Source organism: Schistocerca cancellata, chromosome 9 (assembly GCF_023864275.1).
Source record: "Schistocerca cancellata isolate TAMUIC-IGC-003103 chromosome 9, iqSchCanc2.1, whole genome shotgun sequence".
Taxonomy (NCBI): domain Eukaryota; kingdom Metazoa; phylum Arthropoda; class Insecta; order Orthoptera; family Acrididae; genus Schistocerca; species Schistocerca cancellata.
Window position 1 is genome coordinate 5749756 of NC_064634.1, and position 288358 is coordinate 6038113.

Consider the following 288358-nt stretch of genomic DNA (forward strand, 5'->3'; position numbering starts at 1 on the left):
AGTGTAGCACCACGCAGTGTAGGCGCGTTGGACACTGTGTGTCGGTACACCAACAAGTCAGACATCATCATCAATGGGGTGCTTCTGGGCACTTCTGTCATGACAGCTGCTTCCTGCCATTCTGTCATGTCTACATCACTACTCTGCATTTCATATTTAAGAGCTTAGAAGAGGATTCATCGAACCCATCACTCCATCGTGATGACTTGCATCAGTGGCACTACACAAAGGAAGCGGCTACTCGGGTAGCAGAGTACTTGTGGCGTGCACATGGGTTTTTTTTAGGCTAGGCAGTAGTGCGAGGTGTCCTGATGAACACTCACAAGTCGACGTGCAGGCAGGGAAATCAGGACGCGCTCAGTGTAAAGACACTTCAGATGTTAAGATATTAGCGGTAAATTTTCAGAGTGTTCGGAATAAAGTTCCTGAATTTACTGCCCTCCAGAAAGCGTGTGGCGCGCAAATTATTCTCGGGACTGAGACCTGGTTGAACCCTGAGATAGGAAGTTCTGAAATATTTAGTGAGAGTTGGAACGTGTATCGGAAAGACAGATTAGACACCGTAGGAGGTGGTGTCTTCATTGTAGTTCACAAAAATATTGTGTCTACTGAGGTCGAAGTAGAGTGTGATTGTGAAGTTAACTGGACACGTTTAACAGGGCTAAGGGAAATAAAGTTAATTGTGGGGTGTTATTACCGGCCAACAGGTTCCACCGTGGCAGTTCTAGAATCATTCAAAGGAAGTCTACATTCTGTATCGCAGAAGTACCCGGATCTTGCTATATTAGTCGGAGGCGACTTCAACCTACCTAGTCTAGACTGGGATGTCTATGGATTCATTACGGGTGGTGCAGACAAGCCGTCGTGTGAATTACTTTTGAACACAATATCCGAAAAAATTGTGAAGTTATCTGGACACGATTAACAGGGCTAAGGGAAATAAAGTTAATTGTGGGGTGTTATTACCGGCCACCAGGTTCCACCGTGACAGTTCTAGAATCATTCAAAGGAAGTCTACATTCTGTATCGCAGAAGTACCCGTATCATGCTATATTAGTCGGAGGCGACTTCAACCTACCTGGTCTAGACTGGGATGTCTATGGATTCATTACAGGTGGTACAGACAAGCCGTCGTGTGAATTACTTTTGAACACAATATCCGAAAAATGTCTTGAGCAGCTAAATCGACAGCCAACGCGTAATGGAAATATTTTAGATCTGGTAGCCGCGAACAGACCAGACCTCATCGACGGTGTCAGTGTAGAGACAGGGATTGTGATCATGATGTTGTCATTACGACTATGGTCACGAAAGTCAAAAAGTCGGTCAAGAAGGCTAGGAGAGTATTTTTACTAGAAAGAGCAGATAATCAGTTGTTAGCATCCCACTTAGTAAATGAATCGTCTTCATTTACTTCCGGTACGATGGACGTGGAAGCATTATGGGCAAATTTTAAACACATTCTAAATCGCGCATTGGACAAGTATGTGCCGAAAAAGTGGGTTACGCCAACACCGACTCAAAGGAAGGCCTCGGCGCTTGTTCGTGACGTCGGTGTTGGTTACGGACGGAAAAGACCCACCGTGGTTTAACAGCGCAATTCGGAGAATGCTCAGGAAGCAAAGGCAGTTGCACTCGCGGTACAGGAAAGATCGGGAGAATGAGGACAGGCAAAAGTTAGTAGAGATTCGTGCTGCTGTAAAAAGAGCGATGCGCGAAGCATTCAGCCACTACCACCGTCATACCTTAGCAAAAGATCTTGCTGAAAACACAAGGAAATTCTGGTCTTATACGTAAAATCTACATCTACATCTTCATCTACATCCATACTCCGTAAGCCACCCTACGGTGTGTGGCGGAGGGTACCTTGAGTACCTCTATCGGTTCTCCCTTCTATTCCAGTCTCGTATTGTTCGTGGAAAGAAGGATTGTCGGTATGCTTCTGTGTGGGCTCTAATCTCTCTGATTTTATCCTCATGGTCTCTTCGCGAGATATACGTAGGAGGGAGCAATATACTGCTTGACTCTTCGGTGAAGGTATGTTCTCGAAACTTTAACAAAAACCCGTACCGAGCTACTGAGTGTCTCTCCTGCAGAGTCTTCCACTGGAGTTTATCTATCATCTCCGTAACGCTTTCGCGATTACTAAATGATCCTGTAACGAAGCGCGCTGCTCTCCGTTGGATCTTCTCTATCTCTTCTATCAACCCTATCTGGTACAGATCCCACACTGCTGAGCAGTATTCAAGCAGCGGGCGAACAATTCTTCCAATGAATCTCAGTCTGGCATCTGCTTCACCGACGATCAACTTTATATGATCATTCCATTTTAAATCACTCCTAATGCGTACTCCCAGATAATTTATGGAATTAACTGCTTCCAGTTTCCGACCTGCTATTTTGTAGCTAAATGATAAGGGATCTATCTTTCTATGTATTCGCAGCACATTACACTTGTCTACATTGAGATTCAATTGCCATTCCCTGCACCATGCGTCAATTCGCTGCAGATCCTCTTGCATTTCAGTACAATTTTCCAATGTTACAATCTCTCGATACACCACAGCATCATCTGCAAAAAGCCTCAGTGAACTTCCGCTGTCATCCACGAGGTCATTTATGTATATCGTGAATAGCAACGGTCCTACGACACTCCCCTACGGCACACCTGAAATCACTCTTACTTCGGAAGACTTGTAACCTCCCCCTCACTTATCGACCTTAATGACAGTGAAAAATTAAACCGCGTGTACCTAATGGAAATTTGGGAAAAGCAATCGTCACCGAGGTTAATTTGTCGGTAAAGAGGGACGAAAGGGTTACATCTAAATGAAAGGAAAAATGCTAATGAAACTGGTGGAAATTAATTTTGAAATAGGGGTAAAGTTAATAAAGAAAGTAAATGTGCGGCTGTTACGTTAACAATCAACTAGCGGTAATTAGATATTTGAGATTTGGGGGAAATTACGGTCGCCAGTCCTAAGGACAATTACTATAGTAACTGAAAAAGAAGGATTATTACACATATAATTAGCACTAGAAGCGTGGCAACTGAAGGTTGACAAGTGTAGTGTGAAAACTGAAAGTTTGTCAGAAGTAATAAATTTCGCTACACTCTGACTTAATTTAGCAAAAGAATTAATAAAACAGGAAAATCGAAAGTTGATTTAGTGACTGAAATTAATAGTGAGCTTTCTTTCTGAAGCACATCGAAATTCAATAAAATATGGTTAGTCTTGGACTACCTCAACAATCATTTCAAAAGCTACTTGAATCTATGCAATTTAGAAATAAGGGATTTAACTTTGAACTTGAATTAAATGATTCTGAACAATTAACAATAGTAAAATTTAGTACGTACCAAGCTGAGCTGCAGTCACAGGTAAGCTAAAATATGATAACAAAACTCGCACTCTTAATTTGTGCTTGTGTAATCTAAATATTGTAGCCAGCTATGAATACCTTAACTGAACTTTGAAATTAAAGCAGTGACACCGAATTATTGTACTTTAATGCTGGCGTCTGAATTTCAACGACACTCGGGTGCATTTCGCAAAAGGAAGGGACCCTGCTTGGTAATGCAATTAGGGACAATGAGCAACAAAGGTTCATGCTAAGTTGCTGTAATTTTGCGATTTGAACAGTTTTAAAAGCTGAGATCTGCCATACAGTTCTAAAACTTTACGTGCTTCCAGTCTTCCTTGTTGGTTGATTGAAGGTTTGAAGCCGTCGATCGAGGAGGTGGCGACAGTCACTCATTGTCGGCCGTCGCTGTTGCAGAAGCTGGATGTTGGCGCGCCTTCTTCTCGACACGGTCACCAGACGAAACGGGCTCTTGATGTGCGCCAGCTAATGCTTCCCGTCCGCGACACCATGTCAGAAACTATCATCGCAAGTCGAGCGCAGTTACATGCTGCCAAACCCCGAAAGCGCGGCAACTCGCGGGAGCTTCACACAACACACCTGCTCCACTCGCTACTCCAGCCAGACTCTCTCTGCCCGCGCTCCACGCGGCAGAGTTAACACTACCAAAGGTCCTACACACTTTGATTCTTCACACGACCTATCGACGTAATCGTTCGATAGCATAGTTTTCCCTAGGCAAGACCCAGCGTAAAAATACAAATAGTATTTACAAAACAAACCAATTATACATCGACATAAATGCATAAATATATATATACAAATAGTAAAACAATTACAATATATATACACAGAAATGTTATATATTCAGGTAACAAAAATAAGGAAAACAAATTTATAGTACAATAAATGGAAATAGGACGATATGCATTTCCGGCGTTACAGACTTCTCTCCATTGAGAATGACATGCTGCGTTCTGTTATCTAGGAACTCTGCAATCCAATCACACAATTGGTCTGATAGTCCATATGCTCTTACTTTGTTCATTAAACGACTGTGGGGAACTGTATCGAACGCCTTGCGGAAGTCAAGAAACACGGCATCTACCTGTGAACCCGTGTCTATGGCCCTCTGTGTCTCGTGGACGAATAGCGCGAGCTGGGTTTCACACGTCCGTCTTTTTCGAAACCCATGCTGATTCCTACAGAGTAGATTTCTAGTCTCCAGAAAAGTCATTATACTCGAACATAATACGTGTTCCAAAATTCTACAACTGATCGACGTTAGAGATATAGGTCTATAGTTCTGCACATCTGTTCGACGTCCCTTCTTGAAAACGGGGATGACCTGTGCCCTTTTACAATCCTTTGGAACGCTACGCTCTTCTAGAGACTTACGGTACACCGCTGCAAGAAGGGTGGCAAGTTCCTTCGTGTACTCTGTGTAAAATCGAACTGGTATCCCATCAGGTCCAGCGGCCTTTCCTCTTTTGAGCGATTTTAATTGTTTCTCTATCCCTCTGTCGTCTATTTCGATATCTACTATTTTGTCATCTGTGCGACAATCTAGAGAAGGAACTACAGTGCAGTCTTCCTCTGTGAAACAGCTTTGGAAAAAGACATTTAGTATTTCGGTCTTCAGTCTGTCATCTTCTGTTTCAGTACCATTTTGGTCACAGAGTGTCTGGACATTTTGTTTTGATCCACCTACTGTTTTGACATAAGACCAAAATTTCTTAGGATTTTCAGCCAAGTCAGTACATAGAACTTTACTTTCGAATTCATTGAACGCCTCTCGCATAGCCCTCCTCATACTACATTTCGCTTCGCGTAATTTTTGTTTGTCAGCAAGGCTTTGGCTATGTTTATGTTTGCTGTGAAGTTCCCTTTGCTTCCGCAGCAGTTTTCTAACTCGGTTGTTGTACCACGGTGGCTCTTTTCCATCTCTTACGATCTTGCTTGGCACATACTCATCTAACGCATATTGTACGATGGTTTTGAACTTTGTCCACTGATCCTCAACACTATCTGTACTTGAGACAAAACTTTTGTGTTGAGCCGTCAGGTACTCTGTAATCTGCTTTTTGTCACTTTTGCTAAACAGAAAAATCTTCCTACCTTTTTTAATATTTCTATTTACGGCTGAAATCATCGATGCAGTAACCGCTTTATGATCGCTGATTCCCTGTTCTGCGTTAACTGTTTCAAATAGTTCGGGTCTGTTTGTCACCAGAAGGTCTAATATGTTATCGCCACGAGTCGGTTCTCTGTTTAACTGCTCAAGGTAGTTTTCAGATAAAGCACTTAAAAAATTTTCACTGGATTCTTTGTCCCTGCCACCCGTTATGAATATTTGAGTCTCCCAGTCTACATCCGGCAAATTAAAATCTCCACCCAGAACTATAACATGGTGGTGAAATCTCCACCCAGTACTATAACATAGTGGGGAAACCTACTCGAAATATTTTCCAAATTATCCTTCAGGTGCTCAGCCACAACAGCTGCTGAGCCAGGGGGCCTATAGAGACATCCAATTACCATGTCTGAGCCTGCTTTAACCGTGACCTTCACCCAAATCATTTTACATTTCGGATCTCCGTCAATTTCCTTCGATACTATCGCACTTCTTATCGCTATATACACGCTCCCCCCCCCCCCTTTCACTGTCCAGCCTGTCTCTGCGGCATACATTCCAATCGGTAAGCGGATCGAAGGCTTCCATCTAGTCACTCTTTGATCAGTCTGGCCTGGCAACGGAAGACAGCAAAACGAAAGCTGAAATTTTAAATTTAGCATTTGAGAAATCTTTCACGCAGGAGGATAGTACAAACATACCGCCGTTCGAGTCTCGTACAGATTCCCGTATGGAGGACATAGTGATAGACATCCCTGGGGTTGTGAAGCAGCTGAATGGGTTGAAAATAAATAAATCGCCAGGTCCTGATGGGATTCCAATTCGGTTTTACAGAGAGTACTCCACTGCATTGGCTCCTTACTTAGCTTGCATTTATCGCGAATCTCTTGCCCATCGTAAAGTCCCGAGTGACTGGAAAAAAGCGCAGGTGACGGCTGTATATAAGAAAGGTAGAAGGACGGATCCTCAAAATTACAGTCCAATATCCTTAACATCCGTTTGTTGCAGGATTCTCGAACATACTTTCAGTTCGAATATAATGAATTTCCTTGAGACAGAGAAGTTGCTGGTCGTGCGGTAGCGTTCTTGCTTCCCGCGCCCGGGTTCCCGGTTTCGATTCCCGGCGGGGTCAGGGATTTTCTCTGCCTCGTGATGACTGGGTGTTGTGTGATATCCTTAGGTTAGTTAGGTTTAAGTAGTTCTAAGTTCTAGGGGACTGATGACCTCAGATGTTAAGTCCCATACTGCTCAGAGCCAGAGAAGTTGCTGTCCATGCATGAGCACGGCTTTAGAAAGCATCGCTCCTACGAAACGCAACTCGCCCTTTTTTCACATGATATCTTGCGAACCATGGATGAAGGGAATCAGACGGATGCCATATTCCTTGACTTCCGGAAAGCGTTTGACTCGGTGCCTCACTGCAGACTCCTCGCTAAGGTACGAGCATATGGGATGGTTCCCAAGTATGTGAGTGGCTCGGAGACTTCTTTAAGTAATAGAACCCAGTACGTTGTCCTCGATGGTGAGTGTTCATCGGAGGTGAGGGTATCATCTGGAGTGCCCCAGGGAAGAGTGGTAGGTCCGCTGTTGTATTCTATCAACATAAATGATCTTTTGGATAGGGTGGATAGCAATGTGCGGGTGTTTGCTGATGATGCTGTGATGTACGGGAAGGTGTCGTCGTTGAGTGACTGTAGGAGGATACAAGATGACTTGGACAGGATTTGTGATTGGTGTAAAGAATGGCAGCTAACTCTAAATATAGATAAATGTAAATTAATGCAGATGAACAGGAAAAAGAATCCTGTAATGTCTGAATGCCCCATTAATAGTGTAGCGCTTGACACAGTCACGTCGATTAAATATTTGGGCGTAACATTGTAGAGCGATATGAAGTGGGACAAGCATGTAATGGCAGTTGTGGGGAAGGTCGATAGTCGTCTTCGGGTCATTGGTAGAATTTTGGGAAGATATGGTTCATCTGTAAAGGAGACCGCTTATAAAACACTGATACGACCTATTCTTGAGTACTGCTCGAGCGTTTGGAATCCCTATCAGGTCGGATTGAGGGAGGACATAGAAGCAATTCAGAGGCGGGCTGCTAGATTTGTTACTGGTAGGTTTGATCAACACAGGAGTGTTACGGAAATGCTCCAGGAACTCGTGTGGGAGTCTCTAGAGGAAAGGAGGCGTTCTTTTCGTGAATCGCTACAGAGTAAATTTAAAGAACCAGCATTTGAGGCTGACTGCAGTACAATTTTACTGCCGCCAACTTACATTTCGCGGAAAGACACAAGATAAGATAAGAGAGATTAGGGCTCATACAGAGGCATATAGGCAGTCATTTTTCCCTCGTTCTGTTTAGGAGTGGAGCAGGGAGAGAAGATGCTAGTTGTGGTACGAGGTACCCTCCGCCACGCACCGTATGGTGGACTGCGGAGTGTGTATGTAGATGCAGATGTAGATGGGTTCACTGTCTGGCATCAGTCCCACACCTTCTACAGCATTCCAATGTTAATGGTCATCTGGCCACAAGATGTTCATGTTCTGTTCTTGTGATACATTTATACATATTACAATGCCATAACATAGTCCACTGCCAGAAGAAAATAGTACACCATTTTAGAGATTTCCAATTCACTCAAGAGTTATTGCAGTAATTGGAGTACATGAAAAAATGACTACATTTACAGACCAACAGCACATGCAGTACCAGATATTAACAAAATGTTCAAATGTGTGTGAACTCCTAAGGGACCAAACTGATTAGGACATCGGTCCCTAGACTTACACACTACTTAAACTAAGTTATGCTAAGAACAGCACACACACCCATGGCTGAGAGAGGACTCGAACATCCAGTGGGAGGGACCACACGGTCTGTGACAGGATGCCTCAAACCACACGGCCACTCCGCACGGCAGACGTCGACCTGTGCAAAGTCATCTGTACTAGTATGTGGTGTAGCCTCCGGGAGTTGCAGTGGAGACGCTGACTCTGGCAAGCAGTCCATCACACAGATGGTGGATACTGTCCTGGGATATGCGATGCTACGCCTGACTCACCTGTTCGTGTGGTTCTCTAAGAGTTGTTGTGCTTAAGTCACACGAGTCTCTTCACAACCTGTCATATCAAACATGTGCTCAATTGGCGACCAGAGATTGTGCTGGCCAGGGAAGTTGAGGCACATCTTGCAGAGCACACTGAGTTTCAAAGGCTGTGTTTGGGTGAGCGCTATCCTGGTGGAACAACATATCACATTCCTATTGCTATAGTGGCAGAAAAATGAGTCTAACAATATTCTGCACATACCGAGTGCTGATCAACATCCCCCAGTGAGTCTTGGACAAATGTGCTCTACGAGAGAGCGCTCATCACGTCTCCATCATACACGCAGATGACATTCACTAACGTGCAGGCGGAATTTGCTTTCATCACTGAAGACCACAGTGCGTTATTCCATTTTTAGGTCATCTTCTGAAAGCACAAATCAAGCTGTACATGTTGAAGCTGTTGTGTGAGTGCTAGCCGATGTGGCCGAGTGGTTCTAGGCGCTACAGTCTGGAACCGTACGACCGCTACGGTCGCAGGTTCGAATCCTGTCTCAGGCATGGATGTGTGTGATGTCCTTAGGTTAGTTAGGTTTAAGTAGTTCTAAGTTCTAGGGGACTGATGACGTCAGAAGTTAAGTCCCATAGTGCTCAGAGCCATTTGGACCATTTTTGTTGTGTGAATGGAAGTCGGGCTAGAGGTGAGCATGCCTGTAGTCCCACTGCTAATAACTGGTTTGCACCAGTTTGTGTTGACGGTCTTGGTTCACAAGTCCTCTTATCTGTGCAGTGGTAGCTGTACTATCTGCCACTGCTGCCTTTATGATACAACTATCCCAGCAGTGGTCTGTGCTGTATGGACATCCAGAAACTTGTCTGCATGTGTGAGAATGTTCACATGACCCTGATAGCAACATTGTTGCACAACTGATGCAGCACATCCAACACGTGTGGCAGTTCTCTGAAAGGATCATCGCACCAATTGGAAGACTACAGTATGACCCTTTTCAAAGTTGTTCAGTTGGCCGTAGGAAGCACGAGTGCGTCCTGCTTGCTTCACAGCTTTGCATCATACTGAGCCTTCTGGCTGTGAGCATTATTTGTTAAAGGGTGGACACAGATCATACTCTGGTAGTTGTGCCCCTACACTGTCTGTTGGTGGATGACGCTGAAACAGTTATCAATGCATGTACTATCCGCCAGGTGGCATATGCCACCACTGGATCAAAATCGACGTCGCCTCTCCAGGTATACTAATTTTTTTCTGTTAGTTTATTTTACAGTCTGGCGGTCTTTACATGCTCGGTGTGATGGCTTTGCAGCTCCAGTGGGTTCTACATGTGGCTGCCGGAGCTGCTGAACCGAGTGGGCCAGTACAACGAAGCCTACCCAGAGCACCATGCTGCCGCGTGTGACGTCATCGCCATTCTGGCAGGTCAGATGTCGCCACCAGTCGCCGTGGATCGCTTCCGAGCCAACTACTCCAAGTAAGTGCTCCGGGGGAAAGTACGCACAGTGTAGTACAACAACTGGAAGTCGTGATTCCTCTTCCTCTCAGAAGGTAGCAGCTCAGCAGTGATGGAGTCGTCGACCTCCTTAAAACTGTAGGTTCTGTGTTTTTCTCACAACCGCCAACGCAACAGCGAGTGCTGAAATATTCACCACCAAAGAGATACAAACATTTATTTCGAAAATGTTGCCACATTAATAAATAGCGTACAGTCTGATAAGTTGTTTGAGCTGTCCTATTCAAATACGAGAGTTATTGACTGGAATGAGCACACATTACCAACCGAGAGACCTAAGTAGCGAAGAATAGCAGAAATAACTTTATCAATAAAGCGAACATCAAAATAGAGAGCGGCATTTTAGACAATCCAAGTGAACTGTGCTTATTTTGGTAAGGAGAACTTCAGAAGCAGAGTAAGTCAAGCAGAGAGAAATTTCCTCACAACAAGATATCTACCAGTATCAAATGTACTACTTAATTTAAGGTAGAGATTTCTGAGAACGTATGTCTGGAGAACAGCGTTGTATGGAAGTGATTAGGGGACTTTGAGAGAATCAGAAGAAGTCACATTCGAAGCGTTTGAGATGTATTGCTACAGAAGGTTGTTGGAAGTTTGACTGATAAACTAGGAAATGAGGGGGGTTCTGCGGAATCTGCGAGGAGAGGAACTTGTTGAGAAAGCCGACAAGAAGAAGGAACAGAATGTCTTAAGACGTCAGCGAACAACTTCGACGATATTACAGAGAAAGATGTATACCGGGATGTGTACAACTAATTATCGAGTTTGGCGGGTCTAAACGCTACTCTGACACACTGTGGTGGGCCACATCAGGCAAGTCGGAAGAATGACGAAAAAAAGAAAAAAACGAGTCGAACCAAGTTTCCAAAAGATGGAAAGCAATCAGCCATCTAGCTCTTGGCCCTGACGGACCGGTCATCGACTGACAGCTGTCATCCTCCGTCAGTGACGTCAATGGAGGGGTGGGGTGTGGGGCAGCATACAGGTATCCGCTCTCCAGGCCTCAGAGCCGCTACTTCGGCACTGACATGGTACAGGATTTGGGGTGGGCATCATTAAAGCAATGGCGTTTTCCGTTGCAGCGGAATCTCCTCACGAAATTTCAATCACCGTCCTTCTCCTCCGAATGCGAAAATATTTTGTTGACGCCGACATCCGTAGGCAGAAACGATCATCATAATAAAATAATGGAAACCAGAGCATGCACGGAAAGATATAGGCGTTCGCTTTTTCCGTGCAATAATAGAGAATTATAGTGAAGGTGGTTCGATGAACCCTCTTCCAGGCACTTAAGTGTGACTTGCAGAGTAATCATGTAGATGAGAATCATCTCTGTCTCTGTAACCAATAACAAATGGATACACGTTATATGAGACGTTTTACTCGAAATAGTCAAAACTAACATCATCTAAAATATTTGCTATTCGTCCTGAAACATCCCGTACGAGGTGTGATCAAAAAATTAATGGGAATTTTTTTTAATTTCACGGGATTTGTACATCCGATTTTCAAAACTGTTTTTATCTTGTTAGATGGGCAAAACTGTTCTTTTCAGAGATTGGATCAGAACTGTTCACTCCCTGAAATGAATTAGCTCTTTTTCATGACTCACCACTCATTTACAATAGAAAATAAATGGAAGGCACATTGCCCTTTAAACTTGGTTTATTCCAGTACTATACCTGTATTTTGATCTTATTTGATCCTATTTTGAAGTAACACAGATAATGAGTAAGAATTTTGTATTGTTTATTGAAATTTCCACGATATGACAAGGTTTTGGATTATTGATTTATTTTGCACTATCGTGGTTTTTTGGGTGATCGGAAAATGTTGTAACTTGAGATTTACAAGTGAACGTTTCCTTCCGAAGACGCCTAAAATCGCAAAATCCGTACCAGAATAAGAAAAAAAATATAAATTTGACTGTAAAACGAAAGTGCTGCATATAGCCTTACGCAGAATAAAACAAGGAAAATATTGGTGTATCACATTTTGCGATACGTTTATCGGTTCGCTCGTAATTAAAGCGTAAATTCGAGTGTCCATAATAAAAATCTTATAGTAAGAGGAGTCGTCAGGAACCTAATCTAATCAGTTTAAACAAAGAAAAATAAAATAAAAACAATTGATGTATACATAACATAATAATGTAATATACATAGCGGTATTACTACGAAGAACAATATCCAGTAGAGACGAACTCCGATGCAGAGGCGCTGAGTCGAGCAGGTCGAGCCGCAAGCTGTATTACTGCGTGAGCTGAGACCGCAGAGACCAGAGTGACACCTGAGTCGCTTTGCTCAACGCTCTGGCTAGAGTCGAGACGGTGGGGCGAGCGTTGAGCGGGCGAGTTCCGAGGGTGGGGGGGAGCGGTGAACTCACCCGCTCCGAGACAAATCGTCCGTTCCCAGGTTGTTGCAAGTAGTTCCTATGTTATCCGCTAGGTGGCTCTCTGTCCTGTTGCTCGCATCAACTGCCCAGAGGGCAGGACGTGCGACTGAAACGATCGCCGACAGAGTGCGATGCGAAGTTACGCTGCGCCAGACACTGCAGGCGGCAGACGACGCACAGAGACGGCACGGCATATGTGAAACACAAAATCCAATGGGGCACTGCACAATGCAGGCAGCCAAGGTAGAAGCAGGGCAGAGGCCGACGCTGGCTGTGTTGTGTGGCGTGCACTGTGCTCTGACCAGCAGAGGCGCTGCTGATATGCTCCGTCTCTCTCTCTCTCTCTCTCTCTCTCTCTCTCTCTGCCGTGGGAAACGTTTGGAGCTACCGTTCTTTTTTTCTGAATCACTGACTGTTCACTCCTTTGAAAGATGCAACTCTATGCATTAGTTCAAGAGCGGATCCCCCATCTCTACTTGTTAGTACAGATGTCCGTGATGTATGATTGCATACTCAGCTGTTTTGAATATTTATTGTTGAGAGTCGGAAAGGTTATATGCGTATTTGAGTGCACAGCGAACTTTTACTTTCGAAAAGATGGATCAAAGAATTTTCATTAAATTTTACTTGAAAAATGGAATGAAGTGCAGCACCGCAATCGAATTGTTGACAGTGGGTTTTAGTGAATCCGCTGTGAGTAGGACAATAGTTTACGAGTAGCATAAACTTTTCACTGTGGGTCGAGAAGTCGCTGCAGACGACGACAGCGCCGGGTGCCTTAAGACAGGGGTCTCCAAACTACGGCCCGCGGGCCGAAACCGGCCCGCGTTAGCCGGCCGGCCATCCCCGGTATCCGGCCCGCCAAATATTTGAGGTGGTACCTCTACTGCCAACAACTGAGTTTCGAGGCCTATTGTGACCAATGCACCACGACATTGGCTCTGCTACTCGCTACAAGACTACATAACTAAACTTATTGTTGCGCCGCTTGAAATAACAATGCGTTGACATACTCTACCTTTGTTACATCTTGCAGTAATAGTGTTGCTAACAATGAATTTGAGATTTCGTTAACTTTGCAGGACGCTTTCGTGAAGAATGTGCAGTGACATACTTTTTTGTCGGTGAAATTCACCAGAATAAAATAAGCCAGAATTTTGGTCAGGTACGTTCACCAATCAAAATTATGTAATTAAATAAAAATCGTAGTTCGTTTCAGTGCTAGCTATTCCCACAACCTTAGATTTTTGCGATTTCATCTTTCCTTTAGCCTTACATTACAGTGATCAATGAGTGCTGGGGTGCTTTAATCCCACTAGGTAGATCTTGGCCCTTATGACTTCGTGGAGGAGTCAATGTGGCCCGCGGACTAAGAAGTTTGGAGACCCCTGCCTTAAGACATCAATAACTGACGACAGTGTGGAAGAAGTAAAGAAAATTAGTCTGGGAAATCGCCAAATCACCATTCACAGGGCGTCGGCTTATCCTTTGGCTCATGCCCAGCAATTTTTTTTTTTAATGTTTTGAACATGAAACTTGTACCAGCAAAGTTTGTACAGGAATTGTTAAATTTCGACCAAAAATAACTTCGCCTAGACATCGCTCAGATATTTCTGAATGAAGTCGACGATTGGGAACATCTAAAGAAGATTATAACAGGTTGTGAAACAAGGGTATATGTCTTTGTCAAAGATATTTGATGGTGTAATAGGGAACTTTGTTAAATGTCGTCCAATATTTGATCAAATCTAGGGCCTCGCTGTAGATTTGATCAAAGAAGTCGCTTGTCTTCTATTGACTGCAATGTGACATGTTACCACATGGAGCGCTACCATCGCTGCAGCGTTCTGTCGTCTGTAGTGTTTTTATAAACATTGCCAGTAAATACAATTGGTGTGTGCCGACAATTACAAAATTAATAGAGATGTATGAAGCTGATGAGGCGCTTCACAACGTGAGGCACCCTGAATACAGAAATAGATTAAGAAGATTGGAGACCTGACCTGACCTAACCTAACCTAACCCTCTCCTGTAGCAAGGAATCGGAGTGTTACCGTGAGCCTGTCTTCTGCAGATGTAGCAGTTCTTAAGTGAATATTGTGCTTTGTGATATGAGGATACACTTCACTGAGAACATACAGAAATTTATGCTCATCCATTCTTAAGTAATTGCTCACGTAACAAGTTTTGTTGAATGCTATTATCATGTCGTTGTAAAACCGACGGCTTCACCCAGGTATGTTTCCTTTTTTTCCCCCGGCTTCTCTTCCGCATGTGCACACAGTGCAATTGTGGTACGTGCAACTGCTGCAGTTAATAACAAGTTGTTGTTGTCAGCCATCTTGAACTTTGACGAAAACTATGATGACAGTGTAATACCCCTTCTAGCGCTACGTCAAAGATCTTTGTCAAATATATTTGACGGAATATTTGATCACATCTTTGATCAAATCTTTGACAAAGAAATTTGATAGTGTAATACCGGCCTTAGCGAAGTCAGCTTCCAGAACTCGATGTACAACGGCGCAGGCTTCGCCATCGCCTCCGTCGCCATCATCCTCCTCGTCAAGGTCGTCAGCAAGAGGCTCCTGCTGGGTGAACAGCCTGACACCTCACACAAACAAATAAGTGCAGAGTGCAAACGAATAACAGGCTGACACCCAAACCTCCACATGTCAGACACTCAGACCGGTACCGAAAGTTCTATGTCGATAGAGTATCAACCAAAACACCGACTCAGTTCGTGCTGCGTGCTGTTGTCCAGCAGAACATGTCTAAAGTGTAATGAAATGTAACACCAGAGCTACGGAGTGTAGGAAATGCGTATCTGTGAAATGTGAATCTGAAGATCACTGGTAGGTGAGTAGGTAGAGCGTCAGACCATCGTGCGCAAGGTCCCTTTATCGAAACCCACTGATGGCGACTTTTTATCAGTTTGCACGTGAAATTGTCATATGGGAGAACGTTTTCCTGTGACATTAAAGGACCTTTCGGAGTTTGTAGCAATGTATTTTTGGCAGTCTGCTTTCTCTTCGCTAGTCGAAACTAGCAAACCTATAGCGTACATTTGTACAGACAGCACCACACCTGTGTGTACAAATGTACGCTGTAGGTTTGCTAGTTTCGACTAGCGAAGAGAAAGCAGACTGCCAAAAATACATTGCTACAAACTCCGAAACTTGCTTTTACACCTCGCAAAAATGTTCTCCCACATAACAATTTCAAATGTGAACTGTAAAAAAAAAAATCGCCGTCAGTGGGTTTCGAACAGGGGGCCTTTCGCACGATGGCCTGACGCTTTACCTATTCACCTCCCATTGCTTTTCTGATTCAGAGAGCACAGATACGCTTATCCTACACTCCGTAACTCTGGCGTTACACTTCATTACGATTTAGACATGTTCTACTGGACGACAGCACACAGCAGGAACTGAATCGGTGTTTCGGTTGATACTCTCTCGACACACAACGTTTGCTGGCGACCTGAGCGTCTAGCATCTGGTGGTATGGGGTGTAAGTGCCAAAAACCTGGTCCCGAGTTATTCAATTTGTTTTGTTTGTTTTGACAGAAATATTTTAATGAAAAAAACCTGAAAAAGATTTTTTACTTATTGTCTCCAGTAAGTCACACAATTATTGCAAAAAGTTTTTAAACTCGCTTCCTTTTATCAATGAAAATAAATACTTTATTCTGAAAAACGCAGAACCTGCTTAATGGCACGCAGTTATCGGTAAATGCCAATGAAAAAAATCTCAAGTATTTGCCAGTCTTTTTAACAATAACATTTTACAGATACACTATCCTGTGATTGAATTATTTTTAACTCTTCTTTTAATTCAATAGCGCATAAAGCAAACTCAACTGATTAACTGTTCGAAAAATGTTCTATCAGCTGCGTTCAAATACATGACCATGTGTTGAAGATACCTTTTCTTTTCAGCTGCTATGTTGTTTTTACATTCTTGTGAGGGTAAAACAAAGTTCTTTATTATGTCAGTGGTAACTCCTTCCTTCAAAACCTTAAAAGTGTTCCCGTCTTCAAGTTCGTGAAACATCGTTCTCGACTTGATGATACCAGGAGCAGTTTTTAAACTTGGATCTAACTACATATGGAAATATTTACCATCATTGTGTTACTACGTGCATCGGCAGCTTTTTCAAAATCAAAAAACGTCCTCAGGCTGGAGCACAGTAACCGCAAATCGACTGTTAGGTGACGCGTTCTCGAAGCTCCTTAGGTACTTACATTGTTCATGCCTCTTACTTCTTTCAGTCTGGCCAAAACCTCTGTCAAATGACATAAACGAATGGCAAGAGATCAGCACTTTGTGATTTATCTCATCATATCTGTCTCAGACCAGACGGTAAACTTTCGTTTCCTTCAACGCTAAGGTCTGCTGAGTATTTTAAGAAGGCACGAAGCAATTTCACTGCCGCTTGTTCACTTCAGGTTTCTCTTCACTTCTAAGAAACTTCCTTTCATCATGAACCCATTCTCCCTTCTGTCTTTCTCTTCTCGCGTCACTGCGTACAATGTAGTGTGGCTGCACTGTATCGTCGCAGACAAAGGTCGCAAACAGTTATAAAGCTTTGTCGCACTTGTGTCTCTTGAGCTTCACCAGAGGGCGGCACATACCACTCGTGCCATCTTTCGGGTCTTATACAGGGTGTTTCAAAAATGACCGGTATATTTGAAATGGCAATAAAAACTAAACGAGCAGCGATAGAAATACACCGTTTGTTGCAATATGCTTGGGACAACAGTACATTTTCAGGCAGACAAACTCTCGAAATTACAGTAGTTACAATTTTCAACAACAGATGGCGCTGCGGTCTGGGAAACTCTATAGTACGATATTTTCCACATATCCACCATGCGTAGCAATAATATGGCGTAGTCTCTGAATGAATTTACCCGAAACCTTTCACAACATGTCTGGCGGAATGGCTTCACATGCAGATGAGATGTACTGCTTCAGCTGTTCAATTGTTTCTGGATTCTGGCGGTACACCTGGTCTTTCAAGTGTCCCCACAGAAAGAAGTCACAGGGGTTCATGTCTGGCGAATAGGGAGGCCAATCCACGGCGCCTCCTGTATGTTTCGGATAGCCCAAAGCGATCACACGATCATCGAAATATTCATTCAGGAAATTAAAGACGTCGGCCGTGCGATGTGGCCGGGCACCATCTTGCATAAACCACGAGGTGTTCGCAGTGTCGTCTAAGGCAGTTTGTACCGCCACAAATTCACGAAGTATGTCCAGATAGCGTGATGCAGTAATCGTTTCGGATCTGAAAAATGGGCCAATGATTCCTTTGGAAGAAATGGCGGCCCAGACCAGTACTTTTTGAGGATGCAGGGACGATGGGACTGCAACATGGGGCTTTTCGGTTCCCCATATGCGCCAGTTCTGTTTATTGACGAAGCCGTCCAGGTAAAAATAAGCTTCGTCAGTAAACCAAATGCTGCCCACACGCATATCGCCGTCATCAATCCTGTGCACTATATCGTTAGCGAATGTCTCTCGTGCAGCAACGGTAGCGGCGCTGAGGGGTTGCCGCGTTTGAATTTTGTACGGATAGAGGTGTAAACTCTGGCGCACGAGACGATACGTGGACGTCGGCGTCATTTGGACCGCAGCTGCAACACGTCGAACGGAAACCCGAGGCCGCTGTCGGATCACCTGCTGCACTAGCTGCGCGTTGCCCTCTGTGGTTGCCGTACGCGGTCGCCCTACCTTTCCAGCACGTTCATCTGTCACGTTTCCAGTCCGTTGAAATTTTTCAAACAGATCCTTTATTGTATCGCTTTTCGGTCCTTTGGTTACATTAAACCTCCGTTGGAAACTTCGTCTTGTTGCAACAACACTGTGTTCTAGGCGGTGGAATTCCAACACCAGAAAAATCCTCTGTTCTAAGGAATAAACCATGTTGTCTACAGCACACTTGCACGTTGTGAACAGCACACGCCTACAGCAGAAAGACGACGTACAGAATGGCTCACCCACAGACTGCGTTGTCTTCTATATCGTTCACATCACTTGCAGCGCCATCTGTTGTTGAAAATTGTAACTACTGTAATTTCGAAAGTTTGTCCGCCTGAAAATGTACTGTTGTCCCAAGCATATTGCAACAAACGGTGTATTTCTATCGCTGCTCGTTTAGTTTTTATTGCCGTTTCAAATATACCGGTCATTTTTGAAACACCCTGTATGCACTACTGGCGCTCAGCCAGCTTTTCATGTTGGCAACGGCACTTACCTTTGATTTTCGGGTCCAACTAAAATAATTTTTTTTGGCACTTTGCCCATTACTGATTTCCACCCAACAATTATAACGAGGTTGGACTGAAGTCGTAGTCTGTCTGTGCCACGGGAGGACATAGCTCCATCACACCAAATAAACGTAGTTTCTTCCAGAATGTCTTCTTTTTTTTAAATTGTACCTCTTTTTGAAGACTGGTTTCCCTTTATCAACTTTTGTTAAAATAACTACAGGCCATAAAGTGACTGAAAATATGTACCATTTGTAGGATTCAACAAAGTCATTGATCCGAAATTTTTTCTTATTTTATGACCCAGATGAGACTGTCTTCCTAAACTATTAAAGAAAACATAAAAAATCATTTAGCCAGAATACAGACAAACAAAAGACGTAAAAACATAACAAAAATCTGTTGTGCAGGGTCACTGTCAGCATATTGGCTATAGGTTATTTACGGTTTTGTTTACTAGTTTATGTAGACTGACGCAGGCGGCGATGATGCCATAGATCGTACCAGACATAAAATAAAGAAACTATTGTGTGCAAAGACTGTTTTGAATTCTACAAATTTGAAACACTGTGTTGCTGTGTATGTCAATACGATTGTGTCTCAGCTCATCATGAATGAAAATAATGAAGATTAAAATCAATACATTTTTAGTCAAATTATAACTCATTTGACTCTGAACGTTTATATTTTGATATTAAATAAGACTTATTCTGTTTTCATGTTGTAACCTCCCCACAAATAATGAAAATGTGAGCCAAGTGTAACCTCCCCACAAAATATGAATAAAAATGTGAATGTGTGCCAAGAGTAACCTTCCCACAAAATATAATAACTTACAATGAAATGAATTTTTAAATATGATAACCTCTGAACAAAATTGATTTTAATGCAACCTCTGAACAAAATTGGCTCCCATTTATAGTCTCTGTGCAAAGAATGCATTCACACTTAATATTCTCACAAAATTCTTTTCTCAGTTAATGTCAAGTTCGGAATCGAAAAATTCCTAAACACCAAAAATAAAAAAAACGTTTAGTAACCTGATAAATTTTATGAGGACAGCAGCGCTGCCCTTCGGCCCTGTATTCTGAATAAAAAAGCAAAAATTCTTACCTCAATAAAAACCGCAATTATATCTGCTCTTAAGTTGGAATTTTTCGACACAGCTTCATGCAATGCTGGCGTATATTTTTTTTATTATTGGAAGGTATGATCATGCATTTGAAATATTCTTTAAATTGAAATGAATGCTTTTCTTTAAAAGAGTTGCTGTATATTATAAAAATTATTATTGGGGCATTTCTTTGAACAAATTAAATTACAATTAACATACATTACTGAATATGCGCAAGGCTGCTTCTTTATCTTCTACAACAATACTCATCCTCAAGAGTCCTGACCAGAGTCGCGAGCAGAGCACACAGCCGACGCATGCTGACTCCCGCCGACTAGCACGGACTAGCACGGGCTGACGACTATTGTCGACTGCTGTCGACAGACAACTACTATCGACTCGCGCGGTCAAGCGCAGACTAGGAACAGCTAACGATAAACTACTGTCTGGTCAGAGATTCTGTCATGCCTCGCCCATCGCCGGCAATGTATACTTCTTTCAATGCTGAAAATTGCTACGCAACGTTAGCATGGTGGAAACAGAGGAACTAACGCTCTATAATTACAGTAGCTGTTGCTGTGCTGTGTATTTAATTAAAATACTTATGGAGGTCGAAGGCTCCAGTGCCACAAGCAAGATTTGTAATATGTGGCATCCACGAAAAAATTAAATGATCGTGTGGCACTGATGACCGGGAGGCCCCATCTGGGGATGTTGGGCCGCCGGGTTACAAGTCTTGTTTCAGGTGAGTCCAGAGTGGGCGACTTGTGTGTCGGTGATGATGAGGACAACACATCACCCAGTCCACGAGAGGAGAAAATCTCCAACCCGGCCGGGAATCGAACCCGGGCCACTCCACGGTAGGGAAACGCGTTACCACTCAGCTAAGCAGAGGCACATATATGCCATAAATATCCCTAAGAGAGTTACTGTTATCACCACCTACCTTCCTGGTACTGGGCCTCTCGACCTGTTACAGTCTCGTCGAGAAGGTCTCCTGTAATTTTTCCATAGGTCGACCTGGCGATCATACACCATTGGAGCGGCAGTGTAGCACGGATTTGGGGATTCTCTTGGAACTCATTCCTTATGTACACTGAGGTCATGGGACACCACCCAATATCATGTCGGAGCTCCTTTTGCCCGACGTAGTGCAGCTGCTCGATACGGCGTGGACTCAACAAGTCCTCAGTAGACCTGTGGTGCGTTGATCTGCTATTCTGTTATTCTGCACAACGGATTAATCTGAGATGTACCCTTTACCCTGTGGCTCCTGCAAGATGCAATTCACACTACTACAGAAGTCAGACAGACGATCCTAACGTTCTAAAGAGAAATACCTGAAAAACTTTTAGCAATAAATATCTTCTGGAGTCGTCCGCTGTAAGGAAATGACACAAAAATTCACAAAAGTTCTTGCGTAACTAGTGGCATACTTGGGTACTGGAGTAGTGCTAGTTAGTGTAAGAAAAACATGAAACTAACAAAAATTATTATTTATTTTGCATAAATTCTGAGAAATCACAATGGCACTTGAAACGTCCCCTTTGAACAATTTTACATGTGAAACGTCCACTTAGAACAATTATACAAGCCTGTGCTTAACCTGACACACAATATTATTTAGCGCAACGCAATCTGACTTTCAATAACCCCTACAAAACAATGGCCCTGACTAACTTTAACCTATACCTTTTACAAATCACTTACCTCACAAAAATCTTCGCTACTCAAGCTACTGCAAAACAGCGAGCGCCACTACTGCCAGCTAAATAAAAGATTCAAACTACTGAAGGTACTAACTACTGATAGGGATAGTTAGCAAATGAAAGATATTAATAGAGAACAAACAATGTATTTACCTTAATATTCATAATTGACATTCAGTCTTACAGATTATCAAAACTCCGCCATCTCTCTCCACACGTCCACCACTGCTGGCGGCTCACCTCCAACTGCCCAACGCTACGCGCTGTTCACATCCAGCTGTAGCAGTTCATGACAACAATGGCAGACAACAATGCAAACTAGCCACATACTGCACACAGCACAGCCAGTGATTTTCATACAGAGTGCTATGTAACGTTGCCAATAAAAAACATAAACAGCAAACTTACATAAAGAAAACATAAACAGCCTACTTACATAGCCCCCATGCTCCCCACAAAAAATTTTACAAATTGTTTTGGCCAGTGGCCAATAATGATTTGATAAAATTTTTCATAATTACACTAACAAAGATATCCAATGCACACACTTATTGATACAATATTGGTCAAAAGCTAAAATTTTCTCACAGTCCATAAAGACAGTCCTGATCATTCATCACAATAGTAATTACAGTTTTTTTTCAGATTTTCTCATTAGTAAAAAAATTGCACACAGAAGTAGTGGATTTCCATGCAGTCTTGAAGAAGTAGTGTTGTCCTTCCAACGGAAAGACAGTGCTGACTCTTGACATGCTGACAGGTAATGGGCCACAACAGAGCAAACCCACAGCAGAGTCATTCGAAGTTCTGACGAATATTGGTAGGTAGGTCATCACTGAGCAGACCCACTCCAGTCCTGGTAGAGAGTATGGTATTGATGGGCCACCAGAGATGCAGACCCACTGTAGTCCTTGTAGAGATGGCCAGCAGCCATCTGTTGTGACTGTGCAGGTGCACAATCACCATTGAAGAGTCTTGCGGATAATAGAGCAAGTCCATAACCACCACTTGTGCATTCACAAAGTTTTTGGGAATTGTCCTTAGAACCAGCAATGCTGTTATCCAGTCCCTTGCTGAATTATTAACACACGTGCAAACACTAACAGTCCCTACTTCTCACATATTGTCCATATACTATGACCAACAGAAAAGTGTGCAGTGAAATGGAACTTACAAGTTACTTAATTTGATGAACTGCTGTCAATTACAATTTTATAACATAAGAATACAATTACAAAGATACAAAATACATCATTAAAAACATAACAATACAGATAATATTTGTAGTGCAGGCTTTACAAAACAATAGAAATAAACATATACATCAGTGTTACAGGAATGATGACATGAGTACATACATAAAAGATCAGAATCACTTTTAAAAATTCAACTTCACACATGAGCATTAAAACAAAACAGAATAAATAAAGTCTAAGCATCTTTACAAAGAAAATAACAGAGTATTAGAAAAATTCTACAACATAGCTCTCATCAGCTAAACACATAAAGACAGGAAAACACTAATACACAAGGGTACACAAACACATAGTGGGATAACACAAAAGGAAAGGACAGGGTTTGTTTTCAGTGTAACATTTGGTACTGCAGTCCACCCCACAACTTCATTCGATAGATCTTTCGTCTTATTTCAACATTTGTTTCCACCAAAAAAATCCTATCCAAGCATGCTTTCTGTATTTATATGTTCACATATTGCTTACCTCATCATTTATTTCCAAGAAAATCCTACCTATACCTCCTTCCTGTATTCTATTCATATTTCTTTCAAAATGATTATTTCTGATTGTACAACACTCATTTGGGCCCAAATCTTTTTTCATGTAACCTTGCAATGCATACTTTACCTATTCTCCATAGTCAGTTTCTTATATAGTCTACCCCCTCTTAAGCTAACTTAAATCTACTGAGCTCAGATATATATACCAAGGGACGAGGCAATGCAGCATCACAACAAATCAACACAAACAGAAATGACAAAAAATGCAAATTGGCAAAGCTAGCAGCATAAATTAGCAAAAGTCAAATTCAATAACACTATGCCTGGCAAACAGCAGCAACTTATACCTAAACATGACATAGCTCAAGCAGAAAAAATATTACAGTAAAAACAACAATGCAGACAAGGGAAATGCATATTCACATCTTAATGTCTATGTAATTAAAGTGGTCATCTTAATGTCTATGTAATTAAAGTGGTGCACCATAACAACTTATTGTAAAAAAAATATTACCATGTACTTGAAAAGAAAATTTTGTTTTACTGTTGCTAGTTCCTTCTTATTGTTCTTTCCTTTCCAAGTGCTCCTTTTTTAAAGAATGTGGATTATAAAATAATTATTTAATAGATCTGTTGACAGAAAGAGTTCACATTAGCAAATGCATTTCATTTTATAAAAGCAATGCTGCAACACAGCTGGAAACCAGATATCAAATGAAATAAGCAATTACGCAAACCAAAGCATAAAAATATCATTCAATAGTCATGTGGCATTTCGTTTCATAAGTTAATGGCTCTCAACTCTCGTAGAAAGACACTTGTCATAATCAGGTGTGCAGATGTAAAAATATTTCTTGTCATTTTGTTAGGCATTTCAGTAAATATCATACATTTTTAAGTAACGAGGGTGTCGCATTAGCGATGAAAGGCACATCCTAATGGCTTTCTTTTCTACCTGAGCGTCTGAAAAGGCTTGTTCTCCAGGTGTCTGACACACCTGGGTGCCCACGTCACATTATGTGCAGGTGGTCACTTAACTTTCTTACGGAAATATTTACGACAGTAGTTTCCGCTACAGTGACAGTCTCATATAAAAATATTTCACAGGTCAAGAATTTTATTGACATAAACATACCTGAACAGCATAATACACATCGTCGTCGTAAAAATAACATCATAACACCTCAGTCAAATGTCAAAAACGTCGTAGCTTCCTGCAATAATTTCAAAACCTAAAGAAAATTCTCTGCTCATTTCAGTAGTGTCATCTACCTCAAACGTACTTTAAAAATTATGATCTCATACCAAAATACATCATTCAAAGCTCTCATAGTATCACAATGGTACCAAAAAAATATGAACAGTGCAAAAGGTACAGACAAAGTACAATTTCTTAAGTGTGAAGTAATCCAACTCTGTAATTGCGTAAACATGTGTCACTGACGTAGTAAAAGGATGTTTGTTTCTCTGTTAAATGATCAGATAGGTGTGTAATTTATGTGTTAGAGAAATATGGTACCGATGTGTAAAGTTGTATAAGCAAATACCATATTAGCTAGGGCTCCTTGTGCTTGCCAAACACATGGTACACAAAGTAGGCGTGTACCCCCCTGAGGTTTATTGTAATTATACCCTCAGGTGTTACAGATTACAGCAATGGAATGAAATGTATCACGAAAAACTTTCTTTGTAATTCAAAAATCTTTAAAAATAAATGTTTTAAGTACAAAATTAATCACTCAAATACGTGTCCAGTAGCGCTAAATATGCGTCTTGCTGTAAGATAATCTCTGGGAAGTGTCGTAGTTATTGTCCTCCGAAAGCTAAGTTCTGCAGAAGTCAATGTACTTACCTCATGATACACAAAAGTGAAATGCTTTGCGTATAGATAACTTAGTTATTATGCTTATTGTTGCGATGAAGAAATTAGTGTGCTGTAAAGTATTGTTGTGCTACGGAAAAGGCTGTCTCATTGTAGCTATACCACAAAAGTTACTACTAAAACATGTTTTACTTTACAGAAGAATTCAGAAAAACTGTGCAGATATAAAACAGAAACACCGCAAAAGCAACAATGTAAATTGTGTCACACATTAGTAGTGTCGTAATATAACCGTGTAGCTGTCAAAGAAACCAAATACTAAGTCATCTTTAATCTCACAGAAAGTACTTCAAATCCAGAATCCACTCGTAAGCAAACCAAAACGTTGTATGTTAACAGTTTCTCAGTGTGACAAATTGTACAAGTAGCGTGAAGTGAAAATTGCAAAGACTAAGTTAAAAAGCAGATTATCTGTCAATAAATGGTTTTACATGAGAAATGTGGTGTAATCTTTTACCCTTTGCTCTTCTCAGTACGCAGAGTTTCAACTTGAATGCAAGTATCATGCGGTATTCGTCCGTAAAGAATACGGGACTTTTGCTCAAGGTTAGCGTCAATGTTATTTTTCTCGGAGCCAGCCGGCGCACGCGGCAGCCTGCGGTGCGAGTCATTGTCTGTTTCTTTGTTGGCGCGCGCCGTTACTGGGATTAGGAGGCCGAACTTCCACAAATTCGCCTTGCCGAGAGGGCCCAGCTCTGTTAGAAACCCGCCAGTTCTGATGAAATTCACGTCTGTCGTTTTGTCGGTAGTTTACATAGTTTCTTTCTTGTCTGTCACGTGGTGGAGAATTTCTGCCTGAGTCGTGACTACGCGCTGGACCGTTGCGTCTAAAGTTATTCTGTCTCCCTTGATAATAGTTATTTTGGTTCCCATATTGTCTGTTTCTCTGATTGTCTCTGTGATTGTCATTACCGCGGAAAGGTGATCTTTCCCTGTAACTATTACTCTGCCAGTGGTTATCATATGGGTGGTGTCTGTTTTGGTCACGATTTACGTTGTAAGAATAGGTTTGTCGTGGCCATTTATTGTTTCTGTCGTCACGGAATTGAGACGGATGTGACCTGTAGTGATTGTTTTCCTGTTTTCGCATCCCGCGACTGTCTGTGTCAATTTCCAGTTCTTGTTACAATCCCTGAAAAGCTTCAATGTCGTCTTTGCAACGTCCTGCCAAAATAATATGTCGTAAATGTTCAGGCAGTTTGATTAAGCAAATGCGGATGAGTTCTGAGGGGCTGTATGGGTTTGACAGGTATTGATTCTTGTGCAACATGTCTTCAAAATATTTGACAAGACTGGAAAATTCAGATTGTTCAAAGTGTTTCATCATCATGATGCTATGTTTTACGCGATCTTGTGTAGCTTGTGACCAATATGCTGAGAGGAACGCATGGTAAAATACTCCTTCACTGTGACAATCGTGAATGACCGATCGCATTCTTACAGCTGGTTCATTTTCTAAGTAGCCACACATAAATTCTAATCTGTGTTCTAATGACCAGTTGGGAGGAAAACAATGAGAGAATTGATGGAGCCACGCTTGTGGATGAATGTCGTTGGCAGAATTCTTGAATGTTTTGAATTTACGTGTAGTAATGAACAGCTTATAGTCAAAATCATCATGTCGGCGAGTCACATATCGGTCATTGTTACGTCGTTTCGGCGGTTCCATCTCAAAATTCGGCGTACCTTGCCAATTTCTTTCATAATTACCGAAATGCCCTGTGCTATTATTTTGTGGCTTTTCCGTATTTCTAAGTTCCTCTTCCCGTGTTGGAGCGCGAGTATCCTCTGAAATATGTAATTCTTGTATTACCTGTGTCAACTGATCTTGTACTTCCCGGATTTCTCTTTTGTACTGTGTATTGATTTGATTTTGATTTCGTTTGAATTTCCTAATTTGTTCATAGTCTTCTGTGTCAGTGAAGGCTACGGGTCTTGTGTCATTCAGATCATCATCTACCTTTGTAGATAAATTAGTGACCTGATCCGAAAGTTCGGCTACTTTCTCCGATAGTGAACACATTTCCTCAGTGTGTTTTTCTGAACCAAGTTTCAGAGTGTCCATTTGTGTTGAAATCGAATCTACTGTGTTCTTTAAGTTTTCCTGAGTTTTTGCCAGTTGCGTAACCGAATCGGTAGATGCAACTGAGTCAATTTTAGCCCACAAGGTCTCATGATTTTCATGAACAATGGTTTGCAGCTCTTTTATGGCTGCTTCGTGATTCTGTAATACATTCTCATGACGCGAAAAAATAGGTTGGAAATGCTCACAAATTTGTGTTTTTACGTCATTACAGACTTTCTGACATTTCGATTCTATTTTATGTAACTCAGTAGTTAAATCTTCACGTGTTTGTTCAAGCATATGTTCCACTGAGTCTAACTTTTGAAGCTTTTGTTCCATTGTGTCTAACTTTTGAAGCTTTTGTTCCATTGTGTCTAACTTTTGAAGCTTTTGTCCCATCTGTCTCTGATTTTGTTCCATTTGTTGCATTAATTGCAATAATAATGTATTAGTGTCTGGAATCTGTTTCTCTATGCTTTTTGGCAGTGCGTTTTCACCGGCAGCATTCACATTTTGACAAGCAGAAAATGTGTCTTGACTCATTTGAGAAAACGGTGAGGACGCAAAACCTGAATCTACAGTATTTGCAAAATTGTGTCCTGTCATTTCGGATTCCTGAGGCGAGCTGTTGCCGACCGATCGATCGATAATGCTTCCCTGTTCACTACCTGTTTCACTGCCTACGCCATTGTCTGACGCCCGCTCCATTTCCCTATGCACAGTTACCAAATTACTACTTTGAATATTAGTTAATTCACTACCCAGTGGTGCTGATAAGCTACGCTCGTCGTCACTATTATTTCTCAATTTAGTTTGGAGCCTAGTGTTACGTTTTTCACACGCCATTATTGTCACAATATTTCACACGACAACACAGAAAAGCACAACTTGAATAGCAAAAACAAGAGAACACATTAACACAGCACTGAAAATAATATCTAGTTAATTGCAGCTGCGAAATACTTGGTGCAAATCTACATGCATGCCACAACTGTTTTACTGTGCAACAATGAAAGACTGCAACTACCCAGGAGATTCTCTCTACAATTACGCACTAGCAATAAACAAAAGCTACATTAAATACACAAACTACAAGAAAAAATCAGAAGATTCCAGTGAGGTATCCTAGGCTAAGGGTCGACATATGAAACGTCCCCTTTGAACAATTTTACATGTGAAACGTCCACTTAGAACAATTATACAAGCCTGTGCTTAACCTGACACACAATATTATTTAGCGCAACGCAATCTGACTTTCAATAACCCCTACAAAACAATGGCCCTGACTAACTTTAACCTATACCTTTTACAAATCACTTACCTCACAAAAATCTTCGCTACTCAAGCTACTGCAAAACAGCGAGCGCCACTACTGCCAGCTAAATAAAAGATTCAAACTACTGAAGGTACTAACTACTGATAGGGGTAGTTAGCAAATGAAAGATATTAATAGAGAACAAACAATGTATTTACCTTAATATTCATAATTGACATTCAGTCTTACAGATTATCAAAACTCCGCCATCTCTCTCCACACGTCCACCACTGCTGGCGGCTCACCTCCAACTGCCCAACGCTACGCGCTGTTCACATCCAGCTGTAGCAGTTCATGACAACAATGGCAGACAACAATGCAAACTAGCCACATACTGCACATAGCACAGCCAGTGATTTTCGTACAGAGTGCTATGTAACGTTGCCAATAAAAAACATAAACAGCAAACTTACATAAAGAAAACATAAACAGCCTACTTACACACTTTTAGTTATGAATTGAACAAGTTCTTTTTGGAATGTGAAGTTACCTCTCAAGGATAGGATTCGCTAATGAAATTTCTATACAAAGTTTAAGATTGTTATTGACTTGGCAGAATGGCTGAGAGGCGCGCCTACTCAACTCGAATAATTATCCTTTAGAATGTTGCTTGGTACGGTCGAGGCTGTCGTGTATGAAATGAAGTGAAGTGTACTGTTGTGGAGGAAATATGGGGCTCGCAATAGCTGTAGCGCACAATACCGTAAGCTGCGATGACTGTTGTCTGCGCTGCTCGCTGCTGACAAATAAGACAACTCTCGTTCTATCTGGATTGACCTTCGCCAATCAAACTCTCCCTAGGCCTTGATGAAATCAAGGATTCCTATTCGCCCCTAGTCTAACTATTGGCGTGGTACTCCGGTCAGATAACCAGTCCACCGCGATGCCACTCAAAAATTATCTCGGAGGTGTTTAACTGTAACTCTGTCTGTTCACACCGCACAATAATTGTGTTGGCCAACACAGTGAACAACGCTTAATCACAAGAACTCAATATAGAGTCGCACTTCGATTCGCTCTCGATAGAGGTGCTCTCTCAGTGAAGTACTGAGGGGAGACTTGTTCCTTGCTCCAAGAGCGACAACAGAACGGCGCCACGCCAGACGTCAAGGGGTATATCTTTCGGTCTCTTCCATTACTCCTTCAGCTCAAGGCGTCAGAAATATCGTCTGCCAATCAGCATTACTCTTCAAAAACGGGAGAATGACGTTTCGTTTAAGGCGACCAATCCAGAAATCTGTAGTATCGGCGTTTGGCGTTTGCTGTCTCCCTGTGAAAATCTCTGAAACTGCGTGCTATGTGTAAAGAATGCGTAGGTTGGACGCTCCCACACAATGTAGCGGAATTTGCTTTTAAGCCGAACATGGGGGCGTTCCCCCTTTCACTCGGGCACACACTGTCTGCTCCACGGGTGGCCGAGGTTGACTCGTCTTCTGAAGGGACCGGCCTCCCGGTGTGTGGTCTGCCTCTCTCGAACTAAAAGCTCCTGTGACCGTCGTGTCTGGAATGTATGTGTGTACGCCAGCCTTGAGTATTTCAACCCCGATGCGCACTTGTTATCTGCATATCGTTTACATGAATTCGTACAACATTGACTTTATCTTATCGAGTTCGGGTTCGAATGAAGCGTCTTGATGTGCGGAATATGATTGTGAGGGCGGAATATGTAAGCAATGAAGGTCAGGTGACCACAACGTCTTACAGACCCTGCAGAAATACTGAACCATGCTGTCTCCACAGCCGTCGCCCACTGCGAAAGTTTACCGTTGAAAGAGGTTGTGCACAAATGGGACCTCCCCATTATGTCCCATAAATGTTCGAAGGGATTCATGCCGAGCGATCTGGGTGGCCAAAACATTCGCTCGAATTGTCCAGAATTTCTTCAGATCAATTGCGAAAAATTGGTGTCCCATTGACATGACAACGTTGTTGGGGAACATGGGGTCCATGAATGGCTGCAAATCGGTCTCCAAGTAGCCGAACGTAACCGTTTCCAGTCGATGATTGCCTCAGTTGGACCAGAGGGACCACTCCATTCTGTGTAAACACGCCGACATCAGCTTCCACAGTGCTTATCGACAACCTGCGACCACGATTTCGTGAGATTTGCACCACACTCTAACCCTACCATCAGCTCTTACCAACTGAAATTGGGACTCATCTGGGCAGGCCACGTTTTTTCAGTTGTCTGGTGTCCACCCGATATGGTCACGAGCCCAGGAGGGGCGCTGCAGGCCATGTCATGCTGTCAGCAAACTTAGTCGCGTCGGTCGTCTGCTGCCATAGCCCATTAACCCCGTGCAGTGTTGCTTGTCTGTTAGCACTGACAACCCTACGCAAACGCCACTTCTCTCGGTCTTTGAGTGAAGGCCATCGGCCACTGCGTTGTCCGTGGTGAGAGGTGACGCCTGAAATTTGGTATTCGCGGAAGACTCTTGACGCAGCCTATCTCAGAATATTCGATTCACTAATGATTTCCGTAATATAATATCCCGTATGTCTAGCTTGAACTACCATTCCGCGTTCCATGTCTGTTTATTGCCATCGTAAGACCATAATCACTTTGAGCACTTTTTCACGTGAATCACCCGAGTACAAATGATATGTCCGCTCATGCGCTACCCTTTTATAAGCGATACCATCGCCATTTGTATATGTGCATATCACTATTGCGTGACTTTTGTCACCTCAGTTTGTGTTTCCTTCGGTTGTTTCGATAGTTTTGAGTGGTTTTGAATGAGTTCCATTTCGAGTTCCTTCAACACATCTTCGTTTCTTTCGTGATCCCATTTGATAACCAGTTATTCGTCTCAAGAATTTTGCAGAGGACAGTAACCGTATTCTTTGGCAGTTGTCACTGTTTTATTTCCAGCTCTCCTTTTTTTGAAGATAGAAATGACAGTGGATTTAGCCCGGTTCTCAGGTATATCATCTGCTGACCAGGTCATGTTTAAGAAGTTTAGTTATCTATCTACAAATGACTTGCTTGCGTACCAAAACAGCTCTGGATTGATTGAATATTGCCCTGGGGATTTATTATTTTTATATTGTTTAGTACTTAAGTTCACACTTAGAGATAGTTTCTCTTGAACAGTTCCCTGCGAGTTGGACTGTAAGATGGTTTGATGTCTGAGACCACAGATTCTGAAAATACTGCAACCACTTAAGAAGAGGGGTGGGACTGACTTTCACATCCTCTTTCGTCATTTGACGAATAATGTCTCAGTCACCTGTTTCCCCTTTCACTCCAATAACGATTTAGAAATGCTGTTGTTAATATCTACAACTACGCGAACATGAATGATTCCTCAGACCGTAAAGGCACGAGAAAACGATTTTTTTTTTTGAAGATTTACTTGTTTCTAGAAATTCGCAGAGTTCTATCAAAACATATTGAACCCAAGTGTCAATCTAGCTCTAATTAATTAAAGTCAGGTATTACTGAAATGCTTACAGAAAAATGCTGAATATTGTAGGGATGGATGAATAAGTAACGAACAGGTGCTGTGAATTCAGCAGAAAAGAGCTTTGCGGCAAAACCTGACTAAACAAGGAACAGACTGATATGATATGATACATGGAACAGACTGATATGATATGTGATGAGTCATCGAGGAATAGCTAATTTGGTAACGGAGGAGAGTGCAGGCCTAAGAACTTTAGAACGAGACCAAAGCTTGCCTACAGAAAGCAGGTTAAGTGGCTGTGGGTTGCAGTAGGTTTTTGGAGAAAAGACTGGAGTGGGGAGCTGCGTCAAATGAGTGTTGGGAGTGAAGGCTGCGTAAACAACCTCACCGGTCGTTTTAGAATAGCGTCACGTGTCAGAACTTTGTCAATCCGTATCTCAATATGCCTTTACAATTACAGGGTGGCTCACAGAAAGTTTTACTTTTCATTTGGTTATTATGAGGTCGGTCGCATATTTATCCCAACATAAGTTTTAGATAACTGGTCTACACACATTTTCGTTACTAAAAAGCCTACCACAGGATGATTTCTTACAAAGTGCGTCACACAAATGGTTTCCATCATTGGCAAAGCTTTGCTAAACACGTTCACGGAAGCTCTTCATTACGTTCTCAATCATTTGTTGAGGAATGGACTCTGTCTCTTCCTAGACTGTGACTTTCGACTCATCAGTATTGTGGAGTCGCCGTACACACACACAAAAAAAAAAAAACCTCACCCCACAGCGGGAGCTGAAAGTTCAGATGATCTCATTGGCCATGGTGTATCACGTCATCGTGAGAGTAATCTATGTGGGGAGTGGCTTCTCAGCGTAGTCAGTGAATTGCGCGCATGTATGGTTGGCAGCCCCATCTTGCTGAAACCATATTGTGCACATTAGGCAAACTCCACGCAGCTGTGGAATGAAGAATTTCGATATTGCAATGCCTGCGTTGTCAAGTAGAACGGTGCAATGTTCCTTCGGACATGCACTGTGGTGACAACAGTTGTATGAAATACGTGAAATGCGAATACGAACTACCATCAGTTGTAGAACGGAATGGCGACAAAGAAAATGAGTGCCGGACCGGGGTTCGAACAAGGATTTCCCGCTTTGGCTCTCCGTGCACGACTCACGGCCACACCCAAACGTCCATACGTCGTCGGTCCTGCGTCAGAACCCGCATGTCCGAAGGAGAATTGCGTCGTTCTGCTTAAGGGGCTCCGGAAAGGCTCAAAATCATGAAAAGTTCAATTTTTACTTTTTTGCGTTTTCTGAATCTGCAGACTATTACCTTTTAATAGATATATAATTTATTCAATTCCGAAGACTACAACTATTTTTAAATTTTTTTTGAAATGTGTTCTACATGGGCGTGACCCACTGTGGCGCTGTTAAACTGCTGTCAAATGGTGTTATTATTAACGTCCGTGTTCATCAGGTACATTTTAGTGATGTGAGATAAAGTATGTGTTGTGGCTAACCTGTGATGGTTCAATATATATCGCTGGTGTGATTGTCGATTGTTTCATGTTTATTTACTCTGTCGTTATCTCGAAAATATTCGTAATTAATTCTGTTTCTTGAGTCTTTGTATTGCTGAAGTATAATAATGAGTAAAAGTAAAGTTATTAGAAATCCTCTGAAGGCTTTTAAGAAAAGGAGAAATGTTGGAAAGCCAAAGGTATGTGTTATTACTGTAAATAATAACATTCTAACATGGTACGAGCGATGCTTGCTTTAGACAAGAAACGCCTTCGGGCTGCAGACAGGGCTGTAAAGAGTCTAGAAATACAAGCAAGAGTAAACAGGAGGAGGAACAAGAGGAAGCTGGAGGAGGAGTTTGCAGAGGATGAAGATAATCAATCCTATGGATCTGGAATGCACTAAAAAGTTAATCCAATCTTTGTCGCTCGATTCCCAAAATTTTTATTTTCTCATACTAATTACATGTTTTCTAAGGATCTTCCAAACATATTTGTTTCAAACTTTCAGTAAATGTTACACAGTACCTTCTGCATAATTTAACACAGCCTTTTTTCAAAAAACTTTATATTTTTGAATAAATACCTGTACGAGATCTGTTAAAAAAATTCCGGAACATTCGTAATTTCGGGCCAATGGTCTGTTGGAGCTAAATGCAGTTGGCATTCCTGCACACGCGTGCGTCTAATGTGTATCTGCCGCGAGTTTCGCTGTAGTATGGCTGTTAGTTATCGTTAGGTGCCGCATTGAGTAGAACGTTGTGTCACGCAATTTGCGAATTTCTAGATGGCAGAGTTAAGTGGTTCTCATGGCTCTGAGCACTATGGGACTTTAAACATCTGAGGTCATCAATCCCCTAGACTTAGAACTACTGAAACCTACGTATCCTAAGGACATCAGACACATCCATGCCCGAGGCAGGATTCGAACCTGCGACCGTAGCAGCCTCGTGGTTCCGGACTGAAGCGCCTAGAACCGCTCGGCCACCGAGGCCGGCTGGCAGAGCTAGCGGAGCAATGCGTCTGCGTTTAATTTTGAGTGAAATTCGAGGAAACCTTCACAGAGACACATCAAATGATGCAGGAAACCTACGGTGATGAACTCTCAAGCCGTACTCGGTGCTACGAATGGTTCACGCGGTTTACAAATGGCCGGACGGAAGTTAAAGATGACCCCCCCCCCCATCTGCCCATGTCCCCCCCCATCAGCCCTCAGTTATGGTGTGTTATCTTTGTGCCGACATTTTAGTACAGTGTTTACAGTGAGTGTTCAGCGTTGTGTGTCTTCTCCGAAGTGTTGCGAACGGACATCATATTGTCGCTGGGTGAGATTTTTATATTTCTTGCGAACAGAAGGCAGACTGTCGGCATGTTTTTTGATTTTCTGTGTACTGTGCTCCCTGTCTGCTTCCTGTGTATTTTATTAGCTTTCAAAAATGGCTCTGAGCACTATGGGACTTAACTTCCGAGGTCATCAGTCCCCTAGAACTTAGAACTACTTAAACCTAACTAACCTAAGGACATCACACACATCCATGCCCGAAGCAGGATTCGAACCTGCGACCGTAGCGGTCACGCGGTTCCAAACTGAAGCGCTTAGAACCGCACGGCCACACCGGCTGGCTTTTATTAGCTTTGGCACCCCTTTGCTTTATGTTTTAACTTTCCACAATTTTCCGCCGTTTTACAATTTCAGTCACTGTTTTATCGCCTGCTTTTATTGTTTCTTATCTTCTTTGTTACTTTTAAAAAGTCTGTAGGCTGCAGAGCAGCGTAATACGCTGCTGCCAGCCCGCCCCCTTGGGGGGGGGGGGGGAAATCGAAATACAATAAAGGAAAAAAAAATTAAAGATGACCCTCGCTTAGGACGTCCTTCGACGCCTACCGACGCTTGTGTCAGGAACGTCAACGAAATTGCGCATACCAATCGAATGTTGGCTGGGATCGTGTCATGAAATGCGGACACAGCATCTTGGAGTGCACCGTGTTGTCGCCAAGACCAGAAAAACCTTCGCCTCGCAGTCTGTGTGAAGAGCTTTTGCATCGCGCACATGCGAAAGAGCTGTTCCTTAAGAGAATCATAACTGGTGATGAGACGTGGGTCTACGGTTATGATGTTAAGAACGAGGTTCAGTCTTCACAATGGATGGGGGAAGGTACTTCGAGACCGAAAAAGCTATTCAGGTCAGGTCAAATACGAATGCCATGCTGATAGTTTTCTTTGACTTTGAAGGATTAGTTCATCACGAATTGGTGCCACAGGGAAAAACCGTTAATCGATAGTACTATCGGGACGCATTGCGACGCCTACGGGAACGTATGGGCAGGAAACGGCCTGAAATGTGGCGAGGCAAATCATGGCTCTTGCATCACGAAAACGGACCCGCATATTCATCCCTGATGGTGCGTGACAATTGCACAAAAAACGAAATCACCGTGCTGCCTCATCCTCCATATTCTCCAGACCTGGCCCCTATGGACTTTTTTTATTTCCAAAGTTCGTTGAAAGCACGAAGATTTACAACGATAGATGAGATAAAAGGAAATCCGCAGGCCGTTACGCGCGATCCAGCAAGAGGCGTACCGAGACTGCTTCCGAAAGTGGAAACGACCTGGGGAGTGGCGTACCAACTGTGGAGGAGAGTGTTTCGAAGGAGACCACGAACACTAAGTAAAAGGTAAGTGTAGAGAAAAATTGTGGCCAAAGTTACGGAATTCTCTGAACAGACCTCGTATTTTCCTGTCGATACCAGGCAGCGACTTTCAATTAAAATGTCCTGCCCTGTGTGGGAATTACATAATGTACGTACGAGAACAAGCTGGAACGCAGGAATGACGACATATGTAAGTCTGGGTCTGGCCATAGATCGTGCATCGATAGCCAAAGCGGCCCCTAACCCGATAGAACAAAAGTTCCCCCAGGTTGACTGGCGTCATGTATGGCGCACGATGTTCGCCTGTTACCTTGACACGAATGTTCAGTCTGTCTGGTGCCTAACTGCCAATGGTAAGCAGATCAACCAATTTCGCCTTCATCGTATCCACCTCGTCCAATCGCCTCTATGTTCCACGTGTGGAGTGCCAGACAATGACGAACATCGGTTTGTTTGCGGACCGGTGGCGGAGGTTTGGCACTTCATTCGTCGTATTGTGGCTTTTCTAACGCGGGACGTTCCGGATCGGATTACTCCCCTTTCATTATTATTTTCGGAACGTGACTATTTTCCTCGGACAAAGACCAATGCTGTGAATTGGATTCGCGGACATGCCATTCACTACCCATTTGGACAAACTGTAGACTCTGTTCTCGATTTTTGGGCATACCTCAACGACCGTCATTATGTCGTTGTCCGCCACCCAAAATACAGACAATTTTTCTCGAACTTCCTTGGGAGTGCTTTCCACGACCCGCCTCGCAGCTGGAACGTGTTAAGCCAAGAGAGAAGAAGGTTTCCTGTTTGAACCAATGAACATTTCTGAACAATTTAACGGAACACATCAATTTCGAGAAGACGTGACTCAACATATTACCAGCGGGGCGCAGAAGGACTCTGATCAATTACACAACAAAACTAAACAAAAAAAATAAATAAATAAAATAAAAATAATAAAAATAAAAATAAAATTCAGAAAAAGGAAGATTTTGTTCTGTTTGTAAGGATAGCCCTAACCTTGATTTCCCGTATTTCCCCTGGTATATAGGCAGCTCTCTGGGGTAGATTTAGTCAGGAGCCAACGCCTGAAGTGGACCAGATTTTTTGTTATAGGATCAAAAGTGGCGGTGGCATTTAGGTTTTTTTCCTAAGGGCCTTTCTAAAAATAAAAAAATAAAAAAAGAAACAAAAACTGAAAAAATAAAAAAGAATAAAAAAATAAAAATAAACAGAGAAAAATATAAAAAAGATGGAAAGAAATAAAAGATAAAAAAGTAAAAAAGTGGTAATCGTCAAAAAAACAAAAAAGCTTTTAATGTGACCGCTCGCGTAGAGCGGGAAACGCGGGTTCGAGTCCCGGTATGGTACAAATTTTCATTGTCGTCATTCCATTATCCAATTGCTGGTAGTTCGTACAGACAATTGCGAATACATTTTATGTAATGAAGTAATGGTTAATCATGTCCGCATATCGCTCGGAATTGATGCTCACTGGCCGGCCGTTATTGTCCGAAAAACAAATCAAAAATGTGCTACCATGGGCTGTTCATTGGCTCACCAGACAACGGCCTTCGGGCTATCCTCGGGTTTCTCACTAAGCAGCTGCGGGTCTGTGTGGGAGTAACATCGGAAGCTTCGTTTGTTGACAAACCCACTCAGATGAACCCGACCACTCATCACAGGACTCGTCCGTTCTGTCCAGTAACGTTGTGCAGAAATTGCGCCTGCTCCCTTTGTCTCCCAGCCCTAACTGTTGAGCCACTTCCAGCATATAAGGATGACACTTTAAATCCTGTTTCACAAGCCCCTGCAAAGAAGTGGGAGGAATTTCTAATGCAACAGTCTGGAATGGCGGCAGACAGGTCGCTGTGGTCTTCATCGTGCAGGTGGTCGAAATCATTGGGTATTTTCCGGCGTTTGAAGTGTCTTTTCAGATCCCTTACGCTACTTCACAGTGGGTACATAACCCGTCAAATGCGATGTCCTATCCGTCTGGATATGGTCCTTCTGTCTGCAGCACGGAAATGGCGGTCTCTTCCACGGCGTATTGCGCATTGGACAACCACAGTGCTCTGCGCGTGACAGTGAAAGGGTACAGTACCGCCGACATTGAAAATAGGTACAACATACTTCATTATTCTTGTCAGAACAACATATTTTTTGTAAAAATACTCAATTCCAATTAATACAGCGAAGCCGGATACCAGTGTGGGAAAGAATGACAATTTATTTATTTAATTGATCACATGTGCACTCCCACAAAATAAATCCCTACATCCAGTTTGGTGAGATCTGTGAAATGAATGAATGTATGGTCGTCTGCTAACCGCAGATGGTGAATGTGAATATACGATCATCTTTGAGACGATCCTTTGGCCACCTTTGCTGGAACCAAAGAGATGAAATTTACCGGAGCTTTGAGCGCCTGAAATGTGGCTGACCAATACGGTAGCAAGGTGCTCCCCCACTTCGGCAGAGGTGCGAGATGACCTGAAGAACGGCCATGTTTCAGCACTCTGCCGCTGGATCTAGTGTTGGTAAGACCTGTCTTAGGTGTGCTCCGTAAAGACAAAATAGTGGAGACATGGTATGCATGTGAAATACTTAAGAGTAGTTTAAAATAATAATTTCTCTATTTCAGGAACTTTTGTGGGGAGAATTAAATGTCAGGCAGGTAATATTAAGGAGATCGTAGTAATCTTCGGAAGTGACCAATGGTCACAATGAAACCACGTGTAGCTATAAGTTGAAATACTTCTGAGTGCTTAAGTTAAGCTGAATTACTAGCGTGTGTACTATAAATTGGAAATATTTAAGAAATGGCGTGAGCAGGACTTGAAATTAGAGACGAGTACTTCCACATGGTGAGTACTGTGTGAGTCTCAATCTGTGTATGAGACAAAGGATAAAGAGAAGTACTCGTCCATGGTATCAGTTGAGGACTCACGTGTGTGATGAATATGTTCTTAATATTACTTTGCGTGTTATGTTTCCGTGTGACGCTTCATTCAAACTATAATACTCTGAGAGAGAAGCAAGGTGAGTCAGCCGTCTATCCAGCAACGCCACTTGGCTCGCATTGCACAGGAAGATGTGCATATATCCTCCAGAGTTCATAGTAGGAAAGAAAAGTTACGAAGTGGGGCAGTGTCGTGTGAAACTGGGATGAATACTAATTGAAGTGGGGAAGCTGAAAGCGATGTGATTATAATGTTGTGACTATTCCTTGTGTTGTATTCCACGTTGCAGTGTGGTGTATGTCATGTAATTTGAGTATGTGTGGTTTGCATGGGAGAGTAGCAAGGTAGTTTCAGAGGTAGTGGATTATGCGTGTTCCTTTTGTACTGCTCGGTGTGGAGGAAAGTTTCGTGATGATGGTTGTGAGAGTCGAAGTGTGAGATATAGCAAAAGATCCACCATCCTATCCAGAAAGTGAACTGTAGCATTAAATAATTACGAGACCATAAGATAGAGAATCACCAATGTAAAGCCATGCCCACTGGGCGGAATTTCTCATGTGTTATTGTTGTAGGTTATAGATTTTGTGTGTTTAGGTTATAGGATTTATCGGAATAAATAAGATAGTGAAAAGAAAAAGATTGGTGGCCTTTTCCTTCGGATTGTATGTTGTCATGACACTCAGAATTTATCATGTGTGCGCCATTCATATGCAGTGCGATGGCCACGTGTTGATAAAAGCCGTTAAATAAGAAAGAAAATGTGGTATTGCCAGTGTGTAGTGAACAGTCAGTGTTGTGTAAATTGCTAATAGTCAGATGTGCGTTTCCGTTGCGTAATATTCAAACAGAAGAATAACTTGTAACTTTATTGTGAGTACTAGAGTTCATGTTACTCGACAGATAAGAATGAATCCACTCGCTTGGCAGACCACTCATCTTGCAGGCCTGACTGCTTGATGCCACAGTATGAGCAAGGCATGCGGGTGCCTCTCAACAGAACTAGTCCACTGCCTGAGTTCATACCTGCACTGGCCAGCTACGTGGGTCTGATCACCATGCGGTGCAAGCCCAACCACGTACCATCAGATTGGCCGATTGATAACTGTGAGACACCCTGTAGCGAGTCGCGTGTTATGGTAAAGTCGTAGGTGCCCCATTAATAGCTGAGATTGCTCCGCGTGCTTCACAGCAGATACTCTGGAAAATGAACACGCACAAAGCGCACTCCCACACGTACGCGTACGTCCGTGTACACAGACGAACTTTGGTGCTGCAGCCGTCAGCCTGACAGCATCGGGACTGTGCGGTGTTGCCGTGCTTTGGGCCCAGACGGAGCTGCCGATGGCGTGCGTGGTGCTGTCCGGAGCGTGCGTGTCCGTCGTCAATATCGTCGTCGTCGACGCTGTCCCCACGTACCTCAGGCGAGACTCACCACGTGTCCGTGCGCTGTTCACCTTCCTTCCATTCTGACGTAGAAGTAAAGGTGCATATTTATTGAAGGCAACTTTCCATTAACATTTTTTGTTGTGTAATACGTCAGCACAAACAATACGACCTGGAAAAATTAGTGGAATCACGCACAGTTTCATCGAACACACGGATGTGAAGCGGCCTTTTGCATGAACAACAAAACTGCAATGCTAGCCACTTTCTGACAACCTAGCGTGTTGCTGTCGATTCTGATGTGAACTACCCAATCACTGAGCTGCTCACAGTGACTCCCTCTCTGTCCTACCACTCTATTCATAATCAATGCTTCTCCCATTACACCATTTTCTACTGCAGAGATATTACCCTATTCTCGTCTGACCATAAATCCTTGTCTTCTTTCCGTTTCACTTCACTGACCCCTACTATGAGAGTAATCCCAAAAGTAAGAATGAATGGCTCTGAGCACTATGGGACTCAACATCTAAAGTCATCAGTCCCGTAGAGCTTAGAACTACTTAAACCTAACTAACCTAAGGACATCACACACATCCATGCCCGAGGCAGGATTCGAACTTGCGACGGTAGCGGTCGCGCGGTTCCAAACTAAAGCGCCTAGAACCGCTCGGCCACACCGGCCGGCCTAAAAGCAAGTTCTCCTTTTCTTTTTTTAAGTATAGAACTCTGTTTGTGTGGCAGTTGGTCACACTGTTACGAAGAGTGCTTCACGAGCTGTGTGAACGAGGTGCATTTAAGTTCTAAGGCCTCCGATTTTATTTCTAATTAACTACTCACCCGAAATCGATGAAACTGGTATTACTTCTCGACGTAATCGCCCTGCAGACGTACACATTTTTCACAACGCTGACGCCATGATTCCATGGCAGCGGCGAAGGCTTCTTTAGGAGTCTGTTTTGACCACTGGAAAATCGCTGAGGCAATAGCAGCACGGCTGGTGAATGTGCGGCCACGGAGAGTGTCTTTCATTGTTGGAAAAAGCCAAAAGTCACTAGGAGCCAGGTCAGGTGAGTAGGGAGCATGAGGAATCACTTCAGAGTTGTTATCACGAAGAAACTGTTGCGTAACGTTAGCTCGATGTGCGGGTGCGTTGTCTTGGTAAAACAGCACACGCACAGCCCTTCCCGGACGTTTTTGTTACAGTGCAGGAAGGAATTTGTTCTTCAAAACATTTTCGTAGGATGCACCTGTTACCGTAGTGCCCTTTGGAACGCAATGGGTAAGGATTACGCTCTCGCTGTCCCAGAACATGGACACCATCATTTTTTCAGCACTGGCGGTTACCCGAAATTTTTTGGTGGCGGTGAATCTGTGTGCTTCCATTGAGCTGATTGGCGCTTTGTTTCTGGATTGAAAAATGGCACCCACGTCTCATCCATTGTCACAACCGACGAAAAGAAAGTCCCATTCATGCTGTCGTTGCGCGTCAACATTGCTCGGCAACATGCCACACGGGCAGCCGTGTGGTCGTCCGTCAGCATTCGTGGCACCCACCTGGATGACACTTTTCGCATTTCCAGGTCGTCATGCAGGATTGTGTGCACAGAACCGACAGAAATGCCAACTCTGGAGGTGATCTGTTCAACAGTCATTCGGCGATCCCCCAAAACAATTCTCTCCACTTTCTCGATCGTGTCATCAGACCGGCTTGCGCGAGCCCGAGGTTGTTTCGGTTTATTGTCACACGATGTTCTGCCTTCATTAAACTGTCACACCCACGAACGCACTTTCGACACATCCATAACTCCATCACCACAAGTCTCCTTCAACTGTCGATGAATTTCATTTGGTTTCACACCACGCAAATTTAGAAAACGAATGATTGCATGCTGTTCAAGTAAGGAAAACGTCGCCATTTTAAGTATTTAAAACAGTTCTCATTCTCGCCACTGGCGGTAAAATTCCATCTGCTGTACGGTGCTGGCATCTCTGGGACGTATTGACAATGAACGCGGCCTCATTTTAAAACAATGCGCATGTTTCTATCTCTTTCCAGTCCAGAGAAAAAAAATCGGACGCCTTAGAACTTGAATGCACCTTGTAAACATGCGCACGCCGCGCTGAGGTGCTCAGTCTTGGCTTGGAAGCCGTTGAGAATGGAGCTCCCGTTATATGTTACCGCCAAGTGCGAATTGCGCGCAGTTATTCGGTTTTTGAACGCAAAGGGCACTGCGCCAATTGAAATCCATCTCCAATTGACGGAAGTGTATGGTGAGTCATGCATGGATGTCAAAAATACTCGTAAGTGTTGTAGAGAGTTTGCAGCTGGTCGGACCGAAATTCACGACGAACAAAGGAGCGGGAGACCGTCAATTTCTGAGGAGACAGTGTTGAAGGTCGAGCAAAGCATGCTTGAAGATGAGCGGATCACCCTGGATGATCTCTGACAGGTACTGTGAGACTCTGATAAAACTCAAACGGGCAATCCAGAACTGTAGAAGAGGAATGTTGAGCAAGGGCGTACGCATTCTCCATGACAACGCTTTTCTCGGCAAACCGTTGCTCTCCTGCAACAGTTTCAGTGGAACATAATCACCCACCCACCCTATAGTCCTGACTTTGGGCCCAATGACTATCGCCTCTTCCCTAGGTTAAAAGAACATTTGGCCGGAAAGCGATTTCACGACGAAGTGAAAGAAGAGGTTCATAACTTTCTGAACAGCATAGTGGCGAGCTGGTATGACATGGGCATACAAAACCTGCCACAGTGTCTACAAAAATGCATCGACAGAAATGATGATTATATTGAAAAATAGCTAAATGTTCGAGCTGTAAACTGATGTAAACCATTGTAGAAATAAACAGGTCTATCTACAGGAGACCTTACTTTTGGGATTACCCTCGTATATCTAGATCGAGCCTTCGCATTTCCCTTTCCAGATTCTTTAGCTTCCCTACTCCGTTCAAACTTCTGACTCGTAGAACGTTAGCCTTTCGTCGTTTATTCAATGTTTCTTTCATGGTCACCTCCCCTTTGGCAGTTCTCTCCCGGAGATCCAAATGGGGGCTTGCTTGGAATCTTTTGCCAATGAAGAGATCATCATGACATTTTTTTCGATTACAGGCCACATGTCTTGTGGATACACACAATTTGTCTTTAATGCTGTGGTTTCCTCTGCCTTCTGCATCCTCATACCATTGACCACTGCGGATTTTTCCGCCGTTTAGGGGCAGTTTCCAACACCAGCCTCATTACAAGCCCTAATTTCTCTTAACTTATGTTTGTGGTCCTTAAGCGTAATTTACGTTGGCGCTAGTACAATCGTTCTACAGTCAGCTGCAAATGCCGGTAGTCTAAAATTTTCTTTATAGTATTTCGCAGAAAGAAAGTGGACTTCCCGCTTGAGTTCACGGATCGTTTCCAAAACACTAGCATGTTGATCGAACTTACCGCTAACGGATCTAGCAGTGCGCCTCTGAATTGTTTCTATATCTCTCTTTAATCCGATCTGATGGAGATCCCGAACACTCAACAGTACTCAAGAATAGGTCGCTCTGGTTTTCCACGCAGGTGTCCCACAACGAGGATCTACACCTTTCTAGAATTTTTCCAATAAACCGAAGTCCATCAGTCTTCTTCCCTGCTACCGTCCTTGCGTGCTTGTTCCATTTCACATCGCTTTGCAACGTTACGCCTAGTTATTTAATTGACCTGACCTGACTGTGTCCTCTACCCCTGTTGTTGTTGTTGTGGTCTTCAATCCTCAGACTGGTTTGATGCAGCTCTCCATGCTATTCTATCCTGTGCAAGCTTCTTCATCTCCCAGTACCAACTGCAACCTACACCCTTCTGAATCTGCTTAGTGTATTCATCTCTTGGTCTCCCTCTACGATTTTTACCCTCCACGCTACCCTCCAATACTAAATTGGTGATCCCTTGATGCCTCACTCTACCACTATGAATCATTTTATTCTTAAGAACTGCTATAAAAGCAGAAACACATTATTAAGTTAATTACTAACGTTTACAAAATTAGTAAGGATGTTTTGCGTTTCACTGCACTGCATTGCCGTTTATATACGAAAAGAAACTGGAGCACTGCACTGTCATTGATGATCTACACTCCTGGAAATGGAAAAATGAACACATTGACACCGGTGTGTCAGACCCACCATACTTGCTCCGGACACTGCGAGAGGGCTGTACAAGCAATGATCACACGCACGGCACAGCGGACACACCAGGAACCGCGGTGTTGGCCGTCGAATGGCGCTAGCTGCGCAGCATTTGTGCACCGCCGCCGTCAGTGTCAGCCAGTTTGCCGTGACATACGGAGCTCCATCGCAGTCTTTAACACTGGTAGCATGCCGCGACAGCGTGGACGTGAACCGTATGTGCAGTTGACGGACTTTGAGCGAGGGCGTATAGTGGGCATGCGGGAGGCCGGGTGGACGTACCGCCGAATTGCTCAACACGTGGGGCGTGAGGTCTCCACAGTACATCGATGTTGTCGCCAGTGGTCGGCGGAAGGTGCACGTGCCTGTCGACCTGGGACCGGACCGCAGCGACGCACGGATGCACGCCAAGACCGTAGGATCCTACGCAGTGCCGTAGGGGACCGCACCGCCACTTCCCAGCAAATTGGGGCCACTGTTGCTCCTGGGGTATCGGCGAGGACCATTCGCAACCGTCTCCATGAAGCTGGGCTACGGTCCCGCACACCGTTAGGCCGTCTTCTGCTCACGCCCCAACATCGTGCAGCCCGCCTCCAGTGGTGTCGCGACAGGCGTGAATGGAGGGACGAATGGAGACGTGTCGTCTTCAGCGATGAGAGTCGCTTCTGCCTTGGTGCCAATGATGGTCGTATGCGTGTTTGGCGCCGTGCAGGTGAGCGCCACAATCAGGACTGCATACGACCGAGGCACACAGGGCCAACAACCGGAATCATGGTGTGTGGAGCGATCTCCTACACTGGTCGTACACCACTGGTGATCGTCGAGGGGACACTGAATAGTGCACGGTACATCCAAACCGTCATCGAACCCATCGTTCTACCATTCCTAGACCGGCAAGGGAACTTGCTGTTCCAACAGGACAATGCACGTCCGCATGTATCCCGTGCCACCCAACGTGCTCTAGAAGGTGTAAGTCAACTACCCTGGCCAGCAAGATCTCCGGATCTGTCCCCCGTTGAGCATGTTTGGGACTGGATGAAGCGTCGTCTCACGCGGTCTGCACGTCCAGCACGAACGCCGGTCCAACTGAGGCGCCAGGTGCAAATGGCATGGCAAGCCGTTCCACAGGACTACATCCAGCATCTCTACGATCGTCTCCATGGGCGAATAGCAGCCTGCATTGCTGCGAAAGGTGGATATACACTGTACTAGTGCCGACATTGTGCATGCTCTGTTGCCTGTGTCTTGTGCCTGTGGTTCTGTCAGTGTGATCATGTGATGTATCTGACCCCAGGAATGTGTCAATAAAGTTTCCCCTTCCTGGGACAATGAATTCACGGTGTTCTTATTTCAATTTCCAGGAGTGTATATTGTTGAAGTGCACGTACTGACATTATCACGTTTTCTTATTGCTACATATACACTGATATGCCAAAACATTTGACCATTGCCCACCACGAGGTGGGATGTCTTCTGGTGGCGTTACAGGAACGTGACGTGGTAACGAAAATGTATAAGTGGATCAGTGACGAATGGGGAATCATTCTAGTGACAACACGGGCAACACTGTACTGGCATGAGCGACTTTGACAAAAATGATACCATTATTAAACAGAGCCCGTGAACAAGTATCTCGAAAACGCCGTAGTTGATCGTAAGTTGGTCTCGCGGTTCTAGGCGCTCAGTCTGGAACCGCGCGACTGCTACGGTCGCAGGTTCGAATCCTGCCTCGGGCGTGGACGTGTGTGATGTCCTTAGGTTAGTTAGGTTTAAGTAGTTCTAAGTTCTAGGGGACTGATGACCGCAGCTGTTAAGTCCCATAGTGCTCAGAGCCATCTGAACCATTTTGATCGTAAGTAGTTCACGGGCCTATGTGGTCAGCATCTACGGAAACAGGTAGAATGACAGCGAAACTACCTTTAGGCGCAAAATGTTTGGAAGTCCACGACTCTTCAGAGAACGTGGGCTTTGGAGGCTTGTCTGCTCTGTAAAGCAGGAGAGGTGGCAGTTTGTGGCATCTCTTCCGAAAGAGCACAGCACTGGTGCACGCACACGTGTTTCGGAGCAGGCCGTTCATCGTACGTTGTTGAACACGGAGCTCCACAGCAGACCACCCCTACGTCTTCACATGTGGACCCAATGACACCATTAACCACGATTCCAGTGTCCAGTGTCCATGGATCAATAGAAAAGGGGCACCTCGTCAGATGGATCACGTTTTTGCTACACCAGATGGATGGTCGTCATTAGTGGGACTAAGAGAGCGTCACCCCACTCCCCATTGTTGCCAAATTTATTCAAGATGGCGGCGATGACGTCATCCAAGATGGCGGCATGTAGACTTGGCAACAGCGCATGACTTCATCCAAGATGGCGGATTTTGGCGGGAAAATAGGCCAACCGGGCTACATCCACTAACCTAACCCTCGAGAAAAAATGGCGGCAATTTTGAATTTTTGGCGGGAAAATAGACCAATTGGGCTACGTCCACTAACCTAACCTCCAGAGAAAATGGCGGGAACTTTGAATTTTGGCGGGAAAATAGACCAATTGGGCTACGTTCACTAACCTAACCTAACTCCCGCCCCTCCGTAAAATTGGCGCCAAATTCAAATTCCAATAGGATAATGCATGCAAAACCTTACTTTTCTTTATTATTATTCATTATAATTTATTATTATTATTATTCATTATTACTCATTATCATTTATCAACATTCATGATCATTTGTTATTATTATTATCAACCGACTGAGAATGCCGTGCCACACTTTTGGCGCCAAAGTTTGCTCAACAATTAAATCCGCCATCACTGTACAAGAGCACGTTTGCATCACGATACCGCTCGCTAAGTTAGTTGACTCTCTCTCGCACTTGCGTTATAACCAGACACACGCCCCACGGACGTCCAACCGCTTACGTCACACACCCTCCATCGCCCCCTCAATACATACGATGGACATAGTCTTCTGCAAATACGCTAACACCCACATCGCCCATCTAACCTATCAGTTACCTAAGTACTTAATTCCATTTCAATTTTAATCATATTAAATAATTCAATAAACAATTTCATATACGTATGCAAAGGTGCTAAACTACCTACTTTCAACTACTTTTAGAGGACCACCGCCGCTTCCCAGCAACACTCGCCGAGTTTGAATTCTGGCATTAAACACAGGTCGCTTATGCTTTCGGGACCGATCTAAGAAAATTGCGCGTAAAGAAAGGACACTTGTACCAACCTCATCCACCCGATCACCTCTTCCTCCTACGATCAGGCGCCAAGTGTGAAATCTGCCAGTAAACAAAGCTCACTTGCGTCTTCGCTACCAACTTAAGAAAATTACTGAAAACGTTGCATACCACCACCAACACTTCCTAGGGGGCAGTTGGTAAAAGGACTCAGCCCGCACAAGGCTGATGGAAGGAGGAAGGACTTTACTTTATTAATTTGGGAGCAATTTATTTACGGATGGAGTATATGTATCACAGGACACACGCTCTGACGTGCCCCACACCATACAGACCTGCAAACCACTCCCACATAACTCATTTATAATGCTCTACACACACGTTTGCTAATTGTAAACAGTAAAAAATAACTCATATCACAGCCTACAGAAATGCGAACTGCTCGTAAATAATGCAAAACATTTACCTCCAAATACCCAAACAGCTCCTAATTTCCGCAAATAATTTCAGTCCAGATATGCAAACAGCTCCTAAATAATACACCACAGTGATGTGTAGACACGCTAAGTACTCGTAAACTAGTCAAATAGCGCATATGAAGACCGCATATGAAGACCTACCGACCCGATCCCGAAATAATGCAACCAACGCGCGCTAGCACAGTCCATTGAGTACACAGGAGGCAGCGATAACTGACGTATACCTAAGATCTCGAAACGCGCACGGTCCCTGCTCGGCTTCCGCACACATGAAGTGGCGGCAACTCCCTCATACGTAACACCTGTGAAGCTCCTATCCAAATATGTGCTCACCTACGTACACGTGCTGATGTGATCGGGCGGGGGTGCAACCCCAAGCTTCAGCCATACGCAGGCCAAAGCTGTATGTAGGCGCTCTTAATGACCGAGCGTTTATTTACACACACACACACACACACTCACACACACACACACACACACAGACACACACACACACAAAAATGGTTCAAATGGCTCTGAGCACTATGGGACTCAACTGCTGAGGTCATAAGTCCCCTAGAACTTAGAACTACTTAAACCTAACTAACCTAAGGACAACACGCACACCCATGCCCGAGGCAGGATTCGAACCTGCGACCGTAGCGGTCACGCGGTTCCAGACTGTAGCGCCTAGAACCGCACGGCCACTCCGGCCGGCACACACACACACACACACACACACACAATGCGCACTCCAAGCAGAGCCGCACGCGTTCGGCCTTCCTCACTCTAACTGCGGTCCGGCGAAGACGCTTCAGAATTCCGTTCCACAATAGCAGAACCCACTGTCCCCCCTTACCGATTCTAACGGACCATTAAGTGACGATTGACTGACGCTTCACCGCGCGCGCTACAATCCCGCGAAGTGAGGCAGCCACAGTTCGCACCCGCCAGCCACCATCACCAAACAACGGTCAAAGTTGGATTCCAAGCAGTGCGCACAACAGTCTCATATTCGAGGCATCTCCAGGTGCCGATCGCCTCTGCTGCTGAATGCAAGGCGGGTTGACACACACACACACACACACACACACACACACACACACACACACACACACACACACGGTCATCCTCTCTACTCATCCCATAACATTAGCAATAGTAACTTTACAATCCAATATATACAAAGCCTATACAATGTAAGCCCCAGTAACTTTGACAGTACCGACTACATGCCCCAATGCTCTCCACCCCTAAGGAAGCACTGTGAACCTGCTCTTTCTTTCTACACATGCGACACTCGGCGGTAATCAGCCCTTCTACACCAACGGATGGAAGTCCCTCTCAGAACTGTTCCACAAATTCGGTGATCGCTTCCCCTCAACACAAATGTGTTACTGTCTCTTCTTCCTTGACTGCTCGCTTTTCTTTTTCTACAAACATTTCCAGACTCATAAACTACGAGAACACACCAAAATTTTTCCAAGTACAGCATCCTATAAACCACTGAGTAACTAGAAACAGGCAGCCCAAAAAATGATATTGGCACTCTCGAATACCGAAGTTGTTGATGTCATCATACTTACAGTTAAATGTTACGATCGTGGTCTCAATTGATTGGCATTCGACAATTAGGTAAGTATCAGAAATACACTCTCTTGACCCCTGTTACTCTGGAAATATCTTTACTGTCCTTACGACTTCCTCTCTACTCATCACATAACATAAACAATATCAACTTTACAATGAAATATATACAAACGCTACACAAGGTAAACCACAGTAACTTTACAACACAGTACACACACATTTGACACAAAACAGTGCACTTATCCAGTATATCTCTACAGCATGCGAAAAAAATTCCTCTTCCTACAGCGTCTATATACCGCAATGCTCTCCAATCCTAGGAAAGCACCGTCAACCTGCTCTTTCTCTCTACAGACCAGACACTCAGAACTAATCTTCCCTCTTACATCAGCAGACCTAAGTCACCCTCAGAACTCTTTTTACAAATTCGGTATTGTCCCCCTTAGCACAAACGCCTTACTGTCTCTCCTCCCTTGTCTGTTCGCATTTCTATAAACATTCTTAGACTCATATCCTGCAAGAACACATGTACTTTCTCCATAATATTACACCATTTTAGCTGTACTTCTGAATATCATGCACTAGGTTACATCCTACCGATCACTAGTTCGTCATAATTCCCAAGATATAGACTTCAAATTAATTCTCTACAAACGCCGAACTTTATCTATGTGCAGTATGCTGTAAACCACTGACTAACTAGAAACAAACATACACAAAATGATATTTCCACTCTCGAATACTGGTCTCAGTCATGTAACATATTCGAGATCTTGGCTATAATTTACACGCCAACTAAGATCAGTCCCAGGTCTAGTGAACAGACAAGTGTGTATCCAACACACCACAATCGATCTTCACTCAACTAAATAAAGGAAGCAAATGTGCAGAAGTAGTCAACCGAACAATCTACATCCCATCGAATAAGACTCCAACCCAAATCTTCTTAAATTCTGACTTGATCACCAAAGCCGCCCAACACATTCTATTACTTCGCTATTCAGTCGTCTAGAGGACATCAAAGTTAACTCTTATAGATCTATACTCTCCAACAGGTCACTGCATTCGGACAGCTGCTCCAGTTATTTATTATTATTTATTATCATTTATGATCATTTATTACTATTTATTATAATTTATTACTTATTATTACTTATATCATGCGCATGTGTTCGCCACGAGGTCCGGACTCCAACTGGGTTAGTACACATCGCCACCAGCAGAGGGCCTCATTCAAGATGTCCGATTTTGGTAGGGAGTTTGAATTTTGCTGGAAGATCACACAATTCGTCTAACAAAAATGGCCCCAATATCAACTGTGTTTAGCTCCTATCACAATCACCAGAGCGCTCTGTCATCACGTAAGTTGATTACGCAATTACCATTATTCAAGATGGCTGCAACCAGTGTTAAACGTGTCACCTTTCACGAATCTCTATGCTACATTAAAATTCCAACTTGGCTTTAGTCACACCCTACGCATTGTTCAAGTGATCCCATTTCCAGATCTTTGCCCATCTGACATCTGCAGTTTAAGTCCGAGAAAGACATATCCATTACCTTCTGCAGCCTGTATAGAAACAGAACGACCTAAGCTACTGCAACAGGACCTTGTCTTGACCATTCGCCGGAAATGCGAGCGCCGGCGGCGGCATGTCAAAACCACATATCTGTCCATCTAAACAGCCGTCCACTCAGCCCCAGGACCAGCATGGCGAAGTGGGCTCTCTCTATACCAGCTCTCCAGCTATTGTCTAACGACATACACTGCACAAATGGATTCCTTAACAGCACAGATCTCTATCCTCCCCTGCATCTCCAACGCGACGTGTAAACTGTGTCTCTCCCCCAGCCAGCGAACACCACGTCAGTTGCACCTTGTAAATCATACTCTTACAGTCGATAGCATAAAATTGAATGATTTTAAATAAAGGACAGCCGCAACACGAGGAAACTAGAAGAGCCTGGTGGCGTTGTGGCGACTTTCCAAACTACCTTCCCCCAAAAGTGATTGACGGCCTCTACATTTAAACTCATACAGGGTGTTTCAAAAATGACCGGTACATTTGAAACGGCAATAAAAACTAAACGAGCAGCGATAGAAATACACCGTTTGTTGCAATATGCTTGGGACAACAGTACATTTTCAGGCAGACAAACTTTCGAAATTACAGTAGTTACAATTTTCAACAACAGATGGCGCTGCGGTCTGGGAAACTCTATAGTACGATATTTTCCACATATCCACCATGCGTAGCAATAATATGGCGTAGTCTCTGAATGAAATTACCCGAAACCTTTGCCAACGTCTCTGGCGGAATGGCTTCACATGCAGATGAGATGTACTGCTTCAGCTGTTCAATTGTTTCTGGATTCTGGCGGTACACCTGGTCTTTCAAGTGTCCCCACAGAAAGAAGTCACAGGGGTTCATGTCTGGCGAATAGGGAGGCCAATCCACGCCGCCTCCTGTATGTTTCGGATAGCCCAAAGCAATCACACGATCATCGAAATAATCATTCAGGAAATTAAAGACGTCGGCCGTGCGATGTGGCCGGGCACCATCTTGCATAAACCACGAGGTGTTCGCAGTGTCGTCTAAGGCAGTTTGTACCGCCACAAATTCACGAAGAATGTCCAGATAGCGTGATGCAGTAATCGTTTCGGATCTGAAAAATGGGCCAATGATTCCTTTGGAAGAAATGGCGGCCCAGACCAGTACTTTTTGAGGATGCAGTGACGATGGGACTGCAACATGGGGCTTTTCGGTTCCCCATATGCGCCAGTTCTGTTTATTGACGAAGCCGTCCAGGTAAAAATAAGCTTCCTCAGTAAACCAAATGCTGCCCACATGCATATCGCCGTCATCAATCCTGTGCACTATATCGTTAGCGAATGTCTCTCGTGCAGCAATGGTAGCGGCGCTGAGGGGTTGCCGCGTTTGAATTTTGTACGGATAGAGGTGTAAACTCTGGCGCATGAGACGATACGTGGACGTTGGCGTCATTTGGACCGCAGCTGCAACACGGCGAACGGAAACCCGAGGCCGCTGTCGGATCACCTGCTGCACTAGCTGCACGTTGCCCTCTGTGGTTGCCATATGCGGTCGCCCTACCTTTCCAGCACGTTCATCCGTCACGTTCCCAGTCCGTTGAAATTTTTCAAACAGATCCTTTATTGTATAGCTTTTCGGTCCTTTGGTTACATTAAACCTCCGTTGAAAACATCGTCTTGTTGCAACAACACTGTGTTCTAGGCGGTGGAATTACAACACCAGAAAAATCCTCTGTTCTGAGGAATAAACCATGCTGTCTACAGCACACTTGCACGTTGTGAACAGCACACGCTTACAGCAGAAAGACGACGTACAGAATGGCTCACCCACAGACTGCGTTGTCTTCTATATCTTTCACATCACTTGCAGCGCCATCTGTTGTTGAAAATTGTAACTACTGTAATTTCGAAAGTTTGTCCGCCTGAAAATGTACTGTTGTCCCAAGCATATCGCAAAAAACGGTGTATTTCTATCGCTGCTCGTTTAGTTTTTATTGCCGTTTCAAATATACCGGTCATTTTTGAAACACCCTGTATGTCGCAATGACCCAATAGGTGATAACCCTGCATTGCATTTCTAGTGACTGTTTATTTTGCACACAAGTACGGGATGACCGTTTTCGGTGCTAGCAACCCCAGAAGTTGCGGTCCATCAACGAAAATTTGTTCCCCAAGTCAAACAAGCATTGTCACTCAATCATTATGTGGTACCCAATGCACGGATGGTCTGGATAAGACACCACCGATCTACTGTAATATTTATTATTCATCACAGCTGATATCGCTAAAAATTTTACAGTAAGTCCAACACTGGCCAATCATGTGGCAGTATGTTTTCATAATTTCAGTGTCATAGCTAAACCATACCTCCTTTACTTTGCAAGTATCATTGCGAGCATTGATAGATGACTGCTCAGTACGTCCATTCACACATAATTCTCGAACACATAAAAACGATCAAAGTATACCAGACAACAAAACACATATTTCTAAGACCTCGCCCATAGTACTCGATCAATCTCTTTGCGTTTGGCGGTCACAGAGCAATCTCGCCCTCTTACGTTAAAAGACCATCCTCACCTCGGCATTGACCAGCCTACCCCACAACATCGCTACCCAATTAATCTTCAAGCGAGCAGACGGATATAGCTGCACATCACCTCTCTCGACTGAATAGAGCTTTCCTAGTCCTAACCTCTCCAAGTGCACCACATTTCTCGAGATGTAACCAAGTCTTGGAGCTTAGCACACCATATCGATCTATGGTAATAGATCTCAAACTACCTTAATTTAACAGCATGCAGTTAAGAAGAACACGAATGGAGTGATATTTATACGCAACGTAGTTCGACACATTTTTACGTAAATAATTCAATTTATCATGTGTAAAGTATTGTTGCTGCATACGAATAGAACGCAGGCTATATCACGTGACTAAAGCATCCAGATAGAACACTGGGAAAAAATTGACCTTCAGCCACTTGTCCTTCTCTAGAATAAATGAGTCAACGTTTAAATCGTACCTAATTACAGCTCTATCTCAATCGATCATCCCGTATACTCTCTGTTATCCTTTAACACAGATGTGAGTAAGTTTAGACGTGAATGATTCTATGTATTCCTGAAAAGCATCAAATACAGTATTCAACTCGTGTGTATCACTGCTACCTCAGTAGATTTTCACTATAATACGAACTCAAAGAGAAAAAATTGACTATCTTCCTGATTCCGCTCACTTCGATGTCATCGTTTTCCTACATTCATCTTGTTGCCGTATACTTGACTCCACGTACAAATTTCTCCATGCGAACCAGAAGATAAGCAAGTATGTCCTCATTTTCTCCGCATTTTGTCTATATTAGGTTAGTTTATACGTATGCGCTAATCAGTTTTCGCATTTCTTTCTCTTTTTTGTCAGATCGATCCATGCGACCACGACATAGCGTATCGTTCTGTGTTCTAAAATTGCCTCTAAATGTAGCCCAGGCGTATCCAGTCACCTCCACATTCAGAGAGCGCTTGCTCTGTTTTCTGTATGTCTGTGTACATGCACGCCTCGCGGATGGCTCCCAGGACCGGCGGTAGACTTGGGGTAACGTTCGAATGTGGATCCGCCACGAGTTATATATGGAACGGTGTTCAGATGCGGATCCACAATATGCCGTGCACGGGGTAGTCTTTGAAGACGCATGCGCCTCGCGCAAGACAGGAAGATGTATTCGAATGCAGATCCACAGTATACCCCACCCAAGTTAGCGTTCGAGTGTGAATCTGCTGCCTACTATATATCCAGCGCTGTGTCCAGGGGGAGCGGGTGTGATCCACCACAGACAGCATCCGCGATAGGGTTCGCTGGTGGACCAAGCACACGTTACCTCCAGACAAGTATTCTATGCTCGAAGTTTGGTCCACCAGTCGATGGGACTGGGTCCTGGGAGCCATCCGCGAGGCGTGCCATGTACACAGACATACAGAAAACAGAGCAAGCGCTCTCTGAATGTGGAGGTGACTGGATACGCCTGGGCTACATTTAGAGGCAATTTTAGAACACAGAACGATACGTTATGTCGTGGTCGCATGGATCGATCTGACAAAAAAGAGAAAGAAATGCGAAAACTGATTAGCGCATACGTATAAACTAACCTAATATAGACAAAATGCGGAGAAAATGAGGACATACTTGCTTATCTTCTGGTTCGCATGGAGAAATTTGTACATGGAGTCAAGTATACGGCAACAAGATGAATGTAGGAAAACGATGACACCGAAGTGAGCGGAATCAGGAAGATAGTCAATTTTTTCTCTTTGAGTTCGTGTTATAGTGAAAATCTACTGAGGTAGCAGTGATACACACGAGTTGAATACTGTATTTGATGCTTTTCAGGAGTACATAGAATCATTCACGTCTAAACTTACTCACATCTGTGTTAAAGGATAACAGAGAGTGTACGGGATGATCGATTGAGATAGAGCTGTAACTAGGTACGATTTAAACGTTGATTCATTTATTCTAGAGAAGTACAAGTTGCTGAAGGTCAATTTTTTTCCCCAGTGTTCTATCTGGATGCTTTAGTCACGTGGTATAGCCTGCGTTCTATTCGTATGCAGCAACAATACTTTACACATGATATATTGAATTATTTACGTAAAAATGTGTCGAACTACGATGCGTATAAATATCACTCCATTCGTGTTCTTCTTAACTGTATGCTGTTAAATTAAGGTAGTTTGAGATCTATTACTATAGATCGATATGGTGTGCTAAGCTCCAAGACTTGGTTACATCTCGAGAAATGTGGTGCACTTGGAGGGGTTAGGACTAGGAAAGCTCTGTTCAGTCGAGAGAGGTGATGTGCAGCTGTATTTGTCTGCTCGGTTGAGGATTAACTGGGTAGCGATGTTGCGGGGTAGGCTGGTCAATGCCGAGGTGAGGATGGTCTTTTAACGTAAGAGGGCGAGATTGCTCTGTGATCGCCATATGCAGAGAGATTGATCGAGTACTATGCTCGAGGTCATAGAAATATGTATAGCGATGTCTGGTATACTTTGATCGTTTTTATGTGTTCGAGAATTAAGTGTGAATGGACATACTGAGCAGTCATGTATCAATGCTCGCAGTGATACTTGCAAAGTAGAGGAGGTATGGTTTAGCTGTGATACTGAAATTAGGAAAACATGCTGTCACATGATTGGCCAGTGTTGGACTTACTGTAAAATTTTTCGCGATATCAGCTGTGATGAATAATAAATATTACAGTAGATCGGTGGTGTCTTATCCAGCCCATCCGTGCATTGGGTACCACATAATGATTGAGTGATAATGCTTGTTTGACTTGGGGAACAAATTTTCGTTGATGGACCGAAACTTCTGGGGTAGCTAGCACCGAAAACGGTGATCCCGTACTTGTGTGCAAAATGAACAGTCACTAGAAATGGAACACAGAGTTATCAACTATTGGGTCATTGCGACATATCAGTTTAAATGTAGAGACCGTCAATCACTTTCGGGGGAGTGTAGTTTGAAAAGTCGCCACAACGCCACCAGGCTCTTCTAGTTTCCTTGTGTTGCGGCTGTCCTTTATTTAAAATCATTCACTGTTATGCAATCGACTGTAAGAATATGATTTACAAGATGCAACTGACGTGGTGTTCGCTGGCTGGGGGAGAGAGACACAGTTTACATGTCGCGTTAGAGATGCAGGGGAGGATAGAGATCTGCGCTATTCAGGAATCCATTTACAATGACACTTACACACCACAACAATAACATTAAACAAAATTCCAAATTACCCAATAAGTGTAGTTTCTGCTGTTTCTATATAACAGTAATAGCAATTATTGTGAATGTGCTGTGCAAGTTTTTTTTTTTTTTTTTTTAGTAGTCCGGGGTGATATGTTACAATACAGCATCACCGGTCTATTGCGGTCTAACTGTGTTGGTGTGTTACAATACAGCATCACCGGTCTATTGCGGTCTGTGTTGGTGAGGCAGTAAATTTCCACAGGGCAGTGACTGCGTCACTGCAATTTACTTTGGAGGTGTGGCGGTGGGACTTGTAGTCCCGTACCACCCTCTGATGGTGATAGTACTACATGAGTCAGGCACAAGTGTGACGGTAGTCCCGTACCGTAGCGATGTGTGACTGTGCAAGTTGTCTTGCATGGGGCAGTTGTAGGACTTCGCTTCTAAAGTGGCTGCGAGAGAGCAGCTGTTGTCCCCTCTTTGAGAACATGTTGCGTAAATATCGAAAGTAATGGGCTGATTAAGTACAGGGTGAATCACTTAAAACTTGCACCGCAGACATTATGGAAATTGATTGTGCGAATGGTTTACGTGATACCGTATCTTGAAAAGTTTCCACGCTGACACTTGTTTGTGCCATTCAACCTGCGTAGTTGCTAGGTACGATGTTCTTATGTTTTCTTACAGTGTGATTGGGAGTTCCTCAAGTGCATTGCGACTTGGTAGTCAGCTAGTGTGTTGCATTGCAAGCAGTGGGTCGAAAATGGACGATTGGATTTACCAGTGCAGGAAAGCCAACATGTGCACAGTGCATGGAGAGTCTAGGAAGAATGCAGTTCATTCTTGTACGGTGTATGCTGCAAGATACTCCAATAGACGTCAACCATCTTGGGAGGTATTTATCAATCTCTTCAACCAGTTACGTGAAAGTGGTAGCGTAGCCCCTAGGAAACATAACAGAAGGAAAGAAGTGATGACAGACGAGATGGAAATTAATGTTCTTGCTGCTGTTGCACTTGTTTCACATGTTAGCTCCCACGCAATTGCACGAGGAAGTCGCATGAGTCACGCACGTTTCTAATGCATTCTCGATCGACGTGGGTTTCATTCTTATCGCATCTGTGCCCATGAAGAGCTGCGTGGAAACAATTATGGGAAACGTGTTAACTACTGAACATGGGTATTATGACAGGAAGCTCCAGATGTACCATGTATCTTGTTTAGTGATGAAGACACATTTACCAGCCATGCCAGTTAAACCTCCAAAACATTCATTAATGGTCTGTTGACAATCCCCGTTGGTTTTCTTAGGTGGAACATCACCGTCCATGGAGTGTAAATATGTGGAGTGGGGTAGTGAGTCATCAGCTGATAGGCCCATTTTTCATAAACAGAACACTAAACACACACAAGTATCGCAGCCTCCTAAAAGACCAGCTTCCGCGGATGCTAGAAGACGTTTCTCCGCAGACTCGGAGGAACCTTTGGTACTAACATAATGGTTGTCCAGACCACAGTGCACAAAGTGTCACAGCATGTCTTCACGAACTGCTTCCAAATCGTTGGATTGCAGCAGAGGACCTGTGCCTTGGCCGGTCCATTCCACAGATGTAACGCCTGTAGAGGCTTTTCTCGTGGGGAAAGCTGAAAGACACTGTCTGCAACGACATATAAGCTATACCCGATGGTGGGCAAAGACGTATTACAGTAGCCTACTCAGGCATCTGTAAAATTAAATAGTAAGAAGTTGAAAGACGATTACTGTTAATGAAGTAAAAGATCCACGCAGTGGACACCGAATGAAGAAGCCACTGCTTGTGTTTCTGATCTAGAGTGGCATAAAAATGCGACGGAACTATTAATCAGAATTCAGGGAGAAGTTGTAGTCTAATTCACAATCGATTTATTGATGTTAAACAAGACAAGACAACATAATTATTAAAGAAACATCATACAAAAAATATTTATTTAACAAAAGCCTTACTGAAATGGGATCTATGGTGGACAAAGTGATCTGCTGAGGATCGACACACGACACTAACCAGAACACTACTCGCTCTATCTCACTTCATACACGTGAATTCAGGTTATGGCATCAAACTACACCAGCACCAAGCATCTACATTCTACCATATAAAAAAAAGGAAAAATATGGTTCGAAATAACAGGGTGCTGAGAAATAGATATTATAGCGCTATGTTGCAGCAGCGAATACTTTACCGTCCTGCTGGTCAAGGCGGCAGACCACGATGCGTTCGGCGACTGAAGTCATGGACGGCGGCGATCTGTTATTAAATGCGCGTTCCCGAAAAATGCAAGTACGCGGTCTTGCGCTCGGTTAGTTCAGAACGCAGGTCCTTCCCTAAGAGCCTCTGAAACCTCAGTGGATTCCAGTGTGCACGTGGACCCGTTTGCTGGTCTGCCAAACCGATTTGACTCCGTGCCACGACTGTGCGTGTCGGAATATGTCAAATGTTTAGATGGCCGACTCAAGACAAATAAGTACACCCACTCGTCACTCGTTGTGACCGTGATGATATAAGCTGTACCTCTGACGGTTCAGAAGGTGACTGGCACAGGCTCCAAGTCGCACCCTAGCAAAGGACACAAGTCTCACCGTTTAGGTAGAGACCTGCAGTTCTTTACTAGCGAAGCTCCAGTACAAGAGACTTGTACAAGAGTGCCGATCTCCCTTTCTCCCCGTTTCCTCGTCAGCTCGGCTCCAAAAGCACATTTCTCTTTTTTGACTTCCCCCATTTTCACACAAGCCAATCATGAGCTGGAACCCGGCATTCTAAGCTCGGTGAATGGTCTTTGCACTGCAAACCGATTTGACCAATCAGAGGCTTAAAATTAATTGGCAGAAAATAGAAAAAAATTCAGCTTCGCAGCCTCTTTCCCACACGTTTGCCATGCCTTTTGCTAACACAATACAGGGTGGAAGCACAGCCCTCCATAAACAGCTTGTTATCTCCCCTGTTGCGTCCATTTCAAAGTTTGCAAAGAACGGACATAAACTAGCATTGACAAAACATGTTTTCAAACAGAGTCTGGACATGTGGGCCCCAGTTTCCCTGTCCCACGGACACTTGCAGAACATTTACATTTCTTTTGGCGGCTTGCTCGCTAACAAGGCCTTCAATGCGCTGTCGGCTTCTTTTCGGTGCTAGGCCATATATCGGGATGTCTGGCGCCAAAGCTAATGTGTTTTGCACAATGCGACCGCTGCACGCGGCCGTCTGGAAATGTCTCTTCATCGGTCCCCAGAAAAAACGCGCTTTGTCGCCCCACCAATGCTGTCCTTTTACTGCAACCGTTTAAGTCGGCACCCTGTTCCTTTGAACGCAGGTAAAGCTTACCGTATTTCTTTTCCTAGAGCACGCAAACAAGACCATAAACTGCTGCCCACCATTTCATCACAATGTATGAAGTTAAATCCCCGTAGATCGTATTCCCTACACGGAATCAGAAGTGAGAGTGCCCTGCAATCTCTCAAAGTAAATAAATTATTTATTATTTCAAAAGTAATCACCATAACTGTTAATACGTTTATCCCACTACGAAACAAGACAGAGTATGCCGTCATGGAAAAATGTTAGTCATCGCCTATAGAACCATGATTGTACCGAGGCGTGTGCTGCAGTCGTCCCACACCAGACTGGAAGCGTATATTGCCACTGCCGGTGCTCATTTACAACGCAACTTCTGATGGTCAATTGCCTCTTTACTTGTCGGAATCTACATAACTAGTGTATGTACTTCGTTAGTGAGTGTGTGCTACCACAGATATTGTACAGGTATCAGTGCGGGAAGTTTTCAAAAAACAGTATCTCGTAAATAACTCTCCTAGAATCTTGCAACAAAAACCACTTGCATTCAAATTTACCCTACTTTTAGTTTGTTAACGTAAATAGGCATACTACCATTCCATACTGTGAAAACCACACATCAATCGCACATTCCATTTCCGCAATATTTGTGGTGCTCGTTTTAGGTGATTCACCCTGTACATGGGTTGTAAATTGCCATAGCAGCTAGTCGCCCCACTTAACACTGCCCCATTTCTAGTATCGTTGCATATAGTGTGACACTAGTAGAATATTTATTTCAGTAATCTGCAATAAATTAAAGGAAAGCTGCCTCGGAAGCCTATTTCGGCAAAAAGGGTGGCAATTTTTGCCACTGGGTGCAGCGATACAATGCAGTCCTGACACCACCGTGCTGAAAACCTCAAACAAAACACGCCTACAGTGCCTTCGGCCCTGTGTGGCTGTGATTTGTAACTGTACGGGATGCTCACCGCTGGGTAGACTAGGGAGGAGTCCAGGGTGGTCCTTCGAGGTCATCCCTGCTTGAGTTGCCACTGGAGGCAGGTGATGGGGCCTGTGGTTAAGTGAAAACTTCTAACTGCAAGTCCATAAAACCACCAACATACCATTGCTCCCTCTCATTTTGTCTCAGTTTTCCGCAGTACTTATTTGAGTTACATGAATGTACATGGTCCATTTCCACCTCCAGTGTGTGAACATGTGAACAGCTTTCATCAGGGAAGCCACTCAATCATTACTCTTCCTTGCAACATACTATAAGGGGAACTAGAATGAAAGTGGGACGGGGTAGAAAAAAGTAAATAAATTATTTATTATTTCAAAAGTAATCGCCATAACTGTTAATACGTTTATCCCACTAAGAGACAAGACACAGTATGCTGTCATGGAAAAATGTTGGCGAGTGCCTACAGAACCACGATTGTACCGAGGCATGCATCTCTTCATCCAAAGCAAATCGATGGCCATGAAAATCTTTCTTCAGAGTTCCAATGGCGAGAGATCGGGACTGTGTGAAGGATATGTAGGGTCTTCCCAGTGAAACTTCTGCAGTGTACCCAAAACAACTTTGACAACATGGTGGTGGTGGGAAGGGGGGGGGGGCATACATCCTCCATAAAATCCCGACCTCTCCTCTCGCGATTTACATATTTTTGGAGCGCTGTAGAAAGACAATCATGGCAGTAGCTTTGCTTCGAAAGAAGAGATGTATGCCTGGGTACAACCATGGTTCCACAGGCAACTGCAAACATTTTTCCATGAAGGCACTACAATCTTGTCTCACAGTGGGATAAATGTTTTAACAGTAATGGCGATTACTTTTGAAACAATTATCAGTGAACTTTTCATTTCACTGCGCCTTAAACATTATATATACTCGAATTAGGCCTTTCTTAAAGTGATTCTTAATGTGACTAGCTGCAGTAAAGCAATACGCTCTAACTCAGTGTCCTCTATAGTGAATAAATCACACAAATCTAAAGACTGTAAATTCACGTACATACTTAGGGATGAAAGTTTCGAGTGTCTTAAGTTGGAATGATCACATACACTCCTGGAAATTGAAATAAGAACACCGTGAATTCATTGTCCCAGGAAGGGGAAACTTTATTGACACATTCCTGGGGTCAGATACATCACATGATCACACTGACAGAACCACAGGCACATAGACACAGGCAACAGAGCATGCACAATGTCGGCACTAGTACAGTGTATATCCACCTTTTGCAGCAATGCAGGCTGCTATTCTCCCATGGAGACGATCGTAGAGATGCTGGATGTAGTCCTGTGGAACGGCTTGCCATGCCATTTTCACCTGGCGCCTCAGTTGGACCAGCGTTCGTGCTGGACGTGCAGACCGCGTGAGACGACGCTTCATCCAGTCCCAAACATGCTCAATTGGGGACAGATCCGGAGATCTTGCTGGCCAGGGTAGTTGACTTACACCTTCTAGAGCACGCTGGGTGGCACGGGATACATGCGGACGTGCATTGTCCTGTTGGAACAGCAAGTTCCCTTGCCGGTCTAGGAATGGTAGAACGATGGGTTCGATGACGGTTTGGATGTACCGTGCACTATTCAGTGTCCCCTCGACGATCACCAGTGGTGTATGGCCAGTGTAGGAGATCGCTCCCCACACCATGATGCCGGGTGTTGGCCCTGTGTGCCTCGGTCGTATGCAGTCCTGATTGTGGCGCTCACCTGCACGGCGCCAAACACGGATACGACCATCATTGGCACCAAGGCAGAAGCGACTCTCATCGCTGAAGACGACACGTCTCCATTCGTCCCTCCATTCACGCCTGTCGCGACACCACTGGAGGCGGGCTGCACGATGTTGGGGCGTGAGCGGAAGACGGCCTAACGGTGTGCGGGACCGTAGCCCAGCTTCATGGAGACGGTTGCGAATGGTCCTCGCCGATACCCCAGGAGCAACAGTGTCCCTAATTTGCTGGGAAGTGGCGGTGCGGTCCCCTACGGCACTGCGTAGGATCCTACGGTCTTGGCGTGCATCCGTGCGTCGCTGCGGTCCGGTCCCAGGTCGACGGGCACGTGCACCTTCCGCCGACCACTGGCGACAACATCGATGTACTGTGGAGACCTCACGCCCCACGTGTTGAACAATTCGGCGGTACGGTACGTCCACCCGGCCTCCCGCATGCCCACTATACGCCCTCGCTCAAAGTCCGTCAACTGCACATACGGTTCACGTCCACGCTGTCGCGGCATGCTACCAGTGTTAAAGACTGCGATGGAGCTCCGTATGCCACGGCAAACTGGCTGACACTGACGGCGGCGGTGCACAAATGCTGCGCAGCTAGCGCCATTCGACGGCCAACACCGCGGTTCCTGGTGTGTCCGCTGTGCCGTGCGTGTGATCAGTGCTTGTACAGCCCTCTCGCAGTGCCCGGAGCAAGTATGGTGGGTCTGACACACCGGTGTCAATGTGTTCTTTTTTCCATTTCCATGAGTGTAGATAATGTTGTGGGTAAAGCAAACGAAAGACTACGATTTGCCGGCCGGAGTGGCCAAGCGGCTCTAGGCGCTACTGTCTGGAACCGCGCGACCGCTATGGTCGCAGGTTCGAATCCTGCCTCAGGCAAGGGTGTGTGTGATGTCCTTAGGTTAGTTAGGTTTAAGTAGTTCTAAGTTCTAGGGGACTGATGACGTCAGATGTTGAGTCCCATAGTGCTCAGAGGCGTTTGAACCATTTGACTATGATTTAAGTGAGAAAATGTAACAGATCTACTAAAAGGGCTGCCTACACTATGCTTGTACATTCTCTTCTGGAGTACTGCTGTAGGATCCACATCAGACAGGATCGATGGAGAACATTGAAAAAGTCCAAAGAAGGGCAAGTCGGTTTGTACTGTCGCAGATTTGGAGGAGAGAGAGCCACAGATATGACAAATGACTTGCGATGGTAATCATTAAAATAGAGGCGTTTTTCGTTGCGGCAGGATCTTCTCGTGAAATTTCAGTCACAAACGTTCTCCTCAGAGTGTGGAAGTATTCTGTTGGCGCCCACATACATACGGAGGAATGATAATTATAACAAAAGAAGAGAAATCAGAGCTCGCAGAGAAAGATTTAAACGTTCGTTTTTCTCGCACCCCGTTGGGGAGTGGAACAGTAGAGAAATAGCTTGAAGACGGTTCGATGAACCCTGTACTGGGCACTTGATTGAGAACTGAAGGATAATCACGTAGACGTGGATGTAGATGTGCATATGATAAGCTGAAGTCCCACGCTGCGTTTTTCTGTCTGTGCGTGAAGGCTAATCTCAGGAAGTTGTACAAAGATTCTGACACAGTTTACGGTAACAGACAGACTGCTTCACGAGGTGGGTTTGTGCACGTGTGTTATCACCGCTACGCAGACGAGTTGCCCGACCATAGGAACGTAGCGCTAGCCACACTTAGCTGGAGCAGGTTGCCAGTTTACTACTAGAATCGTGTTTTAGTTCTATGAAAGCAGGTTGTGTCCCCCACTCTCTCTGCGACACCTCACTTGGTGGTTACCTGCGTGTGTGCTCGCCCTGTGCCACAGCCAGCTGCCAGCACATGGGGGGGAGGGGGGGGGGCAGGGCAGCTCTCTCTCTCTCCAGCCTGGAGGTAGTGGGCCTGTCTGTCGCTAATCCTACTAAACCGGTTGTTGCTGGGGCCGACAACACTGGCTCAAACAGCGGCGACTATCCACAGTAACAGGTGTTACCCGGCAGTCACTGCGGAGAAACTTCTGAAAGTGCCGGCAGGAAGTGGCACCTAGGCCTGCTAGTGGCAACCGGAAGTAGTTTGTTGAAACAAATCCATCCGGCTTCTGAAGCTGACTGGGAGGAATGCCTGGATGTAAAGTAATCTCGTTAAGCGTTTTTGGAGCTCGGCAACATCAGTGGACTTGGCCAATCCCAGTTGTGGGCTTGGGCAGCAAGTGATGGGCCCCCTAAAGCGGAGTTTGCATTTTAGTCTTGAACCGACTTTTTAACTGGTTGGGAGAGGAAGTGTAGTATTTAGTAACACGTGAGGTTGACCTGAATAGCATTTACTGAAAAATACATTTGAAGCAAGTACAGTAACCTCAGAGGCTAGAGTGGAGATTCGGTCGTCGCTGCTGGTCCACCAGCCCGTGAAACGATGTCACACGCCACTGATCCCGCAGTACTGGCCGCAGACGCCTTGACGTATGCACTGTCTGCCATCGGGTTCCCCTAAATGGCAGGCAGCACTACATAACAGCCATGCTATGAGGGAAACAAACCAACAGCCAAACAGGCGAAGACATCAGGTAAACACGCCGAAGATTCCAGTCGACCTTCCTTGCAGAGGTCGCCGCGACATATCCGGCCACGGATTCCTACGCCGGGTTTCTATTGGCTCCAGCTCACTAAATAGGCCCGGCCGGTCGAAGGCAAACCAGTCTTCGTCCGCTGCTAATGGCAACCGCTATAGTAGAGGCTCCAAGAAGATACCACAGAAGCTGCTCTACTGCACCGCCGATCGAAGTACTAGCCGACCGAGAGGAACCACATCTCCAGCTATATTGACGGACGTCTACATCTATTGTAGAGCCAGCTATTGTATTGTAGAAGAAGTTACGTTCAATAAACTGTTGGAGAATACAACAACGTAACTGAGATCAGTGTAAGATCCATGGCCCACTAACGGTGGTAACCCCCCTTAAATATGACAGACAACACAAGATTAGAGATGAATATCAAAAGATTAAATAACTTTATATCAAAGGTATTCTAAGGGAACTTTCATGTAAAATTTGATAAATGTAATATTAAGAAACTGTATAGCCCTTAAAAAAACTCTTTAAAAACTTCAGGTTTTCATTCAGTACTAAAAATCCTAAAACTGACCGTTACGCGGCCGGCCGAAGTGGCCGAGCGGTTCTAGGGGCTACAGTCTGGAACCGCGTGACCGCTATGGTCGCAGGTACGAATCCTGCCTCGGGCATGGATGTGTCTGATGTCCTTAGGATAGTTAGGTTTAAGTAGTTCTAAGTTCTAGGGGACTGATGACCAAAGAAGTTAAGTCCCAAAGTGCTCAGAGTCATTTGAACCACCGTCACTCGAAAGGTTAAACATTACTCATGTAATAATACACACTCTGATTAAGAGATTAATATCTATCCTTGAGTTTTCCTTTTAACAGACTCCCACATTTAAACAGGGAAATGAATTCATTAGTTTATCTTCGTCAAAGAGAATTACCCCACTACACAATTTACACCACATGTAGCAGTCACTCATCCATCACCACAGGACACAACCAGTGCCCAATGTAAAACTTGGCGGTGTGCCGCTACGCGCAATGCTCTCTACATGCAAAAGTGTCTGCAGCCCAAACTAGCTATTTCACATGGAGCAGAACTTATACAGCTTAGCGCATCTTAAGACAGTTTTACTTTTGGGCCGGCCAGTACACCAGCACTAGATTTCTGTGGATGGCATTGATGATCGATCCGTGTACTGTCCTAGGGGGTCATGGCGCACCACTCGGAAGCAGGGCGCAGGAAACAACTGCGCTTCATCACAGATTTTCAAAATAATCAGTTCCTTGCTCACACTGAGTGTGGAAAACTGCAGATACGTTCCCTGGCATATTGTGCCAGGATACATAAGGCGTGTAACACTTTCACAGGCACTGCCGCTAACAGCACATCCCTCCAGCCTTACCGTGCGCCTAGCGCCGGAGCTACTGGTCTGAACAAGAATCGCAAATACAGTGTCGCGCGGCCACCCCATAAGCGTAAAATCTGTAACCACGACCCGCCACAAGGGTGTAAAACATCACAGCACGATACCTACAGCAGTGAGGGCAGAGAGGGAGAGAATGAACAGCCCACAGATTGCTATAAGCCTCAAGCCAGACAAACAGAGTGACAGCAATAGCGTGCGACAACGCTGGAATAGTTGAAGTGGGCCGCACTCCGTCGCAGCATGTGGTATCAGACTCACGAGGGAATGGTCCAATCCGATGTGGCGAAACTTGCCCCGAAATTTCTCAAGCAGGAAGAGTACACTTAAAGACGTGCACCCTCAAAATTCCAGCCGCTAAGGCGCAATGCAAGTATTTTTAAAGAAATATTAAAGTCCTAGTCTCGAGGGCCAAAGCTGGAATGTGCAGTGTAGCAGAGCAGAAGATTAATGCAGGTCCGCCAGCACACGTTGCCAATTAATTTTGCGGAGTAGCACGTTGCGTAGTTTGGCGCTTGCACCCCGTGTCACTGGAAAGAGTGCCCGGGTTCTGGCTGGAGTCGCGATGGGCCTTGACACGGTGCCACAAGGGCTGCGCGAAAGGACCTTTCCAAATCCCCCGAGAGACAGTCACCACGGAGGGGGACTGCCAACACCTCACCGTCTGTACTACAGAGAAGACATGAAATAAACGTGGCAGCAGGCAAAAGTAACCTATTGCTTGGGAGCAAGGCATAGCTGGACTTTTAACGAATTAAACAATCACCAGAGGCTGGATAACGTATTTTTATTTACAGTAACAATGAACTTGTGTTGTTGCAATACAGAGAATATTTCTTTGCGGACAGCTGTTGCAACTGTAATCATGTCAGTTTACACTTCTTCTGTGGATTCTTCTGGCATAGTTTTCCCCACATGGCACCGTCACCAAGCCGTATGTCTTTTGAAGAAGCATATTGTTTCCAGCACACCATTGATTTGAAATGGTGGTTCATCAATCACTAATATAATAGATGTGGACACATCTTTCTCATAAGTTGTATAAAACAATAGTGGTGTGCTACACACAGTTATGCATAGCATGGCTGTCAATGTACAAGACCTCAGATCAGGAATCCAGAAATTACACATACACAGAGCTGTTTGCAGTTCTGCAACACATTTACACGGAGGGCGTTCAATACGTTATGCAGTACATTTGTTTCCTCCTCCAGTTTCGATTGGAAAAATGTGGAATTTATTGTGGGACATCGTGGAATATTCATGAAGTTCCGATAGGTGGCGGTGCTGTACGTAGCCTTCAAAATGGCGTCTCTAATGGAGGTGCGTTCCAAGCACAGAGCTGTCACCGAGTTCCTTTCGAAGGAAAACAAGGCTATCGGAGATACCCGTAGCGCTCGCAGAATGCCTACGGAGACCTGGCAGTGAACAAAAGCACGGTGAGCTGTTGGACGAGGGGTCCCCCATCATCGTACCAGTGCCATGCAAACGTGTCTGATCTCCCGTATGCTCAGCTCAACACAGGTGTGACTCCTGCAATGATGGAATTTGCAGACACTCTAATTGGAGGTGATGCACAGATCACGATCAAACACCTAAGGCTCAACTGGACGCATTGTCCGTAGTGCTGACACGTTCGTCGACCATTTGGTGTACTTAAAGGTTTGTGCTTCCCCCAGGAAATTGAAGAAACGACTTGAGCACGTTCGTCACCACTAAAATCCAAAAGAACTTCTTCTTCGTGACAATGGAAGGCCTCATACAAGTCTGGCCATTTGATATGAATGCACAGACGTTCAGTGCACTGTTCTTCTTGACCAACATGTAGCCCAGATCTTGTATCTACCAACTTCCATCTGTTTGACCATCCTGAAGGAAGCACTCCTTGGATAATGGGGAACTTATTGATGCAGCAAGACATTGGCTCTGACGTCGACCAGTAGAGTAACATCACATCAGCACACCAGCTCTCCCAGTAAGGTGGAATAAGGCCGTTGCATCGAACGGAGATAACGCTAAAAAAAAAGGGTTCTCGAAGGCAAAAGAGAGGGGAATAATCCTGGATAAAACCAGCCTGCCATCAGAAAAAATTGTGTTCCATTGCTTATTGAATACCCCTCGTAAGTGAGCACGAGGAAATTTGGAGCTTTCTATTTCGAGGTCACGTACGTTGATGTTCGCACTACGAATAACTGTGTACGGCATGTGACTTTTGTCTTTTACAGCTTATGAGGCTGACGTAACCACTTCCACCGCACACTCGAGAATGAGCGAAGCTGGAAACTGTCTGGTGGTGCTTCAATGGCGGCCTGGTGGCAGCGACGTCAGCCACCTGCTGGCTGAGGTCAGGCCCTGGGCAGCAGCCGCAGCTGGAAGCCCCGCCGCGGGGCCAGCACGGCGTGCAGGCACAGGTCCTGCAGGTGGTCGCGGCTGTCGCCCGCAGCGGCGGCGACGCGGAAGGCGGACAGCAGGCGAGACAGCGCGGCGCACAGCAGCTGCAGCGACAGCTCGCTGCCGGGACAGCGCCGCGCGCCGCCGCCGAACGCCAGGAAGGCGAACGGGTGCCTGCGTGCCTCGTGCTCCTCCAGGAACCTGAGGCACACGTCCCACAACTCACGCTGGGGGCCAACAAGTGGCACGAAACGGGACACCAACAACAACGATTTTCGGGAAAGACTTCTCACATTATGTACATTGAAGACGGAGGGGGAGGGGAGCGGTGGTATTAGCTGCATCAGGAGTTTACGCCAATTCAGCAGCGACAAGTGAAAATTTGTGCCGGATAGGGACTCGAACCTGGGAACTGCTGCTTATTAGACTGTTGCATATACCACTACGCCACCGAGACAATGTTTACGGCAAATGCACATACTAGACTACTGGTCATTAAAATTGCTACACCACGAAGATGACGTGCTACAGATGCAAAATTTAACCGACAGGAAGAAGATGCTGTGATATGCAAATAATTAGTTTTTCAGAGCATTCACACAAGGTTGGCGCCGGTGGCGACACCTACAACGTGTTGACGTGAGAAAAGTTTCCAACCGGTTTCTCATACACAAACAGCAGTTGACCAGCGTTGCCTGGTGAAACGTTGTTCGGATGCCTCGTGTAAGGATGACAAATGCGTACCATCACGTTTCCGACTTTGATAAAGGTCGGATTGTAGCCTATCTCGATTGCGGTTTATCGTATCGCGAAATTGCTGCTCGCGCTGGTCGAGTTCCAATGACTGTTAGCAGAATATGGAATCAGTAGGTTCAGGAGGGTAATACGGAACGCCGTGCTGGATCCCAACAGCCTCGTACTACTGGTAGTCGAGATGACAGGCATCTTATCCGCATGGCAGTAACGTATCGTGCAGCCACATCTCGATCCCTGAGTCAACAGATGGGGACGTTTGCTAGACAACAACCATCTGCACGAACAGTTCGACGACGTTTGCAGCAGCATGGACTATCAGCTCGGAGACCGTGGCTGCGGTTACCCTTGACGCTGCATCACACACAGGAGCCCCTGCATTGTGTACTCAACAACGAATCTGGATGCACGAATGGCAAAACGTTTTTTCAGATTAATTCAGGTTCTGTTTACAGCATCATGATGGTCGCATCCGTGTTTGGCGACATCGCGGTGAATGCATATTGGAAGTGTGTATTCGTCATCGCCATACTGGCGTTTCACCCAGCGTGATGGTATGGGGTGCCATTGGTTACACGTCCCTGTCACCTCTTGTTCGCACTGACGGCACTTTGAACAGTGGACGTTACATTTCAGATGTGTAACGACCCGTGGCTCCACCCTTCATTCGACCCCTGCGAAACTGTACATTTCAGCAGGATAATGCACGACCGCATGTTGCAGGTCCTGTACGGGGCTTTCTGGATACCGAAAATGTTCGATTGATGCCCTGGCCAGCACATTCTCCAGATCTCTCACTAATCGAAAACGTCTGGTCAATAGAGGCCCAGCAACTGGCTCGTCGTCACAATACACCAGTCACTACTCTTCTTGTTCTCTTGTATCATGTTGAAGCTCTGTTTGACTCAATGCCCAGGCGTATTGTGGCCTTTATTATAGCCAGAGGTGGTTGTTCTGGGTATTGATTTCTCAGGATCTATGAACCCAAATTGCGTGAAAATGTAATCACATGTCAGTTGTATAATATCTTTGTCCAATGAATACCCGTTTATCATCTGCATTTCTTCTCGGTGTAGCAATTTTAACGGCCAGTAGTGTATTTTGGCATAGTCCTCGCTCCTAGGATTCTGTGTGGTGTCCGTTCTTTTGGACATGTCTGTAATTGACATGCCATGATGGGCTATGAACCCACAACTATCGGTGCAGATGCTCACTTACATTCGACTTCCTGCATAATCTCAATGTGGTCAGCATGGAGAACAAGGACGGGAACTGCAGATAGGCGCTGCTAGCTGGGTATGTGTGTCAGCCGAGGAGCGTGCCGACAGTCTGTGCATTTGCGATTGACACTGTGTCTGGGTGGTTATCCCAGATGCCTAGTAAGCACGAGATCCCACGTTCATGTCTAAGTCTGCGACACGTTTTCACTCATCGCCGCTAATTCTGAATAACGTCCTGATGCAGCTAATATTATCAGTTCCTTCCTTTTCCTTTCCTTGCCCGCTTCCACCATCCACTTTTAATTTACATAATTTGAATCACAGCTGTGGATTTTATGTGTTGTCTGTTCTTTCAGACAAGTCCAAAAGAATGGACGCCATGCATTCCTATAATATTTTTGACAAGAATAATGTGCTGTAGAGCTGAGCTCGAGAAAATGGCGTATGAGGTCCTCTTGCGGATTCAGCACTGATGCATAGATACCAAATTAACTGAGCCCCACAGAGAACCACCCACATATGCCTTAAAGGACAATTTTCATTGGGAAGATATCCTACAGCTAAATTAGAAAACTTCCCTCCCACCAGACAGTCATACTGTAACGTAACAGCTTTATTTTACAAATAAACACCCTAATATTCGTAAGACTTTTCGATAAATACTTTGCTTCAAAATCCAGACACTTAACTACTGCCAATATTGTCACTCTTTGGAATTACCTAATTGAATGTCTATTAATATATATTATACAGTTATTCTAACAGCGTAACAAAGAATGTAAACATTATTGGAAATGACTGAAATATTCCTGGGGAACATATTCATGAAAGTCAGTTTTCAGACAGTTCACTATGTAAGATAGCAGTCCACAATGGATTTTGCTTTTCCGAGTAGTTCAGTAGACCTCATTGTGCCACATGGTGGACATAACGTAGGGAGTTACAGACAGGGTAGTGTTGAGTGCAGATGTGGACGTGATTTCCGTGTCACGAGATGTGAATTTGTTAACTGCTTAAAAGTGTGACGAATCGTAAACAATACGGTGTGCCTAAGGACGATACATAGAGAAGTCGGGTCTGAAATTATGGATCCCAGATTACAAGATTCTCTGGTCATGATATCTGTTGGAGTATTTGAGCCATACCTACAGAATCAACAATAAATTCTACAGGAATCATGGTGAGCCTTTGTTAATCTACATGATCAGAGACGTGAAGATCTGGTGTAAACCTATTTGCCACCACAGTCTTCTGTTATATAATACCTCAGACGAACTTCATATAGCAAATTCAGACAATTCACACACAAAGCAATCAATATCATGGACAAAACTGCATCTCGACAGTGAACTAGAAGTTATTGCTGAATCTATCACAATGCCATTTTCACATCCAACACAGCTTTCGCAGCAAGTGGTTCTGGGCGTACAGACTTCTGTGTGTGCAGAACAGGAAAATGCTGCAAAATGCTCAGAGGGGTGTGCTCCTCAGACTCACTGGGGCTTTCAGCACTACAGCAACCGATACTTCACAAGTGCTCCCAGGAATCTATAGTTTATGCATTACAGTAACATGTCATGCAGCCTCCCACTGGTTACATAAAAGACTTTGACAAAACTCCAGTCTTAGACCAAATGGTAACAACTAAGGCTCAACTCTTGAACTGGAAAGTGAGTATGTTGCAAAAAATATGAGACAACAGTGAAAAAGGCAAAGAGTCCACCAATTCTCCCATGCACTCCAGAATGTCTAGCCCTTGGCCATGTAAACCCCAGTTAGAACATGGTGCATTGCCTAATGGGTATGGCCCATATTCAGTTTATCTGTTCATATTCAACAAGAAAGGCAATGACACCTTTGGTCATGTGGAAACTGCCAATCACTTTACATTTAACTGTGACACTTGTAGGGTAGCAATAGCCCTAACTGATTACTATATGAGCTTTTAAGATAATACGAATGGTGGATAATGATAGACAATGTTGCTAGCACCATTTTGTGGCATAAAGAAGAAAAATAAGTCAGTCTACAACAATCATAAAATCCCTCTCATCCCATACAGTGTCACCATAGAAGTGTAAATGTGAATAACCAAATGACAATGAGAGCAGGTAGTGTTATGGAAGGTGCGCATGAGACTATTGTGTTAAACAACGTGTGTGTGCAATCGAGACCACAGCGACGCACGAGGCAGAGCCCGCTGCGCCACATCAGCTGTCGAGATCCACCTCGGTGACAGCAGTGAGGAGCTCCGTGTCGCAGGGAGGTGTGCAAAACAATTCATCAAGTGTAGTACAGTGCCTTAAGCAGTCCTGATGCTTTTTTCATACTGTTTTCAAACACAGGGATAAAGCAGTAACGCGTTCTGGTGTCATTCCACAGCATACACACATTTATGAATAAACACACTCATATCTTCATACGGTTATTTGTGTAAAAAAAAAAAGGTGGCAACTGTAGGCATGGTCCATGTATAGCTAAAAAGGCTGAAAAAGGGTGTGAATGAAATCACTCAGACCTGTACAGTGACAAAAAAAATTTATACAGCTGGTGTGGCTGAAAAGACATTTCATTTTGCTGCTTCAGTCAACTGAAAAAATCGACTGGATGAAAAAACAATTGACCATCAACCGATTGTAAAAAAAAAACAGTATGTTTTGGTATCGCTGCTTCCCAGGTGGGACGTATCATTCAGAGTTGGTGCACTTGTCACCAGCAGGAGTACCACGTAAGAACATATGCTGTGAAGTAAAGGCGGGCGAGTTTTTGCAAGCTGCAGCATCACTGAAGTGCGGCGACTGCCAGAAACAGGTGGGCTCACTTTAGCACAGGATCCATATGGGCTTAGAGCTCAATTGGCTGCCACAGCTATGAGCTATTGTGGGTAAAGATGTTGAGTGTGCGCGCATGTGTATGTGTTGTACTTTTCACCTACCTCGGAGGAGTCGATACATAAAACTGAGAAGTGAACACGTTAGAAAACTAATAGATGGCAGCAGCGGTTGGGTACCTGTCGGGCTGGAAGGTGTCCGGGTCGGGCCAGTGCTGGGGATCGCGGTGTGTGAGCGGCGAGCAGACGACGGCGGTGCAGCCCTGGGGCAGCAGCAGCTGGCCGCGGCCACCTGCCGGTGGCAGCTTCACGTCCTCGGACAGCTGGCGGGCCAGCAGCGGCTGCACCGGGAACAGCCGCAGCGACTCCAGCACGGCGCGCCGCAGCAGCTCCTCGTCCCGTGCCGCTGCTGTCTGCACCTGCAGGTGTCACACGACAGCTGCCGTCACATGGCGGAAGGGGCTCTGCTACTTAGCTGTGGGATGAGTTAACTTGATTCCATACGTTAAGGAGAAAAAAAAGCACACCTGCGAGATATCAGCCCCAGGAATCGACCCCACGCGAAAATTTGAGCCATAAGTCTAATACTACACAGTTATGACCTGAAATTACAGTTTCTAAACTTGGTGTACACTGGTCATTTGTCGCTCTCTCTGTCCAATGCAGCTCCATAATGCCCTAGTGCGAGGTATTGTCAGTGAGCGACAACCTCAGCCCTCCTACTTGCAGTATATTCACAGTGATAGAAGAGTAGGTTGGAGTAGGTCACATATGCAAAAATGTGTTCTGAAATCATGTTCAAGAACTTTTATTACTTCAGTTACTTATTTTAAAACTCATTTGTGTCAATATTTGTTACAAAAGTTCCTTATTAGTGGATTTTCATTCATCTGAGTCTTTCTTTCTGTGTTACTGATTCAAGTGATTTGTTATTCGTAAGTGTACTTACATCGTTCATCCAAATTCAGCCCTCAGCAGTGTGTCTACATTTCACGGCGTGCGGTTGCTGCTGTAGCGGTCCTAAGGCTAAGTACTCTAAAGGTTATTTGTGCACTGTATTCAGATATTAAATTTAGTACACTCATGCTCATAAATTAAGTATAATGCTGATACATGGTGAAACAACGCTCTGGTGGGCGGTTCGCGGGTTTAAATCACCTCAGGGAATGACCATGTGGCGCATTTGACGTGCGGTCGTCGCACGGTGGTGCTGACGGCAGTCCACATACGCAGAGGTGTGTTGGTGCATGTCGGAGTACGGTGCAGCGAGTATGTGTGCATACGTTTTCAGACGTGCTAATGGTGACTGTGTGTTGAAAGTGCCTCAAAGAACACATATTTATGACGTTATGAGGGGTAGAATACTAGGGCGACTGAAGGCTGGTCAAACACAGCAGGTTGCAGCAATGGCCCTCTGTGTGCCACAAAGTGTGATCTCAAGATTATGGCAACGATTCCAGCAGACAGGAAACGTGTCCAGGCGCTACAGTACAGGACGTCTACAGTGTACAACACCACAAGAAGACCGATATCTCACCATCAGTGCCCGCAGATGGCCACGGAGTACTGCAAGTAGCCTTGCTCGTGACCTTACTGCAGCCACGAGAACAGTTTTCTCCAGACACACAGTCTACAGACGACTGAACAGACATGGTTTATTCGCACAGAGACCTGAAAGGTACATTCCGCTGACCCCTGGTCACAGGAAAGCCCGTAAAGCCTTGTGTCAAGAACACAGTACATGGTCATTGGAATAGTGGTCGCAGATTATGTTCACGAACGAGTCCAGCTATAGTCTAAACAATGATTCTCGCCAGGTTTTCATCTGGCGTGAACCAGAAACCAGATACCAACCCCTTAATGTCCTTGAAAGGGACCTGTATGGAGGTTGTGGTTTGATGGTATGGGATGGGATTATGATTGGTGCACGTACACCCCTGCATGTCTTTGACAGAGGAGCTGTAACAGGTTAGATGTATCGGGATGCCTTTTGCCTTTTCAGGGGTGCAGTGGGTCCCACCTTCCTCCTGATGGATGATGGTGGATCAATAGATTGGATTCACTAGGCATGGTCTGCACTTCAATAGATATGGGAGGGGGAGTCTGGCAAAGCTTATAGGTGATAGCTTAGTAAGAAGTGGTCGGATCACCCATGCACCTTTTTTAGTTTGAAGTCAGGTGATAGGAATATCTGTTTAAAGAAAGTCCCTCTGACACAGGAATCACCTTCAGAGGAGATCAGGTATCCAATTAGTGGAGAAATTAGCAAACATCATCAAAATATTAGAGGTACTCATATTACAGATAAAGTTAGAGGACTGTGTATAGATGTTGACTCTGAATTATTGGCATGTCGGAGCACCACTTAAATAATTTGACAATTCAGAGGCTTCCTTACCAGGATAGACATCAGCTGGCTGTTTTTCAAGGAGTTCCTTGTGGGGTGGGACAGTGGCAATGTACGTAAAAAACTGTATTCCATTTGAGTCCATAGACGTTTCATGGCACTGCCCTTTTATGGCTTGTGTGTGCGATGCTACTGCCATCTGTATATGTACATGTCGCTGTCCCATAACTTTTGTCACAGTGTACACATACCAAAATGAATCAACCTAAGTAACTGAAAAATTATTGTTGAATGAAACGAATGATTTTCGATTTACAATTTTATCATGAGAATTACATTGAAAAATAGTGCAATTCCTACAAATATACTTCACTTCAACAGTGTCAGCTTTACAAGGTAAAGTAAATAACACACAACAGTGTTATTAATAGCGGTATGCTACTCCTTTGATGACACACTGATTATTCATTTCATTAATTAATATTCGCAGGAGAGCTTCTGTAAAGTTTGGAAGGTAGGAGACGATGTACTGGCAGAAGTAAAGCTGTGAGTACCGGGCGTGAGTCGTGCTTCGGTAGCTCAGTTGGTAGAGCACTTGCCCGCAAAAGGCAAAGGTCCCGAGTTCGAGTCTCGGTCGGGCACAGAGTTTTAATCTGCCAGGAAGTTTCATATCAGCGCACACTCCGCTGCAGAGTGAAAATGTCATTCTGGAATTAATATTGCCATTTGTGAATCGCTACACAAAAATGTAATAAAATGGAACATCTACAGGTGTCCTTATGATGTTATTTACTATATGGCTACCAGTTTTGGTGCTTCAGTGCACCATATTCATGCCTTAACTGACGCCGAGCAGGTTAGCTCCAGTCATACACACGATTCATCAGTAGCGAACATCTATGAACTGGTTTTTGCAGACTACCTGTAACAACACTGTTGTGTCTCCAGCTATCAACTCAAAATACTTAGTGACTGCTAAAGTTGCAGTGTTTCTCATGATGGTTGGCAGTGATTGCAGTTTAGCAGAGTCATAGATAGTTTAGTGGATTCACAAATAATGACTGCCAGCAACTCAAGGAAATTCTATAGTATGCAAATCCTAGGAGGGGCTACCTATGCTACAACCTGAAGTTCCACATTGAGTTATATAAATCAGTGTGTGTGTGGGGGGGGGGGAATGTCTGAGATCTCCTCCTGGATCGATTTCAAGCAAATTTGGCACAGAAACAGCAGACCACATGAGTATCAGCACTGTGGGACTTATAACCTCCTAACTCCAACACGATCAGAGACGACAAAAACCACTATTTTTACAGCCCCTCGCGGATGTAGGCTGCCCTGCATGACAGCTGTGTAATCTTGGAATAGCACTGGCCTGTCTTATCGATCTACTTCGCATGGTGGTCTTTACGTCAGGGGAAAGTAATGATTTTCAAGCTCCTGATGTGTATGCTACCCTGCATGACATGTGTGTTGTGGCAGTAGTATCCGCCTGCTTTATTGAACTCTACTGCAGGGGCTACACACACTGACCGTGAGCATGGCTGGGGAAAGGCTGAGATAGTTAGAGGAGGGGATGGACAGAGTGAGGGAGGAGGAGAAGGAAATGGACGGAGAGAGGGGAGGGAGGGGAGACAGGTGCGTGAAGCAGGTGGGTGGTGTGGAGAGGTAGTGGGCTGATGGGAAAGGAAAAGGGGGAGGCGAAGACAGAAAAAGAGACAGGGGGGGGAGGATATGGTCAGATCGAGTGTGAAGGCGCATATACCCATAGAGAAGGGGCAGAGATAATGGACAAAGAGAGAGGGACAAGGAGATAGACGAGGATGAGGTGGACAGGCAGAGGCAGGAAGAAATGGACACAGAGAGAGGGAAGAGGAAATGTGTTCAGTACACGTGCTGAACACATACATGAGGGAATCTGTGAGGAAAAGGCTACAAATGCAATATATCTCAGCACAGTTTCAATTAACTACACCTGATTATCTGAATGAACATCTGCGAATGCTTTATACAATAATAACATTGAGGGAAACTTCATTCATTTTTAACGACTTTAATTCTCACTATTTTATTTACTTAAGATTACAAATATATCATTTATTTAGACAAACAGAACTAAGGACACTGTCATTCCGCCCTCCATCCATATGGGGCACGGGGAGTGGAATGAAATTATTACTAAAGAGAAAAAATATAATATGAAGGTACCGAATAAAATAAGAGAAATCTCAGCTAACACCGAAGGATTTAAGTTTTCGGTAATTTCGTATGGTGTTTCAGTGCGGAACAGTAGAGAAATAGCTTGAAGATGTTTTGATGAAGCCTCTGCTAGGAAATTAACTGTGAATTTACGGAGTAATCACGTAGACGTAGTTGTAGATGCCACGTCATGCGGCCAGCTAAGATCTGCACTGTTTACAACTCCATCCCTACCCCTGCATACTGCTATCCATGGCCGCCATAATCAGGCTGGGACTTGATATTCACTGTACAATTCGTGCCACATGTCTCTTCACTATTACAGTATTGAAGTTTTTGTTTCACGTCTGAGCCTCTTCCTATTTCCATCGCCATTTTTGTATCGTATTTAACAACATCAGAGTTATCTGAGCTCATACATAACGAGGTACACACCTCGAACAGAATGACCGCCTCTGTGCCAGCGACCAGGGATTCCGAAAACAATGGTCTCGCACAACCGATTTTGCGCTTTTCTCACAAAAAATCCACAAAGTCCTAGATTAAGGCAATCAGGTGGATTCAGTATTCCTTAATTTCCGAAAGCGTCAGATTGGATGTCCAACCAATGCCTGTTAATAGAAGTGCGGTTATATGGAGAACGAAGAATATTTGTGACAGGGTTGAGGATTAATTGCTAGGGAGAATGCAGCACGTATACTGTATGGATAGTCACTGACATATGTAGAAGTCTCTTCAGGAGCGAAGTAAATTGGGACCCTTCCTGTTCATGCTGTACATCGTTGATCCAACAGATAATTTAACAGTAACGTCAGAATTTTTTTTTTCCCCAGTCAATTACCTCGGCCACTGCGCTGTCGGTGCTGTCGGCGAAAAAATGGTTCAAATGGCTCTGAGCACAATGGGACTTAACATTTTAGGTCATCAGTCCCCTAGAACTTAGAACTACTTAAACCTAACTAACCTAAGGACATCACACACATCCATGCCCGAGGCAGGATTCGAACCTGCGACCGTAGCGGAAACGCGGTTCCACACTGAAGCGCCTAGAACCGCACGGCCACACAGGCCGGCTCATGGTATAGTACTTCAGTATCAACAAAAGTCATTTCGTTCGTCAGCTCCAAAAATCGCTCAACAATAGCCGTTCCTATCAATCTGGAATGCTGAGAAACAGAACTGTCTGCTTCCGGAAGTGCATTGATAATGCATCTGTCTTGCTGCACTTTTACAAATCAAAAGACAGCGTCGGTAACTTCCCACCTGCCATCGTCTGTGCCAGGCTTCTAACTATGTATTACAGCGCTAGTCGAAGGGTGTACATCCTCCATTATTCAGATTATGCACCTGAAAGATATGACACAACTAACAATAACTAGTTACTACGGCATAAACAGACGAGCTCATTACTACAAACTACATACAGTAGTCGTCTTATGTTACTTACGGAAGAACATTTTATTCATTGACTAAACGTATTTCATTCAGCGCATTAACGATACATGTATCCGCGAGGTTCACAGCAGACTAATGGCGGAAAACAACTCTTTTCAATTGACTTCTATAAGGCTTGTGCTGGACACCTTCACTCTTCCAGGTTCAACCCTATGATATGAGGAAGAGGCAACTGGGACAACATAGCTCTCCTCGCGTGCATTCTGTCCCGTGCCTCGTTGTAAACAAGCGTCGCACGGTTGACTATCTGTGATCCTCCGTGAGGAATTCGCAGTACTCTACTCGGAGTTGTTTTCATGTGATAAGGCTTAAAAGTTTAGTACTTTACTGACTCACGGCGTTTGGGAAATTAGTTTGCCTACCTTATTATTATCATTCCTTATTAATTTACTTACCTTATTAACCCTCCTATCCCTATCAACTGAGATATGGAAAAATGCAAACGAAAAGAATAACATCCACTAGGTTTCTTCGAAATTCGAACCCGGGTTTTCCGATTCCCAGCCAGTTACCTTGGCCGTTGCGCTGTTGGCGAAAAGCGTTTACCATGTGGGTACAGAAGCAGCGGTTGTAAAAGTTTGTCCGCAGTTCATGGTCGTGTGGTAGCATTCTCGCTTCCCGCGCCCGGGTTCCCGGGTTCGATTCCCGGCAGGGTTAGGGATTTTCTCTGCCTCGTGATGACTGGGTGTTGTGTGATGTCCTTAGGTTAGTTAGGTTTAAGTAGTTCTAAGTTCTAGGGGACTGATGACCATAGCTGTTAAGTCCCATAGTGCTCAGAGCCATTTGAACCATTTTTTTGTAAAAGTTTATTACCTCGATTTCTGGAAAAGTAAGCGTTTTCTGACCAAATACCTGATGATGACAAATGCTCTATTTACAATTATCTATCGACCCCTCCAATTTTGAGTCGATTGCTCGTCAAAACCTTTAGGGGTGATTTTCTCAAAAACGCGAGGGTGTTGACCCAAAATATCTTAGATTCCTTCGTTTTAGATTGTACACAAGCGACCTGCCAAATCTGAGCCGATTTGGTTGGCCGTGTCTGAGGCCTTCCCCTTATCAGTCTAACAGTGAAGGTGAACAAGTCAGTGAAATGTTAAAAAGTCACGTGGAGAAACATCATTCCCCACACAAACTGGAGCAATCCTTAAAGATTTTTCTTTCAGCCTACTGCTCCTTGCCACATGACGGAAAGTCGCCAGCAGAATTACTGCAAGATCGTCGTCACTATTCCCCGTCGCGTCTTCCGTGGCCACAGCGGAAGCAATTCGTTCCGCCAGGTTAGACGAAATTTCAGCTGCAGGATGAAGTCTTCTTTAGAGTTTTGGACAAGATACAGCGTTGGTAGCACGGTGCCATCACAGAGGTCTCGAGACGTTCATTTCGCATCGTTCAACGTTCCGTTGGGCTGCATCGCTGTCACTGGGATCAGCTGCAGTGCTCTCGCGTCAGTGAGTCTGGCTCAGTATACCCGGCACGCCGCTGGGATCTGTGACAGCAGCCGACCGCACCTGCCTGCCTCTCGCAGCTGCTGCCGTGCCGAGTGGTGCGAATCGAGATCGACGTCCTGCCACCGCCGCACTCGCTGACGTCCGTGAGGCTGGCGCCCGTCCTCAGGTCTGAGACGGTGTCCACGTAGGCACTGTCCCTGGACCACCCCGTGACTTCCACTTGCTGGCGACCCGACCACAGCATCTGCCTCACTGGACGCAGGCATGCACCCATGTGGCTGGTTTTCCGGCCAGAATTCCTCGGCACTCACAAGGTAGACACCGGTGTGTGGACAAGGAGCTGCCATCAGCTGTTGTTCCACTCCCTATCTCCTCAAGTACACTATGTGATCAAAGGTATCCGGACACCTGGCTGAAAATGACTGACAAGTTCGTGACGCCCTCAATCGATAATACTGGAATTCAATATGGTGTTGGCCCACCCTCAGCCTTAATGTCAGCTTCCACTGTAGCAGGCATTCGTCCAATCCGGTACTGGAAGGTTTCTTGGGGAATGGCAGCCCATTCTTCACGGAGTGTTGCACCGAGGAGAGGTATCGATGTCGGTCGGTGAGGCCTGGCACGAATTCGGCGTTCCAAAACATTCCAGAGGTGTTCTATAGGATGCAGGTCAGGACTCTGTGCAGGCCAGACCATTACAGAGATGTTATTGTCGTGTAACCACTCAGCCACAGGCTGTGCATTAAGAAGAGGTGCTCGATCGTGTTGAAAGATGCAGTCGCCATCCCCGAATTGCTCTTCAACAGTCGGAAGCAAGAAGGTGCTTAAAACATCAATGTAGGCCTGTCCTGTGATAGTGCCACGCAAAACAATGAGGTCTGCAAGCCCTCTCCATGAAAAATATGACCACATCATAACATCAACACCTCCGAATTTTAATGTTAGCACTACACACGCTGGCAGATGACTTTCACCGGGCATACGCCATATGGACACCCTGTCATTGGATCGCCACATTGTGTACCGTGATTCGTCACGCCACACAACGGTTTTCCACTGTTCAATCATCCAATGTTTACGCTCCTTACACCAAGCGAGGCGTCGTGTGGCATTTACCAGCATGATGTGTGGCTTATGAGCAGCCGCTCAACCATGAAATCCAAGTTTTCTTAGCTCCGGCCTAACTGTCATAGTACCTGCAGTGGATCCCGATACAGTTTGGAATTTCTTTGTGATGGTGTAGATAGATGTCTGCCTATTACACATTACGATGCTCTTCAACTGTCGGTGGTCTCTGTCAGTCAACAGACGAGGTCGGCCTGTACTCTTTTGTGCTGTACGTGTCCCTTCACATTTCCACTTCACTATCACATCGGAAGCAGTGGACCTAGGGATGTTTAGGAGTGCGGAAATCTCGCGTACAGTCGTATGACACAAGTGACACCCAATCACCTGACCATGTTCGAAGTCTGTGAGTTCCGCGGAGCGCCCCATTCTGCTCTTTCGCGATGCATAATGACTGCTGAGGTCGCTGATGTGGAGTACGTGGCAGTAGGTGGCAGTACAATGCACCTAATATGAAAAACGTATATTTTTGGGAGTGTCCGGATACTTTTGATCACATAGTGTATGCCTGCATTGAGGCCTTCCCCCTCCACTACACGACGGTGGAGTGGAGATCAGGCGGGGAGGTATGTGGTGTCGTCCGATGGGGTAGATCGTGTGGCAAAGTTGGTTTGTCGCGACGGAATCGCCACAGTCAGTGAAACACGCAGTGACAAGTCAGAGATGATGTCGTAGACACCCCTCTCAGGAGTTCCCCACGCCAATGCTGCAGAGCGACTGCTTACATCAGAGCGAGTGCTGATCAGCCTGCTCTGCAGTCATCGCTGAAGATGTCGGATTCGTCTCACTACACAGCCAGCAGTGCGGAAGTTATGAAGGTGAGTCAAATGAAAACCTTAAATATTTTTTTTAAATATTATTTATTGTGCAGAAGTGGTACAAAGCTGTATCACTTTTCAGCATAATCTCCCCCACATCAATGCAAGTCCTCCAGCGCTTACAAAGTGCATAAATTCCTTTAGAAGAAAATTCTTTTGGTCGTCCGCGCAACCACTCGTGCATCGCGTGGCGTACCTCTTCATCAGAACGGAACTTCTTTCCTCCCATTGCGTCTTTGAGTGGTCCAAACATATGGAAATCACTTGGGACAAGGTCTGGCGAGTATGGTGGCTGCGGAAGACACTCAAAATGCAGGTCTGTGATTGTTGCAACTGTTGTACGGGCAGTGTGGGGCCTTGCATTGTCATGTTGCAAAAGGACTCCTGCTGACAGCAAACCCCGACGCTTCGATTTGATTGCAGGCCGCAGATGATCTTTTAGGAGATCTGTGTATGATGCACTGGTGACAGTGGTCCCTCTAAGCATGTAATGCTCCAAAATGACGACTTTTTCGTCCCAAAAAGAGGGTCAGCATAACTTTCCCTGATGATGGTTCTGTTCGAAACTTCTTTGGTTTTGGTGATGGGGAATGGCGCCATTCCTTGCTCGCTCTCTTCGTTTCCTGTTGGTGGAAGTGAACCCAGGTTTCGTCCCCAGTAACGATTATTGCAAGGAAGCCATCACCTTCTCGTTCACAGCGCCGAAGAAGTTCTTCAGAATCACCAGCACATCGTTCTCTCATTTCAGGAGTCAGCTGCTGTGGCACCCATCCTGCAGATACTTTGTGAAACTGCAGCAAATCATGCACAGTGTGGTGTGCTGACCCATGAGTAAACAAGCTGCAATGTCATTCAGTGTCGCTAGGCGGTTTTCCTTCAGGTTCCATTTTGGGGCCCTTACTTTTTCTTGTGTACATCAATGACCTTTCATCAGTAACATTACCAGATGCCAAGTTTGTTTTGTTTGCCGATGATACAAACATAGCAATACATAGCAAATCAAGTGTAGTCTTAGGAAGATCAGCCAATAAAATATTTGTGGACATTAATGACTGGTTCCTAGCCAATTCTTTGTCACTAAACTTTGAAAAAACACACTACATGCAGTTCAGAACTTGTAAGGGGTGTTCCAAGATTATATGTCTAACATACGATGACAAGAAGATAGAAGAAGTGGACATTGTTAAATTCTTGGGATTACAGCTTGATAATAAATTCAACTGGGAGGAGCACACCACAGAACTGCTGAAGCGTCTTAACAAATCTCTGTTTGCAATGCGAATTCTTTCAGACATAGGGGATATAAAAATGAAAAAGCTGGCATACTATGCTTACTTTCATTCCATAATGTCATATGGGATTATTTTTTGGGGTAATTCATCAAGCCAAGCTAAAGTTTTCCGGGCACAAAAACGTGCAGTGTTATATGCGGTGTGAACTCAAGAACATCCTGCAGAAGCCTGTTTAAGGAACTAGGGATACTAACTACAGCTTCCCAATATATTTATTCCTTAATGAAATTTGTCATTAAAAATATATCACTTTTTCAAACCAACAGCTCAATTCATGGAATCAATACTAGAAATAAGAATAATCTTCACAAGGATTTAAAGTCACTTAGTCTTGTACAAAAAGGTGTGCATTATTCAGGAACACACATTTTCAATAACTTGCCAGCAGCCATAAAAAGCTTAACAACCAATGAAATTGAGTTTAAGATAAGCCTAAAGGATTTATTGGTGGCCAACTCCTTCTACTCCATTGATGAATTTCTTAGTAAAACCAACTGATCTGTATATAAGTACAACATAACTTCTGCACAATTTCAGTGCAGTAATGTGTTCATTGTAAATAAGTATTACAGTAGTTGTATTACATGTTTATTACCTTATAAATAAATAAAAAACTTTTTCATTTTAAATTCAGTGCATTAGTATTTGTTAAATGACTCTTAGTGTTCATTAAAAAATGACGATCATTCCACTTGGGACCTGTGGAACGATACATTAGCTTATTTGTTTTAGTTGTAAATATTTGTCATATATTGTTGTTTTTCTGACATGTTCCACATCCTGGAGGACCTCCTCACTACGGATCAATTGGAATGAAAGTAGATCTAATCTAATCTAATCTATGGCTTCAGCTGCTGCAGTGTTCTGTGGAGTCACAACTCGTTGTGCCCGACCTGGACGAGGTGCATCTTCCACTGATGTCGCACCATCTGCGAACTTCCTACGCCGTTCTTAGACTTACTGCTGTGACAAACATGCATCACCGTACTGAAGCTTCGGTCCTCGATGAATTTCGATAGCTGTCTCATCTTCACTAAGCAAAAACCGAATAACAGAACGCTGTCACAACCTGTGGGGCGGCCATTTTTATACTGATACTGCGAATCTGCAGTACGCTGCCACCTGCACGCCGTTTGTAGCACGCTTACCAGCTCACAGGATAACGGCGCGAAATTTCGATTTGTTATTACAAATTTAAGGTTTTCATTTGATTCACCCTCGATTAGATGGAACTATGTAGCGAAATTTATTCTTGATTGTACTTTGAGAAAAGGCACTGTTGTCTTGTACTGTAACAAGTGATAAGATAGTGTTCAGTGACAGAATCAAATACTGGTACACATGACATTCCTGCGGAGAGAAATTGTTGGAAAGTTAAGTGTTTGGTGTAGTTCAAGTTATAATAAAGTGATTCAGCATTGTGTGTGTTTTGTAGTGTCATTTCGATCTTCTTCAGAAGTAAATCTGAGAACCCACTACAGCGCTAGCAAGCCTTTTTCTTTTGGCACAACAGTGAGGCTGCATTGGAGCCCAGCACCTGTCATGGTAAGGGTTGGCATTGGCTACACAACGCGACCTCCTCCGGTTCACGAGCTGTTAATTTGGACGGCAGCCTCTACAGCGCTCACTGGTTATGGTCAGTGGCTGTGCCCCCTCTTCACGGTCTGTGTGGTGTTCTCTTTCAACAAGATGCAGTGCCGTTCTGACGTGCCCCGATGCAGACAGTGATCGGCTGTTGCCCTGACCACCTGACCACGGTTGGAAAGCATCCAGTCACAGATTGCCGAGCGAATAACATACCACCACTCAGCAGCCACTCTGGCGCAGGGTTGAGGCAGCGTCGAGTGGGTTACCGGTGCCTGTCGTCCGATCTGAGTTCGACTAGACGTCCAGCGACACTATAGTTGAATTCTTTTATCTTGGCGGCTCGCGCATGCCCGCCCAGACGCGGGAGATTGCTGCGTTGCCAGTTGCACACGACGCACGCGCCAAGAGAAGCAGCGCCATAGTATAGTATAGTTCGCAAACATACGTTTAGGGGGGAGCGCGTAGTTTATAAAGTAAAGCCACCAAGGCCGCATTAACCCTTTCGCTGCTACAGAGACGTGCTCCCCGCATTCCGCGCTGTGCGAGATTTTGTCATCTCTACACAGCTCGCCGCCTGTGCAGACACATGGTGTTCCGACTGCTTTGACACACTTATCATACCATCTCACAAAAACTGTTGTTATTGTTGTGGTCTTCAGTCCTGAGACTGGTTTGATGCAGCTCTCCATGCTGCTCTATCCTGTGCAAGCTTCTTCATCTCCCAGTACCTACTGCAACCTACATCCTTCTGAATCTGCTTAGTGTATTCATCTCTCGGTCTCCCTCTACGATTTTTACCCTCCACGCTGCCCTCCAATGCTAAATTGGTGATCCCTTGATGCCTCAGAACATGTCCTACCAACCGATCCCTTCTTCTGGTCAAGTTGTGCCACAAACTTCTCTTCTCCCCAATCCTATTCAATACTTCCTCATTAGTTATGTGATCTACCCATCTAATCTTCAGCATTCTTCTGTAGCACCACATTTCGAAAGCTTCTATTCTCTTCTTGTCCAAACTATTTATCGTCCATGTTTCACTTCCATACATGGCTACACTCCATACAAATACTTTCAGAAATGACTTCCTGACACTTAAATCTATACTCGATGTTAACAAATTTCTCTTCTTCAGAAACGCTTTCTTTGCCATTGCCAGTCGACATTTTATATCCTCTCTACTTCGACCATCATCAGTTATTTTGCTCCCCAAATAGCAACATTCCTTTACTACTTTAAGTGTATCATTTCCTAATCTAATTCCCTCACCATCACCCGACTTAATTCGACTACATTCCATTATCCTCGTTTTGCTTTTGTTGATGTTCATCTTATATCCTCCTTTCAAAACACTGTTCATTCCGTTCAACTGCTCTTCCAAGTCCTTTGCTGTCTCTGACAGAATTACAATGTCATCGGCGAACCTCAACGTTTTTATTTCTTCTCCATGGATTTTAATACCTACTCCGAATTTTTCTTTTGTTTCCTTTACTGCTTGCTCAATATACAGATTGAATAACATTGGGGAGAGGCTACAACCCTGTCTTACTCCCTTCCCAACCACTGCTTCCCTTTCATGCCCCTCGACTCTTATAACTGCCATCTGGTTTCTGTACAAATTGTAAATAGCCTTTCGCTCCCTGTATTTTACCCCTGCCACCTTTAGAATTTGAAAGAGAGTATTCCACTCAACAATGTCAAAAGCTTTCTCTAATTCTACAAATGCTAGAAACGTAGGTTTGCCTTTCCTTAATCTTTCTTCTAAGATAAGTCGTAAGGTCAGTATTGCATCACGTGTTCCAGTGTTTCTACGGAATCCAAACTGATCTTCCCCAACGTGGCCTCTACCAGTTTTTCCACTCATCTATAAAGAATTCGTGTTAGATTTTGCAGCTGTGGCTTATTAAACTGATTGTTCGGTAATTTTCACATCTGTCAACACCTGATTTCTTTGGGATTGGAATTATTATATTCGTCTAGAAGTCCGAAGGTATTTCGCCTGTTTCATACATCTTGCTCACCAGATGGTAGAGTTTTGACAGGACTGGCTCTCCCAAGGCCGTCAGTAGTTCCAATGGAATGTTGTCTACTCCGGGGGCCTTGCTCCGACTCAGGTTTTTAAGTGCTCTGTCAAACTCTTCACGCAGTATCATATTTGGCTGAAAAATTTGATTTTTACACATCTTCTTGACTGATACCTTCTCCCCCATAATAAACTTAATTTTGTTTCGATGTTCAACGCAGTTATTGTGCAGCATTAAATGTAGTAAACCATTGCACGAAATTTTGAAGAGTTTGCAGAGGTAAAAGTCCATAGTGTATACTTTCCGTATGGTCGATTTTAGTTGCCACAATGTTGAGAATGAAATGTGGACAAGATACCTAAGTTTCACATAAAATTTACTGTATAACAATACCTCATTTAATTTAAGTACCAGATAGGTGTCGTATGTAATATTGGGAAATATTCCATCTTCAGCGACTGTAATAAAACTTTTATTTATACCAGAGTTATTTCGCTTTTTTCTAAAACGTTCTGATTAAACCACAGTTGGCAAAGTACACAAAACTGAATTGTGGACGTAATAAAACATAGAAACTAAAATATATTGTCAATGAGGTGCAGTGCGCAAACAATGTGTGTTTGTCACAACGGATAGCAAATACGTGCCAAAACATAGATCAGTCGACGAAAACATTGAATATGATGTTGCCAAAGCAGCGTAGCAAAGAATTGAGTCAGACAATCAAGACGCTCGGCAATGTACGAGCCGAAATTCTGCTCTAAATAATACTTTTAATACTGTCGCAAAAGAATATATCTCAACGTGAATAGTAAAACAGCGACTGTGGAAGAGAAGAAATACAAACAAAACAGATAACATGAATAGTGTATGTGTGCCTTTTCATAGTTTTTAATTGCTGTGAAAGAAATATTGGAGGACAGAATTAGAAAAACCGAAAACTTATTACGATTATAATGAAGAATCAAAGGACTAGAAATTTCAAAAGTTACATTCAAACGAATAAAATTCATGAAGTAAGGTACTTCGATACTGTTTTTAAATAAAGAAAACATTGAGCGCCAATCAAGGTTTGAACTCAGAACCAATCACATAGCAGCCAAACATCTTAACCATTACACTAACACAGCTTGTCGTTCAACAGAACTCCTGGAGGACTCTAAAACATCACACCAAATACCGACAAACACTGTTGGTCTGACTATGAATTATTCACGTTTCGTCGAAGTACAATAGGAAATGAAGAATTACCGCTGTTCTTTATTGCGAAAAAGCGGTTCGTGATAATGATACAAACATCTTTCCTTACTATCGCCTGAATTAGGAGGCTTATTGCTTGTTTGGTTTAATTAAGTAATAGAATATGAAGCAATTGTTATAAAGAAAGCTTTTTCAAAACTTTGTATAAAAGAAAGTCTGCTATCAAGACATTGCTTTTGTTCAGTTACTCTGTTTATGACTGAACATTTCTGAAACTGAAGACACTCGTCCGTGCTCTGCACTGCAGTCGAGCTCTGGCGTCGTCGTTCTCTGTTCATTGGTTGACTGTGTTTTGTGACGTCAGATGCGCAGAACGAACCTAACCTCGGCCGCCGTCGTAAATGACGCGCACTACAGAGCCACTGGCGGCTGTCCCGCGTAGCCCCCAGAGCCGCGCGCCCTCGCCACTCTGCTGGAGCGGGGCGGCCGCCACTCACCTGCGGGTGGAGCGCCAGCAGCTGCAGGGCGAAGCAGAGCGCCGCCTCGGTGGCGGGCTGGCCCACCAGCAGCAGCGAGGCCAGCTCCTCGCTCACCAGCCGGCGGTCGTCGGTCGCGGCCAGCAGCTGCTCCAGCGCCGACCCGGGCAGCCTGCGGGCACAGCGGCGGGTCACCACACTGGTCCAGCCCCAACACTGTCTCCAGAGTCGGCTCTCTGAGAGTTTCGCCATTCACTGGGAGTCAGGCAAGTGGCGGCCTCTTGTGCCTGCTCTTCAGTTGGGTATTGGACAAGATCACACTAGTCAACAGCCGTATTGCATCTGGGGTACGGTACATCAACTACTACTGTAAGGTGGCAACGGCCTTGCACCTTACATGAATCCATTTAACGCGACACTTTAGGTTTTGTTCGAGTAATACTCTAAATTACGGTGTAGGAAATCTGTGTGGAAATGCATCGGCACGCGAGAATTCCACGATTTTGTAATAATAAGATTTTGCCGGAAGTCAGTACGTGAGACAGACCTCGGCTACCTCCCCACCCAACCGCCACAGCCTGACGGTATGAATGGTGAATTGGGGGATTTCTGCAATCCGTTTAGAGAGACCACAGCGGTCGCCAACCTCTGAAGGACGTGCGGCTGCAGGTGTTCAGGTGTTAACGAAAACAGAGCAGTGGACAGCTGGACGGGCTTTCCTGTGCGTGCTCTCGCCTGTGTCCCACTAATTTTACGCCTGCGAGTAACTCAAGTGGGGCGGGCCACGAGTTCCGAATAACAAACTTTCAATGCAAGAATCTGTGTTCGCTACGACGGGGAATCTTGCCGGGGAAATCTCGAGTGGTCTCTTGGGAGAAAACTTCCAGTAAACGTGTTACTGCCCACAGATGTGGTTCTTCCCAGCCAGCGAGGGCGGAGTTTACTTGTGAAATTTTGTAGAAATAAAAGAATGGTGGAAAAGAGTTCTGTTCCCAGGCCGTACATTGGTCGGCACTGGCAAACTGGGTACTTTGAGAGCTTCTAGTGATACGATTCGCTCGGTAAAAGTTGAGGGGAGAAAACAAAGGTGAAGAGCGATCTTGCTGGACTCTCGGTAGAGGTCTTCCATTCTGGGCTCTCGTACTGACAGGACGTTACGCAAGTCGTCTCCCGTCTTGGTTTTTTCGTTCTGAGTGGACGTTAGCCGCGCCAGCTCTTTGCTGCCGGGAAGATCGTTGCAAATAGAGAATTTTATGGACAACGGTCTGTTGTCCGAGTACTGTAGGAGTGTACTTTGCCAGACGCCACACGCCAACCGCACAGCCGCGCCGTCGCCGTCGGAGACCGCCGCTGCAACAGGAACATTACGGTGAGATGGCTCCCGCTGCGGCCTGTGTTAGGAGGAACGTTAAATACACTCCTGGAAATTGAAATAAGAACACCGTGAATTCATTGTCCCAGGAAGGGGAAACTTTATTGACACATTCCTGGGGTCAGATACATCACATGATCACACTGACAGAACCACAGGCACATAGACACAGGCCACAGAGCATGCACAATGTCGCACTAGTACAGTGTATATCCACCTTTCGCAGCAATGCAGGCTGCTATTCTCCCATGGAGACGATCGTAGAGATGCTGGATGTAGTCTTGTGGAACGCCTTGCCATGCCATTCCCACCTGGCGCCTCAGTTGCACCAGCGTTCGTGCTGGACGTGCAGACCGCGTGAGACGACGCTTCATCCAGTCCCAAACATGCTCAATGGGGGACAGATCCGGAGATCTTGCTGGCCAGGGTAGTTGACTTACACCTTCTAGAGCACGTTGGGTGGCACGGGATACATGCGGACGTGCATTGTCCTGTTGGAACAGCAAGTTCCCTTGCCGGTCTAGGAATGGTAGAACGATGGGTTCGATGACGGTTTGGATGTACCGTGCACTATTCAGTGTCCCCTCGACGATCACCAGTGGTGTACGGCCAGTGTAGGAGATCGCTCCCCACACCATGATGCCGGGTGTTGGCCCTGTGTGCCTCGGTCGTATGCAGTCCTGACTGTGGCACTCACCTGCACGGCGCCAAACACGCATACGACCATCATTGGCACCCAGGCAGAAGCGACTCTCATCGCTGAAGACGACACGTCTCCATTCGTCCCTCCATTCACGCCTGTCGCGACACCACTGGAGGCGGGCTGCACGATGTTGGGGCGTGAGCGGAAGACGGCCTAACGGTGTGCGGGACCGTAGCCCAGCTTCATGGAGACGGTTGCGAATGGTCCTCGCCGATACCGCAGGAGCAACAGTGTCCCTAATTTGCTGGGAAGTGGCGGTGCGGTCCCCTACGGCACTGCGTAGGATCCTACGGTCTTGGCGTGCATCCGTGCGTCGCTGCGGTCCGGTCCCAGGTCGACGGGCACGTGCACCTTCCGCCGACCACTGGCGACAACATCGATGTACTGTGGAGAACTCACGCCCCACGTGTTGAGCAATTCGGCGGTACGTCCACCCGGCCTCCCGCATGCCCACTATACGCCCTCGCTCAAAGTCCGTCAACTGCACATACGGTTCACGTCCACGCTGTCGCGGCATGCTACTAGTGTTAAAGACTGCGATGGAGCTCCGTATGCCACGGCAAACTGGTTGACACTGACGGCGGCGGTGCACAAATGCTGCGCAGCTAGCGCCATTCGACGGCCAACACCGCGGTTCCTGGTGTGTCCGCTGTGCCGTGCGTGTGATCATTGCTTGTACAGCCCTCTCGCAGTGTCCGGAGCAAGTATGGTGGGTCTGACACATCGGTGTCAATGTGTTCTTTTTTCCATTTCCAGGAGTGTAGTTGGAACACGTGCAATTGCTGTTTCCACAGAGGTTTCACGGTACTTTGGGGTGTAGTGGTTCTTCGTATTTTACGTTTTGTGTCGATGTCAGTCGGTCAGCCAAGTTATAAGAGATCGCGTTTTGGACCAATTTTAACACAGTTCACTGCCAATGCCAGCCAGGAGGATAATTTGTAAATTGTTCATTGTGTTTTATTCAGCATTGATCTGAAGGTTATAATAAAATTACTGTGATTCAGTAGAGCCTTTACTTTCAGTAGTTGATCCTGAAGTCACCCTTTTGCGTTATTTTATTTTTGTGTATGTGTTTGATGTTATTGAACACTCTAAGTGTTCATGATCATTCATGTTTGGAAGTAAAAACAGGTGTGATTCATCGTCAACGCTACCGCCGCAGATTAATTAGGGGTGACAGGGCCACATTTAAATCTAGCGTTATCCACATTGCGTACAGTTCCACTCCCAGTTTCTCTGTAAGTTGTTTGTCAGGGGCGAACACACGCAAAAATCGGACAAGCAACGTGTGGGGTGTTACACCACGTATTTCGGTGTGCAGAATCTGAATATACCTTTCAAAATGTTCTAGCGCATACCATTTTCGAGTTTTCAAGGTTTTTTATTTTTCATATTGAGTATTTCGCCTTTTGCTGTTCTGTTTCGATGTTTAATTGTTTGTTTTTGATTTGCAGAGGAGAGCTAGAAGATCTACAAACCGTCAGTAAATGGTTGGTGTGGTAACCCAGTAGTGTGAAAAAGATCCTCAGTGATTGTTTCCTGTGAAAGATAATGCAAACTTTTTGTGTTTAAAATTTACACTAAGAAAAATGGAAACTAATAGATCTCGTTGCTGTCCAAATCACCCCGACAACTTTCGTTGTGTGTGTGGGAAATTCACTCCAAAAGCCCAAAGAAAACCAATCACTGATTTCGTTAAGAAGGCATATAAATTGTATTTTGATTGTCCTGGTGGTGATCAAGATAAAAATTTTGCACCTCATATTGCCTGCATAACCTGTACTACAACGTTAACAGGGTGGTTTAAAGGAAAACGTCGAACCATATTTCGGGACATTCGAGCAAAATGGTTCAAATGGCTCTGAGCACTATGGGACTTAACTTCTGAGGTCATCAGTCGCCTAGAACATAGAACTAATTACACCTAACTAACCTAATGACATCACACACATCCATGCCCGAGGCAGGATTCGAAGCTGCGACCGTAGCGGTCGCTCGGCTCCACACTGTAGCGCCTAGAACCGCACAGCCACTCCATCCGGCGACATTCAAGCAAAACTAGACATAAGATAAAGTATCCAAATGTATCTTCAGTGCATTTGCCTGTGCCCCATGATGAGGGGTTGCCTGTTTCTGTCTGTAACTTGAAAGCCACGGAACCGGACACCATGTCAAGTGAATCAGAAAGTATTGAACATATAGAAGAGTACTGCCCTCAGTATCTTGACACTTCCCCTCAGCTCTTTAATCAAAAGGAATTGAACCATTTGGTTCGCGATCTAATACTTTCGAAACAGCAAGCTCAACTCTTGGGATCGAGACTGCAACAACGGAGGCTTCTAGCTCCAGGGACAAAAATTTCCTGTTTCAGATCAAGAGGTCCATTCTTTGCTCAATATTTCGATATGCAGAATTCAGTGTGTGTGTGTAGAGATGACAATGGTCTGATGATGCAGCTAGGTGTACAACATAATCCACAGGAGTAGCGACTATTTACTGACTCCAGTAAAACCAGCTTGAAAGCAGTACTACTGCATAATTGCATGCATTTCCATCGGTAACTTTGGCTTACGCAGTAGACATGAAAGAAACTTATGAAACCATGGCTTTGCTGCTCGAGGCAATCAAATATAAGGAACATGAATGGCAGCTTTGTTGTGATTTAAAAGTTGTTGCACTCCTTACAGGTTTACTGGCTGGAGTCACGAAATACTGCTTTTTGTGCCTTCGGGTCAGCCGTGACACAAAGAACCACTATACAGTCAAGGAATGGCCCATGAGGAAGTCATATGTTCCTGGAAACAAAAATGTGAACAATACCCCATTGTTTGAGCCCAATAAAATCATTTTGCCTCCCCTTCATATCAAGTTTGGCCTCATGAGGAACTTTGTAAAAGCTCTGGATAAGGAAGGTGAGGCCTTAAATTACTTAAAAGAAAAGTTTCCTAAATTAAGTAAGGCAAAGCTGAAAGAGGGTATATATGTTGGACCACTAATAAGAAAATTGCTGAAAGATCCAACCTTTGATATCAAACTCACAGATATCCAATTATCTGCTCGGTCTTCTTTTAAAGCAATTGTGAAGGGCTTCTTGGGTAACAGAAAAGACAAACACTATGTTATCATTGTGAATGATCTGTTGGACAACTATAAGAACATGGGGTGTAAAATGTCGTTTAAAATTCACTTTTTACATTCTCACCTCTATTTCTTCCCAGAAAATTTGGGAGCCGTAAGCGATGAGCATGGTGAACGGTTTCACCAAGACATTCTTACTGTGGAACACCGTTACCAAGGCCATTGCAACCCTTTGATGATGGATGACTACTGCTGGGGCCTTGTTAGGGAGAGTGATGAAACGGCAAACAAAATAAGAGCTCCGTCGTCGCATTTTTCAATAACCAAAGACGATTAAAGATGAAAATATCTTCTGAACTAATTTGGACCTTTTACTGGCATCATGCCCGTATGTCCATGCAAAACAGTATTGATTTCAAACGTTCTGAATGTGTATTTTTGTTTGGCTTAATTGTGTCAATTTTCGCTATTACCATTTTTTATTCTCCCGTGTATCTAGGAAATGTGACGTCATGGAGAAAAACTGATTTTACCAGTGTATTCAGCACCCCAAAATTAGGTAAATCCACCCGTTAACAAACCAGATGCAGAAAAAAAATTTAAATTTGTTAACTAGTGTTATCAGGGAGTGGACTTGCACATAACCATCAGCAACTGGAATGAAGATTGGATACAAGAAAGATAACCACGGTGTACTGCAAGGCACCACCATTCGTAAAGTCCTAACTATATTTGGTCACGCGGCCTTCAGCAAATGAGAGTGACAATTTGGTAATAGATACCAGATGTGTCAGGTAGGATATGGTCAACCACTCACCTTTCCAGGAACCTTAAACACAAACGTTAGACTCATTAGTAAGGTCTTCCAGAATTCCATGCCACTGCATCACACTGAATGAGCAGGAACGGTCCACTCAGGAAACTAGAGCTCAAGGGACTGGAAGTCCTAAGGAGAACACCAGGCCCAACAGGACAACAGGATGGCACCAACGGGATTGGACACAACTCTGAGGAGAACCACCGTCAGGCTGACGTAATCACATCTGTGAGGAAAAGGCGGCTGGCCTTCTATGGCCATTGACCCACACAGAATCGTGAACCCACCAGAATCGATCCCAATTCCGGGAGACCACTGTTCAGGGGTATTACTAGTGCCCTTCGCCAGAAAAAGAAGCACAGCAACCGGCAGACAGAGGAGGGGGAGCTCGCTCACAGCAAAAAAATGAAATCTTTCTGAGCTAAGAAGAAGCAGAAGACCCTTGTAAAGAATCAAAACAATCCCCGTGGTCCTAAGTAGGACGCAACGAAAATAAGAAGAAGCACCTAGTGGCGTTGTTGACGTAGCATATGCCAGTGCTTTAAATGTCGTTACCACCAAAAAAAATAATAGTTTTTTTTATCAAACAACGGTTCAAACGACGACCAGATCCTCAACCACCATCTATCTGAGAATGAGAGAGGACAAGCTGAGACAGCAGAGGCAGCTGGGAAGAGGCGAGGGAGAGGAGGTTACGAAATTCAGTGAAATTAAGTGATTCATTTGTTTATGAATGTGTAACATCAACTGTATGAACAGCAAGAGCTCAGATGGAAACCCAGTTCTAAGCAAAGAAGGGAAAGCAGAAAGGTGGAAGGAGTATATAGAGGGTCTATACAAGGGCGATGCACTTGAGGAAAATGTTATGGAAATGGAAGAGGATGTAGATGAAGATGAAATGGGAGATATGATACTGCGTGAAGAGTTTGACAGAGCACTGAAAGACCTGAGTCGAAACAAGCCCCCGGGAGTAGACAACATTCCATTAGAACTACTGACGGCCTTGGGAGAGCCAGTCCTGACAAAACCCTACCATCTGGTGAGCAAGATGTATGAGACAGGCGAAATACCCTCAGACATCAAGAAGAATATAATAATTCCAATCCCAAAGAAAGCAGGTGTTGACAAATGTGAAAATTACTGAACTATCAGTTTAATAAGTCACAGCTGCAAAATACTAACGCGAATTCTTTACAGACGAATGGAAAAATTGTTAGAAGCCGACCTCGGGGAAGATCAGTTTGGATTCCGTAGAAATATTGGAACACGTGAGGCATTACTGACCCTATGACTTATCTTAGAAAATAGATTAAGGAAAGGCAAACCTACGTTTCTAGCATTTGTAGACTTAGAGAAAGCGTTTGACAATGTTGACTGGAATACTCTCTTTCAAATTCTGAAGGTGGCAGGGGTAAAATACAGGGAGCGAAAAGCTATTTACAATTTGTACAGAAACCAGATGGCAGTTATAAGAGTCGAGGGACATGAAAGGGAAGTAGGGGTTGGGAAGGGAGTGAGACGGGGTTGTAGCCTATCCCCGATGTTATTCAATCTGTATATTGAGCAAGCAGTGAAGGAAACAAAAGAAAAATTCGGAGTAGGTATTGAAATCCATGGAGAAGAAATAAAAACTTTGAGGTTCGCCGTGTGACATTGTAATTCTGTCAGAGACAGCAAAGGACTTAGAAGAGCAGTTGAACGGAATGGACAGTGTCATGAAAGGAGGGTATAAGATGAACATCAACAAAAGCAAAACGAGGATAATGGAATGTAGTCGAATTAAGTCGGGTGATGCTGAGGGAATTAGATTAGGAAATGAGAAACTTAAAGTAGTAAAGGAATTTTGCTATTTGGGGAGCAAAATAACTGATGATTGTCGAAGTAGAGAGGATATAAAATGTAGACTGGCAATGGCAAGGAAAGTGTTTCTGAAGAAGGGAAATTTGTTAACATCGAGTATAGATTTAAGTGTCAGGAAGTCGTTTCTGAAAGGTATGGAGCGTAGCCATGTATGGAAGTGGAACATGGACGATAACTAGTTTGGACAAGAAGAGAATAGAAGCTTTCGAAATGTGGTGCTACAGAAGAATGCTGAAGATTAGGTGGGTAGATCACATAACTATTGAATAGGATTGGGGAGGAGAGAAGTTTGTGGTACAACTTGACTAGAAGAAGGGATCGGTTGGTAGGACATGTTCTGAGGCGTCAAGGGATCACCAATTTAGAATTGGAGGGCAGCGTGGAGGGTAAAAATCGTAGAGGGAGACCAAGAGATGAATACACTAAACAGATTCAGAAGGATGTAGGTTGCAATAGGTAGTGGGAGATGAAGAAGCTTGCACAGGATAGAGTAGCATGGAGAGCTGCATCAAACCAGTCTCAGGTCTGAAGACCACAACAACAACAACAATTTTACTTGCATTTTATTGTTTTGATTACAACCTTTCATGTCTTTCGTGTCATTTTCTTCTCAGGGTAGCCTACTGAACTGACTACGTCGTGTTCAAGTACAGGGTTATTACAAATGATTGAAGCGATTTCACAGCTCTACAATAACTTTATTATTTGAGATATTTTCAAAATGCTTTGCGCACACATACAAAAACTCAAAAAGTTTTTTTAGTCATTCACAAATGTTCGATATGTGCCCCTTTAGTGATTCGGCAGACATCAAGCCTATAATCAAGTTCCTCCCACACTCGGCGCAGCTTGTCCCCATCGTTGATGCGAGCTCGCAGTTCTGGTACGTTTCTTGGTAGAGGAGGTTTAAACACTGAATCTTTCACATAACCCCACAGAAAGAAATCGCATGGGGTTAAGTCGGGAGAGCGTGGAGGCCATGGCATGAATTTCTGATCATGATCTCCACCACGACCGATCCATCGGTTTTCCAATCTCCTGTTTAAGAAATGCCGAACATCATGATGGAAGTGCGGTGGAGCACCATCCTGTTGAAAGATGAAGTCGGCGCTGTCGGTCTCCAGTTGTGCCATGAGCCAATTTTCCGCGGACTACGCGTGAAACTTGCCCGCACGCGTTCAACCGTTTCTTTGCTCACTGCAGGCCGACCCGTTGATTTCCCCTTACAGAGGCATCCAGCAGCTTTAAACTGCGCATACCATCGCCGAATGGAGTTAGCAGTTGGTGGATCTTTGTTGAACTTCGTCTTGAAATGTTGTTGCACTGTTATGACTGACTGATGTGAGTGCATTTCAAGCACGACATACGCCTTCTCGGCTCCTGTCGCCATTTTGTCTCACTGCGCTCTCGAGCGCTCTGACGGCAGAAACCTGAAGTGCGGCTTCAGCCGAACAAAACTTTATGAGTTTTTCTACGTATCTGTAGTGTGTCGTGACAATATGTGAATGAATGGAGCTACAGTGAATTTATGAAATCGCTTCAATCATTTGTAATAGCCCTGTACTGCTGACTCACAGTTATTTGAGTTCGAGAAGTCTCCAGGAACGTCAGTTGATAATAATATCTCATAAATTTAATTGTTGCAAGTAAAAGAGAGAAGTGGACATCAAGTAGTAGTAGTAGTTGCTTCCCAACCCTGCAGCTGCCTTTGATAGTTAGTTATTATCATGGTCCATGGATCATTTTGCACAATAAATCGTAAGGAAGTGTAGCGGCTCATTTTACACTCGCATCGCAAATTAATTTGAAAAAATGGCTAACGGTGAACATTTATAGGTATTTTTACACACAGGTGAGAGTAATTCCTACCCATTATGATAGTAGAAATTCTTCTAGGTAATAGGAATTGTCAAAGAGAAACTTTTTCGGATTGTATTCAGATTTTACTTTTCTGTCAGACATTTTATATCACTGGGTAAATGATAAAAAATTATAGCTGCACCATTGTGTATCCCCTTTTGTGCTAAAAACAACCTTAGCGTGGAGTAATGAACGTCATTTTTCTCTCTGGTATTTTAATTACATACATAACTGTTTCTTTTGAACTTTAGTGGTTTATTTGGAGCAAACATCATCAGGGAATAAATACACCATGAAGCAGTAGTCAGCACGCCCATCTCATTAAACTGATGTCTATAAGATTATCGTGGGTGATCACTACATATTATTCTTACAGCACCTTTTTGAGGAATGAGTACCCCAAACATTATTCCATATGACATTACTGGATGAAAATATGCAGAATATGTCAGCTTACTGATTTGTCGTCCCCCAAGATCTGCAATGATTATAAGTGAAAAGGTGGCTGGAATATGTTGTTTTAGGAGTTCCAAGATGTGCTTTTTCTGATTTAAATTATCATCAAAACGAACACCAAACAATTTTGAAGTTACCATCCCATTTATTTTTTCTTCGGCATATGGTACACTTATCACTGGTGTAGTACCCTTCATGTGCAAAAGTGAATATAGTGCGTTTTTTAAAATTGAGGGTGAGACAATTCGGAAAAAGCCAATCAATGATACTTTTAAGAACTTTGTTTACCATTTCTTCTGTTTCTGTGTGGATGCTTAGTTTGATTGCAAGAGTCATCTGAAACAAGAACTAACTCTGCTTGTTGCATGTCAGAGGGAAGATCGTTTACACATATGAGGAACAATAGTGGGCCGGTCGCTGTGGCCGAGCGGTTCTAGGCCCTACAGTCCGGAACCGAGCGACTGCTACGGTGGCAGGTTCGAATCCTCCCTCGGGCATGGATGTGTGTGATGTCCTTAGGTTAGTTAGGTTTAAGTAGTTCTAAGTTCTAGGGGACTGATGACATCAGATGTTGAGTTCCATAGTTCTCGGAGCCATTTGAACCATTTGAACAATAGTGTACATAATATTGAGCCCTGGGTAACCCCATAAGTGATTTCTCGCCAGTCAGAATTACGTCCCTGGACTATATTAGTTGTATTACCAAATACAACTTTCTGTATTCTTTTGGTTATATATGACCTTATCTACTGTTTGGCTACATCACGAATCCCATAAAACTTAAATTTATCTAGGAGATAAATGTAGGACAGGGAAGCTGCTCACATCCTCGCTGCTACAAGCCTACAGCTACCTCAAAACATTCTATTCGCAATTCCCGAGACACACTCTGTAATAAACAGCCTACTGAAATAAAGAGCCAATTTAACGATGAGGAATTACAAGCCGCTACCGTGCACTGGGATGATGAACGGCTACTGACATTAACGAGCGACGGCTCCGTAGAGAGACTTCTCGTGATTCTTCCAGACTGCGCTGCTGAGCAACTTCTTCAGGTGCCTCCATCGCGATCTGCGACTGGGAAAGGACATCATCAAATTCACGAAGTTTCAAAGGTGCGCCTGCTTTGATTGGAAACTTCTGAGAAAATGCCTCTTATATTTACTTTACAGGCATCAGGTATATATGAAATCATTCTCAAATGTGTTTCTGTGGGAAATATCTGTCGTAGAAGCTCAGGTCCTACTAGAACAATGTACAAAAAAAAAAAAAAAATACAATCCAAAATACTCGCTCTGTAACAGATGTTAATAAATACTAAACTGGAATTCAGTACGGAGAAGTCAATGATCACTTCGATGTGTCTCGAAAACCCGAATTCAATCGACATACATTGACAGAAGAGCAACCTAGAGACGACTGTAAAGAATTCTTAGAGTTAACAGTATTTTTTCTTGGCGACATGTCATGTAGTGCAGTACCTTTCCATGTTTCAGGGGCTGTTCCCCATGCAAGGTGGATCACAACCGTTTATTGCTTGGAAATGTTTACACCCCGTGATGATTTTAAGTTATCACCACAATAAAAGAATTCAGTTTCCAATATTTGTATTTTTCTTGTCAGTTTGTATTTCAAAGCGTGGCTCTCTACCTCTTCTGCAAACAAAGCACCGTACATCGATTTATGCACTGAATCATGGAACGAAAATGTAAAAAAGGTTCATGTAGGAGTCGATCAAACCCAAGATATCACCAAATATGGCATCGGACATTTTGTTTTTACTAAAAAGAGTCTATTCCTTGCCAGATTTTAGTCAAGTGACAAGTTCCTCAAGACTCCTTCAGAGTCGCATGGAAATGAAAACTAAAAAACCTGTACACTTACTCAGTAAACTGAAAGCTGTAATTAATCCGGCAGGAAGGGCAGCGAAGATATTGGAAATCTCTAACAAATTATTTAGAAAAACGAGAAAGAGAAGCAGTATGTGGTTCAGCTTGTATCCGTGTCACGTCTTAAGTTTCCAGGACATAAAAAAAAGGCTTTAGCAAAGTATAAAGATTTGTGAAAGAGAATTTGATTTTCTCATCATATTTGTCTGACAAACATTGCACGTAGAGGTATGTTACATTAAATTATTAAAGTTAATAGAATAAATATAGTAATTAAGCTGAAAGTAATTAGTTAATCAGTTAGTTCAGTTAAATATATTTTTATACAAAGGTAGATTTTTGTGATTTTTCGTTTTTTTAATATAGATGCCTAAGAGCTCTGCTTCCTGTTTCCCCATAAAACCCAAATTAGACACAACTCACTTTTTCGTGAAAAGGAACCAAACTAAGAGGTACGACAAATAAAAAATCAAACCTGAAAAGTAAGAGCCTCACTACTCCCCATAAATGTCCTCAAAATCACAGGTGTAATTTAAACATTCCAGTACTAATCCTTCTCTTCGAGATACTTTATAATGTTGCAACACGAAAGAAACCTAATTTTCGTACAGTGTGGACCGGAATACCTGGCTTTAGTAAGTGACTTCAGTTGCTTTACCACAGCGAGGGTATCAACTTCTACATTGACATTAAACTCTGGGAACCACCTTGAGGTGCATAGCAGAGGATGTGTCACACTGTACCAGTTATTAGGGTTTCTCCCCGTTCCATTCGCGTATTGAGTCCCAAAAGAGCGATTGCTTGAACTCCTCTGCCGGTGCAGTAATTATTCTAATCTTATCTTCACGATCCCTATGTCAGCGATATGTAGGGGATAGTAGTACGAGTATATTCTTAGAATCATCTTTTAAAACCGGTTCTTGAAATTTTGTTAACAGACTTTCTCAAAATAGCTTACGTCTATCCTCAAGTGTCTTCCAGTTCAGTTCCTTCAGTGTTTCTGTGACACCCTCCATCAGATCAAACAAACCTGTGACCATTCGTGCTGCCCTTCTGTATGTAGGTTCAATATCCCCTGTTAGTCCTGTCTGGTACAGGTCCCATACACTTGAACAATATCCTAGAACTGGTCGCGCAAGTGATTTGTAAGCAATCTCCTTTGTAGACTGACTGCACTTCCCCAGAATTCTACCAGCAAACCCAAGTACACCATCAGCTTTTCCCACGGCTGAACCTATGTGACTATTTCATTTTATATCCCTGCAAAGTGTTGTACCCAGGTATTTGTATGAGCTGGCTGAATCCAGCAGTGACTCACTGATATTGTAGTTACAGCACACTAAGATTTCTCGTTTTGATTTTACATTTGTGAACATTTAAAGCAAGTGACCAATCTCTGCACCACTTTGAAATGTTATCGAAATCTGACTGAATATTTATGCAGCTTTCTTCAGATAGTACTTCATTGTAGATAACTGCATCATCTGCAAAAACCCTGATGTTACTATTATGTTGTCTGTAAGGACATTAACAAACAACATGAGCAGCAAGAGTCGCAGCACACTTCCCTGGAGCACACCCGAAGTTACTTCTACATCTGACGATGACTCTCCCACCAAGGTAACATGCTGCGTCCACCCAACCAAAATCTCAATCCATTCACAAATTTCACTTGATATCCAGTATGATCGTACATTTGACAGTAAGCTGAGGTGTGGTACTGAAGTGAAATCCTTTTCGTAAATCAGGAAATACTGCATCTACCTGACTGCCTTAATACAAAGCTTTCAGTATGTAGTGTGAGAGAAGTGCGTGTTGGGTCTACATTATCGATTTTTTCGCAATCCATGGAGGCTGACTTTGAGGAGATCGTTCTGTTCAAGATGCTCCATTATGTTTGAGCTTAGAATATGTTCTAAGATACTACAACAAATCGATGTCAAGGATTTTGGACTGTAGTTTTGTGGATCACTTCTCTTACCCTTCTTGTAAACGGGCAAGGTTTTCTGCTCGAGGGATCTAAGATATATTATAGGCAGAAGAGGGGCTGACTCAGCTGCAGATTCAGTACAGATTCTTACAATGATTCCATCGGACCCTGGAGCTCTGTTCAGTTTTAACGATCTCAGTTGTTTCTGAACGCCACTGACACTAATATTTATTTCATTCATCTTTTCAGTGATACGAGGATTAAATCGGGACAATTCTTCTGGGTTTCCTTTGTAAACGGACATTTGAAAACGGAGTTAAGCATTTCAGCTTTTGCTTTCCTACTCTCAGCTCCAGTTCCTGCCTTATTTGACAATATTCTGCTACGGCAGTCACTGAAGGTATCACGCATTGCTGTCTTGACAGCCAAACGCATTTCGTTCAGCATCTCTCTATCTACAGGGTGTTACAAAAAGGTACGGCCAAACTTTCAGGAAACATTCCTCACACACAAATAAAGAAAAGATGTTACGTGGACATGGGTCCGGAAACGCTTAATTTCCATGTTAGGGCTCATTTTAGTTTCGTCAGTATGTACTCCAACGTGATCAAATTGTAAATTTTCACAATCAACATGTGTGGGCTGACGAGAATCCACACGCAGTTGCGCAATCACGTCATCAACACAGATTATCTGTGAACGTTTGGGCAGGCATTGTTGGTGATGTCTTGATTGGGCCCCATGTTCTTCCAACTACGCTCAATGGAGCACGTTATCATGATTTCATGCGGGATACTCTACCTGTGCTGCTAGAACATGTGCCTTTACAAGTACGACACAACATGTGGTTCATGCACGATGGAGCTCCTGCACATTTCAGTCGAAGTGTTCGTACGCTTCTCAACAACAGATTCGGTGACCGATGGATTGGTAGAGGCGGACCAATTCCGTGGCCTCCACGCTCTCCTGACCTCAACCCTCTTGACTTTCATTAATGGGGGCATTTGAAAGCTCTTGTGCACGCAACCCCGGTACCAAATGTAGAGACTCTTCGTGCTCGTATTGTGGACGGCTGTGATACAATACGCCATTCTCCAGGGCTGCATCAGCGCATCAGGGATTCCGCGCGACAGAGGGTGCATGCGTGTATCCTCGCTAACGGAGGACATTTTGAACATTTCCTGTAACAAAGTGTTTGAATTCACGCTGGTACGTTCTGTTGCTGTGTGTTTCCATTCCATGATTAATGTGATATGTAGAGAAGTAATAAAATGAGCTCTAACATGGAAAGTAAGCGTTTCCGGACACATGTCCACATAACATATTTTCTTTCTTTGTGTGTGAGGAATGTTTCCTGAAAGTTTGGCCGTACCTTTTTGTAACACCCTGTATATCCCTACACTTTCTTTTACGCCTATTACACATTAATTTCTGTTTCTTTAGAATTTTCTTTACACTGACTTTATACGATGGAGGTTCGCTCTCATTATGAACGGTTGTACAGGGTACGTATAAATCCAGTGCATGGTCAAGTATTCTTTTAAACATGAGCCACAGTTCCTGTACGTGCTCCTGCCGTGTGCTCCTTCCAGATTACTCATGTTTGCAGCTGTTCCAGATACGAAGAACAGAACATTCGTTGCGTCTTGTTTGGTGAAGGAATTTGGGAAAACCGTGTTTAGTAACACCGTTTCAGTGGCGTTGTCGTCAGCAACATTGGCACTGCTTTTATACATGAAGACGGTATCTGTTCTTTCGGGCAGGTCCGCAAGAACAGATACCATCGGTGACCATGTAGCTCGTTAGAATGAAATTACAATGAAATGAATACCCCTAGCTGCATACAGGCGTTGATATACGTCAACGGGGACAGTTGAAAATGTGTGCCCCGATCGGTACTCGAACCCGGGAACTCCTGCTTACATGGCAGACGCTCTATCCATCTGAGCCACCGATGACACAGAGGATAGCGCGACTGCAGAGACTTATTTCTGGCACGCCTCCCACGAGACCCACATTCCCAACTTAATGTCCCGCTCTATACTATCCTCTATGTGTCCTCAGAAGGATAGAGCGTCTGCCACGTAAGCAGGAGATCCCGGGTTCGAGTCCCGGTCGGGGCACACATTTTCAAATGTCCCCGTTGACGTATATCAATGCCTGTATGCAGCTAGGGGTATTCATTTCACTGTAATTACCACTACTGTTGTGCAGTGAAGGTATTGATTGTAGTTTGCCGCTGGGACATTTTACGTACGAGCAGAATCTCTTCGGAATAGATTTTCTGCCACATTTAGAGACAAGGCTTCGTTGTGGTCAGCATTAAAAGCGTCTCGCATTGAAGACCACACTAAGTATCTATCGTCTGTAAACTGTCGGCAATCACACGAATTTTGCGTTCTTTTCGATCTGCCATGCTTGTTTCGTTGCTTCTGAAATGCTTTCGCCGGCCGGGGTGGCCAAGCGGTTCTAGGCGCTACAGTCTGGAGCCGCGCGACCACTACGGTCGCAGGTTCGAATCCTGCCTCGGGCATCGATGTGTGTGATGTCCTTAGGTTAGTTACGTTTAAGCAGTTCTAAGTTCTAGGAGACTGATGAGCATAGAAGTTAAGTCCCATACTGCTCACAGCCATTTGAACCATTTTTTTGAAATACTTTCCTGATCTGATTTGTGCTCTACGGGAGACCTGTTCTGTCTTTCATTAATTTATTCGGGATAAGAGCCTCAATTGCCGTCGACACTATTTCTTTCAATTTCAGTCCGATTTGGTCAACACTTACGTAGTTAGTCTTGAAGAAATAAAGACTAACTCTTAATCGTCTGTCGTTTTGTATTATCACGTAATAGGGGAGAGAGTGTGGCAGATATGATACGCGAGTTGGGATGGAAGTCCGAAATTCCTTCACCAGGGAAGACGAATGGAACATTCCAGAATTTGAAACACGAACAGCTGCTAGCATGAGTTTCTTAGAAGTAGATACCTTAGGGGTTGCGAAGCAACTCAAATCGCTTGATACGGGCAAGTCTTCAGGTCCAGATTGTATACCGATTAGGTTCCTTTCAGATTACGCTGACACAATAACTCCCTACTTTGCAATCATATACAACCGCTCGCTCACCGATAGATCTGTACCTGCAGATTGGAAAATTGCGCAGGTCGCACCAGTGTTTAAGAAGGGTAGTAGGAGCAATCCATCGAACCACAGACCTATATCATTGACGTCGGTTTGCAGTAGGATTTTGGAGCATATACTGTATTCAAACATTATGAATCACCTCGAAGGGAACGATCTATTGACACGTAATCAGCATGGTTTCAGAAACAATCGTTCTTGTGCAACGCAGCTAGCTCTTTATTCGCACGAAGTAATGGCCGCTATCGACAGGGGATCTCAAGTTGATTCCATATTGCTACATTTCCGGAAAGCTTTTGACACCGTTCCTCACAAGCGACTTCTAATCAAGCTGCGGGCCTATGGGGTATCGTCTCAGTTGTGAGACTGGATTCGTGATTTCCTGTCAGGAAGGACGCAGTTCGTTGTAACAGACGGCAAATCATCGAGTAAAACTGAAGTGATATCAGGTGTTCCCCAGGGAAGCGTCCTGGGGCCTCTGCTGTTCCTGATCTATATAAATGACCTGGGTGACAATCTGAGCAGTTCTCTTAGGTTGTTCGCAGATGATGCTGTAATTTACCGTCTAGTAAGGTCATCCGAAGACCAGTATCAGTTGCAAAGCGATTTGGAAAAGATTGCTGTATGGTGTGACAGGTGGCAGTTGACGCTAAATAACGAAAATTGTGAGGTGATCCACATGAGTTCCAAATGAAATCCGTTGGAATTCGATTACTCGATAAATAGTACAATTCTGAAGGCTGTCAATTCAACTAAGTACCTGGGTGTAAAAATTACGAACAACAAAGACCACATAGATAATATTCTGGGGAATGCGAGCCAAAGGTTGCGTTTCATTGGCAGGACACTTAGAAGATGCAACAAGTCCACTAAAGAGACAGCTTACACTACACTCGTTCGTCCTCTCTTAGAATATTGCTGCGCGGTGTGGGATCCTTACCAGGAGGGATTGACGGAGGACATCGAAAGGGTGCAAAAAAAGGGCAGCTCGTTTTGTATTATCACGTAATAGGGGAGAGAGTGTGGCAGATATGATACGCGAGTTGGGATGGAAGTCATTAAAGCAAAGACGTTTTTCGTCGCGGCGAGATCTATTTGCGAAATTTCAGTCACCAACTTTCTCTTCCGAATGCGAAAATATTTTGTTGAGCCTAACCTACATAGGTAGGAATGATCATCAAAATAAAATAAGAGAAATCAGAGGTCGAACAGAAAGGTTTAGGTGTTCGTTTCTCCCGCGCGTTGTTCGGGAGTGGAATGGCAGGGAGATAGTATGATTGTGGTTCGATGAACCCTCTGCCAAGCACTTAAATGTAAATTGCAGAGTAACCATGTAGATGTAGATGTAGAAAAAGGGATCAATCGAATTTTTATCTGATTTTTTGTAATAGATTTGTTTTGCGTTTATTTTTGGCGGATTTGGATGTTACGGTACTCAGTCTCGCTGTAACGACCCTGCGTTCACCAATCCCTGTATCTGTCGTGGCTCTCCCCATTTACTGAGGACTGTTTGTCACTGAGAGGTCCAGTACGTTATTGCAACAATTTACCCTTCGTGTGAGCTCCTCAACTAAATACTCAAAGTAATTCTCGTAGAAAGCATGTAGTACAATGTTGGTCGAAGTTCCATGAGTCCCACTGACTTTAAATACGTATTTTTGGAATGTGCTTCTGTGAAGGGGACATTGAAATAGGCGGGAATAGTCCAAATCTATGTTTTACAGCTTTAGAAAACAGAAGAGGGGTGCAGTCCCCAAATAGAATTTATCTTAAGTCATCGGCATCTTGAAGACCATTAACTTCTTATTCCCGATTTCGTTCGCACCATATGTCTCCTTCCAGCAGTACCTCGTCACTTTGGCGACATCTCACCAAGGCACAGGAAGAGAGCTCAAGTGACGAGTCAGCTTCCTGCCGGCTTCCTGTTCCCGTTAGAAGTGTGCACAGGTTTGGCCACTTTGTATTTGTTCCTCGCTTGACAGTACCAGTTTCGAAAGGCGCCAAGGGGCAAAGTGGACGGTACCGGGTGTTAAGACGCGCCACTGCTGCCCCGTTCGTTCTGACGGAGGCTGTGTGACCGCCGCCTGCCGCCTGGACTCCAGTGGGACCTCGCGGCTGGAGGCAGTCCGGCCTCTCCCTCTGGCTTACGACAGGCGCACGACTTCGGGGCAGCCTCCATGTCTCTCTCTCTCTACTGTGCGTTGCAGCAATCTGCTCCCAGCCAAGGACGCCGCGTTACGGCGCAACCTGTTTGTGCAGCCAGATCTGGGAAAATTTCAGCCCGTGCGAGGGAGAGCTTTCATAGCATCCTACGCATTTTCGAACCTCACACCAAAGCTGACGGAGGGCGTGTCGAAAACTCCTCTTACAGAGCACACGGTCCTAAAGTTTTGTATGGAATCCGTGTTTCGCTGGAAACAAAGTTGCGGACTTTTGATGAATACGAGCCTACTTTAGCGTGTCTGCCTCATTTGCAATTACAAAGTAGCCTACCACTCCCATTACTTCTTACAAATGATTTAGACCCCATTCTTCACCTAAGGTTGCTAAGACACGATAGTGTGGTGAAGTTTGAAAAAGAGTGAGCCGAATGGCATCTCACAAGGAAACATTACTCCGTCAAACCAAAAAGTTTCAGCATTGGATTAGTAAAAAAATAGAGAATAGTCAAGATGGTGGCTTCAGCGCTTCGTGTGTCCTACAGAGTCTTCCTCCACTTGCGTTCAATGCACAGGACGTTCATACTACCTTTTGTGTTGGCAGAAGAGCCAACACCGTGTTACGAGTGGAGGCCGAAATGCACGCGTTTTAGCTCACGCAGGCTGGCGTGGGGAGGGAAGAACTATACTGACGTGAGGTCTGTTTCATGACAAGGAATGAGAATTCAGAAAGCGCACGTAATTAGTTTCATAACTTTAATTCATTAATGATGAACGTCGCTCTTGACGGTACATGATTCACAATATTATCTGTTCAGAATACTTTCTTGAAGTAATTATAGTAACTGAATATGGCGCCTTGCTTGGTCGTAGCAAATGACGTAGCTGAAGGCCATGCCAAACTGTCGTCTCTGCAAATGAGAGCGTATGTATACAGTGAACCATCGCTAGCAAATTCGTCTGTACAATTGGGACGAGTGCTAGGGAGTCCCTCTAGACTAGACCTGCCGTGTGGCGGCGCTCGGTCTGCAATCACTGATAGTGGCGACACGCGGGTCCGACGTATACTAAGGGACCGCGGCCGATTTAAAGGCTACCACCTAGCAAGTGTGGTGTCTGGCGGTGACACCACACTACCACGTAAAGCTGTCAGGAAATTCCTTATCTGAGGCGCTGTTCACCTGCCCCATCGCATTGGCCTACCACCCTACCAATCCAACCATCGAGAGACCCATTCTGCACTTTGTCGTAGGTTGACATTATTGACATTATTAGCATCAAGCCCCGTCAGCCGTGATGATTTTTCCCAAAAAAGAATTACTCCGTGTTTTTCATTTCAATAAAGTCACGGTAGGCGTCCACGCGTTCTAGTTTTATTTTATTTTATTTTTTTCTTTTTTTTTTTCGGGGTTCAAGTTGTTGGGGACGAACTTTGCACACACGTTTCTTTTATTCACACATCGCGGAGAGTGTAACATTTTCTCCACAGCGATTTGGGACGCTAACACGTCGACACAAAGCGGCAGGTCGCCAACCACCTAAAACACTGCCGACCGCTCACAGCCGGCTGTTGGACCGGTCTGCACAGCTGTTGTTTGAGAGCTGTTAGCCGAAGCTTACACCTCAGCTACTGCGCCGACGCCGCTTACACGCCAGGAATAAAATCAGTCTCGGCACTTTTTGGACGGACATTGCACATCCAGTAGCTCATCGATCTTGCTCATCTTCGCTCGACTGTGCGACATAGTTACAAACAGCAAATGTTGGTCCAGTGTGGTACGCCGCTGAAGTGTTTTCGAGAAATCAAAGTCCAGAATCTTCGGGGCGCCTCCGACGCCACACGTGTAGGGCTACAACCCTCTCACACGGCACTGCCTTCCGATCTCGTCACTCTTTTTACCTCATCTTTCAACCTAGCACTTGTATCAGTATGGTGAACCATGTTTCTTCGGAGAGGAACAATAATAATAATGTTGCTAAGCACAGTAATACCTTCGTGGGGAGCCGGCCAGTGTGGCCGTGCGGTTCTAGGCGCTTCAGTCTGGAACCACGTGACCGCTACGGTCGCAGGTTCGAATCCTGCCTCGGGCATGGATGTGTGTGATGTCCTTAGGTTAGTTAGGTTTAAGTAGTTCTAAGTTCTAGGGGATTGATGACCATAGATGTTTAAAGTCCCATAGTGCTCAGAGCCATTTGAACCAATTTGAACCTTCGTGGGGAGGTTTAACGAGGTATAGTAATGAATCACCATGAAACTGAAAAAGATTTATTTACCGATACATTCTAGCACCTATTAAAAACGTTATCGTAGTTAAGTCATTACCTTTGTAATTCTTCGTCGTCGGTCACTAGACGACAGCATTTGCGGTGGTACGTACGGCAAAAGCAAGAAAACATTTTCGTAAAAAGTGTTTGTTGCATGCAGGTTTGTTATGTTTTCCACGCTATTACGTAACATACGGCCCCACATGCTCTCGGTCTACCAACGACAACGCACAAGTACGAATTTAGTGATTTCACTGCGATAATTCTTTAATACACATATGAATATATCGACAAATAAATGTTCGTTTTATCGATACTCTCGTTATACATCGATTACATTTCACTACAAATATACCACTGTGCTTATCATTACTATTACTACTACTACTACTACTACTACTGACATTTTGCGAACAAATATGATTCAATCAAGTGAAACAAGGGTTTGTTGTAATATTAGGAAAAAAGTAAATAGGCGTGACGCAGCAGCAGCAGTCTCCTTAAGGACGATTCACAGCTGACGGAAAGAACAGAATGTCGATAGAGTCCACATCATAGCTAAAATGGCGGCATTCGCACAGGCTGTCAACGTAAGGGCACTTGTCGTGACGTGAACATCAAGGTCGCTCGAGAGGAAAGTTTTGCCGTTGACATCGTGATGCCCTGAGGTGTGGGTGGGGATGGGGAGGGGTGGGGGATACGGTGCTGTCGCCGCGTGCCGACGTCAGTCCTCACTCGTGTCGTGGTAGACCGTCGCGTCCTTTCTCGTCTTCTTATTAATTATTTCATTACTGCGTTTGTTCAGTGGCACACTGCAAGTATTCCATGACTACCTGCATACTTCTTCCAGGTGTATTCTTGCACAGAAGAAAACAGATAGCTGAAAGCGAAAAACTGATTTATGTTTAACAATACCTGGACAGGAAAAGAGCTTACACTGCACATAAATAAGGACATAAATTGTTGAAAAAAATGTCATTCAGTAAAGTTTCTTTAACAATGAACAACTCAGCTCTGCTGCAGGAGAGAATTAAAACTGTTTTTCACGTTGTTCAGAAAATGGTTCAGGTGGCTCTGAGCACTATGGGACTTAAACTTCTGAGGTCATCAGTCCCCTGGAACTTAGAACTACTCAAACCTAACTAACCTAAGGACACCACGCACATCCATGCCCGAGGCAGGATTCGAACCTGCGACCGTAGCGATCGCGCGGTTCCAGACTGTAGCGCCTAGAACCGCTCGGCCACAGCGGCCGGCTGCACGTTGTTACTCGAGAAGAATTAAAAATACAATTTGTGAGGCAGAAAGGTTCCGAATGTTGTTTGATTTGTTTGTATGTATATATTTACTCTAGTAACTAAAAGATACATGTTTTGAAATACACTGCCCGAGACAAAAGGGAAGCACCGAGAGGAGACGGCTAGACGTCCCTGTAGCTTTGTACACGTGCTCACAATCGGTGATTATATATGTAGGCTATGAGGGTTGCAGTTGTCTCTGGCAGTTGGAGTGGAGACCAGAGTGAACAGCGTCAGGTGCTCAGCGATCGCTCTGAAGGAGATGGAGACACGTCGCGTACCTCTGTGAGGCAGCGTGACCGGCATCTGAGGTAGTCTGAAGGGGGCTTCGTCGCGCTTCTCCATTTGGCCAGCTGGCCGCATGGCGTACTTTGCAGATTTTTGGGAAACCGGTGTGTGAGTATGGACTACGTGAGAACGCGAAGGAAGGCTCACTCGACATCGAGGTTCAGGTCGAGCATGTCTGATCACGAAAATCGACGTGATGTGCACCGAGCAGGTCGCAGCCCCTTCACGTCTGCATCTGCCGAGCGCTCCCTGCAACGCTGAGTGCCATCCCACACCGTTCGTCACAGACCAGCAGCAGCGGCTGGAACACAGAGTGACGGTCACACGCGATACCGTGACACATGTGGACTGGGGCCGAGACCGGGATTGGTGGACTGCTGATGAATGCCGCCACACTGCCCTTATCAATGTGTGGCGGTTCTGCACCACACTGGATGACCGTCGCTGGCCACACTGCGAGAGACCCATCCCTCCAGTGACAGGCAGAGGCACAGCTGTGTCACTCCTGACTTCGCGGTGTAGGGAGCCGTCGTCTGTGACTTCAGGTTACGGCTGACGGTGACTGAGAGAAGTCTGAGGGCACGGAGGTACTCTGCAGACATCCTTTCAGATGGACAGTGCTCGGCCGCACTTGCCAAGTGTCGATATCAAAAGCCTGTGTGACGTTGAGGGACTCCCGTGGTTCGCAGGATCCCCAGACGTGTCCCCGGTACACGTGGACCAGCTTGGCTCGGGAGAGGCTACAATGGCTTTGTGACATACTTCCCAACCGAATCAGTGCATCCATGCCGCCAGACCGACTGCGACGTCATACTGATAAGTGGGCGCATTCTCCCAGCCTCGCGGCTGCTGTAGCGCCTTATGGTTAGGCAACCACATCGACATCCCCTCACGTGGTTTTTGCCTGCTTTCACGCGCTACCGCTGCCGCAGTGTAGAATGTTTGTTGAAGCTTTTGACAGGTATGTACAAGGCTATTACTAATGATTGAAGCGATTTCTTAAATTCACTGTAGCTCCATTCATTGACATATGGTCACGACACACTACAGATACGTAGAAAAACTCATGAAGTTTTGTTCGGCTGAAGACGCACTTCAGGTTTCTGCCGTCAGAGCGCTCGAGAGCGCAGTGAGATAAAATGGCGACAGGAGCCGAGAAAGCGTATGTCGTGCTTGAAATGCACTCACATCAGTCAGTCATAACAGTGCAACAACATTTCAAGACGAAGTTCAACAAAGATCCACCAACTGCTAACTCCATTCGGCGATGGTATGCGCAGTTTAAAGCTTCTGGATGCCTCTGTAAGGGGAAATCAACGGGTCGGCCTGCAGTGAGCAAAGAAACGGTTGAATGCGTGCGGGCAAGTTTCACGCGTAGCCCGTGGAAAATTGGCTAATGGCACAACTGGAGACCGACAGCGCCGACTTCATTTTTTAACAGGATGGTGCTCCACCGCACTTCCATCATGATGTTCGGCATTTCTTAAACAGGAGATTGGAAAACCGATGGAACGGTCGTGGTGGAGATCATGATCAGCAATTCATGTCATGGCCTCCACGCTCTCCCGACTTAACCCCATGCGATTTCTTTCTGTGGGGTTATGTGAAAGATTCAGTGTTTAAACCTCCTCTACCAAGAAACGTGCCACAACTGCGAGCTCGCATCAACGATGCTTTCGAACTCATTGATGGGGACATGCTGCGCCGAGTGTGGGAGGAACTTGATTATCGGCTTGATGTCTGCCGAATCACTAAAGGGGCACATATCGAACATTTGTGAATGCCTAAAAAAACTTTTTGAGTTTTTGTATGTGTGTGCAAAGCATTGTGAAAATATCTGAAATAATAAAGTTATTGTAGAGCTGTGAAATCGCTTCAATCATTTGTAATAACCCTGTATGTAACGTGCTCAACTAAAGTGCGTGGGTAGCACCGAGGGTGATGCCAAACTGGACGGGGGGGGGGGGGGGAAGTTGGAGGGAGCCTCCACAGTTTTATTCACGTGCATCTTAATATGCTTTCCCTACCCTCCTCCCCCCGCCATCCGCCCCTACTACCCGTGATCACCTCATAGCAAGGCGCGAAAGAAGAGGGATGAAAAAGCGTATGAATCTTTTGCTGATTCAGATCATGCTCAAATTTCTTCGAATGGTTTCCAACGGTCTCTAGTGGTTCCACCCTGTACACCAGACCACCAATTGCAGTCGCACTACGCTCGAAAGGAGTCAGATCGAGTGCAGTGGAGTTGCAGACCCGCGATGTCCTCATAATTATGGAGTGTCAGCATCGTTGAAGGTTGTGAAGTATGTCGCCCTGTTGCTCATCGCACTGCGAACTGTCGTTTTCGACGGCGAAATGCGTTGGGATCTGTAGTGGACTGACCCGACAGCCAATCCACTATGACTTGTAGCCGAATAGCACGCGTTTAAGCTCACGCAGACTGGCGTGAGGTCTGCAACAATTAAAGGAGTTGAGTCTAATAAATAAAGTACGAAGTTGATGTAATACTTAACTTTAATCCATAATTGGAGAACATCGCTCTTGTTGATACATTATATAATCTCAATATAAACTGGTAATGGCGCCTTGCTAGGTCGTAGCAAATGACGTAGCTGAATGCTATGCTAACTATCGTCTCGGCAAATGAGAGCGTATTTGTCAGTGTAGCTTCGCTAGCAAAGTGGGCTGTACACCTGGGGCGAGTGCTAGGACGTCTCTCTAGACCTGCCGTGTGGCGGCGCTCGGTCTGCAGTCACTGACAGTGGCGACACGCCGGTCCGACGTATACTAGCGGACCGCGGCCGATTTAAAGGCTACCACCTAGCAAGTGTGGTGTCTGGCGGTGACACCACAGGATCAATGCCGCAGGCGATGCAGTGTTCTCGTTGAGACCCTTTACGCCACCGTCGGAGACCAGTTCGTGTCAATTATGAGCGACGCTGTGTCTGAAATGTTTTCGGGGCCCACTCGTAAGAAATCCGCGCCATTTCCACGCTGGGTGTCGCGGTTCTGACCTCTATCGAGAGGCATCGAAATAAGGGGTGAAATGTGACTAAGGGGGGGGGGGGGAGTGTGACGGCCTTCACATCGTGTGACATGTACGATGTGACGTCGGTCAGAATTGTGGAGAAATGTAATGCCACTGTGACGTCATTAGCGCACCGTACAGCTGAATGAACTTCTGAGCTGTGGCCTTCTTTTCCGTATGTGTCGACACACGGCCGTTTGAAGTGTCGCCGATCCCGAGGGTGAAGTCGCAGGGCGCCACGCTTTTGCACCACTGCAGAGTAAGATTGAAGGCACCTTTGAGCCGAATTTGAAACTTGTGCGTTGAAATGGGGCAGAATTACGGGGTTCTTGAGAAATCGATCCTTTGATTTTGCTGCACAGCGTATGTATGTGGTGTTACGTAAGATATTCCATGAGCAAAGCTAGTATGGACGAAAATATGAAGAAACGTCTGGTTGACATGGGGTGTAATATACATACCTTAGGAGCTATGAGCACTTGTTAATGATGTTTTTCTCGCGATCCCTATGCAAGATGTACACGGGTTGGACAAAAACATGGAAGTACCAAACTCACAGCACGTTACCGTGCCTAATACTGTGTAGGAAAACCGTCGCCCTTCGAAGCAGCTCCCAGTTGTCTGGGAATGGATAAATACAGGTCCTGAGTGGTTTTCAAAGGTATCTTTTACCATTCCTCCTGCGAGATGGAGACAAGTTCAAATAATGGCGATCGACGTGGATAGCGACGGCGCCCTCTTTTCTGCAAAGTACAGCAAAAGGGCTCAATGATGCCGAGACCTGGTGACGGTGCTGATCGAGGGAGATGAGACCACCCACCCTCCTCGCCCTCCTCACAAAACCAGTCCTCGACTATGCGAGATGTGTGAACAGCGGCCCTGCCGTCTCGGACCGCAGCGGCTCCGTCGGGGAACAAACACTGTGTTACGAGATAGATCTGACCAAACAAAATAGTCACATAATTGTTGCCAGTAATGCGTCCTTGCAGAGTAACCATGGTGTCCGTGGAATACCACGATATGCCTGCCCGAATCATCACAGAATCCTCGCACTCTTCGGACATAAACTCAGCCAGAAGGTGAAAACAGTGTGAAACATCCTACCAGATGACTTTCTTCCATTGCTCCACAGTCCAGGTTTTATGGCTTCGGCACCACGTCTCCCTCTTACGGGCATCTGCATCACTGATGAGTAGTTTTGGGACTGCAGCTCGTCCTGCAATCATCTGGAGTGCCCCAGGGAAGTGTGGTAGGTCCGCTGCTGTTTTCTGTCTACATAAATGACCTTTTGGATAGGGCGGATAGCAATGTGCGGCTGTTTGCTGATGATGCTGTGGTGTACGGGAAGGTGTCGTCGTTGAGTGACTGTAGGAGGATACAAGACGACTTGGACAGGATTTGTGATTGGTCTAAAGAATGGCAGCTAACTCTAAATATAGATAAATGTAAATTAATGCAGATGAACAGGAAAAAGAATGCTATAATGTTTGAATACTCCATTAGTAGTGTAGCGCTTGACACAGTTACGTCGATTAAATATTTGGGCGTAACATTGCAGAGTGATATGAAGTGCGACAAGCATGTAATGGCAGTTGTGACGAAGGCGGACAATCGTCTTCGGTTCATTGGTAGAATATTGGGAAGATGTGGTTCATCTGTAAAGGAGACCGCTTATAAAATACTGATACGACCTATTCTCGAGTACTGCTCGAGTGTTTCGGATCCCTATCAGGTCGGATTGAGGGAGGACATAGAAGCAATTCAGAGGCGAGCTGCTAGATTTGTTAGTGGTAGGTTTGATCATCACGCGAGTGTTACGGAAATGCTTCAGGAACTCGGTTGGGAGTCTCTAGAGGAAAGGAAGCGTTCTTTTCGTGAATCGCTACTGAGGAAATTTACAGAACCATCATTTGAGGCTGACTGCAGTACAATTTTACTGCCGCCAACTTATATTTCGCGGAAAGACCACGAACATAAGATAAGAGACATTAGGGCTCGTACAGAGACATATAGGCAGTCATTTTTCGCTCGTTCTGTTTGGGAGTGGAACAGGGAGAGAAGATGCTAGTTGTGGTACGAGGTACCCTCCGCCATACACCGTATCGTGGATTGCGGAGTATGTATGTAGATGCTCTCTGGAACAGGGCATTTTCCCTGATAGACTGAAATATGCTATTGTTATACCTTTGCATAAAAAGGGGGATAGATCTGATGTCAACAATTACCGTCCAATCTCCCTTCTAACAGCTTTATCCAAAATTTTTGAGAAAGTAATGTATTCAAGAGTAGCTTCACATATCTGTAACAATGAAGTACTAACAAAATGTCAGTTTGGTTTCCAGGAAGGTTTCTCAACAGAAAATGCCATATATGCTTTCACCAATCAAATTTTGAATGATCTGAATAACCGAACACCACCCATTGGGATTTTTTGTGATCTCTCAAAGGCTTTTGATTGTGTAAATCATGAAATTCTGCTAGACAAGCTCAAGTATTGTGGCATGAGTGGGACAGTGCACAAATGGTTTAATTCGTACCTAACTGGAAGAGTGCAGAAAGTTGAAATAATTAGTTCTCATAATATGCAAAGATCAGCACATTCCTCAAACTGGGGAGCGATCAAGAATGGGGTTCCACAAGGGTCAGTCTTGGGTCCTTTGCTGTTCTTAATATATATTAATGACTTGCCATTCTATATTCATGAAGAGGCAAAGTTAGTTCTCTTTGCTGATGATACAAGTATAGTAATCACACCTGACAAACAAGAATTAACTGATGAAATTGTCAATACAGTCTTTCAGAAAATTACTAAGTGGTTCCTTGTAAACGGACTCTCACTGAATTTTGATAAGACACAGTACATACAGTTCCGTACAGTGAATGGTATGACGCCATTAATAAATATAGACCTTAATCAGAAGCATATAGGTAAGGTAGAATATTCCAAATTTTTAGGTGTGTCCATTGATGAGAGATTAAATTGGAAGAAACACATTGATGATCTGCTGAAACGTTTGAGTTCAGCTACTTACGCAATAAGGGTCATTGCAAATTTTGGTGATAAACATCTTAGTAAATTAGCTTACTACGCCTATTTTCACTCGTTGCTTTCATATGGCATCATATTTTGAGGTAATTCATCACTGAGGAATAAAGTATTTATTGCACAAAAGCGTGTAGTCAGAATAATAGCTGGAGTCCACCCAAGATCATCCTGCAGACATTTATTTAAGGATCTAGGGATATTCACAGTAGCTTCTCAGTATATATACTCTCTTATGAAATTTGTTATTAACAACCAAACCCAATTCAAAAGTAATAGCAGTGTGCACAACTACAATACTAGGAGAAAGGATGATCTTCACTATTCAAGATTAAATCCAACTTTGGCACAGAAAGGGGTGAATTATACTGGCACTAAAGTCTTTGGTCACTTACCAAATAGTATCAAAAGTCTGACAGATAACCAACAAGTATTTAAGAAGAAATTAAAAGAATTTCTGAATGACAACTCCTTCTAGTCCATAGAGGAATTTTTAGATATAAATTTAAAAAAAAATATATTAAAAAATAAAAAATTAAAATTAAAATTAAAAAAACAGAAAAAATGAAAAGTTGTTATATTAACTTAAGTATGTTGTTAAATTAAGTTAATTATGTCATGTATTGGAAAATTTGACTCGTTCCACATCATTACGAAATATCGTATTCATGATCCATGGAAATAGTATTAATCTAATCTAATCTAATCTAATGCAGATGTAGATATCTGCCTACGGAGCTCCATTTGCATTATTTCTGTAGTAACAGGATTCACGAGTGCGACATTTGGTCCTTTAGTGACTCCTGCAGCTGTCCTTTTCGTCACAACTGTCATCAGTGACCACACACCAGAATCACTTATCACGCACTATCGTCCATTTTGTGACTTGGTGTTTTTCGACTCTCCCCTATATGGGAGTAGGGGGACAAGGCGGGAAGGATCCTTTTAACAGAAGAACAGGTTAAGGACCTGTCAATCAAAGGAGAACAATAGGTTTGCTCCTGATGTAGGCAACCCGCACTAACAAAATGGACTGAAGCCCGCCTTGTCCCCCTACTTATGGGGTATAAGTCTTCGACAGGGTACCCCCTGAGACGCCAAAGACTCGGGCTGCCTCGGTTGCTGAGGTACCTGCCGTACGAGCACCGACAGTTGGCCCACGCTCGTGTTGACGTAGCTCCGACCCGGTGCGCCCACAGCTGCACGAGACTCTGTCCTCGGCACGACCGACACCCGCAACGTATCGACGCCGCCGCACAGGTGGCTGGCGTCAGCGGTTAAACACGACGGCGCGACCCGCGGGCTCGGCTGGTGCCCGCATTTATGTTCGAACACGCACCCCCCGCCGTGTCTCCATATTTTTGTCCGACCACTGTACATTTCCGCAAGCCGCTGTGCAGTGCACGGGGGAGTGTGGTTTGCTGATGACCTGTCATGTTCCATCTCACAGTGAGCGAGGGCATTACGTTTTCTTGCACGCCTGTGTGTGTGTGTGTGTGTGTGTGTGTGTGTGTGTGTGTGTGCGTGCGAGCGCGCGCGCGTGCGCGCGTGCGCGCCCCCCTCTCTCTTATTATACTCTCGTGACGCGAGATATGACGTACGATGGTGGTAGCAGACTTCTCCACAGTACAGGTTCTCTAATTGTACGGAACAGGATTTCGCGATAACCACATCGTCCAAGGAGTACCGCTCAATTCTCCCAAGCATTTCTCTTACGCTTTCGTATGGACTGTGCTGTCGTCCAACGAAGCTAGCAGCGCGTGTCAGAATTCGTTCGGTGTGTGCTGACGTGCCTATTTGGTAAGGACAGAAAACACTGGAGCAGTTAAAATGGCTCTGAGCACTATGGGATTTTACATCTATGGTCATCAGGCCCCTAGAACTTAGAACTACTTAAACCTAACTAACCTAAGGACATCACACAACACCCAGTCATCACGAGGCAGAGAAAATCCCTGACCCCGCCGGGAATCGAACCCGAGAACCCGGGCGCGGGAAGCGAGAACGCTACCGCACGACCACGAGCTGCGGACACCGGAACAGTACTCTAGAATTGGTCGCACTAGTGTCTCGTATGAGATTCTGTATAGGTCTCTCAAGTTTCCGACAATCATTGCGGCAAACTCCGGTCTCTCATTCGTCTCTCCTAATACAGGTCATCCCATTTCATATCGCCTCCCAGTAAAATTATCCCTAAATATTTATACGATGCGACGTCTTGAAGACGTCCACCACTTATACTGTAAACAAAAGTGGTTCAAATGGCTCTAAGCACTATGCGACTGAACTTCTGAGGTCATCAGTCCCCTAGAACTTAGAGCTACTCAAATGTAACTAACCTATGGACATCACACACATCCATGTCCGAGACAGGATTCGAACCTGCGACCGTAGCAGCAGCGCTGTTCCGGACTGAAGCGCCTAGAACCGCTCTGCCACAGCGGCCGGCTCCTGTAAACGGATACTGTAAAATCCTTTCCGTTTGATACTTTCATTATCTCGCATTATTTCACATTTAAAGCCAACTGCTATTCACTACACAAAGCGGAAGTTTTATGCAAATCTTTTTGCATTTCGTTACAACCCTCCGGCGACGATTCTTCACTGGAGACGTCATCGTCAGCCAAGAAGCTTGTACTGCTTTGACCCTAACTGACAGATCGTTTTTGTATAATGAGAACACGAGAGTGTTTTTAAACTTTGCTGTGGCTCGCCCGACGTTATTTTCGTTTCTGTAAAATATTCACCGCCCAGTGTAAAGTACTGGGTTTCTGTCAGAGTAATATTGCTCGACCGAATCACGAATTTACGAAGATACTGATAATGATAGTATTTCGGTCACTAGTCGAAGATGTAGTACAGTTTCGAGCGCCATTCACAAATCTAGAAGGATGGGATGTACCCCTTCAACTACATGTAGTGTTCGCAAGAAATCGTGTACGAGTGGGTCAGGCTGTGTTTCACACGAGCGGTCTTCTTCTGAATCTCTGCCTCGTGATGACTGGGTGTTGTGTGCTGTCCTTAGGTTATTTAGGTTTAAGTAGTTCTAAATTCTAGGGGACTGATGGCCATAGATGTTAAGTCCCATAGTGCTCAGAGCCATTTGAACCATTTTTGAACAGTGCTATGGTCTGTATGTAGTTCTGTGCATCCGACACACTTACTACGCTTTTTATGAACTGGAGTGACGTGTGCCCTTTTCCAGTGTCTGCTGCGCGGGCCTGCCTTTGCTACGGTTGCAGTTTTCACAAATGGCGACGCATTCTGCACTCGCAGTAGCAGCACGCCAGCACCTCTACAAGGTCTGCTCGTGAGGAACTGCCCGCAGGCGTGCACTCAAAGGAGGCAGACAGGCGAGCAGCGAAACTCGCGCGCCACAGGCATTGCACGTACCAAGACAGCCCGGCCCGCCTGGTGTAACGAGTTCCGGCTACAGACGGTGTGTCCCATCAGGAAGCCATTAGGCCGCGGTCAGGGCCGCCCTGCCGCCCGCCCCTAAGCTGCCCTGAGACCGGTCTGTACCACAGAAACTTCTCCGTGCTGTGCGCAGCTTCAACGCCTATATCTAATGGCTACGCCAGAAAACAGTGGCGAAATACAGGAAGGCCTCCAAAGGATCGTAGCTTGGTCCAGGTACTGACAATTGAGCCTCAACGTAAACGAGAGTAACGCATTGCAGATAAACAGGCGGAAAGATCCACTACTGTTGGTTTATCTTACTGATGATAAAACACCAGTAACAAAATATCTAGCACAATCGGTCCTGTTCCATAGAAAGTGTAGTGAGTATGATGAGCAGGGGCACTATGAATATAGTGCGGGACAATAAGTTGGGAATTTGGGTCTCACGGGAGGCGTGCCAGAGATAAGTCCCTGCAGTCGCACTATCGTCTGTGTCCTCGGTGGATATAGCGTCTGACATGTAAGCAGGAGATCCCGGGTTCGAGTCCCGGTCGGGACACACATTTTCAACTGTCCATGTTGATTTATGTCACCGCCTGTATACAGCTGGGGGTATTCACTTCATTGTAATAAGCCAATATGCACCAAATTCACTAGTTTTGTGAAAGAAGATTTCGTATAACGAGCTTGAGCTGCCTACCCATATAACGCCCTTCACTAACGAACGAACACTAACGTAGAGTTATTTATTGTTAAAACAGCTCTTGCTAAATAAGATTTATAGACGTTTTACCTGTTTATATCTCTCACTTACATATATTTATTTTGTATGTGACTGAAGTGTGCATGTATCCCGTATTTGCGATCTCAGACGATGTTTCTTAGAGACAGACACTGTCTAACACACAGTATCAGAGATATATTACTTCAGGTTTTTTCCTGAGGTTATTACGAGGGTCATTCAACAATTAAAGAGAAAAATTGGTCTGGAGAAAAAAGCGTTTATTTTTACAAAACAATACTTTTTCTACTTTTCAACATAATACCCTTCAATATTTATGCACTTGTTCCAGCGGGCTACAAGCTTTTTTATTCCGGCTGCAAAGAATTCCTTATGTTGATATTTGAACCAATTCCCCACAAACTTTTTCACGTCCTCGTTGTCCTAGAACCTCATCAAGATTGTAAGGGGGATGAGGCAGTACTTCCCAGCCGATTTTGTTGATGGTTTCACGGGTTAGTTGAGCAATATGAGGACGTGCGTTGCCTTGCTGGAGAACCACACCTATCCCCTGAGATCTAAGGCGTCCCTCTCTCATGCCTGGCTTCACCTCGTCTAAAAGCAAATCCGAGTAGTAATGGCTGTTCATTGTCCGCTGCTCACAAAAAAGTGGACCTTCAGCATCCGAAAACACCGTCAACATGATGTTTCCTGTTGATGCTTGGATTTTGAATTCTGACTTGACACGTGAGTTGGTGTGCTTCCACTGCATGCTTTGTCTTTTTCATTGTGGTTCGTAATACTGAAGCCAAGTTTCATCAAAACTTAAAATTTTGTTGAGGAAGTGCTCACCTTCTCTTTCATTGCGTTGCTTTAGCTCTGTGCACACTGTCAACCTTGTTTCCTTGTGTAGCCGCGTCAGTTCCTTTGGGACCCATCCTGCACATGTTTTGTGTTACTTCAGCTTGTTACAGATAATGTTATCAACTGTACCAGGACTAACTTGAACCTTATCAACTATCATCTCCAGGGTCACACGGCGGTCGGCATGAACAGTGTCATCAATTCGACTTTCAAGTGAGGGAGTTGAAACTGTAACTGATCGGCCAGAACGGTGTTCGTCAGTCACTGAGTTGCGACCCTTTTTGAACTGCTCTACCCACATGTAAAAATTTGCACGATTCATACAACCTTCACCATAAACTTTAAACACTCTACGGTATATATCCACTGGTTTCTCACCTTCAGCAAGTAAAAAACGAATAACAGAACGTTTTTCAACTAATGTGGACGTTTCAAGTGGACTCGCCATCTTGAAATGTAGTTTTGAGGTTATAAACAAAACAATGTTGGTACATCAGCCGATCAGGGCTCATCCCAGTGATGCCAACTTAAGGCCATAAAATTACCAAACTTGCCCTATCAACAGTTACTTCTGTAGACCAATTCGTCTCTTTAATTATTGAATAATCCTCATATTAATATTGTCCGCAAGGCAAGTAATGTATAAGACGAACAGCAAGATTTCGAAAACACTTCTGTGGGACACAGCCGAAGTTATTTGTATATCTGAAGATGGCTCTCCATCCAAGACAACAGGCTGCGTTCTCCCTAACAAAAAGTCCTCAGTCCAGTCACAAATTTCGTTTGGTATCCCATCTGATCGTACTTTAGACAATAAGCGTAGATGTGGTGCTGAGTAAAGTGCTTTTCGGAAATCAAGAGATGCTACGTATACATGACTGCGTCGATCAAAAACTTTCAATATGTCACGCGAGAAAAGTGCGAGTTGGGTTTCGCCTGATCAGTGTTTTCAGAATCAATGCCGGTTGGCACTGAGGGGGTCATTCTGTTCAATATACGTCATTGTGTTTGAGTTCACAATGTACGAGTATGTTCAGATTCTACAACAAATCGATGTCAAGGTAGTTTTGCGGGTGACTTCTACTACCCTTGTTGTAGACCGATGTGACCTGTGCTTTCTTCCAGCTTACTGGGCACGATTTTTTGTTCGAAGTATCTACGATAGATTGTAGTCAGAAGAGGAGCTAACTCAGAATCTGATAGGTATTCGGTCGGTCCCTGGGGCTCTGTCCAGTTTTAAAGATTTCAGCCGTTCCTCGACACGACTCACACCAATACTAATTTTGCTCATTTGTTTGGTGGTACGAGCATTACATTGGGGCAGCTATTCTCGGTTTCCCTCTGTAAAGGAAGACGCTGGACTGAGTGACGATGTGAGGCAGGCTCGATCGCAGTCCCAGATTCTGGCCGACCACGCCTGACCCCCGCGACGGATGATCGCCCCACTACGCACCAGGCCGGCACCCCCTGTAAGTGAAAGCCTGTCCACGTAGTGCGTGACGTCACAAGATGGCTACACATCTAGTCTCTTCTTCAACAGTTTCATGGAACAGTGCTTGTGAACAGTCGTGTGGCGAGTTTCGCGTCAGTTTAATGTTATAGTGAATGGTGTTGGTGTGTTAGTGTACGTGATTTGGTTGTTTAGTTTCTGTGCACTAAACTGGCGACCTGTTTTCCTTGCCTGTGAAAATATCGTTGCCTGCAAAATGCCGTTTCGTTGCTCTGTGCCGAATTGTAGAGGAAATTACGACGGTGGACCGAAAGTAACTGTGTTTAAATTTCCGTAGGATGAAGAAACGAGGAAGAAATGTTTGTCAAGTATTCGCAGAGATAACTTTACTCCTTCTTCAAGTTCAAGAGTGAGTATTTGTTTTGTTTATTTCTTAAAAGAGGCAATAACAGTGAACAACATCCGTAAAATGTTGGCCGCCAGTGTGCTACATTGCAAAATGCCGTCCACACTATTAGACCTGCGTCAAAATTATGCAATATTTAACTAAAAAAAATAAAACTTAATAGAAAGAAAGCGCATACGAGAATCTTTCGCGGGTGGCTTTCAATCAAAATTTTTGTCATTAAAAGTTGTCTTCCACAGCAACTACAAAACGTAACAATGGTGAATGGTGGTCAGCCATAAAAGATAAATATATACTGTTGCAGACGTATAGGTAGGCCTTTTCCAGATTTACAATTTATACTACAGCAAAGAGCGCAGAAAAGAGCACACTGGCGGCAAACACTTTCACTTTGTGTAGCTGACGATCTTTGAACAGCTAACCAGACTGTCATCAAACAAGTCGTAACAATCCTTATTAAAGCAACTTTAAAATAAAACAAACTACAATGAAATGTGTCCATTCATTTTGCAGTTTTGATGCCTCACATAGTGAAAGTTATCACAGCCACTTTTTACGTCGGTGCTAAAAGGTATGCAGAAATAAGTTGCAGACAAAAGAACTGGGTCATTTAAGAAAGGAAATCTTGTAATTCATGAGAAAGGTATATCAAAGTTCCTTACGAATTTTCGTCGTCCGGATCCCTTTGCAGTCTATTGCTGTGGCCAAACGTACTGCGAGCACCAGCACCAGACTCTGTGCGTGACGTCACTGAGCGGGTGCACACGCTTTCCTATATAGGGGGTGCTGACGAGGCACACCGTAAACCACCCCCCCCCTCCCCCCATCGCCACGCCAATGCCCTATGCCACCCGAGAACGAGTATCGGTCACCCTGCAACGTTCTGCGTCACCCCGCACCATTGATGGGAGACCAGCAGCAGTCGGACCGGGGAATTACCGCCTCACACGTCGTTTGCGTTAGCCCCGCAGCGCTAGACGGTTGGGTTTGGAGTGAAGCCGTGACCGGCAAGGTGGTGACGAGTCGCATCGGACTGCCTTCACAGATGAATCGCTGTCCTGCACTGCCCTGGATGGCGGCGACCTGTCCAGGTCCCATCCTGCCAGAGTTTAGGAGACGCACAGCAGCGATCCTCCTTGCGACGTCTACATCTACATCTACACGGATACGAACATTTAAGTGCCTGGCAGAGGGTTCATCGAACCAAGTTCACAGTTCTCTACTATTCCGATCTCGTATACCGCGCGGAAAGAAGAAACACCTATATCTTTCAGTGCGAGCTATGATTTCCCTTATTTTATTGTGGTTATCGTTTCTCCCTATGTAGCTCCAAAAAAATGGTTCAAATGGCTCCCAGCAGTATGGGACTTAATATCTGAGGTCATCAGTACCCTGGACGTAGAACTCCTTAAACCTAACTAACCTAAAGACATGACACACATCCATGCCCGAGGCAGGATTCGTACTGTAGGCAGTTTCCTTAGTAGGTCTGTTACATTTTCTAAGTGCCCTGCCAATAAAACGCAGTCTTTCGTTAGCCTTCATCACAGCATTTTCTAAGTGTTCTTTCCATTTTAAATTGGTCTCCAGTGTAATTCCTAGATAATTGGTTGAATGTCGACCTTTAGATTTGACTGGTTTATCGTGTAACCTAAGTTTAACGGATTCCTTTTAGCACTCATGGGATGACCTCACACTTTTCGTTATTTAGGGTCAATTGCCAATTTTCGCACAATACATTTATCTGTTGTAAACCGTTTTGCAGTTTGTTTTAATCTTCTAATGACCTTACTAGTCGATAAACGACAGCCGGCAAGGTGTGGCCGAGCGGTTCTAGGCGCTTCAGTCTGGAACCGCGCGAACGCTACGGTCGCAGGTTCGAATCCTGCCTCGAGAATGGATGTGTGTGATGTCCTTAGGTTGGTTAGGTTTAAGTAGTTCTACGTTCTAGGGGACTGATGACCTCAGAAGTTAAGTCCCATAGTCCTCAGAACCATTTGAACCATTCTGCAAACAACCTAAGGTGGCTGTTCAGATTCTCTTCCAAATCGTTTATATACACTACTCGTCATTAGAATTGCTACACCAAGAAGAAATGCAGATGACAAACGGGTATTCATACTATAACTGACATGTGATTACATTTTCACGCAATTTGGTTGCATAGATCCTGAGAAATCACTACCCAGAACAACCACCTCTGGCCTTGATACGCCTGGGCATTGAGGCAAACAGAGCTTGGATGGCGTGTACAGGTACAGCTGCCCATGCAGCTTCAACACGATACCACAGTTCATCAAGGGTAGTGACTGGCGTCTTGTGACGAGCCAGTTGCTCGGCCACCATTGACCAGATGTTCTCAATTGGTGAGAGATCTGGAGAATGTGCTGGCCATGGCAGCAGTCGAACATTTTCTCTATCCAGAAAGGCCCGTCCAGGACCTGCAACATGCGGTCGTGCATTCTCCTGCTGAAATGCAGAGTTTCACAGGGATCGAATGAAGGGTAGAGCGACGGGTCATAACACATCTGAACTGTAACGTACACTGTTCAAAGTGCCGTCAATGCGAACAAGAGGTGACCGAGACGTGTAACCAGTGGCACCCCGTACCATCACGCAGGGTGATACGCCAGTATGGCGATGACGGATACACGCTTCCAATGTGCGTTCAGAAACCTTCTAACAGAAACCTTCCTGATGGACAGCTGGCAACATAAAGATTTCTATAATTATCACCTAATGGCAAAGAAGGGAGAAAGAGGACGACAAATGGGAGGAATATCTATCCTACTGAAACCCCGGATGACGCCCAACAAAAAAATCGTAAAACAAGAAAATAGTATGCTAATAGAAGCGGCAAACATAAATATAATTGCAGCCTATTTTAAACCGCACACAAATGCTGTAGAAATAATTGACGAAATAGTCACACTCATCAAACAATGCGACAGCAAACCCACCATTATTGCAGGCGACGTCAATTGCAGAATAGACACAGAAAACTATAAAACAAAACTAGTCGTTGAAACCCTAGAAGAAGATGGTTTCACCCTACTTAACGATAGGCAGATACCTACATACATATGCCACAATGGGAAGAGCACCATTGATATCGCATTAACAAGAGGAGACATAGAAGGAAGTATTCAACCAATATGGCATGACTCCATTACTCCTATACGAAAGCACATTCCAATGAAGATAAAAATAAATATCGTCACGTCACCGCCAGCAAGAAAGACCCACCAAATCACACAAAGAAAAATTGATATAGAAAAATTAACAAACGAGCAAGAACAATTAATAGAAATAGAAACTTTCATAGAGGAAGGACACCTTGAAAAAGCAACAGACCAAATAGAAGACGTCCTAAAAAATTCAGTGATACAAACAATCCCCAAAACAAGGACGGCCAAAAGATGGTTCGATGCTGAATGCTACAGCAAAAGGAACACTGTTCTAAGAATCCTCCACAGACTAAGAAACCAGCATGAAGAGGAAACATACAAACTGTACGCAGAAGAGAGGAGAATCTACAAAAAAACTAATAGAAGAGAAGGAAAAAGAATACATAGAAAGTGAGACAAAAAGAGAAGCGGATGAAGCAGAGAAAGTCCCATACATAGCAGCAATCATCATCATCATCATCATCATTTAAGACTGATTATGCCTTTCAGCGTTCAGTCTGAAGCATAGCCCCCCTTATACAGTTCCTCCATGATCCCCTATTCAGTGCTAACATTGGTGCCTCTTCTGATGTTAAACCTATTACTTCAAAATCTTTCTTAACTGAATCCAGGTACCTTCTCCTCGGTCTGACCCGACTCCTCCTACCCTCTACTGCTGAATCCATGAGTCTCTTCGGTAACCTTGCTTCTCCCATGCGTGTAACATGACCCCACCATCTAAGCCTGTTCGCCCTGACTGCTACATCTATAGAGTTCATTCCCAGTTTTTCTTTGATTTCCTCATTCTGAACACCCTCCTGCCATTGTTCCCATCTACTAGTGCCTGCAATCATCCTAGCTACTTTCATATCCGTAACCACAACCTTGTTGATAAGGTAACTTGAATCCACCCAGCTTTCGCTCCCATACAACAAAGTTGGTCGAAAGATTGAACGGTGCACAGATAACTTAGTCTTGGTACTGACTTCCTTCTTGCAGAAGAGAGTAGATCGTAGCTGAGCGCTCACTGCATTAGCTTTGCTACACCTCGCTTCCAGTTCTTTCACTATGTTGCCATCCTGTGAGAATATGCATCCTAAGTACTTGAAACCGTCCACCTGTTCTAACTTTGTTCCTCCTATTTGGCACTCAATCCGTTTATATTTCTTTCCCACTGACATTACTTTCGTTTTGGCGATGCTGATCTTCATACCATAGACCTTACATTTCTGATCTAGCTCTGAAATATTACTTTGCAAACTTTCAATCGAATCTGCTATCACAACTAAGTCATCCGCATATGCAAGACTGCTTATTTTGTGTTCACATATCTTAATCTCACCCAGCCAGTCTATTGTTTTCAACATATGATCCATAAATAATATGAACAACAGTGGAGACAGGTTGCAGCCTTGTCTTACCCCTGAAACTACTCTGAACCATGAACTCAATTTACCGTCAACTCTAACTGCTGCCTGACTATCCATGTAAAGACCTTTAATTTCTTGCAAAAGTTTGCCTCCTATTCCATAATCTTGTAGAACAGACAATAACTTCCTCCTAGGAACCCGGTCATATGCCTTTTCTAGATCTATAAAGCATAGATACAATTCCCTGTTCCACTCATAACACTTCTCCATTATTTGCCGTAAGCTAAAGATCTGGTCCTGACAACCTCTAAGAGGCCTAAACCCACACTGATTTTCATCCAGTTGGTCCTCAACTAATACTCGCACTTTCCTTTCAACAATACCTGCGAAGATTTTACCCACAACGCTGATTAAAGAGATACCTCTGTAGTTGTTACAATCTTTTCTGTTTCCATGTTTAAAGATTGGTGTGATTACTGCTTTTGTCCAGTCTGATGGAACCTGTCCCAACTCCCAGGCCATTTCAATTATCCTGTGTAGCCATTTAAGACCTGACATTCCACTGTATTTGATGAGTTCCGACTTAATTTCATCCACCCCAGCCGCTTTATTGCACTGCAATCTATTGACCATTTTTACCACTTCCTCAAATGTGATCCTATTTCCATCATCATTCCTATCCCATTCTACCTCGAAATCTGAAACATTACTGACCGCACTTTCACCTACATTGAGCAACTCTTCAAAATATTCCCTCCATCTGCCCAAGGCATCCACAGGATTCACCAGCAGTTTTCCTGACCTGTCCAAAATACTTGTCATTTCCTTCTTACCTCCCTTTCGAAGACTGCTAATTACACTCCAGAATGGTTTTCCAGCAGCTTGACCCAAAGTCTCCAACCTGTTTCCAAAGTCTTCCCACGATTTCTTCTTGGATGCTGCAATTATCTGTTTGGCTTTGTTTCTTTCTTCAACATAACTTTCTCTGTCTACCTGGGTTCTGGTATGTAGCCATTTTTGATACGCCTTCTTTTTCCTTTTACAGGCTGCCTTGACTGTATCATTCCACCAAGCTGTTTGCTTCATCCTACTTTTACACACTACTGTTCCAAGACATTCTTTAGCCACTTCTAGTACTGTGTCCCTGTACCTTGTCCATTCCTTTTCCAATGACTGTAATTGACTACATTCAACTAACTGGTACCTTTCTGAGATCGCTGTTATGTACTTGTGCCTGATTTCCTTATCCTGAAGTTTCTCCACTCTTATCCTCCTACATATGGACCTGACCTCCTGCACTTTCGGCCTCACAATCCCAATTTCACTGCAGATTAAATGATGATCAGTGTCATCAAAGAATCCCCTGAATACACGTGTGTCCCATAGCAGCAAGACCAAGAAAAATGGCTCATACACCAAATATAGACCTGAAGGAATGGGAAGACCACTTCAGTAAGATACTGAACAAACGAGGACTCAAAACACCCCCAAAGAAAGAGAAACAACATCACACTAAGGAAAAAGACAATACACGGGAACCCCTAAATGAAGATGATGTGAAAGAAGTAATAAAAGCACTGAAGAACAAGAAAGCAGCAGGACCTGATAATATATATAATGAACATATAAAAGATGCAAAAGAGGCCTTCCAACACATATGGACCAAACTGTTTAACAAATGCCTGGAACTTGGAAGAATTCCGACACAATGGAGACACTCGACAATAAAAGTTATCTACAAAGGTAGAGGAGACCCAATGGACCCAAACAAGTACAGAGGCATAGCCCTGGAAAATACTCAAATCAAGATGTTTTCAAAGATAATAACTCAAAAAATCCAAGCCTCTGTGGACAGGCATCTACCAGAACGACAAATGGGTTTCAGATCTGGAAGATCAACACTTACGGCAGTCAGGCTTCTTCTAAACAACATCGATGATGCGCTACAAAAGAAACAAATGTTCTACACAGTGTTCATAGACTTTACCAACGCCTTTGACCTATTGGAAAGAGAGCTCATAGTCCGAAAACTGGAAAACACAATGGGAGAAGATAGCGTATGGGCAAGAATAATCAAATCAATCCTCGAATACAACTTAATTACAATATCAGACAACCTCTCTTTTCCGAACCCCGTTCTGCAATCGAATGGAGTCTTACAGGGTGACCCAATGAGCCCTTTGCTGTACATTCTTGCCACTGAAGAAGTACTCCGAATTGGAGAAAATGAAGAAGATGTGTATGTATATGCATACGCTGACGACATAGCCGTAGGTTCAACAGATATACAGAAGCTGCAGATAATCATTGATAAAATAGACAGATGGTGCAGTGAACACAAACTACACATAAACATAACAAAGACAGAAATGGTAATTTTCAGAAAAGGAGGCAAACACCCAAGAATGCGGAAATCAGTATCAGAGGACAAAAAATAAAAATCTCATCAGACTTTAAATGCCTAGGAGTGACATTGCAACCAACAGCCAAATGCTTCACAAAACATACAACAGAACGTGCAGCCCAAGCAATAATAGCAATACAGGACATCAAAAACATCCGCCTACTCAGTCTAGAAATGGCCATGAAATTATTCAACGCAAAAATCTTGCCAATCCTGGCCTATGGGATGGAGGTTATATGGGACCACCTGACAGAAAAAAATCTAGAAACTCTAGAAAAGGTAAAATAGACCTATCTAAAAAGAGCACTAGGTCTCTCAAAGACAACAAGATCTAGACTAGTGTACCTGCTAGCGAGAGAGACATTCCTAATTGAAGACATCAGACTTCGATATATGATGCCACACACCAGGGCTTCCAGAAAGCAACTGAAGATCATGGAGGACAAACGAGAAAAAATATGGCCGGAGTTTTACGGCACCGAAGCAATGACGAACCGCTCATGGACAGCACCAAACTTCGAACAGCGACATGTCGTAACTAGACTTTCTATTCACGGCTTTCATCATCTAATCTGCAAAAACAAAACTTATCACGACCCAACCGCAACATGTGTATGTGAACTGTGTAACGAAGCCTGTGAACGATATCACATAGAACTGTGCAGTAAAAGAGTGAAATCGATAAATGAATATGCAAAAATGTAAAATGTAAATATAAAATGTTAAGCAAAGTAACTGTATATGGCTATTTGGCTGCAATTTTATTAAATAAAATGTGCGTTCACCGCGATGTCGCCAAAGACGGATGTGACCATCATGATGCTGTAAACAGAACCTGGATTCATCCGAAAAAATGATGTTTTGCCATTCGTGCACACAGGTTCGTCGTTGAGTACACCATCGCCGGCGCTCCTGTCTGTGATGCAGCGTCAAGGGTAACCGCAGCCATGGTCTCCGAGCTGATAATCCATGCTGCTGCAAACGCCGTCGAACTGTTCGTGCAGATGGTTGTTGTCTTGCAAACGTCCCCATCTGTTGACTCAGGGATCGAACTGTTACCCCTCTGACAGGAAACCACGAACCCAGTCATAGAGTCACGCAGTTTCATTACAACCCACTTGTGTGGTACAGTGTCAAAAGCCTTCTGGAAACCTAGCAATACGGAATGAATTTGAAATCCCTTGTCAATAGCACTCAACACTTCGTGTGAGTAAAGAGCTAGTTGTGTTTCACAAGAACGATGACCGAGGCGGGTGGCGCAGTCGTTTGGACACTGGAGTCGCATTCGGGAGGAGGACAGTTCAATCCTGCGCCCGGCCATCCTGAATTAGGTTTTCCGTGATTTCCCTAAATCGCTTCAGGCAAATGCCAGGATGGTTCCTTTGGAAGGGCATGGCCGACTTCCTTCCCCATCCTTCCCTAACGCGATGAGACCGATGCCTTGCAGTTTGGTCTCCTCCCCCAAATCAACACAACAACAACAATTTTTTCTAAATCCGTGTTGACTGTGTGTCAATAGACCATTTTCTACGAGGAAATTCATAATGTTTGAACACAATATGTGTTCCAAAATCATGGTATGGCGAACCATCGAGTACGGTATCTGATCACAGTCAATAGTGACTGAGGGGACTCTCAACAGTAGAGCGGTACGTCACGGACTTTATTCCTCCTGGTCCCTTCAGGTGCCATTTTCCAACAGGACACTGCTCGACCACACACGTCGCGTGTCCCTATGACCTGTCTGTGTGATGTTGACTCACTTCCTGGCCAGCAAGGTCCCCAGGATTGTCCCCGACAGAACACGTGTGGGAGGAGCTAGGACGTCACCCCCGTCCTACACCCAACATCCCACTTACAGAAGTGGACTATTTCCCACAGTCCTAGGCCAGCTCATCTTAGGAGAGGCTATGCCAGCTTTACAACATCCTGTCCAACCGAATCAGTAATCAGTGCGTGCATCGAGGCCAGAGTGGGGGCGGGGAGGAGGGGGGGAGGGGTAATGTCACATTGATATATAGTCTCATACTGCCAATTTCTTTGTAAATAAATTTGTCTCGACATTGCAATTATTGATATGACATCACGTGTACTGGCAACCGGTGCAGTTTCGTTTTGTATCGTCCTCCCCTTGTGGCTGCTTCAGTTTTTCCCTTTCTTTTCTTGTCAGGGAAAATACGAGGGTTGACCGGAAAGTAAGTTCCGATCGGTCGCGAAATGGACACCACAGTGAAAACACAATGAAGCTTTGCACAGATGTGTTGGGTAGTCTCTCTAGTATGACCGTCGATCGCATCAAGACGCTCTTTTCAGTTGTGAGCGCACTGCGAGCGAGTAAAGCTGCCTAGACTAACAGCGATGCCTCCCGCCAAGTAGGAGGGCCCACTGAGAGGCTTCGCCTTAATGGATGCAGCCCACCTGACACACCTGCCACGCACTTCCTTCTCCGCGGCAGTTCTCAGCCGCACTCTGCAGGGGCAGTGAAGACGCTCCTGCAGCCTTTTCAATGGGAAGTGTTCGATCACCCACAACACAGCCCTGATTGGCTCGTTCTGGGTATCATCTCTGTTCACATGAAATGCTGGATATGAAGTCAACACTTGGGCGCTGGCTACGCACTACAGACCAGCGTAGAGGATTATGGGAAAGCACAGGCGGCTGCCTTCTATGACGATGATGCTGGAAATTTGGTATAACGCTCCGACAAATGCAAATAAAATGTTTCTGATTTTCACTGTGGTTTCCATTTAGCGACCGATCGGAATTTACTTTCTGGACAACCCTCGTATTAAAGATAGCAAAGAGAAGTGACACAGACAGATTTTAAGTATAGAGAGCTGAGGTTGGTAGTTTATGTCAGGCGTACAGGGTGGCAGCCACTCAAGGAATACTTTAGAGAACTGGTTTAAAAATTTTATTTCAAAGGCCCATTCACATCTTGACAAGTTGTCTCCCAGAGGAACTTAGGCTGTGCCTTCGTGACACAAGTTGCCTGTCTTTCAGAACCGAGGCAGTTCTGTCCAGTTAAAGCTGCTGACAAGAGATGCCTCGTGTCCTCCTCTCAAGCTGCTAGAGAATTCACACTATCGGTTTTAGCCAATAGCGAGCGTGGGATACAGCTCACGTGTGTGGACGCTTGAGCATTCTGCGCTGCAGAACACAGTCGCTTCGTTCTCTTGTGATCCAGACCTCGAGAAGCACAGACGACTTTCTTCGAGCATCTGGTTCTGCGTTCCATAACCCGCCACCAACATGAATTAACATGAGCCGGCTCCCCATCCACTTATTTAGTTGCTCGACTTCCTAGACTGGCCTAAACCTCGTAACTTCCTACCCCAGGCGTTCCCCTTGTATACCGCACACTGAAATACATTTTCTTTATTTTACTTAATTTTCTATTCTGTCACTTAACGGCAGCCCTCGATACCAACCCACGAGTTCAAAATGGTTCAAATGGGTCTGAGCACTATGGGACTTGACATCTGACGTCATCAGTCCCCTAGAACTTAGAACTACTTAAACCGAACTAGCCTAAGGACATCACACGAGGCAGGATTCGAACCTGCGACCGTAGCGGTCGCTCGGTTCCAGACTGTAGCGCCTAGAACCGCTCGGCCACACCGGCCGGCCACTCACGAGTCCTGACCGCTCAACCTCCTCTACATTGTCGCCATAGGCCATATGTAAGAACCTTCTTCCGCCTTCCCTGCCGATGTACACAGGACTGTCGTTGAAACTAGGTTAGAACCCCCTTCTTTCTCCCTCCCACACCCCATGTCTCCCCCCTGAGGCGAAACAAGCGGAAGGAAGTGTCCACTGCCCCCTCCCCATGTTCACCCCGTAAGTCAATTACTGGAAAGAGTGCTTTAAATCAATTAATATCCACTTCCCATAGGAAGGTTAAAATGCGAGCGGCTGCCGCTGTGTCGCCAGCTAAGCTCTGAGGCAGTGATTCGTCAAGACGTAAGTCATGTCGAGACGAAGGTCGAGGGAGTCTGGACAAGCTTCAGGGCTGTGAGGGTTGCTCCCCAGGTGAGGGGGCGGAGGGTTGCCCAGCCGCAGGGTGTAGCTGTGAGCTGTGGGCTAAGAAAGACCAGCAAGGACGCGGCATACGAAGGACCACAGCTTCTATTCCGTCACGTCCTCCACTTCCTGCTCGAGGCTTTTAACCTTCGGAGTTTGTTAGGTCCGACAGTGCTCAACAATTTTTCTCTCAATTTTCCAAGATACTCCTGCAGACGTCACAAGAGAGACGTCGTGATAATGGACAGGTTTACTGCTAACAATTACAAGAGAGATCTTTCCGAGAACAATCAGCAACACGTTGACTCATCTCTCAGACCTCTGACAAAATGAAAGCGTTGGGGAAAAGTCAGAGACCTGCAGTTCTTCCGACGCGCCACTCCTAAACGGAACAGTAGAGGGCGGCTGCTGGCTGTGGCTGTGGAAGTATCCTCCGCCAAACACCGTGCCGTAATGTGGCGTGCATTGCGGAATACAGATGTGGGAGCGCGGACTAACGTCTTATGCAGGCAGTTACAAGGAATGGATTGGTCTCAAGATAACTAGATCTTCAACGTGTAACACAGTTTGTTTTTCGTGCCGTTGTCAACAGACTGGACTCTCAGATGACAACTTGGTCGAGCAGCTGTTGGCGTCCAAGGTGACGGAGGACGCAGAGGTTACGTAAACACGAGGTCGCCAGCTTTCCTTCGTTTCTGATCTGACGGCGCTGACAAAAACAAGCAGTTAGTCTAGCCTTAGGTTGGCCATCTAGGTTTCTCGGCAATCAAACCGGTTAATGAGAAGTGGCACCCGTTGCTGGTGGCGGCAGTGGAAATCCTGTTTCGTGGAAATCGACTGACAGCCTCGAGTACTTTAATCAGCTCTTCCGCTTAAAAGGAAAATGGAAGACGAGTGAGACCACGAAACACCACAGATGTACGACAGCCTGCGGAAGGCGGTCGCGAGCGGACACGTAGTTTCTGTACCCGGAGGTTTCCGGAAAGCGTCCCACGCTGCACCACTGTGTGCCCCCTTAGCGCGGTGTCCTGGACATCCTCCTCTGGCGTTACTTTTCCTCAACAGTAGTTGTCGATACCAGTACTATTTTTCGAACTTTGGACAGATCAGTATCACCTCAGATGCTTTTCTTAAAACTTTCACACAATTTTATACACAGTACGTTATATTTCAAGCTAAAATACATGAAAAGGAATTACTTTATTTTCGATGTCATAATCGATAAGTACTAGTTCTGTACAGTTAAAATTACTTTTCTCTTAGAAACATTTGAATTACGAACTACTGGCACACTTAAAATTTCTGTTATTAATTACGCAATACTGTACTGGTTGCTACGTTTATTTTTGGATTCATTTATGAAAGAACAGTCTAAAGTAATAATGTAACAGAAACTAACAGAAAGTCATTTGTGAAGAAACATTGGCCGGCCGTTACAACCGAGCGGTTCTAGGCGCTTCAGTCTGGAACCGCGACACCACTACGGTCGCAGGTTCGACTCCTGCCTCGGTCATGGATGTGTGTGATGTACTTAGGTTAGTTAGATTTAAGTAGTTCTAAGTTCTAGGGGACTGATGACCTTAGAAGTTAAGTCCCATAGTGCTCAGGGCCATTTGAACCATTTGAACTAGATTTTATGCCCAAGATGCAGTAGACGAATGGGGTACATCGCATATATCTTTGTCCATCTAGAGCAATATGTCGAAACAGCGTGGACATGTTTCATCACACATGAGACGGAAGTCCTCTGCTGACTGAGAGGTTTGCTGTCAACGTTCGCAAGTAGACAGTGCTCTAAGTCACACACAGAACACAGTTATAACTGATGCATCCTGACAGAACAACGGAAAAAATTATCAAATGACCTGCAGCAACATCTCCCTCTCTCTAGAATGTATAATCAGTCTACCATTAAATCCTACCTCACTAAAACTTCATCTCAACCTATCACTCCATCCACCCTCGGCAATCCTTTAACACAGATGCAAGTAAGTTTAAAGGCAAACGGTTCTCTGTTTTCCTTAAAAGTGTCAAATACAGTAGTCAACTGGCATGTATCACTATACCTCAATAGACACATAGTAGAATGTTGCCTCGATGAAAAAACAGACTGTTTCCTTTTTCCACATCAACGTTTTCTCGTATTTCTCTTGCTGTCACATCGTCGTTCCCGTGTCTAAGAATTGTTCGACACCAAGCAGAAGATATAGAAGTACGCGCTCAATTTCCCCGCACTTCAGGGTATTTACCCTCCTTTTCCGCAATTTTTAGTAATTTTATCGATTTTATGTCACTTCTATCCATGCGATCATGACATCATTTCTCGTTGTGTATGTAAATGCACTATTTTTCTGGTTGAACAGCATAGTACAGCACTGAACTCGAATGCATCCAGCCCCTCCACCCACATACCCTACAGCTGCAGTGCGCTTGCTCTGTTTTCTGTATGTGTGTGTCTGTGCATGTGATGTGGACGGCTCCCATGACCCGGTCCTCCCATTGGTGGATCCAACTTCGAACATAGAATACATATCCGGATGTAATGTGTGGTTGGTGCACCTTCCAGCTCCATTCCAGATGTGACGTGTTGTGGATCTGCCTCTGAACATCGCTCTGGATATAATGCACAACAGACCCACCTTCAAACCCTATCCCGGATGTGGTATATTGTGGATCTGCATCCCAACATCACTCTGGCTATTATGCGTGGCAGATCGACCTGGACGAAGCATATTGTGGATCCGCATCCCAACATCGCTCCGCACGCAGCGCGTGGCGGATCCACACTCAAACAGTTACTCGAGTCTACTCTGGGTTATGGGAGCCATCCCTGACACATGGAGAGACAGAGGCATACAGAAAACAGAGCAAGTGCACTGCAACTGTAGAATCTGTGGTCTACCTGAAATATGTGGCGTACAATGATACATTTTTTCAAGTACATTCAGTGGTATATGTTATATGTGAACAGTGTTTGCAAAATGTGTTGCAAATAGGTGCAGCAGTAAAGATGCAATCGATTAAAAGGGTATGTCTCATGCAGCACTTTAATTACATAAACAGAAAAAAGTAGAAAGTGATAAACTTTTTTCCATTCATAGTTTTTTTTTGGGGGGGGGGGGGGGACTTGAGCAAGAAAAAGTTTCGCAAAGGTTTGAAATTATGTGTAAAGTACGTTGCAAGTCAACAAAAGCTCTCATTCTCAAACACTGGATCAATATAGACTGACTATTTACGTGTCGTGAGCTCCCCTCCCCCCCACCCCCACAAACACACATAAATTTTTGAGTGTTAGGTGGGTCTTAAACCCACAGTGGCTCTATGCAGACAGTAAGTGACACGTGTATCAAGTTTCATTGAAGTCGATCCAGAGGTTTAGGAGCACATGTGCAACAAACATACATACATACACACACAAATACAAAAAAAATGGCTCTGAGCACTATGGGACTCAACTTCTGAGGTCATTAGTCCCCTAGAAGTTAGAACTAGTTAAACCTAACTAACCTAAGGACATCACACACATCCATGCCCGAGGCAGGATTCGAACCTGCGACCGTAGCGGTCACACGGTTCCAGACTGCAGCGCCTAGAACCGCACGGCCACTTCGGCCGGCTACACAAATAGATCCGCGTTTATTACATGTATGGATTTCGTGGCTTTTATTGTAATGGTGTGGGGAGACTAATTTACTTGTTCGACTATGCTTTATATCTTGTAACGAAATAAGACGAATGTACTTGAGCCGTGTATCGACTCGTGCTACGCCTCGTGTTTAGATTGCATTGGTTTTCCTTTTCTTCCCCTGACATGTTTGTTTGATATGTTGTCTGTCATTAAGTGACTGCTTGGTTGTCTTTTCCCTCTGCTAGCGATATCTGCGTTTTGGCTTCCAGGAAACTGCTATGGAGGAAGTGAGGTCTTTGCCCGGTTGTAACCTCGTGTGGTGGCGCGGAAGGACGGGTGTTGCGTGGGGGAGTGTGGTGGACACGGGAGGGCAGTGTGGCTCTCCAGCGCGAAGCAGGCGTGGTCGGTTGTACCGAGTCGCCACGAGATGTATGTCGGCTGTGTGTAACTTGCGGGTCGAGTTGGCGGAAGAGCTCTCCGCGTGTTGGCTGTATACAGAATCGCCCCACGAGTAGTTGCTGTTCATTTCGCCTTGGTGGGACGTTAACAAGCTTCTTTAAGTCCTCCGTTTCAACACTGGAGTTTAGAAGGAGACAGCTAACATGAAGGAGCGGTCACTACCCGTCAACGTTGCAGAGAAGACGTGAACTCCGGTGACAGAGCGTGTTGTCGCGTGACCGTGGCGTGTTGGGTACGCTGGCGACGCGTGCGCGGTCGGATGTGTGGATCCTTGCCATCGGAGGTCGTGTTCTGCCTGTTCGAGCATAATTGCAAGTTAAGTTCGTGGAAGGTTTAATCATTAAGTAATAAGTTTGCGTAACCAGCGTCTCTTCTGCCTTGTGGCCTCCGGCAATCGGGTTTCCTGTCCCCGGCAGCGGTGTAATTGAAGACAGCGATCTTTCCTCCTCCTGTCGTTACTGTCCGATGGGAGGTGTAGTTTTGGTAGTTTAATTGTTTCGCTATTCTGTCGTGTGTTATGAGTAAATTCGTGCTTCTTGTTGGTTGATCATGTGGTCGCTCATTCAGGACTGTGTGGTGTAATGTTTCCTTGCACGAGGTTAGCTCTAATTCTGTCAGCAAGTTAAGCCATCTTAGTACAAGTTTTCGCTGGCTAAAAGTCGGTGCAGTGACCAGCCTGAGAGTGGAAATTGTGTTTACCGGCGTATTTAAACTGGTCAGTATTCTGTCTAGCCTGAGCATCCCTGAGTGGGTGATTTGTGGCCGCCTTACACGGGTCCGTCATATCTGTTATGTTCTAATGACATTCCAGGACACTTTTGTTTTAAAAAATTCTAAATTCCTCCAAGTTTGTAAAATCCTTTTATTGCCATTAATCGTGTGTTTGCTGAGACCTGTTTGATCTTTTTAATGGCGGTGTTGGTAGCTTCACTACCTCACCGTACTTTATTAACAAAGTTCTGTATTTACTTTAGTAGCCTGTTTACTAATGTTCTTTAATTTTTTTTTAATTCTTGTATTGCTATAAGTTACTTTTATGGGCACTTCCTCGCAGATTAAAACTGTGTACCGGACCGAGACTCGAACTCGGGACCTTAGCCTTTCGCGGGCAAGTGCTCTACCAACTGAGCTACCCAAGCACGACTCACGCCCCGTCGTCACAGCTTTACTTCTGCCAGTACCTCGTCTCCTACCTTCCAAACTTTACAGAAGCTCTTCTGCGAACCTTGCAGAACTAGCACTCCTGAAAGAAAGGATACTGCGGAGACATGGCTTAGCCACAGCTGTGAGGACGGGGCGTGAGTCGTGCTTGGGTAGCTCAGTTGGTAGAGCACTTGCCCGCGAAAGGCAAAGGTCCCGAGTTCGAGTCTCGGTCCGGCACACAGTTTTAATCTGCCAGGAAGTTTCATATCAGCGCACACTCCGCTGCAGAGTGAAAATCTCATTCTGGAATACTTTGATTGGCGTGTTTTTAAAAGGTAGTTTATTGCCGTACTGCTAGCTTCTGTGATTTTTTTTTAATTTTTTTTACATTGTTGTATTGATGATGGAAATAGGATCACATTTGAGGAAGTGGAAAAAATGGTCAATAGATTGCAGTGCAATAAAGCGGCTGGGGTGGATGAAATTAAGTCGGAACTCATCAAATACAGTGGAATGTCAGGTCTTAAATGGCTACACAGGATAATTGAAATGGCCTGGGAGTTGGGACAGGTTCCATCAGACTGGACAAAAGCAGTAATCACACCAATCTTTAAACATGGAAAGAGAAAAGATTGTAACAACTACAGAGCTATCTCTTTAATCAGTGTTGTGGGTAAAATCTTCTCAGGTATTGTTGAAAGGATAGTGCGAGTATTAGTTGAGGACCAATTGGATGAAAATCAGTGTGGGTTTAGGCCTCTTAGAGGTTGTCAGGACCAGATCTTTAGCTTACGGCAAATAATGGAGAAGTGTTATGAGTGGAACAGGGAATTGTATCTATGCTTTATAGATGTAGAAAAGGCATATGACCGGGTTCCTAGGAGGAAGTTATTGTCTGTTCTACAAGATTATGGAATTGGAGGCAAACTTTTGCAAGCAATTAAAGGTCTTTACATGGATAGTCAGGCAGCAGTTAGAGTTGACGGTAAATTGAGTTCATGGTTCAGAGTAGTTTCAGGGGTAAGACAAGGCTGCAACCTGTCTCCACTGTTGTTCATATTATTTATGGATCATATGTTGAAAGCAATAGACTGGCTGGGTGAGATTAAGATATGTGAACACAAAATAAACAGTCTCGCATATGCGGATGACTTAGTTGTGATGGCAGATTCGATTGAAAGTTTGCAAAGTAATATTTCAGAGCTAGATCAGAAATGTAAGGACTATGGTATGAAGATTAGCATCTCCAAAACGAAAGTAATGTCAGTGGGAAAGAAATATAAACGGATTGAGTGCCAAATAGGAGGAACAAAGTTAGAACAGGTGGACGGTTTCAAGTACTTAGGATGCATATTCTCACAGGATGGCAACATAGTGAAAGAACTGGAAGCGAGGTGTAGCAAAGCTAATGCAGTGAGCGCTCAGCTACGATCTACTCTCTTCTGCAAGAAGGAAGTCAGTACCAAGACTAAGTTATCTGTGCACCGTTCAATCTTTCGACCAACTTTGTCGTATGGGAGCGAAAGCTGGGTGGATTCAGGTTACCTTATCAACAAGGTTGAGGTTACGGATATGAAAGTAGCTAGGATGATTGCAGGTACTAGTAGATGGGAACAATGGCAGGAGGGTGTCCAGAATGAGGAAATCAAAGAAAAACTGGGAATGAACTCTATAGATGTAGCAGTCAGGGCGAACAGGCTTAGATGGTGGGGTCATGTTACACGCATGGGAGAAGCAAGGTTACCCAAGAGACTCATGGATTCAGCAGTAGAGGGTAGGAGGAGTCGGGTCAGACCGAGGAGAAGGTACCTGGATTCGGTTAAGAATGATTTTGAAGTAATAGGTTTAACATCAGAAGAGGCACCAATGTTAGCACTGAATAGGGAATCATGGAGGAACTGTATAAGGGGGGCTATGCTCCAGACTGAACGCTGAAAGGCATAATCAGTCTTAAATGATGATGATGATGATGATGATGTTGTATTGCTATAAATTACTTGATTGCCCTTAGCGACGTGTTTAAAAGGTTGTTTATTGCCGTACTGCTAGTTTCTGTAAGATACAAATGAAACATTTGTGAAAATCTCAACTCGACAGTAAACTACTGGAAATGTGGCCCCGTTTCCCAACTTGTGGTGTGGCTTGTAGTAACCGTAACCACTGTGTGTGTCAGTACTTTTTGCGTCGTTGTGTGCAGGAAATGTATCTGGTGTAATGGGTCCTGCTCGGGACCAAATAAAAGCAAACAAGATTAGAAAAGTGAAAGAGTGCGAGTCCGCCAGGGCCCCCACCTGTCCGGGTCGTCGCCGCTGTCGGCTGCGCGCTCCCAGCTGAGCGCGATGTGGCGCTCCTGGCCGCGCGTCGAGCTGTGCGCCGCGGTGTCGACGGCCGCGTCGATGTAGCCTCGCAGCTGGCGCACCAGCCGCGGACCGGCCTGCCCGCCGCCCGCCAGAGACAGCAGCGGCGACAGCAGCGGCGACAGCAGCGCCGGCTGGCGGCCGGCCTGCGAAACACGGGCGGGCGGTCAGCAAGGAACCGTTAGTGACAGCCCCGGACATTTGCACAAGCCCCGCCCATTTACCCCCCTCCACACCTATCCACCGCCACACCAACCAAGAGTGCATCAATATGATCTTTCGTAGTCCTCGTCGCTGTCGTGTTTTTGTTCGTCGTTTTTTGTTTTACCACGGTTGTTCATACTAGCAGTGTTGTGCTGTTAGTACTTCTTAGCAGTTTGTGTAATACTGTCAAAATGAAACATAGATATGCACTCTCAATAAAGCTATCATACACAAGGTACCTAATCTTGACTGTTGTGGCCAACTGCTGTCAAAACTGATATCTAACAGACATTAAAGTACGATAAGATGTGTTGGAATGACACTGACGAAATTATGTACATGTGTTTAACAATAGGCAGCTCTAAAGCTCTCAAACACTGAAGAAGAACTCAAAGTAATCTCGTATGTGCTATAAGCAAGCAGTCACAAGAGTTCACAAGTAAAAATTCACCCATTACACAGGCAAATATTAATGAAGAATGTCACAGTATAAATATCTGACTGCTTGCATTACGCATTTCTGCATTATCTCACTCTTATATTCTTTCGTCTTAATGAGGTAATCAGAAACAAACCAAGACATCGAATTTGCCTTGTATATGCACAACATTGACTTTAGACAATCGAGATAATGGACAGCATACTTGGCGATACTAACAAATAATATTTCCCAACAGAATTTCTTACACCACGCGAGGTGACGGAAATTCGCGCTCACTGCAGTTAACAAATATCAGTTTCTTTGATATAGTGCAGATGAAAGCTCATGAAATAAAAAAGACAGTGTCAATACCATTTTTATTTTTGATTCTCATTGATGATTTTTCAACTCGCATATTCGATGAACATACACTCCTGGAAATGGAAAAAAGAACACATTGACACCGGTGTGTCAGACCCACCATACTTGCTCCGGACACTGCGAGAGGGCTGTACAAGCAATGATCACACGCACGGCACAGCGGACACACCAGGAACCGCGGTGTTGGCCGTCGAATGGCGCTAGCTGCGCAGCATTTGTGCACCGCCGCCGTCAGTGTCAGCCAGTTTGCCGTGGCATACGGAGCTCCATCGCAGTCTTTAACACTGGTAGCATGCCGCGACAGCGTGGACGTGAACCGTATGTGCAGTTGACGGACTTTGAGCGAGGGCGTATAGTGGGCATGCGGGAGGCCGGGTGGACGTACCGCCGAATTGCTCAACACGTGGGGCGTGAGGTCTCCACAGTACATCGATGTTGTCGCCAGTGGTCGGCGGAAGGTGCACGTGCCCGTCGACCTGGGACCGGACCGCAGCGACGCACGGATGCACGCCAAGACCGTAGGATCCTACGCAGTGCCGTAGGGGACCACACCGCCACTTCCCAGCAAATTAGGGACACTGTTGCTCCTGGGGTATCGGCGAGGACTATTCGCAACCGTCTCCATGAAGCTGGGCTACGATCCCGCACACCGTTAGGCCGTCTTCCGCTCACGCCCCAACATCGTGCAGCCCGCCTCCAGTGGTGTCGCGACAGGCGTGAATGGAGGGACGAACGGAGACGTGTCGTCTTCAGCGATGAGAGTCGCTTCTGCCTCGGTGCCAATGATGGTCGTATGCGTGTTTGGCGCCGTGCAGGTGAGCGCCACAATCAGGACTGCATACGACCGAGGCACACAGGGCCAACACCCGGCATCATGGTGTGGGGAGCGATCTCCTACACTGGCCGTACACCACTGGTGATCGTCGAGGGGACACTGAATAGTGCGCGGTACATCCAAACCGTCATCGAACCCATCGTTCTACCATTCCTAGACCGGCAAGGGAACTTGCTGTTCCAACAGGACAATGCACGTCCGCATGTATCCCGTGCCACCCAACGTGCTCTAGAAGGTGTAAGTCAACTACCCTGGCCAGCAAGATCTCCGGATCTGTCCCCCATTGAGCATGTTTGGGACTGGATGAAGCGTCGTCGCACGCGGTCTGCACGTCCAGCAGGAACGCTGGTCCAACTGAGGCGCCAGGTGGAAATGGCATGGCAAGCCGTTCCACAGGACTACATCCAGCATCTCTACGATCGTCTCCATGGGAGAATAGCAGCCTGCATTGCTGCGAAAGGTGGATATACACTGTACTAGTGCCGACATTGTGCATGCCCTGTTGCCTGTGTCTATGTGCCTGTGGTTCTGTCAGTGTGATCATGTGATGTATCTGACCCCAGGAATGTGTCAATAAAGTTTCCCCTTCCTGGGACAATGAATTCACGGTGTTCTTATTTCAATTTCCAGGAGTGTATTTCTAATTCTTTTCACAATGGTACCGGAAAAACTGTATTTTGTACTAACTACTGATTTTCCCTCTTCTTATGGCTGGCATATCTGTGATACGAACAACTTTGATGTTGGCACATGCGGCAGACCATGGGCGGAGCTTAGGATATGGATTGGTGTTAGTGGGGGGGGGGGGGTGATTGGGCGGGACTTGTGCACCGTCCGGGGCTGTCGCTAACGTTACGTTGGCCAGCAGCACCCCCCAACTGGGCGCCCCACTCACGGGCGCCACCTCACGCCACGGTAGCAATGGACATCACAGTCCTAAAGTCACAGAACGTGCACGCACATGCCGTGTGTCCTGGGGCTGAGAAAGTCTCGTGATGGCCTCTCCATTGTCAAAAGATGCCAGATTAACCTCCATTCAGATATTCAGGAAGGGCTTCCGAGGGGACATGACCGAGGGAAAAGATTGAATAACTTGAACAACGAACGAAAAGGTAAAATTCTATCTCTCGCAGCATGGAATGTCTGAAGTCTGAACGTGGTAGTGCGACAGTCTGACAACATCAGCTGAACAAGGGCCTTTTTTTCTTTACCTACTGCAAAGTACAAGGGTCTGTGCGGTGCGTACTGTAAGACCTTCGGTACACACACCATCAGATTATTTGACTTGTCGCTCTAGCGAAGTAGGCGAGTGTCAGCAATACGTCTCGTGGTCTTATCGTGGCGTGTTTATCTTCTGCCGTTAGGTCAGACGATAGAAACGCCACTTGCACGCTTAGAGATTGACGGTGACCAACTTCAAACAGAACTTTGATTAATTTCCACATAAATTTATTAAAATAATAACCAGCATAAAAATTACTTAACTTGGTTCTGTATGCTATTTACGATTGACAATCAGAAGTTCCTCTGGTCTTGGTACATTAATGTTATTCTCACATATCTCTGATCCTTGACAAAGTGTCTATACATATCTATTCATGGTTATGTACAGGAATATGGTAATCTTATTAGGCGCAGACTGAAACTTGACTATAGACTGGTACAGACAAATGCACAATAAAGCAGATTAATACAGACTGACTAATCAAAGGTCTGTACACTCGTTATAATACCTCGCGCATTCAGGTATCACTGCGCGAGTGTGATCTGCGAGGAGAAGAGGTTCTACATTAGCAGCAATCTCACTGGCTGCGTTACATATTAATACGCGGATCGGCGGAAGCAGAATTTGGTCCGTCTCTAAGGCAGCGCCATCTCGTAGTTGGAGACAGACGAGCGCTGCGCCTGCACTGTTGTGCTTAGCGGGGCGCGCTCTATTGGGAAAGTTGAGTACGCGCTGACTACGCAGAACTATGTACACAACAGGGTCACTCCAAAAGAAATGCACACAATTTTTGTAAAAATACAGTTTTCATTCTGCACGTGTGAAAGTTTTACAGTGTGTAGATACATCCTTCCTCCTTGTGTTCAAACTTAGTTCAACCTGTTCCCGTGAGTGGCGCCATCACAGCATGTCTTCAAGATGGCTGCTACACTTGACGTTCGTCAGAAGCAACGTTCTGTCATAGAATTCCTGTGCTGTGAAAATGAGACAGTGGGAAACATCCACAAGAGGTTGAAAAAGGTGTATGGAGATGCCGGTGTCGATCGCAGTACAGTTAGTCGGTGGGCAAGCAGGTTACGCGATGACAGGAGGCACGGCAATATTGAGGATTGTCCTCGCAGCGGCAGGCCTCGTACTGCACACACTCCAGACCATGTGCAGAGAGTTAACCAATTGGTGACTGCTGACAGACGCATCACAGTGAACGAACTGTCACGCTACGTTGGGACAGGGGAAGGAAGTGTTTGCGGAATACTGAAAGTGTTCGTGTTGGCGTTAAAAAAGGTTTGCCGCGCGGGATTAGCCGAGCGGTATAGGGCGCTGCAGTCATGGACTGTGTGGCTGGTCCCGGTGGAGGTTCGAGTCCTCCCTCGAACATGGGCGTGTGTGTTTGTCCCTAGGATAATTTATGTTAAGTAGTGTGTAAGCTTAGGGACTGATGACCTTAGCAGTTAAGTCCCATAGGATTTAAAAAAAAAGAAATGGTTTGTGCCAGGTGGGTTCCCAGGATGTTGACAGTGGCTCACAAAGAAACAAGAAAAACGGTATGCAGCGAACTTTTGGAAAAGTACGAGAATGGTGGAGATGAATTTCTTAGAAGAATTGCGACAGGTGATGAAACATGGCTCCATCATTTTTCACCAGAGATGAAGAGGCAATCAATGGAATGGCATCGTGCAAATTCACCTAAGAAAAAAAAATTCAAAACCACACCTTCTGGAAAAGTTATGGCTACGGTGGTTTTCGATTCCGAAGGACTCCTGCTTGTGGACATCATGCCAAGTGGAACCACCATAAATTCTGATGCATATGTGATGACACTGAAGAAACTTCAAGCTCGACTGAGTCGTGTTCGACCACATCAGAAAAAGCAGGATGTTTTGCTGTTGCACGACAATGCACGGCCACATGTCAGTCAAAAAACCGTGGAAGCGATCACAAAACTCGGATGGACAACAGTGAAACACCCGCCGTAGAGTCCTGACCTGGCTCCATGTGACTATCACCTCTTTGGGAAACTAAAAGACTCTCTTCGTAGAACAAGGTTTGAAGATGGTGTGACTCCCTTGTACACGCTGCCAAACAGTGGCTCTAACAGGTTGGTCCAGAATTTTACCGTTCGGGTATACAGGCGCTGGTTCCAAGATGGCGTAAGGCAGTTGAGAGTGATGGAAATTAGGTGGAGAAATGATAATATTGTTCCTAAACGACGTATGTACACACTGTAAAACTTTCAAACATGTAGAATAAAAGATGGATTTTAAAAAATAGTGTGCATTTCTTTTGAAGTGACCCTCATGTAAGTCTCGGGCGATGTGGAAAAATGTTTACTGAGCGATGGAATTAAAGCTAGACGTGGGGGATAATCTTAATATACTAATTTGATTGAAAGTAATTGTGGTAGATTTACGAGGCACCACGCAGTAATTCGACTCGATGGGGACGCAGTACATGGCCGTAGGTGTGTGCAGTGTGAGGGACGTCACAGTTGTCTCACGGGAAGAGGACATCTGGAGGCCATCACTGTTTAAAGAAGATTTGATTTACATTATGTACAAGTCAGCCACTGTATTGTAATCGCACGAGACTGGCTTTATGCTTTTGGTAGTGCCAGGTCAGACATTCAAAAGAAATTGTTATCAACAGTGAAACAATTATTTAAAAGTTAGCCAGGGATTACAAGTCGCACTGCTTGCATTACTTACTTTCAGACTGTACACTGCAGGGTGTTATTCTAGTAACTATTCATTTACCTTCATGTTTTGAGAAAGTATGGGCAACTGTGTTAACTTTTAGTGCAAATGGTTCAAATGGCTCTGAGCACTATGGGACTTAACATCTGAGGTCATCAGTCCCCTAGAACTTAGAACTACTTAAACCTAACTATCCTAAGGACAGCACACACATCCATGCCCGAGGCAGGATTCGAACCTGCGACCGTAGCGGTCGCGCGGTTCCAGACTGAAGCGCCTAGAACCGCTCGGCCACACTGGCCGGCTAACTTTTAGTTTCTTACATGCAATGCAACATATTCGCTAACTTGAAGAATACTATGCGAAATAATAATGACGCAGGCTGGTTCAGTTCCCCTTCCGATGTCATTTTATGCAACCCCACGTGCCACAACAGTGTTGTTGGTAAGTTCGCTCTGGAGACGTGAAGCACATTGCCAAAATGTCGCAGAATTACTGGTAAGGTAGACTCATTGCGTAAATTTTGTTCATGAGACTACTTCAGCATGTTAACACGACGACACACTGTATAAGGCAACCTTTTGGACCATTTATGAAAGATTAAGTACTATAAATGGAATAAACTTGGAGAGACATCCAAAACCCGTATGACTACACCGGTAATTACACGAAGAAACATTGGAAACACGTGGCTTTGTACGGCAGAAGTAAGGTATATCTTCAATGAAATTTTCACTCTGCATCAGAGTGTGCGCTGATATATAAATCCCTGGCAGATTTAAACTGTGAGACGGACTGAGAATCGAACTCAGGATCTTTTCCTCTCACGGGCAAAGGTTCTACCATCCTGGCAGAATTGAAGCTGTGAGGGCGGATCGTGAGTCGTGCTTGGGTAGCTCAGATGGTAGAGCACTTGCCCGCGAAAGGCAAACGTCCCGAGTTGAGTCTCGGTCCTGCACACAGTTTTAATCTGCCAGGAAGCTTCCCTTGTATGATTCCGTTTGCTAACAGTCACCCAAAGCTCTGAGACGGGACTTACAGTATATCGATTACGTGCCTTTCGCCTGTCTGGGTACCGTCCCTGATACAGGTGCAGTGCGGTTGCATACAACGACATGGGTAAGGGCAGCTGGATAACCCTGTATAATTATTCCTTTATAATCTATGACTTAAGACTTTTACAATAGGAAGAGATGTGTGTTTTCGGCAGTCAGGTGAACATTTTGGCCACGTATAACCTGTGCGAACAATTACCTATTCGCATTATTGGGAATTTCGTGTATTAAGGACCCTGTTTGGTGGACGTTTCACCTGAGCCAGAAATACTGTACCGGTACATTATCAAACAAGAGGTCAGGAAAGATGGGCTGGGACACTCAGCACTTCACCGCTATCTCCAGGCCCATTAAGTAAAAGAAACGTTAAAGTGGGGAAGCTAGAAAGCCCGCAAAGAGAATTTCAGTGGCTCAAACTGCATACAGTACTGGGCAGTGAATTGAAATGAAAAGAACGCAAGTATTTCTGGTCAGACGAATATAGGACAATATCAGCAGCAGCAGCAAAAAATGGTGTAACAGGAGTAGGATTCGTCATAACTAGGAAGGGAGGGAGGGCAGATAGTGATTTTTTCTTCGACTGTTCAGTGCTAGACTTACTCTCATACTAATCAACAGTAAAGCAACGCCAACAACAATAGTTCTGTTATACATGCAGACGACTGAATCAGAAATTAAGACTTAGAGAAAGGATATTTAACATGCAATTCAGTCGTAAAGGGAGATGAATATCTAATAAGCCTTGGTGGATTGGAGCCCAGTAGTAGAGGAAGGAACACAAGAGTTACGGGAAAATATGGACTTGGTAATGGGAATGAGAGAGGAGAAAAACTAAAAAAGATCTACAATAAATTTGAACTTTCAGTAGCGAATACACTGTCCAAAAATCACAAGAAAAGGAAGTATACGTCGAAAAGGGATTGAGACACGGAGACCTTCCTGATGGGTCACATCACGTTGGGGCAGAGGTTCTGAAATCAGATGCTTGATACTAAGGCGCACCCAGGAGCAGATACAGATTCACATTACAGTTTAATAATGAAGAAGAATAGGCTGAAGTTTGAGAAAAAATCGTCCGGAAGGATCATCAAGGAAAAAAATGGGATACTGAAGTTCTGAGGAATTATGAGGTGCATAGGAAGTTCTATGACGCTGTAGACACAGCGGTAATGGATACCGCAGTTGGTAGTTCAGTTAAAGGGGAATGGACATATGCAAAAATGGAAATTCCAACTCTGTAGTAAACTCGCGAGTCAAATAGAGCTACCGCAGAAACCTTGAATAACAGAAGCAATTCTTCAGTTGGTCGATTAAAGAAAGAAATACAAATATTCTCAGTGAATAACAGCAAGGTAAACCTCTACGGAATGAAATAAATAGCAAATACAGGAAAACGAAGGCGAAAAGACTACAGGAAAAATGTGAAGAAATCGAAGAAAATGGTCGTCGGAAGACCAGATTTTTACAAAAGCCAAAACAACATTCAGTGAAATGAAATGCAAAAGGGTCACACTATCGCTGCTAGAGAAATTACACTGTAAAAAGTAAGGGAGAAAGCGGATAGGTGGCAAGAGCACACCGAAATCCTCTACAAGGGGAAGGAACTGTCTAATGCAGCAACGGCAGAAAAAAATGGGACTCCATATGAAAGACATAAGGGACACCTTATTTGGGTGAGAGTTTAACAGAGCTTTGAAAGACATACGATCATACAGGATGTTACAAAAAGGTGCGACCAAACTTTCAGGAAGCATTCCTCACACACAAAGAAAAAAAAAGTTATGTGGACAAGTGTCCGGAAACGCTTACTTTCCATGTTAGAGCTCATTTTATTACTTCTCTTCAAATCACATTAATCGTGGAATGGAAACAAACAGCAACAGAACGTACCAGCGTGACTTCAAACACTTTGTTACAGGAAATGTTCAAACTGTCCTCCGTTAGCGAGGATACATGCATCCACCCTCCGTCGCATGGAATCCCTGATGCGCTGTTGCAGTCCTGGAGAATGGCGTATTGTATCACAGCCGTCCACAATACGAGCACGAAGACTCTCTACATTTCGTACCGGGGTTGCGTAGACAAGGGCTTTCAAATGCCGGCATAAATGAAAGTCAACAGGGTTGAGGTCAGGAGAGCGTGGAGGCCATGGAATTGGTCCGCCTTTACCAATCCATCGGTCGCCGAATCTGTTATTGAGAAGCGTACGAACACTTCGACTGAAATATGCAGGAGCTCCATCGTGCATGAACCACATGTTGTGTCGTACTTGTAAAGGCACATGTTCTAGCAGCACGGGTAGAGTATTCCGTATGAAATCATGATAACGTGCTCCATTGAGCGTAGGTGGAAGAACATGGGGCCCAATCGAGACATCACCAACAATGCCTGCCCAAACGTTCACAAAAAATCTGTGTTGATGACGTGATTGCACAATTGCGTGCGGATTCTCGTCAGCCCACACATGTTGATTGTGAAAATTTACAATTTGATCACGTTGGAAGGAAGCCTCATCCGTAAAGAGAACATTTGCACTGAAATGAGGATTGACACATCGTTGGATCAACCATTCGCAGAAGTGTACCCGTGGAGGCCAACCAGCTGCTGATAGTGCCTGCACACGCTGTACATGGTACGGAAACAACTGGTTCTCCCGTAGCACTCTCCATACAGTGACGTGGTCAACGTTACCTTGCACAGCAGCAACTTCTCTGACGCTGACATTTGGGTTATCGTCGACTGCACGAAGAATTGCCTCGTCCATTGAAGGTGTCCTCGTCGTTCTAGGTCTTCCGCAGTCGCGAGTCATAGGCTGGAATGTTCCGTGCTCCCTAAGACGCCGATCAATTGCTTCGAACATCTTCCTGTCGGGACACCTTCGTTCTGGAAATCTGTCCCGATACAAACGTACCGCGCCACGGCTATTGCCCCGTGCTAATCCATACATCAAATGGGCCTCTGCCAACTCCGCATTTGTAAACATTGCACTGACTGCAAAACCACGTTCGTGATGAACACTAACCTGTTGATGCTACGTATTGATGTGCTTGATGCTAGTACTGTAGAGCAATGAGTCGAAGTCAACATTACCTTCCTTCAGTTGGGCCAACTGGCGGTGAATCGAGGAAGTACAGTACATACTGACGAAACTAAAATGAGCTCTAACATGGAAATTAAGCGTTTCCGGACACATGTCCATATAACATCTTTTCTTTATTTGTGTATGAGGAATGTTTCCTGAAAGTTTGGCCGTACCTTTTTGTAACACCCTGTATGAGGCGAAAGACGTCGATAACACTCCTACGAATTTTCTAAAATCATTGAAGAATTTGCGACGAAATGACTCTTCATTGGTTTGTACGTCTAGAGATATATCATCAGGCGTTAAGCAGAATGTTATCCACACAATCCCGAATACAGCAAGGGCAGATAACAGCGAGAACTATCGCAGAATCAGCTTACCGGCTCACGCATCCGAGGCGCTGACTACACTAGCACACAAAAGAATGCAAAAGGGAACTGAACATCTCTTAGACGACGATCAGGTTGGCTTTAGGAAAGGTAATGGCACCAGAGAGGCACTCCTGAACTGAAGTTGTGCTTGGTAATGGAAGCAAGACTGAAGTAAAAAAAAAAAAAAAAAAAAAAAAAAAAAAGAGAGAGAGAGAAACGTAAAACAGGGCTGCAGTCTTTCGCCCGTCCTGTTCAATACTCAAATCTAATAACAAATTAAGGGGATAAAAGAAATAATCGGGAGAGGGATAAAAACTCTGGATGAAAAGATATCAACTATATGAGGGTCTGCCTGCTCAAGAGGAACGCCTCCGAATTTTTTATGTGGAAACTCTTAAAGCTTTTTAAATAGAGCAAACGTTATTAACATTCTACATCTTTATTTTTCATGTCTACATACACTGGTGTCCAAAATTAAAGTAACAAAGGGAAATTTTGCCAGGTTGCGTTTATTTTGTCACCAAAACAGTATACACAGGCGATAGTAAAGTAGAAACGATGTAAAGAACACAGATCGTAAACGAATGCAAAATGCATAACTGTAGACAAAAACGTTCTTCGTTTCTTCCAAGTTTTTGCACAAGCATTCTAACTTCTCACTAATGTGCTCAGTATGGGGTGCGACCATCTCTGGCGGCAATACAGGCATGACAACGACGGGGCATGCTGTGAATGATGTCATCAATCTCATGCTGAGGCAATAACGCCCGTTCTTCCTGTGGAGCCGCTCGTAAGTCTCGGAGGGTGGTTGGAGGATGCTGGCGTGACGCAGCCCGTGTCCCTCCTGCAGCCCAGACGTGCTGCCAGGGATTCAAATCGGGAGAGCGAGCAGGCCACGCAGTGCGTGCAGTATCTTCCATTTCCAAGAAAACGTCAACCACTCGTGTTCTATGAAGTCGAGCATTACCGTCCATCAGCACGACGTGTGGGCCCACAGCACCTCGCATGGTCTCGTCACAGCAGTTATGCCTTGCTTGTTCACCTGTACAATTTCGTGAAGAGGTGTTCATGTGCTTGACATAATCCCTGTCCACACCATTAGGGATCCTCACCGATATCGGTCTCTTTGCACAGTGTTTGGGTCCCGAAATCGAGTACCAAGTTTCCTCCAGATGCGAACCCGCCGGGCATCACTCTCCAGACCATATCGGGATTCATCTGTTAAAAGAACACCGGCCCACTGTTCGACTCTCCACGTGCCATGTTGACCACTCCGCACTACTTACACTACTGGCCATTAAAACTGCTACACCAAGAAGAAATGCAGATGATAAACGGGTATTCATTGGACAAATGTATTATACTATAACTGACATGTGATTACATTTTCACGCAATTTGGGTGCATAGATCCTGAGAAATCAGTACTCAGAACAACCACCTCTGGCCGTAATAACGGCCTTGATACGCCTGGGCACTGTGTCAAACAAGAGCTTGGATGGCGTGTACAGGTACAGCTGCCCATGCAGCTTCAACACGATACCACAGTTCATCAAGAGTAGTGACTGGCGTATTGTGACGAGCCAGTTGCTCGGCCACCATTGACCAGACGTTTTCAGTTGGTGAGAGATCTGCAGAGTGTGCTGGCCAGGGCAGCAGTCGAACATTTTCTGTATCCAGAAAGGCCCGTACAGGACCTGCAACATTCGGTCGTGCATTATCCTGCTGAAATGTACGGTTTCGCAGGGATCGAATGAAGGGTAGAGCCACGGGTCGTAACTCATCTGAAATGTAACGTCCACTGTTCAAAGTGCCGTCAATGCGAACAAGACCTGACCGAAACGTGTGACCAATGGCATCCCACACCATCACGCCGGGTGATACGGCAGTATGGCGATGACGAATACACGCTTCCAATGCGATTTCACCGCGATGTCGCCAAACACGGATGCGACCATCACGATGCTGTAAACAGAACTTGGATTCATCCGAAAAAATCACGTTTTGCCATTCGTGCACCCAGGTTCGTCGTTCAGTACACCATCGCAGGCGCTCCTGTCTGTGATGCAGCGTCAAGGGTAACCGCAGTCACGGTCTCCGAGCTGACAGTCCGTGCTGCAGCAAACGTCGTCGAACTGTCCGTGCAATTGGTTGTTGTCTTGCAAACGTCCCCATCTGTTGACTCAGGGATCGACACGTGGCTGCACGATCCGTTACAGCCATGCCATGCGGGTAAGATGCCTGTCATCTCGACTGCTAGTGATACGCGGCCGTTAGGATCCAGCACGGCGTTCCGTATTACCCTCCTGAACCCACCGATTCCATATTCTGCCAACAGTCATTGGATCTCGACCAATGCGGGCAGCAGTGTCGCGATACGATAAACCGCAATCGCGATAGGCTACAATCCGACCTTTATCAGAGTCGGAAACGTGATGGTACGCATTTCTCCTCCTTACACGAGGCATCACAACAACGTTTCACTAGGCAACGCCGGTCAACTGCTGTTTGTGTACGAGAAATCGGTTGGAAACTATCCTCATGTCAGCACGTTGTAGATGCCGCCACCGGCTCCCACTTTGTATGAATGCTCTGAAAAGCTAATCATTTGCATATCACAGCATCTTCTTCCTGTGGGTTAAATTTCACGTCTGTAGCACGTCATCTTCGTGGTGGAGCAATTTTAATAGCCAGTAGTGTAGTTCCCTTTTGAGAAGACGCGTCAGAGGTGCACACACAGCAGGTATCCGACAGTAAAGGCCACTCTGTCGAAACATTGTCTACACCGTTTGCCTCGTCACAACACGTCCAGGGGATGCTGCGACGTCAGATGCCAGCAGCCGTGCAATACTGAGGCGATACCGTCGTTCCCAGACAACCAAATGACGGTCCTCTCTTTCTGATATCACACGTGGTCGGCCCAGTCATGGTCATCGCGGTACAGTTCCGCTCTCTATACACTGTCGCCACATCCGAGAAACAACAGAGCGATTAACACTAAGCCATCGGGCGACATCAATTTCCGACTCCGCTGCAGAAAGTCTGGCAGGCGTCTTCCCTGTGCCACACTGCACCGTCTGTGACTGCGCACTCAGCGACTCTGGACGTGCGACTATTCGGCAAACGCTACCCCGCCTAACAGGTGCGCTGACGTCATCGTTGGCACGGTTGGCCGTTAATCGAAGTCCAACCTTCAGTGCAGAACACGATCTTACGGACATATGTTGACAGTTCGTACGGTTATACAGGGTGATTCAAAAAGAATACCACAACTTTAGGAATTTAAAACCCTGCAATGACAAAAGGCAGAGATAAGCACTATCTGTCGGCGAATTAAGGCAGCTATAAAGTTTCATTTAGTTGTACATTTGTTCGCTTGAGGCGCTGTTGACTAGGCGTCAGCGTCAGTTGATGCTAAGATGGCGACCGCTCAACAGAAAGCTTGTGTTTAGTGATGAAGCAACTTTCCACACTAACGGGAAAGTCAACCGTCACAATGTCTGTATATGGGTCACTGAGAATCCGGGGGAAACAACTCAGTATGAACGTGACTCGCCTAAGGCGAACGTTTTCTGTGCCATTTCAGCCAATAAAGTTTTTGGTCCCCTTTTCTTCGAAGGTGCTACTGTAACTGGACTACAGTATCTGGAGATGTTAGAGAATTGGCTGTTCCCTCAGCTCGAACGAGAAGCACAACAATTCATATTTCAGCAGGATGGAGCGCCACCACATTGGCACTTATCTGTCCGTAACTACCTGAACGTCAACTACCCGAGGCGATGGATCGGCCGACAGGCAGCCCGTGACAGAGCACTTCATCACTGGCCTCCAAGAAGCCCTGATCTTACCCCCTGCGATTTTTTCTTATGAGGGTATGTTAAGGATATGGTGTTTCGCCCACCTCTCCCAGCCACCATTGATGATTTGAAACGAGAAATAACAGCAGCTATCCAAACTGTTACGCCTGATATGCTACAGAGAGTGTGGAACGAGTTGGAGTATCGGGTTGATATTGCTCGAGTGTCTGTAGGGGGCCATATTGAACATCTCTGAACTTGTTTTTGAGTAAAAAAAAAACCTTTTTAAATACTCTTTGTAATGATGTATAACAGAAGGTTATATTATGTTTCTTTCATTAAATACACATTTTTAAAGTTGTGGTATTCTTTTTGAATCACCCTGTATTGTGAATTAGACACAGAACGGGGAAATAGCTGCTTGTTGCTTTAATTTTGGACGTCAGTGTATTTCTCAGCATAATCACCCAACGACATACCGGTATGCCGATATCACCACTGCAGGATGTTTGACTTTGTTGACGGAGCCACAACTTCACCTCTGTTTGTGCCGCTTAAACACTGTCCAAGTGAAGTCCTCTAAGGCGCTCTTTAAGTCGTGGAAACAGATGAAAATCGGATGGGGCCCAGTCGGGACTGTATGGTGGGTGAGCGGCCACGGTGAACCCGAGGTGTCGGATTGTTGCCCGCGTCGCTGCGCTCGTCTGTGGCCTGGCGGATGCGGCATGAGTGGACCAACTCCTCGAATTCGAAACTCGGTTACAGCACGCTGTTTCCCACTCACCGACACACAGTAGTCACGTAACGCACCGCCACGGTACACGCTGCAATTTGGAATCCTCTAGTGGCAGAGGAGTGCAAAAAGGTAGACACGGCCAATAAAGATTCAGAATGTTGGTAACTTTTATTTACAAAGTTTAAGAGTTTTCACATAAAATTTGGAGGCATTACTTTTCAGCACACCCTCGTAAGTAGCCTGATGATGTTACTCTCAGTGAAATTCATAAATAATTACGGAACCTGTTGAATAGAACTGACGACGTGATGAGCACACACTATGGATTGAGACTTGAGAGTAAACTGGAGAAAGACAAAAGTAACGAGAAATAGCAGAGTGAGATCAGCGATAAACTTATCAAAATTGGGAACCACGAAGTAGACCAAGTTAAGTATTTATGCCACCGTGGAGGCAAAATTACAGACGAAGCAACATGGACATAAGGCTATCGCTGGCAAAGAGGGCACACGTGGTCAAAAGAAGTTTACTAGTATATAAAAAAAATGGCTCTGAGCACTATGGGACTCAACTGCTGTCGTCATAAGTCCCCTAGAACTTAGAACTACTTAAACCTAACTATCCTAAGCACATCACATCCATGCCCGAGGCAGGATTCGAACCTGCGACCGTAGCGGTCGTGCGGTTCCAGACTGTAGCGCCTTTAACCGCTCGGCCACTCCGGCCGGCCACTAGTATATCAAACATAGCATTTAATCTGAGGAAGAAATTTCTGTGTACGTGCATTTGGAGTACAGCATTGTATGGAAATGAATCATGGTGGGAAAACCGGGAAAGAAGAGAATCAAAGAGTTTGAGATGTCGTGCTATACAAGGATAAATTAGGTGGACTGATAATAAAAAACGAGAAAGTTCACAGCAGTCTCGGCGAGGAGACGAATATGTGGAAGACATTGATAAGTAGAAGGGTGAGATGACAGGAGTTGTGTTAAGACATCGCGGAATAACTTCCGTGGTACTTGAAGGAGCTGCAGAGGGTAAACAGGTAGAGGAAGACACAGACTGGGAGACATCCAGCAAACAACAGAGGACGCTGGGTGCCAGAGTTGTTCTGAGATGAGGAGGCTGGCACGGGAGTGGAATTCCTGTTGGCCTGAGACAAACCAGTGAGAGAGAGAGAGAGAGAGAGAGGGCTCAGGCAGTGGCGAGCACAGAGAGAGAGAGAGAGAAAGAGAGAGAGAGAGAGAGAGAGAGAGAGAGGGATCACAGCACGCGAGGGAGAGACGGCTGTCTTAGATGCCACCACCCAACTCCGTCTGTACCGTGACAGAGTTTTGCGTGGGAGTGTGCGAGGATAGACAGTACAGGTTGTGGCGGTTGCTTAAGAAATGTGGGAAACGCAGTGTGTTTAGCAGCAGTGAACTATAAGGTACTATACCGTGACGGCACTCTGCTTCCTTTTTGTGTAAACTGTTATGGAACTGCACTTCGAATAATGGACATTGACTGAAGTTACATTCGTGCAGTCCATTCTATCCTATCCTAACAGTCTACTTTGCACCATGTAATTTGGAGTCTGCATCATCAACCCCTCTGAAATATACACTCCGCCCCAGGACTGATTTAGGCATCGCAGCTATACTATATGGTGTCTTCGAAGTGGACTGCTGGTACATCATTTGAGTTTAGCTAATCCGTGCCCTGCCTGAATGAATTCTAATGTGAACATGTTACTGGGGCCGGCCTGAGTGGCCGAGCGGTTCCAGGCGCTACAGTCTGGAACCGCGCGACCGCTTCGGTGGCAGGTTCGAAATTTGCCTCGGGCATGGATGTGTGTGATGTCCTTAGGTTAGTTAGGTTTAAGTAGTTCTAAGTTCTAGGGGACTGATGACCTCAGAAGTTAAGTCCCACAGTGCTCAGAGCCATTTGAACCATGTTACTGGGTGGTACTGGTCGACCGTGAGCGAGTGGTTTATTTGGCAAACTAAGGAAAGCCACCAGAAGAGTTTTACCAGTGCTACTGCATGTTTTATTTAGGAAATTATTACCTTAAGAGGGTTTAGTTCAAACGTGTGTGTGAAATCTTATGGGACTTAACTGCTAAGGTCGTCAGTCCCTAAGTTTACACACTACTTATCCTAAGGACAAACACACACACCCATGCCCGAGTGAGGACTCGAACCTCCGCCGGGACCAGCCGCGCAGTCCAAGACTGCAGCGCCTTCAGACCGCTCGGCTAACCCCGCGCGGCGAGGGTTTAGTTGGTGAGTCATTAATGTGGAGGTCACAACAGGTGACTGCATCCCAAGCTGTTTCCTCTGAGGTCTAATATTATTGTTTTGTGATATTAACATGAATTCTTTTAAGTATTTCGTCCATCTTCAGCAACGGCAGTATTATACATATAATGAAATAATAAACAAGCAGTTGCATATCAGAAAATTAATTTTATTAATGACTTTATTATTGACACAAATAATGCGATAGGCATAACCTTCTGATGAAGGGCACTAAGTGCCCAAAATCGGTCAAGAAACCAAATCTCTTACATGCAACTGGTCGCCTATTATTTCATTATGTGAATTCTTTTGCAGATTTCAGCTAATGCTGATCTGCGTTGTCTTGTTAAGAGATGGGCAATGTTGAACCACAACCCAACCACTGCTTTGAATCTGTTCAGCTTGGTTAGTGTCAAGACCACGTTCGAGATGCAGAGCCATGTCCAGGCCTATCCTTATTCTAAATGATTTTAGAACCTTCACGATTTAGTACATTTGAATTTTAAATTTTGGTTAAAAAGACTAAAAAGCGTAATAACTGACAGTAAAATTACTTTGGCAGTCATTTGGTCAAGCAGTTGTGTTTCTACAGATATTGTGTCCAAAACAGATTTGGGCTTTAGGAAAGAACTGTTAATGCATTGAGTGTGTGAAAATTACAAATTAAGATATTGTGATCTTCTTGGAAAGTAGATGTGTAATTTAAGTGCAAGCTGCCTGTGAATTTGCCCAGGAACCACACAATTCCTTATACTTGTGTTGGTATTTGGTTTCTGGTTGGGTTAGTTTTGTGCTCACGCATCATTCCTTTAGAAGGTTGTATAGTTGAAGCTACACTTTGATCCTTTCTAATCAATAGGACATGTGCACTTTTTTAATTGTAATAATAAATGACTTCGTTTGTTCCAGCGTAGGTGGCAAGGCATTCTCACACTGGAACATCCCACCCTGGGACAGCACACAGTACTATCATTCTGTCACTCAGAAAGTCGTTGGTGAGTCAGCCACCTGACAAGAAATACTGGCTCTCGGGGCCGTAGCGTGGGGATGGGGGGGGGGGGGGGGGGGAGCGGACCGACACCCGACCGTCAGTCAGACATTTACACAGAAACAATGACGACAGAGTACGAGAACCGAGGGGAACACCTGCCTCGGGGGCTATAACTGTCACAGCACTCTAGAAAAGCATAGAGAGTGCTTATCCTTACGACTCTCTGTCGCATTGTTGTTCAGAGTGACCTGAAGATCTTCATGCAAGGAAGTCCTTGCATTGCTCCTGTTAACCAGGGCACAGTTACATTTGAGTCTGCACTCGCACCAAATTTCGTCGAAATCAATTAATCGGGTTCGTCGTGAAAACCTAACACACAGAATTACGTCGCATTTATAATATTAATATGGAAGGATGGATAAAACTTTTAATTATCTTTTCTTTCCGTCGTCCGATTTTGATGAAACAAAACCCATATGGTGCCCCAAGCTACGCTAATGTTTCCTGCGAAAATCCCATGAAAATTTATTTACCAATTTTGGAGAAGCACGGACAAAAAGAGAAACATAAAAGTTTTATAGACTTATTATGAGTATACGTAAGCCATTAAGGTGTGTTTATTACAAGACACAACACTGCTGGTGGCTTCCTGATTTAATAGATAGCATACAATCATTCTTAAACTGTAATTTATGATTCCTGCAAGAAATCAATACTTCAAATGTTGAAACGAATTGAATTCATCACCGCATATTTTTCTACCATGAACTGAGGATCTATCATAACTATAGATCATAATAGAACAACAGGCTTCATTGGTGACCAACTCATTTGACTAATACCAAAATTGTTTCACATATTAATGGAAGAACTTATGATGCATAATTGAATTTCAATTAAATAAGTGTTTTCGACAGTAAAGTTCATTTAACTAATGAGGACTACAGCCTATATTTTACAAACACATCTGTAACCCAGACCTATCAGGTGAATAAATAAAATATTAATCATAATATTAAATTCTCCATAAGTTCGGAAACATTACAGAGTCGCAAAAAATAAGATCAGCTTTGGAATCAGCGAAAAAATTCCTTTAAGATTTCACATTTAACGTATCATTTCACAGTCATTTTAAATTTCGTAAAAGTTACATTCATTTTATTTTGTTAAGATGTGAGACTTAGTTGGGAAAGGACTACTTGACTCATATATGGTTTATAGCTGCTAGGCCTAAACTCGAACAGCCAGAGGTGGGGTGACCAGACCTGGCTTCTGTATGTCTCCTATGGGTCGCAGGTTCAGCTCCAGGGCGCTAGCGCACCTCACACTTAGACAACTGCCGGTGCACAGTGGCTCTTCTACACACGTGCCTGCTGCTGGCAGACTCCTGAGGTCAATCCAGCATCTTCGAGGACATGCCTGAAGCTGCCGCATTGCTGTACCATCCAGGAAGCAGCAAGGTGCCCGGCTGAGACAAACGCAGCTGTCTGTGGGATTCAATATGTATCATCGACTCCCTGACGTCAGTCTCTTGCTACATTAAGAATGGGGCTGTTAATCGTCCATTTCGGATTTTGCGGCCGCCAAGGAACTGGTTTGCACACCGTACTGGCAGGTCCTTCCTAGCACGCCATGAGTCTGTACCCGTAACGCTATTACACTGTTGCTGGCAGTGTTGCCAACTGTTACAAATTACATATTTAAACTTCGTTTTTGTCACCTCACACGCCTTTAACTGGAGGCATGCCTATATACACACTGAAGAGCCAAAGAAACTGGTACACCTGCCTAATATCGTGTAGGTCCCCCACGAGCATGCAGAAGTGCCACAACACAACGTGGCATGGACTCGACTAATTGCTGCGCTGGTATTAATCTTAGTCATAGGAAAGAGTAATTTCGTTAAAATTCAGTAAAGGCGCGGTTGGGCGATGAATTCTGGGGCTGCTGGCAGTGTGTGGTAACAACTGGCAGCCAGTAGGCCAGCCAGAGTAAACATGAGTGGAGCAACAGTGAGGCAGGGAACTGCAGCATTGCTTTAAGTTACTGCAATGTATGAAGCGGGGCAGTAGGCCAGAGCCGGAGTGGCGATGTGTAAGTGGCTGACGTATGGGAATTTACCCCTGCCATAGTTTCTGTCTCTCTTTGACACTACGCCAGAAGCGAGAGGAAAAGCAGTATAAACAGTCAGGCACTTTTAGCTAGAGACAAGTGTGTGCTAGGTCAGATGACAGTCGGGTCGGACCCGTGCTGGTCTACACTTATAGGGGCCAGTCTGGCAGTGACGTAAATATACTGTGTAAACCTGTCCTTTGTTTCTGTGTTCTTGTTCGGGCTGTATTTCGCCTCTGGGGACACGACACCGGGGCGAGACAGAACGGCAGCCGGGTACTTGGAGACTGCACAGTCTGCCTGAAGGAGAGCAGTGACAGCGGTCTGCAGCGGGTCCAGGATGGGCTTTATTCGCTTCCCACCTGGCGTACCGGGGTCCGGGCGACACGTGCACTGCAGGAGGTGCGGCAGAGCTGGGGTAGCGCCAGAGGTGGCGGCGGGTGTTGCCATCTGGCAAGCAGCTGGGGTAGCGCCAGAGGTGGCGGCGGGTGTTGCCATCTGGCAAGCAGCTGGGGTAGCGCCAGAGGTGGCGGCGGGTGTTGCCATCTGGCAAGCAGCTGGAGTAGCGCCAGAGGTGGCGGCGGGTGTTGCCATCTGGCAAGCAGCTGGGGTAGCACCAGAGGTGGCGGCGGGTGTCACCATCTGGCTGGCGGGTTGTGGCACCACATCCAGGAGGGCGCAGGTTCGAGTCTGGTCCTGTCCTGGGAGCAGCAGTGGTCGAGGGCCACGGTGACCAGTGCAACCACCTTCATCCCACGGTCAGACAGAGCAGGCCTCACTGGGTGTAGGGTAGCGGGGACCAGGGACTGTGACAGTCTCTGGAATTGCGGGCAGCGGAGCGGCGCAAGACGCGACACCTCAGCGAAAGGCAACCGTGCAGAGTGCAGCCACCTTCCAGCATACCAGGAGTTGCTGAGCCGGCTGGACTCGTGGGACAATGCTGTGGGCGGCAAGCCGACACTATGCTGCACCCATTGCAGTACTGTAAATTATGTCAATAAAGTAATGTTACCAAATACCACTGTATCACTCTGCAGTGCCATTGACGCTAATGAACTTGCTCAGCCTCCTGATGAGAAGCGGAGCAGTGGGCCCCAGCTTCAGCTCGGCCATCCGGATTCCCGGGTTCGACCCCCCCGCAACATAATGTCTGAAGTAGTGCTGGAGGGAATTGACACCATGAATACTGCAGGACTATCCATAAATCCATAAGAGTACGAATGGTTTGAGGTCTCTTCGAAACAGCACATTGTAAAGCATCCCAGATATGCTCAGTAATGTTCATGTATGCAGAGTTTGGAGGCCAGTGGAAGTGTTTAATCTCAGCAGCCACTGTGTAGCAATTGTGGTCGTGTGGGGTGTTGCACTGTGCTGCCGCAGTTGCCCAAGTGCGTTGGAATGCAAAATGGACGTGAATGGATGCAGGTGATCAGACAGGATGCTTACGTACGTGTCACCTGTCAGAGTTGTACCTAGACGTATCAGGGGTCCCATATCACTTGAACTGCATATGTCACACACCATTACAGAGCCTCCACCAGCTTGAACATTTCCCTTCTGACATGCAGAGTCCATGAATTCATGAGGTTGTCTCCATAGCCATACAAGTCCACCCACTCAATACAATTTGAAACAAGACTCGTCTGACATGTTACAAGTCATCAACAGTCCAATGTCAGTATTGACAGGCCTAGGCGAGGCGTAAAGCTTTGTGTTGTGCAGTCATCAAGGGTACACGGGTGGGCCTTCGGTTCTGAAAGCCCATATCGATGATGTTTCACTGAATGGGTTCCATGCTGACACTTGCTGATGGCCCGGCATTGAAATCTGCAGCAATTTGTGGAAGGGTTGCACTTCTGTCACATTGAACGATTCTCTTCAGTCGTCTATAGTCTTGTTTTCACAAGATCTTTTTTGGGCTGCAGTGATGTTAGAGATCTGATGTTTTACCAAATTCCTGATATTCACAGTACACTCGTGAAATGATCGTACTGGTAAATCCCCACTTCTTCACTACCTCGGAGGTGCTGTGTCCCGTCACTCATGCACCAGCTGTAACACTACGTTCAATCTCACTTAAATCTTGATAAGCTGCCATTTTAGCAGCAGTAACCAATGTAACAACTGCGCCAGACACTTGTTGTCTTATAAAGGCCAACTACAGCGCCGTATTCTGCCTGTTTACATATCTTTGTACTTGGATATGCATGGCTATACCAGTTTTTTTTTCTTTTTTTTGCGCTTCAGTGGAGATTTTAATGAGATGCCAGAAGACAGTGCAGTGAGAGCCGCTCTTGAGGTAGGTCTATGAAACCGATAATACCTGAATTTATGTGAATGTCTTCCGCAAGTATCCTATGGACACTGAAAAAACATGGTTGTTGTCTGTTGCTATCATGAACTCTGATAGCGGACTCCTGAAAGAGACCGCGACTTTAGAAAATGGGACAAGTGCTAGGATGTGAGACATCCTAACGATGATAAAGTCAGTAGAGATGCCACACGAGCTCTGATTGGAAGGGACGATGGGAAGTAAATCAGTCAAGTTCTTTACAAACAAACAATCACAGCATCGACCCGAAGTGATTTAGGGAAACCACGAAAACGCTGGATGGCCAGATGAAGACCCGACCCACTGTCCTCCCAGTGCAGACTGCAGACTGGACTAGAGTGGGGTGGAGTGGTGGCGCAGGGTGGCGGCGCTCACCTGCCGGTCTACCAGCTGCGTGGCCTGCAGGAAGTGGTGGGGGAAGCCCGCCGGCGGGCGGCCCGTGGCGCGCGCCTGCTGTCCCAGCAGCGAGCCGGCCAGGGCGTCCAGCGTGCAGGCGCGCAGCTCCTTCAGCACCTGCTGCGGCTGCAGCTGCAGCTGCTGCTCTGCGGGGGGCACCACCTGCTGCAGGGCTGCCACCAGCCGGTCCGCCACCCGGCGCAGCCAGCCGCTCTGCGACCGCACCCACTGCGGCGTCAGCGTCTGCTCCACCAGTCTGCGTACACATCCGGTCAGTAAGTCACCACATCACCGGAAAGAATTAATAAATCGCTAAAAGGCATTCAGCCAGTAATCATTCGTTTCCCTAACGTTACCTATTTACCAGTAATGTATGAGGTAGCCATAATTCTCTGCTGGGTTACTGTCTTGCACTTTCTGTCATACTCTTATCTTTCCTTGTGACAGGTATACCATGTTTATTACACATGTCAATGCGTTAAGTGATTTCACTTTCGATTATAAACAACCTTGAAGTGTTTTGTGGCTCTGTAGGCCACTTCTGCTTAAACACACAGTAAATATTTGCTGCCACGGGCAAAACGCCGGCCAGGCAGCTGCTGTGTCATCCAGACTCATCCGCCGCAGCCTGTGGTCTTCCGCATCTGCCTGGTACAGACCATCTTTTTCCAAAGTTGTTTCACAGAGCAAGATTGCACTGTAGTTCCTTCTCTAGATTGTCGCACAGATGACAAAATGGTAAATATAGAAATAGACGACAGAGGGATAGAGAAACAATTAAAATCGCTCAAAAGAGGAAAGGCCTCTGGACCTGATGGGATACCAGTTCAATTTTACACAGAGTACGCGAAGGAACTTGCCCCCCTTCTTGCAGCGGTGTACCGTAGGTCTCTAGAAGAGCGTAGCGTTCCAAAGGATTGGAAAAGGGCACAGGTCACCCCCGTTTTCAAGAAGGGACGTCGAACAGATGTGCAGAACTATAGACCTATATCTCTAACGTCGATCAGTTGTAGAATTTTGGAACATGTATTGTGTTCGAGTATAATGACTTTTGTGGAGACTAGAAATCTACTCTGTAGGAATCAGCATGGGTTTCGAAAAAGACAGTCATGTGAAACCCAGCTCGCGCTATTCGTCCACGAGACTCAGAGGGCCATAGACACGGGTTCACAGGTAGATGCCGTGTTTCTTGACTTCCGCAAGGCGTTCGATACAGTTCCCCACAGTCGTTTAATGAACAAAGTAAGAGCATATGGACTATCAGACCAATTGTGTGATTGGATTGAGGAGTTCCTAGATAACAGGACGCAGCATGTTATTCTCAATGGAGAGAAGTCTTCCGAAGTAAGAGTGATTTCAGGTGTGTTGCAGGGGAGTGTCGTAGGACCGTTGCTATTCACAATATACATAAATGACCTGGTGGATGACATCGGAAGTTCACTGAGGCTTTTTGCAGATGATGCTGTGGTGTATCGAGAGGTTGTAACAATGGAAAGTTGTACTGAAATGCAGGAGGATCTGCAGCGAATTGACGCATGGTGCAGGGAATGGCAATTGAATCTCAATGTAGACAAGTGTAATGTGCTGCGAATACACAGAAAGATAGATCCCTTATCATTTAGCTACAATATAGCAGGTCAGAAACTGGAAGCAGTTAATTCCATAAATTATCTTGGAGTACGCATTAGGAGTGATTTAAAATGGAATGATCATATAATGTTGATTGTTGGTAAAGCAGATGCCAGACTGAGATTCATTGGAAGAATCCTAAGGAAATGCAATCCGAAAACAAAGGAAGTAGGTTACAGTACGCTTGTTCGCCCACTGCTTGAATACTGCTCAGCAGTGTCGGATCCGTACCAGATAGGGTTGATACAAGACATAGAGAAGATCCAACGGAGAGCAGCGCGCTTCGTTACAGGATCATTTAGTAATCGCGAAAGCGTTACGGAGATGATAGATAAACTCCAGTGGAAGACTCTGCAGGAGAGACGCTCAGTAGCTCGGTACGGGCTTTTGTCAAAGTTTCGAGAACATACCTTCACCGAAGGGTCAAGCAGTATATTGCTCCCTCCTACGTATATCTCGCGAAGAGACCATGAGTATAAAATCAGAGAGATTAGAGCCCACACAGAGGCATACCGACAATCCTTCTTTCCACGAACAATACGAGACTGGAATAGAAGGGAGAACCGATAGAGGTACTGAAGGTACCCTCCGCCACACACCGTCAGGTGGCTTGCGGAGTATGGATGTAGATGTAGATAGATGTAGAACAATCGTGCCGTCACATAAGTAAATTGGTGATCAGAAACAGTCTCAAATTCTTGCAAGCGCGTTGCAGGGGAGGTTGTGTTCACAAATAATTGTTATGAAAAAGATTCGAGACATTGCACTGTTTCTGAGGTTAATTACCATCGAAGTCACACAATTACGCCATTGTGCATTCAGATTCAAGTGATCCAACAGATACAATTAGTGTCATCTGTTGTTCTCATAGCACAGATGATGGCGCACGAGGCTCCTCGGCCTTTGGCTCGGGTTCAGCGCTTACTACCATCCCGTATCACTCCCTTGTTTGTATTTAGGAAATCAAACAAAGAACATGTTTGACAACACCATCTCTGATGGGCTGCTTGAATTTGCACATGCAATGGCCTGACTTTTTGGATTCTTTAAGGAAACGGTGATGAGGTGTTTGTTGATATTTGGAGAAGCGAAGTAAGTGAACGGCTAGTGCTAACTAGTGAGTCGTTAAGATATAAGTTTTAAAGCAGATTAAGCAACTACGTGGAAACTATATGCAGGCTATAAAATATAACATTACAGAAAATTAACGTAAATTTTTGTTATTTAATTCAAAGCTAAGCCCAGTTAGTTTATCCGGGTCTTTAGTTCTGTGCTAAGTAAATCTAGGTTCCCACATGCACCATTCGACTGGTGCCACCGAAGTTGTGCAAGTAAACACCAAAGTTCTTGTGTGCGCTACACAAGTGGTGCCACTTTTAGCCGTGCCACAACAGTTACAGACACTCCGACTTTGTGATGCCAGTCTCCTTAGCCCCGTAAAGATTACTGTTAGAAGCAAGCAGCTGCCATATTCGTTTCAAAACTCCTGAAGTTATTGTTGTTTTTGGTTTTTTACACATTTATGCTCCTGTGTTACGAAAATATTGAGTTCGAGTGGTACAAGACCTGTCCAAAGTGGGTGTCGTTATAAATATCGTTCGTTGTTTACAGTGGCAGGAAATGCTAGTTCGACATATAAAAAGTTCTTGCACGTATAATAGTTAATCTATGTGGAGAATGTACATGATGTTCCTAAATATGACACATGGATAGAATTTTTTTGTGAGTAAGCTAGTATCAGTGAGTGATTAGTGAAAGGTGACTTGTAGGTGCACAGTAGCTTACTTAAGTCTCCAAATGATAAAAATTAATGCAGTAATGTCAACATATTCAGATTCTAGTGTATTGGCATCTTAAATGCTCTTAAACACTTCGCCAGTCGATGTCAGAAAGTAAGTAACATGGCTTCTGGTTGCAGTATAATTTCAGATTGAGTGTGGCTCTTAATAAAAGAAATCAACTATAAGGCACGAAGCATAGATCCACATTTCGGTGTAGAATAACTTTAATGTTTCATCATACTTAACTCATGTGCGGTGCAAGAATGAAATTATTAGCTTCCAAGACATAGAAAATAGCATCACAACATCACACAACTACACTGAAATTGTAGTTTTGAGGACGTGGTACAAACATTGCAGAGATGACAGGTTATTGTCGAATGTCAAACAACAAAGTGTCACCTGCAGTTTCACTCAAGCAAGTACTGCATCTTAAATGTGTCAGATTTTTTAATACAGCTCGATGCGCAGATCAGGAGTTACTCGAAATTTACTTTCGTTATCCGAAAGTGGTTCAAGAACGGATTTTCGTTTACTATTGTTGCTTAGTTCATACGTCCCTTTGTTATTTCTGTCCAAAATACAGTTCCAAATCCAAAAGTTATGCTTTCTCTCCTTCGTATTGGATTCTAGGCTCAACTTTACTCCCATAACCTGAGTAACAATACCAGGGTCTGTTCGGATGGTCTGAGTAGACGCCATATTGAAAGCCGTGCAAATAGAATTTTAACGCGGGTGCGAGGAAACAGCAGCACACAGCGCCAGTGCGTATCAGCCATCAGGTGACGTGCTGTGTTGTCAGTTTAGCTGCACTTTCAAACCGTCACCTAGCGGCACGTGAAAACGTACGGGGGCGAGAAGCTTGTGATATCACAGAGTGGAATTCCACGTTCCACTAGGCTGCGAAGCGTGACGTAAAACATCTGGTACGTCAGGTTCTTGGCTCGTGGACACGAACGTATGCCAATTAGATGCGACATTGTTTTGACGTCAGAAGCAAAACTTACGAGTCGCCATATTGTATGACATTAAACGTCTTGTCTGGTGGGTTTTCTTTATCATTCGAATAGAGTACGTGCTGTGAATAAAAGCTGTTTCAAAGCATCAGCAATTTGAGGATTTCTCGAAAATGTTACTATATGCTATTAAAAAAATGAGAGGAAACTATATTTCGTAGATAAACACTTCCTGTAACTGTTTTGAATGTTGAAACATTTGTTATAGTGAATCATACTGCTGAATGCTACTGCACAATGATGGTCTATCGCAAGCGCGTCTTTCTGCTGCAGTTTTTGTATTAAATATCAAATAATGACATCTGTAAATACAGTCTTTCTACAATGTAAACCACACACGGAGGGAGGGGCTGCCATCTCGAAACTGTAACGCAGTCGATAGCATCGGGCGCTGTGAACTAGGGGGACAAAGACAGCTTCTTAACGATCACCTGTTTCCAATTTTTTTCCATCTTCTCGTTATAAAAATTTCTAGATCTTTCTCATTAATTTAATAGATGCTGGATTTTTATCTTCAAAAGTCGATCTAATTTATTGTAAATAATGTATTTGTTGCAATTCGTGTTGCAAAGGCCAACGACTGGAATGTTTCCACAGTGACCAGAAAGTAAACACGAATTACACACTGGCAGTTACGAAATTTTCTGTGAAATGTGTATACCTACCTCTTGGTTTTTATGGACTACCTCATACCTGTATTTTGCCGGTGAGTATAAAGCGATTACGAACAGCCTCGAAAACAATCTCGTCTTCCACTCAAACGAAATTACGAAACGAATCTCGATCATGAAATCTGTGTGATGAAGTATGATACTTCAGAGTGGTGGTAGTTAATGCAAGATCGAGAATACCGATATTATGCACGCGCAAGTTTACATTAGACACCGTACTATAACTATACTCAATTTAAAACTGAAAATGAGATGAAGGGCCAGTTGAGTTAGTGAAATACAGGGTTATTACAAATGATGGAAGCGATTTCACAGCTCTACAATAACTTTATTATTTGAGATATTTTCACAATGCTTTGCACACACATACAAAAACTCAAAAAGTTTTTTTAGGCATTCACAAATGTTCGATATGTGCCCCTTTAGTGATTCGGCAGACATCAAGCCGATAATCAAGTTCCTCCCACACTCGGCGCAGCATGTCCCCATCAATGAGTTCGAAAGCATCGTTGATGCGAGCTCGCAGTTCTGGCACGTTTCTTGGTAGAGGAGGTTTAAACACTGAATCTTTCACATAACCCCGCAGAAAGAAATCGCAAGGGGTTAAGTCGGGAGAGCGTGGAGGCCATGACATGAATTGCTGATCATGATCTCCACCACGACCGATCCATCGGTTTTCCAATCTCCTGTTTAAGAAATGCCGAACGTCATGATGGAAGTGCGGTGGAGCACCATCCTGTTGAAAGATGAAGTCGGCGCTGTCGGTCTCCAGTTGTGGCATGAGCCAATTTTCCAGCATGTCCAGATACACGTGTCCTGTAACGTTTTTTTCGCAGAAGAAAAAGGGGCCGTAAACTTTAAACCGTGAGATTTCACAAAACACGTTAACTTTTGGTGAGTTGCGAATTTGCTGCACGAATGCGTGAGGATTCTCTACCGCCCAGATTCGCACACTGTGTCTGTTACCTTCACCATTAAGAAAAAATGTTGCTTCATCACGGAAAACAAGTTACGCACTGAACGCATCCTCTTCCATGAGCTGTTGCAACCGCGTCGAAAATTCAAAGCGTTTGACTTTGTCATCGGGTGTCAGGGCTTGTAGCAATTGTAAACGGTAAGGCTTCTGCTTTAGCCTTTTCCGTAAGATTTTCCAAACCGTCGGCTGTGGTACGTTTAGCTCCCTGGTTGCTTTATTCGTCGACTTCCGCGGGCTACGCGTGAAACTTGCCCGCATGCGTTCAACCGTTTCTTCGCTCACTGCAGGCCGACCCGTTGATTTCCCCTTACACAGGCATCCAGAAGTTTTAAACTGCGCATACCATCGCCGAATGTAGTTAGCAGTTGGTGGATCTTTGTTGAACTTCGTTCTGAAGTGTCGTTGCACTGTTATGACTGACTGATGTGAGTGCATTTCAAGCACGACACACGCTTTCTCGGCTCCTGTCGCCATTTTGTCTCACTGCGCTCTCGAGCGCTCTGACGGCAGAAACCTGAAGTGCGGCTTCAGCCGAACAAAACTTTATGAGTTTTTCTACGTATCTGTAGTGTGTCGTGACCATATGTCAATGAATGGAGCTACATATGAAATCGCTTCAATCATTTGTATTAGCCCTGTACTTGTGCTAGTATGTATCTCAGATCGTTGAACAGCATTATGTGGTGTTCCTGTGCCAGGAATTCACTGTTCGAGCCGTCAGCGAATCGAGAGTCTTCTTCGCGATTTTCTCCGATCTTCTTCGACAATCGCTGACAGAGGTGACGCTGCTGTTTTACGCGCGTCCATTTTCGTACAGAAACTGTGTGGTTTGTTTGTGCGGCAGACAGAGTGCGCATCTATCGCTGCAGAGCGCCGAGGTCGCAAATCACGTTGGGCAGCGCGTCACGTTCCGTGTGACGTGGGCAGGTCGTTCCGTTCCCGCAGCAGCCGCGATCACAAACACGTCCCGTGTGAGGAGGACGGCTCCAGGGTCCGAGGGACAGGGCAGGCGCGTGCAGGGTCCAGCCGCGCGTCAACCGGGGCTCGAAGGGCGCACCGTAGGCGGGCGGGGGCGGCCTCGGCGGCGGAACGACAACATTCCGACGGCGGAGGCGCGGAAGGCCTTCGAGAGATAGCAATGAGGTCAACACGCTGGACGGCGTAACGAGGTCCAGTCTAGAAGCTAAGGCGCGCCACTATCTTGCAACTGTCAACATACAGAAGTGTAGATGAGCTGGTACTTGCGTTACGCACCTCAGTGTGTGTAGACTGGTGGAAACGGGACCAAGCAGGAAGGGTCAGCTACAGGACGAGCCGCGGCCGTTTGAGGATAGATGGACCAAAAAATATTTTTGTAGAATCGCTGACAAACGTCACTTGCCTTACTTGCGAAAGTGTTGTACGTCTCGCAAAGGCATACAAATTAATGATACACTACGAAAGTCTACGTTCTACATTTTCTGAACTGCCAGAAGTAGCGCTTTCGCCGGCCGCTGTGGTCGAGCGGTTCTAGGCCCTTCAGTGCGGAACTGCGCTGCTGCTACGGTCGCAGGTTCGAATCCTGCCTCGGGCATGGACGTGTGTGATGTCCTTAGGTTTAAGTAGTTCTAAGTCTAGGGGACTAATGACCTCAGATGTTAAGTCCCATAGTGCTCAGAGCCATTTGAACCATTAGAGTAGTACTTGCGCTGTGTCAAGTTGAAAATGCACAAATGTTTTCGGTGGGACCTTTACTTATTGAATTAGCATCTCAAAGTAAGTTTAATATCCAAGAAATGTGAAAAATAAGGCATGTAAGTTTTCTAAGTTAGTTAGTTAGTTAGTTACTGACTTAGTTATATGTTCCATAAATGATCTGAACGATTCTTTTATCGAAATAATGTAGAAGAAGTCAGTTTACAAGGTATGTATATACGATTAGTGTTAACATTAATCAACACATTATTATTTTTAGTCCTACTCATGTTACTACACATACTTTTTTTAAACTGGCAGCCAGTTTTTAAGTTGAAATTCGTCAACGGAACACAAGGACTTGACCAGGACAAATTATTTTATTTTAAGTTTAAAAATTGCTTCACTACCTGTCAGAAATTTAGTGCTATTGGGCAAATGATGAGAAATATTTGTTACTGCACACTGAAGTCCTTTGTGAGCCACTGAAAGCTTTAACAATGAGTAACAAAGGCCATTCTTCCCTCTAGTGCTGTAGTTATGCACATTACTGTTTCTTCTCAAATCGTCATGGATTATTTATGGCGAATTTCATTGGCGAATATACGTCCTGTGACGGCGCAGTTAAAACGCCTAATTCTTTCAAGAGGTACCTACATGACGTCCGTGAGCGAACACAGCATATTATTTTCACTGGTCGCTTCTCTGCAATCAATACTTTCTTTCCAAGTGATGAGTTACCCCAGAAAATTATTCCGCAAAATATTACTGAGTGAAAATATGCAAAATAAGTCCAGAGGTTGATACATTTGCTTCCTCGATTAGCAAAAGTAGTTGAACGTAATTGATTGAAAAGCTGAGTAATACGCGTCTTCCACTGACGTTTTCGTGAGTATGTACACCCAAACATTTGGAGCACTCAACCCTATTTACTGACTCCTGCTCATGTGTTACATCACTTGTTGGTATGACTCTGCTAGTTGTAGAAAACTGAATGTAGTATCTACATTGTAACTGGCTTGTAGATTTCATAAAACCGAAATGAAGGACGTGCACGTGCGAAAGTTGCAGCGGTGCTCTACAACCTCTCACGTTGCAGTCCGAAGAGGTTACGTACAACCTACGGCTGGAGCTGTCCGCTGCGCGTGCGGCCGACAGCCTTCGTCAACAATATTAAAAACTGTTAACAGGAATAATGGCGCTGCGCATTTATCAGAACCAAGGCTTCCAATCAGTCTTAAAATGGTGTAGGTAGGTACTACCGATTCAGCCGAACGAGAAGTCGGTTCAGATCGTAGAGACGACATCTTGGGTAAGACAGTTGTCGAGAGATAGCAGTGTAGTGCGGTAAGTCGTAATTGGAGGAGACTGCCGACGGTATACACGGAAGTTCCAAGGAAACTTGTGTAGGCCTGCGTATTCAAGTACAGAGATATGCAAACAGGCAGAATACGGCGCTGCGGTCGGCAACGCCTATCTAAGACAAGTGTCTGGCACAGTTGTTGGATCGATTACTGCTGCTACAATGGCACGTTATCAAGATTTTAGGTGGTTTGAACGTGGTGTTATAGTCGGCGCACGAGTGATTGGACACAGCGTCTCCGAGGTAGCGATGAAGCGGGGATTTTCCAGTACGATCATTTCACGAGTGTACCGTGAATATCAGGAAGGCTGCAAAACAGCGAATCTCCGACATCGCTGCGGCTGGAAAAAGATCCTGAAAGAACGGGGCCAACGACGACTAAAGAGAAACGTTCAACGTGACAGAAGCGCAACCCTTCCGCAAATAGCGGCAGATTTCAATACCGAGCCATCAACAAGTGTCAGCGTGCGAACCAAGCAGCGGAAGACCCACTCGTACAGCCTTGATGACTGCACGACGCAAAGCTTTACGCCTCGCCTGGGCCCACCAACACCGACATTGTACGGTTGATAACTGGAAACACGTTGTCTCGTCGGTCGAGTCTCGTTTCAAATTGTATCGAGCGGATGGACGTGTACGGATAGGGAGACAACGTCATGAATCCACGGACTCTTCATGTCAGCAGGCAGCTGTTCAGCCTGGTGGAGCCTCTGTAATGGTGTGGCGAGTGTACAGCTGCAGTGATGAGGCAGCACTGATACGTCCAGATGCGACTCTGACAGATGACACGTATGCAAGCATCCTGCCTGATCACCTGCATCCATGCATGTCCATTGTGCATTCTGACGGACTTGGGCAATTCCAGCAGGACAATGCGACGCCCCACAAGTCCACAATTGCTACACATTAGCTCCAGTAACACTCTTCCGAGTTTAAACATTTGCGCTGGCCACTAAACTCCCCAGACATGAACATTATTGAGCATATGTGAGATGCCTTGCAGCGTGCTGTCAAGAAGAGGTCTGCACCCCCTCGCATTCTCGCCGATTTATGGACAGCCCTACAGGATTCTTGGTGTCAGTTCCCTACAGCACTGCTTCAGACATTAGATGATTCCATGCCACGTCTTGTTGCGGCACTTCTGCGCGGTCGCGGGGGCCCTACACGGTATTAGTAGTTGCACCAATTTCTTTGGCTCTTCAGTGTATTTTCTTTCGCTTATCCTTCCAAAATAAATTTTAGAGGATCTCGTTTTTAGTTTCGGGGCTGACAAAATTAGAATTCACCCAACAATTCAGATAGTGCAGCGGGATATTTAATAGCGAGTAATGTTTGCCAGGCTTGCGTAATTATTTATTGGTACAGAAGTATGTATATGGGCTGTATGGCAAAAGAGTTAATGATTTTGATTGTGCGTTGTTGATTGGTGGTTCTGGAAGCACACTCAGAGGTGGCTGAGTTGTGGCTGTTTTTATTATTGTGTGGCGTGCTCTAAGGACTGGGATGTTGCTGTTTTGTGGTTGCGTATAGGTGGATTTTTGGGGCCTCGAGCGAGTTGATGACTCACGTGCATGTCATTTAAGATGACAAACATTGTCATTTGACAGCGTGAAGTTAGCCTGTTCCTACAGTGAAAATTTGCTCATTAGTTCATAAGGATCCGCCCTGATATACGAGGGTAATCCCAAAAGTAAGGTCTCCTATTTTTTTCTAAGTACATAGACCTGTTTGTTTCTGCTGTGGTTTACATCAGTCTACAGCTTAAACATTTAGCTATTTTTCGACATAATTTCTGTCGGTGCATTTTTATAGAGGCTGTGGCAGTTTTTGTATGCCCATGTCATACCAGCTCGTCGCTATGCTGTCCAGAAAGTTATGAACCTCTTCTTTCACCTCGTCGTCGGAGCAGAATCGCTTTCCAGCCAAATGTTCTTTTAACCTGGGGAAGAGGTGATAGTCACTGGGCCCAAAGTCAGGACTATACGGTGGGTGGGTTATTATGTTCCACTGAAACTGCTGCAGGAGAGCAGCGGTTTGCCAGCGATGTGTGGGCGAGCGTTGTCATGGAGAACGTGTACGCCCTTGCTCAACAGTTCCTCTTCTCCGGTTTTGAGTTGCCCGTTTGAGTTTTTTTCAGAGTCTCACAGTACCTGTCAGCGTTAATTGTGGTCCCAGTGGGCAGAAAGTCGACCAACAATACCCATTTCCGGTCCCAAAAAACGGTAGTCATGACTTACCGCCGCGAGGGATTAGCCGAGCGGTCGAGGCGCTGCAGTCATGGACTGTGCGGCTGGTCCCGGCGGAGGTCCGAGTCCTCCCTCGGACAAGGGTGTGTGTGTGTGTGTTTGCCCTTAGGATACTTTAGGTTAAGTAGTGTGTAAGCTTAGGGACTGATGACCTTAGCAGTTACGTCCCATAAGATTTCACACACATTTTGAACATTTTTTTGACTTTACCAGCAGACTGTGTTTCTTTGAATTTCCGCGACTTTGGCGAGGAAGGATACCGCCACTGGCGTGATTGTTGCTTGCTCTCAGGTGTAAAGTGGCATGCCCAGGTTTCGCCACCCGTGACAATTGAGTCCAGAAAGTTGTCCTGCTCGGCTGCAAGGCGGTGAAGAAATGCGCGGGGAGCATCAACTCGTTGCCGCATGTGGTCCTCAGTCAGCATGCGTGGCACCCACCTTGCGCACTGCTTCCGGTAGTTCAACGTTTCCGTTAAAATTCTGTGAGCGGTGCTTCGGGAAACCTCAGGAAGCGACGTGCAGAGATCATCCACGGTGATCCGCGGATCTTCACGCATGCTTTGCTCAACCTGTCTGCTCAGAAATTGACGGTCTCCCGCTCTTTTCTTCGTCGTGAATTTCGGTCCGACCAGCTGCAAACTCTCCACACCACTTTTACGAGCATTTTTGACATCCATGCACGACTCGCCATACACTCCCGTCAGTTGGCGACGGGTTTCAATCGGCGCAGGGCCCCTTGCGTTCAATAGCCGAATAACTGCGCGCAATTCGCACTTGGCGGTAACATATAACTGGAGCTCCGTTCTCAACGGCTGCCAAGCCAAGACTGAGCGCCTCAGCGCGGCGTGCGCATGTTTACACACAGCGCGTGAAGCACTCTTCATAACAGTGTGACCAACTGCCACACAAACAGAGTTCTATACTTAAAAATAGAAGACTTTACTTTTGGGATTACCCTCGTAGTTAAAGAGAGAGCACATTTCTTAAGGAGCCATTACTGAAGGCATTTGTACTGCATAGCTATTACTGCTGACTAATCGTGTCAAGTGACAGTTTCAACAAGGGATCGTTTGTGGGTGTCATATCACCAACGCCTGAAGAGGTTTCAGTTTTGTTCAAATTGTTTAAGTGTATGTACCAAAGTGGACGTGGGCCTAGGTTTTTTGTTGACGGCGGAAACGGAAACGAGCGTTTGGCGCAACTGGCCGGGAGACTCCCTTACGCGGCAGTTGACGATTGCAGCCTGTCAGTGGGGACTTACAAGGCGCTCGTACTCTTGCGACTTGGTTCTGCTGAAATCAAAAGAAATGAAACAAAGCTGCTATACTTAAAATAGAATTCAGTGACCGACTTATAATTTAAATAAATTGCCCTTGAGCGAAATTTTATTAAATCAAGACTAAATGCAGCTGAAAAATAATAACTTGAAAGGTTTTTTTTCATGTGATAGCAAAGATTATAAATGTACTTTGGGTAGCCGTATTTGTGGTAAATTTAGAGCAAAAAGTTTTAATTTTATTACGACCATATATATATATATATATATATATATATATATATATATATATATATATATATACTCCTGGAAATTGAAATAAGAACACCGTGAATTCATTGTCCCAGGAAGGGGAAACTTTATTGACACATTCCTCGGGTCAGATACATCACATGATCACACTGACAGAACCACAGGCACATAGGCACAGGCAACAGAGCATGCACAATGTCGGCACTAGTGCAGTGTATATCCACCTTTCGCAGCAATGCAGGCTGCTATTCTCCCATGGAGCCCATCGTAGAGATGCTGGATGTAGTCCTGTGGAACGGCTTGCCATGCCATTTACACCTGGCGCCTCAGTTGGACCAGCGTTCGCGCTGGACGTGCAGACCGCGTGAGACGACGCTTCATCCAGTCCCAAACATGCTCAATGGGGGACAGATCCGGAGATCTTGCTGGCCAGGGTAGTTGACTTACACCTTCTAGAGCACGTTGGGTGTCAATGTGTTCTTTTTTCCATTTCCAGGAGTGTATATATATATATATATATATATATATATACAGGGTGAGTCACCTAACGTTACCGCTGGATATATTTCGTAAACAACATCAAATACTGACGAACGGATTCCACAGACCGAACGTGAGGAGAGGGGCTAGTGTAATTGTTTAATACAAACCATACAAAAATGCACGGAAGTATGTTTTTTAACACAAACCTACGTTTTTTTAAATGGAACCCCGTTAGTTTTGTTAGCACATTTGAACATATAAACAAATACGTAATCAGTGCCGTTTGTTGCATTGTAAAATGTTAATTACATCCGGAGATATTGTAACCTAAAGTTGACGCTTGAAACCTCCGACGTTCAGTTGTGTGTTGTAACAGACACGGGCCACGGTCGGCGAGCAGCATCTGCAGGGACATGTTTACGATGACGACCGTGTTTACGAGTGTGGCTGTAGTGCACTGTTGTGGTTTGGTCTAGCTGTCGCAGTGTCCGCATGTAGCGCTTGCTGCTGTTGTTATTCTGCATTCGTCTCCGCACGCAGACCAACTGTAGTACACCGTGTTACCAGACGTCTGTGATAGTGTAGTGTTGTAGGAACTGTGACCATGGTGTATTCGAACTCTGAAAAGGCGGAGATGATACTCATCTATGGCGAGTGTCGACTAAATGCAGCTGAAGCCTGCAGGGTGTATGCAGAACGGTACCCGGACAGAGAGCATCCAACGTGCCGCACATTGCAAAACATCTACCGCCAACTGTATGCAACAGGTATGGTCGTAGCACGCAAACGGGTCCGTAACAGGCCCGTCACAGGAGAAGCGGGTGCAGTTGGTGTGTTAGCTGCTGTTGCCATGAACCCACACATGAGTACACGGGACATTGCGAGAGCCGGCCAGAGTGGCCGAGCGGTTAAAGGCGCTACAGTCTGGAACCGCACGACCGCTACGGTTGCAGGTCCGAATGTGTGTGATGTCCTTAGGTTAGTTAGGTTTAAGTAGTTCTAAGTTCTAGGGGACTTATGACCACAGCAGTTGAGTCCCATAGTGCTCAGAGCCATTTGAACCATTTGAACATTGCGAGAGTCGGTGGACTGAGTCAAAGTAGTGTCATGCGCATACTGCATCGAATGTATTGTTAGGCAGATAATTTCTTTTAACGTCATGGATAACTGTAACTACTTCTGAATACTATTATTACTTTTTAGAAAATAGCTCATACGTATACGTGATCCATTAACAATTATGGAATCTTTGTGAGAATATAATGCATCAGATGCGTTAAAACTAAAGTTGCTTATATGTATACCAAATATTCTGTACTGGAAAACCTATATTCAGGTGCGATAGCAGAGAGGGGCCAGTTGAACCACAGGGCAAAGGCTTACAGCTACGTCAAGTAACCAGCAAAAATGACAGAGGAATATGTTTATAAAGCGTAACATAAATTAAAATTGTCAATCGTACTTCATAGTGGCACAGTGCGAACTACATAAACAGGAACTTTCTTCTTTGGTTCAAATGGCTCTGAGCACTATGGGACTTAACTTCTGAGGTCATCAGTCCCCTAGAACTTAGAACCACTTAAACCTAACTATCCTAAGGACATCACACACATCCATGCCCGAGGCAGGATTCGAACCTGCGACCGTAGCGGTCGCGTGGTTCCAGACTGTAGTGCCTAGAACCGCTCGGCCACATCGGCAGGCTTTCTTCTTTGAAACGAGAATTGACATGTCAGCAAGCGATGTTCAGAAAACCTGTTAAAGACACATAACCTGCAAAAGAAATAAGGTTTGAAATATCTCGCCTCATATTGTTGTAATTATATATGTTAAACAAAGAAGTATTTGCAAAACAGAACGTGTAAACTAATTGTGTATGTTTTGTTCCTTTTGCATAGCCACATTGAGGGGTTTGGAGCCCACAATAGTAGCAACTCTGTACAGTCCTGTTGTAAAGAAACAACCCGTGCTGTTTCCTCAAATTTATGCGCGATAAGTTAATTTTATTTACGTCGGGTGTCAACTGGCAGTGCTGGTACGAACTGAGGAATTTCTGCAGGTCTTCTTGTATCCCGCGTCTCCTGTCTCCAACAGCATCGTCTGCAAACAGTGCCACGGAGCTTCCGACGTCATTCGCGAGTTTGTTTGTCTACACACTGAACAGTGAGAGTGCTAAAATGATGGAACTTTGATACGGTTTAGTTTCAAAATCAGAGGTACTCTTCCTTCTTCTCCGCTTCATCTGTCGCAAACTACACGCAGGAAGACATTGTATCTCCCATCACGTGCTGATCGGTTGGTTATCTGCTTAAAGGTTGCAGAAATCCCTCTCGAGAAGTGGGTCCTTTACATTCGACGATTCACGTCGACTATTACTTCGATCATGCTCGTCTTTTGTCAAGCTTCCGCGTCGGCACTGCGGCCGAAGAGTAGCAGCCGGCGCCCCCTAGTGGGCCGGGAGCTGCTTCCCGCGCCCGAGCACGCCCCGAGGCAACAGCGTTTCGCAGCGGTACGGATTCCTCACACGGACCGCCGCCGAGCCTGGCACGCCGATGTCCGCCCGCCTTTGTTGACCGCCGAGGACAGGGCCAGCGCAGAGCTCGGCCTCTGTGTTTTGTTTACACTGACGTCGCGGCAGCGGCATCTATTGCAACACTGAGCCCGCCTCGTTGGACTTCCCACCAGACCCCAGCACCGTGGCGTCTTGCATTCGATGACCACTGTTCTGCAGCGCAACTAGCAAGATATTACACCTGAAATTTTAAAGTACTTCCGTCACATAGATGGCTGTACTTAGCGATTTACGGTTGTCAAAAACATACTGCAAAAGAAAACTGCAGATAAAATGAAAAGCACAGACTGTCTCACACACACACACACACACACACACACACACACAAACACACGAACACAACATACATAATTAACAAAAAGGTAATCTGCATTGGTTATTCGTATCATTTCAGTTATTTTTACAACAAAACAAGGGAAACGTAATCGTCCTTGTATCACATTCCATGAATTTCAGTTGTAACCATCGGGTGATAACTTTTTTTCTTTGTTATTATCGACAACTTCTGTAATTGTAATTAGAGAATTTACTACTCGCATCAATACACAATTGTCAGCAATACGACACCACTGGCCATTAAAATTGCTACATCAAGAACAAAATTCAGATGATAAACGGATATTCAGTGGACAAATACATTATACTAGAACTGACATGTGATTACATTTTCATGCAATTTCGGTGCATAGATCCTGAGATACCAGTACCCAGAACAACCGCATCTGACCGTAATAACGGCCTTGATACGCCTGGGCATTGAGTCAAACAGAGCTTGGATGGCGTGTACAGGTACAGCTGCCCATGCAACTTCAACACGATACCACAGTTCAACAAGAGTAGTGACTGGCGTATTGTGACGAGCCAGTTGCTCGGCCACCGTTGACCAGACGTTTTCAATTGGTCAGAGATCTCGAGAATGTGCTGGCCAGGGCAGCAGTCGAACATTTTCTGTATCCAGAAAGGCCCGTAAAGGACCTGCAACGAGGGGTCGTGCATTATCCTGCTGAAATGTAGGGTTTCACAGGGATCGAATGAAGGGTACAACCACGCGTCGTAACACATCTGAAATATAACGCCCAATGTTCAAACTGCCGTCAGTGCGAAGAAGAGTTGACCGAGACTTGTAATCAATGGCACCCCATACCATCTCGCCGGGTGATACGCCAGTATGGCGATGACGAATACACGCTTCCAATGTGCGTTTACCGCTATGTCAACAAACACACATGCGACCATCATGATGCTGTAAACAGAACCTTGATTCATCCGAAAAAATGACGTTTTGCCATTCGTGCACCCAGGTTCGTCGTTCAGTACACCATCGCAGGCGCTCCTGTCTGTGATGCAGCGTCAAGAGTAACCGCAGCCACGGTCTCCGAGCTGATAGTCCATGCTGCTCCAAACGTCTTCGAACTGTTCGTGCAGATTGTTGCTGTCTTGCAAACGTCCCCATCTGTTGACTCAGGGATCGAGACGTGGCTGCACGATCCGTTACAGCCATGCGGATAAGATGCCTGTCATCTCGACTGCTAGTGATACGAGGGCGTTGGGATCCAGCACGGCGTTCCGTATTACCCTCCTGAACCCACCGATTCAATATTTTGCTAACACTCATTGGATCTCGACCAACGCGAGCAGCAATGTCGCGATACGATAAACTGCAATCGCGATAGGCTACAATCCGACCTTTATCAAAGTCCTAAACGTTATGGTACACATTTCTCCTCCTTACACGAGGCATCACAATAACGTTTCACCAGGCAACGCCGGTCAATTTCTGTTTGTGTATGAGAAATCGGTTGGAAACTTTCCTCATGTCAGTACGTTCTAGGTGTCGCCACCGGCGCCAACATTGTGTGAATGCTCTGAAAAGCTAATCATTTGCATATCACAGCATCTTCCTGTCAGTTAAATTTCGCGTCTGTACCACGTCATCTTCGTGGTGTAGTAATTTTAATGCCGAATAGTGTAAACTGTACACCTGAAATAATAATTGACTTTTCACGTCTTTTGAGAACCACGGTGTTCTCTGGCCCGTTTTCAGTTCAGAAACTTACAGGAAACGTCAACTACAGCGAAGCAACGAAATGAAGACAAGTTCTGATCAACGTTTATTATTTTCAGCGAGCTGAGTTACACTCGCCAAATTTTAAGAACGTTTATTTGAGCTACATTCTTCAAAATTAATATTTTGCAAAGACTTTTAGTCGGAATTATTTTCAGCTGACAACTTTTATCCCAAGCAAGTCCATTACACCGCACCTGCCACAAAACGACAATGTGGAGAAATTCACACGGAAGGTTAACGCGCTGACGACGTAACCGGCATTCGAACCAGGGTGACGCACGAGTTGAACATCATCTACATCTACATTTATACTCCGCAAGCCAACCAGCGGTGTGTGGCGGAGGGCACTTTACGTGCCACTGTCATTACCTGCTTTTCCTGTTCCAGTCGCGTATGCTTCGCAAGGAGAACGACTGCCGGAAAGCCTCCGTTCGCGCTCGAATCTCTCTAATTTTACATTCGTGATCTCCTCTGGAGGTATAAGTAGGGGGAAGCAATATATTCGATACCTCATCCAGAAACGCACCCTCTCGAAAGCTGCACAGCAAGTTACACCGCCTCTCTTGCAGAGCCCCCCACTAGAGTTTGCTAAACATCTCCGTAACGCTATCAGGCTTACAAAATAACCCTGTGACGAAACGCGCCGCTCTTCTTTGGATCTTCTCTATCTCCTCCGTCAACCTGACCTGGTACGGCTCCCACACTGATGAGCAGTATAGGTCGAATCAGTGTTTTGTAAGCCACTTCCTTTGTTGATGTACTTCATTTTCTAAGGACTCTCCCAATGAATCTCAACCTGGCACCCGCCTTACCAACAACTAATTTCATATGATCATTCCACTTCAAATAGTTCCGTACGCATGCTCCCAGATATTTTACAGAAGTAACTGCTACCAGTGTTTGTTCCGCTATCATATAATCATACAATAAAGGATCCTTCTTTCTATGTATTCGCAATACATTACATCTGTCTGTGTTAAGGGTCAGTTGCCACTCCCTGGACCAAGTGCCTATCCGCTGCAGATCTTCCTGCATTTCGCTGCAATTTTCTAATGCTGCAACTTCTCTGTATACTACAGCATCGTCCGCGAAAAGCCGCATGGAACTTCCGACATTATCTTCTAGGTCATTTATATATATTGTGAAAAGCAATGGTCCCATAACACTCCCCTGTGGCACGCCAGAGGTCACTTTAAGTCTGTAGACGTCTCTCCATTGATAACAACATGCTGTGTTGTGTTTGCTAAAAACTCTTCAGTCCAGCCACACAGCTGGTCTGATATTCCGTGGGCTCTTACTTTGTTCATCAGGCGACAGTGCGGAACTGTATCGAACGCCTTCCGGAAGTCAAGAAAAATAGCATCTACCTGGGAGCCTGTATCTAATATTTTCTGGGTCTCATGAACAAATAAAGCGAGTTTGGTCTCACACGATCGCTGTTTCCGGAATCCATGTTGATTCCTACAGAGTAGATTCTGGGTTTCCGGAAATGACATGATACGCGAACAAAAAACATGTTCTGAAATTGTACAACAGATCGATGTCAGAGATACAGGCCTATAGTTTTGCGCATCTGCTCGACGACCCTTCTTGAAAACTGGGACTACCTGTGCTCTTTTCCAATCAATTGGAATTGCCCGACAGTTCGAGACGGCCGTTTGAACACTGTGAGCATTGTACTCGAGTGAGGGGAGAGTACGTAGAACAGCCGAGGCATTAAAACAACCGCCTTTAACTTTTATGTATTTTTCATTAATCTAGTTGAGGAAGTTTCTGTACTAGACGTCGGGCAGCACTCGGCCGCCAGTGCGTGCAGCCAGCCACTTACCTCCGCCTGCGGCTCCAGCCGCCCCCCGCCGCCGCGGTGGCGAGCCCGCGCCCTGTGAAGGGCCGCAGGGCGTCCCACTGCCGGAGGCCGGCCCTCTCGTGGAAGCCGCCGCCCCCGCCGCCTCCCAGCACGGCCGCCGCGTGCTCCGGGTCGGTCAGCAGCACGTACAGCCGCGCGCCCACCCACACCCTGCAACAGGCGAGAGCCTGCCGCTCACCTCGCCAGTACAGACAGACCACACCACTGCAGCAGCAGCAGGCTGAGGTCGCCGGCCGGCAACCGTGTCCTCCTTACTGCTCTCTCCGGTCTGCACTCTCCTTACACGCGACTCTACACAATGTCCTGTCCTGTGGAGTTCTGTTCGTCTTTGCCCAACTACTGCAGCTTCCGTCCACTCGAACACCCTTAGTACAGACAGCTACCAGGGAAACCCGACGCCGCCCAGGTGTTCGTTTACAGCTGTGCGTCCACGCCAGCACCTCGCATCGTCTGGCCTTGTGCTTCATGTGTGTGACGTCATACCTCCTGAAATACGTGTCATGCAATGATTTATCATAGCAAAATGTGTAGCGAATACAGTTAGTAACGACGAAGTAAAAAAATTTAAATGTAATACACGATGCAGCACGTGCCATACAATGATTTATTTTCGTAGCAAAATGTGTTGCGAATACAGTTAGTTAGTAAAGACGAAGTAAAAAATTTAAGTGTAATGCACGATGCAGCACTTTTTCAAGCTCTCATTCTTTACGCCGCCATATCTTCTGAAGTACGTGTCGTACAATGACGTAATTTTGGAGATGTATTCAGAGCAAAACGAGGATAATGGAATGTAGTCGAATTAAGTCGGGTGATGCTGAGGGAATTAGATTAGGAAATGAGACACTTAAAGTAGTAAAGGAGTTTTGCTATTTGGGGAGCAAAATACCTGATGATGGTCGAAGTAGAGAGGATATAAAAAGTAGATTGGCAATGGCAAGGAAAGCGTTTCTGAAGAAGAGAAATTTGTTAACATCGAGTTTGATTTAAGTGTCAGGAAATCGTTTCTGAAAGTATTTGTATGGAGTGTAGCCATGTATGGAAGTGAAACATGGACGCTAAATAGTTTGGACAAGAAGAGAATAGAAGCTTTCGAAATCTGGTGCTAGAGAAGAATGCTGAAGATTACATGGGTAGATCACATAACTAATGAGGAAGTATTGAATAGGATTGGGGAGAAGAGGAGTTTGTGCCACAACTTGACAAGAAGGAGGGATCGGTTGGTAGGACATGTTCTGAGGCATCAAGGGATCACAAATTTAGCACTGGAGGGCAGCGTGGAGGGTAAAAATCGTAGAGGGAGACCAAGAGATGAATACACTAAGCAGATTCAGAAGGATGTAGGTTGCAGTAGGTACTGGGAGATGAAGAAGGTTGCACAGGATAGAGTAGCATGGAGAGCTGCATCAAACCAGTCTCAGGACTGAAGACAACAACAACATTCAGAGCTATATGTGCACACCGTCCGCAGAATGTGACGGGAATACAGTTAGTAGTAAAGAAGTATTAAATTAGAGCGTCAGGCCTTTTTTACTGCACAAACAGTGCAAAAACAGAGAAAAAAAGCCATTGACCTTTTTTTTTCTTTTCGTAAAGCATTTATTAGCGAATCCGTCAACAGTTGCAGTACTTACCTTTGGCGACCAGTTTCGAACCTTACGGGTTCATTTTCAACCCTGGCCTACTGAGGCTGCACTGACAGCGCCTGCCCTTAATAATGAGCATCACAGTGCTTTATAAGATGTTTGCAGAACGAATGTCGCAATCTTAGCAAGTCCAAATCGAACTCCCTCCAACATTTCCTAGGGGTTGTCCCCTAGGAAAAAAAATTGTTAAGGTTTGAAATTACGTGTAAAGGTTGCTGCAAGTCGCTAAGTGCTCTCATTCTGAAATACTGAAGGGTTTTTCAACGGAAAATGCTATATATACTTTCACTAACGAAATATTAAATGCTCTGAGTAACCGGAAGTCACCCGTTGGGATTTTTTGTGATTTCTCAAAGGATTTTGGTTGTGTAAATCATGGAATACTTTTAGATAAGCTCAAGTACTGTGCTATGAATGGGACAGTGCTCAAATGATTTAAATCATACCTAACTGTAAGAGTGCAGAAAGTTGAAATAAACAGTTCACATAATATGCAAAAAATTGGTGATTTCTCAAACTGGGGAACAATCAAGAATGGGGTGACTCAAGGTTCGGTCTTGGGTCCTCTGCTGTTCTTAATATATATTAATGACTTGCCATTCTATATTCACGAAGATGCAAAGCTCGTACTTTTTGCCGATGATACAAGTATAGCTATCACACCCGACAGACAAGAGCTAACTGGTGAAATTGTAAACGATGTTTTTCAGAAAATCATTAAGTAGTTCTCCGCAAATGGGCTATCATTAAACTTTGACAAAACACAGTATATACAGTTCCACACAGTAAATGGAATGCCCCATTAATAAATATAGACTTCGATCACAAATTCACAAATCGGTAGCTAAGGCAGAATATCGAAAATTTTTAGGTGTATGCATTGATGAGGGGTTGAACTGGAAAGAACACACTGTGGATCTGCTGAAACGTTTGAGTTCAGCTACTTACGCTATTACGGTCATTGCAAATTTTGGCGATATACATCTGAGTAAATTAGCTTACCACGCCTATTTTCATTCTCTGCTTTCGTATGGCATCATATTCTGGGGTAACTCATCACTGAGTAAAAGAGTGTTCATTGCACAAATGCGTGTAATGAGAATAATTGCTGGAGCTCATCCAAGATCATCCTGCAAACACTTATTTAAAGAGCTAGAGATCTTCACTGTAGCCTAACAATATATATATATCCACTTACGAAATTTGTTATTAACAATCCGAACGAATTCAAAGGTAATAGCAGTGTACATGGCTACAACACTAGGAGAAAGGATGATCTTCACTACTCAAGGTTAAATCTAACTTCGGCTCAGAAGGGGGTAAATTATGCTGCCACAAAAGTCTTAGGTCACTTACCTAATAGCATCAAAAGTCTGACAGATAGCCATAGAGCATTTAAAATGAAATTAAAAGAATTTCTTATTGGCAACTCCTTCTACTGATTAGACGAATTTTTGGATATAGTAAGTGGGTAATTTCCCAACATCCACAACAACAACAACAAAAATTGAGTGTCATGTAATATTTTTTCTAATGTAATATCTTGTATAGACACCTTTTATTAACCTGACATGTTCCACATCATTACGAAGTGTCGTATTCATGATCTATGGAACAAGTACTAATCTAATCTAATCTAACCTAATCTAATAAGTCTGGTAGTTCACGCGTTTTGGGCTACGCTTCTTTTTCACTCCCAGCCCCACCACTCTGATACGCAGGTGGTTCACAGCTACTGTTGCCTGACAATAAGGTATAACTACCCAAAGCTTGCTTGAAACCTGTCCAGTGATTTAGGACGAGATATCGAGCATACGTACACATACATACATCCATTATTACAATATGTATGGATTCTCGGTGCCTCTCCAAAATTTATACGAGGTCTGTTCAGAAAATTCCGCAACATTCGTAATTTCACGCCAATGGTATGTTGAAACAAAATACGATTGGCATCCCTGCACACGCCTGTGTTTAATGAAAAACTACCGGAAGTTTCACTGTTGTATGTCTGCCAGTTACTGTTCAGTGCTGTACCGAGCATAACGTTGTGTCGCACAGGTTGCGAATTTCGAGACGGCAAACTCACAGGAGCAAAGCGTCTGCATTAAATTTTGCGTGAAACTGAAGAAAACCTTTACAGAGACACACCAAACGATGCAGGATCCCTACGCTGATGTTGAGGCCGAGGTTCAGTCTTCACAATGAGTCGGGAAAGGTCCTCCAAGACTAAAAAATTCTGGTCATGTCAGATCAAATGTCAAAGCCATGCTGACAGTTTTCTTTGACTTTGGAGGATTAGTTCATCATGAACTCGTGCTACAGGGACAAACTGTTAAGCGATGGTACTATGGGGACGTGTTGTGACGCCTGCCAGGAAAGGTGAGGAGGAAACTGCCTGAAATGTGGCGAGACAACCCGTGGCTCTCGCATCACGACAATGCACCCGCACGTTCATCCCTGTTGGTGCGCGACGACTGCACAAAAAACGAAATCACTGTACTGCCTCAACCTCTGTACTCTCCTGACCTGATGCCTGAGGACTTTTTTGATTTCCAAAGTTGCAAATCCCGCCGAAAGGACGTAGATTTGCGACGATAGACGAGATAAAAATGGCTCTGAGCACTATGGGACTTAACATCTGAGGTCATCAGTCCCCTAGAACTTAGAACTACTTATACCTAACTAACCTAAGAGCATCACACACATCCATGCCCGAGGCAGGATTCGAACCTGCAACCGTAGCAGTCTCGCGGTTCCCGACTGAAGCGCCTAGAACCGCACGGCCACCGCGGTCGGCCAGACGAGATAAAAGCAAATTGGCAGACAGCCGAGCACCCGCCCCACAGTCCTCCTGAAGAGTTGTGAAACCGCGCTAGCTAGTTACATAATTTCATTTTCCAAAATCCATTGCCACGCTTTTCATCGAAATAGTGCAGACCAAGTCCGTTGAAGGCAAAATATGAATGATTCCTATGTTTGAATGGCTACGTGCTGGCAATTAGAGATTACGAAACAGCGCAGCGGTTGCAATGTAATGAAAATTAACCTATTACTTCTATGGCGTGTCTACAAGACGATCACGATGGGAATGTTATAACCAAACATAATTCACTGATTGATTTTATTTTACATACTCGACCTGACAGTTACCGAAGAAATAATAATAATTTTATAATGATTGACAGTAATAAAATGATTTGAGTATCTATACAGACAGTATACATAGTACTGACTACTAACTAATCAAGTTAATACTAGCAGTACTTTTACTATAGCTGTTGAAACCTCCCCTTAGAAAAATTTATGAATGATTGTGCTGATAAACCCCTTACGTTATTTGATTTTCAAACAGCTGAGCAAAACTCAACGTGCACAGACATTTCTCTCTTTACTTATTCTGATCAACACTAAACTAACACACAATATTTTTAGCACAACGCAATCTGACTTTCAATAATCCCTACTAGACTTGGCCACTGTTTCTATGTTTCGATACAGTGTATCGATACATGCAACTGTTTCAGTGTTTCGGAACGGCTGTGGTTCACTGTTTCGAAATAGCGGTGTTTCATTCCGCCCCTGTCTCGGATTCGATCTCGAGCGAGACGCAGAAACTGTATCGTTGTTTCAAAATAAGGCTGTTTCAGTCCACCTCTGCCTGGAACGGACTGATTGTATCGAAACAGTGATGTTTCATTCAAATAAATTACACTTTTTTTATAACACACGCTTCTCTGTTCATGTACAGTAATCATATTAAGAAACACAAGTAAGCCTACTACATTTTGAATAAAAAAAAAAAAAGACGTAGAGTGACAGTTATTAGACATATACATAAATTTGATGTAGGTATAATTGCAATAAATCTGTCTGACATATCACTTATAGTGTAATGGTGAACGGGAAGTGCTGGGGAGCATGGTGAATTTATAGTAACGGTTCGAAACACCTTGAAAGACAAAATTTTTTTCTGTTGTATTCCTATTATCCACAATGATTCCCTTTGTGTGCATGGAAATTATCAGGATGGGTATATTACCCATACTAACGGAATGTGGGAATCCCAGTAGAATATCCGTAGTTTCTGCAGTTTGCTCCCACCTCCAGTTCCGTTCGTGGTGGTTCTTCTGTCTTCAGCTATGACTGTCCTCAGCCAATTGAAAAGTATGAAAGTCACACGACACGGAAGCAGTGCATTTGCTGCAGGAAATACGAAACTGCCAATACGCCCAAGTGATAGTTTCATACTTTCTGCGATATGATTAGCGCTCTCGCACCTCATTTGTGTTAATATAGACATACTTATACAGTAGACGTTCAAGATGATAAAATGTGTAGGTTTATTAGATTACAAAACACAAACTGTTTCACTGTTTCGAAACAGCGTATCGAAACATTACATCGTACTGTTTCATTTGTTTCGAAACGGTTAAGTGTTTCAGTTTGCCCATCTCTAATCCCTACAAAAGCATGGCCCTGACTAACAATAATCTATACCTTTCATGAATCACTTACCTCACAAAAATCTTCGTTATTCGAACTACTGCAATAAAGCGAGCGCCACTACTGCCAGCTAAATAAAAGATTCTAACTACTGAAGCCACTAACTACTGATACGCATACTTAGCAAATGAAAGATTTTGATAGAGAACAAACAATGTATTTATCTTAATAGTGTTCAAAAGTCATTATATATATATATATATATATATATATATATATATATATATATATATATATATATATATATATAAAAAGGGTGTTTCAAAAATGACCGGTATATTTGAAACGGCAATAAAAACTAAACGAGCAGCGATAGAAATACACCGTTTGTTGCAATATGCTTGGGACAACAGTACATTTTCAGGCGGACAAACTTTCGAAATTACAGTAGTTACAATTTTCAACAACAGATGGCGCTGCAAGTGATGTGAAAGATATAGAAGACAACGCAGTCTGTGGGTGCGCCATTCTGTACGTCGTCTTTCTGCTGTAAGCGTGTGCTGTTCACAACGTGCAAGTGTGCTGTAGACAACATGGTTTATTCCTTAGAACAGAGGATTTTTCTGGTGTTGGAATTCCACCGCCTAGAACACAGTGTTGTTGCAACAAGACGAAGTTTTCAACGGAGGTTTAATGTAACCAAAGGACCGAAAAGCGATACAATAAAGGATCTGTTTGAAAAATTTCAACGGACTGGGAACGTGACGGATGAACGTGCCGGAAAGGTAGGGCGACCACGTACGGCAACCACAGAGGGCAACGCGCAGCTAGTGCAGCAGGTGATCCGACAGCGGCCTCGGGTTTCTGTTCGCCGTGTTGCAGCTGCGGTCCAAATGACGCCAACGTCCACGTATCGTCTCGTGCGCCAGAGTTTACACCTCTATCCGTACAAAATTCAAACGCGGCAACCCCTCAGAGCCGCTACCGTTGCTGCACGAGAGACATTCGCTAACGATATAGTGCACAGTATTCATGACGGCGATATGCATGTGGGCAGCATTTGGTTTACTGACGAAGCTTATTTTTACCTGGACGGCTTCGTCAATAAACAGAACTGGCGCATATGGGGAACCGAAAAGCCCCATGTTGCAGTCCCATCGTCCCTGCATCCTCAAAAAGTACTGGTCTGGGCCGCCATTTCTTCCAAAGGAATCATTGGCCCATTTTTCAGATCCGAAACGATTACTGCATCTCGCTACCTGGACATTCTTCGTGAATTAGTGGCGGTACAAACTGCCTTAGACGACACTGCGAACACCTCGTGGTTTATGCAAGATGGTGCCCGGCCACATCGCACGGCCGACGTCTTTAATTTCCTGAGTGAATATTTCGATGATCGTGTGATTGCTTTGGGCTATCCGAAACATACAGGAGGCGGCGTGGATTGGCCTCCCTATTCGCCAGACATGAACCCCTGTGACTTCTTTCTGTGGGGACACTTGAAAGACCAGGTGTACCGCCAGAATCCAGAAACAATTGAACAGCTGAAGCAGTACATCTCATCTGCATGTGAAGCCATTCCGCCAGACACGTCGTCAAAGGTTTCGGGTAATTTCATTCAGAGACTACGCCATATTATTGCTACGCATGGTGGATATGTGGAAAATATCGTACTGTAGAGTTTCCCAGACCGCAGCGCCATCTGTTGTTGACAATTGTAACTACTGTAATTTCGAAAGTTTGTCTGCCTGAAAATGTACTGTTGTCCCAAGCATATTGCAACAAACGGTGTATTTCTATCGCTGCTCGTTTAGTTTGTATTGCCGTTTCAAATATACCGGTCATTTTTGAAACACCCTGTATATATATATATATATATATATATATATATATCAGTTCATGACATCCAGTCTTACAAATTTACTGTCTCTGTCCAGATCATCCGCTCTCAAAATCCCGCCATCTCTCTCCACACATCCACCACTGCTGGCGGCTCACCTCCAACTGCGCAACGCTACGCGCTGTTCACATCCAACTCCCCAACACTACAATAGCGAATATTACAACAATGCCAACCAGCCACAGACTGCACACAGCGCAGCCACTGCTTTTCATACAGAGCGCTACGTGGCGTTACCAATATAAAAACCTAAACAGCCTACTTACACTGTTATTGTTGCTGTTTCCGCCAGTAATTATGGCAATAATAAAATAATAACACAATAACAATAATAATAATATGTGTTAAAATTACAGTCTTGGTCGCGGAGGTTTTTATTTTCAAATTTCAATGTCGCGTTTCGCCTGTGGTAGGCATCTTCATATTACAGAAACGTTTCTCGGCGCAAGCTGTCCATAAACTGATCACACGATACGAATAAATCGGCAAAATGCGACTGGGATGTGAAATAGTTGAAAGTACCCAGTGTCTGTCAGGTGGGTGCCAAGCGTAAAGGACGCCGCACAGGTAGCGAGCAGGTGCACAGATCCAGACCAGAGCTTCGTGGTACGCGAGCGAAACGTGTACCAGCGCCGAGAGAAGTTTCTGTAGTCTGAAGATGCCTATCACGGGCGAAACGCGACATTGAAATTTGAAAATAAAAACCTCCGCGACCAAGACTGTAATTTTAATTCGTGTCTTACACTGGTTGCTGAATTAGCCGCAACGACAGACTGGAAGAAATAATAATGATGATGATGATGATGATGATGACGATGATGATCAAATAATAATATAGCAATAATTACGGTAGTGGCAGATATAGAAAGAATTTATGGGGATACAAAATAAATATTTTCTGATGTAGCGAGTTCTGACGAAATGAAATTTAAGTAGACTGCAACAGCTTGGGGCACTGGAAAAGGAGAAAGATCTTGTTGGAAATTAGGATGTAATGTGGTAACGAGTGCTACAGGTAGACACTATTGTTGGTCCAATGAATATATCATTGGCCAGCTTTTGAAGCTGAACATGTTATTCAGAGCTCTGATATAATGATGGGGGGTTATTTCATGGTCCTGCTACTGACAACAACTTCCAGAAAGTCATGAAAGTCTCTTCGGGTTTGCTGCCGGATCCTAAAATCAACTTGACTCGATATTTCGGCGATCCAACTGGTTGCCATCTTCAGGAAAATGCTGCTTCTGCAGATGAGTCCCGCTGAGAACTGACGCCAGGTTGCAAATCGACGTCCTTTATAGGCCACCGTTCAGTACACGGCGCATACGCCGCCCATCACGGTTTCTGCCTTCCAAAACAGGGAGGTGGCGCCGCCCTTAGTGGAACACTGCTGGCAACGATATATTGCAATCAAGGCCGCACCGAAGAACGTTCAGTTCTGATGCGAGATAATACAGGATTCCGCGTCTTGCTAAGAGGAAACCCATTGTCTCTGTTGATTAAATTATCAGCCAACCTAATTTCAATCGCCTCTTTATAGACACTATTCCAAAAACCGGAAATGTTGGCAACCACAACAGTTTCCTCAAATTTCATTTTGTGTCCCTCATTTAGGCAGTGTTCTGCTACCGCCGATTTTTCCGACTGTTGTAGCCTCTTAGGCAGAAGACTTTCTAAATATGTAGTCATATTATAGTGCGCGTGTGTGGGTTGGGGATGCGGGAAGGGGGGAGGGGTGGTGAGAGTTGTGTGTGTGTGTGTGTGTGTGTGTGTGTGTGTGTGTGTGTGTGTGTTTGTGTGTGTGTGTGTGTGCTTTAGATCGAAAGAGAGGAACATTGTACATATTTAAGTATAAAAAATTAAAAAAACAAATTAAGTGATCGTGTAAATGGTTAGTATGTTTCCATATTTTCCTCCAAGAAGATGTATTATAATCGCAAATATGACTCGTTCCATATCATAGCGAGAGATCGCCATGATCCACGGGACGTGCAAATAACTCTCTATGTAACAAGGTATTAGTCTGACTGTACGCGTCTGTGCAACCAATGCTTCCTTTCCAAGTAATGAGTTGCTACCGAAAATTGTAGGCCTACTGTACGGCATACTAAGTGCAACTAAGGAAAATGTGGAAAGAGGCTGATGTGTTTCTTTTCGAAACTAGCACTTACGCAAATAGTAAAATTTTCTGAACGTATATCTGATGAAGAAGGTGCGTCATACTTTCCTAGAAGTTCAGTCACGTTGTAAGTAGGCTGTTTAGGTTTTCTTATTGGTAACGCCACGTAGCGCTCTGTTTGAAAATCACTGGCTGTGCTGTGTGCAGTCTGTGGCTAGTTTGCATTGTTGTCTGCCATTGTAGTGTTGGGCAGCTGGATGTGAACAGCGCGTAGCGTTGCGCAGTTGGAGATGAGCCGCCAGCAGTGGTGGATGTGTGGAGAGAAATGGCGGAGTTTTGAAATTTGTAAAAATGGATGTCATGAACTGCTGTATATATTATGACTTTTGATGACTATTAAGGTAAATACATTCTTTGTTCTCTATTAAAATCTTTCATTTGCTAACTATGCCTACTAGTATTTAGTGCCTTCCGTAGTTTGAATCTGTTATTTAGCTGTATTGCTGTAGCTTGAGTAACGAAGATTTTTGTGAGGTAAGTGATTTGTGAAAGGTATAGGTTAATGTTAGTCAGGGCCATTCTTTTGTAGGGATTTTTGAAAGTCAGATTGCGTTGCGCTAAAAATATTGTGTGTCAGTTTAAGCACAGTCGTGTATAAATTTTTCTAAGGGGACGTTTCATAACGTTTCAGAGTCGTGAAGCGCTGTGTGTTATCGGTACTAGTGTAGACTGTCTGAGAAGAATCAGTACCTCATCCCTGAAACTCCCGAATGTATCGTGTAACTAATGACAAAGTACTTGACGACGCAGGAGAGCGGCGTGTTTCACTCACAGCAGGACGGAAACCTGTGTCTGCTCGGAGCAGCGCTGCACAGTCCCCGCGCTAGAAGCGAACATGGATCGGCGCGACGTCACAAGTGAGGGACAGCCACCAAGGCCGACCGCTAAACGCGAGCCGTTCTCTGCGGAATGCAAGCACAACTTTTTTCCCCCACCTCCTACTGCTAGTGTTTTACAAGACTCGTAATCGAGGTGTTAAACGAGAAATAGTGGACAGAAAAAAGTAATTGGTGTTTGCCGCCAGAGAGAGAGAAAACCTACAAACGCTGCACATCAAGGTGTTAACTTCCAACTACTGAGAACGAAGCGCGTGGAAGAGTACAATTTCGTTCTTTTACAGCAATATACACTACTGGCCATTAAAATTGCTACACCGAGAAGAAATGCAGATGATAAACGGGTATTCATTGGACAAATATATTATACTAGAACTGACATTTGATTACATTTTCGCGCAATTTGGGTGCATACTGGGCATTGAGTCAAACAGAGCTTGGATGGCGTGTACAGGTACCTTCAACACGATACCACAGTTCATCAAGAGTAGTGACTGCCGTATTGTGACGAGCCAGTTGCTCGGCCACTATTGACCAGACGTTTTTAGTTGGTGAGAGATCTGGAGAATGTGCTGGCCAGGGCAAGAGTCGAACATTTTCTGTATCCAGAAAGGCCCGTAAAGGACCTGCAACATGCGGTCGTACATTATCCTGCTGAAATGTAGGATTTCGCAGGGACCGAATGAAGGGTACAGCCAGGGGTCGTAACACATCTGAAATGTAACGTCGACTGTTCGAAGTGCCGTCAGTGCGAACAAGAGGTGACAGAGACGTATAACCAATGGCCCCCCCATACCATCACGCCGGGTGATACGCCAGCATGGCGATGACGAATACACGCTTCCAATATGCGTTCACCGCCATGTCGCCAAACACGGATGTGACCATCATGATGCTGTAAATAGAACCTGGATTCATCCGAAAAAATGACATTTTGCCATACGTGCACCCAGGTTCGTCGCTGAGTACACCATCGCAGGCGCTCCTGTCTGTGATGCAGCGTGAAGGGTAACCGCAGCCACGGTCTCCGAGCTGATAGTCCGTGCTGCTGCAAACGTCGTCGAACTGTTCCTGCAGATGGTTGTTGTCTTGCAAACGTCCCCATCTGTTGAGTCAGGGATCGAGACTTGGCTGCACGATCCGTTACAGCCATGCGGATAAGATGCCTGTCACCTCGACTGCTAGTGATACGAGGGCGTTGGGATCCAGCACGGCGTTCCGTATTACCCCCCTGAACCCAGAGATTCCATATTCTGCTAACAGTCATTGGATCTCGACCAACGCGAGCAGCAATGTCGCGATACGATAAACCGCAATCGCGATAGGATACAATCCGACCTTTATCAAAGTCGGAAAAGTAATTGTACCCATTTCTCCTCCTTGCACGAGGCATCACGACAACGTTTCACCAGGCAAAACCGGTCAATTGCTGTTTGTGTATGAGAAATCGGTTGGAAACTTTCCTCATGTCAGCACGTTGTAGGTGTCGCCACCGGCGCCAACCTTATGTGAATGCTCTGAAAAGCTAATCATTTGCATATCACAGCATCTTCTTCCTGTCGGTTAAATTTCGCGTCTATAGCACGTCGTCTTCGTGGTGTAGCAGTTTTAATGGCCAGTAGTGTATATCGTCTGAGTCGTGTGAGAGTCAGCCTCTGCTGATGTGATCGCCGCCCCTGATTCGTCACACATCAGCACGTTGACGCAATCTGACAGCCTCCAGGCGTGTGCCGAGCCGCATTTCTCCCCTCACCTGTCCACCACTCACCAGTTTCTTCCCTTGTAAACTATCTGATCCGAAGTGTCCGGTCACCTCCCATTAGTGCAGACTAAAGTGAGGCGAGTCCAGCCTCCGTCTTTAGGGCGGCTTGTGCTCTGCTGAGGACTCTTTCACAGTGAGGTGTCCGAGCGTCTGTGGAGGGACGGCAGACAGCCCGTTAATCCTCCAGAGGCGAGACCAGAGCAGGCGGTGACGTCGGACGCCGGGGTCTGCAGCGATGTCGACGTTTTGACTCAGCGCCCACTCAGAGCTGTTCTGCTGGGTTCAGGTCGGGACTCTGGACCGTTGTCGCCCACAGACCACCGTCTCACAGATGCCGCCTCATGGCAGGGTGCGTTGTGGTGCCGACGCGATAAATAGTCGTCTCCGAAGTGTTCCTCAGCCACACTCGTTACGCAGTGCTGTAATTTTTGTTCACATCCTTTAGAGTTCAGAGTTTTCTTGCAGTAAGGGAGCGACACCCTGACCACGGGAACGTTCCCTCCCCCCCCCCCCCCATACTCAGCACCTTCCCCTTACTTGGCTGTTGGCACTACACACGAGGGCAGGTGGGCATTCGCCAAAGGCTAACCCTTCCACCGACCGGACTGCCACCACGGTACAGCGCGATTCGTCGCTCTTGTGTGCAGTCACCCTCCGTGCACCGGCGACGCTCTTTCGTCAGCCTCAGACGCCGCTCAGCAATGACCACGGAGACGCGTGGCTCACGGGCAGCTGCCCGACCACCGTAGCACATTCTTGTCGACTCTCCCACGCACAGTGGTTGTGCCACCCGCTCTGCCGGCAGCTCTTTGGAACCCTCGAGTGGTTTCTCCCTCTGGTTTCATGCGGTCTTTTGCAACGATCCCGTGCGATGGTCGACAGCCGCTGTCCGTCAGTGAATGAGGTTTCCGGCCGGTCTCTGTCGGTTGTGGTCGTTGGTTCGCATCTCCACTCCACAGTCACGTCACCGACACTGGACTTGGACAGCTTCAGTCATGGATTTGCTACTACTTTGTGCCAATCCACGTTCGTCTTCCGACCGAACCTCTCTGCTCTTACTGCTTCTCTGCTTTCACTCTTTCTGGCAGGTCCGCCTCCCGTGAACACCGGTCGTCGGTTCCGCATCACGCAGGAGTGTCCGGACACTGCTGACCACTTAGTGTAGATTCCAGCCGGAGAACGTAACTAACTCTGCATCTATGCAAATGACGGTACGCTGAGACGAATTTCGTGCAAACTAACTTTAGTTTTTTCCTTCAGTGTACTAAAACTAGTATCTCTTTCATAAAAAGTACATTACATTACTTTTAAATTATATCTCAAGCTAGTTCGTAATTAACTAAAAATTAGCTTTGGTTATATCACATTCTTGTTTTCGTGCAGCCCACTCATAAAACTTCTAGCCTTCTGCACGGTACAATAATAACACAAACAATTATCCCATTACAGCAGTATAAAAGCAGACAGCAGCCTCACAGCTAATGTCTCAACTACACTTGGGAGACCTCACCATCCATAACACGAGTGCGACACTTTGGTCCGTGCTTGGGCTTCTGCGAGGAGAGTATGACGTTCACAGTCTGTTGTATGCTACTGAATCGTGTACGAGCGCCTCCTTATATTCCAAGGTATCCGGTAAACTGCGTGTCAATTCGATTCACCTGCACTCTGCATTTCACTACTCCACAGGGTATCTTGAAAGTTGAAGATCCAACAGTAAGGCTCAATGGTTTTAGCTTGCCAAGATACACTTGAAGCAGGCTTAACCGTTTCAGATGTGGTGTGGGAAGAAGTGCTTCTATTCTTCATAATACTGTGACTGTGCTGACGTTCCACAAACAATGAAGCATATAGCAGTGGACTGTCCCCTCCGTGCCTTCCCTTGAAATCTAGCGAATTCAAAAAAAAATGGTTCAAATGGCTCTGAGCACTAAGCGACTTAACTTCTGAGGTCATCAGTCGCCTAGAACTTAGAACTAATTAAACCTAACTAACCTAAGGACATCACACACATCCATGCCCGAGGCAGGATTCGAACCTGCGACCGCAGCGGTCGCCCGGCTCCAAACTGTAGCGCCTAGAACCGCACAGCCACTCCGACCGGCTCTAGCGAATTCGAACCTGGTTACTTCCGAAGGGGTGGATTGCATCAATGGCTTAGATATAAAGATCTAAACTGTATTTTAATGTGTCCGCGGTACTGTATTTTATGTGTTATTGTGATTTTTATGTATCATACGCTAAATAAATAATAAATACGAGAATTCCCACCACGATCCCTCAGCGCGTAACAGCAGCTACTGCAAGTTAACCGCTGTACTCGCCACACCAACGATAGGCTTTTTGTGGAGCACATATACGACAAAGTTTCCATCCCAAACTACCGCGGGGAACAGCCTGCAAAACGGTTCGTGGCCACTGACGTCATTCTACAGAGCCACGGCATCGTCGACGACACTTCCAACTTTATCCCTCTGCTGAGCAAAATAGGGCAGCACGCCCACATTACCATACTAGCATCTTTCGACTGATGGCAAATTCGCTGCCGCAAAAGAGGCGCTGATCCAGACGCTCGCAAACAAACCGGAAGCATCAGTTGCGACGGGTCGTTTGCGACGAACACACTGCGCAACGGAACACCGCCTCAGCTCTGGAGACAACTCCGTACTTCTGCCACCCCGTCGCCCGTGCCAGACAGCCCCTTCCGACGTTGTGCCTCATCAGACTGCCGCCTTATAGATACAGATGTCAGTGATCTCACAGGAAAGCCAAGTCCTGGTCGACAGTCCTTTTGCAGTCCTATAGCAACAACAATGGCCACCCGCCAGTAAATTCCCAGCGCAAGATCGTGGTAGAACCCACCAGTGCAGCTTTACACAGCACTCATCCAATGGGGTATGTACCACAACAGATTCTCCTACCAGACTTTACGGAATTGTTGCACGAACCGTAGACCTCTGTCCATGCGACAAATTTCCACGGTAGCTTTTGGTCGCCGATGTTCGAGAATCGATCTTGTGCGCGGGTTTTTGTAACGACGAGTCCTTACGCGTACCAGAAGCACAGCTTCCGAGGGGGTGCGGAAAAAAAACGGAACAACAATGCCATGGGCGGAGCTTGTGTAGGATTCATTTCTGCCGCTAGGCGTGTATAGCACAACTCATTGCCATACAGGGCCGCCTGTGTTGTCGACCTGGCTTGTTCTGTTCATCTGCAGTGATTGTTCCTGTTTCGTTTTTCACGATGGCAAGTCTAAGTGAACAACTTGCAGCTGTGAAATTTTGTTTTCTATTTGACAAAAATGCTGCTGAAACAGGTTATCGAGATGACGCCATAGGAAAAAACTCAAGCGTACGTGTGGTTTACTCGATTTAAAAAGGGCATGTCTACTGATATCAAACCTCGTTCTGGATATCCATCGACAGCCCGAATCGACGAAAACATTGAAAACATTCGTGATCTTGTGCTCACAGACCGTCGACAGACAATTGATCAACTGTCAGAGATTATTGGGTTATCTTGGAGCTCGGTTCATTGAATTTTAACGGAAGATTTGGGAATGAAAATGCTTGCTGCCAAGTTTGTTCCTCGGGTTCTGAATGACAATCAAAAGGAACGCAGAGCTGAAACATGTCGAGCTCTGAAACAACAGACCGAAACTGATTCAGAATTTCTGTCAAGGGTCATTACTGGCGATGAGTCATGGTGGTATGGTTACAACCCAAAACAATACAATAATGTGTGTGTGTGTGTGTGTGTGTGTGTGTGTGTGTGTGTGTGTGTGTGTGTGCGTTTGTGTGTGTAAGTACAATCTAACTTCTGCACCAGTTCAATGCAGTAATGTGTTCATTGTAAATAAGTATTTAGTAGTAGTAGTAGTTGTTCTTGTGGTCTTCAGTCCTGAGACTGGTTTGATGCAGCTCTCCATGCTACCCTATCCTGTGCAAGCTTCTTCATCTCCCAGTACCTACTGCAACCTACATCCTTCTGAATCTGCTTAGTGTATTCATCTCTTGGTCTCCCTCTACGAGTTTTACCCTCCACGCTGCCCTCCAGTGCTAAATTGGTGATCCCTTGATGCCTCAGAACATGTCCTACCAACCGGCCCCTTCTTCTGGTCAAGTTGTGCCACAAACTCCTCTTCTCCCCAATTCTGTTCAATACCTCCTCATTAGTTATGTGATCTACCCATCTAATCTTCAGCATCCTTCTGTAGCACCACATTTCGAAAGCTTCTATTCCCTTATTGTGTAAACTATTTATCATCCATGTTTCACTTCCATACATGGCTACACTCCATTTAAATACTTTCAGAAACGACTTCCTGACACTTAAATCTATACTCGATGTTAACAAATTTCTCTTCTTCAGAAACGTTTTCCTTGCCATTGCCAGTCTACATTTTATATCCTCTCTACTTCGACCATCATCGCTTATTTTGCTCCCCAAATAGCAAAACACCTTTACTACTTTAAGTGTCTCATTTCCTAATCTAATTCCCTCAGCATCACCCGACTTAATTCGACTTCATTCCATTATGGTCGTTTTGGTTTTGTTGATGTTCATCTTATATCCTCCTTTCATGACACTGTCCATTCCGTTCAACTGCTCTTCCAAGTCCTTTGCTGTCTCTGACAGAATTACAATGTCATCGGCGAACCTCAACGTCTTTATTTCTTCTACATGGACTTTAATACCTATTCCGAATTTTTCTTTTGTTTCCTTTACTGCTTGCTCAATATACAGATTGAATAACATCGGGGACAGGCTACAACCCTGTCTCACTCCCTTCCCAACCACTGCTTCCCTTTCATGCCCATCGACTCTTATAACTGCCATCTCGTTTCTGTACAAATTGTAAATAGCCTTTCGCTCCCTGTATTTTAGTGCATTTCTTTCATATAGCGTTCTTTAAAAAATGACGACCATGCCACTTGGGACCTGTGGAATGGTACATTAGCTTATTTATTTGAGTTGTAAATATTTGAAATGTATCGTTGTTTTTCTAACATGTTCTACATCCTGGAGGACCTCCTCACTACGGATCAATTGGAACGAAAGTAAATCTAATCTACAATCTAAACACCCAAGCCAATGGAAAACGTCATCGTCACCCCATCCAGGTATATCAAACATCAAAACAATACTGATATGAATTTTTTATGCCAAGTGCGTAGTTCATTCAGAGTTTCTTCCCCCATGTCAGACCGTCAATCAAACCTCTTATCTGGAAGTTTAAAGAAGATTGTGCAACAGTGTTCGTCAAAAAAGACTCGATTTGTGGCAGACAGAAGACTTGTTCTTCCACGACAACAACGCACTTGCACACACAGCAAACTCTGTTAGAGTTTTTGGCTAAAAATGGCATGGTGCCGCTATTCCACCGACCTTTCTCACCTGAAATGGCTCCGTGCGCCTTTTTCTTACTGTCACACATGAAAAGGGGCACGACAAAGTGATAGAATTGGCAACATTGGAGAAGTCAAGAAAAAAACAAGGGAAGAGCTGTTCAAAAATGGTTCAAATGGCTCTGACCACTTGGGACCTAACCTCTGTGGTCATCAGTCCCCTAGAACTTAGAACTACTTAAACCTAACTAACCTAAGGACATCACACACATCCACGCCCGAAGCAGGATTCGAAACTGCGACCGTAGCGGTCGCGCGGTTCCAGAGTGAAGCGCCTAGAACCGCTAGGCCACAGCGGCCGGCGATGACTACAAAAAAATGTTTCGAACAGTAGAAGCACCAGTAGGACAAATGTATTAGTTGTAATGGAGAGTATTTTGAAGGGGATAAGGTTGTTTTGTAAACAATTTGAAAATATATAGCTTTTAAAAAATAATTCCGTTTCTTGTGTACCCCTCATACATTCTCAGCGTGTGAACCTCCCTCTCCCCCCCACCTTCCCCTCAGGTTTCACATGTGACACTTCAACAGATGGTATTCGGCACTAAAATGTGCCTAACTCCAGTACTACACCAGACTGCGCAGTCGACGGAGGGCGCAAGGAGCGACAGGTTGACATCAGTTCTTCCAGACAGTTCACTCGCAGTTGCAAACTGCCCACTGAGGTCTAACCGGCCGCATTTAAATCCTGATTAACGTTGACGGGTTCTGTATCTACATCTGTGTGACTAGTCTGCAGTTGACACTTAAGGGCCCGGCAGTGGGTTCATCGATCCATTTACACTCTATTTCCCCACCGTTCCATTCTCGAACGACGCGCGGGAAAAACGAACTCTTAAATCTTTGTGTGCGAGCTCTGATTTCTCTTACTTTATTATGATAACTATCTATCATTGTGTAGGCTGGCGACAATAAATTACTTTCACATTAAGAGGAGAAAGCTTGATATTGAAATTTCGTAAGAAAATTTTGCGTCAACGAACCTTTGCACTAATGATTGGCGCAATCCCAACTCGGTTCATATCTGCGACACTCTCACGAGCTACAATGAGATTTTCACTCTGCAGCGGAGTGTGCGCTGATATGAAACTTCCTGGCAGATTAAAACTGTGTGCCCGACCGAGACTCGAACTCGGGACCTTTGCCTTTCGCGGGCAAGTGCTCTACCAACTGAACTACCGAAGCACGACTCACGCCCGGTCCCACAGCTTTACTTCTGCCAGTATCTCGTCTCCTACCTTCCAAACTTTACAGAAGCTCTCCTGCGAAACTTGCAGAACTAGCACTCCTGAAAGAAAGGATATTGCGGAGACATGGCTTAGCCACAGCCTGGGGGATGTTTCCAGAATGAGATTTATCCTTTCTTTCAGGAGTGCTAGTTCTGCAAGTTTCGCAGGAGAGCTTCTGTAAAGTTTGGAAGGTAGGAGACGAGGTACTGGCAGAAGTAAAGCTGTGAGTACGGGGCGTGAGTCGCGCTTCGGTAGCTCAGTTGGTATAGCACTTGCCCACGAAAGGCAAAGGTCCCGAGTTCGAGTCTCGGTCGGGCACACAGCTTTAATCTGCCAGGAAGTTTCACTCTCACGAGCTGCCCTTCTTTGGACTTTTTCGATGTCCTCCGCCAATCCCATCTGGTAAGGATCCCACACTGTACAAAAGTACTCAAGCAGAGGACGGACAAGTGTAGTATAGGGAGTCTCTTTGCTTGATTTGTTGCACCTTTTAAGTGCTCTTCTAATGAAACGCAGTCTTTGGTTCGCCTTCCCCACAACATTATCTACGTGATGGTTCCAATTTTAAGTTGCTCGTCATTGTTATCCCCACGTATTTAGGTGAATTGACAGCCTTTAGATTCCTGTGATTTATTGTGTAACTGAAATTTAACGGATTCCTTTTGGTACTCATGTGGAAGACTTCACACTTTTCGTTACTTAAAACCAATTGCCACGTTTCGCAGCATACAAGTATCTTGTCTAAATCACTTTCCAATTAGTTTTGACTTTCTGTCAACATTACTTTGCGGAAAATGACTGCATCATCTGCAAACAGTCTAAGATGGCTGCTCTGTTTGTGTCCTGAACCTTTTATATAGATTCGAAACAGCAGAGAGCCTATAACACTTCCTTGGCGAACGCCAGACATCACTTCTGTTTCGCTCGATGACCTTCCGTCGCCTACCATTAACTGTGGCCCTCATCACAGAAAATCACGAATACGATCGCACTACTGAAGCGATAAGCAAGCTGTCTGATTAGAAGTTGCTTGTGAGGAACGATATCAAAAGCGTTTTGGAAATCTAGAAATATGGAATCAGTGTGAAATCCCCTGTCAGTAGCACTCATTACTCAGTGGGAATAAAGAGATAGGCGTGTTCCACAAGAACGATGTTTTCTGGATCCGTGCTGACTGTGTGTCAACAGGTCGTTTCCTTCGAGGTAAGTCGTAAAGTTCGAACACAGTGTGTGTTACAAAATCCTACCGCGGATCCACGTAGCGATATTGGTCTGATTATTCCTCTTTCCTTTCTTGGGTACTGGTGCGACCTGTGCATCTTTCCACCTTTATGTATGAATCTTTCGTCGAGTGGGCGGCTGTATATGATGTATGTGTATGGAGCTAGTATAACGGCATACTGTAAAAAAGAATCTAATTGGTATTAACAGTGAACCGAAGGACTTTCCTTTATTAGGTGGTTAAATTGGTTTGCTACACCAAGGATATCTACCACTTCTAAGTTATTCATGTTGGCAGCAGTTAAACTGGTTTGCTACACCAAGGATATCTACCACTTTTAGGTTATTCATGTTGGCAGCAGTTCTTGATCCGAATTCTGAAATATTTACATCGTCTTCTTTGGTGGAGGAATTGTGGAAAACTCCATTTTAGTGGGACTGACACAGGTAACATGACTATCGCTATCGTGTCGTGAAAATATTGTTTCTTGCTGCTGGTGTTCTTCATATAGAACCAGAATCTCTTTGGATTTTCTGCCAGGTTTCGTGATAAAGTTTCACTGTGTAGCGTCCCTTTTGCGATGTTTACGAATAATGCGTGTGAAGTGTATATAAAAGTATTGAATAAGACCAAACAGAACAGACTGAAAGTCGATTGTGAAAAAAAATATAAAATTATTTACAAAAAATGTTACGTCGATACTACGGTAGGGAAAGCCAATAATCGCAGTAAAGAATAGGGTGAAATAAAACATTTATATCTTTTTATAACTGTAGAAGATGGAAAAGATAAGTTACTACTCGCTCTTCTGATGTTTCTGATTCTCATGTTACTATTGTTAGATAGATACTGTGTGTAACGTTGAAAGCTAGCAGATGTTCTTTTTGTTCTTTTGACTAGACGATAAAAAGGCATGTATCAGGGTATTGACGGAAATATTTGTGTAAAAGTGAGTTCATTGTATTATTTCAAGAACATGCCAGCCACTAATCGCAATGTTTTAATTGAAAAGAGAGAATTATTAGTATTTTTCAGCTATCAAGAAGACGAAAGCAGCGATCGCTGACTGGCAACAATTGGCCGCCATTAAGTGGCGGACTTAATATTAACTTTTCTTACAGCTTTCCACAAGAGCAGAAGTGATAAAATTATTTTAAAATATTATTTAATTTTAATCTGAAGAGTTCCATTAGTTAATTTTGCGAGAGGTCAAATACATTCAGAGATACCATTTGTCGCAGATCTGTGAATTTTGGCCTTGACAGTATTTCGATGAAACCAGTTATGATAATCTTGCAGGCAGCCTGGCGCTCATTTAAATTGAAAACAAACATTTATTTTGGCCTCCTATAAGATACTCTGTTTCTAACGGTCTCACCTACGTAAAGAAAATAATTAATGCTAACCTCTTATCTTACATAGCATCAAAAAACATAAAACCAATATAGAATATTAAAACAGAACTGTTAGAACTGCGTAAATTATTAAAAGCATCTCTCATTGAAGTTTACACTAAATTTCGAACTTCTGTCTAGATTTTGCGTTCTTTTAAATTTCTTTTAAATTAGTTCTGCAAAATTATTCTGATCTGTTCTGTGCAACATTGGGGATCAGTACCATCTGTTATTAATTTATTCCTTATAAATCTCTCCATTGCTGTCGATACTATTTCTTTGAATTTAAGCCACAGCTCAGAAGGAATGGACGCTTTCTCTTAGGAGGGCGTCAATCGAATATTTGTCTGTTATAAAAAATGGTTCAAATGGCTCTGAGCACTATGGGACTCAACATCTTGGGTCATAAGTCCCCTAGAACTTAGAACTACTTAAACCTAACTAACCTAAGGACATCACACACACCCATGCCCGAGGCAGGATTCGAACCTGCGACCGTAGCAGTCCCGCGGTTCCGGACCGCAGCGCCAGAACCGCTGTCTGTTATACAGGGCGTCCCAGCTATCTTGTCCACCCAAAATATCTCTGGAACAATAACAGCTATTGGAAAACGACTTTCACCGGTATCAATGTTGGGCTGGGGCCCATGAATGTACATATTTGGAAACATTCTAAGACGAAAGCATATGTGTTTTTTAACACAAACTTACGTTTTTTTAAATGGACCTCCTATATTTTTTCTTCAGCAATGCATAGCATGACAAAGCACATACACAATGGCGTTGATTGCATCGTAATATTCCCATTACATCCCGAGATATTGAGACGCGAAGTTGACGCTTGAAACACCCGACATGGGCTGCTAGCGCACTTCCTGAGGCTCAGGCGTGAACCCCATGCTGCCCGTAATCGCGATGTGATTGACATGTGTAATCACACCTCCATACTTATCAAGAGGGACACTTACTTGTCAATCACATCGCGATTACGGGCAGCATGGGGTTCACGCCTGAGCCTCAGGACGTGCGCTAGCAGCGCATGTCGGGTGTTTCAAGCGTCAACTTCGCGTCTCAATATCTCGGGATGTAATGGGAATATTGCGATGCAATCAACGCCATTGTGTATGTGCTTTGTCATGCTATGGATTGCTGAAGAAAAAATATAGGAGGTATATTTAAAAAAACATAAGTTCGTGTTAAAAAACACATATGCTTTCGTCTTAGAATGTTTCTAAATATGTACATTCATGGGCCCCAGCCCAACATTGATACCGGTGAAATTCGTTTTCCAATGTTATTGTTCCAGAGATATTTTGGGTGGACAAGATAGCTGGGAAACCCTATATATATATATATATATATATATATATATATATATATATATATATATATATATATATATATATATATACTCCTCGAAATTGAAATAAGAACACCGTGAATTCATTGTCCCAGGAAGGGGAAACTTTATTGACACATTCCTGGGGCCAGATACATCACATGATCACACTGACAGAACCACAGGCACATAGACACAGGCAACAGAGCATGCACAATGTCGGCACTAGTACAGTGTATATCCACCTTTCGCAGCAATGCAGGCTGCTATTCTCCCATGGAGACGATCGTAGAGATGCTGGATGTAGTCCTGTGGAACTGCTTGCCATGCCATTTCCACCTGGCGCCTCAGTTGGACCAGCGTTCGTGCTGGACGTGCAGACCGCGTGAGACGACGCTTCATCCAGTCCCAAACATGCTCAATGGGGGACAGATCCGGAGATCTTGCTGGCCAGGGTAGTTGACTTACACCTTCTAGAGCACGTTGGGTGGCACGGGATACATGCGGACGTGCATTGTCCTGTTGGAACAGCAAGTTCAATTGCCGGTCTAGAAATGGTAGAACGATGGGTTCGATGACGGTTTGGATGTACCGTGCACTATTCAGTGTCCCCTCGACGATCACCAGTGGTGTACGGCCAGTGTAGGAGATCGCTCCCCACACCATGATGCCGGATGTTGGCCCTGTGTGTCTCGGTCGTATGCAGTCCTGATTGTGGCGCTCACCTGCACGGCGCCAAACACGCATACGACCACCATTGGCACCAAGGCAGAAGAGACTCTCATCGCTGAAGACGACACGTCTCCATTCGTCCCTCCATTCACGCCTGTCGCGACACCACTGGAGGCGGGCTGCACGATGTTGGGGCGTGAGCGGAAGACGGCCTAACGGTGTGCGGGACCGTAGCCCAGCTTCATGGAGACGGTTGCGAATGGTCCTCGCCGATACCCCAGGAGCAACAGTGTCCCTAATTTGCTGGGAAGTGGCGGTGCGGTCCCCTACAGCACTGCGTAGGATCCTACGGTCTTGGCGTGCATCCGTGCGTCGCTGCGGTCCGGTCCCAGGTCGACGGGCACGTGCACCTTCCGCCGACCACTGGCGACAACATCGATGTACTGTGGAGACCTCACGCCGCACGTGTTGAGCAATTCGGCGGTACGTCCACCCGGCCTCCCGCATGCCCACTATACGCCCTCGCTCAAAGTCCGTCAACTGCACATACGGTTCACGTCCACGCTGTCGCGGCATGCTACCAGTGTTAAAGACTGCGATGGAGCTCCGTATGCCACGGCAAACTGGCTGACACTGACGGCGGCGGTGCACAAATGCTGCGCAGCTAGCGCCATTCGACGGCCAACACCGCGGTTCCTGGTGTGTCCGCTGTGCCGTGCGTGTGATCATTGCTTGTACAGCCCTCTCGCAGTGTCCGGAGCAAGTATGGTGGGTCTGACACACCGGTGTCAATGTGTTCTTTTTTCCATTTCCAGGAGTGTATATATATATACCCCATCGGCGCCTCGCCATGTAGCGGACTGGGGAAAGCCTCCCAGGTATGGGTGGTACTGGGGAAATGAATTACCGAGGGTGGACCAGATACTAACGTGGGCCTAAACCCATTAGTGTTTGTTCTAGCATCCAACGGTTAATGCTCAGCGCCTGTTCGCCAATAGATGTTGGATCTTATATCTCGAGACATTTGAGTCTCATCTTTATCTACAATAATGATGGAACCTGAAGAAATGAATTAAAATTTATGCTAAGGCTGGGACTTGAAACCACGTCTGCTTGCTTAGTAAGCAGGCATGCTAGCCAGTGCACCACCACGGATCTATAATCGACACTGCTGCATTTACTAACCTCGTCCAATGCCCTCCCTAAATAAGATGAAGATGTGGATTGAAGTGTATATTAGGGAGAGCACTGGACTAGGGTACGCCATGCAGCACTGCCCATTATAGAGCTATGGTGGTGTAATGGCTAGCATTCCTGCCTAGTAAGCGAGAAGACTTGGGTTCAAGTCCCAGCCTTGGCACGAATTTTAACTTATTTCTTCAGCTTCCATCATTATCTGTTCACCAAGTTCGCGTGGCAGCAACTGATATGTCTTGATTTCTCCTGCACAGGTCACCACAAACCCTTAAACTTGACCAAATCATGATGGAACAACAGGAAAAATATCCACTACTCCAGGCCCCAGTAAACGTACTGGACTTCCTCGATCATCAAAAACCGGAGGACCAGGAACATCATGAAAAGGAGAAGAGACAGTTCTCAAAATCTCTTCGAAAACACTGTACTGGCACGCTCAACACAAATACACTGGTCAAGGCAGGCAAATTCAACCATCTTACCGATGTTCTGAAAAAATTTCACGTCAAAATCCTCGCAATATAAGAGACGCGTTTCACAGAAGAAAACCACTTGGACACAGAAAATAACAAAGGAAAACCTGCTGTCAGAAGAGGAACAGTGACAACGTTTGTCACAGGATTTGCGGTTCACAAATCAGTTATAGACATCCTAGATTTCTGTCCAGTATCAGAATGAATCTCTACAATAACCAACAAATCTGGAAACAAAAGGTACAAAGTCATCAATCAATGCATATGTACCGCTAACGATCACAACAGTGAGAAACCACAAGATGTCGAAGACGTTTGGATACGCGAGTTGACTACTGTAGTTGATGCTTTTCAGGAGGACAGAGATCCATTCACCTCTAAACTTACATCCATCTGCGTTAAAGAATAACAGAGAGTGGACCGGGTGATCGATTAAGATAGAGCTGTAACGAGGTACGATTTAATGGTTGACTGTTGCATTCTAGAGGAGAAGTTGCTGCAGGTCAATTTTTTTTCCAGTGCTCTGTACAAATGCATCAGTCGCGTGACATAGTCTAGTCGTATATGCGATCCCTCCCTATCGCATCTTGGGTGTAAAATCGAGACTTCAGCGTCATAACCACGTTCGCGATAGGTGGTTGTGAGAAGCTGCAATCCCCGTGTACACATTTGCCCAACATATGTGCTGTTTGCAGAGCTAGTGACGGATGACTTGTAATTTTCGAATATCGGACACTGCTGCTATACTTCAATCTGTTTCCTTGTAGAGAAACTGGGAAGAAGGATGTTAATCCTGTGATTGAAATATATTTCTTACATTGGAATATTAACAGCGCGACATTCCATACGACTAATAGGTTGGAAACGTAAGCGATCTAACATTATAGCCCGTTTTAAGTGCAGAACGTTGTAGCCTTAGGAGTGCGTGTGCTTATGTTCTCTCTTACCAATGCCTTCCATGTACCGATCCTTGACTCTAGAACAATATTTTAGAGTTGATAGCTTGGTTGATTTACGTAAAAATGCGTCCAACTCCATCCGTCTGGAGATCCAGCGCGTATAAAAATCACCTTCTTCTTGTTCTTCTTTACTGTCCGCTATTACATCGTGGCACTCTGAAATCTGCTACTATACATCGATAAGGAGTGCTAACCTCCTCGACATGGACGCATCACATGAAATCTTGTGCACTTGGATGGTTGAGGACTCGGAAAGCTCTATTCATTCACGAGACGTGGGGTGTAGTGGTATACTTCTGATCGGTTGTAGATTAATTCGCTAACAGTGCTGCAGGGCGGGTTGGTCAATGACAGTGGGAGGAGGGTCTTCCATTCTCTAATTTTACCCTATTAGAGCGAGATGCTCTCTGACTCCCATACGCAGTAAGATAGATAGTAAATTAAAACACTATGCTCGATGTGACAGAAATATAAGGAGCGCTGTCTGGTATACTTTGATGATTTATGTGTTTGAGGATTAACACTGAATGGACATGCTGCACAGTCGTCCATGCATGTTCGCAATGATGCTTGCAAAGTGGAGAAAGGGTGGTTCAGGTATGATACTTAAATTGGGGAAACATGGTGTCACATCATTGGCCTGTGTTGAAGTTACGGTAAAATTGCTAAAATTGTTCACGCTATCAACTGTGATGCTTATTATTAGAGTACATTGATGGTGTCTTTTCCATCCCATCTGTGTACTGGCACGCTGTTGGTTGCCATGTAATGATTGACTGATATCGCTTGTTTGAGTTGGGGAAGGAGTTTTGGTGGATGGACAGCACCTTTTGCGTGGATAGCACCGAAACACTGATCACGTACATGATTGCAATACGAGGAATCAGTTGAAAGGGAACGCAGAGCCATCAGCTATTCCATCAGTGTGAGAGACGAGCCTAAATGTAGAGCTTGTTAAACACCTACGGACTGTAGTCTGGAAACCTATGCCAACGCCGTAAAACTCTTCCAGTTTGCTTGTGTTGTAACTGTCTTATTTAAAATAAGCCAATGTGTGGCGTGTTATGCTATCCACCGTAAGAACATGATTTACACCGTGCACCGTGTAGTTTCCTGCGAAAGGCCGTGGATCAGAACTTATTAATATCAGTTTAGAAGTCGACACAGGCCTCAAAGTTGAGGGCAGGAAAACGAAATGTTTGGCATTGTACAAAAGCCTGTTAGAAAACAGTGTTTCAAACAACTAAACAGGAGCAGAGGGAGCGTCTTTTGCGGTTTAGTATAGTCTGTGGGATACGGTCATTCGCCTAGAGTATAGGTGATCAAACTTTAAAGTGGCCTCTGCAGTACCTGTACATTTAATAGGATCGTGTCACACAGGTGCCAGTAGCAGCAGCAGTTTGAGGTGTAAATTCGGTGAGGGGCGTGGTACACCATTAGGAATGCTTGGAGGGCTGCACGCTTCGCTATTCTGGGGAAGCATTGCGAAATCTCTTTCTCCGCACTGGACCGCACTGCAGCTATGCGTCATTGCGCGAGCAATGATCCCTAGGTGACTTCTATATCAGATGAACTTAGTGGAACCTCTATAGTTCTGAATTTTGCTCTGTTTGGGGCTAGAGAATAACGATGATAGCATGTTGGGGGTAATATATTTGAATGGACGCGCATCTGTAGTACTAGGGAATGCACCACAACGCGCGCACTTCCATCGAATAGTCAAAGCATGCTCTTGTCGCTGTAACTTAGGTCGCTCTGTTCCGACACGGGTTGCGGAAGGTGGTGGGTATGGTTTTCTCCGACTTCTGCTCAGTTCCGACTTACAATGGAACGATCACATGCGCGAAGCTGCAGAAATGGACGCAGCTGCAGGATGTGTAGGGACTGGCTAAAACCAGGTCGTAATTTTACTGAAGCAGACAGGTTCGAGGAAGGTGACTCGTTGCGAGATATGAGAGTGCCATAAATATGATCGAGTAGTGGTTGTAATCATTAAAGGAATTGTCAATAGGATCCAACATGGTATGTGCTTGAATGGAAAGAGCTAAATCCCAGACATCCTTTCTAGCGGATAGTGTAACACTAGAGATCTGAGAAGGTAGTGTACATCTTTTTTCTTACGACCTGAATCGGCACATCATCTACTACTACTGTTTGTGTTCCTTCTCAAACGTTGCCTATAACTCTGTGGATATGTCGCAGAACCTCTGATATGGTCTCAATACAGAACGCGCTACAAATACTATAGAATTATCTAGCTGGGGGCGGTTTGAGGGAGTGGAAAATACCGCTTACATACACCATTCCTTAGCCGAATCAATTTCAAAATGTGGTAATTTTATCACAAGGTTGGATTTTGGTCTGATAAGACACATTCCTACGTACACCGTCACAGTATTTGTCCGGAAAAAAACACCTCATTCAGTCGTACCTCGAATCATAAAGCGGGTATAGCTTTTAACATGGATACTTGTGTGCACTTGTAGAACGAAGATCGCTTGTGACAGTAACATGGAGTAGTTGTTGCGATCGGTTTTTTTAAACATCTGACCGATTACGTCTCTCTTTCTAAGACACAGTGGTAGCACTCGCAGGAAGAAATCGAAGAGACATGTACACCCATCGTTGATTTTCGGTCAGTATTATTTGATATCATAGGCAATCAGCTACTGACAAAGTATTGTACTCAGTAGTAGGGGGTGCGTGATATGTTCACATTTGAGCATCAGTTTATACGTTTGTGTAAAGGAAATGACTATGTCCAGTCGGAAGGAGGCAAGAGTATATCGAGTCATAGGAAAGGTAGTGATATTTCTATTTTGAGAGCCACTGCCGACAGCAGGGTATATTTCCCATGCTTCGCTCATTGCGAAATGACGTTCAATTGAGACTGCAATCATAAGATGGGTGGCTTTCGTGATCAAGTGGAAACTTGAGAAGATTGTGTATGGAGGTGTGTTTGCACTGGACCATTATTCCCTCCCATGTAAATTGTTCGGTTGACTGCTTCTGCACATTTTGCGCCTTTATTTAGTAGAGAGAAGATCGATAGTTGTGTGTGCATTTGACATGTGGGAGAAACGTTTGCCTGTTCTCTAGACATGGGAAAGACCTTAGTTGGCTTGTAAATTACAGGGATGATTTGGAATCTGTTACATCAGCGAGATTGGTATTCGTGGATGGAAATATAATTTTTCATCTGTTTGTTTCTAGTTACTCAGTGCTATGGGGCACGCTCCACCTAGCTAAGGTTTGGGGTTTGTAGAGAAACAATTTCCAGTCTATATCTTCAGAATTATGTTGCATGAGCGGTTGGGAGGCTACTGCTGTGTGCTTGATATCGAGAAGTACCGCTAAAATGATATAATATTATGGCAAACGAATCGGAAATACTCGTGTTTGTGTAATCCCAGAGTCTGGAGATGGCTGTAGAAATGCAAGCAGGCAGCCAGGTCCGGGCCAGAAACAGTAGCGCGTTTGTACTGAGGAGGAAACGAGCCTGTCTTTGCAAATCAGTTCTGAGAGTCACTTTGATTCACTGAGGGCTTTCTGATGTAAAAGGGGTGAGTTTGTATGGCATAGGATACGAATTGTATGTTTGTTACAGCGACATGATACGCATTGATATATTGCAGAGTTGGAGATCGGTTTCACGCACTAATATTTAAGCTCCTGGCCCCAGTGGGAGGACAATGTACTTGAGTTGGTGTCTTTCCATATTTGACAATATGCATGGCACTTTGTGAGGTTTAGTTGTCAGTGCAGTATGGCGATCAGTTTAAAATAGTTTATTGCTGCTGAATGTCAATTCTGTAGAAAGAAAGAAAAGGTGGATGGTGTTTCCCTAGAACTGAGGAGCATCGTGACATAATGTCGGTGTGAGTGTAGGAGCACAGTAATTTTTTCGGATGCTGTACAGATATAAATGACAACTGCACTGTTTGTGTAAAATGTGTATATATTCCATTCTAAAGTTACTGTGGTTTATGTTGTGGCATGACTAGAGAGGATGACTGTGTGTCCTATTGCGAGGGACGTCTAGATTCAGCACATCGATAACTGTGAGGGTATGAAAGATTTTTTATGTGGAAAATTATGAGTACTATAGATACTGAGATTCATTCCAGAAGCACAGCCATCAAGAGGAGACATTACCTGTACATCGATCGGTGTCAGACTGTAGCGGCAATGGTAATATTTAAAATGAATTACACTGGTAAATATGCTCCTGGCTTCCAATTTTCTTGTGAGTCTTCTGTGTATTTGTTGATCTATAAACAATTTTTAGAGTTTAACTGTCAATGCACTTTAGCGATCCGTGCAAAATACACTCCTGGAAATGGAAAAAAGAACACATTGACACCGGTGTGTCAGACCCACCATACTTGCTCCGGACACTGCGAGAGGGCTGTACAAGCAATGATCACACGCACGGCACAGCGGACACACCAGGAACCGCGGTGTTGGCCGTCGAATGGTGCTAGCTGCGCAGCATTTGTGCACCGCCGCCGTCAGTGTCAGCCAGTTTGCCGCGGCATACGGAGCTCCATCGCAGTCTTTAACACTGGTAGCATGCCGCGACAGCGTGGACGTGAACCGTATGTGCAGTTGACGGACTTTGAGCGAGGGCGTATAGTGGGCATGCGGGAGGCCGGGTGGACGTACCGCCGAATTGCTCAACACGTGTGGCGTGAGGTCTCCACAGTACATCGATGTTGTCGCCAGTGGTCGGCGGAAGGTGCACGTGCCCATCGACCTGGGACCGGACCGCAGCGACGCACGGATGCACGCCAAGACCGTAGGATCCTACGCAGTGCCGTAGGGGACCGCACCGCCACTTCCCAGCAAATTAGGGACACTGTTGCTCCTGGGGTATCGGCGAGGACCATTCGCAACCGTCTCCATGAAGCTGGGCTATGGTCCCGCACACCGTTAGGCCGTCTTCCGCTCACGCCCCAACATCGTGCAGCCCGCCTCCAGTGGTGTCGCGACAGGCGTGAATGGAGGGACGAATGGAGATGTGTCGTCTTCAGCGATGAGAGTCTCTTCTGCCTTGGTGCCAATGGTGGTCGTATGCGTGTTTGGCGCCGTGCAGGTGAGCGCCACAATCAGGACTGCATACGACCGAGGCACACAGGGCCTACACCCGGCATCATGGTGTGGGGAGCGATCTCCTACACTGGCCGTACACCACTGGTGATCGTCGAGGGGACACAGAATAGTGCACGGTACATCCAAACCGTCATCGAACCCATCGTTCTACCATTCCTAGACCGGCAAGGGAACTTGCTGTTCCAACAGGACAATGCACGTCCGCATGTATCCCGTGCCACCCAACGTGCTCTAGAAGGTGTAAGTCAACTACCCTGGCCAGCAAGATCTCCGGATCTGTCCCCCATTGAGCATGTTTGGGACTGGATGAAGCGTCGTCTCACGCGGTCTGCACGTCCAGCACGAACGCTGGTCCAACTGAGGCGCCAGGTGGAAATGGCATGGCAAGCCGTTCCACAGGACTACATCCAGCATCTCTACGATCATCTCCATGGGAGAATAGCAGCCTGCATTGCTGCGAAAGGTGGATATACACTGTACTAGTGCCGACATTGTGCATGCTCTGTTGCCTGTGTCTATGTGCCTGTGGTTCTGTCAGTGTGATCATGTGATGTATCTGACCCCAGGAATGTGTCAATAAAGTTTCCCCTTCCTGGGACAATGAATTCACGGTGTTCTTATTGCAATTTCCAGGAGTGTAATTTTACCGCTGAAAGCCCTGTCTGCAGAAAGAAAGAAGAGGTGGCTGGTGTTTCAGTACCGACAGCATCAGTAATTCGGCGGGTAAGTTCGACAGGAGCCAATTATAATGCTTGATTCATTCACATCCTTTGTGCTGAGATATAGGAGCCACTACATAGCGGTGGGAACCTTTGTGTGTGTTGAAAGCAGGAAGGGTAACACATGATGGATCATGTTAGGACTGCTACGCGTGGTGATGCGTCAGCCACATGTCATGGATGGTCCATTAGAATCACTAAGGAGAAAGCAGCTTGTGCTATTCTCGAACGTATTTCTGCAGCGTCTTTGCTGGACCGCAGTTAGAGGGAGGGTAGCGGGGAACCCACGCACGTGTGCACGTTGGAGCATCTGCACTCTGTAAATAAGTCTTCACTCACATCCGATCGCGTCATCAACAGCACCTTGGTGATTACATATTCCGAGAGGAATTTCTCAGGTACCAAGTATGCATGCGGGCATCTGTGCGTGGTTTGACAGCTGACAGCCACGTCACTTTGCAGGTCTGTCGGTATCCTCCTGTGCGGGTAGTCTACTGGACAGGGTGTGGGGGAGCAGTGCTTGCATGCATTGATTGCATTATTTTGCGAGCGGGCCTGTAGGCTGTGCCATGTGCTATATGGACAGTTTATGAGAACCGAGTGTATCTACACATCGCTATGCTGCATTATCTAGTAGCATTTCGCACGTCTGTACTGAAATTATTTTGGAAAATTAGGAGTTGTTTGCATGTCTGCAGACCGTTATTTAGGAGTAGTTTACGGGTCTGTGGGCTGTGTGGCGTGACCTGTGCATGTGTTTTCTACCAGTGTGATAAATATATTCTATCCCTAAATAAAATGTTCCAAAATAAATAGAGTACACTTCTTCCTTACTCTCCCCAGCAGCCCAGCATAGGCTGAGACATTTTCGCTCCATTTTCCCCCTACAGACCACCATCACAAATTACGTCACAGAAGGGATGACAGTACACTCTGGTGGCAGTATTGTGTACTAGGTCAGTTGGAGTCTAGATCTCGTGGTGGAGACACTGCCTGCAAAATAAAATCTCATGTTCAGCACAGGCAGAGTCGTTTTCCCGCTATTTACCCCCACCATCTTGGGTTACATCATGAAATGGACGACAGTGCTCTCTGGTGGTGGTACCAAGTACTAGGTCCAGACCTTGTGGTGAACACACTGTTTGAAACCATCTTGAATAAATGTACTTGCATAATCATCTGATGTCATGGCCGCCATTTCTGTTGGTAGTACTGAGTACTAGGTCAGTTGGAGTGAGGACCTCCTGGCGAACATGCTGGATGGTGGTGGTATCTCTAATTGTTTAAATTAAGACTGGTGCATGACTTTGACAGTTGTCGATTAGCAAGAATGTTTGCAGGATGTTTTCGATGGAGTATTATTTTGACAATTTAGAAGTTGTTTGGCTATCTGGATGTAAATGTATTGCATTATTTACGAGTGGTTCGCATGTCTGTAGGCTGTGCGATGCATTATTTTTGACAGTTTACAATTAGGAAGCGCATGTGTAGAGCATTATACATGACTTCTTTACTAGTAGTTTGCAGGTCTGTGTGCTGTCAGAGCATATGTTCTGTATCACTGTGATAAATATACTCCATCCATAAATAAATTGTTCCAAAATAAATACACTCCTTCCTCTCTCCACCAGTCCAGTGCAGGCTGAGTCCTTTTCCCACCAATCCCTAGGAAGAGGTGGTGGTTGGGTGACTTAGGTTAGTGGAGGTGAGCTTTGTTTCCCGCAATTATCTTACATTGGTAGCGAAACACCAAGTGACCTTTCCTTACCACCAAAATTCAAACTTGACGCCAGTTCATAGGAGGTGGCAGTCGGATGACTTAGGTTAGCACAAGTGTCCTTTCCTTCCAACATTTTTTTAGATTGGTAGCGAAACCCCAAGTGACCTTTCTTTACCACCAAAATTCAAACTTGACATCAGTTTGTAGGAGGAGGTGGCGGTCGGATGACTTAGGCTAGTACAAGTGTCCCTTCTTTCTGGCAATTTTCTTAGGTTGGTAGCGAAACCACAAGTGACCTTTGTTTACCACTAAAATTCGAGCTTGGCACCAGCTGCTAGGAGGAGGTGGCAGTCGGGTGACTTAGGTTAGTGGGGGTAGCCCAAGTGGTCTATCTTCCCGCGATTTTCTTAGCTCAGTAGAGATAACTGTGGTGTGATGCATTATCCTCTTGGAATTTTAACTTCTTACCATTTTTCTGGGGGAGGGTGGCGTGTCACTTTCCCGCCAAAATCCGCCATCTTGAATGATGTCATGACCGCCATCTTGGATGACGTCACGACCACCATCTTGGATGAAGTCACGTGCTGTTGCCAAGTCTACATAACGCCATCTTGGATGACGTCATCGCCGCCAGCTTGAATACTTCTGGCAACAATGGAAAGTGGAGCCGTAGCGGCTTTGTTCCAATACTGGCGATTACTTCGAATCAGTCGCACCAGTGGAGGTTTCTGGGATTTAGTGCTCAGTCCAAGTCACTATGAGTGAGACGTGAAGTTTTTGTATACTAGCTTAATTCGAGGACACAGGAGTCAACAAAATAGTGTGGGTTTAGCTGGGTTGTTATCTATGCACTAGCTGACCTCTTCTTGGGCCTATCATTTATCGCAAAGTAAACAGACGTGCCACCAGAAGGCGTGCAGCATCGGAGTGACTCGTAGAGCAGAAGGTGGACTGGTGGGTTCTGGCTAGGTGGCCGCATCGCCGATGTCGCAGTCACCTCCACTGGAGGCAGGCGAGCGCCGGTCAGAGTGATCCTGGGCTTGTTCGAAGCTGTTCTGGCCATCCCTCCAGGGAGCTCCCTGTTTGTAGACGTGTTACAACTGCAACTTCCCACAGCTTGTGGAAACTGATAGCTAATACTAAAAGTTCTGACACCTTGCAGAACGGCATCATAAGAAGGCTACAACGCTCTTTACATGACATTTGAAAGTAGATGGATGAGTCGTTTAGCAAACGCAAATTGCTGGACATTTATCTCCGAGGAGACACCGGCGAGCCGCCAGTGGCCTCTGCCGGGCTGCGCTGAGTCCGACACGCAGCGCTGTCAGTCCCGAACTGCTTCACAGCGCGTACCACTGTTCAGGTTCAGCACTTCGTACACTTGTTGAGAACAAACATATGAACCACATATGGGTTACGTGCATCTGAATAACATTTGGCACAGTCACGGACTGTGCGGCTGCTCCCGGCGGAGGTTCGAGTCCTCCCTCGGGCATGGGTGTGTGTGTCGTTAGGGTAATTTAGGTTAAGTAGTGTGTAAGCTTAGGGACTGATGACCTTAGCAGTTAAGTCCCATAAGTTATAAAAAAAACATTTGGCACAGCAAGGAAAACGTTTGTATGACCTCTATGGTTCATGCCCCCAGTATCTTCTTGCATTCGCTCATCTCTCATCCATGTTGTCACGAATGTCTTCTTCAAAGACTCTTTGCAAAGCCACAGAAAAAAGTATATGCCTCCATGTAATAAAAGGTTTGATTATTTGGCAGCTATAAACTTTAAAAACTATTTGCACATGTCAGAAAATTGGCCACAGTGTCCGATACATCTTACGGAAAACTGCACCTGCAGAGGCCACTACATTTGATTTACTCGTCACTCGCTGTCCCCAGGACCCTATTTACGTGACCAGAATAACTAAGTGATGACTCCAGACTTTTGGCAAACACTGCCTGTGGCTCGGCGACAATACTCGGATTAAACTAACTCCGTGAGCGAGGTGGTCCCGGCGAGCAGGGCGGTACGTTCCAGCTCCAGCTGAGCTGGTGTTGTGGTCACGCCTGGAGCGTCACGTGGGCGCCGCGTGCGTCGCCTGGTTGGTTCAGAAGGCACACGCGTCGGCACCCGACGTGAACAGCGCGGGACGTGCGGGATGGATCGCCGACAAATCAGAAGGCGGACCAGTGGCCAGGTGGAAACGATTTAATGCCTGTACATCACTCAGACTGCTAATGGCGTATTCCGAAAGCATAAAAATGTGTCCTGATCAAGATAAAACTAGTTTCCATTCTAGTATGAAGCGCAACAAACGACAATTGAAGGAGTATCTGCACCTGAAGACAAGAAGGTTGATGCCTAATACGTCCCACGTTTCGATAGCCGATGAGGAACGTTCAGAGCATTTAAAGCTCTGGACTCCAATTGTCGCTGAGCTTATCGTAATGCCAACTGTCTGAATATCCTGTATTACCAAACGCTACTCGATAAACGTGGACTATTAAAACTTCAGTTCAACAAGAAATATCCTGCTTCATCATACTCGCATCGCAAACCGAGTAGAAAGAGAATCTGGAACATAATTCACGCTAACTTGCATTGTAAACCGACTAACGCCAAGTTTTACCTTAATTCAGACTTCTATCTATGTGATAATTTGCAGCAACACTGCAATAATAATGTGAACAGCTTGCTGTTTGATATGTAGGTAATGTTTTGCACGTCACACTACGAATATAATGAAGAAGGTGCTTGCATAATTAGCCCGGCAGAATTGAGAGATGTTACGCCCATTGTAGTAATGGATTGCTCAAACCAGAATAAATCTGTAAATATGGGCCCTATTGATGTTTGTATAGAATTCGACTCTTCAAAAAAATTACCTTAGACACAGCGGCTTATGCATTATGACCGTGTGGCCAATTATTCTGTGCTAACGACAGCTGTACAGAGACCATATAAATGAATGGATGTAGTATCACATTTCGCAGAAATGTCGGAACACGTGAGGCAATACTGACCCTACGACTTATCTTAGAAAATAGATTAAGGAAAGGCAAACCTACGTTTCTAGCATTTGTAGACTTACAGAAAGCTTTCGACAATGTTGACTGGAATACTCTCTTTCAAATTCTAAAGGTGGCAGGGGTAAAATACAGGGAGCGAAAGGCTATTTACAATTTGTACAGAAACCAGATGGCAGTTATAAGAGTCGAGGGGCATGAAAGGGAAGCAGTGGTTGGGAAGGGAGTGAGACAGGGTTGTAGCCTGTCCCTGATGTTATTCAATCTGTATATTGAGCAAGCAGTAAAGGAAACAAAAGAAAAATTCGAAGTACGTATTAAAATCCATGGAGAAGAAATAAAAACGTTGAGGTTCGCAGATGACATTGTAACTCTGTCAGAGACAGCAAAGGACCTGGAAGAGCAGTTAAGGTAGACACTTAAGGTAGTAAAGGAGTTTTGCTATTTGGGGAGCAAAATAACTCATGATTGTCGAAGTAGAGAGGATATAAAATGTATACTGGCAATGGCAATGAAAGCGTTTCTGAAGAAGAGAAATTTGTTAACATCGAGTATAGATTTAAGTGTCAGCAGGTCGTTTCTGAAAGTATTTTTATGGAGTGTAGCCATGTATGGAAGTGAAACGTGGACGATAAATAGTTTGGACAGCAAGAGAATAGAAGCTTTTGAAATGTGGTGCTACAGAAGAATGCTGAAGATTAGATGGGTAGATCACATAACTAATGAGGAGGTATTGAATAGAATTGGGGAGAAGAGGAGTTTGTGGCACAACTTGACAAGAAGAAGGGATCGGTTGGTAGGACATGTTCTGAGGCATCAAGGGATCACAAATTTAGCATTGGAGGGCAGCGTGGAGCGTAAAAATCGTAGAGGGAGACCAAGAGATGAATACACTACGCAGATTCAGAAGGATGTAGGTTGCAGTAAGTAGTGGGAGATGAAGAAGCTTGAACACGATAGAGTAGCATGGAGAGCTGCATCAAACCAGTCTCAGGACTGAAGACAACAACAACAACATCACATCTAAAGCATTTAACAATGGTATCTCAATTTCGTAAATATTATCATCGATACCCAACGGTTCCATGATGAACATGGTCACTTGATGGTCAAGAATATAGAGTTCATTGCTTTCAGCAACTTTCAGTACAAATGTAGCACCGCAGAATCCACTCAGAGATGTTAAATTTATCAAGATGTGAAAATTTCAGTATGGTTGACACATAATTACCAAAGAATACACTGGAATGATCCGGAAATACCTTACACCAATGTGGGAATAAGCCTCACGAACTTTGATCGTAAAGATACAACTCTTTTTGAAAATGGTAGTGAGCACGCAACTTGGATGCGGCCGTATACAGAAACACCCCAGCACGGAATCTACACTACGGCCATTAAAATTGCTAGACCACGAAGATGACGTGCTACAGACGCGAAATTTAACCGACAGGAAGAAGATGCTGTGATATGCAAATGATTAGCTTTTCAGAGCATTCACATAAGGTTGGCGCCGGTGGCGACACCTACAACGTGCTGACATGAGGAAAGTTTCCAACCGATTTCTCATACACAAACAGCAATTGACCGGTTTTGCCTGGTGAAACGTTGTCGTGATGCCTCGTGTAAGGAGAAGAAATGCGTACCATCACGTTTCCGACTTTGATAAAGGTCGGATTGTATCCTATCTCGATTGCGGTTTATCGTATCGCGTCATTGCAGCTCGCGTTGGTCGAGATCCAATGACTATTAGCAGAATATGGAATCGGTGGGTTCAGGAGGGTAATACGGAACGCCGTGCTGGATCCCGACGGCCTCGTATCACTAGCAGTCGACATGACAGGCATCTTATCCGCATGGCTGTAACGGATCGTGCAGGAACGTCTCGATCCCTGAGTCAACAGATGTGGACGTTTGGAAGACAACAACCATCTGCACGAACAGTTCGACGACATTTGCAGCAGCACGGGCTATCAGCTCGGAGACCGTGGCTGCGGTTACCCTTGACGCTGCATCACAGACAGGACCGCCTACGATGGTGTACTCAACGACGAACCTGGGTGCACGAATGGCAAAACGTCACTTTTTCGGATGAATCCAGGTTCTGTGTACAGCATCATAATGGTCGCATCCGTGTTTGGCGACATCGCGGTGAACGCACATTGGAAGCGTGTATTCGTCATCGCCATACTGGCGTATCACCAGGTGTGATGGTATGGGGTGCCATTGGTTACACGTCTCGGTCACCTCTTGTTCACATTGATGGCACTTTGGACAGTGGACGTTACATTTCACATGTGTTACGACCCGTGGCTCTACCCTTCATTCGATCCTTGCGGAACCCTACATTTCAGCAGGATAATGCACGACCGTATGTTGCAGGTTCTGTACGGGCCTTTCTGGATACACAAAATGTTCGACTGCTACCCTAGCCAGCACATTCTCCAGATCTCTCACCAATTGAAAACGTCTGGTCAATACTGGCCGAGCAACTGGCTCATCACAATACGCCAGTCACTACTCTTGATGAACTATGGTATCGCGTTGAAGCTGCATGGGCAGCTGTACCTGTACACGCCATCCAAGCTCTGTTCGACTCAATGTCCAGGCGTATCAAGGCTGTTATTACGGCCAGAGGTGGTTGTTCCGGGTACTGATTTCTCAGGATCTATGCACCCAAATTGCGTGAAAATGTAATCACATGTCAGTTCTAGTGTAATATGTTTGTCCAATGAATACCCGTTTATCATCTGCATTTCTTCTTGATGTAGCAATTTTAATGGGCAGTAGTGTAGAACAGTACGACTGTGCAGGTCTAAGCCTTTTGAAGAAGAAGAAAAATAGCTCTCCTCTTATTAAACTTAATGACGAATAAATATTTTTTTTAAATAGAATAATATTATATATGTCAGTTACATTCACACCACGTCACCGCACGCTGACAACTTTCACCTGAGTGAAGCAGATGCACCGCCTTCACCACATATCGTCGCACCTGCGCCAGTACCTCACCAGTGGCTGGCACATTTAATGAGGATCGTTTCGTGGTTACTTTATCATTGACATAATGAAGCACAGTAGTGGCAACAACACTGATGACACAGCTAGCTAAGTGGCAGCCAGAAGCGTGACGCAGTGTGTACCAAGAGTATTGGAATACTTTTGTGTGTATTCGAAAATGTTCTAGAACGTTGTTATTTACATGAGGTGTATTGTTACAGATGTCAGTGAGATGGTCTCGGGTGACGATGTTATCGTCACATCCGATGATGACGCTGTCAGTCATGTGCCAACAGATGGACTGACTGCAGGTAATGTCTGAGTGTAAGCACTGCAGACATTGTGTGTGTGTGTGCGTGTGTGTGTGTGTGTGTGTGTGTGTGTTTTTCATGCTCATCTGAACTGGGAGTGGCTGACTGCAGAAGAGCTTTAACGTAAGCAACAATTCAAACATGTCCACCGAAAAAAAAATTACTTTGAATGTGCTTGACTGATGGTTTGATTTTCTAGTAATGACTGAGGAAAACCAAGGGCAGCAGTAGGTATAGAACGACATGTAAGGGGCAGCCAAATGAAAACCTTGTTATTTCAAAAGTAATAGCTGTAACTGTTAATACTGTGAGACAAGAAAGTCAGTGGGTTCGAAGATAAATGTTTGCGGTTGCCTACGGAGCTGTGATCGTACCAAAGCATGTACCTCTCCGTCCGAATCAAATCCACGGCCACAAATGTCTTTCTTCGTGGCTCCAGAAATATGGGAAACACTGGGGAGGGATCGGAACTGTACGGAGGGTGCGTGAGACGTCCCGTGGAAACTCCTGCAGCACACTCGAAACGTGTTGGCCAGCCCACAACAGCCTGCACAAGTCTCGCTGGAAGGCCCTTACACATGCTCCACATAGTCCCAGTCTCTTCCCATTTGTTTTCCGTATTTCTGGAGCCACGAAGAAAGATGTTTCTGGCCGTTGATTTTCTTCCACAGCGAAACTCGACGAAACCACGCTACAGACGGATCTTGTACGATTCCATAGCAGATGCAGAATAAGAGCGCATGGTGTGATTACGTGTGTTTAGCACGAGTTTAATACCTCTAACGTAGAGGAATATGCAGGGTCTTATATGGCACATACGCACACCTCCTTGCAGGTGTATCTGAACAGTTCGAGAGCGTGTGCTTGGGAATCTAAAAACTGGATTCTGTCTTCCACTACACCATGCTTGGGTTGCCGTGGGATGTGATGTTCAAAACGACACGTCTCGTATTCGAGCTTTTAACCGATGTCGAACTGCAGTTCTTTGAGAACGAGATTCGCGGGGTACTTAGTGACAAAGGCAAATCACCCGCGAACGGGTGGGTTGTACTACAGAACATGCCCTGATTAAAGTTAAATGCTGTGCTTGGATGTTAACAATTTATACGGATTCGCCATGCAATTTTCTACCTATTTGTAGGGTTCGAATGGTTGAGTCATGCTGAATTAGATCGATTGTATTTCTGAACTGTGGCAGATTATTTTAATCTAGTATATGTCTTGGGAGTGGACATGGAGTAGGGTAGTAGTTTGTAGGACAAATTGCAGCAACTTCCTGCCAAGTCCAGAAGAAGAATTCCCGTGACACAGTTCACATCCCACTCTGACGATAACGCTGTGGGACGAAACGAGATGCAACATGTATTACAGAAACCTCTGGCAGCGTCTCAGTTTGGGTCTGGAACTGAGTAGACCCACCTGCTTTACTGAATTCAATCAAAAGCCTCGGCTGAAGGAGAGCAGCCGAAAAACATCGTGCGCATTGTGGTTGTTGTTAAATATAGTTTTATGAATTAATGAGTAACTCGATTCTTCGTGAGACAATTGAAAATACTAGGAAACATTGCGTTATTACGAGGTGCATTCAAGTTCTAAGGCCTCCAATTTTTTTTCTCCGGACTGGAAAGAGATAGAAACATCCGCATTGTTTTAAAATGAGGCCGCGTTCATTGTCAATACGTCCCAGAGATGGCAGCACCGTACGGCAGACGGAGTTTTACTGCCAGCGGCGAGAATGAGAATTGTTTTAAATACTTAAAATGGCGACGTTTTCCTTACTTGAACAGCGTGCAATCATTCGTTTTCTGAATCTGCGTGGTGTGAAACCAATTGAAATTCATCGACAGTTGAAGGAGACATGTGGTAATGTGTCGAAAGTGCGTTCGTGGGTGCGACAGTTTAATGAAGGCAGAACATCGTGTGACAACAAACCGAAACAACCTCGGGCTCACACAAGCCGGTCTGACGACATGATCGAGAAAGTGGAGAGAATTGTTTTGGGGGATCGCCGAATGACTATTGAACAGATCGCCTCCAGAGTTGGCATTTCTGTGGGTTCTGTGCACACAATCCTGCATGACGACCTGACGAAAAGTGTCATCCAGGTGGGTGCCACGAATGCTGACGGACGACCACACGGCTGCCCGTGTGGCACGTTGCCAAGCAATGTTGACGCGCAACGACAGCACGAATGGGACTTTCTTTTCGTCGGTTGTGACAATGGATGAGACGTGGATGCCATTTTTCAATCCAGAAACAAAGCGCCAGTCAGCTCAATGGAAGCACACAGATTCACCGCCACCAAAAAATTTTCGGATAACCGCCAGTGCTGAAAAAATGATGGTGTCCATGTTCTGGGACAGCGAGGGCGTAATCCTTACCCATTGCGTTCCAAAGGGCACTACGGTAACAGGTGCATCCTACGAAAATGTTTTGAAGAACAAATTCCTTCCTGCACTGCAACAAAAACGTCTGGGAAGGGCTGCGCGTGTGCTGTTTCACCGAGACAACGCACCCGCACATCGAGCTAACGTTACGCAACAGTTTCTTCGTGATAACAACTCTGAAGTGATTCCTCATGCTCCCTAACCACCTGACCTGGCTCCTAGTGACTTTTGGATTTTTCCAACAATGAAAGACACTCTCCGTGGCCGCACACTCACCAGCCGTGCTGGTATTGCCTCAGCGATTTTCCAGTGGTCAAAACAGACTCCTAAAGAAGCCTTCGCCGCTGCCATGGGATCATGGCGTCAGCGTTGTGAAAAATGTGTACGTCTGCAGGGCGATTACGTCGAGAAGTAACGCCAGTTTCATCGATTTCGGGCGAGTAGTTAATTAGAAAAAAAAAATCGGAGGCCTTAGAAGTTGAATGCACCTTGTAGATAAGGAACAGCAAAGGGCCTATAACACTACCTTGGGGAACGCCTGAAATCACTTCTGTTTTACTCGATGACTTTCCGTCATCTCGGTGGTTACGTGAGCTCCCATAATCTGTCCCTTCCTTAACTTGAAGGGATACCGAACGAGTTGCGACTGTGTCCACGGACACATTATTGGCCGTGTTGAGTGTACTTCAGTTGTAATTCGGGTGCACAGCTGACAATAAACAAACTGAGACTTGCGTCCGGCCTTCGACGTGCGAATGCGGCTCCACCTTTAGTCGAGACATGCATATTTCTGCAATTTTTGGATGGCGCTCAAAACAAAGACAGACTGACCTTTAAAGCCAATCACGACAGTTCATGGACAAAAGAAACTGTCTGTGACTATATAGAACAACTTCGGTCTTTGAAATAAGTTTTCACAAACTGTTAATGAAAATAGAACACGTGGAGAACATGCTTCGTGAATTGTATCGAAACCTTCACCATCTCTACGGCTGTAAATTCATCGTGGAAGACGGTAGCCCATTTAAAATCTGGCTTGACAATCCACTGTCTAGCTCTCCATTGCCCCTTCCACTCTTTACTAATTTACGAGGTGCATTCAAGTTCTAAGGCCTCCGATTTTTTTTCTAATTACTCGCCCGAAATCGATCTCGACGTAATCGCCCTGCAGACGTACACATTTTTCACAACGCTGACGCCATGATCCCATGGCAGCGGCGAAGGCTTCTTTAGGAGTCTGTTTTGACCACTGCTGAGGCAACAGCAGCACGGCTGGTGAATGTGCGGCCACGGAGAGTGTCTTTCATTGTTGGAAAAATCCAAAAGTCACTAGGAGCCAGGTCAGGTGGTTAGGGAGCATGAGGAATCACTTCAGAGTTGTTATAACGAAGAAACTGTTGCGTAACGTTAGCTCGATGTGCGGGTGCGTTGTCTCGGTGAAACAGCACACGCGCAGCCCTTCCCGGACGTTTTTGTTGCAGTGCAGGAAGGAATTTGTTCTTCAAAACATTTTCGTAGGATGCACCTGTTACCGTAGTGCCCTTTGGAACGCAATGGGTAAGGATTACGCCCTCGCTGTCCCAGAACATGGACACCATCATTTTTTCAGCACTGGCGGTTATCCGAAAATTTTTTGGTGGCGGTGAATCTGTGTGCTTCAATTGAGCTGACTGGCGCTTTGTTTCTGGATTGAAAAATGGCATCCGCGTCTCATCCATTGTCACAACCGACGAAAAGAAAGTCCCATTCGTGCTGTCGTTGCGCGTCAACATTGCTTGGCAACGTGCCACACGGGCAGCTGTGTGGTCGTCCGTCAGCATTCGTCGCACCCACCTGGATGACACTTTTCGTCAGGTCGTCATGCAGGATTGTGTGCACAGAACCCACAGAAATGCCAACTCTGGAGGCGATCTGTTCAATAGTCATTCGGCGATCCCCCAAAACAATTCTCTCCACTTTCTCGATCGCGTCGTGAGACCGGCTTGTGCGAGCCCGAGGTTGTTTCGGTTTGTTGTCACACGATGTTCTGCCTTCATTAAACTGTCGCACCCATGAACGCACTTTCGACACATCCATAACTCCATCACCACATGTCTCCTTCAACTGTTGATGAATTTCAATTCGTTTCACACCACGCAAATTCAGAAAACGAATGATTGCACGCTGTTCAAGTAAGGAAAACGTCGCCATTTTAAGTATTTGAAACAATTCTCATTCTCGCCGCTGGCGGTAAAATTCCATCTGCCGTACGGTGCTGTCATCTCTGGGACGTATTGACAATGAACGCGGCCTCATTTTAAAACAATGCACATATTTCTATCTCTTTCCAGTCCGGAGAAAAAAAATCGAAGGCCTTAGAACTTGAATGCACCTCGTATATAAACGATTTGGGAAGCAATCTGAGCAGCCGTCTTCGGCTGTTTGCAGATGACGCCGTCATTTATCGACTAATGAAGTCATCAGAAGATCAAAACAAATTGCAAAACGATTTAGGAAAGATATCTGAATGGTGCGAAAAGTGGCAGTTGACCCTAAATAACGAAAAGTGTGAGGTCATCCACATGAGTGCTAAAAGGAACTCGTTAAACTTCGGTTACACGATAAATCAGTCTAATCTAAAAGCCGTAAATTCAACTAAATACCTAGGTATTACAATTACGAACAACTTAAATTGGAAAGAACACATAGAAAATGTTGCGGGGAAGGCTGACCAAAGGCTGCGTTTTATTGGCAGGACACTTAGAAAATGTAACAGACCTACTAAGGAGACTGCCTACACTACGCTTGTCCGTCCTCTTTTAGAATACTGCTGCGTGGTGTGGGATCCTTACCAGGTAGGACTGACGTAGTAGGCCTACATCGAAAAAGTTCAAAGAAAGGCAGCACGTTTTGTATTATCGCGAAATATGGGAGAGAGTGTCACAGAAATGATAGACGATTTGGGCTGGAAATCGTTAAAAGAAAGGCGTTTTTCGTTGCGACGGAATCTTCTCACGAAATTCCAATCACCAACTTTCTCCTCCGAATGCAAAAATATTTTGTTGACACCGACCTCCATTGGGCGGAACGATCACCACGATAAAACAACGGAAATCAGAGCTCGTACGGAAAGATATAAGTGTTCATTCCTTCCGCCGCTATACGAGATTGGAATAATAGGCAATTGTGAAGCTGGTTCGATGAACCCTCTGCCAGGCATTTAAATGTAATTTGCAGAGCATTCATGTAGATGTAGATGTAGATGCGCGTGTTAAGGCAGGTGTCCACTAGTAAGTGAATTGTGGAAGCACTTACTGATGTGTTTACACAAGAACAGAAACTTGCGCAAATTCACTTCTGAAACTCACCTCGAAAAGTTAAGTTCAGGACCTTGTAAGTACTTGCAGAAGTGTTTCCACATAGGACGCGTCGTGAGTTCGACAAGTGTATTTTTACGTTGTCGTGTTAAAGACCAGGACAGCCGCCATCGTTGTTGCATTACCATTATTGAAGAAGAATGATGACGAAAATAAAAAAGTCAAGAAGAAAAAGAAATGTTTGGGAGAAGAATTGGATACAGAGAGGTGTACAAATTTATCAAGAAACACTACTGAAAATATTAAAATCGACTTGGCACAGATCGAGAACTTAATGAGAATGTGGTACGCAGTTTTCAAGAAATCTCTTCTCTATTGTACAATAAAATATTCGAAACCAGAATACAAAGATGCTTTAATCTAGATCACCAACAGACCACCTTTTAACTACTCTTAAAATTGCAAATATTATTTATTAAAAATGTAGTTCATTTATGTTTACGCCAAGATTAAAAACCAGCTAAAATTTAAAGACTTTGTACTGCCATTCTACTTTCTGTTCTGGCGAAACAAAGTAACCGGCTAATTTTTTTCTCATTTCCTTGGCTGGCGGTGTCCAGGTATACAGGGTGGTCCATTGATAGTGACCGGGCAAAATATCTCAAGAAATAAGCATCAAAAGAAAAAACTACAAAGAACGAAACTCGTCTAGCTTGAAGGGGGAAACCAGATGTCGCTATGGTTGGCCCACTAGATGGCGCTGTCATAGCTCAAACGGATATCAACTGCGTTTTTTAAAATAGGAACCCCCATTTTTTATTACAAATTCGTGCAGTACGTAAAGACATATGAATGTTTTAGTTGGACCACTTTTTTCGCTTTGTGATCGATGGCGCTGTAATAGTCACAAACATATACGTACGTGGCATCACGTAACATTACGCCAGTGCGGACGGTATTTGCTTCGTGATACATTACCCGTGTTAAAATGGACCGTTTACCAATTGGGGAAAATGTCGATATCGTGTTGATGTATGGCTATTGTGATCAAAATGCCCAACGGGCGTGTACTATGAATGCTGCTCGGTATCTTGGACGACATCATCGCCGGCCGGAGTGGCCGTGCGGTTCTAGGCGCTACAGTCTGGAACCGAGCGACCGCTACGGTCGCAGGTTCGAATCCTGCCTCGGGCATGGATGTGTGTGATGTCCTTAGGTTAGTTAGGTTTAATTAGTTCTAAGTTCTAGGCGACTGATGACCTCAGAAGTTAAGTCGGATAGTGCTCAGAGCCATTTGAACCATTTTTGAACGACACCATCCAAATGTCCGGACCGTTCGCCGGATAGTTACGTTATTTAAGGAAACAGGAAGTGTTCGACCATATGTGAAACGTCAACCACGACCTGCAACAAATGATGATGCCCAAGAAGGTGTTTTAGCTGCTGTCGCGGCTAATCCGCACATCAGTAGCAGACAAATTGCGCGAGAATCGGGAATCTCAAAAACGTCGTTGTTGAGAATGCTACATTAACATCGATTGCACCCGTACCATATTTCTATGCACGACGAACTGCATGGCGACGACTTTGTACGTCGTGTACAGTTCTGCCACTGGGCACAAGAGAAATTACGGGTCGATGACAGATCTTTTGCACGCGTACTATTTAGCGACGAAACGTCATTCACCAACAGCGGTAACGTAAGCCGGCATAATATGTACTATTGGGCAACGGAAAATCCACGATGGATGCGACATGGGGAACGTCAGCGACCTTGGCGGGTTAATGTATGGTGCGGCATTATGGGAGGAAGGATAATTGGCCCCCATTTTATCGATGGCAATCTAAATGGTGCTATGTATGCTGATTTCCTACGTAATGTTCTACCGATGTTACTACAAGGTGTTTCACTGCATGACAGAATGGCGATGTACTTCCAACATGATGGATGTCCGGCACATGGCTCGCGTGCGGTCGAAGCGGTATTGAATAACATACTTCATGACAGGTGGATTGGTCGTGGAAGCACCATACTATGGCCCGCACGTTCACCGGATCTGACGTCCCCGGATTTCTTTCTGCGGGAAAAGTTGAAGGATATTTGCTATCGTAATCCACCGACAACGCCTGACAACATGCATCGGCGCATTGTCAATGCATGTGCGAACATTACGGAAGGCGAACTACTCGCTGTTGAGACGAATGTCGTTACACGTATTGCCAAATGCATTGAGGTTGATGGACATCATTTTGAGAATTTATTGCATTAATATGGTATTTGCAGGTAATCACGCTGTAACAGCATGCGTTCCAGAAATGATAAGTTCGCAAAGGTACATGTATCACATTGGAACAAGCGAAATAAAATGTTCAAACGTAGCTACGTTGTGTATTTTAATTTAAATAACCTACCTGTTACCAACTGTTTGTGTAAAATTGTGAGCCATATGTTTGTGACTATTACAGCAGCATCTATCACAAAGCGAAAAAAGTGGTCCGACTAAAACATTGATATTTCTTTACGTACTACACGAATATGTAATAAAAATAGGGGTTCCTATTTAAAGAAACGCAGTTGATATCCGTTTGAGCTATGGCAGCGCCATCTAGCGGGCCGACGATAGCGCCATCTGGTTCCCCCCTTCAAGCTAGACAAGTTTCGTTCTTTGTAGTTTTTTCGTTTGACGCTCTTTTCGTGAGATATTTGGCCCGGTCACGATCAATGGACCACTCTGTATATGTTTATGGGTTCCCGTGGTAAAATTGTTTGGCTTCATCTGTCTTTGTGCCTATCGAACACACGAAACTTGTGCAAGTCTGAGAGAAACTTCCACCAGCTGACAAGTACTTGCAGTAAGGTGCGACAAACAGTGTGGCGGAAGGTACTTCTGCAAGTAGGAACAAGTTGCGGGAGCCGCTTGTGCAGGCAGCCACCCACCTGCAGGGCGTGCCGTAGCGGCGGCAGGCGTCCGCGAACACCGCCAGCGGGTCCTCGCCCAGGGAGAGCCGCGGCAGCGCCGGGCCCGCCAGCTGCGCGGAGAAGGCGACGAGGCGCCGCCAGCGCCGCAGCGGCCGGCGCAGCAACCACAGCGCCGCGGCCGCGAGCGCGCACACGCAGGCCGCGCCTACGGCTGGCAGCGGCCACATCCTTCCTCTCTCTGCACGTCCGCCGGCCGGTCGGTCGGTCTGGCCGACACTGCCCCGTCCCGCGCGCTGCGCCCTGCCCAGCCAGAGCGGCGGCCTCGCTGCGTGGAGGGGGCCGCGACACAGAGCACAGCTGTCTGCCGCGCCAGCCGTGGCGCCGTGGGGTAAAAGCCGGTAGAGAGCCTGTATTAGGGTTGTGGCGATTCGTGAATGAGTCGTTCATTTGAACGACTCTAAATAAAGAATCGTAAGAATCGAATCGTGATACGGACGAATCGTCGTTCAAAAGAATCGTAAGAACGATTGCGTGTTTCCGAGTCGTGACGATTCCAAGTTCCAACGATTCATCGATTCTTAATACGCTATGCTTCGAAGGCAACTTTCGAATCGTGCAGATTGCAGAGTTGTGCCGAATGATTACGACCGTCAGATGGCAGTCAAGTGGAGGATGCGTGTGAACAAAGGAAGCTCGGAACGAATAAACGAAGTTCGTGGGCCGTAATATTACTCGCGGAAAAAAAAGAGAGAAAATAGACCCTCTAACCAATAGGCCTACCTTTCTTGGAGGATCGCCGTGTAATACCGTCTTTAAACAAGAGCTTTTTAATTAATAATTTCAAGTTCGAATTTTCGAATGTTATCCTGTTCAGATTCATATTAAATTTTAGTGAAGTAATGTCGCTGTATGCGATTGAATCCTACTGTTTAGAATTATGTCGTCTTCTCACGTAAATAGTAGTGACAGCGGCAAGTTCTCAGACAAATTAAAAGCAAAATACCTATGCTTAGTATTTAGAAGAAATGAAAGTTACGCTAAATTTGCTGTGTGGGAGGGCTGTCAGCTGCGTTATGAATTACAAGGGTGATGTGGACTTGGAAAGACATCTTAGCACAGAAAAACACAGGATGATATGAGCCAAACCACGTCTGCCTCGCTGCTAGATTTTGTTACTATAAAACAGACGTCTGTAGTTAGATACGTTCAAGCCACACAACCAAACTGGCATACCACGTAATTTTGCACCACCTTTCGCACAAATCGGCTCCTCTTTCCTGGCATACTGAAATAAAACAATGTTGTTGTTGTGGTCTTCAGTCCTGAGACTGGTTTGATGCAGTTCTCCATGCTACTCTATCCTGTGCAAGCTTCTTCATCTCCCAGTACCTACTGCAACCTACATCCTTCTGAATCTGCTTAATGTATTCATCTCTTGGTCTCCCCCTACGATTTTTACCCTCCAAGCTGCCCTCCAATACTAAATTGGTGATCCCTTGCCGCCTCAGAACATGTTCTACCAGCCGATCCTTTCTTCTTGTCAAGTTGTGCCACAAACTTCTCTTCTCCCCAATCTTATTCAATACCTCCTCATTAGTTATGTGATCTACCCATCTAATCTTCAGCATTCTTCTGCAGCACCACATTTCGAAAGCTTCTATTCTCTTCTTGTCCAAACTATTTATCGTCCATGTTTCACTTCCATACATGGCTACACTCCATACAAATACTTTCAGAAATGACTTCCTGACACTTAAATCAATACTCGATGTTAACAAATTTCTCTTCTTCAGAAACGCTTTCTTTGCCATTGCCAGTATACATTTTATATCCTCTCTACTTCGACCATCATCAGTTATTTTGCTTCCCAAATAGCAAAACTCCTTTACTACTTTAAGTGTCTCATTTCCTAATCTAATACCCTCAACATCACCCGACTTAATTCGACTACAGTCCATTATCCTCGTTTTGCTTTTGTTGATGTTCATCTTATATCCTCCCTTCAAGACACCATCCATTCCGTTCAACAGCTCTTCCAAGTCCTTTGCTGTCTCTGACAGAATTACGTCATCGGCGAACCTCAACGTTTTTATTTCTTCTCCATGGATTTTAATACCTACTCCAAATTTTTCTTTTGTTTCCTTTACTGCTTGCTCAATATACAGATTGAATAACATCGGGGAGAGGCTACAACCCTGTCTTACTCCCTTCCCAACCACTGCTTCCCTTTCATGTCCCTCGACTCTTATAACTGCCATCTGGTTTCTGTACAAATTGTAAATAGCCTTTCGCTCCCTGTATTTTACCCCTGCCACCTTTAGAATTTGAAAGAGAGTATTCCAGTCAACATTGTCAAAAGCTTTCTCTAAGTCTACAAATGCTAGAAACGTAGGTTTCCCTTTCCTTAATCTTTCTTCTAAGATAAGTCGTAAGGTCAGTATTGCCTCACGTGTTCCAGTATTTCTACGGAATCCAAACTGATCTTCCCCGAGGTCGGCTTCTACTAGTTTTTCCATTCGTCTGTAAAGAATACGTGTTAGTATTTTGCAGCTGTGGCTTATTAAACTGATTGTTCGGTAATTTTCACATCTGTCAACACCTGTTTTCTTTGGGATTGGAATTATTATATTCTTCTTGAAGGCTGAGGGTATTTCGCCTGTTTCATACATTTTGCTCACTAGATGGTAGAGTTTTGTCAGGACTGGCTCTCCCAAGGCTGTCAGTAGTTCCAATGGAATGTTGTCTACTCCGGGGGCCTTGTTTCGGCTCAGGTCTTTCAGTGCTCTGTCAAACTCTTCATGCAGTATCGTATCTCCCATTTCATCTTCATCTACATCCTCTTCCATTTCCATAATATTGTCCTCAAGTACATCGCCCTTGTATAGACCCTCTATATACTCCTTCCACCTTTCTGCTTTCCCTTCTTTGCTTAGAACTGGGTTTCCATCTGAGCTCTTGATGTTCATACAAGTGGTTCTCTTATCTCCAAAGGTCTCTTTAATTTTCCTGTAGGCAGTATCTATCTTACCCCTAGTGAGATAAGCCTCTACATCCTTACATTTGTCCTCTAGCCATCCCTGTTTAGCCATTTTGCACTTCCTGTCGATCTCATTTTTGAGACGTTTGTATTCCTTTTTGCCTGCTTCATTTAGATGCAATCAAATCAAACGTGACCTTTCATCAATTAAGGCATTACACGTATAAATCGAGAATCACACTTGTAACGTCATATGCATGTTTACTCATAAATAAACTATTTCTGGCATATCTTATCATGACAGAGTTCGATTCTAACCCCATTGACAATTTCAAACATGTCCTGCCATCTGTGAGTAAGATGTAGAACTTTTTGCATTCCGTAAGAATCGTGCCATCGCAGACTAGAATGAATCGTGAACGAATCGTAGGAATCGATTCGCAATGTGAGATTGAATCGTAAGAATCGAATCGGAAAAAAGAATCGTGTTGCCCAACTCTAGCCTGTATACAGAGAGAGTGGCCATAGGTGAGGTTCCCCGTGATTGGTTGATTAGCTTTGGCAGAAAAATGGCGCCAAACGTCTCTCGCGCTTCCTGCGTTGGCCGTGCTTTTTAGTTGAAGTTCAGAGGACTTCTGAAACGATTAAAAGGTATTTGAATTATTGAGAGACTTGTTATGCGCTGTGCACGCATGTTCGATTTAGTTGTATATCGTTTTTAGTACGTAATTAGCGTTTGCGATCCTAAATACGAGTTGAAATAATGAAGCGTATTGTGATGAAGTCGGTAGGCCTACATGTGTGAAGTAAACATGTTAGTAATTTACAGTATTGTTTTTGACATCTGTAATTCGTTCTGCAGACGTTCGTAAACGATGCCAGGTTGTGCTGCATTTGGTTGTTCCAATAGAATCGAAGGTGGATTTCGCATGTTAGCATTTCCACGCAATGAGGGAAAACGAAAGCAGTGGGCAGTCGCAGTCAACAGGGCTAACATAAATCAAACAGGAGCCCTGTGGAAAGCAACCAAGTACTCTTATCTATGCGAAGGAAGTCGTTTTTGCTTTTTACTACATATGAAACAACTTGCAATATACATAGTTAAATTTGAAAACAGACCTGTAAATTAGCTGTGTGGAAATTATTGTAACACATTATTCTTATAAACATAGAATTAAAATGGGATTGTGTATGTAATGTGTAAGAATTTTGCTAAGCTGCAGACGTCATAATTACGTCCTTCAGTGTCATGAGGTGTTTTTTAACAGTACTGTATTGAAGATTTCCACGAGTGTCATTTGATTTCTAGGCCACTGTTAGTAATTCCAGGTAATCCGATTGTAGTTTTACAACTATTTCATTAATGCTGTTAGGGCAGGGAGTTTCCCAGATTTCTGTCTTCATTTTGTCGTGGTTGCTGAAACATTATTTGTAGTAAATAATTGTAGGTACTCTTGAAGACAGTTTTTAATAGGCCTTCTTACTGTGGGGTAGAAGGGATACGGTAGTTGTCTTGTTATATTTAGTCGTTATTACAGTAGCCTACATTTAACATTAGCCGGCCGCGGTGGTCTAGCGATTCTGGCGCTGCAGTCCGGAACCGCGGGACTGCTACGGTCGCAGGTTCGAATCCTGCCTCGGGCATGGATGTGTGTGATGTTCTTAGGTTTCAGTAGTTCTAAGTTCTAGGGGACTTATGACCTAAGATGTTGAGTCCCATAGTGCTCAGAGCCATTTGAGCCATTTAACATTACCTGATTTTTGTAATCGCTTTCATTTGTTATCTACGAGAGGTATTCAGTATATATGAAAGAAAGTCGTAAGCAGTTGTTTACTTGTGAAATGCAAAAAGTTTGAAGACGTGACAAGAAGTACTAATACGTCTCACACTTTTTGCATGTCACAAGTAAACAACTGCTTACGACTTTCATTCATCGACGTAATACAGCTACGTTACATCTTTAGCGTTATGCACTTCCGATACAAAACAAATGCTATACACTATATTTTTTTTATTTACGTTACTTTCATTGCAATATGTCTAGTAAACGAACTTTAAAGGAGATACATGCAAGTAACGAATAATTTTTCACACTTTTTTTTTTTTTTTTTTTTACTTTATTGTAATTTTGAAACCTGAACAAACAGGTAGGCTGGCAGCAGCACAATACGCTGCTCTTCAGCCGAAGAGAGTACATGGAGATAAACAAAGAAGAGACATGACATAGAAAAACGGCGGGAAAACACAGGAGACACAAGAACAGAAAAGCACAAGAAGCCGTTCACACTTGATGACAATCCACACTAGGAACTGGAGACCCGACGCACAAACACTGAAGAAGACGATGTCACAGGTGAACAATGGAGCGTGACGGCGAAACGGAACACTAAACATGACGGCACACACGATACACTGATGGCGGTGATCTCCGGCGCGCGAATGTCCACTTAGCGTGTGCGAGTCCGGGGACCTGCCAAGAGGGCAACAGGGATGAGGAAGGGGAGATGGGAGGAAAAGAGGATGCCACGGCTGAGGAGACGGGGACAGGAGGATAGGGACAGGAGAGGGGGGGCCCGGGGGACGAGGGACGAGAAAAGGAGGAGGGAGGGAAAAGGGAGAGAAGGGAGGGAGGGTGCCCTGAGGAGCAAGCACAGGAGGAGGGTGGGAGGATCAAAGTTGGTAGGAGGGGTAGATGGAGGGGAGGAGGGCATCATCAGGGAGGGGGAGCTGGCGGAAGCCACCTTGGGAGAGGGTAAGGAGGGTGGAGAGATGGAGACCGGGTGGGACATGGGAGTACAGGCGCGGCAGCGGGCGGGGTTGGGAGAGGATCGGGGAGACGAGCGGGTGAGGAGGATCGAGTTTACGGGAGATGTAGAGGATTCGTATCCTTTCGAGGAAAAGGAGGAGGTGGGGGAAGGGGATAAGGTCATACAGGATCCGCGTGGGGGAGGGGAGACGGATGCGATAGGCAAGGCGGAGAGCATGGCGTTCAAGGATTTGGAGGGATTTATAAAAGGAAGGGGGGGCGGAGATCCAGGCTGGATGGGCGTAACAGAGGATAGGGCGGATGAGGGACTGATAGGTGTGGAGGATGGTGGAGGGGTCCAGACCCCACGTTCGGCCGGAAAGGAGCTTGAGGAGACGGAGTCGGGAACGTGCCTTGGCTTGGATTGTCTGGAGATGGGGAGTCCAGGAGAGGCGGCGGTCGAGGGTGACGCCAAGGTACTTAAGGGTGGGGGTGAGAGCGATGGGACGGCCATAAACAGTGAGATAAAAATCAAGGAGGCGGAAGGAGGGAGTGGTTTTGCCTACAATGATTGCCTGGGTTTTGGAAGGATTGACCTTGAGCAACCACTGGTTGCACCAAGCGGTGAACCGGTCAAGATGGGATTGGAGAAGGTGTTGGGAGCGTCGCAGGGTGGGGGCAAGGGCAAGGAAGGCGGTGTCATCGGCAAACTGGAGAAGGTGGACGGGGGGTGACGGCGGCGGCATGTCCGCCGTGTACAACAAGTACAGAAGGGGGGAGAGGACGGAGCCTTGGGGCACACCGGCGGAGGGGAAAAAGGTGTAGGAATCGGTGTTATGGATGGTGACATGGGAAGGACGGCGGGAGAGAAAGGAACCGATCAGACGAACGTAGTTAATGGGAAGGGCGAAGGTTTGGAGCTTGAAGAGGAGACCGGAATGCCATACGCGGTCATATGCGCGTTCGAGGTCAAGAGAGAGGAAGATTGCGGAGCGACGGGAATTGAGCTGTTCGGAAAGGAGATGAGTGAGGTGAAGGAGGAGATCGTCGGAAGAGAAGGACGGCCGAAAGCCACACTGGGTAACGGGGAGGAGGCGGTGCTGGCGGAGATGCTGGTGGATGCGGCGGGTGAGGATAGATTCCAGGACCTTGTTGAAGACCGAGGTAAGGCTGATGGGACGGTAGGAGGAGACGGCGGACGGCGGTTTGCCAGGTTTGAGGAACATGAGGATACGGGAGGTTTTCCACAGGTCGGGGTAGTAACCAGTGGACAGGACTACATTGTAGAGCCGGGCCAGGGTGGAGAGAAAAGAGACAGGAGCTTCACGAAGGTGACGGTAGGTGACACGATCGTGACCAGGAGCGGTGTTGCGTTTGGTGCGGAGTGTAGTAATGAGATCCTGTGTAGTGATGGGGGCGTTAAGTTCCGTGTGTGGAATGTTGTCCAAGTACTGGAAACCAGGAGCGAGGGGAGGGACAGAGGTGTCAGTTCGATCGCGGATATCTGGGAAGAGGGAGTAATCGAACCGGGGATCATCAGGGATGGAAAACACATCGGACAGGTAGGAGGCAAAGTGGTTGGCCTTACTAAGGGCGTCAGGGAAGGGGTGGTCATCGTGGAGAAGAGGATAGTAGGGGGAGGGCTTAGTTCCGGTAAGGCGACGGAAGGCGGTCCAGAACTTGGACGAGTTGATGGGGAGGGTAGCATTTAAACGGGTGCATGTCTGTCGCCAGTCCCGGCGTTTCTTAGCCGCGAGCAAATTTCGAATGTGTCGCTGTAGTTGCCGGTGGCGTCGTAGGGTGTCCGGGTCACGCGTGCGGAGGAAGGCACGGTAGAGACGACGGGATTCACGGAGGAGGAGGACGGCCTGTGGTGGTAAGGTAGGACGGTGGGGGTGGATGGCAACAGTAGGGACGTGGGCCTCCACGGCCTCAGACAAGGTCTGCTGGAGAAAGGAGGCGGCATGGGAGACATCATCGGGATGGCGGTAGGCGAGAGGGTGGCTGTCGACCTGAGTGGAGAGGGTATCCCGGTAGGCATCCCAGTTGGCACGGGAATAGTCATGGATGTACTTGGGGGGAGGGTCATGACGAGGGTCGGGGCGGGGGCGACGACCGTCCGAAACGGTGAGGAGGACAGGGAGATGGTCACTACCAATAGGCTCCAGGACATCCACCGTAATGCGACCAAGGAGGTTGGGGGAGGAAAGAATAACATCGGGAGTGGAATTGGATTCGGGGCGGGTGTGCTGGGGGATGGGGACGAGGTCGCCTTGAAGGGAGGAGAGGAACCGATGCCACCGCCGCAACTGGGCAGCGGAGCGACTATGGATGTTGAGGTCGGCGGCGATCACATAGGAGGAGAAGGTACGGTCGATGTGGGAGAGGAAGTCGAAAGGAAGAGGGGCGTTGGGGCGGACATAGATGGTGGCACAGGTAACGGTAAGGCCGGGGAAGAAGAGACTAAGGATCAGGTGTTCGGTGGGGTCGGGAAGGAGAGGTTGGAGCCGAACGGGGATCTGGCGGTGGTGGCCAATGGCAACTCCGCCACGCGCAACTGGGAGGGGATTATCGGAGCGGTGGAGGAGATAGGGGGAGGTGTGGATGGAGTGGTGGGGTTGGAGGAAGGTTTCATTGAGGAGGAAGGCATCCACACGGTGGGTAGCAAGGGTGTGCAGGAAGAGGTTCTTGTTGGCGGGAAGGGAGCGGATATTGTTGAAAAGGATACGATGCTGTCGCGCCATGATAAGGATTTAGACGAGGGTGTCAAGGCGGGAGAAGGTGAAATGGGCCTGGTTATTGGAATAGGTGGCGTACATTTTAAGGTGGAATATGGAACGGGCGGCGAGGGAGATCTGTTGGAGGGTGTGGGGGCGCTGAAAGGGATGGACGTTTTGGAGGACAATGGTGAGGAACCTGATGATGTCCTCAGCAGTGGGGGGGGGACGAAGGGAATTGCCAGGAGGGGTGGGGGCGTCCAGGGGACGGACAGGGACGGTGAGTTCAGGGGTGGTGGGAGGGGGCCGGGCTTTACACTTTTGGGAGTAGGTAGGGTGGGGGAGACTGCAGGTATTACAGGAGGGAGGGGATTGGAGGTTGGGGCACTGCCGGAGGAAGTGCGCTTGGCGACAAAGCGGGCATGTGGGGGCCTCGCGGCACTCGGCTGTTGTGTGTGCATTGTAGCGCAGACATCTCTGGCAGCGCAGGGATTGAGGGGGGGAACGGGAGGGGTCGACTTTGTACCGCTGATTGAAGAGGAGGGCACCCTCCTTCAGGAGACGGTCAATGGAGGGGGCGTCCTCTGAGAAAACCCGCATAAGGCGGGTGGGGCCGGTCGCGTTGAAGATGCGGCGGACTGCCCGCACCTCCAGGGTGGGATGGGCCTTCAGCTCCGCCAGCACCTCCTCCTCCGTGATCGACGGGCTAAGCCGAGTGATCACGGCGGTGAGGGTCGGCGGGCGACGCGGGGGTTGGGGTTGGCGGGTAGGAGATGGGGAGGGAGCAGGGGTGAGGGAGGCGTGAGGACCAAAATGGGTGATGGGGAGGCGGGAGAGGATGTCAGTATGGAGGGTCGGGCTGGGGGAGGAGATAAGAACAGAATCCCGTCTGGGAGTAAGGAGAGAGATGGGGGCGCCTGGGAAATGTTGGCGGAGGAGGAGGGAGAGATTCCGGGCCTCGAGGAAGGAAGGATCGGGACGGGACAGGATATATTTGTAGAGACCGGGGGGGGAGGAGGAGGAGGAGGAGGAGGAGGAGGGAGCGGGGCCTGGTGGGGAGACGTCCATGGCATTTTGGGGTGGGGATGGGGGGCGGGGTGGAGCCTTTTTAGGAGTAGAGGAAGCGGAGGCGCCACTAGGGCGTTTGACAGCGGCAGATGGGCGGGTGGTGACAGGAGGGACGGGAACGATGGGGAGGTGGTGGGAAGGGACAGGTCCCGGCACGGACGCAGCAGTCGGCGCCGGAGGAAGTGACTGTGACGGTGCAGGCGAATGTGGCAGTGATGGCGATGGCGACGATGATGATGACGGCGGTGGCGATGGCGATGGCGATGGCGACGGGGAGAGCTGGGCGTGGGCAGTGGCCCGACGGGCCACCACCCTAGCCGGAGCTGCAGTGACAGGCTGGGGGAGTGGGGGGAAGGGATCAGAACGAGAGGAGGAAGCGGGAGAGGGGGCGACAAAGAGCGAGGGCGAAGGGATAGAGAGGAGGGGAGGGATGGAAGGAGGGGGGTGGGACTGGGCACACCAAGTGATTGTGGTGGAGGCGGCGGATGGGGACGTATACACGATGGCGGTGGTGGTAGTAGTGACGGTGGTGGTGGGGGCGGACATGACGGCAAGAAGAAGAAGAAAGAAAAAACACAACACTAAAAGGACAGGACACACACTGGGAGACGACGGACGGCGGACGGCGGACGGCGGACGGCGGACGGCGGACGGCGGACGGCGGACGGACGTCGACGGCGGCGGCGACGGCGGCGACGGCGTCGACGGCGGCAGCGGCGAGAGGCAGGGACGCTGCTGCCGCGGACGGGGCCGGGGCGGCGGCGGCTGCGGCTGCTGCTGCTGCTGCTGCTGGCTGGACTGCTGCTGGCTGGACTGCGGCTGCCACCGGAGGGAGGGCTGGCTGGCTGGCTGGCTGGCTGGCTGGCAGGCTGGCTGACCACTGCTGCAGGCCGGTACCGCGAACTGCTGCTGCTGCTGCTGCTGGCTGGCGGGCTGGCTGGCTGGCTGGCACCTGTAACCCCTAACACTTCGATTAGCGCGAAGGTGCACTATCGAAGGGCGGTAACCTTTCGGTGTACCGCCGGAGATGAATTTTTCACACCCACTGTATCAAATTTTACTGCGCTGTACGTAGTAGGCTACTACGAGTATATTGTAGCTGTAAAGAAAGGCATTTAACGAATGATTTCGCCATATTGTCTTGTGCTTTTGATTCGGTGAGGGTGTACTCCACTACTGGCCATTCAAGAGTCCCGCCCGCAGTTTGGCAGGAAAATGGCCGCCGTTATCGTCCGGTTGGCCACACTCTCCCTGTACAGGCTCTCTAAAGGCCGGTTCCCACCAGAGCGCGGCAGCGCGTCGTGCGGCAACGGCTGCGGCAAGCGTTTTCCGCTTTGACGCGGCGGCTCGCGGAATTGGCGTTCCCATCTGGAAGCGGCAGATGCTGGCGGTAGTCAATGACGGACAGCCACTGAGGTATGGGGCGGGACCCACTGAAACGCGCGGTGCGTTTGATTAACTATCTTACACCTACATGAAGGAAAGACGAAGTTGGGTGAAGACATACCAATTCTCATTTTCTGTACAATGTACTCTTTCACATATTTCGTTATTCATGTTTTCTCATTTCACCATAAACAGATTTCATGACTACCGTTTATGATTGTTCACTATCTGCTAACACATTGAAACAATGTACGATAAAAGAGATTATTCAGATAGTTAAGCGAGACAAAAATTTAAAATGTGGTACGGTAGCAGGTACAGGTACAGGTACAGGAAAACAGTAAGAACACGAAGGCTTGGGGAAAGGGATGAAAGTGGAAGCCACCTGATAGAATTTCGCACAGAGCGTAATGTAATCATCGCCAGCACCTTGCTTAAGAATCGTGAAAGAACAATACATATTTGGAACAAAGTTTTCGAAACCAGATTTTAAATTATAAGACATTTCCCGGTGCAGACGCAAACCTACAATAATTTATTGGTTACGAGCTGCAATTTACAACTAAAGAGACAGTAAACGGTAGCAATTTAAGGAAATGGAACTTGAATAAGTCAAGGCCCACAGTTTTTCGATAATCTTAACGATACCGTAATGCAACGACTGACTGAAACAGAGGAAGGAATCCGCTAGAATACGAATGGATATCTTTGAGAGAAGAAGTGGTGAATGCAGCAGAGTATGTGAACGGGAAGAAGGTACAGTAGAAATCGTTAGATAAAACGTGGTATATTAAATTTGACAATAGGGAAAAATATAAAAATGCAGCAAATAAAGTAGGCCATGGGAAATAGAAATGTTTAAACATGACGTTGACAGAAAGTCCAAAATTACAACGCGATTTTGCACTTGGAAAACATAGGGGAATGAAAATGAGAAAGAACAAAGAAAACTTTGCTCAGAGGAGAAGCAATTGTCAGGAACTCATTTGGCAAGCTAGAACTAAGCAAATAAGAGAAGGCTAGAAAGTGGAAGGAATATGTAGAGAGGAGAGGGGGAGGGGTTGTACAAACTAACATAAGCACAATGTTAGGTTCCTGTGAGATGTCTGAACACGCAAGGCAATACTGATCCTACCACTTAGCTAAGCAGACACACTGAAGAACTGCGAAACTGTGGTTATAGCATTTGCGTGTTTAGAGAACTCTCCGTCGCAGCAGCTGCTGCCAACTTGTCTCTGTCGAGTGTCACGAGAAAAACAGCAGAATTCTCGTAAAGCGTCCAGGTCAAAGACCATATATAATACTGACCGCGCATGTCCCTATCTCTGCCGTATTAACCGTGGAGGTAAAAATAAGAGGAGTTGTCATGACGTCACAAACATGAAGACGACCCAAGTGAAGACCCGCGATGTTAGCTACACCGAAACACTCGCTTCTGGCGGTTTGATTCCGTATAGTCGTGAAGTGTTTTTATAAAAAAAAAAAATGCCGGCTTGCGTCTCTTACGGGTGTACTAATCGTTCTGATTTTAGTCTAAAGTTTAAACAAATCACATTTCATTTGTAAGTGGGCTTATTTAAGAGCTATTTTCTTATACATATACTTGAAATTCTGATGCACTGTAAAGTTTTACAGTATGGTTTTTTTCTGTGATTTGACTTAAGATTTCCTATCAATCCAACGCAAAGAGCTCTCTGGAGGTGAGCAATACACTTGGTTTTCATTGTTTGGTTATTCCCAAGTAACTGAAAAGTCCTGGCAAGAAATATCCTGGAAATGGGGACTAATGTTTTAAAGGGCAATAATTTATATAAAAGTGATGTAACTACATGCAGTTAATTAAATCTTCAGTAAAATGTGTGGAACACCTGTTATAGTGGTTAAATTATAAGTACTTAAAGGGTTACATATTTGTTAAAGCAAAGTTCCCTATCTAAGTCCAGGCTATTTACATCATTACATTAATCACTATGTTGTCGTGTTACCCTGTAAATTGCTGTTATTTGTCACACTGAATGTCACTTGGTAGGTACAATTTAAAAACAAAGCAGATGTGTAAACTACAATGGGCCTGACAATCTTAAATTCAGTTCTTTTCCTTCGTAATTTAGTGAATCTTTCACTTTGTTGACACGACAGCTGACTTGTTTATATCACCCCTGCATACATCTATGGGACACCAAAGGAAATAAGGTAAGTTTCTTGCAAACTTGAGCATTTAAAATTTGCATTTGACTTGAAAATGCAACGAATACAAATTGGTGCCTCTAAACTATCAATCATTGCTTTTGGAGTTCTAGCTTTATCAATTATCGACACAAACACAATGAAAGTGAATAGAAATGGATTACGAAAGCACGTTTTTCATAGCACATACTTCTCTCCTCGGTTATTCGAAGCGTATAAACGAAAAGGAATTACAGTACTGAGGCCAGAAGCCTCACACTCGTCTGCTAATGTTTTGGGGGATCCAAGATGGCGGCAGGCCCCGCCCACAGGCTTCAAAACAACGTACAGCGTAAGTGATGGATAATCGCCCTGAATTGCAAGAAAATGTACAGAATACGAAGAAGAGAAGGTATCTGCGGAGTAAGGAGCGTTCGATCGTCTCTTAACGTTATTACAGTGTCTGTTAAACAGGCGACACAAAGTGGACTGTTGGCTAATATTATCAGTCCCAATCAAAGGGCTGCAATTTAAGCACACGACAGCCTTGCACACAATAGGACGCATAAGGAAGGAACGCGAAAGTAAACCACGTGGTTCACTGGAATCGTCACGAAGGAAAACTAATAATTTTGGCAGGAAACCTATCGTTATAAACAGTTTCACAAAATCGCTCATTCGACAAACGATGGAGGACTTTTACATAAATCAAAAAACAGAGCCGACATTATGCACATTACCTACTGCCGTAAAGCAAAAAGTCCATTCTTCTTGGCAGAAGATTGTTTGATACAATGAACCGCGTGAAATGGGATTTACCTGGAAAAGATCACTAAGTAAGCGAAAGGTTCTGGTAGAAACAACGAATATAATTGACTCGCGATGTAAGTACCTGATCCAAGCGAGGAAATTAAGGGAGGTAGGCAGAAACTGCTTTTATATTGAATGAACTTGGGTGGATAACATTACTTATAGAAAATGCTGGCAGGGGCCTGGCGTTGATGACATTATGGACAATGTTAGTGGGAGCAATAGAATTATTGTAGTCAACATTAGATTAGATTTTTACCCAACGCGCAGTTAATTTATAAAGGCGGATGTGCGACAGGTGACTACCGTGGGCAAATGAACTACGAAAATTGAATATCGACTAAAGTAATTCCGAATCTGCCACCCAACTGCGTTATTGTTATGGACAACGCTTCATATCACAAAAAGTAGCGTAACAAAGCTCCAACAAGGTCCTCAAATAAAAGGGAAATGATTGACTGGTAATTAAAAAGTAAGGCTGAAGCCGACTTGTCAATGAGAAAAACAAAATTATTTGATTTAATTAAACAACATAAGCCGGAATAGAAAGTATTTGAAATCAATAAAACACTTCAAGCCCATGGACACACTGTACTGCGACTTCCACCACACAACTTTGCCTTAAATCCAACTGAACTGGCGTGGGCAAAACTCAAAAAAAGAAACATTACTGCAGATATTCGCACGACGAAGATACTGCAGTTGGCGAAAGAAGGTATGTAGCAAGTTTATAAGTTTCCATTTTTTATTCCAAACTAAATTTTGCAGTAGCCGAAAAAAAATCATATACAAACACTTTTCCCAGTGACTACAGGTTCTGAAACGATAACTGAGGATAACTGGCGTGCATACTGCCTCTACGTAGAGAAACTTGAACGAGAGTACTGACTTAAGGATGTGGTTATTGAAGACATATTGGACGCCATAGTTATTAATTTTGGATGCGACGACGAGGATAGGACAGTGACACTGTTGACGGTGGCCTCTAAAATACGATTTATGTCAATAGGCAATGAATAATTTCTTTAAAAATACGTTGTGTATGTTTCAAACATATGTTCACCCACTATAAAGTTTGTTTTGGTAGAAATGTACTACATGGTAGTACAAGTGCTAAACAGATTTACACGGTAAATGCAGTCAAATGGAGTGCGAAGAAATAAATTTTATCACTAGCTGTGCAAAATCAGAAATAATTTAACAATTTCATGGTAAAACTGATTAATTTTTCGCTAAAAGAATTAATTTAATGAGGTAAAATCTTTGATGCTTATGGAACAGCTGCCTTTGAATGTACTCTTCACTAAATCTCTATCTCAGTCGCTATTCACCTGATTCTAAGACGTATTGCTTAAAACATATACGCAATAGTTACGCTAAACACTGCTGAAATTTCTTTCGAAACATGTACGCGGATTCTGAACTTGTATGTAAAAATCTTGACATACGAGGTGCGTTCACATATTAATTTTTATTTTTTGGTGTAACCTTATTTGTTAATCTATAGTAATATTACCCTCTTCAAAAATTCCCTATTACATATTATACATTTACGCCAGTGCTTTCTCCAATTCCCGAAACACTTTTGGAAGTGTCTTTTTCGGGATAGTTTATAGCTCTCTTAACTATACATTTTTAATATCATCCATGCTTTCAGAACCGCTATGCTTTAAGGGCAGCATTGAAATTTTTATACCACTTGTAAACCCTCGTTTTACTCATAGCAGGCTCACCAAAAGCAATATATAAGATTTCTAAAAATTTGATACACTTTCTTCCATTCTTATAACAAAGTTTAACAAATAATCAATTTATATACAAAACACATAATCGTTGGTACTTCCGAAACACATACTGACAACAGAACTGACAATAGACTAAATAGCCAATATGCATAACATTGTACAGATACTTTACAGACATGTTTTAGAAGACAGTGACAAAAAAGTAGTGCGAATCAGACTAATACACCATGCGAAATCGTAAACTTCTCTTTACTTTTTAAACATTCTTCGTGTTGCAAGAATTGTTACATTCAACGCAGCCCTTAGAAGAAAACTTCTACCTTTTAGTATAAACAAACATTAAGGACAATCCTTAAATTCTACAGATTGATTGCACTTTATGGGGTAGCAGTTTTTAGAGGAACATACTTTCACATGAACAGAGTTTCGGACCTATGTTTGTAGTATCCTGACTTCCGTTCCTATGTTAATATTATTTACTCTATAGCGTGTTTCGGGAAGAAGCTATCGTCTTTTGTATTCCTCGTGGTCTTTTATCTAAAAATAACGGTGCCGCGACGTATCTGGTCATGGCATCGCCACAGATTTAAAGCTCGCGCCGCGGCAGGGCCGGTACTACGTTGTGAAACACCCTGCAGAAGGGCCTCGTGACGTAGCTGGGTGGGCAGAGTGGGGGACCCGCTCGCTCTTCAGTTTACCGGCAGACCGTAGTAGTGCAGCTAACCTAGTTTCTCCGAAATTCCTGACAATAAAGCAGTGGTTATCGTTTTTACATGTGGTCAAGTTGAAATGTATTGACAGTTCTTTTAATAAGTGACAGAATGACTGTTCTTCAGTGAGTACTTCTTTTTCACTGCGAATTCCTGCAGTTCGCCGCTTCCACAGGAGTGGAAGACAAATTGACAAGTTCGAACGCAGCATTAGTTTTCCATCAATTCCACAAGAGTATGTGTAAATGCTTTAGTAAGCTTTTGTAAGAAAGTAAATTCCTTTATATGTATAATTCACGTATTTACATAAAATACGTAAGTACGTTTTCTTACTTTTGCTTAATCCAGTACAGATACTGAAACGATATCAAAATAGGAAGTGTAATATATTACAAAACGTTGATTATACTGGTATAGTGGACAAGATATTAATGATATGTCGTCACAAAATCTTAGTCATTCACCAAGTTTCACATCCAAGGATCACATCCTAAGTATCAATTTATGGAAATAACTCTGCAAGTATTTTAAAGTAATTCACTTATACAACAGATATTTTCGTCACTTTACCTAATCTGTAGGATACAAAACAGGCCTAATATGAGCATCTGTGAAAGCCTTTGCTTCTGTACCTAGTAAACGGCACAACATTTGATCTATAACAAAAATGTCAGAAACTGTGCACTATATTCTATTTATTGTATTGCATTGTATGTTAACCGGGGGCCTAGAAACAACGGAGAGACTCCGTCCCCGCTGCAGCCGCAGTGGTCCACAACCCCACGACGACTACCGCAGTCCACTTCACCCCTCCGCTGCCCCACACTGAAGCCAGGGTTATTGTGTGGTTCGGCCCTTGGTGGACCCCACCAGGGAACATCTCACACCAGACGAGTTAACCCCTATGTTTGCATTGTAGAGTAGTGGAGGTATTCGTGTGCGTGGAGAACTTGTTTGCGCAGCAATCGCCGTCATAGTGTAGCTGAGGCGGAATAAGGGGAACCAGTCCGCAGTCGCCGAGGCAGATGGAAAACCGCCTAAAAACCATCCACAGACTGGCCGGCTCACCGAACCTCGACACAAGTCTGCCGGGCGGATTCATGCTGGGGACCAGGTGTTCCTTCCCAATCCGGAAATCCGTGCAGTACAAAAATTTCAATTCTGCTTTACTTATACTTTTATACGTCAGGTTCATGACGATAGGCCCATCATTTCGTTCAGGGTCATAGCTATTATGGTATTTACGTGAAAGTAAGATACTGCGCGAAATTCAGAAAAATGCGCAATGAAAAATGGAGGTCGCTATGATTATTTGGTGTGTGTTATACACTCCTGGAAATGGAAAAAAGAACACATTGACACCGGTGTGTCAGACCCACCATACTTGCTCCGAACACTGCGAGACGGCTGTACAAGCAATGATCACACGCACGGCACAGCGGACACACCAGGAACCGCGGTGTTGGCCGTCGAATGGCGCTAGCTGCGCAGCATTTGTGCACCGCTGCCGTCAGTGTCAGCCAGTTTGCCGTGGCATACGGAGCTCCATCGCAATCTTTAACACTGGTAGCATGCCGCGACAGTGTGAACGTGAACCGTATGTGCAGTTGACGGACTTTGAGCGAGGGCGTATAGTGGGCATGCGGGAGGCCGGGTGGACGTACCGCCGAATTGCTCAACACGTGGGGCGTGAGGTCTCCACAGTACATCGATGTTGTCGCCAGTGGTCGGCGGAAGGTGCACGTGCCCGTCGACCTGGGACCGGACCGCAGCGACGCACGGATGCACGCTGAGACCGTAGGATCCTACACAGTGCCGTAGGGGACCGCACCGCCACTTTCCCAGCAAATTAGGGACACTGTTGCTCCTGGGGTATCGGCGAGGACCATTCGCAACCGTCCCCATGAAGCTGGGCTACGGTCCCGCACAGCTTTAGGCCGTCTTCCGCTCACGCCCCAACATCGTGCAGCCCGCCTCCAGTGGTGTCACGACAGGCGTGAATGGAGGGACGAATGGAGACGTGTCGTCTTCAGCGATGAGAGTCGCTTCTGCCTTGGTGCCAATGATGGTCGTATGCGTGTTTGGCGCCGTGCAGGTGAGCGCCACAATCAGGACTGCATACGACCGAGGCACACAGGGCCAACACTCGGCATCATGATGTGGGGAGCGATCTCCTACACTGGCCGTACACCACTGGTGATCGTCGAGGGGACACTGAATAGTGCACGGTACATCCAAAGCGTCATCGAACCCATCGTTCTACCATTCCTAGACCGGCAAGGGAACTTGCTGTTCCAACAGGACAATGCACGTCCGCATGTATCCCGTGCCACCCAACGTGCTCTAGAAGGTGTAAGTCAACTACCCTGGCCAGCAAGATCTCCGGATCTGTCCTCCATTGAGCATGTTTGGGACTGGATGAAGCGTCGTCTCACGCGGTCTGCACGTCCAGCACGAACGCTGGTCCAACTGAGGCGCCAGGTGGAAATGGCATGGCAAGCCGTTCCACAGGACTACATCCAGCATCTCTACGATCGTCTCCATGGGAGAATAGCAGCCTGAATTGCTGCGAAAGGTGGATATACACTGTACTAGTGCCGACATTGTGCATGCTCTGTTGCCTGTGTCTATGTGCCTGTGGTTCTGTCAGTGTGATCATGTGATGTATCTGACCCCAGGAATGTGTCAATAAAGTTTCCCCTTCCTGGGACAAGGAATTCACGGTGTTCTTATTTCAATTTCCAGGAGTGTATTATACAGGGTTATTACAAATGATTGAAGCGATTTCACAGCTCTACAATAACTTTATTATTTTAGATATTTTCACAATGCTTTGCACACACAAACAAAAACTCAAAAAGTTTTTTTAGGCATTCACAAATGTTTGATTTGTGCCCCTTTAGTGATTCGGCAGGCATCAAGCCGATAATCAAGTTCCTCCCACACTCGGCGCAGCATGCCCCATCAATGAGTTCGAAAGAATCATTGATGCGAGTTTGCAGTTCTGCCACATTTCTTGGTAGAGGAGGTTTAAACACTGAATCTTTCACATAACCCCACAGAAAGAAATCGCATGGGGTTAAGTCGGGAGAGCGTGGAGGCCATGACATGAATTGCTGATCATGATCTCCATCACGACCGATCCATCGGTTTTCCAATCTCCTGTTTAAGAAATGCCGAACATCATGATGGAAGTGCGGTGGAGCACCATCCTGTTGAAAGATGAAGTCAGCGCTATCGGTCTCCAGTTGTGGCATGAGCCAATTTTCCAGAATGTCCAGATACACGTGTACTGTAACGTTTTTTTCGCAGAAGAAAAAAGGGCCGTTAACTTTAAACCGTTAGATTGCACAAAACACGTTAACTTTTGGTGAATTGCGAATTTGCTGCACGAATTCATGAGGATTCTCTACCGCCCAGATTCGCACATTGTGTCTGTTCACTTCACCATTAAGAAAAAATGTTGCTTCATCACTGAAAACAAGTTTCGCACTGAACGCATCCTCTTCCCTGAGCTGTTGCAATCGCGCCGAAAATTCAAAGCGTTTGACTTTGTCATCGGGTGTCAGGGCTTTTAGCAATTGTAAACGGTAAGGCTTCTGCTTTAGCCTTTTCCGTAAGATTTTCCAAACCGTCGGCTGTGGTACGTTTAGCTCCCTGCTTGCTTTATTCGTCGACTTCCGCGGGCTACGCGTGAAACTTGCCCGCACGCGTTCAACCGTTTCTTCGCTCACTGGAGGCCGACCCGTTGATTTCCCCTTACAGAGGCATCCAGAAGCTTTAAACTGCGCATACCATCGCCGAATGGAGTTAGCAGTTGGTGGATCTTTGTTGAACTTCGTCCTGAAGTGTCAATGCACTGTTATGACTGACTGATATGAGTGCATTTCAAGCACGACATACGCTTTCTCGGCTCCTGTCGCCATTTTGTCTCACTGCGCTCTCGAGCGCTCTGGCGGCAGAAACCTGAAGTGCGGCTTCAGCCGAACAAAACTTTATGAGTTTTTCTACGTATCTGTAGTGTGTCGTGACCATATGTCAATGAATGGAGCTACAGTGAATTTATGAAATCGCTTCAATCATTTGTAATAGCCCTGTATGTTGTTGCATATGAAATTTAGCTAACATACTGAATTTTTCTTTAGACTTGGGTAGAGGTATCTATACCTCACCAATCTCGAGAAAACTGATCTGATGTACAGGAGACTCATTTGCGATCGCGCTGTGCCAGCGATAAAGCCGCATTGAGATATCCGTAACATTCCCCATATTTCATAAACGGTTTCAGATATCGAAATGAGATTATGCCAACTAATAGCACGCAAAGAGGAGAGTATTTTACCACATCGTTAGTATGTAAAACTTCATTATCTACTGCTTTATTCCACTAACGACAGACTTTTTCGGCGAAAGAATCTAATTTTTGAGAGCCATCGATAGGTGGTGAAAAGAGAAATGCTATGGGTTTCGGAACAACATAAGTGAAGACATTACACGTTTTTTTGTACCGAAGGTGTGCTTTCGATGAGCTACTGACTTTACTTTTCCTCAGTTTCTCACTAAATAAAGCACTGTTTCAGAACTCTCTCGCTACTGTGTCTGCACAACATGTTAGCGAGGCGAAGCAGTGTAAATTCCGCTGTGTTTTGGCAAAGAAATCAGATTTTGAGATGGACACGAGAGAAATATGTGACGCTCCTCTAAAAGTTGCAAATAGTTCACGAGCCAGACGAAATTAAATCGCTGCATTTTCAGCGCAATTCTTTTCAGATACTAACGAAGGGAGAGGTGACAGCAGATCTTACTGAACGGTCACCGTGCAGCTGTGGGCACGGAGGGGGCCCCACTTAACATTTGCAAAAAATGTGAGCACAGGCTCCAGTTGAGAGCGGCGCTGCCCCTCCAGCGCTCTGAGCGACACTCCACCACTGGTGCTCTCCCACACTTTCCCCCAGCCGACTGCGCGTCTAGCGGCCACGGCGTTTTGCGCGCACTGTAGCCGTAGCATTGTTCAGACGCTAGAGCACGTCAGCGCGAAAGAGCGCCTACCTCGTTAAGTACCGGTGCTGCCGACAGAAGCCGTAGCGTTCTCTCACGTGTGGCCCTTCGAGGGGTGACTGAGTGATTTCGAGAAGAATAAGTTTTTAGAATACGGGGATTTAGTGCAAAGTTCACAAGAGTGTTTGAATTGTGGAGGAGAACTAAAGTCGTCCATCAGAAGTAAAAGTTTCTACAACAGGAACAAACGTCATACACCACTAAATGAAGTATGCCATACATTAAAAATAGTGTAGGCCACAGACTATAGTGTACGCTGCGTTGACAGTACTGTCGATAGAGACGTGTCATTCAGGCCGTGAGCAGGGCTGGTCCGAGAACCTTCTTTCGCACAAGCAGCTCATTGTTTGCCGCCTCCCCCGCCACCCCCTCCCCACTTTTGCACCGTACACTTTGACTCGTGTCAGTTTTCGCCACTGGTTGTGGCACTGTACACAAACGTCACACCTAGGCGCCCCACAGTGGCGCCTGGCGCCGCTTCCACCTTACATACGCCCTGGCAGTGACGGCGTTTACATAGCAGACTCTTCTTTTTTTTTCCTTGCAAATACTGATTTCCCAGTTGCATGGAATCTTCCAGCAACCTGAAACTTCTCAGAAAAAGTAAATACAGTGCCATTCTTCGTTAATTCCTATACGAATTTGCAACTATACACATGTTGACTTTTTTTCTAGCCCTCCTTTTTCCCGCAGTTACAGTTACAGGTATATTACCGACTTTTGCAACTGTAATAAATGCTCATATTTAGACCATGAGCGTTTCACTTTATTTAAGATCTTCAGTGGCCACTGTACCGTAACACCTTACAAGTCTGTTTGCCACGATCGTAAACAGTTCTCATGCTAAATTATAACTGTTAGTTACGATTTTTTCCTGCCCACTTCATTCCTAATCTTCCACACACGGGTGCTCGACGTTTAGAACACTGCTCTTCATTGATCCTGAATATATAAGAGGCATTCAAATGAAACCCAGTCACTAGTGTAAAGTGACAGTAACGATTTTATTAGCTCAAAAATGTAGTTATACACAGTACACATACCCAAAAGTAGTCGCCAAAACTGTTGGCACATTTATCCCATTGCGACACTAGCCGGTCGGTTCCATCCCCGAAGAAGCCACCGCACACGGATTTTTCGAAAGTTCGAGTGTTGATTTATTATGGCGTGGGCGGTGCCAATGCTAATACCCGGTAACCGACGGATCTCGTCCACTACGATTCTGCGGTTGTCCGAGACTAAAGCATTCACTTCCGCAACCATTTCCAGTGTGGTGACACGACGAGCGTGTCCGGGACGAGCATCGTCTTCCAGTTACTGGTGCCCCTCGAGGAATCGTTTACAACACTTGAACGGCTCAGACTGTACTCGCCGCACACGGCCTTCATCCGTCGACACATTTCACGGCCTCCAACTCCCTCTGCCGCTAAAAATCGAATCACTCCTCGTTGTTCCTGCTTACTCGCCTGCATGTTCGGTGGTGGACAATGATAACTTGTGTGGCCACCTCTTCGGTGTGAAACCACACTGGCGCTATGCAACATCAAACTGTGCGCACACGTCAGCCTCCCTGTCAATAGACGGCGCCACCTTACGTGCAAGGCAAAGCTAAATGCACTGACCAGGTTTCATTTGAACGAACCTCATTTTTTTCATGTGTAGACGCAATTACAGCTCGTGTACTTGTGTGGAACAACATTAGGAATGAATCAGGAAGCAAAAAATAGTTAGTAGTTACTGTAATTTAATACTGCTTAATAGTATCAATGTAAAACACGAGAAGTGCTTACGATACCGGCAAACAGGGACGTGCAAAAGGTGGTACGTAGGTCTACATCGCTAGATAATTACTCTGACTCGTCTTCAAAATGAGTGTTCATCCTCTTAAGTTAAAAATATGTGTGCACTACTGTAATAACCCAACTGTCTATCTGCAGCAGATTAATATTAGCAACAGAGTCATTGTTTGGAAACTGGTAGAAGACTGGTGTTGGAATATTTCAGTATCTCACAAGGCAGTGGAGCGGTAAATAATCACAAGTAACATTTAATTAAAATCAGTGCATAAAAAGAATTCGTCGGGAACCAATCACGCACCGAGAGTTCAACCAAAAGCGAGCAAGGTACTTCAGTTTGTAAATCTAGATACAGAAAATTTAATAAAATATGATTGAGTTACTAAAACATGACTAAAACTTACAGATTATGTTTCCATGAAGTAATGTTCATCTATTATGCTGACCAGTAATGAATGCAATGTGTATTCAAATGGCAAAAAGATATGTTTATGTGATATAATTACAATTGAACAAGTTTCACATTTTTTTGTTTTCTCATGCTGTGGAACCTTGATTCTCATCAAATTCATCATTCTACGTCAACGGGAATTATCCTGTAAGTTTTGCTGAGTGAGTTTGCAAGCATCAAAATATGTGACACAAATGGCCAAATCTTCTCTACACCTACGAAGATACTCCACAAGCCACCGTACAGCGCTTACTGGAGGCTACCATGTACCACCACTAGTCGCTCCCTTTCCTGTTCCACTCGCAAACAGAGCAAAGAAAATACGACTGCCTGTAGGCCTCCGTATAAGCCCTAATTTCTTGCATCTTATCTTCGCGGTGCTTACGCGCAGTGTATGTTGGAGGTGTGGCGGCACCACCGTTTAGGATAGGGAAAGTTAGTTTTGTGTGACATTCGGAGCACGAGTTACAGCCAGGCGCAGCCCAGATTGCAATAAGTTACACATACCAGCAGTTGCGAAGGCAAATAGAGGCCACGGGGGTGTAGAACTGCTGGAGAGGGCACACACAGCAGTTTCCATGGCGCAAGTCACAGGCAGTAGAGGGCCACTGGCCAACTTAAGTGTTCTGTATACGTGACGCGAAGCAGTGAATTAGTGAAACAGAGATGCACAGCCGAATATAAATACACTCCTGGAAATTGAAATAAGAACACCGTGAATTCATTGTCCCAGGAAGGGGAAACTTTATTGACACATTCCTGGGGTCAGATACATCACATGATCACACTGACAGAACCACAGGCACATAGACACAGGCAACAGAGCATGCACAATGTCGGCACTAGTACAGTGTATATCCACCTTTCGCAGCAATGCAGGCTGCTATTCTCCCATGGAGACGATCGTAGAGATGCTGGATGTAGTCCTGTGGAACGGCTTGCCATGCCATTTCCACCTGGCGCCTCAGTTGGACCAGCGTTCGTGCTGGACGTGCAGACCGCGTGAGACGACGCTTCATCCAGTCCCAAACATGCTCAATGGGGGACAGATCCGGAGATCTTGCTGGCCAGGGTAGTTGACTTACACCTTCTAGAGCACGTTGGGTGGCACGGGTTACATGCGGACGTGCATTGTCCTGTTGGAACAGCAAGTTCCCTTGCCGGTCTAGGAATGGTAGAACGATGGGTTCGATGACGGTTTGGATGTACCGTGCACTATTCAGTGTCCCCTCGACGATCACCAGTGGTGTACGGCCAGTGTAGGAGATCGCTCCCCACACCATGATGCCGGGTGTTGGCCCTGTGTGCCTCGGTCGTATGCAGTCCTGATTGTGGCGCTCACCTGCACGGCGCCAAACACGCATACGAACATCACTGGCACCAAGGCAGAAGCGACTCTCATCGCTGAAGACGACATGTCTCCATTCGTCCCTCCATTCACGCCTGTCGCGACACCACTGGAGGCGGGCTGCACGATGTTGGGGCGTGAGCGGAAGACGGCCTAACGGTGTGCGGGACCGTAGCCCAGCTTCATGGAGACGGTTGCGAATGGTCCTCGCCGATACCCCAGGAGCAACAGTGTCCCTAATTTGCTGGGAAGTGGCGGTGCGGTCCCCTACGGCACTGCGTAGGATCCTACGGTCTTGGCGTGCATCCGTGCGTCGCTGCGGTCCGGTCCCAGGTCGACGGGCACGTGCACCTTCCGCCGACCACTGGCGACAACATCGATGTACTGTGGAGACCTCACGCCCCACGTGTTGAGCAATTCGGCGGTACGTCCACCCGGCCTCCCGCATGCCCACTATACGCCCTCGCTCAAAGTCCGTCAACTGCACATACGGTTCACGTCCACGCTGTCGCGGCATGCTACCAGTGTTAAAGACTGCGATGGAGCTCCGTATGCCACGGCAAACTGGCTGACACTGACGGCGACGGTGCACAAATGCTGCGCAGCTAGGGCCATTCGACGGCCGACACCGCGGTTCCTGGTGTGTCCGCTGTGCCGTGCGTGTGATCATTGCTTGTACAGCCCTCTCGCAATGTCCGGAGCAAGTATGGTGGGTCTGACACACCGGTGTCAATGTGTTCTTTTTTCCATTACCAGGAGTGTAGGTGTCGTTTTCTAATAAGAGTCATTTAAGTGTGGCAGCTCTCCTGGATGGCGGGGCGTGTCACACTGCCGGGCTACACGCAACAACGGACAGGGCGACAGTGTCTCAGTCCACGGCGGGTCGTTGGTTCGACCCTCTGAGGTCGACACGAGGTCCGCAGCCAGCCAGGGCGGCCCACTCTTCGGCTCAAAGCAACTCAGGTGTCACTCTGGTCTCTGCGGTCTTAGCTCACGCAGTAATACAGCTCGCGGCTCGACCTGCTCGACTCGGTGCTTCTGCATCGGAGTTCGTCCCTACTGGATATTGTTCTTCATAGTAATACCGCTGTGTATATTACATTATTATGTTATGTATACATCATTTGTTTTTATTTTATTTTTATGTGTTTAAACTGATCAGATTAGGTCCCTGACAACTCCTCTTACTATACGATTTGTATTATGGACATTCGAATTTACGCTTTAATTACGAGGTAACCGATAAACGTATTGCAAAATGCGATACACCAATATTTTCCTTGTTTTATTCTGCGTAAGGCTATATGCAGCACTTTAGTCTTACAGTCAAATTTATATAATTTTTTTCTTATTCTGGTACGGATTTTGCGATTTTAGGCGTCTTCGGAAGGAAACGTTCACTTTAAAAATATATGGCTTGCGATGTATTTGTACGAGGTTAATGAAATTTTAATACATTATAGCCAAATATATTGTTAATGTAAATCTCAAGTTACAACATTTTCCGATCACCGAAAAAACCACGATAGTGCAAAATAAATCAATAATCAAAAACTTTGTCATATCGTGGAAATTTCAATAAACAATACAAAATTCTTACTCATTATCTGTGTTACTTCAAAATAGGATCAAATAAGATCAAAATACAGGTATAGTACTGGAATAAACCAAGTTTAAAGGGCAATGTGCCTTCCATTTATTTTCTATTGTGCATGAGTGGTGAGTCATGAAAAAGAGCTAGTTCATTTCAGGGAGTGAACAGTTCTGATCCGATCTCTGAAAAGAACAGTTTTGCCCATCTCTAATTTGGATGCCGGATCGCAGGCAGTCATTGCCGCCGCCTCCTCAGCTACGCCAGCGAGGAAGAAGCAGCAGCGGGGCCTGCCTACGGCTCCCGGGGGGGGGGGGGGGGGGGGGAGCAGCGCGGAGTCAACGGGGACGGTGGCCGCCGAGTCGGCTGCTGGCACATCCGTCCTGACATCATCGGAACTCAGCGGGCCGGCCAAGGCTGGCTCGACACGGTGTTGCATTGCACAGGCCGCCGGGGTGCTTCCTCTGCATTGCGGGGTCCTGTGACGCAGGTCGAGGTGAACGGGGCACTGTAGTGGAAGCAAATAAATCATTCGGAAGGTTCTTACCGAGTTTTAATACGGCACCTCCTGGCACCTTACCCACAAGATTTGGTGTCGGAATAGTGGATGTCGTCTGTTCAGTATGACGTTTGAGATCATTACCTGCAGTACAGTCACAAGATGTGATGAGTGGTGACAAAATTGTTCTTTTTGAGTGTTGGAGGTTTTCCAACTTTTTGTTTTTTCACGTATGGCTCCTGGCAAGCCACATTGTAGATGTTTTGCGTGGGTACAGTATTTTTTGTTGCCAGAATAAGTGTATTCGGGGCAGTAAGATTTTTTTTTCTTGGCATTTGATTACTTTTGTATTGGTTTATGATGATACTGACTATGACGATACGGAGCTGTAGGAAGTCAAATTATTCTTGTACTTAATCGTTTTGTTTCGAGACTAACTGGGAATGAAAGCAACACAATGGCAGAGTCAAGGCCGCAAGGTGTGTCGGAACCAGAAGCGGTGCGGATTTTGTTGGCAAAAGTAGCACAATTGACAGCAGACAATACGCAGTTGATAAATGAATTAACATCTAGAAGTGAGCGGGAAACCGCATCTGATCAGTCATTGTTGCCTAGGGTGCAGGAGATTGATAGAGCCACCGCAAGTTTGATTATTCCGTTTTCTGGAAAGGCATCTGAGGATGTGCGTTCGTTTGTGGAGAACTTGAAGACTTCAGCAGTGATGTATGGTTGGTCTGATGAGCAGTTGTTACATATACCCAAGATTAGATTAACGGGTGAAGCGAAAACATGTGTAATGTGGTCTAAGGCCTTAAGGAGGGCAGGACAGTTTAAGCAGTTAAAGGAAGGGCTTTTACAAAGATACAAAAAAGAGAATAGCGCTCGGTACTTTAGAGAGAGTTTAAATACAATGTCAGAGAGACAGGGGGAGACGATAGAGAAATTTGCGGACAGGATAAGGGAAATTAATGAATATCCTTGTGAGTTGGGTCAGAGCGATGAAGTGAATAGAGTTCTGTTGCAGGAGGCCAAGCAAAGTGCACTTGATGTATTTTTGAGACGGTTACCGGCGCATATGTCACGGAAAGTGCGTGAAGGTACTCCAAAAGATTTGGATTCGGCCATTCAGCTGGCAATTCAATGTGAGGAAATAGATGTGATAACAGGGGTACACGAGAGACAAACAGTATTTACAGCAGTTATAAAATGTAATAAGTGTAGTCGTACGGGACATGTGCAAAGGCAATGTACCCAGTCACCGAGGAATAGAGGAAGGGGTGGAAATCAGCAGCGTGGAGGATGGAGAAGTGGAGATAGGAGAGGTGGACAAGCGTTAAACGGCAGAGGGGGCCCAAGACCCACCTAACGGAGCTCCTGTTTAATTTCAGTGCTATGAATACATATGCAGAGGTGGAATGTTCAGTGGTAGGATCCGTAGGAACTAAAAAGTTTAAGATTTTGTTCGACAGAGGGGCGCAAGTGTCAGGGACGAAGGAAGGTAGACCCACCACGTTATAGGTTGCGTGGAGTGGGGGATAAGGAGGTCATGCATTTGGGGTCGGTGACAGTTGACTTTTGCATAGGGAAAGTCCGATTTAATGCATGCATGAACGTAGTACCATGGGTGAGCGAGGGCTACGACATTATCCTAGGAGTAGATTTCTTGCATCAACATCATGCCAAAATTGACCTTGGACAACGAACTGTGGAACTTGGTGGAATCATCTCAGCTACGGGAATCTGTTGTCAATGCAGAGCTGTCGCGAGAAGCGTTCAACGTAATGAACAAACCAATTGAACCGCGTACATTAGCATTAAGGCTTAATTCGTGTGAGTGTGTGTCTAGTGGCAACGGGAAGTCACTTTGGGTAAGTGTGGAGTCGAATCTACCTGTGGGTACAGTATGTGTTATTGAAACACTGAAGGATAATGAAGTTTTGGGTTCATTGGGTTGTTTTGTGAAACTCAGTGTTGTACACGTACAGGAGGGGAACGATGGGCGATTAGTTCCCGTGAACGTGGATAATTTTAGCGCTGTAGACGCGAATTTGAGGAAAGGAGTTTTAGTAGCAAATTTGGTTGTGCCAGATGATGAAGACTGGTGTTCGAGAGGTAGGCGAAGCGATCAACCACTAACTGTCGATAGAACTACATTGCGTGACAAAATTAAGCATCTTAAAGGAGGAGAAAGAGAGAATATGGAAGAATTATTATGGGAATTTAAGGATTTGTTTTTTCCTCGAGGGCCGTTACCAGCAACTCCATTGGTTCCACATAGGATATCAACAGGGAATGAAACACCTATTTACCGTAAACCACCTAGAATGAGAGAGACGCTCAGTAGCTTCGTACGGGCTTTTGTTGAAGTTTTGAGAACATACATTCACCGAGGAATCAAGCAGTATATTGCCCCCTCGTATGTATATCTCGCGAAGAGACCATGAGGATAAAATCAGAGAGATTAGAGCCCACACACGACAATCTTTCTTTCCACGAACAATACGAGACTGGAATAGAAGCGAGAACTGATAGGTACTCAAGGTACCCTCCGCCACTCACCGTCAGGTGGTTTGTGGAGTATGGATGTAGCTGTAGATGTAGAATACCGGGGTATTTGCAGCCGACTGTGGAGGATTTCATTGATCAGCAACTTGCGGACGGTATTATAGAGCATAGTAATAGTTGCTGGGGAGCGGGCATTGTCGTTGTGCCTAAAAAATTTACAGATGGAACTACGAAATACAGGTTCTGTTGTGACTAACGATACCTCAATAATAAGACAGTAGCGGACGCATACCCCATCCAAACATATCAGAGACTTTGGATCACTTAGGACAGTGACAGTACTTTTCTACGATGGATTTGACAAGTGGTTATCATCAGTTAGAGTGGCTCCAGAGGATCGTCCAAAAAACTGCTTTATCTACACCTGGAGGCCATTACCAGTACATTAGAACGCCATTCGGTTTGAAAAATGCTCCTGCAACGTTTCAGAGGTGGCTAGGCAGTGTCTTGAGGGCTTTGAAACCACAGCAGTGTCTTGTCTATTTGGATGACATAGTGTTTTCAGGTAGTATGGAGCAACATAGACAGCAGTTAAGGGAAGTCTTTATGACGTTAAGAATAGCTCGTTTGACGTTGAGCCTGGAGAAGTGTCATTTCGCATTAGAAGAAGTAATATACACTCCTGGAAATTGAAATAAGAACACCGTGAATTCATTGTCCCAGGAAGGGGAAACTTTATTGACACATTCCTGGGGTCAGATACATTACATGATCACACTGACAGAACCACAGACACATAGACACAGGCAACAGAGCATGCACAATGTCGGCACTAGTACAGTGTACATCCACCTTTCGCAGCAATGCAGGCTGCTATTCTCCCATGGAGACGATCGTAGAGATGCTGGATGTAGTCCTGTGGAACGGCTTGCCATGCCATTTCCACCTGGCGCCTCAGTTGGACCAGCGTTCGTGCTGGACGTGCAGACCGCGTGAGACGACGCTTCATCCAGTCCCAAACATGCTCGATGGGGGACAGATCCGGAGATCTTGCTGGCCAGGGTAGTTGACTTACACCTTCTAGAGCACGTTGGGTGGCACGGGATACATGCGGATGTGCATTGTCCTGTTGGAACAGCAAGTTCCCTTGCCGGTCTAGGAATGGTAGAACGATGGGTTCGATGACGGTTTGGATGTACCGTGCACTATTCAGTGTCCCCTCGACGATCACCAGTGGTGTACGGCCAGTGTAGGAGATCGCTCCCCACATCATGATGCCGGGTGTTGGCCCTGTGTGCCTCGGTCGTATGCAGTCCTGATTGTGGCGCTCACCTGCACGGCGCCAAACACGCATACGACCATCATTGGCACCAAGGCAGAAGCGACTCTCATCGCTGAAGACGACACGTCTCCATTCGTCCCTCCATTCACGCCTGTCGCGAACCCACTGGAGGCGGGCTGCACGATGTTGGGGCGTGAGCGGAAGACGGCCTAACGGTGTGCGGGACCGTAGCCCAGCTTCATGGAGACGGTTGCGAATGGTCCTCGCCGATACCCCAGGGGCAACAGTGTCCCTAATTTGCTGGGAAGTGGCGGTGCGGTCCCCTACGGCACTGCGTAGGATCCTACGGTCTTGGCGTGCATCCGTGCGTCGCTGCGGTCCGGTCCCAGGTCGACGGGCACGTGCACCTTCCGCCGACCACTGGCGACAACATCGATGTACTGTGGAGACCCCACGCCCCACGTGTTGAGCAATTCGGCGGTACGTCCACCCAGCCTCCCGCATGCCCACTATACGCCCTCGCTCAAAGTCCGTCAACTGCACATACGGTTCACGTCCACGCTGTCGCGGCATGCTACCAGTGTTAAAGACTGCGATGGAGCTCCGTATGCCACGGCAAACTGGCTGACACTGACGGCGGCGGTGCACAAATGCTGCGCAGCTAGCGCCATTCGACGGCCAACACCGCGGTTCCTGGTGTGTCCGCTGTGCCGTGGGTGTGATCATTGCTTGTACAGCCCTCTCGCAGTGTCCGGAGCAAGTATGGTGGGTCTGACACACCGGTGTCAATGTGTTCTTTTTTCCATTTCCAGGAGTGTATTTGGATCATATTATCAGTAAGGGTGGAGTGTGAAGAATTCTGAGGTTGGTACAGACTGTAAGGGATTTTCGGGAACCGAAAACAGTTAAGGAAATGCAGTCATTCATCGGAATTTGCAATTTCTATCGAAAGTTCGTGAGGGGTTTTGCAGATTTAGCACAGCCATTGACGCGATTGTTACGGAAGGGTGTGAAATTTGACTGGACAGAAGAATGTCAGGAAGCGTTTGACAAACTGAAATAAGTGTTAACATCAAGTTCGGTTCTTGTGTTTCCAGATTTTGAAAAGGAGTTTATACTAGCATGTGATGCATCGAATCAAGCATTAGGGTGTGTTCTTAGTCAGGAAATTGATGTGAAAGAACATCTTGTAGCCTATGCGTTTAGGAAATTTAATGCAGCAGAGAAGAATTACTCAACAACAGAAAGGGAGATGTTTAGCGTAATCTATGGAATCATATATTTTAAATGTTATTTATATGGGAGAAGATTTCGGGTAGTGACAGATCACGCTGCATTGAAGTGGTTGTTGGGGTTGAAGGATCCGTCCACTAGACTCGCTAGATGGGCTGTGAGGCTTAGGGAATTCGACTACGAGGTGGTGCACAAGCCAGGGAAGAAGCACGGTAATGCGGATGCACTAAGTAGGAAGGTGGCAAAAGTAGAAGTCATAGGCTACGACCTAGCAGTACGGCAAAAATTACAAGACACGGACAACAATTGTAAATTGTATCGGACACAGCCACAGTTTAATGTGTAAGGCGGTCTTCTGTGCAGGGAAACGAAGTTAGGGCCAAGGGTAGTAGTGCCAGCGAAGTTGAGGGATAAGGTTTTAAAGGAAGCACATGATCACGTGTTATCCAGTCATGGAGGGTGTAGAGCGACGAATAGGAGAGTGGCGGAGATGTATTGGTGGAGAGGTAGGAGAGGAGATGTGGATCAGTATGTCAAGAATTGTATACCATGTGCGCAGAGAGCAGATTTCAGTCGGAAACAGATACAGCTACAACGATTACTGGAAGCGACATGTCTATTTTCTTTGCTGGGGATTGATGTCTTAGGACCTTTTAGGCGAACACCATCAGGGAACAGATTCGTTCTGACAATAATAGACCATTTTCCAAGGTATGTGGAGATGGTGGCTATGCCAAATCAATAGGCAGCAATGGTCGCGCAAGCGTTAGTAAACAACTGGATTTTGAAGTTTGGTGTACCAGAGACAATAATTACTGACCAAAGGACCAACTTCATGTCGGATTTAGTGAAGGATCTGTGTAAATTGTTGAACGTAAAAAAAAGTTGAGGACGAGCGTGTTGCATCCACAGGCCAACGGAAGGACAAAACGGGTACACAGAACAATCGGGAAGATGCTGAGTTTTTATGTGGATTCTCATCACCATCAGTGGGACGAGTATTTGAGGCATATTTTATGCGAATACAATGCAAAAATACCGGTTTGTCTCCATATGAGGCAGTATATGGCAGAAAAACGCCATCACCGTTTGATTTAGTGAAGCTACAGAAAGGAAGGACTGATGAATCTGTACGTCAATTCGCAAGGACAATTCGGGATGTTTGGAAACGGGTACAAAACGCGAATACGAAAGCTTTGGAAGGGCAGGAAGATGGAGTGAAGCGGAAAGGAAGTTTACCGCAGTATATAGTGGGGCAGTGGGCGATGCTGTCCAGCCCCTACACGCGAAAAGGGAAAACGAAGAAGTTCCTCACGAGGTATCAAGGGCCATACCAAGCTGTTGAAACCACATCTCCCGTTAATGTTAAGCTTCAGCTGCCAACTAGAACGACGATAGTACACATTGGGCGGTTACAGCCATTTAAGGGTTGCCCGGATGTGATTCCAGGCGTGTCACGGGAAGGAAAGAGGAGGAAAAAGAGAGTGAAGAGAGGTGCTAAGAGCAGAGAGAACCAGGAAGATGGAGTACAGTATGAAGTAACGTATGTTTTGCGATCTGGAAAGTAGTAGAGTGTTTGTAGTTTTCTTTCTTTTTGTTTTCGTGTCATGTATCATTGGGTTGGCGTGGAGTAATTGGGCACTGTATTTTATGTGTGTTTTCGAATATTGTGAGCCTGCTAGGGCCAGCAGTCTTTTTGAAGAGGGAGGAAGGGTGATGGTGATTCCTGTCCTCAGGTTACTGAAAAGGGAAGTATAGCGTCTGACGTATGTGGAGTGTTGATGGGGGAGAAATCAAACTCAGTTCTGGAGAAATAAATGCGTCGCAGAAAATTTTGCGGCAAAGCCGTAATAAATATGTGTTGAACGATGTCAGAGTCGTACAATTTCTTGTTTAAATTTTTAGTTATCGGCAGTGCTAGGTCAGGAAAGTCGTTTTATTGCACTAGTTCATATATTGAAAATTTGAGGATGAAAGTAGTCACACAATCGATGTTGAGTTTGGATCAAAAATAGTGAATGTTGGAGGAAAATCTGTGAAGCTACAAATATGGGACACATGAATGGTGCAGTTATTTTTAGCCAGGGGGGAAAGAATACTCTGTCCAAGGGACATCGTGGAACCAGAATTGAGCTTGCAATGGGTCACGATGTATTAGATCTTCTCCACCTTCGAGAATTTGGTAGTAGTACCAAGTTGTTTTGAGCAAGGAGTGTTTACGGAAGCGAAACGTATAGAGCTGGAGGGGAGCGGAATTTTAATCAATGGAACTAAGTGTAACATAATAGGACCAACCTTCCACCTGCCAGTGTCAATTTAGGAAGTCACACAATTGAATGTTACGCAGCCACAGCTGTACTGGCCAGAAGCCACTTTACAGTTTTGCCAAGGCAAAATCTGACGCTGTTAAACTCTGGAGCCAGGTCTGTTGAGATACGTAAACTAGTTCATTTTAGAGCAAGAGGGGCGCTTATCAGCCGGACAGCTTGTTCAACATGTCGCTCAGTATAGTGAAAGGCAACGGCAAATAACGATCATTTTGAGCACCTCTGTGCCAAGTGTCATCACAGGCTTAACTTTGTTATGTGTTGTTTTCTTTCTGATCAGGCGGAGAGCCAAATCCCAGAGGGATCCGGGGGTAGTCCAAGTCCCAGTAGATTGGATACCGAGGGTGTAGGTAAGGGGTTGAACGAGTGTTCAGCGGAGTGGTCATCCATTAAGGATTCTTTTATGTTTTTACTCTCATGTCATGTGCTTAGGAGCACTAGACCACGTCTAAGTTTTCTAATAGTAAGTAAGTATGTCATAAGTGCCAATCCAAACAAGTTTAACAGTTAGTTAAAGGGCGACCTGGGGACTGGGTCTTTCCGAAGAGGGGAAAATGTAGCGGCACCACCGTTTACGATAGGGGAAGTTAGTTTTGTGCGATATTAAGAGCAGGGTCTTTCCGAAGAGGGGAATAATGTAGCGGCACCATCGTTTAGGATAGGGAAAGTTAGTTTTGTGCGATATTCAGAGCACGAGTTACAGCCAGGTGTGGACGGGATTGCAGTAAGTTACACATACCAACAGTTTCGAAGGCAAATAGAGGCCGCGGGGGTGTAGAACTGCTGGAGAGGGCACACCCAGCAGTTTCCGTGGCGCAAGTCACAGGTAGAAGAGGACCACTGGCCAAGCTAAGTGTTATGCATACATGACGCGAAGCGGTGTGTTAGTGAAAAAGAGGTATGCAGCCGAGTATAAATTGGTGTTGCATTCTAAAGAGAGTTATTCAAATGTGGCAGCTCTCCTGGATGGTGGGGCGTGTCACACCACCAGGCTACACGCAGCAACAGATGGGGCGACAGTGACCCAGACCACGGCGGGTCATTGGTTCGGCCCTCTGAGGCTGACGCAGGTTCCGCAGCCGGCCAGGGTGGGCCACTCTTCGGCTCACTACCGTGGGCAGTCGTCTCGGCTCCTGACACACGCCGGAGACTTCCGAGGCGAGGGCCACAGATTTGGACACCGGATTGTGGGCGGTCATTGCCACCGCGTTCTCAGCTACACCGGCGAGGAAGAAGCAGCAGCGGGGCCGGCCTGCGGCTCCCAGTGGAGCAGCACGGAGTCAACGGGGATGGTGGCCGCCGAGTCGGCTGCTGGCGCAGCCATCCTGAAATCATCGGAACACAGCGGGCCGGGGCCAAGGCTGGCACGACACAGCGTTGCATTGCACAGGCCGCTGGGGTGCCTCCTCAGCATTGCGGGGCCCTGTGACGCAGGTCAAGGTGAATGGAGCACATTTGCAAAGTTCAAAAATTGTTCAAATGGCTCTGAGAACTATGGGACTTAACATCTGAGGTCATCAGTCCCCTAGAACTTAGAACTACTTAAACCTAATTAACCTAAGGACATCACAAACATCCATGCCCGAGGCAGGATTCGAACCTACAACCGTAGCGGTCGCGCGGTTCCAGACTGAAGCGCCTAGAACCACTCGGCCACACCGGCCGGCTTGGAAAGTTCTTGCCGAATTTTAATACGGCACCTCCTGGCACCCACCAACTACATTTGGTGTCTGTCACCGTTACAGAGGCAACAGAAATGTTCGGCAGTCAGCTTCAAATGTCGGTCCTCTAAATTTTCTCAATAGTGTTTCTTGAAAAGAACATCGCCTTCCCTCCACGGATTCCCATTTGAGTTCCTAAAGTTACGGAGGTAACACGTTTTGTTCGAACCTACCGGTAACAGATCTAGCAGCCCACCTCTGAACTCCTTCAATGTCTTCCTTCAATCCAGCCTGGCACGGATCCCAAACACTCTAAAATACGTCGCACCAGCATCGTCTATGTGGTCTCCTCTACAGATGCACTACGTTTTCCTAAAATTCTCCCAATAAACCGACGTAGACCATTCACCTTCCCTGCCACATTTCTCACGTGCTCGTTCCATTTCATATCGCTTTGCAGTGTTACACCCAAATATTTAAACCACTTCACTGTGTCAAGCACAACACTACTAATGCTGTATACGAACATTACAGGTTTGTTCTTCCTACTAATCCGCATTAACTTACATTTTTCCACATTTAGAGACAGCTCCCATTCATCACATCAACTAGCAATTTTGTTTAAGACGTTTTGTGTCTTCCTACACTCACTCAATTTTCACACCTTACCTTGCTGCCCACCCTGTCCACCAAATCATTTGTATATATAGAATATAACAGCGGTCCTATCACACATCTCTGGAGCACTCCTGACGATATTCTTGTCTCTGGTGAAACTCGCCATGAAGGACAATAGAATGGGTTCTTAGATTAGATTAGATTTACTTCCATTCCAATTGATCCGTAGTGAGGAGGTCCTCCAGGATGTGGAACATGTCAGAAAAACAACAATACATGACAAATATTTACAACTAAAACAAATAAGCTAATGTACCATTCCACAGGTCCCAAGTGGAATGATCGTCATATTTTAATGAACACTAAGAGTCATTTTACAAATACTAATGCACTGAATTTAAAATAAAAAAGTTTTTTATTTATTTATAAGGTAATAAACATGTAATACAACTACTGTAATACTTATTTACAATGAACACATTACTGCACTGAAATGGTGCAGAAGTTAGATTATACTTACACACACACACACACACACACACACACACACACACACAAATTTTCAGTGAACACATTACTGCACTGAAATTGTGCAGTGTACTTATATACAAATCAGTTGGTTTTACTAAGAAATTCATCAATGGAGTAGAAGGAGTTGGCCAGCAATAAATCCTTTAGGCTTCTCTTAAACTGAATTTCATTGGTTGTTAAGCTTTTTATGGCTGCTGGCAAGTTATTGAAAATGTGTGTTCCTGAATAATGCACACCTTTTTGTACAAGACTAAGTGACTTTAAGAAGTCTTGGAGTCACTCACATATCTGTGAACTTACTCCATATGCTCGTACCTTCAACAGCATGCAATGCGGCACCGTGTCAAATACTTTCTGGAAATCTAGAAACCTGTATTAGAGGTTTGCCCTTCGTCCACAATTCGCAGTATATCACGTGAGAAAAGGGGAAGCTGAGTTTCGCATGAGCGATGCTTTCTAAAACCATGCTGATTCATGGATACAAGCTTCACAGTCTCAAAAAGTTTATTACATTTGAACTGAAAATATATTGAAGGATTCTGCAGATAAACGATGTTAGGGATATTGGTCTATAATTTCGAGGGTCCTTTCTTTTACTCTTCTTATATACTGGAGTCCCTGCACTTTTTTCCAGTCGATTGGGACTTTGTGCTGGACGAGAGAGTCACGGTAAACGCAAGGTATGTAAGGGGCCACTGCAGAAGACTACTCTTTGTAAAATAAAACTCGGATTCCATTCGGACCTGGTGATTTATTTGGTTTCAAATTTCCCAGCTGCTTCTCTACACCAGAGATGCTTATTAGTATGTTGTCCATACGGGAGTCTATCAGATGGTCAAATAACTGTATGTTTGTATGACTCACCAGTGTGAACGATTTCTTGAAAGTGAAATTTAAAACTTCGGCTTTCGTTTGCTATCTTCAACTGACACACCAGATTGGTCAACAAGGGATCAAATGGAAGCCTTAGACCAGCTTAGCGATTTTACGTAGGACGAAAATTTTCTCAGGTTCTCTGCTAGATCTTTTGCTAAGGTATGACGGCGGTAGTTGATGTATGCACCGCGCGTAGATCTCTTCACAGACGCACGAAGCTGTACTAACTTTTGCTTGTCATTATTTGTGCATTCTCTTTTGATTGGTTGGTTTAAAAGAGAGGGGGGAGGGGGGGGGACCAAACTGCTAGGTCATCGGTCCCTCGTTCCGATTAAATTTATTCCACGTGGGTGGGATTAAAATAATCGAGACATACAAAACACAGCTGGAAGAAAGGAGAAAACCACAGGAATGACAGAAGGGCAGCAAACACTAAAATGGACAAAGTCAGACAAGAAAACCATAGAGGCACGCAAGAGACTTGTAGAAGAGATCAAAACAAGAGAGCAGATTACCATGGCTGGCTGACCATGAGAATAAAAAGGAGAAGCCAGCCACTGTGCATCACATTAAAACCTCCGTCCTAAAAGCACTAGGGGGGATGCCACAGAGGGACAAATGACATGCACTAAAACTTAGATCAAATGATAAAACCCACCCTCACGAATAAAACGTAAAACTAAAGCTGCTGTTGAGGCATTGTCGCCCTACACCGAAGGTAGGGTGCTGGGAAAGCTAAAAGTATGCCGCAGAGCGGCTAAAAGTGGGCAGTCCAGCAAGAGGTGGACGACCGTCATTTGTGAGCCACAGCGATGCTGAGGAGGGTCCTCATGACAGAGGAGGTAAACATGCATTAGCCACGTATGGCCTATGCAGAGTCGGCAGAGGACAACTGATTCCCTGTGACAGGACTGCATGGAAGACTTCCACACATTCTTAGTCTCCTTAATGACACGCAGTTTGTTGTACATACTGTTATGCCATTCCATCTCCCAAAGCCGAAAAACCCTGCGGCATAAGATAGAATGCAGGTCAGTTTCCGCGTAGCCTGTTTGGCCAGCCTGTCGGCAAGTTCGTTGCATGGGATTCCGACGTGTCCTGGGGTCAACACAAACACCACTGAATGACGGGATCATTGCAGGGCATAGATGGACTCCTGAATAGACGCTACCAGAGGATGGCGAGGATAGCACTAGTCGATAGCTTGTAGGCTGCTCAAGGAGTCAGTACACAGGAGAAATGACTCGCCAGGGCATGAGCGGATGTGCTGAGGAGCACGAGACATGGACGCCAGCACTGCAGTGAAAAACACTGCAGCCATTTAGCAAAGATTGCCGTTCAATATGTTCTCCATGAACATATGCAAAGCCTATGTGACCATCAGCTATTGAGCCGTCTGAGTAAACCACTTCATGGCCCCGGTACATGTCGAGAATCGAGAGGAAGTGATAGCAGAGAGCCGCAGGGTTAACAGAGTCCTTAGGGCCTTGTGAAAGATTCAGAAGAATTTGGGGCCTAGGTGTATGCCATGGAGGTGTACATATATGGACCGCGAGGAGGGGTGGTAATGGGAAGGACTCCAGTTCAAACAGAAAGGACCGGACGCGAACTGTAATCGTAAGCCCTGATCTGGACCGCAGATGAGGGAGATGAACCACCGTCGTTGGGAAAAGGAGACGGTAATTTGGATGTGTAGGAGAACTATGAACGTGCGCAACATAACTGGCGGGCAGTTGTGCACACCTAACCTTCAATGGAAGGACTCCAGCCTCCACCAGGACACTGGTCACCGGACTCATTCTAAATGCTCCTGTTGCTAGGCGAACGCCAGTGGTGGACTGGGTCGAGTAAACGTAACACTGAGGGCCCTGCCAAACTGTAAACCAGCCTCCCATAGTCAAGGTGGGATTGAACAAGGGCTCTGTAGAGCTGCAGCAGCGTAGAGTGATCTGCACCCCAGTTGGTGTTGCTCAGGCAGCGGAGGGCATTGAGGAGCTGCTAGCACTTCCGCTTAAGCTGGCGAAGGTTAGGTAGCCAAGTCAATCATGCGTCGAAAACCAGTCCTAAGAATCGACATGTCTCCACTACAATGAGTGGATCGTCATTAAGGTAAAGTTCTGGTTCTGGATGAATGGTGCAACACTGACAGAAATGCACGACTTTGCAGCTGAAAACTACAAATCGCGGGCTAGAGCCCATGACTGCGCCATGTGAATGGCTCCCTGTAGGCGCCACTCAGCAACACCAGTACTGGAGGAGCAGTACGAAATGCAGAAGTCATCCGAAGACAAAGAAGGTGAGACTGACAGACCTAAAGCTGCTGCTATAGCTTTAATAGCCACAAAAATAGAGACACACTCAATATGGAGCCCTGCGGAACACCATTCACCTGAATACGGGGGGGGGACTATGGGAGGCACTGACTTGGACATGGAAAGTACGGGGCAACAGGAAGTTCTGGATAAAAATCAGGAGCAGGCCCCAGAGACCCCACTCATACAATGTGGCACGGATATGATGTCACCAGGTCATGTCGTATGCTTTACATAAGTCAAAAAAGATGGCAACCAGATGTTGACGACTGGAAAAGACTGTTCGGATGGCAGACTCGAGAGGCACAAGATTATCAGTGGTAGAGCGACCCTGGCAGAAGCCGCCCTGACATGGAGCCAGTAGGCCACCTGACTCCAGCACCCAACCCAATTGACGACACACTATATGTTCCAGCAGCTTAACAAGAAAGTCGGTGAGGTTGGTGGGCCTGTATCATCTGACTGTGGATTCGATCCAGCCCAGGAGCTGTGTCGGGGCAATGTGCAAGGGCACTGAGGAGCTCCCACTAGGTAAATGGGGCGTTATAGGGTTCACTGTGACTTGTAGTGAACGAGAGGACTTTCCTTTCCATCCGCCGTTTGAGGGTACGAAAGGCTGGGGGGTAGTTCTCCAATGGACAGGCTCAAGCATAGTGCTCAGTAAAGTGCTCGGCAATCGCATTTGCGTCGGTAGATAACACGCCATTGATGTTAATATAAGGGCACCTGTTGGGATCTGGTACCCAAAAAGACGTCTGATCTCCATCCAGACTTGGGAAGGTGACATATGGCACCCAATGGTAGACACATACCTCTCCCAACACTCCTGTTTCCGCCGTTTTATAAGCTGGCGAACGCGGGCACGGGGCCGCTTAAAGGATATTAGGTGCTCTAGGGAAGGGTGCCGTCTATGTCGCTGTAGAGCTCGCCGACGCTCTTTAGTTGCCTCAGCGACTTCCGGCGACCACCAAGGGGCTGTTTCTCGCTGGGGGCACCATAAAGAACGAGGTATCGCGTCTCCCGCCGCAGAACATTCGTTGTAGTGACCTGCTCAACGAAAACATCAAATTCAAATCGCTCTGAGCACTAGGGGACTGAACTGCGGAGGTCATTTAGTCCCCTAAACTTAGAACTACTTAAACCTAACTAACCTAAGGACATCACACACATCCACGCCCGAGGCAGGATTCAAACCTGCAACCATAGCGGTCGCGCAGTTCCAGACTGTAGCACCTAGAACCGCTCGGTCACGACGACAACATCGATGGCACCACGTGGGGGAGATTCAGCAGTGACAGCTGAGGTGAAGGCTTCCAAGTCTGCCTTCTTTAAAGCCTATCTGGGTAGGCATCTGTGGGCATGAAAACGGGGGTGTGACAGGAAGATGGGCAAGTAGTCACTACCACACAGGTTCTCATGTGCTCTCCAGCACATAGATAGGAGAAGGCCACAGCTGCAAACCCAGGGATCAATGGCCGAATATACGCCATGTGCCACACTGAAATGTGTGGGGGCACCTGTACTTAAGAGGCACAGGTCGAGTTGTGACAGTAAATTTTCGAAAAAAGAGACAGCATTGGTCGTATATTTTTTTACTATCGCAAAATCGATTTTCCGTCACTGAGTGACCATCTTCAGTGCTATATTGTATAACTTAAATTAGGATGCACTGTTGTCACTAAGCTTACGGCAATCACATAGACATCAGTCTAGACTGTCAGAAAATCGATTTTGCGATAGTAAAAAAATATACGACCAATGCTGTCTCTTTTTTCAAGTATACCTGTTATCTGGTCGTAGTGCACAAGACAACATGGAGTCGCCAATCAGTAAATTTTCGACCTCCCTACCTTGACCAGTAAGCATGGTGCCACCCCACAAGGGGTTATGCACGTTAAAATCTCCCAAAAGTAGGAAAGGTTTAGGGAGTTGATCAATCAGTGCAGCCAATACATTCAGGGGTACTGCACCATCTGGAGGAAGATATACGTTGCAGACAGCTATTTCCTGCGTTGTCCTCATCCTGACAACCACAGCTTCAAGAGGGGTTTGAAGGGGCACAGGTTCATTACATACTGAGTTCAGGACATAGACGCAAACTCCACCTGTTGTTGTTATGGTCTTCAGTCCTGAGACTGGTTTGATGCAGCTCTCCATGCTACTCTATCCTGTGCAAGCTTCTTCATCTCCCAGTACCTACTGCAGCCTACATCCTTCTGAATCTGCTTAGTGTAGTCATCTCTTGGTCTCCCACTACGATTTTTACTCTCCACGCTGCCCTCCAATACTAAATTGGTGATCCCTTGATGCCTCAGAACATGTCCTACCAACCGATCCCCTCTTCTGGTCAAGTTGTGGCACAAACTTCTCTTCTCCCCAATCCTATTCAATACTTCCTCATTAGTTATGTGATCTACCCATCTAATCTTCAGCATTCTTCTGTAGCATCACATTTCGAAAGCTTCTATTCTCTTCTTGTCCAAACTATTTATCGTACATGTTTCACGTCCATACATGGCTACACTCCATACAAATACTTTCAGAAATGACTTCCTGACACTTAAATCTATACTCGATGTTAACAAATTTCTCTTCTTCAGAAACGCTTTCTTTGCCATTGCCAGTCTACATTTTATATCCTCTCTACTTCGACCATCATCAGTTATTTTGCTCCCCAAATAGCAAAACTCCTTTACTACTTTAAGTGTCTCATTTCCTAATCTAATTCCCTCGACGCCACTCGACTTAATTCGACTACATTCCATTATCCTCGTTTTGCTTTTGTTGATGTTCATCTTATATCCTCCTTTCAAGACACTGTCCGTTCCGTTCAACTGCTCTTCCAAGTCCTTTGCTGTCTCTGACAGAATTACAATGTCATCTGCGAACCTCAACGTTTTTATTTCTTCTCCATGGATTTTAATACCTACTCCGAATTTTTCTTTTGTTTCCTTCACTGCTTGCTCAATATACAGATTGAATAACATCGGGGAGAGACTACAAGCCTGTCTCACTCCCTTCCCAACCACTGCTTCCCTTTCATGTCCCTCGAGTCTTATAACTGCCATCTGGTTTCCGTACAAATTGTAAATAGCCTTTCGCTCCCTGTATTTTACCCTTGCCACCTTCAGAATTTGAAAGAGAGTATTCCAGTCAACATTGTCAAAAGCTTTCTCTAAGTCTACAAATGCTATAAACGTAGGTTTGTCCTTCCTTAATCTAGCTTCTAAGATAAGTCGTAGAGTCAGTATTGCCTCACGTGTTCCAACATTTCTACGGAATCCAAACTGATCTTCCCTGATGTCGGCTTCTACTAGCTTTTCCATTCGTCTGTAAAGAATTCGCGTTAGTATTTTGCAGCTGTGGCTTATTAAACTGATAGTTCGGTAATTTTCACATCTTTCAACACCTGCTTTCTTTGGGATTGGAATTATTATATTCTTCTTGAAGTCTGAGGGTAATTCGCCTGTTTCATACATCTTGCTCATCAGATGATAGAGTTTTCTCAGAACTGGCTCTCCCAAGGCCGTCAGTAGTTCCAATGGAATGTTGTCTACTCCGTGGGCCTTGTTTCGACCCAAGTCTTTCAGTGCTCTGTCAAACTCTTCACGCAGTATCGAATCTCCCATTTCATCTTCATCTACATCCTCTTCCATTTCCATAATATTGTCCTCAAGTACATCGCCCTTGTATAGACCCTCTATATACTCCTTCCACCTTTCTGCTTTCCCTTCTTTGCTTAGAACTGGGTTTCCATCTGAGCTCTTGATGTTCATACAAGTGGTTCTCTTATCTCCAAAGGTCTCTTTAATTTTCCTGCAGGCAGTATCTATCTTATCCCTAGTGAGATAAGCCTCTACATCCTTATATTTTTCATCCCTGCTTAGCCATTTTGCACTTCCTGTCGATCTCATTTTTGAGACATCTGTATTCCTTTTTGCCTGCTTCATTTACTGCATTTTTATATTTCCTCCTTTCATCAATTAAATTCAATATTTCTTCTGTTACCCAAGGATTTCTACTAGCCCTCGCCTTTTTTTTACCTACTTGATCCTCTGCTGCCTTCACTACTTCATCCCTCAAAGCTACCCATTCTTCTTCTACTGTATTTCTTTCCCCCATTCCTGTCAATTGCTCCCTTATGCTCTCCCTAAAAGTCTGTACAACCTCTGGTTCTTTTAGTTTATCCAGGTCCCATCTCCTTAAATTCCCACCTTTTTACAGTTTCTTCAGTTTTAATCTACAGGTCATAACCAACAGATTGTGGTCAGAGTCCACATCTGCCCCCGGAAATGTCTTACAATTTAAAACCTGGTTCCTAAATCTCTCTCTTACCATTATATAATCTATCTGAAAACCATCAGTATCTCCAGGCTTCTTCCATGTATACAGCCTTCTTTTATGATTCTTGAACCAAGTGTTAGCTATGATTAAGTTGTGCTCTGTGCAAAATTCTACCAGGCGGCTTCCTCTTTCATTTCTTAGCCCCAGTCCATATTCACCTACTACGTTTCCTTCTCTCCCTTTTCCCACTACCGAATTCCAGTCACCCATGACTATTAAATTTTCGTCACCCTTCGCTATCTGAATAATTTCTTTTATTTCATCATACATTTCTTCAATTTCTTCGTCATCTGCAGAGCTAGTTGGCATATAAACTTGTACTACTGTAGTAGGCGTGGGCTTCGTGTCTATTTTGGCCACAATAATGCGTTCACTATGCTGTTTGTAGTAGCTTACCTGCATTCCTATTTTCCTATTCCTTTACTCCTGCAATACCCCTATTTGACTTTGTGTTTATAACCCTTTAGTCACCTGACACCCGATTATAGTCACTACGGTTCCTGTAATATCCCTTATAGCCGTGGAGAGCAAGTGCCCACATTGCTGGGAACCAGGTTTCCTGGAGGGCAATGCAGAAAGCAGGTGTAAAGCTTAACAGTTGCCATAGCTCAGCCAGGTGGTGGAGAAAACCGCTGTTATTCCACTGGAGGATTATCTGATCATCAAACTGTGAAAGCATGAAACACTCAATGAGATAGTCTACGCCCAAGTGTCACTTGCTGCCACCAGATGAGAATCTATGAGATCGACATTCATTGTGTCTGAGGGCCCACCAAGACCTAGGTTCTCAGCGGACGCCCGAATCTCCACCTTATCCTCAGACACAGAGCTTGTAGGTAGTGGTGGGTGGTGTTCGTTGCCAATGCAGTGCCTTGGTTCTTGGGGGTCTTTTTCTTTTTAGGTTTCTCTAGCTGCTCCTTAGGTTTGTCCGGCTGGGAGGGCTTCACCAATTTCAGTCTCAGGGACTGAGGAGGACCGTGAAGCACTATGACCAGCTATTTGTGGTTGTTTCAGCCACTGGCGGGTGTCAGCTTTGCCACAGGTAGGAATCTGGGAAGGGAGTGACACAAGGAATCCCTTCCTGGCCGGAGGAGCTGAAGAAGACTTGTGCTTCTCTTGCTGAGAAGTGGTGATTTGGGGGGAGGGGGGTCTTGCTGCTGAAGTAGGGTGTGCAGGAGCAATAGGAGGAAAGTGCTCCCACCCCACCCCACCATCAATGGGGCAGGTGGAGTGTGACGGCTCTGAGACCCAACTGTTTGTGGCAGAATGGAAGATGGTAGAACCGTCATCATAGCGACGGCGTAGGTTGACGTCTATGCAGAGGATATAGCCTCTCATATTTTCTCTTAGTCTCAGTGTAGGTCTGTCGGTCCAGGATCTTGTATTCCATTATTTTTCTTTCTTTCTGGAGAATCCTGCAGTCTGGCGAGCAAAGCAAATGGTGCTCTCCGCAGCTGACACAGATGTGAGGCAGAGCACAGGGAGTATTGGGATGTGAAGGACATCTACAATCCCAACAGGTGATGCTGGAAGTACAGCAGGAAGACATACGGTCGAGCTTCCAGCTGTTAAAGCACTGCATCAGGGGAGGGATATAGGGCTTTATGTCACAGAAGTAGACCATCACCTTGACCTTCTCGGGTAATGTGTCACCCTCGAAGGCCAAGAGGAAGGCACTGGTGGCAACCTGATTATCCCTCGGACCCCGGTGGATGCATCTGATGAAAAGGACACCTCGCCGCTGTAAGTTGGCACGCAGCTCATCGTCAGATTGCAAAAGAAGGTCCCTGTGAAATATGATACCCTGGACCATATTTAAGCTCTTATGGGGCGGGATGGAAACAAAAACATCCCTCAGCTTGTCACAGGCAAGTAGTGCCCGTGACTAGGCAGAGGATGCTGTTTTGATCAAGCACGACCCTGACCACATTTTGGACAAACCCTCTGTTATATCCACAGATTAACACCCATTTGCGGACAAAAATTATTAGGTGGAGCAAGGCCACTGCTTAATTTTACAAAAAGATAAACTTTCTTCGAAAACAAAGGCTTCTTCTCCTACCAAAATTTTATAACAAGCCAAAGAATATGCCACCTTATTGAATTGAAATATTAACAACTGAACTGAATTTACATTCCTTTGTCAGGTTTTCTCTCAATGTTTTCTGGTAGATGCTGAGGAAGTAGACAGGCGCAGAGTCCGGGGTCGATGGCCGGCGTAGCGAAGACATGGCACCTGGACGTTCTGGCCACATCAAAGTATCTTCTGGGCAGCAGTCCGCAGTGGGTCGAAAGACACCTGTTTCCCTTTCTTCCGGCTATTTAACATGGCGGCTCCAGTCTTCCTCCGCTGATTCTGGAGTGATGATTGGCGGCTGTTGGCGATCCCTGACTGCTGAATTGTGATATCATAGTGTGACCATCCGCGCCAGAAAAAGGCTCGGGCACGTATGTAGTTAGCGGCTGATTGAATCTTTGGCGGGAACGCCTCTAGCGCCAGCTGGCAGAACGTGCCGGCCCTAAGTTGCAGGCGCCGCTTAAGTCTGCCGTGGTAGCCGACCGTTGCGTTTGTGGGGCTGTGTGCACCAAGGCACCCTCCACCTCCCCAAACTTGTCCTCTAAATGCTCCACAAAAAAGTGAGTTTTCACTGACAAGAAAGATTCCCCATAAACTCTCATACATAGGATGTACCGGGGTAAATAAGCTTCGCTGCCATCCTTAGCCTGGCATTCCTTCCATGGTGTGACTGGGGAGAGGGGGGGGGGGGACGATTTGGAGTTGTATTTCTTAGCATTGAAGTTAGGCCTTGACCGCTTAGAGACTGGTGGTGTATCAATTCCTTGGCATACATGGAGAGTTTACGGTGCAGGCATCAGCAGAGCGATCCCTGTGTTCAGGGGGCTAGAACCAATAGGGTACATGGTGGCCCCACCACAACGGACTGGCTACTGTGCTGGATATCAGGTGCAAATGAGTTAAGAAGTCCATTATTGTTGACAGCGCAGAAAGTGATACTGCACGGAGGATGGAGGAAAATGCACCCAGCAGGGTGACCTTGCCCAACAGCTGGAGAATGAGCGGAAGTGTAGGACCACATTGACAAAGGATGCGAGAGACCTCAGCACATGATGGACACTACACACCATGTAAGGCGCCCTTCCCGAGTTGGCTCACTCTTTGGGAAAATTTTGAAAAATGGAGGTCAAACTGTATGGGGGATGATCACATAAAGGCCAAAATGTGTGAGACTCCTTTTAGTCACCTCTTAGGACAGCCAGGTATACCTCAGGCCTACTCTAACCCCCAGACCCGCAGCGGGGGTTCTCTTTTGAACCATGAGCGCGACAGACTCTGTTTCCTCAGAATCTTACAAATTTCGTTATTAAACCATAATGGGTCTTTTCCATCCCTTTTCAACTTACTAGGCACATAATGCTCCAGACCACAATTTACAATCTGGTTAAACTTTGCCCATAATTCCTCTGCATCCAACTAACTGGAACGAAATGATGTCAATTCACTGTCTAAGTGAGATGCTAACAACTGCTTATCTGATCTATCTAGCACACTCTCATAGCCTTTTGACTGATTTATTAACTTCCGTAACCATAATTGCTACAATGACATCATCATTGCATTGACTTAGAATCTTAACTTTTTTACATCGCCAAGGGACTGTAGATCTTAGTATGTGACATACATCTGAATTTGATATGCCAACCTGTTCAAGAGAAAAAGGGGTCATAACAGACAGACAGAAAAACAGACAAACAGAAATATGGCAAAAAATATTTTTTCATGTTAGATAATTACAAATTACTGATTTTCAGAAGTTTTCCTTTACCTTTACTGTGAAACCAGCTTCTTGCCGAATTTCATGATTCAAGGTCATATACCAGTTGATAAGTAAACACTGTTCGGCCTTTTACACCTGGCTGACTACCACCCAGTTATTAGTCAGGATGAATGGGCATAAGCAGAGGGTGTATACAAGCAACACACAATATCCTGTTGCAGAGCATGCTTTACGACATGACAGTCATGACCACAGTGCCTGTTTCACCACACGCGCCACCTGGACTCTTCCCCCAGACACCAGTTTCTCAGAACTCCACAGGTGGGAACTAGCACTACAAAATGTTCTTCATTCTCCCCACCCCCTGGCCTTGATTTCCATTAATTCCTTCCGTCTCAGCATTTCTTCACAGTAACTACACCTTTCTTCATCCCATTTTAGTTTTCTACATCTTTCATTTTCTGACTTATCTATTTTTCGCCGTCCCCCCTCCCACCTTTGTTGCATACAATGAACTTAGCTTTTCACTCTTATTAACTTGTGTACAATGTTTTAGTAGCAATCTCTGTGTTATTACCCTGTCTTCCACCTTTGGGCTCTGAGAGCTTCAAGTCTCGGCTGGTGCAGTCCTCAACAGTCAGTCTTTCCTTCTCATCCCATCCAGTAAGTCTCCTCTAACTCGGGGTTCTGGCTGACTTTTCTAAACTGTTCCCCTTTCCCTAAACCTCTCCAGCCCTTTTCCCTCACCCCTCTCCCTTTCTCTTCAACTCTTCTGCCAGAGGGAGGCACTGGCTCCAAAAGTTTGTAAAAGTTAAATTCTTCTGTGTGTGTGATATCCCCTGCCACCGCTTGGTGAGTAGACTTCTTATCTACCTATTTCTATTACACCATCTGTAATTTAATAATTTTCTAACAAATTTAACACACTGACTGCCATGTGGCCACTGGCAGCCAAGTCAGAGTCTCACCCGTAAATGCCGTGTGCTGGTACAGCCTTGGGGTGAAACATTAATCACTGAGCATGTGACAGTCAACGTGTTAAATGAAAGAGAGAAACATATGCATCTGTGAATACCATGTTTTATATACAACTGCATAAAATAGACCACTTCTCAGTTTTCCAAACTGCAGCTGCCAGACTGTAGTCGCATGGTGCCAAAAAATGACTGGAAAACACTAGTGATGACACAGAGTTGAAATAAATGTAACTTAGTGGCATGCCAGCAACTGATCCTACAGAAATGTGGTGATTTCTGTAAGCACCTTGGTGTCAACAATACTGTAGTTGCAGGTGGAAACCCAGCTTATATACCACTTGCCTCAATTCCCAGAGACAGGATGGAATACAAATCCCAATAAATTGTATGTCTGTACAGCTGTGTTGTTACAGAATAGATTACACGTTCCATTGATTAATTCCATGACATTTTTCAATGTAGCTGTAAATTTCAGCCAGACAGTGTGGCTGTGCAGTTGTAGACGCTTCAGTCTGGAACCGTGTGACCGCTACGGTCGCAGGTTCGAATCCTGCCTCGGGCATGGATGTGTGTGATGTCCTTAGGTTAGTTAGGTTTAAGTAGTTCTAAGTTCTAGGGGACTAATGACGACAGATGTTAAGTCCCAGAGTGCTCAGAGCCATTTGAACCATTTTTTGTAAATTTCAGCTTGGTACAACACTTTATTATGTAAGCTGTGCAACTTGATAAGACACTCTGAAGTCCTGGTCAAAATGATAGCACTGCTGGATTTGTACCCAAGAAAGAATGGTGCATATACAGCAATGGCATACACGTCGGTACTCGCACACGTGGAGAATAATCACACACCAGACAACTAGCAGCAATTAATACCAGCTGAAATTTGGGCCCACGTGACACTATCCACTGCCAAATTTTAAATATTACTCCCTATAGAATTGCTTTGTACACGGCACCCCATACACAAACTTGCTTTGTGGGCACATTAAAAAAGCTCCAGTTTTTTCTGTCCCATTTACGAGTATGGTAATTAATCATCCAGCCAGCAACCTCACAACAGCACTCACAGAGACTGCTGTACCACTGCAAGTAGAATACATCATCCTCAAATAGCAGATCAGGTTCTGATGAGGACACTCCAATACTCCTCAACTTCTGAGGCTGGTGGAGGAGGAGCCGGATGCAAAGGAGTACTGGGAAATCTTTTTTTTACTGTCTTCCCAAATGCTTCCAGTGCTTTAAACGGTTTATTGGACAACAGCTTTCTCTTCCAACTGTTTGACCAGGAGGTCCATGTGTCACACGTCCATCTCCTCAGGACATACGTCCAAAGAAGAACATCCCAAATGTGAACTGAGGACTGGATCTCAAATAGCAATAACAATGCTGGATCAACACCAGGGGCAGTGCTGAGGTTAAATGTTTACTTTCTTTGCAGTGCAGGTATTTTTTCTTCTTAAATGTTAAGTTCCAGATTCTAGTCTCATACACAGTAAAAAGTCTGCACACAAAATCAGCTTCATTCTTTTCAGAGTGGTCCAAATGATGCATTTCCAAACTTTTTATGATGAGCATTCATTAATCTGTCATAATTAGTTCAAATGGCTCTGAGCACTATGGGACTTAACATCTGAGCTCATCAGTCCCCTAGAACTTAGAACTACTTAAACCTAACTAACCTGAGGGCATCACACACATCCCTGCCCAAGGCAGGATTCGAACCTGTGACCATAGGAGTCACACGGTTCCAGACAGAAGTGCCTAGAGCCTCTCGGCCACAGTGGCCCGCTCATAATTAGTAATCCATGTAAAATTAAGTATGACCTTGCTTCTAATATGTCTACAGTGTCAGCTTTTCCATATACCTCTAATCATCAGCCATCCGACACCATATTGAGCACATTGTTGCTT

General features: G+C 45.3%; 1 protein-coding gene, 1 long non-coding RNA gene and 1 other non-coding gene across 3 annotated transcripts; 1 reads left to right on the plus strand and 2 right to left on the minus strand.

The window, feature by feature from the left end:
- Nucleotides 1-68057: 68057 nt before the first annotated feature.
- LOC126101104 (uncharacterized) lies at nt 68058-74847 on the minus strand. Its single transcript, XR_007522263.1, has 2 exons — nt 74623-74847; nt 68058-69840 (listed from the first exon to the last, which is right to left on the minus strand). It is a non-coding gene; the product is annotated as an uncharacterized LOC126101104 (long non-coding RNA).
- Nucleotides 74848-77356: 2509 nt separating this feature from the next.
- Trnal-caa (transfer RNA leucine (anticodon CAA)) lies at nt 77357-77431 on the plus strand. Its single transcript has one exon. It is a non-coding gene; the product is annotated as a tRNA-Leu (tRNA).
- Nucleotides 77432-89933: 12502 nt separating this feature from the next.
- On the minus strand, nt 89934-237142 carry LOC126100685 (uncharacterized). Its single transcript, XM_049911302.1, has 5 exons — nt 236934-237142; nt 187732-187920; nt 167877-168153; nt 144923-145134; nt 89934-90585 (listed from the first exon to the last, which is right to left on the minus strand). The coding sequence occupies exons 1-5, from the start codon at nt 237140-237142 to the stop codon at nt 90087-90089; spliced, it is 1386 nt and encodes a 461-aa protein (XP_049767259.1). The 3' UTR covers nt 89934-90086.
- Nucleotides 237143-288358: the final 51216 nt, after the last annotated feature.

Coding starts and splice junctions, on each gene's coding strand:
- LOC126100685 (XM_049911302.1), bottom strand. CDS start 237,142: ATGTGGCCGCTGCCAGCCGTAGGCGCGGCCTGCGTGTGCGCGCTCGCG. Junction 168,154..187,731: donor GGCTGGAGCCGCAGGCGGAG/GTAAGTGGCTGG, acceptor ATGTGTACGCAG/ACTGGTGGAGCAGACGCTGA. Junction 145,135..167,876: donor CGCAGCTGGTAGACCGGCAG/GTGAGCGCCGCC, acceptor CGTGTTTCGCAG/GCCGGCCGCCAGCCGGCGCT.